Raw genomic sequence first — 286,935 nt, 5'->3', positions numbered from 1 at the left:
TTGTTGATATGAGAAAATCACATCAACTGGCCATTGCAATCAGCTGCTGCCATGATATAGGATGTTTGTTTATCCTATTGTTTTAATTGTTCATGAGAGCTGTGAAAGGATACCTACGTTATCGGTTTAATGGAGAGATGGCATCAGTACATGTACTGTGCTTTGTGTCCCTGAAGTACTAATGCTGTACTTAGGGATTTATTGTGCGATATTCCTGGTAAATGGAATAATAAATTTATAGCAGTTGGTGAGAAGAAGGACAAATATATATTTATTCAAATCAATTATACATTTATATTTGAAAGAGGTTCCTGCACCCTCCCAACGTCTTTTGGTATGACGCGGTCGGAGATCGAACCCCGGACCTTCCGCTCTCAGGGCGGACGCTCTACCACTAGACCACGGAGGCGGTTATATTTGAAAGAGGTTCCTGCACCCTCCCAACGTCTTTTGGTATGACGCGGTCGAAGATCGAACCCCGGACCTTCCGCTCTCAGGGCGGACGCTCTACCACTAGACCACGGAGGCGGTTATATTTGAAAGAGGTTCCTGCACCCTCCCAACGTATTTTGGTATGACGCGGTCGAAGATCGAACCCCGGACCTTCTGCTCTCAGGGCGGACGCTCTACCACTAGACCACGGAGGCGGTTATATTTGAAAGAGGTTCCTGCACCCTCCCAACGTCTTTTGGTATGACGCGGTCGAAGATCGAACCCCGGACCTTCCGCTCTCAGGGCGGACGCTCTACCACTAGACCACGGAGGCGGTTATATTTGAAAGAGGTTCCTGCACCCTCCCAACGTCTTTTGGTATGACGCGGTCGAAGATCGAACCCCGGACCTTCCGCTCTCAGGGCGGACGCTCTACCACTAGACCACGGAGGCGGTTATATTTGAAAGAGGTTCCTGCACCCTCCCAACGTCTTTTGGTATGACGCGGTCGAAGATCGAACCCCGGACCTTCTGCTCTCAGGGCGGACGCTCTACCACTAGACCACGGAGGCGGTTATATTTGAAAGAGGTTCCTGCACCCTCCCAACGTCTTTTGGTATGACGCGGTCGGAGATCGAACCCCGGACCTTCCACTCTCCGGGCGGATGCTCTACCACTAGACCACGGAGGCGGTTATATTTGAAAGCGGTTCCTGCAACCTCCCAACCCCTCCTCTTCCAACCCCTCACACAAATGTAAGGATAAGAATTTATGGATGAACGTTTCGGTGTAGGTTCTATCACTTGCTTGATAACGGTGTTAGAACCCACACCGAAACGTCGCTCCTGATTGTAATAAAGGGGTTGTTCGTCCATAAATTCTTATCCCTACATAGTACTCCAACTTCTAAATGCCTATCAAAGAAACCCTCACACAAACATCATCAAATCTGTAATGTTGATATTTTTTTTAATGATTACGTTGTGTTTACATATTGCATCTGTTCCGTAATTGAATGTTGTCTGCAATATATATCATCTTATCAAAGACTCTCTGTCTCACTCTCTCTTTCATACTCTCTCTCTGTCTCTCTCTCTTACTGTTTCTCTCTCACTCTCTGTCTTACTCTCTGTGTGTCACTCTCTCTCTTACTGTTTCTCTCTCTCTTTCTTTCTTTCTCTCTCACTCTTTCTTACTCTCTGTGTGTCACTCTCTCTCTTACTGTTTCTCTCTCTTTCTTTCTTTCTCTCTCACTCTTTCTTACTCTCTGTGTCTCTCTCTCTTACTGTTTCTCTCTCTCTTTCTTTCTTTCTCTCTCACTCTTTCTTACTCTCTGTGTGTCACTCTCTCTCTTACTGTTTCTCTCTCTCTTTCTTTCTCTCTCTCTTTCTTACTCTCTGTGTCTCTCTCTCTTACTGTTTCTCTCTCTCTTTCTTACTCTTTCTCTCTCTCTTTCTCTGTGTGTCTCTCTCTCACTCTGTTCTACTCTCTCTGTGTTTCTCTCTCACTCTCTGTCTTACTCTCTGTGTCTCTCTCTCACTCTGTCTTACTCTCTGTGTGTCTCTCTCTTTCTCTGTGTGTCTCTCTCACTCTTTCTTACTCTCTGTGTCTCTCTCTCACTCTTTCTTACTCTCTGTGTGTTTCTCTCTCACTCTGTCTTACTCTCTCTGTGTCTCTCTCTCTCTTTCTCTGTGTGTCTCTCTCACTCTTTCTTACTCTCTCTCTCTCACTCTCTGTCTTACTCTCTCTGTCTCTCTCACTCTGTCTTACTCTCTGTGTGTGTCTCTCTCTTTCTCTGTGTGTCTCTCTCACTCTGTCTTACTCTCTCTGTGTCTCTTTCTCTCTTTCTCTGTGTGTCTCTCTCACTCTGTCTTACTCTCTGTGTGTCTCTTTCTCTCTTTCTCTGTGTGTCTCTCTCACTCTGTCTTACTCTCTCTGTGTCTCTCTCTCTTTCTCTGTGTCTCTCTCTCACTCTCTGTCTTACTCTCTGTGTCTCTCTCTCACTCTGTCTTACTCTCTGTGTGTCTCTCTCTCTCTTTCTTACTCTCTGTGTCTCTCTCTCACTCTTTCTTACTCTCTGTGTGTTTCTCTCTCACTCTGTCTTACTCTCTCTCTGTGTCTCTCTCTCTCTTTCTCTGTGTGTCTCTCTCACTCTTTCTTACTCTCTCTTTCTCACTCTCTGTCTTACTCTCTCTGTCTCTCTCACTCTGTCTTACTCTCTCTGTGTCTCTCTCTCTCTTTCTCTGTGTGTCTCTCTCACTCTGTCTTACTCTCTGTGTGTCTCTCTCTCTCTTTCTCTGTGTGTCTCTCTCACTCTGTCTTACTCTCTGTGTGTCTCTCTCTCTCTTTCTCTGTGTGTCTCTCTCACTCTTTCTTACTCTCTCTGTGTCTCTCTCTCTTTCTCTGTGTGTCTCTCTCTCTTTCTTACTCTCTCTGTCTCTCTCACTCTCTGTCTTACTCTCTGTCTCTCTCACTCTTTCTTACTCTCTCTTACTGTCTCTCACTCTCTGTCTTACTGTCTCTGTCTCTGTCTCACTCTTTCTTAGTCTCTCTCTCTCTCACTCTCTCTCACTTCATATACTTCTCTAAATAGAGAAAATAACCAGCCCTCTCATGAAAATGATTGACATCACTCCATTCAGTGTCAGTTTACTATTTCTGTCCATAAGATCCAGCCCGGCGTACGGTTCAGTGACGACGTCTTCAGTCGGGTCAACAGATTCAGACCGCTGACCCCACATCATGCTTGCCACACAACTACCAACAATAGAACATCATTGATATACCTGTGAGCCGGCAATTATTGTGGGAAGGTGGCGGGGCGTATCGAACAAGATTGCCTCTCCACATGACACAGGTCATGGGTCACGATTAGCTTGATTACTTTTAGAAATTAGGGCGGCAGTGTTGAGATGTTGTTGATCAAATCATTGGTTGACAAATGGACATAAACATGGTGGAGTGTGAGTGAGTGAGTTTGGTTTTACGCTGCTTTTAGCAATATTCCAGTAATATCACGGCGGGGGACACCAGAAATGGGCTTCACACATTGTACCCATGTCGGTAATCGAACCCGGGTCTTCGGCGTGACGAGCGAACGCTTTAACCACTAGGCTACCCGTCCGCCCCTAAACATGGTGGACATAACTCCCTAATTAACATCTTGATGTAAGTCGTGATTTCTATTGATGGAGGGTCATCTGAGTTTCAATTAGATTCAACAAATAAATTCTGGCATTATTTTACATTTAAAAAATAAACCTGACAGGTGAAAACATATTTTTTCTTTAGGGACATAAAAATGAAAGAACATGTCTTGGGTTTCGATGATACACATACTGAAATCATATTTTCATCTGGCAATTTAATTTTATTATCGAAGTGAAGCAAGGGTATTTATTCTGACTTTAGGTAACAGGCATTGGTGCTTTTCTACAACAGCAGTCTTAATACTCCACTGTGCAGAGTTGTGTCCCTTAAGCACGACAGGATCCTATGATCTTGGGTTCAAAGTGGTATAAGTCTAATTTGAGCTTTCTCAACATCAATGTTCATTCTACCATGAATTTGGAAATTACTCAATGCTGATTGGTTACTCAGAGGTGTCAAATCACAATAACTACCTCAGATTGAACAGACAATATAATGGCAGCATATACATAATACATATACTTGTCAGTAGGCATTTTCAAATAAATATTTGTACAATTATAAGTTACAAAATTTAGATTTGCAGTTACTACAATATTCAAAGTATGTGTTGCAAAATATATTTGGTTGAAAACATGATAATAAACAAGTAGAAAGTATATATCAAGTTTTTGGAACAACAGAGAGATTAAACTTTTCTTTTCTATATGCGACTATGTGGCAGATACATTTATTGTATTATACAGTCAAGAACATATTAGTTTGTATTATTGTATTATACAGTCATGTACATAGTAGTTTTAAGTTGTTTCACTCACTCACTCACTCACTCACTCACTCACTCACTCACTCACTCACTCACTCACTCACTCATGCACTCACTCATGCACTCACTCACTCACTCACTCACTCTATAACTCTATCACTCACTCACTCACTCACTCACTCACTCACCCACCCACCCACCCACTCACTCACTCACTCACTCACTCAGCCCCAAAGACTCACTGTTGCTGTAGCCTTGTGTTGAACACAATGTTATCAAGCAATCAGTCAAACCGAATATCGCGATAGTATCATGTGTAGCAAGAGGTGGAGCTATTCCCAGCTTTATCACCAGGATATCGAACAGTGTTACACATAGTATTGATCACTTGTATTGATCACTGATATTGATTTGCAATCAATTTGGTCTGTGTTGATTACAATGTCACAACTCTGAATAACATTTCGCTGTCGCGGCCAACGAGATATTACTGCTACAGTATTTGACTCTATTTTGGTGATTAACAGCGGTTCCTGCAATATTTGCTACCAAAGGCCAGGGTCATGATGAGATTGTCAAGTCCATAAACGCCATCGTGTGATTCCTGAAAGTCTATATTCTCCAAGAGTTTTGGTCTATCGTTCGCAAAGGTGTCGGCAATGATGATGGCGGGACCTACCAAATGATTACATCAAACTTTTATGATTTCGATCTTTGACATCCATCCTATTAATGGTGTACTTAATCACTAACGTTGGGTTTTATTGCCCCAATATGTTGCGGTGAATCGGTTCTGGTATGTAAGATGGATAAGAATGACTTCCTCGAGTACCGGTTGCCACAGGTGGCCCTTTCGTCTGAGGCACCAAAGTTTGTAAAGTTTTGAAAACTACCCTAAATTTTAATCACATTACCATATTCGACATAATAAGCGCCCTGCTCTAATAAGCGCCCTCGGCGATAGTTTTTATTTATTGGCGAGTGAACAATCCCAATTAGCACCCCTTATGATTGATCAATGTACACAAGACTTATTTATTTGCGTATAATACCCACTCGTGTGTTATATGCACCCTTAATTATGGGCAATTAAATTCTGGAAAAAATCCAGTTGGGTTTCAAATCAATCCAATTGGGTTTCAAATCAATCCAATTGGGGTTCAAACCAATCCAATTGTGTTTCAAATCAATCCAGTTGGGGTTTAAACCAATCCAGTTGGGTTTCAAACCAATAGAATTGGGGTTCAAACCAATCCAATTGGGGTTCAAATAAATCCAATTGGGGTTTAATCAATCCAGTTGGGTTTCAAATCAATCCAATTGGGGTTTAAATCAATCCAATTGGGGTTTAAAACAATCAAGTTGGGGTTAAAATCAGTCCAATTGAGATAAAAATCCTGGTTCGTCCTGATTATGTTTCTATGTTTGTCAGCACTATAGACAGTTTGAAGATTTCAGTAAAAAGATCAACATCTAAGACTTGCATCACTTCAGGCTTTTCTCCCATCCTAAAGTACCTGAAATATTGTTCAAAGTGGCATTAAACCAAACTCACTCACTGACTCACTGACTCCCACACTCACTCACTCACTCACTCACTGACTCCCACACTCACTCACTCACTCACTCACTGACTCCCACACTGACTCACTCACTCACTCACTCACTCACTGACTCCCACACTCACTCACTCACTCACTCACTCACTCACTCACTCACTCACTCACTCACTCACTCACTCACTCACTCACTCACTCACTCACTCACTCACTCATTCACTCACTCACTCACTCACTCACTCACTCACTCACTCATTCACTCACCCACCCACCCACTCACTCACTCACTCACTCACCAACCAACTCACTCACCAACCCACTTACTCACCAACACGCTCACTCACTCACTCACTCACTCACTCACCAACCAACTCACTCACCAACCCACTCACTCACCAACCCATCCACCCACCCACTCACTCACTCACTCACTCACCCACTCACCCACTCACTCACTCACTCACTCACTCACCCACCAACCCACCCACTCACTCACTCACTCACTCACCCACTCACCCACTCACTCACTCACCCACTCACTCACTCACTCACTCACTCACTCACTCACTCACTCACCCACTCACCCACTCAACCACTCACTCACCCACTCACTCACCCACCCACCCACCCACCCACTCACTCACTCACTCACTCACCCACTCACCCACTCACTCACTCACTCACTCACTCACTCACTCACTCACTCACCCACCCACCCACTCACCCACCCACCCACTCACCCACTCACTCACTCACTCACTCACTCACTCACTCACTCACTCACTCACTCACTCACTCACTCACTCACTCACTCACCCACCCACCCACTCACTCACTCACTCACTCACTCACCCACTCACTCTTCTGCACATGAACACCTCCCCTCGGAAGACATGACAGGTAAACCCTGATCAAACTTTAGCTGCCCAATCTAACTATATGATGTTTTTATGTATTAAAAGGTTTGATTGTATAATACATGTATGCTGGCACTTCTGTTTACCTTCCATGGCCTTGTCAGGGGCCTACGGTTGTAATATGATAATGATGTATAGCTGTTGTGCCTGGCATTGAAAGCATGCACTCTTAGATGTGATAGCCTAATCGGAGAACTGTGGACATGAGAGATTAATGGATTAAAGGATTGTACCTGTTGACAATATAATCCAGAGTAAACTGTTGAAATACACCAAATAAACACCTTGAGACACCAAACAAGAAATCCTGGAAAGTCCATATTTGGAATTGGCCTATGTCATAATTATCAATCTACTTCCATAAAAATGAGAAAAAGTATTTTTAAGAATGTAAAAGATATTGCCCCAATATCAGGGGTAGAAAACTAACATTTTCAGTCCACTAGTCTTTAGAATGATAACATAAAGCAAAACCCTTAAAAATGGCAAATTTCTACTACTCCTTGTGATACCTTAACTTTTGGGCATTTCTGTAACATCTACAGGACAAGTGCTACTTTCTAACATAATATCTAAATATGGAATAATATTCATACTTTTAATTAATACTTTATTCACGAAGTTATTGACCTTTGAACTTTTAAATGTTTTTTTTTTGCTGAGAATACTGATATAATAACTGTATACAGTTAAAACATAAATGTGATTCACTTTTAAAGAACAGTTTGAGTTTCTATAATAACATGAAGAGTTAATGGATTGTTTTTTTAAGTCATCCTGGGAAGGGAAAGTTACTATTTAGGTCCGAAGACAGTTTACTTGCATCAACGACAAACATACCTAAGTTCAGTAGAATTACAAAAGTCTATTTCTTTGAATTCTTTTATTTTGTTTTTGTGACATGTTTTGTAAAAGAACTGTCATCGGGGGATCGAACTACAGATAGAGTGTGAGTGTGGTTTTACGCCGCGTTTAGCAATATTCCAGCAATATCACGGTGGGGGACACGAGAAATGGGCTTCACACATAGTACCCATGTCGGGAATCGAACCCAGATCTACGGCTCGACGAGCGAATGCTTTAACCACTAGGCTTCCCAACTGCCCCTCTTTAAATTAAAGATAAAATTATGATGCTGTCAACATGATTGTTAAGGCGCATGATACTCAATTTGGTCGATTGGTAAGTGAACAAAATGTCCATTGGTCCTGAACTGGCACCAGGGTTTAAATGTTGTAAGGCATTATGGACAGAACAATGTCCAGATCAGTGTGTAAATCCAGGTTCACAATTGCTCCAAATTTCTGGTCAGCGTTAATGAGTGATTGAGTATGGTTTTACGCCGCTTTTAGCAATACTCCAGCAATATCACGGCGGGGGACACCAGAAATGGGCTTCACACATTGTACCCATGTCGGGAATCGAACCCGGGTCTTCGGCGTTATGAGCGAATGCTTTAACCACTAGGCTACCCGACGGCCCCTCAGCATTAATGAAGTGGTGATGTGAAATTGGGTTTAACGTTCTGTAACTGTCTTGATTAGTGCACAATATAGTGATGTGTGTGCATGTGTGTGCATGTGTGTGCACTGCTGCTTGTACTAGACTGGACGTATGACTTTTTTATAGTTCCAGCCCACTGAGATATATTCCACAGTTTAACATGAATACCCCACTCAGACACAGTATACTCATTCCAAACCAGCCAGCTCTTGTTTTAACCCCTTAATGCCGAAACTCAGGCAGGGTAACAACAAGTAACATCTTTTAACGTCCTTTGGTATGATGAGCAGGAGGATCGAACGACCTTCCTCTCACTTGCAATGCTCTTTCCACTAATCCTTTGAGGTGGTCTGCCATTAACCAACATACCCAACCACAAGTAATATTTCAGTTTAATAATTAGCATGATATTAATGGACATGATAAGATTAATAGAGACATCTCTGCAGACAGCTATGCCTACTTATCAACTGTAGGATTATCTTGTCCAGCTGAAGTACAGCAGATGGAGCCTTTAATCTCATTATGCCAAATGCCCTGTCAAATAAATATCTTGTACTTGGGGGTTACATCATGGTCTGACTGAAGGTCAAGGCGTATGTCGGAGGTGTGACAAGTATAGGTCATATTGCCGCATCAGGTGTCATAGAGTATCAATTATACTATCGTTAGTTGACAGGGAAATATTATCATTCCTGTGTTCAGAACCAACAAGCTTGTCAAGATGATCTTTTTAGGAATTTCAGTAAATTTTGAAAATCATTTCTCAAAATATTCCATTTTTAAACCTCATTGTCTCTGGCAACATGATCAAAAGACATTAAACAATGGAACTTGTTGTTACCCAGCCTTCTAATAAATTTACCATAACAGTACACATGGCTTTCACAGAATTGAGATCTGTGACCAAGGTCACTTTGGGCTTTCCTTACACATCCTGCTGACACCCCTTGAGATGCTTCTAAACCCAACTCACTCACTCACCCAAACAAGCCACCACCCTCCCATCTGCCTGCCTGCCCCCTCGCTCTCTTGTCCATCTGCCCACCCGCCAAAGTACTTTTAATCCTCTCACTCATTCACTCACTCACTCACTCATGCACTCACTCACTCATGCACTCACTCACTATTCAAGTCTTTGAGAAATCAGGAACAAGAGTATTTTTTTCAGAGAGGAATAACACAGTCTTGTATTTGTTTCCTTATTCCTCTATTCCTTATTTATTTTATGATTGTTGACAAATAACATCCTTTAAAGATGTTGAGCTGAAACTCCACTCACTCACTCACTCACTCACTCACTCACTCACTCACTCACTCACTCACTCACTCACTTTGCTTGTTATTTCTTCATGCACATTGTTATTTATTTGTTTTGGTGTTGCGTTGATTTATGATAGCTTTAAGAATTGCAGGTATATCATTTCCTATTTTTACTAATGAATGTATTTTTTTCTATCATATATTGCTGGAATATTGCTGAATGTGGCGTAAAACACTACTCACTCACTCACTCACTCACTCACTCACTCACTCACTCACTCACTAAGTCTCGTACATGCTCCCTGTTAGTTCGGACTCGGGTCTAACAAGCCGTCCATCATCCCCTGCAGCTATGGGTGTGTTACACAAGGGGCAGTATGTGCGGGGTTGTAGGAAGGTAACACTCACTCACTCACTCACTCACTCACTCACTCACTCACTCACTCACTCACTCACTCACTCACTCAGTCTCGTACTCCCTGTTAGTTCGGACTCTGGTCTAACAAGCCGTCTATCATCCCCTGCAGCTATGGGTGTGTTACACAAGGGGCAGTATGTGCGGGGTTGTAGGTAGGTAACACTCACTCACTCACTCACTCACTCACTCACTCACTCACTCACTCACTCAGTCTCGTACTCCCTGTTAGTTCGGACTCTGGTCTAACAAGCCGTCTATCATCCCCTGCAGCTATGGGTGTGTTACACAAGGGGCAGTATGTGCGGGGGTTGTAGGAAGGTAACACTCACTCACTCACTCACTCACTCACTCACTCACTCACTCACTCACTCACTCACTCACTCACTCAGTCTCGTACTCCCTGTTAGTTCGGACTCTGGTCTAACAAGCCGTCTATCATCCCCTGCAGCTATGGGTGTGTTACACAAGGGGCAGTATGTGCGGGGTTGTAGGTAGGTAACACTCACTCACTCACTCACTCACTCACTCACTCACTCACTCACTCACTCAGTCTCGTACTCCCTGTTAGTTCGGACTCTGGTCTAACAAGCCGTCTATCATCCCCTGCAGCTATGGGTGTGTTACACAAGGGGCAGTATGTGCGGGGGTTGTAGGAAGGTAACACTCACTCACTCACTCACTCACTCACTCACTCACTCACTCACTCACTCACTCACTCACTCAGTCTCGTACTCCCTGTTAGTTCGGACTCTGGTCTAACAAGCCGTCTATCATCCCCTGCAGCTATGGGTGTGTTACACAAGGGGCAGTATGTGCGGGGTTGTAGGAAGGTAACACTCACTCACTCACTCACTCACTCACTCACTCACTCACTCACTCACTCACTCACTCACTCACTCACTCACTCACTCACTCACTCACTCAGTCTCGTACTCCCTGTTAGTTCGGACTCTGGTCTAACAAGCCGTCTATCATCCCCTGCAGCTATGGGTGTGTTACACAAGGGGCAGTATGTGCGGGGTTGTAGGTAGGTAACACTCACTCACTCACTCACTCACTCACTCACTCACTCACTCACTCACTCACTCACTCACTCACTCACTCACTCACTCACTCAGTCTCGTACTCCCTGTTAGTTCGGACTCTGGTCTAACAAGCCGTCTATCATCCCCTGCAGCTATGGGTGTGTTACACAAGGGGCAGTATGTGCGGGGTTGTAGGAAGGTAACACTCACTCACTCACTCACTCACTCACTCACTCACTCACTCACTCACTCACTCACTCACTCACTCAGTCTCGTACTCCCTGTTAGTTCGGACTCTGGTCTAACAAGCCGTCTATCATCCCCTGCAGCTATGGGTGTGTTACACAAGGGGCAGTATGTGCGGGGTTGTAGGTAGGTAACACTCACTCACTCACTCACTCACTCACTCACTCACTCACTCAGTCTCGTACTCCCTGTTAGTTCGGACTCTGGTCTAACAAGCCGTCTATCATCCCCTGCAGCTATGGGTGTGTTACACAAGGGGCAGTATGTGCGGGGTTGTAGGTAGGTAACACTCACTCACTCACTCACTCACTCACTCACTCACTCACTCACTCACTCAGTCTCGTACTCCCTGTTAGTTCGGACTCTGGTCTAACAAGCCGTCTATCATCCCCTGCAGCTATGGGTGTGTTACACAAGGGGCAGTATGTGCGGGGTTGTAGGAAGGTAACACTCACTCACTCACTCACTCACTCACTCACTCACTCAGTCTCGTACTCCCTGTTAGTTCGGACTCTGGTCTAACAAGCCGTCTATCATCCCCTGCAGCTATGGGTGTGTTACACAAGGGGCAGTATGTGCGGGGTTGTAGGTAGGTAACACTCACTCACTCACTCACTCACTCACTCACTCACTCAGTCTCGTACTCCCTGTTAGTTCGGACTCTGGTCTAACAAGCCGTCTATCATCCCCTGCAGCTATGGGTGTGTTACACAAGGGGCAGTATGTGCGGGGTTGTAGGAAGGTAACACTCACTCACTCACTCACTCACTCACTCACTCACTCACTCAGTCTCGTACTCCCTGTTAGTTCGGACTCTGGTCTAACAAGCCGTCTATCATCCCCTGCAGCTATGGGTGTGTTACACAAGGGGCAGTATGTGCGGGGTTGTAGGTAGGTAACACTCACTCACTCACTCACTAACTCACTCACTCACTCACTCACTTAGTCTCGTACTCCCTGTTAGTTCGGACTCTGGTCTAACAAGCCGTCTATCATCCCCTGCAGCTATGGGTGTGTTACACAAGGGGCAGTATGTGCGGGGTTGTAGGAAGGTAACACTCACTCACTCACTCACTCACTCACTCACTCACTCACTCACTCAGTCTCGTACTCCCTGTTAGTTCGGACTCTGGTCTAACAAGCCGTCTATCATCCCCTGCAGCTATGGGTGTGTTACACAAGGGGCAGTATGTGCGGGGTTGTAGGTAGGTAACACTCACTCACTCACTCACTCACTCACTCACTCACTCAGTCTCGTACTCCCTGTTAGTTCGGACTCTGGTCTAACAAGCCGTCTATCATCCCCTGCAGCTATGGGTGTGTTACACAAGGGGCAGTATGTGCGGGGTTGTAGGAAGGTAACACTCACTCACTCACTCACTCACTCACTCACTCACTCACTCAGTCTCGTACTCCCTGTTAGTTCGGACTCTGGTCTAACAAGCCGTCTATCATCCCCTGCAGCTATGGGTGTGTTACACAAGGGGCAGTATGTGCGGGGTTGTAGGTAGGTAACACTATTGTCCATGTCTGGGGAACATGACAGATTGGGAGATAGAACCTGCTCAGGTGTGTCAGTCATAGGTTAACGAGCCTCCCTGTCTGCAGTGTCAGGTGAGGTCAGGTGATGGACACAGCACAGGAAATGTCCACACAATCATTACTGTGTCCACTATTGTCATGGAATTTGAGAAACTGTCGTCATTTCATGTGAGAATAGGAAGGATCAGTACTTCTGTTCAGACAAAAAAAACTCAAGTCAAAGTTTCTTGTGTATTTAGTGCATTCCCCATTCCCCATTCTTAGGGGTGCAGTAATTATAACTACCTAATCGCCAGCACACAAAGTCAGCGATCTAACCCACTCAGCCACCGAGGCTTCCACAAAAAATGAAAGTCCTACAACTGATAGTCTAGATCAGCATTTGGCCATGGTTGCCGTGCCAATTTACACTTGTCAGAGGGGTACTCAAAGTATGTGATCTAGACTACCAGTAGTCGGACTTTCATTTTTCATTCTCTTTCTCCCAGGGCGCTCTCAAAATTAGAAATAAGGGTCCTGAATAGGATAGAAGATGAAAAACACTTCCTTTTGTACTGTCCAAATTATCAGAACGAAAGCCAGTTACTTCTTCGAACACTAGACTTACAAAACTGCCAAAATGATAATAAAATCTTAGCAAATATCCTGAAAGCCTGTCCTGAAAAAGCAAAATATGTTTCACAAATTATCTCCGACATGTTTATTAAAAGAACATCTCTAATAGACAACATCTAGATATGACCTTATGATTATTTTGTCTTATCTATACAGTATCAGCATCATTAAAGTACACGCTGCCAGCCAACTCATGATATATATATATAAATGTTTATACACTATGAATGAAAATAATATGTAATATTTATATATATAATGTACATTATGTATATCTACCTTTCATGTTGATAGTTATATTTATTCCATATGTAGATAGTTTGTACCCTGCCCTCCGAGGATGTTCTGTACAATAAAAATTCTTGATTCTTGATTCTCAACTTCCTTTCAACATCTCCGTCACAACTGACGGTCCAGTTGTAGAGCTAAGACTGCATGGACCCCTGAATCTTACTGATTCATTATATATGCCAATTAATCCAAACAATTAGATTGTGCATCGTCATATCTTGATACTCACTTGAAATCGCGTTCTGCCCATTAACTCGATCAATGAGAACAATACAAATACCACATGGCTTCATCGCCTCTCAATCACCTATCGCTACTAATCAGCTGTTAATGAATGTTGTATGGAACATAGCATCAAGTGTGAGGCTGATATAGAAAACACTAATAGTGAGTGAGTTGGGTTTAACGCCGCTTTAACAGTATTCCAGTCATATCACGGCGTGTCAGCTTAATGTGGGAGGAAAGCCCGAAGTGATGCAGGTCTTAGACGTTTACCACTTCGGTGAAACCCACGAGCACGGGTATGGTGCTGACAAACCTAGAAACATAATCGGGGCGAACCGGGATTCGAACCCACAATCATAGGTTTCTGGCGTGCCTAAGGGACGCAACTCTGCACAGCGAATCGTGGCACCTTAGACGACTGGGCCACCCGTGCCCCCGAAAACACTAATACCTGGGATGAATATGCATATATACAGAGAACCTAGCCTGAGAGGCTTTGATATGAAATAATTATATCAACACTTGCTTATTTAAACCCCTGAGACTTCGTGAGGATTTTAAAAATGTATCGACTGGTGTTGATATATTTGAGATCAAAGGACACACGAGCAACGCTATATATCATCCCAAATCCTTGTTACTATGTTTTCAGTTTGTAAGCAGTGATAACCAGTGTCTTGAGTGTAAAATGTACAGCTACCAGCTTCAATGGCAGAGTTTAGTGATGTCATTTGATTGTGATGTCATGGTAACCGATGATGTCACAATGGCTTACAAAGCCTTCAATGTAAGATAACATAAGATATTACAGGATATATTCATTTCGAAAAACAATCAGAACAGAGGCAGTTTTCCAGACATTCAAACAATCAGTTAATAGTGAAATTCATAATGTGAGGCAATTTCACTGCTATCTCCTAGGACAGGAATCAAGAATTTTATTAGTACAGAACACTCCTGTAGGGAATGGTACAAAATATCGACATTTGGGAATAAATATAATTATATATATACATAATATAATATAAATATATATATATATTACCGTATTCGACGTAATAAGCGCCCCACTCTAATAAGCGCCCACGGCGATATTTGCTAATATATTGGCTAGTGAACAATCCCAATTAGCACCCCTTCCGATTGATCAATGTACACAAGACTTATTTATTCGCGTATAATACGCAATCGTGTGTTATATGCACCCTTAATTATTGGCAATTAAGTTCTGGAAAAATATATCTGTTGTACATAAACATTTCAGGCTGTCAGCATAAACCACGAAATTTATCTTTCAACTGTGTGTTTTTTCACCAAAATAATATTCTAATAAGAGCCCCCTATTTCTAATTTTGAGAGCTCCCTGGGCGCTTATTACCGGTATACGGTACATATTATTTTCATTCATAGTGTATAAACATTTATATATATCATGAGGTTGCTGACAGCATACACTTTAATAATGTAGATACTGTATTGATAGGACACAACGGTTGGAGTAAAGACTTAAGGTCATATCTAGATGGGGCGGTCGGGTAGCCTAGTGGTTTAAGCGTTCCCTCGTCACCCCGAAGACCCGGGTTCGATTCCCGACATGGGTACAATGTGTGAAGCCCATTTCTGGTGTCCCCCGCCATGATATTTCTGGAATATTGCTAAAAGCGGCGTAAAACCATACTCACTCACTCACTCACTCATATCTAGATGTCTATTAGAGAGGTTCTTTTAATAAACATATCAGAGATAATTTGTGAAACATAATTTGCTTTTTCAGGGCAGCAGTTCAGGATATTTGAAAATATTTTATTATCATTTTGGCAGTTTAATAAATCTCGTGTTCGAAGAAGTAACTTTCTTTAGCACTGATAATTTGGACATGTGTACTCTACATATTGCTGGCTTGACCAACAAATATGCTAATTTCTCTCCAATTAGCTATATTTGATTCTTGACCACAAGTGATTTTGTGTTCACAGGGGATCACATTCAAATGTTTGTCAACAATTTGGGAAAGTTTTTAGAGTCTGGAACATATCAGGATTGTTTCATTCCCAGACAAATCTACACAGAGATGTATGGCAAGTCTGTCAGACACTTGCATTCATCAAGTTTCTCACAGGAAATTATTCCAGATAAGCATCAGATAAAGAGCAATGTGTAATGGGAAAGTGAGGGTCAGGGCCGCTATCTGATTGGCTGTAATTAGCCAGGCCGGTATTTGATTGGTTGTAATGAGATACATGGCAAGTCCATCTCTGCCTCTGCAGTTATTTGTACAGAGAAATTCAAGATATGCCAATTGTGGTGGGAATTCCCCTGAATGGGTACCGGACAGTTTGACCTCTGACATTAACAGCTGGAGTTACTTGACTCTCATCTGGACATAGGGTTAATTAGTTTGATTTGTTGATTTGCGGTTAATGATTAATTTGTGTTTTATAAGGCACTGGCTGAGATCAGGGAAATAGTATTTGAATTTATGTACTGCGTCTATTTCTGGTAAATATTATTTGAAATCAAGCACATCATCGGATAGTTAAAAAGGAAATAAAATTAGAACCCTATCTCAGTCACTGTAAAGTAAAAAAATATCGAGTTCACTTTTCTAAACTAAGATTAAGTAACCATAAATTAAATATTGAACTTGGAAGACACACAAAGCCACCAACCCCACTACATCAGAGGCTATGCTCTACATGTTCAATCATTGATAACGAAAAACATTACTTACTTCACTGTATTAAACACACTCGAGAAAGAAATATACTCTTTGAAAAACTATCCAGACAAAATGTAAATGTAAATGTCCACAGTCATGAAGACAAATTATTTCAATACATCCTGTCAAATAATGAAGCAGTCAATATCAACTGCATTTGTTTCCACATCTATAATTTCAAACAATAAATACCCCTTCATAATCAACCGTTGACATTTTATGTATAAAATATGTAATATTGGTTATTTTGTTTTTGTATGTGTCTTTAGGAATGTAAATTATGTATGTCTGTATATATATATATATATAAATCATAATGTCTTGTCTTTTAAAATTGCATCTGTCCCGTAATGGAACGTTTCTGCAATAAATATTATCTATCTTATCTATCTATCTATCTATCATCATACCAGCCTAGAGATATATGTCGCTAAGATCAAGGGAAAGCATTTGAAAATATGTATGTTACTAAAATTAGGGAAGTAGTATTTGAGAATTATGTATCTCACAGACACAAGGAAAGTAGTTTTTTTATGTAAGTGCAATGCAGCAATTAGGGAAATAGTATTTGAATTATGTATCTCACAGAGACAAGGAAAGTAGTATTTTTATGTTAGTGCAATGCAGCAATTAGGGAAATAGTATTTGAATTATGTATCTCACAGACACAAGGAAAGTAGTTTTTTTATGTAAGTGCAATGCAGCAATTAGGGAAATAGTATTTGAATTATGTATCTCACAGAGACAAGGAAAGTAGTATTTTTATGTTAGTGCAATGCAGCAATTAGGGAAATAGTATTTGAATTATGTATCTCACAGAGACAAGGAAAATGTTTTTTTATGTAAGTGCAACACAGCATTTAGGGAAATAGTATTGGAACATTGGGCATCACCTAAATAAAAAAATAAGATTTTTTAGACATCATCAAGATTAGGGAAATAGTATTTGATTTAAGTAAACAAGTAGGAGTACCGGTAGTTTCCTCCGAATGTAACCTTTAAAAAACTGATAAAATATAATTATTATCACTACAAATCAGTAATTCATTTAAATATATACAATGTGAGATATAGTGATAGGCTGAGGCAAGGGTAAAAACTTACATCAAAGAAAGCATTGGGGATAGAAGACTCTTTCTTTGAAATAACATTAAATCTTTATTGCAGCTATTTCCCCAAAGACTGAGTATAACACATGTGTGTGTAACATTAATCTGGATCCTGGTGATAAGGAAGTCATATTTAAAAATAACAAGAAAGACCTTCTTGTTAGGGCTGAAAGTTCAGTTTGTCTGGAACAGAAAATACTGTTATATTTAACTTTTGTGAATTAAAAACAAATTCTTTCATCATTACATGACCGCCTCCGTGGTCAGTGGTAGAGCGTCCGAGGTTTGATCCCGGGCCGCGTCATACCAAAAAACGTTAAAAGATGGTTACCCTGTCTGGTGCTCGGCATTAAGGGGCTAAAACAAGGACTGGTCGGCTCGGAGTCAGTATACTGTGTCTGAGTGGGGTATTCATGTTAAACTGCAGCATGGTATCTCAGTGTGCTAGCACTATAAATCGGCATCAGTCCAGACTAGTACAAGCAGACAGACACACACACACACACATGCATGCACATCGTTATATAATAATCTAAGACGCGACATTTCATCTCACCCTTCATCATTACAAAAAACAACTAAAGAGAATAAGCTATGTTCCAGAATTTTAGAACAGCCATCTATTGACACAGAAAAACACTTCCATCTGTGTTCTCCGTTGTTTTGACACAGTCGTGGATGGAGTGTTTGTCAGCCATGTTTCCACAAATGTCTTAACTTCAGGGAAGCTGGGTTTGTTCTTCAAGCACAAACTGGTCATGGAACTTACATCAGTTGATGTCAGTGTCAATAGTTTTTTTGGTCTACTTTCTGATTTTGCAAGCTCTTTGTTTAGCTCGTTTAGCTAATATAGCTGTTGAAGGAGATGGGACTCAAAAGGACAGGACAATTTCCTTCTGGGTCTGTTCCTAATGGAGTTTCCAGACTTTCATGCTTCTGTGATTAGTTGTCAGGAAAACAACTTTTAATACTTTCGATGGATTTGTGGTTCTGTTACTGATGATTGGATGGATTAGAGTGAGTGAGTGAGTTGTCAGGAAAACAGCTTTTAATACTATCGATGGATTTGTGTTTCTGTAACTGATGTTTGGATGTGTTAGAGTGAGTGTGTGAGTGGGTGGGTGGGTGAGTGAGTGAGTGAGTGAGTGAGTGAGTGAGTGAGTGAGTTTGGTTTTACGCCGCTTTTAGCAATATTCCAGCAATATCACGGCAGAGGACACCAGAAATGGGCTTCACACATTGTACCCATGTCGGGAATTGAACCTGGGTCTTCGGCGTGACGATCAAAAATGAATGAAGACATGCCTGTATATATGGTATATAACGTGTCGAGGAGAATTTCCAAGTAACTCTCCGTTCCTTAAAAATAATGGACAATGGAGCTGAGGCCCATTATTTTTAAGGAATGGAGAGTTACGAGGATATTCCCCTACTTAAAACACATCCCTATTTTTACACTTTGACCAAGCATTCTCTTGTGTAAAGTATTTTAAAAAAACAAAAACTTGTAGATTGTATTTATACTGCGTGAGTCGCCCTTGCGTGATGCACGAGGAATGTCGTTCCTGCCGCTGTTGCACGTGCACCAAGCTCTGTTGCCAGCTGATATTTACAATGCATGGTACACAGCTCTTCATTCTTTTGTAAGTTCCTAAACTAGGCTACCCTTGGATTGATTAGAAGGATAAGTGGTTGACATTGTGAAATTTTGATGACATGATTGATATATTGTTTAACGCGGCATTCAGCGATGTTACAGCTTTATGACGACAACCTGTACTGAGTGAAATCCATCCAGGCATTGATATCGTGAACACTGACACACAATCAACCAAGTCACAAAGAGACAGATCACCTGATTACTATTTCTCGCTTAGTTTACGAGAAAATACACACAGTAATCCAAATCTCTGTATATAAAACAATGCCTTTGAGAGCAGGAAATACATTTGAATGGTAGATCAACGTGTCTAGCGATGTCTCATGTGAAATTTCATATTTTTATTGACCAAGTTTGTTTTCCCTGTTTGTTCACCTGAATTTTCTAAAGGGATATGATGTGTATTTTAAAAGCGCATAACACTCGATAAATATTTTTTTACATTATGAATCATAAACTACTACCATCGTAGATCGTGTTAGGTAGGCAGACGTATGTACTGCTGTGTTGGTCATCTACCCCGACCTCACCTCTAAGATTCATCAGCAGAAGACATTGTGATGTACCCAGAGCGCATCACTGTCCCCTGACAATGTTGACATTTAATTTTTCTGAAAAAAACTATTTGATTATTTTCTGGTGTTTTGAATTTTTTTTTTTTTTTAGAAAACTTAGAGAAAGTTCCACTTTGAAGCTTAACCACTTCAGTAGTATCGCTATTATTAAAATTTTAACTGTTCCAAAATCATGAAAGGTTCAATCGTGACATGCTTGAAGTCCTAATAAACTTAATAAATGTACTGGAGTACTGTTATCTGGGGTTGTTTTTTTATTGTTGCGTATTGAGAAACATATCGTATCGTGACCAGAATATCGAGATATGTATCGTATCGTGACCAGAATATCGAGATACGTATCGTATCATGACCAGAATATTGAGATACATATTGTATCGTATCGTGACCAGAATATTAAGATGTGTATCATATCGTGACCAGAATATCGAGATATGTATCGTATCATGACCAGAATATCGAGATATGTATTGTATCATGACCAGAATATCGAGATATGTATCATATCATGACCAGAATATCGAGTATCGTAGTTTGACCTCCCTGTATCATGGCAGCTCTAATCAATCGTGTAGAGATACATCCGAGTTATCCATTATTATTTTATTTTGTCATCCATGTATTGTCATTGAGTCATGAGCAGATACAACACCCTGCTAGATCAATCAATCAATCATGACATCCCTATCAAAAATTGATCATCACGGAATGAGACAATCAATCAGGACAAAATACAAAAGTTCGACAACATAAATCAAAACCAATCTTCATATCTAAATGCAATTAAAACCCAAAACTTCCTGGGTCCCAACTTAATAGCCCCGTTATTCAAACCGATTACTACAAGAATGTGAAAAACAAATTAGCTTATAATCTAATGAGACCTTAAGCCACTCCATATAAACCTGATCAGTAATTCAGATAATCTGTGAGGGATAACAGTATGCTTGGCATGTGTGTTGACTCTAGTGCTGACATATGAGAAGTGATCTCTTGGATAAACAGTTATATAAATGTTATTGGTGTAGTCCACTGGGGCTAATACCCATGAAAGTCTGAACTGCTTTAGAGAGTGTCACTTCATGTTGTTACAAATACTTACCAAATATTTACATACCAAAGATTTGGAATAAATAACGTCTGCCTGTTGTGTTGTGTCCAAAGCGTTTTAATTGTGGCCCAAATTGACCTCAATCTTCTGTTACCAAATGTTTGTGTGGTTATGTAACAGTAGTTGTAAGGAAAGTACTTGAAGCAATGTGCTACATACTTGACAACTGGCTTTAGGGTTTCTAACTGAAATAATGAAGAGTGGGTAATTGTATTGGTGTTGTGGATAGTTGTCAGATAGAGTTCACGTATGGATTTGGTCAGAACATTTGCAATTGTGCTGACGAGGTATTATACACAATTCAGCACGTTGTCAGCGACTACTGTGAAATATGATTCAGCTTTATATTAGGCCTATTTTTAATTGGTTTACAGATCCTCTTACCCAAAATACTAAGACATTCAACAACAAAAATATAAATATCATTTTATAACATATTTTATTCATTGCAAACCGAAAAAGCGTTTATACGTGAAACATAAATGTATTTCGAGAATCTTGCAAGGCAGTAGCGAAACAACTTTGCCATCACAACTCTCTTCTTGAAAAGATTTACGTGACAATGCAGTGTTGACAGAAGGGGGCTGTAGGCAAGTCTAGCCACATCCGGTGGGAGTGGGGGTGTGGGGGTGTGGGGAGAATGTTGCCCATGCAAGTCTATAATAATGGACAAGTCTAGTACTGTCATACAGACCCTCAAATAAATATATCCAATACAGCCCATGCAAGTCTATGATTAGACTAACATTTAGTCTCTGAAATCTTATATTACACAATATCCTTCATGACTCTAAAAATTAAAAAGAAAATCGCTATGCTGAATAGAGCTAGCTAGAGCTGGCTAGACCTTCTTTTGTATGCGTTGCTAGATATATATTTTTTCATAAAATAAATATATTCCACAGTCATGGTGCAGGACTAGTCTATGATGTTTGGCAAGTCTAGATTACTGCAGTATCAGGAGTAAGTCACTGGGCTCCTCTTTATCATATTCTATAACTATTATTTAACAACTGTTTTTCTGTAAAATATGTTCTTTTCAGACATTAGATGTTATGATGATTGGAAAGTCTAGATTACCGGTACTGTCATACAGACCCTGAAACAAATATATCCAATACAGCCCATGCAAGTCTATATTAGTGGACAAGTCCAGTACTGTCATACAGACCCAGAAACAAATATATCCAATACAGCCCATGCAAGTCTATATTAGTGGACAAGTCCAGTACTGTCATACAGACCCAGAAACAAATATATCCAATACAGCCCATGCAAGTCTATGATGTTTGGCAAGTCTAGATTACTGCAGTATCAGGAGTAAGTCACTGGGCTCCTTTTTATCATATTCTATAACTATTATTTAACAACTGTTTTTCTGTAAAATATTTTCTTTTCAGAGACTAGATGTTAGTCCAGCCGAAAGGGTCTGAAATAACTGAAATACCTCACTCACTCATTGTAAGTTATTGAATGACGTCATCTGGTAAGCTGTACATCATCATGGGTCTTAAGGAGCATTAAATGTAATTGCTCCTTAATTGTCTATAATTGTCTATAATTGTCAGTGTTGTCCATTGCATAGCAACACTCTTGATGCATTGTTCTCTGTAGATTCATCAGTTACATTGATGGCCATAGAACTGCCATAATATATTGGCTTGAGATTCATATGTATTTGGTCTACCGTATTCACAGTAATAACGTCCTGGGTGCTAAGGAATTTGATAAAGAGGGATGCTTATTAAAACAAGACACTACAAGTTAAGTTTGTTGAATATCAAGCATTAGAGTACAAATTTGGTTCAAATGTTAGTGAAACTGTAAAACATCTATAACATACATAGAAAATACAGACTGTCATGTTCTAGAAGTTGGTCAGAGGCCATTTCTTGAAGCAGGTGCTTACTACAGTGACTACGGTACATTGTGCTTGCAAAGTTATCTGAACACCACATTGAAACAAAAGAAAACCAATTTATTATATACTTCTGTGTGAAAGACTGTGTTTTCTGAAGTTGATAAAAGTGATGTTTTCATTGCAGTGAACATAACATTTAATATTTCACTGCAGTGAACATAACACTTTGACGAACTTTTATCATACAAGAGTTACCTAAACACAAATTATCGCCTCTATCGTAGTGAGTGAGTGAGTATGGTTTTCAGCGCTTTTAGCAATATTCCAGCAATATCACGGTGGGGGACACCACAAATGGGCTTCACACATTGTACCCATGTCGAGAATAGAACCCGGGTCTTCGGCGTGACGAGCGAACGCTTTTACCACTAGGCTACCCGACCGCCTCTCCTCTATCGTAAGTGTAAGCCTGTACACAAACTGTCCCCCTTGAATATCCCTATTAAAACTTGAGTTGTATAACATTGGAATTGGAACAAATTGTTAACCAATGCAACAGAATGAATAGAGTGAGTTTTGTTTAATGTCACCTTTAATAGTATTCCAGTTATATCACAGCTGAATAGAAATATAATAGTGAGTGAGTGAGTATGGTTTTACGCCGCTTTTAGCAATATTCCAGCAATATCACGGCGGGGGACACCAGAAATGGGCTTCATACATTGTACCCATGTCGGGATTCGAACCCGGGTCTTCGGCGTGACGAGCGAACGCTTTTACCACTAGGCTACCCGACCGCCCAGAATATAATAGAAGTTTACTGCACAGACCGTCCTCATTGGACAGGGAACATGTAGTATATATTTGGCACAATAATACATTACATGTGGCCCACAGGAGAAAAGGGATCTTATGGGTGTTTGGATACAACTATGCTGTGATGTCATTAAGAAAGACGTTTGGCATCAATTTCTTTCTGTATAAATCGCCATGTGTGCAGACTTACAAAAATATTTTTCTCTCGTTTGTTGATAATGTAATGAAACCTTTATTTCAAAACATTTCAGCATATATGTCAACTTTCAATTAATCAGATGTTATATCTAAACACTGCAATCAGAACATAAACAGTTATAGTCTGAAAATGGGACTTTGCAGGAAATGAATCCAAATATTTGATGCCATGTGCCTCTGTAAAAAATATGAATTGAAGATTATAAATTATATTTTTGTGATCCTGGGATACAGTAGTTTTAAAATATAATAAGAAGTAAAAATGAGATTTTTCACCCATGAGGTCCCTCAGCTTATGGGTGGTCACATAGTGATGCATAGAAAGGACACCAGAATCAGTTTGCATATAAACAAGATGGAGATGTATGCAGTTACATTGTGAAATAATCTTGGACGTGACGTTAAACCCCATTTCACCTCACCTCACCCTGCGTGTACTGGACAATGCGACACATTAGTGGGAGGGACCGCCTCCGTGGTCTTGTGGTAGAGCGTCCGCCCGGAGAGCGGAAGGTCCAGGGTTCGATCCCGGGCCGCGTCATACAAAAAGATGTTAAAAGATTGTACTTGTTGTTACCCTGTCTGGCGCTCGGCATTAAGGGGCTAAAACAAGGACTGGTCGGCTCGGAGTCAGTATACTGTGTCTGAGTGGGGTATTCATGTTAAACTGCGGCATGGTATCTCAGTGAGCTAGCACTATAAATCGGCATCAGTCCGGACTAGTACAAGCAGACACACACATACACGTGCATGCACATCGCTATATAAGTGCAATAATCTTGGACGCGACGTTAAACCCAATTTCACCTCACCTCACCTCACATTAGTGGGAGGTACCAGGGTGATTGTTTCTCTCCTTCATTATTACTGACAAAAATAAAATTATTTCTATCAACACACTTTTCACAAAATAATTTCTCTGTTCATGTTAAAAGTCTTAAGAAAACTCCAATACCTCTGAAATTACACAGGTGAAAACATTCAAAGAGAAAATAATAGTATTTCCGAGATTTCTTACGCCTCTTGTACAGAGTCTGTCCATGGCATTTAGTGACCAATGTGTAAGCATAAACAGAGGGAGGAGCAACAATGTCACTTTTCTGTCTCCATTTCAGAAGAGTTGTCGAAAGGGAGTCGAGGTAATGGTGCTGACACAATAAACTTGTCAGTATAGGCGATGTAGGCAAGGTGCTAATAGCTCTGTGTGTACAGACAGCACAAAGGATGGACCAGCTCCTGCCCGGAGGCACACACGCTGCTGTACTGGCTTGTCTGGCATTCTGGGTGGAGTCAGGGACATTGTATACTACTAAAAAAATGTTAAGGACCACTGATTCTTTGATGCTACTTAGTTAATGTGGCATGGCTTGACTGATAAGTTCCAGTATTTTGAAAGAATCGGACGATCCTTAACGTTTTTTGTAGTATACTTTTGATAGAAACTACATTTAATTGTAAAGGAGATCTGGTGAGATCATACATACACTTAGTCTCTGAAAATATACTACTAAAAAAATGTTAAGGACCACTGATTCTTTGATGCTACTTAGTTAATGTGGCATGGCTTGACTGATAAGTTCCAGTATTTTGAAAGAATCGGACGATCCTTAACGTTTTTTGTAGTATACTTTTGATAGAAACTACATTTAATTGTAAAGGAGATCTGGTGAGATCATACATACACTTAGTCTCTGAAAATATACTACTAAAAAAATGTTAAGGACCACTGATTCTTTGATGCTACTTAGTTAATGTGGCATGGCTTGACTGATAAGTTCCAGTATTTTGAAAGAATCGGACGATCCTTAACGTTTTTTGTAGTATACTTTTGATAGAAACTACATTTAATTGTAAAGGAGATCTGGTGAGATCATACATACACGGAGTCTCTGAAAATATACTACTAAAAAAATGTTAAGGACCACTGATTCTTTGATGCTACTTAGTTAATGTGGCATGGCTTGACTGATAAGTTCCAGTATTTTGAAAGAATCGGATGATCCTTAACATTTTTTGTAGTATACTTTTGATAGAAACTACATTTATTAATTGTAAAGGAGATCTGGTGAGATCATACATACACTTAGTCTCTGAAAATATACTACTAAAAAAATGTTAAGGACCACTGATTCTTTGATTCTACTTAGTTAATGTGGCATGGCTTGACTGATAAGTTCCAGTATTTTGAAAGAATCGGACGATCCTTAACGTTTTTTGTAGTATACTTTTGATAGAAACTACATTTATTAATTGTAAAGGAGATCTGGTGAGATCATATATACACAGAGTCTCCGAAAATATACTAAATTCTTTGATGCTACTTAGTTAATGTGGCATGGCTTGACTGATAAGTTCAAGTAATTTGAAAGAATCGGACGATCCTTAACGTTTTTTGTAGTATACTTTTGATAGAAACTACATTTAATTGTAAAGGAGATCTGGTGAGATCATACATACACGGAGTCTCTGAAAATATACTACTAAAAAAATGTTAAGGACCACTGATTCTTTGATGCTACTTAGTTAATGTGGCATGGCTTGACTGATAAGTTCCAGTATTTTGAAAGAATCGGATGATCCTTAACGTTTTTTGTAGTATACTTTTGATAGAAACTACATTTAATTGTAAAGGAGATCTGGTGAGATCATACATACACTTAGTCTCTGAAAATATACTACTAAAAAAATGTTAAGGACCACTGATTCTTTGATGCTACTTAGTTAATGTGGCATGGCTTGACTGATAAGTTCCAGCATTTTGAAAGAATCGGACGATCCTTAACGTTTTTTGTAGTATACTTTTGATAGAAACTACATTTAATTGTAAAGGAGATCTGGTGAGATCATACATACACTTAGTCTCTGAAAATATACTACTAAAAAAATGTTAAGGACCACTGATTCTTTGATGCTACTTAGTTAATGTGGCATGGCTTGACTGATAAGTTCCAGTATTTTGAAAGAATCGGACGATCCTTAACGTTTTTTGTAGTATACTTTTGATAGAAACTACATTTAATTGTAAAGGAGATCTGGTGAGATGGGAGTTTCCTGTGGAAAATCTAGACTTGCTTCGTTTACAGTAAGAGCTGGGCAGAAGGGGAAAGCAAATGGTTAAGGTACTGTGAGAAAGGCTATATGGATTTACCGGTATGTAGGACAGGCTACTTTGTTAGTTTATGTCCATTTGACTTTTCTGGGAGGATGGTTGGAAGGGTGGGTACATGTATATAGAATTGATCTCCAGCAACACATTCGTGTCGTGAGAGGCGACTGATGAGATCGGGTGGTCAGACTCGTGGACTTTGTTGATGCATTGATTCCAGGATCAATGTGTAGATGAATGATCATGATGTCAGTCACTGGATTATCTGGTCCAGACTTGATTATTTCAGGCCACCATCATATAGCTGGAATATTGCTGAGTGTGAAGTTAACCAACAAACAACCCCCCTTCACCCCCACCCCCTCCTCCTCACCACACACACACACACACACACACACACACACACACACACACACACACACACACACAAACACAAACACAAACACACACACACACAAACACAAACACACACAAACACACCGTGATCCATTAAAAAATTCTCCTCCAGCTAAACCAAGAGTCAAAAGTCATTAAGTTATATAAGTTTGGGTGGTCGGGTAGCCTATAGGTTAAAGCGTTCACTCGTCACGCCGAAAGCCATGTTCCATTCCCCACATGGGTACAATGTGTGAAGCCCATTTCTGGTGTCCCCCATCGTAGTATTGCTGGAATATTGTTAAAAGAACGTAAAACCAAACTCCCTCACTCATGCAGTCTTCTGTGTCTTCCTCGTAAACACCAGCCAGTATTGAACATCTCCTCGTAAACACCAGCCAGTATTGAACATCTCCTCGTAAACACCTGCCAGTATTGAACATCTCCTCATTGGTTAGCACAAATTACCAACATCCGAAGTCAAAGAGAAACAAATTTACAACACCAACACAAGGAATAAACCTCGTGGACATGGTGTGAAGTTTATGATTATTCAAACATGCTGGAAGTGCCACAGTGTATGTAAAGCTTGGAAGTCCAGTGTATACATCGAGAGTCAGCGGCTATAACAAGCTGGCCTGATGCTTGCTGTGTTTGTTCAGCAACAGCAGCAGGAGGTGTGGGATGGTTCGTAATTCACTGTCAATAAACTGAATTACTAACTATTTGGAGACTTGCAAAGCAAACAGAGACAGTTTGTTTTGTATTGATAACTCATATTTGCATCTAATGACTGCATCTATTTGCATCAATTGATTGATTACTCAAAATATGACAAAACCATTTTTTGCTAAAATTAGAATGTTGACAATTAAATGGCAAAAGTTTGTTTTTCTATTATTTTAAGATGGAGAATTGGTCTGGAAGTATCACTTTGGACCATGGAGGTGGTCCAGGAATCGCATGATCCGCTAGACCGAAGAGGTGGTCCAGACAGAGGGTCTACCCTCTAGACCACGGAGGTGGTCCAGACAGAGGGTCTACCTGCTAGACCAACCACGGAGGTGGTCCATACAGAGGGTCCAACAGAGGGTCTACCTGCTAGACCATGGAGGTGGTCCAGACAGATGGTCTACCCGCTAGACCACGGAGGTGGTCCAGACAGAGTGTCTACCCGCTAGACCACGGAAGTTGTCCAGACAGAGGGTCTACCCGCTAGACCACGGAGGGGGTCATGGCAGACACTCTACCCGCTAGACCACAGAGGCAGTCATTGGCAGACACTCTACCCGCTAGACCATTGAGGCGGCCACTCTTTAGGAGCATATACAGACTCCAGTTAAGTGGCATGTCAAGAGAGTGTCTACTAAGCTAAAGTGTCTACTTATCTGGTCTTCCTGACTCTTTCTCGACAACATCATCAGATCAGACATTTCAATAATTTTAAATGTTTTACATATATTAAGATGTAATAACAGAATATTGGACAAGATAATGTTGTATTTATCATTATTAAAACAAAACAATAAATATATTTTGAGTTAATTTGTTTAGGTCAGTAGCTATTGGAGTGGGATTTTCCTCCCGATTAATAAAAAAATGTGAATCTAGAGGCGTTTTATTTTTTATGTGTACTGAAATCAAACTGACCAAGGCATCAGTATATATACTGATGAAAATAAATAAGTGAACGATGAAAAATACAGGGAAATAAGCTTTACTGTCAGTACATTTGAAATAGTGTACATAAAAATTCAACCCATCAGAATCAAATGTTGAGAGGTGTTTGTATACATTGTTTTCCGACACGTATTGGGTATAGGAGCCTGGGAACCAATGATAGCATATCATTTTCCTTTGTCTTAAACTAAGTGTTCCCTTGTTAATTACCATCAGTATATTGACCCGTGAAGACCCGGGGTAGAATAGGTCTTCGGCAACCCATGCTTGCCGTAAAAGGCGACTATGCTTGTTGTAAGAGGCGACTAATGGGATTGGGTGGTCAGGCTCACTGACTTGGTTGATGCATTGCGTGGATCAATGTTCATGATGTCAATCACTGGATTGTCTGGTCCAGACTCGATTATTTACAGAACGCCGTCATATAGCTGGAATATTGCTGAGTGCGGCGTAAAACAACCAACCAACCAATATTAAATGTATAACATGAAGTACAGAAAACAATATTCATCCCTTTTGTGTACTGTGAGACAATAGAATGATGTAAAGGGCGGGTGGGGTGAGGCTCGGATGAAATTCTGACAATTGATTTATCATGACCTTGCAGGAATAGGAAATTGTTCACAAGTTGTTTGAACTTTTGAATATTCAAATTTTGGAGCTTCATCTTCGACAGCGATCCATCTTCCAATACAAATACACATCCTCCTGTGCCTTCCTGCTTAAAATAGTTACCTAAGAACTTTCTTTGACCCTCCATTCTGTAGGGTGAGCAAAATATTTGAAGACCTTAAACATTGTTGATTATGTCATCGACAGCAAATATGTGCACTTACTACAAACAAAATAGTTTTTATGGCCAAACTTGTAAATAATTGTGAGGAAAGCAGTATCTCTTCATAGAAGATGGCTGTGATCGATTAGTCCAGGTCTCGGCAAGTGGACAAATTCTAACGCTTTCCTCAAGGTAAATATTTGTGTGTTTTTCTAGATTCTTTGACTTCTGCTACTTCAGGGATCCCTATTCATAAGGGCATCTGGAGCTATGTCGCTTGGCGGCCATTTTGATTTTAGCATTGATCAATCAAGAGGCAAATAAAAACAGAACAATAATGAGTTGGAAGGGAAATATTATCATTTTGACTCGTATTATTTGTCAGGGTTTGAGGAGGGAGTGCAAGTGATTCAAATTGAACTTTTAAATTGAGGATTTATAAACAATAAATTCTATTTGAAATCACCATACATATATGATATTGGTTTTGAGGAGATTATTGCATGTTTAAGTTTCAATTCATCTGAAACAATCCATATAAAGCTACAAAATATCAATTTTGAAAACATACTCCGAGAATTTATCACAGACAAACATTAAATCCCTGAGACAAGTATTTGGTTAAACTGTCTTAGATTTTATGAATGAATGAATGAAACCTAGAAAATGTCTTCAATTTTGGTTTTGGGGTCATTTTTGTTTCAGCATCTGTAGAAAAGACTAGAGTTAGCAGTGTTTTGAAGTTAAAGACTTGAATTATTTATTTAGTCTTCTTTTCACAAAATATATAAGTAAATGCTCTTGGTGAGTGTGTGAGTGAGTTTGGTTTTATGCCGTTTTTAGCAACATTTCAGCGATATCACGGCGGGGGACACCACAAATGGGCTTCACACATTGTACCCATGTCGGGATTCGAACCCGGGTCTTCGGCGTGACGAGCGAACGCTTTAACCACTAGGCTACCCGACCGCCCCAAATGCTTTCGGTGTAAGGGATACAGATACATAATGCCAGTTAGAAAGTCTGTTTGAGACTTGGGTCTGTCTACTCTGTGTTTCTAGACAGGCGGTGGTCGGTCTGTCATCGACAGGGACTGGATGGCAGTTAAGAGCCGTATCATTTGTTGCCTGTAACATCTGTTTCACTAACACTGAATGTGTGCCAGGGGTTTACTGGGGGTGTCTGTCCTCGAGTCCAGGGGACTCTCTGTAATATATTTTGGGGTCTGAGGTTTGTGATCTCTGGCATGCTGCACTTAATCTCAGAGAGGGGCGGTCGGGTAGCCTGGTGGTTAAAGCGTTCGCTCGTCACGCTGAAAACCCGGGTTCGATTCCCGACATGGGTACAATGTGTGAAGCCCATTTCTGGTGTCCCCCGCCGTGATATTGCTGGAATATTGCTAAAAGCGGCGTAAAATCAAACTCACTCACTCACACTAATCTCAGAGAATTCAGCTGATTTCACATCACAGAGGAACATTTGTCTCTGAAATGAAAATATTTTTCACTTGTGTTTAAATGTTTAATAGCAATGAGCCCTCAGAGTATCTTTATTTCCACTAGACTATATAGACTAGCCAAAATATTGTAGACTTGTTTTGGACTTGTGAGTGATTCAGTGACAGTGATTCAGTAAGTGAGTGATTTGGTGATTTAGTAAGTGAGTGAGTGATTCGGTGATTAAGTAAGTGAGTGAGTGATTCAGTGAATTAGTAAGTCAGTGAGTGATTTGGTGATTAAGTAAGTGAGTGAGTGATTCAGTGAATTAGTAAGTCAGTGAGTGATTCGGTGATTAAGTAAGTGAGTGAGTGATTCAGTGAATTAGTAAGTCAGTGAGTGATTCGGTGATTTAGTAAGTGAGTGAGTAATTCAGTGATTTAGTAAGTGAGTGAGTGATTCAGTGACAGTGATTCAGTAAGTCAGTGAGAGATTTGGTGATTTAGTAAGTGAGTGAGTGATTCGGTGATTTAGTAAGTGAGTGAGTGATTCAGTGATTTAGTTAGTGAGTGAGTGATTCGGTCATTCAGTAACTGAGTGAGTGATTCAGTGTTTTAGTAAGTCAGTGATTCAGGGACAGTGATTGAGAGAGTGTGTGGATGATTCAGTGAATCAGTGATTCAGTGAGTCACTGATTAAGTTATTCAGTGAGTAGGTGATTCAGTGATTCAGTGACCGGGTGATTCAGTGAGTGGTGATTCAGTGAGTGGGTGAGTGATTCAGTGAGTGGGTGATTCAGTGAGTGGGTGATTCAGTGAGTGGGTGATTCAGTGAGTGGGTGATTCAGTGAGTGGGTGATTCAGTGAGTGGGTGATTCAGTGATTCAGTGACCGGGTGATTCAGTGAGTGGGTGATTCAGTGATTCAGTGACCAGGTGATTCAGTTAGTGAGTGATTCAGTGAGTGGGTGAGTGATTCAGTGAGTGGGTGAGTGATTCAATGACTCAGTGATTGGGTGATTCCGTGATTCAGTGAGTGGGTGATTCAGTGATTCAGTGAGTTGGTGATTCAGTTAGTGGGTGATTCAGTGATTCAGTGATCCAGGGAGAGTGAATGATTCAAGCCACAGTCAGCAATGTTTCAGACTGCGATGTTCCTCCCTGGGGAAGGGGATGATGTCATCAGCTGTGTTTTCAAGTCTATCTCTTTTATAAGTTTTTGTTGTTTCATTGTTAAGTCAAACACTGCTTCAAGTCATGAATCACCTGCTATGGGATCACAGAATTTCAGTTTAATCCCGGAACTGTCACGGATCTGTCGCGGCCCTGCATACAAGACATGTCATGCCACACCTGGACCACAGAACAAAGAAGCCTATGAACTCCCCAGTGTACCATATAATGGTGTGCATTTGCATAGTGTGTCAAACAGGTCAATGAAAAAAGTAAATGGATTTTCTCTTGTTGGTTTCCAACTCCATGTCTGATGGTGGGTGATTGCTGGGACCTGTACTTGTTGGTTTCCCTTATAATGCGGTCAGCTTTTTGAGTGACATGGTACCATTTGTATCTTGTATCATGTATCTTGTATCATACATCCTGTATCTTGTATCCTGTATCTTGTATCCTGCATCTTGTATCTTGCATCTTGTATCCTGTATCTTGTATCCTGCATCTTGTATCTTGCATCTTGTATCCTGTATCTTGTATCCTGCATCTTGTATCTTGCATCTTATATCCTGTTTGATGTATCCTGTATCTTGTATCCTGTTTCATGTAACTTGTATCATGCATAATGTATCTTGTATCCTGTATCTTGTATCCTGTTTCATGTAACTTGTATCATGCATAATGTATCTTGTATCCTGTTTCATGTAACTTGTATCATGCATAATGTATCTTGTATCCTGTATCTTGTATCCTGTTTCATGTAACTTGTATCATGCATAATGCATCTTGTATCCTGTATCTTGTATCCTGTATCTTGTATCCTGTATCTTGTATCCTGTATCTTGTATCCTGCATCTTGTATCTTGCATCTTGTATCCTGTTTGATGTATCCTGTATCTTGTATCCTGTATCTTGTATCTTGTATCCTGTATCTTGTATCCTGCATCTTGTATCCTGTATCTTGTATCCTGTATCTTGTATCCTGTATCTTGTATCTTGCATCATGTATCCTATTTGATGTATCCTGTATCTTGTATCCTGTTTCATGTTACTTGTATCATGTATAATGTATCTTGTATCCTGTATTTTGTATCCTGTTTCATGTAACTTGTATCATGCATAATGTATCTTGTATCCTGTATCTTGTATCCTGTTTCATGTAACTTGTATCATGCATAATGTATCTTGTATCCTGTATCTTGTATCCTGTTTCATGTATCTTGTATCCTGTATCTTGTATCTTGTATCCTGTATCTTGTACCCTGCATCCTATACAGTGAGGGTGAGGATAATACATCATGTACCTTGTATCTTGTATCGAGTACCCTGCATCCTATACAGTGTGGGTGAGGATAGTGCATCATGTACCTTGTATCTTGTATCTTGTACCCTGCATCCTATACAGTGTGGGTGAGGATAGTGCATCATGTACCTTGTATCTTGTATCGAGTACCCTGCATCCTATACAGTGTGGGTGAGGATAATACATCATGTACCTTGTATCTTGTATCTTGTATCTTGTACCCTGCATCCTATACAGTGTGGGTGAGGAGAGTGCATCATGTACCTTGTATCTTGTATCTTGTATCTTGTACCCTGCATCCTATACAGTGTGGGTGAGGATAGTGCATCATGTACCTTGTATCTTGTATCGAGGACCCTGCATCCTATAAAGTGTGGGTGAGGATAGTGCATCATGTACCTTGTATCTTGTATCGAGGACCCTGCATCATATACAGTGTGGGTGAGGATAGTGCATCATGTACCTTGTATCTTGTATCTTGTACCCTGCATCCTATACAGTGTGGGTGAGGATAGTGCATCATGTACCTTGTATCTTGTATCGAGTACCCTGCATCCTATACAGTGTGGGTGAGGATAATACATCATGTACCTTGTATCTTGTATCTTGTATCTTGTACCCTGCATCCTATACAGTGTGGGTGAGGAGAGTGCATCATGTACCTTGTATCTTGTATCTTGTATCTTGTACCCTGCATCCTATACAGTGTGGGTGAGGATAGTGCATCATGTACCTTGTATCTTGTATCGAGGACCCTGCATCCTATAAAGTGTGGGTGAGGATAGTGCATCATGTACCTTGTATCTTGTATCGAGGACCCTGCATCATATACAGTGTGGGTGAGGATAGTGCATCATGTATCTTGTATCCTGTATCTTGTACCCTGCATCCTATACAGTGTGGGTGAGGATAGTGCATCATGTATCTTGTATCTTGTATCGAGTACCCTGCATCCTATACAGTGTGGGTGAGGAGAGTGCATCATGTACCTTGTATCTTGTATCTTGTACCCTGCATCCTATACAGTGTGGGTGAGGATAATACATCATGTATCTTGTATCCTGTATCTTGTACCCTGCATCCTATACAGTGTGGGTGAGGATAGTGCATCATGTACCTTGTATCTTGTATCTTGTACCCTGCATCCTATACAGTGTGGGTGAGGATAGTGCATCATGTACCTTGTATCTTGTATCTTGTACCCTGCATCCTATACAGTGTGGGTGAGGATAGTGCATCATGTACCTTGTATCTTGTATCTTGTATCCTGCATCCTATACAGTGAGGGTGAGGATAATACATCATGTACCTTGTATCTTGTATCGAGTACCCTGCATCCTATACAGTGTGGGTGAGGAGAGTGCATCATGTACCTTGTATCTTGTATCTTGTACCCTGCATCCTATACAGTGTGGGTGAGGATAATACATCATGTATCTTGTATCCTGTATCTTGTACCCTGCATCCTATACAGTGTGGGTGAGGATAGTGCATCATGTACCTTGTATCTTGTATCTTGTACCCTGCATCCTATACAGTGTGGGTGAGGAGAGTGCATCATGTACCTTGTATCTTGTATCTTGTATCCTGCATCCTATACAGTGAGGGTGAGGATAGTGCATCATGTACCTTGTATCTTGTATCTTGTATCCTGCATCATATACAGTGTGGGTGAGGAGAGTGCATCATGTACCTTGTATCTTGTATCGAGTACCCTGCATCCTATACAGTGTGGGTGAGGATAGTGCATCATGTACCTTGTATCTTGTATCGAGGACCCTGCATCCTATACAGTGTGGGTGAGGATAGTGCATCATGTACCTTGTATCTTGTATCTTGTACCCTGCATCCTATACAGTGTGGGTGAGGATAGTGCATCATGTACCTTGTATCTTGTATCTTGTACCCTGCATCCTATACAGTGTGGGTGAGGATAGTGCATCATGTACCTTGTATCTTGTATCGAGTACCCTGCATCCTATACAGTGTGGGTGAGGATAGTGCATCATGTACCTTGTATCTTGTATCTTGTACCCTGCATCCTATACAGTGTGGGTGAGGATAGTGCATCATGTACCTTGTATCTTGTATCTTGTACCCTGCATCCTATACAGTGTGGGTGAGGATAGTGCATCATGTACCTTGTATCTTGTATCTTGTATCCTGCATCCTATACAGTGTGGGTGAGGAGAGTGCATCATGTACCTTGTATCTTGTATCGAGGACCCTGCATCCTATACAGTGAGGGTGAGGATAATACATCATGTACCTTGTATCTTGTATCTTGTACCCTGCATCCTATAAAGTGTGGGTGAGGAGAGTGCATCATGTACCTTGTATCTTGTATCGAGTACCCTGCATCCTATACAGTGTGGGTGAGGATAGTGCATCATGTACCTTGTATCTTGTATCTTGTATCGAGTACCCTGCATCCTATACAGTGTGGGTGAGGATAATGCATCATGTACCTTGTATCTTGTATCTTGTACCCTGCATCCTATACAGTGTGGGTGAGGATAGTGCATCATGTACCTTGTATCTTGTATCTTGTACCCTGCATCCTATACAGTGTGGGTGAGGATAGTGCATCATGTACCTTGTATCTTGTATCTTGTACCCTGCATCCTATACAGTGTGGGTGAGGATAGTGCATCATGTACCTTGTATCTTGTATCTTGTACCCTGCATCCTATACAGTGTGGGTGAGGATAGTGCATCATGTACCTTGTATCTTGTATCTTGTATCCTGCATCCTATACAGTGTGGGTGAGGAGAGTGCATCATGTACCTTGTATCTTGTATCGAGGACCCTGCATCCTATACAGTGAGGGTGAGGATAATACATCATGTACCTTGTATCTTGTATCTTGTACCCTGCATCCTATAAAGTGTGGGTGAGGAGAGTGCATCATGTACCTTGTATCTTGTATCGAGTACCCTGCATCCTATACAGTGTGGGTGAGGATAGTGCATCATGTACCTTGTATCTTGTATCTTGTATCGAGTACCCTGCATCCTATACAGTGTGGGTGAGGATAATGCATCATGTACCTTGTATCTTGTATCTTGTACCCTGCATCCTATACAGTGTGGGTGAGGATAATACATCATGTACCTTGTATCTTGTATCGAGTACCCTGCATCCTATACAGTGTGGGTGAGGAGAGTGCATCATGTACCTTGTATCTTGTATCGAGGACCCTACATCCTATACAGTGTGGGTGAGGATAGTGCATCAAGTACCTTGTATCTTGTATCTTGTATCCTGCATCCTATAAAGTGTGGGTGAGGAGAGTGCATCATGTACCTTGTATCTTGTATCTTGTACCCTGCATCCTATAAAGTGTGGGTGAGGAGAGTGCATCATGTACCTTGTATCTTGTATCGAGTACCCTGCATCATATACAGTGTGGGTGAGGATAGTGCATCATGTACCTTGTATCTTGTATCTTGTACCCTGCATCCTATACAGTGTGGGTGAGGATAGTGCATCATGTACCTTGTATCTTGTATCTTGTACCCTGCATCCTATAAAGTGTGGGTGAGGAGAGTGCATCATGTACCTTGTATCTTGTATCGAGTACCCTGCATCCTATAAAGTGTGGGTGAGGAGAGTGCATCATGTACCTTGTATCTTGTATCTTGTACTCTGCATCCTATACAGTGTGGGTGAGGATAGTGCATCATGTACCTTGTATCTTGTATCTTGTATCCTGCATCCTATACAGTGTGGGTGAGGATAGTGCATCATGTACCTTGTATCTTGTATCTTGTACCCTGCATCCTATACAGCGTGGGTGAGGATAATACATCATGTACCTTGTATCTTGTATCTTGTACCCTGCATCCTATACAGTGTGGGTGAGGATAGTGCATCATGTACCTTGTATCTTGTATCTTGTATCTTGTATCCTGCATCCTATACAGTGTGGGTGAGGAGAGTGCATCATGTACCTTGTATCTTGTATCTTGTACCCTGCATCCTATACAGTGTGGGTGAGGAGAGTGCATCTTGTATCTGTCTCCACTGAGGAGCGTCGGTGTGAATCCCTTTTCTTACCTTTTATGTCCCAAATTTGAATATTTGAATTTTGAAAGTGTCAGTTTTATGATTTATTCAGAGAAACATTTTCCAGACTTGTACCAGGAAACATAAGTTGATGTATATTAATTGTGCGCCCGACCCTCCCTTTGACACGAGGACAAAGGAAGGTCTGTATAGTCTCCGTGAAACACACAACACAGACACCTGTAATTTACGCTGCTACCAGGTGAGCTATATACATGCCGAGGTATCACCTGCAGAGTCTCGAGGTCGCTGTGATATGTTGCTTCAACAGATTAGCCTGTCATATGTGACAGCTGATATATACTACTCAAAACAAGTTAAGCACACCTGGTTCTTTCACATTGCTATAGTTAATCTGTCATGGCATGAAAAATTAGCTGTATAGTAATATGAATGAATTGGGTCATGACAGATGAAATATAGTAAAAGGAAGGAATCGGGTCATGACAGATGAAATATAGTAACAGGAAAGAATCTTGTATTCTTTAACTTCTTTTGAGTAGCATATTTGGATGTCAGGGAAACTCTGCGAAAGGGACGTCATAATTGTTGCTTCAAGAATGCTGTGCATGTGAATGATTATACAAAGGGTTTTGAAAATCTTGTGAAAAATTATTGTAATTGTTTTCCAAATATTAGAGGTTTGTAAAATGAAGTTCTTGAAATATTTATTGGTATTACACGTATTTACAGACAGATTTGGCTTCGCTTCAGACGTCATCAAGCGTTGCAACTACAGCTTCTGAACAGAAACTTAAATATTTTATTTGAATTTGTTTGGATCTCAGCAAAGATTTTGTTATTAAATTTAACTGTTGGTTTTGGTTATTACTGATGAGAAATAAATGCCTTGTCATTTTTTCATGAATTTGTTTTTCATTGTTTTTTCAGGAAACATAGTGTGTGCATGTAATTGTTTTGTGTGTTTACGATTTTTAATTTTTTTTATTAAACTTGAAAAAGTCTGTTTTAGATGGGACCATACTGAGCCACATGACACTTATCATGATTTTCAGCCAATCAGAATATTGGTAGAGCTTTGCTGTTGTCGCTTGCTGCTAGTGGCTGGAAGTGAATATCCGCTTTCATTGAGATAATGTGAAAGCCATGATTAATTTTTATTTATCCTGTTTGCATGTCATTGAACTGTGTTAAACAAACAAAACAATTGGTTTGGCTATCAAATTTATATACCCAGGTACACAGTTTTAACTTCATATTGTTCTTTCAAGATAATTTAATTTTTAATATAAGCATTAAATACAGCAATTTTATTTCAAGATATGTAACTGAGGGTTTTACTGACTTGTCAAACTTTTTTTATGTCCTTAATATCACCGACATTCTCATCAATGATATAATTTTTTACATTTGAAATTTCTCATTTTTTCATCACACTATCAACATGACATCGCTCAACCCAAATAATTTAAAATTCACACGACACTTCCAGCCAATAATACGACAACTCAACACAATATTCTTCACATTTTACACCATAATCCCAATCTACTTTCAAAAGACTCTCTATTTTCAATATCTAACATTAAGTGTGAAACACCACCTCCCCACAACGCCATCCACAACAAGATGTTATGAGGAGAATTCAGAAATAAAATATCCTTGAAAGATAATCTAGCACCGGAGGATGAGGATGAGGGCTTGTATCCCGCAAGGGCCTGATATTCCGTAGTTTACTCAACTCTGATGTGAAAACACACAGCGGTAGCTCAGTGTATTGTCACAACAAGGGCCAACAATTCTCCCGAGTCCAGTTTTTCTCTTAAGGCACACAAACAGAAGCATCCCATGGCTATGTAACAAGTGCGCAACTCTGTCTAAATAAACACTCCGAGTAGACCCTCGCACAAGCGCCTGTGGCTGCCTAACCTATTGTATGCACCTCTTTCCTAAGCAACACCGAACCCTGCTCCCCACGCGCTTCAAATACTGACGACACTAGATGATATGCACATTTGGAAAACTATACCATATGATAAGAGTTTCGGATTTAAAGTTCTTCCGTGGGTTTTGCTGTGATATTGGCGTTCATGTTTATCGGAGTTGGAACGCTGAGAAGGATCAGGAGACTAAGACAACATGATGTGGATGTGTGCATGGTGGTCTGTAGTTCGGCGGATTCTTTTTATATTTCTTTTATAGTTTTGGTCATGTGTCTACCACGAACATAGAAGAAGAAGAACAACACGTCCAACAACAAGGAGAAGAAGAAGACGGAAGGGAGGGGGGAAGTAGAAGGAATGGAAGGAGAGAAGAATAAAAGGAAGGGAGGAGGAGAAGAATAAAAACTGGGAGGAAAATAAGGGGGAGGGCAGAAGGAAGGAGAAGGAGAAGAATAAAAGGAAGGGAGAAGGAGACGTAAAAAAGAAGGGAGAAGGAGAAGAATAAAAGGAAGGGAGAAGGAGACGTATAAAAGGAAGGGAGAAGGAGAAGAATAAAAGGAAGGGAGAAGGAGAAGAATAAAAAGAAGGGAGAAGGAGACGTATAAAAGGAACGAGAAGGAGAAGAACAAAAGGAAGGGAGAAGGAGAAGTATAAAAGGAAGGGAGAAGGAGAAGTATAAAAGGAAGGGAGAAGGAGACGTATAAAAGGAAGGGAGAAGGAGAGGAATAAAAGGAAGGGAGAAGGAAAAGAATAAAAGGAAGGGAGAAAGAGAAAAAGGAAAAGAAGGGGGAGAGAAAAGGAGAATGAATAGGAGGAGAAGGAGAAGACGAAGGAAATGTAGAATAGAAGATTCAGCTGGGTTTATGTCATCTGCCATCTGCAGTTTGGAGTGCATTGAACTTTGTTATGACAAACTATATTTTTTGTCATTACTCAAGACAAACAAACAGAACTGAAAGGAGGATCTGGGCAAGTTTGGTTCTCTTCAGAGCTACCTCTGGATATTCATCATGTCCAGGCTACCTGAGGCGCAATTATTGGGGTTAGATGTACATTCTGCTTCTAGCAGATGGATGCCGACCTACCACTACCGCCAGCACAATCATCCCCATCTCAATCTCCAATTCTTGCCTCTCATTAAAGCCATATACAATATCTTCTTATTATCATGGACCGCCTCCGTGGTCTTGTGGTAGAGCGTCCGCCCGGAGAGCGGAAGGTCCAGGGTTCGATCCCGGGCCGCGTCATACAAAAAGACGTTAAAAGATTGTACTTGTTGTTACCCTCTCTGGCGCTCGGCATTAAGGGGCTAAAACAAGGACTGGTCGGCTCGGAGTCAGTATACTGTGTCTGAGTGGGGTATTCATGTTAAACTGCGGCATGGTATCTCAGTGAGCTAGCACTATAAATCGGCATCAGTCCAGACTAGTACAAGCAGCCACACACACACATACACGTACATGCACGTCGCTATATAAGTGCAATAATCTTGGACGCGACGTTAAACCCAATTTCACCATCTTATTATCATGGCCAGGTGAGCTACAAATTTACTAAAAGTGAAATAAAGGATAAATGTAAGTCCACTGCTTGTTTTTTACCATGATTTTTTTAATAGATAAAATTCAAGTTTCTCATAAGAATAGTTTAGTAAGATCTTCACAAGTGTTTACAAAGAGTGTTTTCTCTCCATTCAGTTGTACATGTAAACCATGAAGGCACAATGCCGTTCTGGTTATGTCAACAAGTATTTGCACTTTCGTGAACAAAAGCGCTTCAGCTGTTCACCGAAGCTCTTTTTTAATGCGAGGATCACTCATCTTGAAAAGTCAGTGCAAACAGCAGACAAACTTTCATTTATGTCACAAGCTTCACAATGCATCAGAACGTGCCAGACATTTTGGAGACGCAACGTGACAAAAGTTTCTTTTTTTAGCGCCCATCTTTAAATGAATGTGGTCAGGATAGGGTTAAATGGCCAGGGCTTTTGTTCACACACACTTGCCCTCAGGTCTGACAAGTTTGTGATTTCTCCGACATTTGATATGCAAGAAAAATCAATCAACATTCCAAGCAAGCTATGAAGTTTGGATGATATTTTGTCAAGCTTTTGTGAAATATTTTCTTGATTTTTTAGAGCTAGCGATGGAGTAAGAAGTTGGTGCCTTGGACATATAGTTTTCAAAATGATATAATTTATGAAAAAAACTGCCCTATGTATAAGAGGTAAAGGGAATTAGGGTATAATGATCTGATTGTCTTTGAGATGAAGCTATCAATATCTCTGTCATCATCATCATCATCATCATCATCATCATCATCATCACTTACACCAACACCACCTAAATGCCTTTCATCATCATCATCATCATCATCATCATCATCATCATCATCATCATCATCACTTACACCAACACCACCTAAATGCCTTTCATCACCATCATCATCATCATCATCACCATCATCATCACTTACACCAACACCACCTAAATGCCTTTCATCATCATGATGATGATCATCATCATCACCATCATCATCATCATCACTTACACCAACACCACCTAAATGCCTTTCATCCTCATCATCATCATCATCATCATCATCATCATCATCATCATCACCATCATCATCACTTACACCAACACCACCTAAATGCCTTTCATCCTCATCATCATCATCATCATCATCATCATCATCATCACCATCATCATCACTTACACCAACACCACCTAAATGCCTTTCATCATCATCATCATCATCATCACCATCATCATCACTTACACCAACACCACCTAAATGCCTTTCATCATCATCATCATCATCATCATCATCATCATCATCATCACTTACACCAACACCACCTAAATGCCTTTCATCATCATCATCATCACCATCATCATCATCATCATCATCTTCAGTATATTATCATTGTTACAAGTTGAGTTGTAGATTCAAGATGTGTTGGGGTGAAAGTGAGTGACATCCGCCCCAGCCTCGTGTATAAGACTGGAGCATCTTCATCATGAGTCTCCTCAGCATCTTCAAAGCCAGGGGAATTCCTGTTTATAATACCAGGTAGGTTGCAGGAAGAAATCTTCATGGATCGAGTGGCCAGGCTCTGTGACTTGCTTGATTGTGTGTCAATCCCTGGATTGTCTGGTCCAGACTTGATTATTTAAACACTACCTTCATACAGCCTGGATACTGCTTAATAAAAAAAACACAAACAACTTAAATATATTAAACCATGGAGCCCAAATAAAATATCACTGGACAATTACATAAAAAGTGCCCAAAATATTTAACGGTTAAAAATGAGCTTCTGTTTCAGACACGAAGTTCTAGAGGCTACTTGTTTAGAGTCACAGGGTACCTTTGGAGAAAATAATTCATCACTTGCGTAATTATTTCTAACATTTTCCTTGAGTAATACGATACAATTAGACCTCACTTGCCAGGGGTTTTAGTCAATGCCAATTACCCAGTCAAGAAGAGATCGCAGTGTTCCCTAGATTGAAGCTGACTATGTGGAAATGTATGTGTACCTTCAGAGCATGAACAGAAATCTCTGCCAACTGTAGAATCTGACTAGATAATGAATTTTTTTTTGGATTTCAAGAGGCAACGTATGAGATGCCTCAGGTTAGGTGTCACTTGTCTAGATCTGTTGTCTAAAATATCCTTTATAATTTTACGACATATTTCAATTTTTCCACATCTGAAATATTTCAACTTTTGAAACATTTGTGTGTAGCTATTCATACCCTGAATCAAAAAAGTGTAATTTACAAAACAGAATAATTCATTTAAGATGAATTCAGCTAATTAAAGACTGAAATTAAATGTCATCCCACTACCAAACCTTTCATGTTGATGGTCTTAGATGTCTGTGACATGATCGGTCACCATCAATTTCTTATGCTCTCCTTAGACTGAAAAAATGGCATTTAAAGGGAGAGGCTCTTTGAGAGCACACACATCTTGAAGACAGCTGCAATTTGGGGAAAAAGTCAGATTCCTGAATTAATCTGATATCCCTTTGCTTTCAGAGTCTATTTACTGTAAAAACCTTCCATAGATCAATTGGAGCACCTAGGACTACATCATAAGTGTTTGTTGGCTGATAGAGAACTATCTGTTAGTTGTTTGTCTGGTCGAGTAGCCAGAATGTTGAAGAGCACTTCACAGGGAGTACAAGCATGGCAGCTCAATATGGTTGGGAGGGTGGGTTTATTTCATTGTTTTCCTTTTCCATTGATATTTTAAGTAAGTGTGGTAATTCATTTTAATCAGAATGCAATTCTTATTTCATTGAACACTCTTTTGATAATTTTAGACAAAAAAAATATTTTTTTATGAAATTATCAAATTATAAATTTAATCAATCCTTTTTTACCCGTGAAAGTTCAAGAATCAGAACTTGTTCACTGGTGAAATCAGCTGATGTTTAAAAGCAGTTTGAATATTTTAATATATATATTTTGATATATACTTTTGTTTCTAAAACAACAATAGTACTTTGTCTCCATGACCAGATTGTAGTATCAAGCCTCTGACTGATTGAATCGTTTTTTGTCTGTCAAGAATAACTGCACATACTGTAGCCAGGATATCCACTGTTTTCATAGGGATGATGTATCATGGGGAAGTTAGGTAAATATAGGCGCTGTTATTCTCTGATAACGGAGCTTGCTGTAGTAGCCATCCTGTCTGATTTGTTTCTTGTTGATATAACCAGAATAGCATTGTGCCTTCATGGTTTTCATGTACAATTAAATTGAGAGAAAACACTCTTTGTAAACCATTGGAAACACCTTACTAAACAATTCTAATAAGAAAGTTTATATATTATTAATTTATATAAATAAATTTTAGGGTACAATCGAGTAGTGGACTAAAATTTAGCAAATATTTCACTTTTAACAAATGTGTAGCTCACCTGGCTAAGAATAGAACAAGAAAATATTTTATTGGCCTTAATAAGAGGCTATTATTGGAGCTAGATTATCATGGCGGTGTTGCTGGGGTGTTTATGTGTTTAGCAGTGAACATGAAATATGGACTTGTCAGAAAGCTGATTCTGCTCGAAAGCTAAATTTAACCTCAAACCAATTCATCTAAAAAAAGTAACTTGATGCTAGGAGTGATTTATGTAATACCTGGGGTATGGTAAGTGTTTTATCATCTACTAAAGTAGCCAATCAAACACCATGTTCTTAAAGTCACATTTTAAGTCAAATTAGCATGACCTTCACCTTCACAATGTTACATCACTGACCTTCACCTTAGGAGACAGAAACCTTTACATTCATCATACAAATAAAATAATTGGTTGGACAGAGGATTGGGAACAACTGAGATAATTGGTGGTGATATTTCAAGTCAAGCAATTCGTTTTCTGAAACTGGTATGAAATGGCTTCCTTCGATCCCAGGTCTGCCTAATGAAGACGTTGTCTGTCGAGTTCAACATTAAGTTTTTCCAGCTTCTATAACGGTTCTCTGTATCTTCCAGATTGATGTTTTATGAATCTTGTACCGAGTTGAGGTTTCAACAGCAGATGCAAGGCTATATAAACACTGATAAAGAGATAAAAATGTCAGCTACGAACCCGTGATTTCTAATGACGTAAGTTTTTGTCTGTGTTTTCAGATAAGAGTTCGGCCACTTAGAGCAGATGTACCAAGATCCTGGGAAAGTCCTTCTTCAACTGGCATTTCATGTTTCTGATTCAACTGAGCGCCATTTTTGTCAGATTTGGAGAATATTTAAAGAATATTTGATAAGCTTTGTAAAAGATCTGAGGATCAACAAGATTATTTGAAGCTGGTAGCAATTACCAATGATAACACCAATGAAAGCAGATTGCTTGGATCATCAAAATAAAGATTGTGGCACAGTTTAAAATACAAATTTGATACAATGTGGTCTAAAAAGTAAATCTTTGAATTAATGGTGCCTTAAATATTCAAAGATGAATTTTTCGAACAATAATTACTTGAATATTTTTTAGATAGTGTAGCGCTATGAGCATCCACTTGGTGAATTGAATCTGGCGCATTATAAATGCACTTATTATTATTATTATTATTATTATTATTATTATTATTAAATGTTAACCTTTGATGACAAACAAGACCCTGTTATTGCATTTTATCGTATTCGTTGTTTTTTAAATCGACTTAAAGGATCAGGTATTCTGACTCGATGACTTGGATGATGGCATGTTGACATACCCCAAATGCTCACAATATCAGTCACTGGATTGTCTTACAGAATTGATTATTAACAGGCAGCCATCATACAGCTGGAATATTGCTGACTGTGACATAAAACAAACAAACAAACAAAGAAACTGTTCACTTTCAGTTGCAGTTGCTGAGTTGCTGATGCAGGCATAAGCTTACTACGGAATATGAATCTAGAGTGATCGATGCTGTTTGTAAGGAATACAGTTACTTAACTCCAGAAGTTCACCAATTAGGACGTTTCCCATCTTGCAGTCATTGTGAAGAGTACCAGTGTGAGCGTGTAATTGTCAGAGAACAGAGATTCCACGCAAATACTGACAATCATAACCTCTGGTTAAGGAATGGATGGATGCCGCACATCCCGAGAGACTTACCAGCTGATTGTATGTGTCAGAGAAGAGGGTGACTTGTTAATCGTGGTCATGTAAACACATTGTGCAGGTTTCACAATTGGTTTCATTACTTGTTTGTCTTGCACTGAAGGACAAACTTTCATCCCCTGAGTAATGGATGTCATACGAACTGACTTGTAACTTTCTGCGCTGTTCAAAATCTTACAGTTATATTTGCTGTTGCCTAAGTTCCAAATATGAGATGGTAAACTTAGATCTGTGGTATGGCTTATGTTAGAACTATGGTGTTAAAAGGTTTTATCATCCAAAACTGGCTCCCACAGGAGATATCGCTTGGGTGAGATCAAGCGATATCTACACTGTAGATATCGCTGCAATGAAATTGCATCACAATGCTTTGCAGACCATTGTGACATCATTGGTTACCATGTCATCACAATCAAATGACATGACTAATGGCTCTGCTGCTGAAGCTGTTAGCAGTACTTTTTACACTTAAGACACCGCTTATTACTTTTTACAAACTGAAAAAGTTGGAAGAATGATGTTGGATGATAAATAAAATCTCACCCTTGTGTCTTTTGATATCAAATATATCGACACTCGTTGATAAAAGTGGGAAAAAACCTCGGCAAGCCTCGGAGTTTTCCCACTTTTATATTTGATATCAAAAGACACTCGGGTGAGATTCTCTATTTGCTGCCAATTTGTGATTTTCGTCCGGATGACAGATGACGGTTAACAGTAGGCGGCATTTTCTTTCGTAAGTTGTTGGGACCCCATGTACAGAGACAGGGTCAGCTTCAGACCTCCACACATCCCAGACCTGCTGACCTCATGTACAGAGACAGGGTCAGCTTCAGACCTCCACACATCCCAGACCTGCTGACATCATGTACAGAGACAGGGTCAGCTTCAGACCCCCACACATCCCAGACCTGCTGACCCCATGTACAGAGACAGGGACAGATTCAGTTCCCCACACATCCCAGACCTGCTGACCTCATGTACAGAGACAGGGTCAGCTTCAGACCCCACACATCCCAGACCTGCTGACCCCATGTACAGAAAAAGGGTCAGACCTCCACACATCCAAGACCTGCTGACCCCATGTACAGAGACAGGGACAGATTCAGACCCCCACATATATCAGACCTGCTGACCCCATGTACAGAGACAGGGTCAGATTCAGACCCGACACATCCCAGACGAGCTGACCCCATGTACAGAGACAGGGACAGATTCAGACCCCCACACATCCCAGACCTGCTGACCCCATGTACAGAGACAGGGTCAGGTTCAGATCCCCACACATCCCAGACCTGCTGACCCCATTGACAGAGACAGGGACAGATTCAGACCCCCACACATCTCAGACCTGCTGACCCCATGTTCAGAGACAGGGTCAGGTTCAGACCCCCACACATCCCAAACCTGCTGACCTCATGTACAGAGACAGGGTCAGGTTCAGACCCAACACATCCCAAACCTGCTGACCTCATGTACAGAGACAGGGACAGATTCAGACCCAACACATCCCAGACCTGCTGACCCCATTGACAGAGACAGGGACAGATTCAGACCCCCACACATCTCAGACCTGCTGACCCCATGTACAGAGACAGGGTCAGGTTCAGACCCAACACATCCCAAACCTGCTGACCTGATGTACATAGACAGGGTCAGGTTCAGACCCAACACATCCCAAACCTGCTGACCCCATGTACAGAGACAGGGTCAGGTTCAGACCCAACACATCCCAAACCTGCTGACCTGATGTACAGAGACAGGGTCAGCTTCAGATCCCCACACATCCCAGACCTGCTGACCCCATTGACAGAGACAGGGTCGGGTTCAGACCCAACACATCCCAAACCTGCTGACCTCATGTACAGAGACAGGGTCAGGTTCAGACCCAACACATCCCAAACCTGCTGACCTCATGTACAGAGACAGGGTCAGGTTCAGACCCAACACATCCAAAACCTGCTGACCCCATGTACAGAGACAGGGTCAGCTTAAGATCCCCACACATCCCAAACCTGCTGACCCCATGTACAGAGACAGGGTCAGCTTCAGACCCGACACATCCCAAACCTGCTGACCTCATGTACAGAGACAGGGTCAGGTTCAGACCCAACACATCCCAAACCTGCTGACCTCATGTACAGAGACAGGGTCAGGTTCAGACCCAACACATCCCGAACCTGCTGACCCCATGTACAGAGACAGGGTCAGGTTCAGACCCAACACATCCCAAACCTGCTGACCCCATGTACAGAGACAGGGTCAGGTTCAGACCCAACACATCCCAAACCTGCTGACCCCATGTACAGAGACAGGGACAGGTTCAGACCCAACACATCCCAAACCTGCTGACCCCATGTACAGAGACAGGGTCAGCTTCAGATCCCCACACATCCCAAACCTGCTGACCCCATGTACAGAGACAGGGTCAGGTTCAGACCCAACCCATCCCAAACCTGTTGACCCCATGTAGGGGGACAGGGTCAGCTTCAGACCCAACACATCCCAGACCTACTGACCTCATGTACAGAGACAGGGTCAGGTTCAGACCCAACACATCCCAAACCTGCTGACCCCATGTACAGAGACAGGGTCAGGTTCAGACCCAACACATCCCAAACCTGCTGACCTCATGTACAGAGACAGGGTCAGGTTCAGACCCAACACATCCCAAACCTGCTGACCCCATGTACAGAGACAGGGTCAGGTTCAGACCCAACACATCCCAAACCTGCTGACCCCATGTACAGAGACAGGGTCAGGTTCAGACCCAACACATCCCAAACCTGCTGACCTCATGTACAGAGACAGGGTCAGGTTCAGACCCAACACATCCCAAACCTGCTGACCTCATGTACAGAGACAGGGTCAGGTTCAGACCCAACACATCCCAAACCTGCTGACCTCATGTACAGAGACAGGGTCAGGTTCAGACCCAACACATCCCAAACCTGCTGACCTCATGTACAGAGACAGGGTCAGGTTCAGACCCAACACATCCCAAACCTGCTGACCTCATGTACAGGGACAGGGTCAGGTTCAGACCCAACACATCCCAAACCTGCTGACCCCATGTACAGAGACAGGGTCAGCTTCAGATCCCCACACATCCCAAACCTGCTGACCCCATGTACAGAGACAGGGTCAGCTTCAGATCCCCACACATCCCAAACCTGCTGACCCCATGTACAGAGACAGGGTCAGGTTCAGACCCAACACATCCCAAACCTGCTGACCTCATGTACAGAGACAGGGTCAAGTTCAGACCAAACACATCCCAGACCTGCTGACCTCATGTACAGGGACAGGGTCAGGTTCAGACCCAACACATCCCAGACCTGCTGACCTCATGTACAGGGACAGGGTCAGGTTCAGACCCAACACATCCCAGACCTGCTGACCTCATGTACAGGGACAGGGTCAGGTTCAGACCCAACACATCCCAGACCTGCTGACCTCATGTACAGGGACAGGGTCAGGTTCAGACCCAACACATCCCAGACCTGCTGACCTCATGTACAGGGACAGGGTCAGGTTCAGACCCAACACATCCCAGACCTGCTGACCTCATGTACGGTGGAGGAAGCGGGTCGGGTTCAGACCTCCATGTTCTGTATTCATCGGCAGGTAACAACCACTGCCACAACACATGCAGTCAGTGATATGCAGGGGCAGTCACGGGAGGAGAGGGCTACATGTAGATACACGTGCAGTCAGTGATATGCAGGGGCAGTCTCGGGAGGAGAGGGCTACATGTAGATACACGTGCAGTCAGTGATATGCAGGGGCAGTCACGGGAGGAGAGGGCTACATGTAGATACACGTGCAGTCAGTGATATGCAGGGGCAGTCTCGGGAGGAGAGGGCTACATGTAGATACACGTGCAGTCAGTGATATGCAGGGGCAGTCTCGGGAGGAGAGGGCTACATGTAGATACACGTGCAGTCAGTGATATGCAGGGGCAGTCTCGGGAGGGAAGGGCTACATGTAGATACACGTGCAGTCAGTGATATGCAGGGGCAGTCACGGGAGAAGAGGGCTACATGTAGATACACGTGCAGTCTGTGATATGCAGGGGCAGTCTCGGGAGGAGAGGGCTACATGTAGATACACGTGCAGTCAGTGATATGCAGGGGCAGTCACGGGAGGGAAGGGCTTCATGTAGATACACGTGCAGTCAGTGATATGCAGGGGCAGTCACGGGAGGGAAGGGCTGCATGTAGATACACGTGCAGTCAGTGATATGCAGGGGCAGTCACGGGAGGGAAGGGCTGCATGTAGATACACGTACAGTCAGTGATATGCAGGGGCAGTCACGGGAGGGAAGGGCTGCATGTAGATACACGTGCAGTCAGTGATATGCAGGGGCAGTCACGGGAGGGAAGGGCTACATGTAGATACACGTACAGAACGTATCACACGATCATCTCCCTGGAATGCCAGTCTATCTGGCGGACTTCCATTCATTGACAACGTCGGAAACACCTTCTCTTATTCGGAATGGTATTTTGGAGCTGGTTGGCCTCAAATTGAGGATTAGCAAATTTTAAATTGCACTGATAATGCAAGAATGCTATATATTTGCTTGACTTTGAAAAATATGCACCTGTTATGATAACTTAATTGAGTGTCAATGCTGCCAAGTCAGCAGAATTCTGACCTTAATTTGATCAAATAACTTTAGAAGAGAACTTTTTTCCAAGAATGAAAGTTGAAGAAACTAGGAAGAGAATCTCCAGAGCTGATTCCATGCAAGAAAGCGCCAGTTAATGCCATTAAAGAGAATGCCAGGTTTTTAATCTCGGAATACATTTCTGTTAGCATGTCATTGCTTCCAAAGCAAGAGCTCCAGATATGTTTGTTTGTTTGCTTCTTGTTTAACGCCGCACTCAGAAATATTCCAGCTTTATGATGGCGGTCTGTAAATAATCGAGTCTGGACCAGACAATCCAGAGATTGACATCATGAGCATCGATCCACGCAACTGGGATCGATGACATGCATCAGCCAAGTCAGCGAGCCTGACCACCCGATCCCATTAGTCGGCTCCTACGACAAGCATAATCGCCTTTTACGGCAAGCATGGGTTGTTGAAGACCTATTCTAACCCGGAATCTTCACGGATCCTCCAGATATGTGGTGTCACCTTCGTTGAAATGTGCCTCTGTTCACCCATCAGTGTATGGGTACCCGGTAGGATGAGATGGAAATGGCAGTTAACCTTCTAGCGCCTCACAGGCAGGTTGGGTTGTATACTCCCCAGGGAGCTGAGAATGATAATCGAGTGTACACTGATCCACTGACCATGGTCATGATGTTAGCGCTTTGAGTATTGTGTTGTGTTTGGAGCAAGTGCTGTAGAAGTACACGTTATCATTATATTATTAAAATGACCAGCTAGCGTAACCATGAATACACAGGTTGTATACTCCCCAGGGAGCTGAGAATGATAATCGAGTGTACACTGATCCACTGACCATGGTCATGATGTTAGCGCTTTGAGTATTGTGTTGTGTTTGGAGGCCAGTGCTGTAGAAGTACACGTTATCATTATATCATTAAAATTACCAGCTAGCGTAACCATAAATACACAGGCCAGAATAAACTCAGATACACACAGCAAAAATATCACGTTTGTGTGAACAGTCTGCGCTAATCCTACAACATTTAAGACCATCTCGCTCCCATCTCAATCAACTCATCCCGCATGCAAGTCTCCATACCTGATTAACCACAATTCCTAACAACAACATCAGCGCAACCAGCTGGCTTTGATCTTCAGGCCGATATTACCCAATCAAAACTCTTGTTACACTATAACCGACTAGTCAGAAAGCCTTTATCTTGCGCAGTGAACACATTCAGCATACTGACAACGGAAACAATATCACACAAAATTAACCGAGACGAGATTTGCCTCCAGGGGTTACAAGAAGGTATCCCATTCACTTGGCTGCAAAGACCTCGGATCAATAGTCATGATAGTCTATTCTCTAGGCATATGTCGAGCTAATTAATTCCTTTAATCAGGACACACTTTGTATGGTTGAGGTTAGACCGCCTCCATGGTCAAGTGGTAGAGCGTCCACCCAGAGAGCAGAAGGTCCGGGGTTGGATCCCCGGCCTCGTCATACCAAAAGACATTAAAAGATGGTACTTGTTGTTACCCTGTCTGGCGCTTGGCATTCAGGGTCTAAAACAAGGACTGGTCGGCTAGGAGTCTGTGTGCTGTGAGTGGGGTATTCATGTTAAACTGTGACATGGTATTGTAAGCAAGGATTATATCCTACCTAAATATTATCCCGGGGTAAGTTTTACTCTAGAGTATAGGATAGGATAGGATTATGGTATGGGTTCAAATTCACTAGGGAGAATCTTCCTGAGAATTTCCTCAATGGGATAAAAAATAGGGTAGGATAATATTCACTCTTACAGGATCTCAGTGGGCTAGCACTATAAATCGGCATCACTCTGGACTAGTAATAGTAGCCACACACGCACGCACGCACGCACGCACGCACGCACGCACGCACGCATGCACGTCATTGGATTTTCTCGTCCAGACTATTTATTTATTTATTCCTGTAGCTGGAATACTGCTGATTGCAGTGTAAACAAGAAACAAAAACGGCTGAAATTTCCCAAACAAGTCTGAATAATTTCAGATTCAGAGAATAAATACTCCTTTGAATTAGAGACACAATGTAACAAAACAAATCTTCATGTTTTTGTACCTAAGATTTTCAGACAGAAAAATCAAGTATCTCCCCAAAATACATTTTTTTTAAACTTAATTCACAAATCTGCTGACTCCAAAAATATAAAAATCACTGTACATTTTATAAGATGCTATAATTAAAAGAAGTTAAAAATTTATCATAAAATCTTCAACACACAACGAAATATGATGAAAAGCAAGAAAAAATATATTTGAAATGGGAAAAATTATTAATTAATCTTTTTGGCTGACCAATCTGAATTTTGTATTTCTTTATTTAAAAAAAACACTCATAATTACCCAAACATTAATCCTACAATCAAAATTTAAGGAAAAAAAGATAAAAAAATCTGATGAATGTCCCTCAGACCTCATTTGCATAGGAGTGTAAGTGTAAACAATCCTTAAACTGGGTTTGTTTGTATGGCGCCACGTGGGAGGTCTGGTTGAGCAACGTTGAGTCTAATTGGCTCCTAGCTGATCGGTGTTTATGTTGTGGTGTGGTTCGTTTATATGACCTGTCCCAGCCATGTCTAAACATAGCATAATATAGACTTCACACCTTATTGAGAATCTAACCTGTCAACTGTCGATAGATTCTTCACAAGGAATTACAAAGGCTGGGAGCCTGCATATATACTACTCAAAAGAAGTTAAGGATCACCTGATTCTTTCATATTACTATAGTTAATCTGTCATGTCATGACAGATTTACTTTACCATTATGAAAGAATCGGGTGATCCTTAACTTCTTTTGAGTAGTATACTTTAAAAGTCGTCATTCTGTTTGACTTTAGTTTCAGCTTGTAATGTTTGTGAGTTTGAAAAATGATGTTTTAATCATACAAAAAAAATTATGTTCTTTTCATATCATTTATAATAGAGTGAGTCCAATCAAGTTTCATATTTCATGCCTTATTTTTTTTTTAAATGAAATGAAATGCTTTTTAAATAAATAGGATATTTTGGGATTATGTTTGCTTATATTTTGTTGCAAAACTTTTACTTTGTTGATTCCTGTTTTTAAAATAACTAAAATCAACCTTCACAAAATAAAAAACAACATTATCATAAAAACTTGGAAAATTGACCCAGAAAAAAGTTGCTGTAGCCAAAATATTGCCAATGCAGTGTCAGATGTTAAATCCATCAGTCAATCAAAAAAACACAACAAGACATCAAATAGCACTGGCCTTAGATATAAGACAGTATGTTTTTTTTTGTAGTTATAGCTATTTGTGTTGTATAAAAAAACAATATTCAATCTTTGTGTCAAATCTTGAAAACCACATATAAAAATACATACAGATATACCGAACTCTCTTACTGTGTGTTTTTTGTTGTGTATAAAACATTTTAATAAAAACACACAATGATGTAACTACCTCATACAAATATATTTATAAAAAAATCTGCTGTTCCTGGGTAATTAGCCTTCAATAAAATGAGATTCCCCTAAATACACCTTTCAGTTTCTTCATCAATATCACATTTTTAGCCTTATAATTCCTATTATTTACTTCCCTTTTAAAATCAGTTAGGGTCAATTTTATGAGGAAAATATATTTTTAATTAGATGCCATTATCCTTTAATAGGGTAATTAAGCTGTAAAATAATTAGCTGCAATAATGCATCTTTTCAAGAAGAAAATCAATTGGTGAAGATTAATTGCTTGAGGTATAAATGTCAGGGCAATAGGTTGAATGTTATGTAATATCGTCCTCATGACTATCCTGCTATTAATCTGTGCCAGCAGCTCTCTGCCGCTCAACATTTATTTGTTTAATTAGGGTGATTAATTGGAATAATGGGATCCAGAAGGGAAATGGTACTGTCCTGACAACTTATAAAATTTATGACATTATTGTGAAAGACCCGGAGATATTTTCCGTTAAATATTTTTACTTCCTTTTAAATACATTATTACAAGTATTTATCCACTGGGAATAACTGAGAAAAATGTGATAGTCTTGTAAATGTTATTATTAAAACAATATATACAAATAATGTTATTAGAAGTTGTATGGTAAGATTTACTTATTACTGTGTGTCAAATGGATTTACCAGAACAATATTTTGTGCTAACATAATAAAATTATTATTCCACGGGTTAATTTTCCCCAGTAACAAAGTTGTCTGAAAAAAAAGTTCTATAAAATACAATACTAGGCTTCAGCTTACCTGTTATTTTAGAGAGTGTCATCAAATTTGATGCTTTTCTCTCAACTTTTAATGACCGCCATTTCCTTGCCAATGCCATCTGCATTGTCTGGTTTCTCTGGTTACCATGGCAACAGTGATAACACTGGTTAATGACAAGCCAGGTTTCAGGTGTGTGTAGTTGGAACCTGTGGTTTCCAGGTAACAAGAAGATATCTGCCGCTAATGAACTGGATTTCAGGAACAAATTTCTAAATCTTTGAAAACAACCCTTCCATACATCATTTTTCATCTTTAATCAGAATTGTGTTACATTTCATTTAATTATATAATTTGTTTGATAGGCATTACTTAGAAATTGACTGATGATAAGGTAGACACAATTGTATGGATAACAACTTCTTTAATACTGTAAAAAGCGTCGTTTCGGTATAGATCCTTATGCCGTTGTCAAGCAAGACTGATCTATACCGAAACGTCGCAGTATTAAAGAAGTTGTTATCCATAAAATTGTGTCTATCTTATAATTATATAATGTACTTACTGAACCATAAGTGGTTTTATTTCCAATTAAAAAAAATTAAATATCATATTTGTTTTTTTTATGAAACCTTTACATCATTAATTTGACATTTACATTTGTTTGTTGTTTAACGCCACACTCAGCAATATTCCAGCTATTTGGCGGCAGTCTGTAAATAATCGAATCTGGACCAGACAATCCAGTGATAAGCCAAATGTTATACCTGTTATGATGCCAGGTAATTTCATCCAAATCCGGGGCGGTGGGGTAGCCTCGTGGTTAAAGCGTTCGCTCGTCACGCCAAAGACGGGGCTCGATTCCCCACATGGGTACAATGTGTGAAGCTTATTTCCGATGTTCCTGCCGAGATATTGCTGGAATATTGCTAAAAGCGGCGTAAAACAATACTCACTCACTCATCCAAATCCAAATCCAAATCCGACTTTGATGTTGAGTCCTAACTCTTCATCTAACTCTGAACAGAATGGTATCACCGCTTGCTGTTGTTTTGATAAACGAGGTTATTTCTAGGACCAAGGCAATGCCTATTTGTGTATTCCTCTGTCCAAATACATTTGATTACCTCAGGATATTGGCCTCTGATGAACAAGAAATCAAATTTGTCTTGCCTATAAGCAATCGTGACTCCATATTTGCTTCACAGACAAGATGTAGGGAGCTTTCTTCGACAACCGACCATTGACATTTTGCTTCTCCCATAGGGATTTCGTCCAAGAGGACCCACCTCATTCTGGTTGTTAAAAGCCATTAAATGGATTGGGTGGTCAGGCTCGATGACTTGGTTGATTGCATGAAATCATACCCCAAAGGCATGGATCGCTGCTCATAATATCAATCATATGTTATCTGGTCAAGACTTGATTATTTTCAGACCACACTCATATTTACAACTCAAAATAAGTTAAAGAACACCCACAATTAGAAGACTGCGTGTTGCAATACCCACCAGCTATGATAGATTATCTAAAGTCATGGGGGGAAAATACTTGGATTCAAAGGGGAGTTAGACCAAACTGACTGACTGACTGACTGACTGACTGACTGACTGACTGGCTGGCTGGCCGGCTGGCTGGCTGGCTGGCTGGCTGGTTGGCTGGCTGACTGACTGACTGACTGACTGACTGACTGACTAACGACTGACTGACTGACTGACTGACTGACTGACTAACGACTGACTGACTGACTGACTGACTGACTGACTGACTGACTGACTGACTGACTAACGACTGACTGACTGACTGACTGACTGATTGACTGACTGACTGACTGACTGACGGACTGACTGACTGACTGACTGACTAACGACTGACTGACTGACTGACTGACTGACTGACTGACTGACTGACTGACTAACGACTGACTGACTGACTGACTGACTGACTGACTGACTGACTGACTGATTGATTGACTGACTGACTGACTGACTGACTAACGACTGACTGACTGACTGACTGACTGACTGACTGACTGACTAACGACTGACTGACTGACTGACTGACTGACTGACTAACGACTGACTGACTGACTAACGACTGACTGACTGACTGACTGACTGACTGACTAATGACTGACAAATGACTGACTGACTGACTGACTGACTGACTGACTGACTGACTGACTAACGACTGACTGACTGACTGACTGACTGACTGACTGACTGACTGACTAACGACTGACTGACTGACTGACTGACTGACTAATGACTGACAAATGACTGACTGACTGACTGACTGATTGACTGACTGACTGACTAACGACTGACTGACTGACTGACTGACTGACTGACTGACTGACTAACGACTGACTGACTGACTGACTGACTGACTGACTGACTGACTGACTACTGACTGACTAATGACTGACTGACTGACTGACTGACCCTCTGTCCCTGTACATCTATCGCTGATCAACAAGAAACAAAATCACTCATTTTAAACAGATTACAACAAAAAGTGTAACCCACTGAAATTCATTAGTACCAGGTCATTTATACTGATATCACCCGATATAAGGTGATATATAAGATATACAGTCTCATACAACAAGATGATAGCTAAATCTGTTTGTCTACACAACTTTTAACCTTAACAGGAACCAACCCTAAGACCTTGTCTTCAGATCGGATATACCAGCCTCGAGTGCCCAACAGGTGAAGACCTGCAACATTAATACAATGGACAACATATCACGATTACCTATCACCTTCCAGAACTATGAATATTTTATCAGTCTTGTATTCTAATAGGTTAATATCTCTTTAGCTTTCTCCATCACACTTAAAATAACCTTATCTTCTTGTGTCTAGATCCACCATCTCAAGACAATGCTTTCACATAAAATAAACAATTATTCTCTTATCACTGAGTTTTGGAACAAACCCACTCCGTTTATGATCAGGGTTGAAGATTTAACTGAGATATAAGGACTTGTATAGTTTATACTAATATCGTACGATCATTTGAACGTTCAGCACCATTAGAAACATCTGGTGGGTGTTTTTAATATTGGATAATAAAGGTCAAAAATCAATTTATGGTGTCAGTCTTTCAGCTTTCATAATACTGTTGGCAATATTTTAGTGACTATTTTCACATAAACGCGTATTAAATATGTTGTCATCATGAATTAAGTGTTTTATTTTAGAATAAAATTTCTGTTTGAAACCTTTATTGTTATAAAAGTAATTTTTACTTCATCATTATCTAAGACCGGTAGAATTTTCACTGCATTTTCAGGTAATTAACTCAAAGAAAGACATTTACTTTTCATCCTTACAATACAATGAGGTCTGAGCAATGTTTATTTGATGTAGTTTGAAGTAGTCTTGTGAATACACCTGGGGGAACTGTTGCTTTAAACTTAATATTAAATATCAAAACAGCATGTTCATTCAGGTTAATTTGACAGAGGTTATTAATAGGCTTCTTGTAAGAATATACCCGTGTGATTATTTAAAATTGCCTTTTTATTGTCATTCCGTGTATTTGTATCACAGATGGTTTTGTCAGTTGCAAAATAAATAAATAAATAAAACCGCCTCCATGGTCTAGTGGATAGAGTGTCTGCCCAGTGAGCAGAAGATGGTTCAATCCTTGAATGTGTTATTCCAAGAGACGCTAAAAGATGGTACTTGTTGTTTCCCTGCCTGGTGGTTGGAATTCAGTCTGGACAAGTACAAGCAGCCCCTCACACGGACACACACACGTACATTCACGTCGCTATATAAGTGCAATAATCTTGGACGCGACGTTAAACCCAATTTCACCTCACCTCACCTCCACCATCAGGAGCGGCCATGTTGAGGGGTATGCATCTGTGTGTATAAGCTTCACATATGATAATTTATGGTAATCACATATATTTGCATATGCATGTTGAGATCAAATGTAAGTAACTCCCATCTGTCACAATTTAATATAGTATATAATATAATATATAGATGTAGACTGCATATGGAAATAGAAATTGTCAATTACCTTAGCGGTTTTCATTCACAGCTGTGATGAGGTGAATAATTGGTATTAAATTAGACGTAACTTGTGAATTAATGTGTACTATGGCTATTTATTAGAAAGCAACAAAATCATCTTTTTGATTTTCAGGGGTTTTGTGTGAAGTAACTAAAATAATGTTTTTAGTGCTGTCGTACATTATGCGATACAAGCTGTGACGTTGAATGTTAATCAATTGATATTTTGTCACAGATTGTGAATAGGTAAACAGATCAATATGCCAAATGACAATTTGTTTGAAGATCCACAAAGCCTGTTTTATTTTAAAGTGCCAAGTGTGAATTACGAAAACAATGTTTTGTTTCCACTCAAAGTGGTAGAAGCAGTTTAACATGAATACCCCACTGAGATACCATGCCGCAGTTTAACATGAATACCCCACTGAGATACCATGCCGCAGTTTAACATGAATACCCCACTGAGATACCATGCCGCAGTTTAACATGAATACCCCACTGAGATACCATGCCACAGTTTAACATGAATACCCCACTGAGATACCATGCCGAAGTTTAACATGAATACCCCACTGAGATACCATGCCACAGTTTAACATGAATACCCCACTGAGATACCATGCCACAGTTTAACATGAATACCCCACTCAGACACAGTATACTGACTCCGAGCCGACCAGTCCTTGTTTTAGCCCCTTAATGCCGAGCGCCAGACAGGGTAACAACAAGTACCATCTTACTACTCACTAACAAAATATTTTGCAAATGTAAATTATGATATGGGATATTTCAACAGGTACTGGTCAAGCTGTCATTTACTCTTCTCTCAAAGTACAATTACTATATGTGTGATATGTGCAACTGTAAAATGACAATGCAACAGGAATAACAAGTTTGCTTTAATGCAGAAATGGGTTGTCTATGTGCAGTTACCTTACGACTAGGGATGCAGTAACAAGTTATCCTGCTACTCTACTGTATACAGTGAAACCCTTTTAGTCTGGACCCTGTGCAATTGGGAACACTACCTGGAAAATCACCTTTGGGTACACCCAGCTATATATAATGTCAATATTGTGTATCTAGGATTTGTAGATACATAATTTTGACAATCTGCGAGATTTGGCTTGAAACAGACGCTAAATGACCATTTAACATGAAGACCCCCGAAAGTCGACCATATGAGGTACCAGTTCTCCTGGATATCGTATTTGGAAAAGTTTCAACATACATCACCATGGTTACAGGAGATCGTGTTCTGCGGTTTATGACTTTTGATGATGGGTTATGTCCTTGGTGTGTGAATATGCTTTTATAACCACATTGATTGATGAATAAACAAAACCCTTTCATGTGGTTTGCAATGACATTTGGGATGAAAGATCACACAACAGAATGCAATGTTTCAAATCTGTTAGTTACAGTTCAGTAAAAGTGACGGCAATATTCAGTTTAGATGACAAGCCATTTTGTTATTTATTCTTTGAGTTGAGATGACATAAAGAGGATATTTTCAATCTATTCAAAACTTTGATTTTAAATTTGATTTGGAGAATAATTTTTTAATCTGTCGTTTGTTTATTTAAAGAGTGCTGAAAGAAACTTTTGTTTGTTTGTTTCTTTGTTTGTGTGTTCTCATTACTGCTAAATGAGGGCAGCCCGAAATAATCAAGTCTTGACCAGACAATCCAGTGATTGATATCGATATTTTCAATCTATTCAAAACTTTAATTTTTAAATTTGATTTGGAGAATAATTTTTTAATCTGTCGTTTGTTTCTTTAAAAAGTGCTGAAAGAAACTTTTGTTTGTTTGTTTCTTTGTTTGTGTGTTCTCATTACTGCTAAATGAGGGCAGCCCGAAAATAATCAAGTCTTGACCAGACAATCCAGTGATTGATATCATGAGCATCAGGGTATGATGACATGCAATCAACAAAGTCACTGAGTCCGACCACCTGATCCATTGCAACAAGCAAAGATTGCTGTGGACCAGTTCTAACCGGAATCCCTACTGATGGCATTTGGTTGTATTTCATCAAATTATCTCAAAACGACAACTGGTAAAAATAACATTTTTTTCTCAGCCTAATTTGACACAAACCAGGTTCTTAACAAGAGTGAGTGAGTGAGTGAGTGAGTGAGTGAGTGAGTGAGTGAGTGAGTGAGTGAGAGTGTGAGTGAGTGAGTGAGTGAGTGAGTGAGAGGTTTTACGCCGCTTTTAGCAATATTCCAGCAATATCACGGCGGGGGACACCAGAAATGGGCTTCACACATTGTACCCATGTTGGGAATCGAACCCGGGTCTTCAGCGTGACGAGCGAACGCTTTAAACCACAAGGCTACCCGACCGCCCCTTCTTAACAAGAACATGTTGATCAACTCACAAGGATGAAAGTTCAGTGGATTTGAACTGAAACATAAGTTTCATGGGTGTGGTTATTGAATGCGGGCCAGTAGAACTATTTCAGTATATCATGGTAGCCTGTAAATTATTAAGTCTTGACCAACCAAACCAGTGAGTGAAAGCATGAGCACCAATCCCCACATCCAAGTCAGAAAAGAATTGGATGGTCACAATGTGGGTACTGGCTAACAAGAGCATTGGATGGTCACAATGTGAGAACTGGCAAAGTAGAGGATTGGATGGTCACAGTGTGATGATGATGATGATGATGATGATGATGATGATGATGATCTAGCCTCTGAAATGAACATATTATAATATATGATAAAAAGGAGCCCAGAGACTCTCTTCACTTTCAGATACTGCAGTAATCTAGACTTGCCAAAATTATAGACTTGCATGGGCTGTTTTTGCTATATTTGTATCAGGGTCTGTAAGACAGACTAAGGAAAGTTATAAACATTGATATGCACAATGGAATACAAATATTGCTATGATTAAGGTCTAGAGAGGAGATGCAGATTTTGTTGTCCTGAACATTTTGTGAGTGAAATAGGTGACAATTTTTGCAGAAGGCGCTGGCAGATTTAGTAGTATTATCAGTAATGGGTGTATAGCTGAAGCAGGTGGTGATATTAGTTCCAGTCTCAGGTCTTTGTAGAGAGCATTGCAACAGAAAGTGATAGGAAAATAATAAAAACAAACAAGAATTCAACACAACAATTATGGTTTAAAATATGTTCTATTTTGGTTTACACTTTCATAGAAAAGTACAAATTATTGCACTTTTTTGGATGAAGTCCCAACTAGGATTTAAACCCACAGTCAACATAGCATCCATGGCCTCGACTAACATCTTATCTCTGAAAGGGACATTTTTTTCACACACAAAATAAAGTTGCTAAATTATCTTTGTAAAATATAATGAAAAGAAGCCAATAGATCTTTTTTTTCTGAAATGGCTGTAAACTGGACTTGCCAAATATATAGACTTACATGGGCTGTATTAGATGTAGTTGTTTCAAGGTCTACCCATGGCCAAAACACATTGTCCACTCATGACAAATATAAATATATTTGATACAAAAAATAAATGTTGGGATCATGATAATTTTTATAATATTTAAAAAAAAAATTAAATTAATTTTTTTTAGGGTTGGGGGGTGGGGGGTTGGGGGTATATACTTAAGTGAAGACACTAAAAATATCCAAAAAATATTCATGATTTCTTTTTTATTCAGTATAATAACGCTCAGGTTAAAAAACCTCCAAATTCCATCACATAAAATATAAATTCCTCGGTCTGTTTTGATAAAATATTTGCCCACTGTTACATTATCCTACCCCACACCCCTCCATGTTGTGACACCTGCCATCCTCTTCAAGATAAACTCCACATTCCCACATATTTAGAAAGTTTTATTTCAGTGTAAGTATTACGCTGTTGGCTAGTGGGCAATAAAACGGACATGGCCATCCTGGCACTGTTGACCAGTACTCTCAAGAGATGGTCAAGCTCACCAAATGTTTGCCTCCGAACTTGTCGTCTAGGCAAGCAATGGTCACTTAGGGAATTCAGTGTTTGGATAACAAAGACTTTGAGCTGTTAGGACAAATATTATAAAGCGTTATTCTGTGTTTGGAAGAGGAAGAAATTTACTGAATCTTATATGTTTGGAGTTTGAAGTTCTGTGCACACAAGACGTGGTGGTTGATAAACTATTTGACATCAACTGTTTCTAGGGTTTATGTCTTTGGATTATTTCTTGATGGACCCCTGTTGTTGGTTTTTTATGCATCAGTGTAAAATTATATATGAATACTGTTTTTATAATTATTTGAAGTATACATCTATGGTAAGCTTTATGTGTTGTGTTTGGGTGAAGTTGAAAGTGTCCTGTTTGATAAATATATGAGGAAAATATGAAATATTTCATATTTTTTTATCTCTCATTATCATATTCATATTTGTATATGTAAATGTTAATTTGAACAGGATGAGACACATTTTGATTTAAAAAAAAACATATTTTAGTACTACCAATTCTATAAGCGTTATTAAACAGGATATAAGAAAATGTTATCAAATATAAAAATATAAAAAAAGCACCCCCACAATTGTCAACTCAAAATGCATTATAATCAATTAAGTATTAATATCCAATCAACACAAACTTCTTTTTGGTTGAGCATCTCAATAATTAATAAAACAATATAACAAATTGCAATCATTTGGATCTTACAAGAAGCTTGGTAGTCTCCTGCCACTGCATGGCTGTGCTCTACCTCAACACCGACTAAATCGGCTAACGCTACCAAACACGGAAAGCCCAGCTATGGTCCAACTGTGCCTGCCTACGGGGCCCAAGCTTAAATCACTTAAAGAGGCCATGATATGCTTGAGAAACGACTGTAAAAGCGAGACGTCTATCTGCCACCCCCTGTGGGCAAATGAACCGGCCCACTCTCCAAACTCCAATAGCAGAAAGCAGTAGGCATTCGATCAGGTGTGTTGTGAGGAAGGGATGTGGTCAGCTCGTGAATAACAGTACTGTTAAATCTGGATTTATTTCTTACATGGACCAATTGAACATGTGACGTACATAAAGGATCCCTGAATATTGTTGGAGTGTTGGATACCTGGAATATATGTGATTGACAAGTGCTGTCAGCGTCAATATCGAAATTGACAACGGTGTCCAAGAAGCTAAGCATGTGTTTGTCAAAGGACCGTGTTTGTGGACGGTGTTATGAGACACCCATGTCACTGTAATACCAAACTGAAAGTTTGTCAACAAGTCTTTCTGGAATTATCACAGAGAGAGAGGTTAAAATGTTGCATGTTGGATGAATTCTAAATTGAAATTGACGGATTAACAAAGGATTAAACGTGTGGATGTACATTTCGTAAACGGATGTCACACACCTGGATTCCTAAATTTTTTGGTAAAATCTCAGCATAACATGTGGATACCATGGCTTGGACACGACATGTATATTCATTCTTGATTGGATATTGTCTTTTAGCAGGTGAGAATTTTCATTGTTTTTGTAACATTGTTTTTTTTATGGGATTGTTGTGTATTGTCTTAAAACAACAAATAAATATACCATTCCACTAGACTCTACAAGTACAAGTGGTGATTTACCAGTGTTGATTGACAAGCAAACAAAATTACTTTTAAAGTGTGTACAATATAATAAGTACCACTCAATCAACAGTTATTTGTTTCAAACTTTACACAATAAATATAAAGTATAAAAAATAACCATCAACCATTTTTACACTTAAAGAAACATACGTTTTTGAATTATGGTTGAACAATTTTTATCCAAAATACAACTGCCATCAAGAGCTAAAATATAAAATCATTTTTTCCATAAAAATGTTCTCTAAATTGTCTCTCTATGTAAGTAAAAATGACTGATGGTGTCATTTGAAATGATACAATTATAACAAGGATATAAAAACCAGTGTTATTGGACTATAATGTCCACCATACTGTGTATATATTCTGTTCAGTGAGACTCAGTGATCTGTAATTGAATATGATGGCTCCATTTAGGAATGGATAAACTGCCATCTAATCTGTTTCGTCCCCAAGAAGCCATTCTAGCTGGTCTCAAAGACCACATGGAATCAAGATTCCTCGTTGAGGATCCAATCTTCTGAATCAAGATGACCAATTTTCTGAAACAGTCCTCAAAGATAATGTCATGAAATACACTGAGATTCATCACAAAACATCTGAGTGTTCAGGTGTGTTTGAAATGTAATCAACTTTAAAGTTAATTTAACAATTTAGAATGACTCTTAAATATGTAAATTCAACTTAAACCTCCAGCTCCATCTTTGTTGAAACATACAATGTTTTGGAAGTTTAAGACTGGATTGGAAGGCTTTACTAGATTTATTCCACAGGGAATATGTCACATGGTGCTGTGTACAACATGTCAATATCACCTTGAACAGCTGATTCATACAATGACACACATATTAAATACATCCATTTCTTATGCTAATGAAATATATACCGCCATGTGTTGCCGATGTTCTGAAATTGAAGATTCAGTGACCATGTTGTGGTGCGTATTCTCTGGATGACTGGTCAATGGCTATGCTGTATATTAAATTTGATAGTCATGCTAGATCCATAAATTAAATATGAAATATACGCAGCAATTGTATATGTTAAAAAAGCGAAATATCAATTTAAAAATTGGCTTTTGTAATATTTCTAGTGATGAACAATATGTTAGGTACCTGTTGTATATTGACAAATGATTGTTATATTACTTCATGGTGCATATCTTAACATCTTTAGCAAATGAACATAGAAGTATTTGTTGTAATTTAAAAACAAAGTGATAAATATGAATTTAAAAAATGTATTCAAAGTGCATACATTGATAATATTATACAATATACAGATGTTTTTGCAATTTCATGATGAATAATACCGAAAAAAAGGATTCAAAGAAATAAATTGACAATGTTAAGGAGATGCACACATCATATATATATATTAAATATATACTTTCACTTTGTGTTTGTGTGTATATATATACAAAATGAAAGTGTACGATCAAATCAGAATAGTAGCCATATATACTACTCAAAATAAGTTAAAGAACACCCACATATAGAAGGCTGAGTGTTGCAATACCCACCAGCTATGGTAGATTGTCTAAAGTCATGTTGGAAAATCGGATGTTTTTGAATTCTTTTGAGTAGTATATATTTGACTGAGGTGAAAAAAACAGACTAAAGGTACAGGAAGTAAAAAAGACTAATGTTTGTGTTGTTTGTGATATGGTTATACAGTGATACCTGTGGTCAACAGGTCACATAGTCCCCACGAGGACATGCCCACAGGCCCACAACCATTGATCCAGGGTATGGCCCTCCTGTGAGTCCTTCCCTGCTTTGCATTAAGACATCGGGATGCAGAAGTCAGTCCTAATTCAAAATCAAATTATAGTATAGGTCTTGTGTTTAAGACATTACGGTAATACAATCTCAGTTTGTGTCTATCAAGACATGGGGAGGGACTTGATGGATGTCAAGTCATGGGTGACAGGGAGGGGGGAGGGGTCACAGATATGTGGGTGGGGCCACTAAGGGGGTGAGTTGGGGGAGGGGGGGTCATTGAAGGTTGGAGAGTGCTGCAAAATTGCCTTTTTGCTTTTGTGATGTTGGGAAGAGGGGGTGGGGGTCATTGAAGATGGGAGAGTGCTGGAAAATGTGGCTTTTGTGATGTTGGGAAGAGGGGGTGGGGGGGAGGGGCTGTCCAGGGATGGTTAGAAACTCAAGGGTCATTATTAATTAATGTTTTCAGAACATTTTTTTATTATTATTATTATTATTATTATTATTATCATCATTATTATCGTCATTATTATAAATATTGAAAACAATTTATTCAGCGTCTTTGTTTAATACTTATAATCAGAACTCAGCAAAACAATATTGTTTTATATTTGCAATCATACTTTTCCATAAGCCTTTTCAAGTGGAACCAAACAACGTGTATAGCTGTCAATCAAAGATACAGCCAGGTCTGTACACAGAGCCTTTCCTTTTGCCCAGAGATATATGCATTCAAGATGGTGGTCATAATCCTGAACAGATCGGAGAGGTTACACCAATTTATGAATAATAAATATGATGTTAGAACTAGACTTTCCAGTAATGGATACACTTAGAGCTGGGAGGCTGGAAGATTGAATGTCAGTTAATGGCCTAATGATGGAGAGAAGGAACTGAGGAGAGGGTGAATGACCACACATGATGGAGAGAAGAAGGGAGAAAGAGATAGGATGAATGAAAAGGAGTTTCTGAAAAAAATAGGGAGGGGATGGAGGTGGATATGAGGGAGGGGGATGCATGACCCATATCGTGAAGGGGGAGCATAAGATGAAATGTGAGGTATCTGAAGAAAGTGGAGAAGATGGACACTAAAACTTAGAATACCAACACTTAGAATGCCAACACTTAGAATGCCAACACTTAGAATACCAACACTTAGAATGCCAACACTTAGAATACCAACACTTAGAATACCAACACTTAGAATACCAACACTTAGAATACCAACACTTAGATTAGCAACACTTAGAATACCAACACTTAGAATACCAACACTTAGAATACCAAAACTTAGAATACCAACACTTAGAATACCAACACTTAGAATACCAACACTTAGATTAGCAACACTTAGAATACCAACACTTAGATTAGCAACACTTAGATTAGCAACACTTAGAATACCAACACTTAGAATGCCAACATTTAGAATGCCCACACTTAGAATACCAACACTTAGATTAGCAACACTTAGAATACCAACACTTAGAATACCAACACTTAGAATACCAACACTTAGAATACCAAAACTTAGAATACCAACACTTAGAATGCCAACATTTAGAATGCCCACACTTAGAATACCAACACTTAGAATATCAACACTTAGAATACCAACACTTAGAATACCAACACTTAGAATGCCAACACTTAGAATGCCAAAGCATAGAATACCAACACTTAGAATGCCAACACTTGGTCTCTCTTGTGTCCTATTCGCATATAATATGCACCGCTTCCTTCCCCTATTTGCGTATAATACGCACTCGTGTGTTATATGCACCCTTTATTATTGGCAATTAAATTCTGGAAAAATATATCTGTTGTACATAAGCATTTCAGGCTGTCAGCATAAACCACGAAATTTATCTTTCAACTCCAAAATGATATTCTAATAAGAGTCCCCTATTTCTAATTTTGAGAGCGCCCTGGGCGCTTATCATGATTACGTCGAATGCGGTAATATTTTTCCATGACACACAAAACTGATTCTCGTGATATGTCAAGTGTATATCTAAATATATCCAATCCCTATCAAAGTTTGGCTTGTGTGTATTGACAAGTATATTCAAACAAATGTAACCCTAGTGTAAAGTGTATAATTTATGTTGTAACTTTGTTTGTGACAACAGAAAAGTTAAACCCTGCAAATGACATTTTGATGAAGTTACCATCATTTGAAAGGTGATTTAAAGTAAATGTCTTCTCTCTAAAACATTAAAAAATAAGCAAAAAGGCATTAGGGGTAATGCGTTTTGTAAAGCTGTACTGTAACGGGGATTTGACTGTGTATTGATTCCTCAACATGATACAGGTACGCTCTCGTGCTTTGATCGCCACCATTTTGATGTAGAACTAGATCTATTAACTATTAAAAGCCCATCTGCTGAGAAAATCATCAGTGTCAGTTACGGATGAATTGGTCTTTGGCTGAGATGACTTTTTGCTTTGAATTGTAACAGAACAAGACAAGAAAGAATAATATACCTTTTACTGCAATACAATAGGGATGATGTGTTTAAATGAATATGTGACTCCTAGATGTTATATGACCTTATTTGTGACTCCTAGACATTATATAACCTTGTTGGTATTTATTTGATCAGTGGGGAATGTTTTTTTATGTTTTTGAGACTTCACGAACACCATCATCATTGATTTTCAGTGATCAATTCTTATAATTTTCACTGCTATTTTGCTTTTTACGCCCATTGGAATTTGTTTTGACAGAAAATCGAGACTGGTTATTCTCGGGCATTGATGTTATATATTCATATGTTCTTTATCGGAATAGTCCAGATCGGGACTGAATGTGATGGACTGCTTGAAGAAGTCATTATACAAGCAATATTTCTATTTTCAATGGAACCGGTGCGTTGTTTCAAATTAAAATAATCATCAGGACGCATTTTCCTCAGTTGTCTTCAATTCCTGTCAAAAGTTGTGTAGTACCGTATTCGACGTAATAAGCGCCCCGCTCAAATAAAAGGCCATGGCGATATTTGCTAATATATTGGCTAGTGAACAATCCCAATTAGCGCCCCTTCCGATTGATCAAGGTACACTTATTTATTCGTGTATAATACACACTCGTGTGTTATATGCACCCTTATGTTAATTATGGGCAATTAAATTCGGGAAAATATATCTGTCGTGTATAATATTCAAAAAGATTTCTATTGTATCATTTCAGGCTGTCCGCATAAACCACGAAATTTACGATCTTTTCACTGGTTTTTCTCTCACCAAAATTATATTCTAATAAGAGCCCCCTATTTCTAATTTTGAGAGCGCCCTGGGCGCTGATTACATCGAATGCGGTATATGTATTGGAATTGATGTAAGTTTACATGAACATGATGAAAGGTTAGCGTATGTGATCGTGACACTTCATGACCTTTATGAGTGAGTCGAATGAAGGTTCACATTTTAGATATCAGCCAGGAAAGTGAAAAGAGTCTGAGTAAGAAAACAGAAACCATCATCCAGTATACAGTTTCCAGGATGGTAGTATATACTTCATCTCTAAGATATCCTATTTCTGTGTATATTTTCCTTCACGATTGACAAGGACCGTCTATGTTCGTGTTATTCAGATCTTAGTCTTGATACTCAAATATTATGATAGATCCCATTTGTTGTCCTAACCTACTAATTTTGCAGTATTTGCTAACACTGAATGCGAATACGAAGGACATCGTGAATACGTAACCCAATATTCATGTTGACGGACTTCAGTTTTCCCCAACCTGGTGCGAGGCCCCTTACAGATATTCTATTTTGTTTATCAAGTTGTGAAAAAGCACGTGTTTATTTTAGATGTTATGTACACTTTGATGTTGTGAAAAATAGCCGATCTGAATAATCCCGTTGAGCAATGGAGAAGGCCTGGTTTCGCATGTGCACTATTGGGTCTACAAGACATGTTTCTGAGTTTTTTTAACTGAAATAATAAACAATTAGTCCGTTGTTATTGGAAAAGCGGAAAACTTTGGTTAAATGGAAATAATAAACATAATGTATGTTGTTATATGAAAGGAGTAAAGTTTGATTTAGAATGAAATCCCACATGTCCATGACGCTTCATCGAGGTCAGCTTTTGGGTGTCACACACGTTTATAATATATTTCACGATTTTTTGTATTAGACATGGATTTTTGGCTCTTAAGGGTCTAGGATATCATATTCCACGGGGCTATACAATTGATATAAAGTTTACATATTTGTATTCATACATTTCTTAGAAAAGAACATATATGGTCATTGGTGAACAGACTTTGTAAATTTAACGAGGCAGTGATGCAATAAGATGATGATGATGATGATGATGATGATGATGATGATGATGATAAAATGGCAGCCATTTTGAATGTGCATCTGACGTACAAGCTGAAGCAGACAAAACCATGCGGAGATTAATTCAACACGACTCAAGATTCTTAAAAATGAGATTTTTCATTTCAGTGAATTTGAACAAAAGCCGTTCTTGTGTACCCTAAATCTATTATGCTTAAGCTTGCATGTCAATGTGTAATTACAAGCTTTCAACAGTTGGATTGTCCCAGATGGGTTCACAGTGCAACAGGTAATGTTAAATCTGAGGCGTGGAGGTTGTTATGAATCATTCTGTTTTCGTATATACAGTGGTAGGCTTGTGTTCAGACAATGGTTGGGACAGGTTAGGACATTTTGAAGATAGAAATGCTTTGTTGAAAACGTTTACAATTATCTGTCTTGTGTATGTCTGAACAGAACATTAACTCTTCATTTACAATAGCTTGTAAAATGTTGAAAGCTCATCATATGCTCATGATGGAGATTCATCCAATAGACTACGTCCTTCTCAAATTGCACCTTTATTTACCTTGAAACAGTCGGCAAACAAAATGAGAATGCCTTTGACAAGTTCCTGCTCTGAAACTGTGATAGTATTGAGAGGGCATCCTCCAGGCTTGGTGTCGTCTTGAATCGTTAAATAACTATGTTGACATTATTATAAGATCTATTCCCCAGACTGAACGAGATCCCATTTCTTAAAAGTCCAAGTTCTCATCAGATATGTGTCAAATCTCAACCATTAACACATAAATGTATTGAGATGCAAAATTTTAAATAACATGTATTTCAACTTAACCTTGTCACAGATTGAGTGTTTTGAAGAAATAAAATCACAGGAATACATCCATCAGATTTTTTGAAAGTTTGATCAAATGTATTTCTAGGTCATAATCACACAACAATATTAACCCTTGAATGATATTTTCAAGGGCAGAGATTTGAAATACATAACTGTTAGCGTTCAAAGGTTATGATCGAAGAAATATTCAGCTCCTGTGCTGGGTGAACCAGTACACCGCAATGAACGTAGTGTTCAACACAGGTAGAAATCAGCTCTACACAGGCTAAGGATTATTCACATTTGTCCCGTACACCAGGAATAAAGACTGAATAGAAGCAACAGGCATTGAAATCAGAGTCGTAATGTCATTTGTATGACATACTGAATTGAGCACAAATGTTTTCGTATGGCGAGCAAGCAGTCGACTGATAGAAATATGGGAGTATACGGTTCTATGAAAATACGAGGGAGGGATTGGTGTGCTATGAAAAGAATGTTGGAGAGGTATAATTGAAGCACAATGGAAGCGAAATTAATGAGCCAATTTAATAATCATGTTTAGAAAACTCGTATGTTGAAAGATGATTTTGGATGATTTTCGTTCACTAATAATTCATTGAATTGAGATATGATTTGAGTGGTATTTTATACTTGGGGAATTTTATGTATACGACTATTAGAATAGACAGCATGGTTTATTTCGTTTTAAGTGCTTCTGTGTATTTGGAGAAATTAATGTCATAAAAAAAAGATGAATGGGCCGTAATGTTTTCTGTGTTATTTACCAGGGTCATATATTTTTTATTGTGTGGAAATATGATAATATGATAGTTTTTCGATTGAAGCTAAAGTATCTTGCTGCGGTTGAAATTGGTTCTAGTCCTGTGGTCCTTGCCCAAATGCCCAATAGTTAAGGTATCATAAGGAGTAGTAGAAATTTGTCCTTTTTAAGGGTTTTGCTATATGTTATCATTATAAGGACTAGTGGATGAAAACTGGTAGTTTCTATCGCTGTGATGATGCATAAGTTGTGAACTTCAAAAACAATACAGTGAAAGAAGCTTTTTGTATGAATATAAAAATATGAACACAGTGCACAGTGAAGGTAGTTTTTTGAATGAATATAAAAAAAGAAGGCAGTGCACAGTGGAAGTAGTTTTTTGAATGAAAATAAGAATATGAACGCAGTGCACAGTGGAAGTAGTTTTTTGTATGAATATAAAAATATGAACGCAGAGCACAGTGGAAGTAGTTTTTTGAATGAATATAAAAAAAAGAAGGCAGTGCACAGTGGAAGTAGTTTTTTGAATGAATATAAAAATATGAACGCAGTGCACAGTGGAAGTAGTTTTTTTGTATGAATATAAAAATATGAACGCAGAGCACAGTGGAAGTAGTTTTTTGAATGAATATAAAAAAAAGAAGGCAGTGCACAGTGGAAGTAGTTTTTTGAATGAATATAAAAATATGAACGCAGTGCACAATGGAAGAAGTTTTTGGTATGAATATAAAAATATGAACACAGTGCACAGTGGAAGTAGTTTTTTGAATGAATATAAAAAAAAGAAGGCAGTGCACAGTGGAAGTAGTTTTTTGTATGAATATAAAAATATGAACGCAGAGCACAGTGGAAGTAGTTTTTTGAATGAATATAAAAATATGAACGCAGTGCACAGTGGGAGTAGTTTTTTGAATGAATATAAAAATATGAACGCAGTGCACAGTGGAAGAAGTTTTTGGTATGAATATAAAAATATGAACACAGTGCACAGTGGAAGTAGTTTTTTGAATGAATATAAAAAAAAGAACGCAGTGCACAGTGGAAGTAGTTTTTTGAATGAATATAAGAATATGAACGCAGAGTACAGTGGAAGTAGTTTTTTGTATGAATATAAGAATATGAACGCAGTGCACAGTGGAAGTAGTTTTTTGTATGAATATAAAAATATGAACGCAGAGCACAGTGGAAGTAGTTTTTTGAATGAATATAAAAAAAAGAAGGCAGTGCACAGTGGAAGTAGTTTTTTGAATGAATATAAGAATATGAACGCAGTGCACAGTGGAAGTAGTTTTTTGTATGAATATAAAAATATGAACGCAGTGCACAGTGGAAGTAGTTTTTTGAATGAATATAAAAAAAAGAAGGCAGTGCACAGTGGAAGTAGTTTTTTGAATGAATATAAGAATATGAACGCAGAGCACAGTGGAAGTAGTTTTTTGAATGAATATAAGAATATGAACGCAGTGCACAGTGGAAGTAGTTTTTTGTATGAATATAAAAATATGAACGCAGAGCACCATGAGCACAGTGGAAGTAGTTTTTTGAATGAATATAAAAAAAAGAAGGCAGTGCACAGTGGAAGTAGTTTTTTGAATGAATATAAAAATATGAACGCAGTGCACTGTGGAAGTAGTTTTTTTAATGAATATAAGAATATGAACGCAGTGCACAGTGGAAGTAGTTTTTTGTATGAATCTAAAAATATGAATGCAGAGCACAGTGGAAGTAGTTTTTTGAATGAATATAAAAACATGAACGCAGTGCACAATTTGTACCAGGACTTGTCAGTCCGAACGAACCACGATCCTATTTCCGATTAATCCAGTTCTCATGTCAGTCGGTGTGGAATGAATTTTGTATGAGATTCATGCACTAGTTGTGACTTTTACTTTTGTGATTGTCTACTCTTTTGGGAAATGGTTTGTGATTTTCTGGCGAGATAGATTACCTGGACGTTCCTCAGCCACCTGGACAGAATAATTTACTGTTATTTGCCTAGATAAGGATTGATTGAAGAATGACACAGAATGGGTGTGTGGAAATACAAGACCGTGAACACTACTTCCTCATTATGAATGCAGCGAGACAGGATCTACCAGGCACATACTGGTGTACAAATCTTAGCATCATAGTGTGTTGTTCCACGATCTAGCCATCCATTTGTCGCCAATCTTGAATTGTTTGTTTGTTGTGAACACATATTGCCATTAAGAAAGTGGTCAAATGTAACAAATGTTATATTTAGGATAACACTTTCTTTGTAAAGTACATATTCTTGTACTTTTTTGGTTGAGTCCCGTCCGGGATTCGAACCCACACTGCCAGAGTGAGGCACCTAATTGCCAGCACACAAAGTCAGCGATCTAACCTACTCAGGACCGCGGCTTCCACAAAAATGTTTGTTTGTTGTTTAATACCGGACTCAGCAATATTCCAGCTATATGACGGCAGCGTAAATAATCGAGTCTGGACCAGTCAATCCAGTGTTTGATATCATGAGCATCAATCCACAAAATTGTGATACGATAACATGCATCAAGAAATGCCGGAAACCTGACTACCTGATCCTGTTAGTCGCTTCTTACAACAAGCATGGTTGATGAAGAGCAATTCTAACGCCGGATCTTCACAGGTTAATAACAATTTGAGGTCTGGTGTGGAATTATTGAAGACTGGTTATTATATGTGATTGTTTTGCCTCATGTTGACATTTCACGGTTCATATGTCTCCTGTCTGTGTCATATTATAAAAAATAAATGTGATCTGTGAAGAATTGTCCGGTTTGCTGGATTTCTGATGTTTGAAACAGACATTAATGCATTCAGATATATCAAACTTTGGGCAGTACACAGAAGAACTGGAATCCCATCGTAATTATGAAATAATAGAGTGATAACAGAGAAGAGAGTTATCCCCCTTGGATTAAGGTCTTTTCAGGGGTCTGTTAGTGTTACTCAGTTGGGAAAAAATAAAAGTTGTATAAATAAAAAAGTCACGACTATTGTTAATATTAATAATTTTGTTGTTATGAAGTTACTGTTTCAATAATATATCCTGAAATATGTTCTGTTGTGATGAAACAAACATGGGAACGATAGTTTACAGTGACAGACATTCTTTAATGATATTATTTGGCAAATAGTCCCACGACTTCTTGTTTATTGCCAAAGCCAGGTGTCAAAGCCAATCCTAAGGCACTCTGGTTCATGATTGGAGCGGGTCAATATTGCTTATTGAGAGAATGTTGTTTGAGGACTTTGTATTTACGTACACTGGCGACACTCGCCTCTCCCTGTGTTCTTTGCGCGAACTCGACATCGACACTGAAGTGGTAAGCTTGTGGAGGTTAGTTTGTACGTTCGTTAACAGGTATTATAAGTTTAAACATCTCAATGTGCTCAAGGGCATTCTTTTTCCGCCTTTGGAAATTGGCTCATTTTGAAATGGTTGCTAATTTTGTTTGAACAGCTAAAAAATAATATGGAACAAAGAATGTCACTTAAAAAAATGAGAAACAGTTATAATCAATTGGCATTTTGGGTTGGAAATTGAGAAAATCTAATTGACGTTTTACAGTTACCATTTGTGCTTTGAAAATTTATTTTTTTTCAATTTTGAATAAGGTGCGAGAAGTAAAAAGACAGTGTTGTCAATCTTATCCAGTTCCCTTTGAAGATTACATATCAATCAGATTTCATTTCAACAAGATTTTTACAAACTTATGAAGTTTATTTTCAATTGTCAAAGGTCAGACATTTTGATTAAGAGGTTACGTCATTGAGAACATCATCAAACAGACTTTAACAGGTGGCTTTCATTTGTTCTTTAAACACAATGTCTTGATGGTGCCAAGGTTATTAATGAAGAAAATATTTGAATAATATCGAAGACAACATAATTCTGGTTTAAAGTAGTACCCACAATATATATATTTCTAAAAAATATGACTGTAGAATGTATGACCTAAATATGATCGTATTTATTATTTCAATAAGTGACTAGACTAAACATTTGGAGCTTATTGACCTCGACATCTCTTAGAACAGGTGCTTCTTTCTCAAGGACTTGTTAGACATGTTTATTTTCATGGCTTGCCATTTGGTAAAAATCCATAGTAAATGTACTGAGATATTTCCCAGAAAACCATATGTGTGGCCATTTATATGATAGAGGAGGACAAGATCTTTATTATGAATGGTCATTTGCAGGTCTTTTTTTCCATCTTTTCAACTTTTCCAAACATTCCTCAGCTATTTCTGTGAAACGATATGTATGGCCATTTATATGAAAGAGGAGCACAAGATCTTTATTGTGAATGGTCATTTGCAGGTCTTTTTTTCCATCTTTTCAACTTTTCCAAACATTCCTCAGCTATTTCTGTGAAACGATATGTATGGCCATTTATATGAAAGAGGAGCACAAGATCTTTATTATGAATGGTCATTTGCAGGTCTTTTTTTCCATCTTTTCAACTTTTCCAAACATTCCTCAGCTATTTCTGTGAAACGATATGTATGGCCATTTATATGAAAGAGGAGCACAAGATCTTTATTGTGAATGGTCATTTGCAGGTCTTTTTTTCCATCTTTTCAACTTTTCCAAACATCCCTCAGCTATTTCTGCAAAACCATATGAGTGTCCATTTATATGAAAGAGGAGGACAAGATCTTTCACCTGAATGGTCATTATCAGGCCTCATATGCCATTTCTTCAACTTCTCCAGACATTCCACAGACCTTGTTCTTATTTTTGAAAGACTTTGGGCAGTGTGAAAGATAAGGATGACCTGATTAGATTCCATGGATGTGTGAAAATATCTCCTCAGCTTGAACCTATATGAGATCATGCTTGTAAGAAAAGTGACCTGAATGTCTTTTTGGCAGCTGATCTCAAACAACAAATGAGTAGCCATTTGTTTGAAAACATATTTTCCCCTCTTTCATAGGGATAACCATTGTTAAATATCAAACTATATTTTTTATAATTAAGTACAATTATATGTGATATTGTTTTGAAAACATCATAATTACCATACAGTCATAGCGAATATTAGAATGTAAATTTTCCCATTTTTAATTCAACCCAAATTCAAAGTCTGACTTTATGAAAATGTTGTTGTCTTACAACTCTAGTTTGTGGGTTTCGACTGGAGTCTTGTTCTTTCAAATCCAGGGATGCAAAACAACCCCAAAGCAGGTGCCAACCCCCTCAGTGACTTATCAGACATGTTTATGTTTTTAAGTTTGGGGTCAGTTCATTTGAGGGGCATTCGTTCCCCACAGCAGGTGAATTTGATGGATGTTGGAATCATTAAACGCTGGGGGTGGGGTTTGATCGGATAACAATCTTCCCCGAGAGAGTTTCAAAGTATATTTTCTTTCCTAATTTGAGTTATAAAAAAGATAGAGTTTCTGATAAACTAAATAAGAAGGGGGGGACGTTTGGTGTTTAGATAACTTTGTCTTTGTGAGTTTGGAATTTTGATAAGTCAATTGCCTCGGGAGAACAGGAGAATTTGCTTGCTGTGCAAGGAAGCATGTTGATGATTTTTGCAGACTTAAAAAAATGTGGAAAAAGCGATTTTTCAGCTGTGTTTGTGTAATCCTTTGCGTCATGTTTTGAGATAAAGTTTGTTGTCAAGGGAAATGTCAGATTCGGTGCCGTCTTAATTAACGGTGGATGCAGTCTGCAAGTTTATCTTACAGTACACAAACGCAAATGACGCACTGCAGTTGTGCCAGTATATTTTTGTTTACAGGACAAATAACCTTTAGTTTTCAGGGGAAAGATGTTTTTTTACTAATGGTATGGAGAATTGGAAACAAAACATGATGGTATAATTTGGTTCAGCAGTTTTCAAATTATAGGTTTTGCCAAAATGGGAATGAATTTGGTTTATGTTTTTGACTGATTTCAGTTCTTGATTTGATGTAATGGAAATCTACAATAGATGTTTGTAAATTTGAGATAGAATTCAGTTCTCCAGATTCATGTTTGACCTGTAAGCTGATGGTGACTCTTTATCTGGTCAAAGGGTTCAAGGGTTTGATTAGCGACACATTATCTTATCTAGTGTTCACAGTTTTAGGTAACAGCAAGTTTAAGAGATTAGGACAGACTTTGTGAGAATGACTGTAGCTTTAATGACACAGGTTTATTCACACCTGCCTCCCAGCAACCAAGGAAAAGTCACACCTGAGTTGGCGAAGGCTGGACAATGAAAGATTAGGTAATGACCAAGGGTCAGTTTAATGATAAGCGCGAAATTGTTACAAAGAATTGTCCAATGTGGCCATTTGTTTGAAACAGCCGAAAATACCGATTCATATGAATTCTCATCTGTGTGATAAGTGTATAATTGTTACACAGAACTGTCCAGTGTGACCATTTGTTTGAAACAGCCAAAAATACCGATTCATATGAATTCTCATCATTGTGATAAGTTTATAATTGTTACAAAGAATTGTCCAATGTGACCATTTGTTTGAAACAGCCGAAAATACTGATTCATATGAATTCTCATCTGTGTGATAAGTTTATAATTGTTACAAAGAATTGTCCAATGTGACCATTTGTTTGAAACAGCCGAAAATACCGATTCATATGAATTCTCATCATTGTGACAAGTGGAGAATAGTTACAAAGAATTGTCCAGTGTGACCATTTGTTTGAAACAGCCGAAAATACCGATTCATATGAATTCTCATCATTGTGACAAGTGTATAATTGTTACAAAGAATTGTCTGGGGTTAAGAAGCAAAAGGGTTGAGTATATTGGGAAACAGTAGGGGTTAGATACAAACCAGAGGGTGTGCCATTAGGTGATGACGGTTGGATTGTTAATTAAACTCCTATTGTTGGGATTCATTTGAAAGAGAAGAGAAATTGCTTTCATAGACCTTCTCCTAAGTGATAGTTTTGTGTGAATGTATTGTAATGTTTTTGTAGAATAGACAAGGAGGATTATGTAATAACTACAGGCTTTGCTGTGGCGATAAGTTGGCAATGTTACAACAGGAATCTATTATGGGAATGTGTTTGAAAGGGCAGAAACATTTTTTCACAGATTCCACTTGTAGTATAGAGAATAGTGTTAAGTGGGGCATGTTTCATGCCAGTTTTGATAGAGCTTATATATGGCAGGTTAGGTAATAGCCAAGGGGGTCAAGTTTGGGGGCGGGTAATTGTTACCCGGTAATGAATTGGTATAATAAAATGGGAGTGTGGGTATTCATATGAAAGAAGAGAAAATTTCCTTTCATTCCAATTGTTATTTTATGGAGATGGTTGTTTGATGCAGGAGATGGTTGTTTGATGCAGGAGATGGTTGTTTGATGCTGGAGATGGTTGTTTGATGCAGGAGATGGTTGTTTGATGCAGGAGATGGTTGTCTGATGCAGGAGATGGTTGTTTGATGCAGGAGATGGTTGTTTGATGCAGGAGATGGTTTTTTGATGCAGGAGGTGGTTGTTTGATGCAGGAGATGGTTGTTTGATGCAGGAGATGGTTGTTTGATGCAGGAGGTGGTTGTTTGATGCAGGAGATGGTTGTTTGATGCAGGAGGTGGTTGTTCGATGCAGGAGGTGGTTGTTCGATGCAGGAGATGGTTGTTTGATGCAGGAGATGGTTGTTTAATGCAGGAAATGGTTGTTTGATGCAGGAGGTGGTTGTTTGATGCAGGAGATGGTTGTTTAATGCAGGAAATGGTTGTTTGATACAGGAGGTGGTTGTTTGATGCAGGAGATGGTTGTTTGATGCAGGAGGTGGTTGTTCGATGCAGGAGGTGGTTGTTTGATGCAGGAGATGGTTGTTTGATGCAGGAGATGGTTGTTTAATGCAGGAAATGGTTGTTTGATGCAGGAGGTGGTTGTTTGATGCAGGAGATGGTTGTTTAATGCAGGAAATGGTTGTTTGATACAGGAGGTGGTTGTTTGATGCAGGAGATGGTTGTTTGATGCAGGAGAGGGTTGTTTGATGCAGGAGATGGGGATGATTGAAATTACATCATAGTCGGCTTGTTACCATGGTTACTTGTGGGATCAGGGCTAGAGATGGAGACAGTTGGTGATGCTGCCTTTGATTTGAAGACATCACACAACATGTTTTTTTTAAAATGTGAAAATATGTTTCTTTTATTTGTACTTTGTTTTGCATATTTAGTGATGGATTTCTGTCCTCCAATAGAAATACTGAATCTATTGAAGTTGTTTGTTTGTTTGTTTGCTTGCTGCACCCAGCACTCTTCCAGCCATTTGATGGCAGTCTGTGTACAAGTCTGAGTCTGGTAACATGGAGCAAAGGTCCACACTGTCGGAGCACGATGACACATAGTCGACCTAACACCGAGCCTGACCACAGAATCCATTAATTGTCCCTTGTCAAACATAGGACACCAGGCTAAGATGATCGTAACTCCCATACTTTAGCATAGGCTTACAATAGTCTTAGCGCTAAGATCGCTTTGTGCAAGTGGGCCCAGGACCACCTCCATCCCAGAAACACAAGGGAGAAAATCTGTTGAAATGTATTTATGAGCTGACAGATGAAAAGATCAGATGAACATATTTGTTTGTTTGTCATGTTGTTCTTAGCAATATTCCAGCAATATGACGTCGGTCTGTAAATCATCAAGTCTGCACCAAACAATCCGGTGATCGATATCATGAGCATCAATCTACGCAATTGGGATACGATGACATGCATCAACCAAGTCAGCGAGTCTGACCACCCGATCCCATTCTTATGACAAGCATAGTCGCCTCTTAAGACAAGCATTGTCGCCTCTTATGACAAGCATAGTCACCTCTTAAAACAAGCATATTAGCCTCTTAAGACAAGCATAGTTGCCTCTTAAGACAAGCATAGTTGCCTCCTAAGACAAGCATATTTGCCTCTTAAGACAAGCATAGTTGCCTCTTACGACAAGCATAGTCACCTCTTAAGACAAGCATAGTTGCCTCCTAAGACAAGCATAGTTGCCTCTTACGACAAGCATAGTCGCCTCTTAAGACAAGCATATTCGCCTCTTTCGACAAGCATAGTTGCCTCTTAAGACAAGCATAGTTGCCTCTTTCGACAAGCATAGTTGCCTCTTAAGACAAGCATAGTTGCCTCTTAAGACAAGCACAGTCGCCTCTTAAGACAAGCATAGTTGCCTCTTTCGACAAGCATAGTTGCCTCTTAAGACAAGCATAGTTGCCTCTTAAGACAAGCATAGTTGCCTCTTAAGACAAGCATAGTTGCCTCCTAAGACAAGCATAGTTGCCTCTTACGACAAGCATAGTCGCCTCTTAAGACAAGCATATTCGCCTCTTTCGACAAGCATAGTTGCCTCTTAAGACAAGCATAGTTGCCTCTTTCGACAAGCATAGTTGCCTCTTAAGACAAGCATAGTTGCCTCTTAAGACAAGCACAGTCGCCTCTTAAGACAAGTATAGTTGCCTCTTAAGACAAGCATAGTTGCCTCTTTCGACAAGCATAGTTGCCTCTTAAGACAAGCATAGTTGCCTCTTAAGACAAGCACAGTCGCCTCTTAAGACAAGCATAGTTGCCTCTTAAGACAAGCACAGTCGCCTCTTAAGACAAGCATAGTCGCCTCTTAAGACAAGCATAGTTGCCTCTTTCGACAAGCATAGTTGCCTCTTAAGACAAGCATAGTTGCCTCTTAAGACAAGCACAGTCGCCTCTTAAGACAAGCATAGTTGCCTCTTAAGACAAGCACAGTCGCCTCTTAAGACAAGCATAGTCGCCTCTTAAGACAAGCATAGTTGCCTCTTAAGACAAGCACAGTCGCCTCTTAAGACAAGCACAGTCGCCTCTTAAGACAAGCATAGTCGCCTCTTAAGACAAGCATAGTTGCCTCTTAAGACAAGCACAGTCGCCTCTTAAGACAAGCATGTTGTCTCTTACGACGAGCATAGGTTCCTGAAGACCTTTTCTAACCCGGATCTTCACAGAGGTGTAAGATCTGTAAGGAGTTATGTAACATTATAATTATGTACTGTAGCCATTTGTTTGAAAGAGATAAAAAAATGTCTTACCATCTGTATGATTTTGAGTAAAAACTTTTTATAATGAATAAATAAATCACCGAAATAACATGATCATCCAGAGCAAGATGGAGGCGAGGTACAACTGGGTGTGTTACCAAGGCGATGAACTTGATAAGACCACATCAGCTTTCCTTTTCCGTTATATAAATGTTTTGGCCACAATCTAGATATTTTCCAAGCAAATGACAAAGTTTATTCAACAATTTTATGATAATGGTAAACTGGTCTTTCAAGAGATAAGTCTTCTGGCCATGGGGTGTCAGTGTGACAGATTGAAGGAGGGTTAAGAGTTGACGAGGAGGTTCCTGCAAACAGAGTGTAGCGCCTCTTACCCAATGCAGCTGTCTCTTGATAACATGGCACCGTCTTCCTCCACGTATCTGTGTGTTGCTCAACTTTCTGATAAGATAATGGCAGCGACTTGTTGACTTCATTCAACCATTAAAATTAGCTACTTTGCCCTTCAGCGGATGTTCAGTGTTTGATCTAACTTCTGAGATCCTTTCGAACGTTTAGTCATTTATGCTACTTTTGAAAAGATTCCTTTCGTAAGGGAGTTGAGAAGATCCGGGTTAGAATTGGCATTCAGCAACCATGTTTGTTGTATGACTAACAGGATCGGGTGGTCAGGCTCGCTGACTTGGTTGATGCATGTCATTGTATCCCAATGGCTGGAATATTGCTAAATGCAACAAACAAACAAACAAACAAACAAACAAACAAACAAACAAACCATAAGGTTCAAAATACTGTTCTATTAAGAGCAATTGGTGATGAATTTTATAATTTCTTGATTAAATATTTGTTGCATGAAGAAATTGTCTGGGTCATTTGTTGTATATGATTGTTTTATATTCAGAATATGGGTGACATTGCATCCATAAAACATGTGTGATGGAGTCTGGAAACATATGTTGAAATGGTTTGTGTTCAGGCTATACCGAGGTTCATTTCCCAAAGTAACGTTGTTGCCTAGGAAATACAATCATTCCATCTATATGATGTAAAAAAAATGAAATAACTGTCTACTTTTTTATTCAAATTTACTTTTACATTGTGCCAAAAAAAATCCATAATAAGGAGAAAAAAGTGTCTTGTATGTTTTTAAAAATAATAATCTGGCATTAAATTGAGAGGTTTAATTTGTTGTCTTGCAGTTCATGATGCTGCAATCATAATAATCATAATAATTATACCTGAAATACTTTGTAAATGTGTAATAATGATGTACTCTGCCTGAAAATATCCGTGATTCAGACATTAAGAGTATCTGATGAGTTTAGTTATCGAGCTGGAACCGAATTCAGTGGCAAAGCCACTCAGTGTTTGCAGGAGATAAAGATTCGGTTTTATCTAGGGTGAATCTACGCATTCGTCAAGATAAGACCTGGCTTGAAACACATTTACGATGCATCCTTTAGATACAGATACCCAACATATCGGGTCTGTCGAGCTTTTAAGTCAGAGTTCTTCAGATTTAATCTTGATATTGTTTGAGTATATGGAGTGAGTGAGTATGGTTTTACGCCGCTTTTAGCAATATTCCAGCAATATCACGGCGGGGGACACCAGAAATGGGCTTCACACAATGTACCCATGTCGGGAATCGAACCCGGGTCTTCGGCGTGACAAGCGAACGCTTTAACCACTAGGCTACCCGACCGCCCCTTGATTATATGGAAGGTATATTGAAATTGATAGGTATAGTCTGATGTGGATGTTTTTCTCTGGAGAAACTTCTACTTTCTACATTTCGATTTTTATCCCCCGCCGCGCGAAAGCGCGAAGCGGGGGATATAGTATTCACGACCGTCCGTACGTCCGTCCGTACGTCCGTACGTCCGTCTGTCCGTACGTCCGTCCGTCCGTCCGTACGTCCCACCTGTTTGTTGCCACGATATCTCAAGAACTAAACACTGGATTGTCTTCATATTTGGAACTATGGTGTATATACAGACTCCGCAGACACCAGTCGGTTTTGGTGACCTTGATCCCATTTTCAAGGTCACAGCAGACAAATCTGCTTTTAGAGTTGGAAAACGGTGTTGCCGCGATATCTCAAGAACTAAACTCTGGATTGTCTTCATATTTGGAACTATGGTGTATATACAGACTCCGCAGACACCAGTCGGTTTTGGTGACCTTGACCCCATTTTCAAGGTCACAGCAGACAAATCTGCTTTTAGAGTTGGAAAACGGTGTTGCCGCGATATCTCAAGAACTAAACACTGGATTGTCTTCATATTTGGAACTATAGTGTATATACAGACACCGCAGACACCAGTCGGTTTTGGTGACCTTGACCCCATTTTCAAGGTCACAGCAGGCAAATCTGTTTTTTGAGTTGGAAAACGGTGTTGCCACAATATCTCAAGAACTAATCGCTGGATTGTCTTCATATTTGGTACTATGGTGTATATGGCGGGGGATATTTCGTCACTCTGTGACAAATACTTGTTCAGTTTTGTTCATCAGTGATAATTAGGATTCAGTGATTATTATGATGTGAATTATTGTGTTCATAATTGCGATGATGAATAGCAGTTCTGATGAGGGTGATGATATGTGATGATGTTGATGATAACGATGTTGACTATACGGACGGCAACAATAGTGATGACGATGTCAATGACAACGACGATGATGATGTTAACTATACGGACGGCAACAATAGTGATGACGACGTCAGTGACGATGATTATGATGATGATGACTATACGGACGGCAACAATAGTGATGATGTCGATGACAACGATGATGAGGATTATGGTGATGATAATGATGATGATGATGATACGGACGGCAACAATTGTGATGATGATGTCGATGACAACGATGATGATGATGACGGTGATACGGACGGCAACAATTGTGATGACGATGTCGATGACAACGATGATGATGATGATGACTATACGGATGGCAACAATAGTGATGATGATGTCGATGACAGCGATGATGATGATTATGGTGATGATGATGATGATGATGATGATGACGGTGATACGGACGGCAACAATTGTGATGACGATGTCGATGACAAGGATGATGATGATGATGATGATGATGAAGAAGAAGAATGAATCAGTTTGTACAGTAATGAACATTGATGCTGACAGGAAGACCCATGAGTGTTTATCTACATCACAAGTTCGTGTAGTAGAGACTCGTAGTCTTATCACCACCACAAAGAGCCATCATGTCTTTCAATCAGCACTGAAGCCATTAACTCAGCAGCGAGATACATTTTCATATTTCTGTCTCAATTTTCATCTATAATAAATTGCAAACCTGTTATCATGTCAAAAACATATTGGTCAATTATATTATGTTCATAACCTTTTTGTACAATCGAGAATCTTCTGGCTTAAATGTAGTACTTTACTTTGCACATTCTAACATAATGCTTGGGTAAATAATTCATGTGACGTTGAAAGCATCACTTGGCAAGAGAAGTATATGATTTCTTCTTAAGAAAATATTACTTTCTAGCGTCTCTAATCGCTTAACCTTTTAAACATGGACTTGAATATTGGTGAGATTGTTTATCATGCTTGCTTCCATGAGTGAGTGAGTGATGGTTTTAGCAATATTCCTAAAAGATATTGCCGCAATGAAAGTTTTGCTGACATCATCAATTGTCATGATGTCACAATCAAATCACATCATAAATCTCTCAGCCACTGAATCTGGTGAGCTGTACTTTATTTTAATTGTGGTTGTAAATCTTCGTCTATCTTTGTGAGATGATTGAGATAATTGTTCCCCATTAGTACACCTGAACTTACAAGCTGCAGGTCCGTGAGGTGTGATGGAGTTTAACGTCTCGTTCAACATTATTGCATACATATTGCGATGTCCATGCAAGCGTGTGTCTGCTTGTGTGAGATCCCACAGTTTAACATGGATACCCCACTCAGATGCCGACTTATTCCGAGCAGACCAGTCCTTGTTTGATATTCTTAATGCCAGGGGGCACGGGTGGCCCAGTCGTCTAAGGCGCCGCGATTTGCTGTGCAGAGTTGCGTCCCTTGGGCATGCCAGAATCCTATGATTGTGGGTTCGAATCCCGGTTTCCCCCAATTATGTTTCTAGGTTTGTCAGCACCATACCCGTTCCTGTGGGTTTCACCGAAGTGGTAAATGTCTGAGACCTGCATCACTTCGGGCTTTCCTCCCACATTAAGCTAATACGTCGTGATATAACTGGAATACTGTTAAAAGCGGCGTTAAACCCAACTCACTCACTCACTTAATGCCAAATACCAGGCAAGCTAACAACAAGTACCACTTTTTTGGGTATGACCCAGATGGGGATCGAACCCCAGACCTTCCTCTCCAGGCAGACACTCGATCCACCGGACCACAAAGGAGGTCCAGGTTTTAAAAAAATGGCCTCACTGGACCACATAGAAGGTCCTCTTTGACTGCAGTATTTGGGTCCCCAAACTGGAACGAACATTTTCACGGAAGTTGTCAAATGAAAAACGTTCCATGCATGTGCAGTTCGTTATTTATTTATGGTTGGTTGGTTTGTTGTTTAACGCCACACTCAGCAATATTCCAGCTATATGATGGCGGTCTGTAAATAATCGAGTCTGGACCAGACAATCCAGTGATTAATATTATGAGCATCGATCCGCACAATTGGGATCGATGACATGATCAACCAAGTCAGCGAGCCTGACCACCCGATCCCGTTAGTCGCCTTTTACGACAAGCATAGTCACCTTTTACAGCAAGCATGGGATGCTGAAGACCTATTCTACCCTTGAATCTTCACGGGTCTCGTTATTTATGGTCAAAGCGGGAGGATTGACTGCTGATTGACAACACAGGAGGGTTCAAGGGGGTTCAATGGCATTTCAACCACAACAAAGATGCTCCACCTCTATATAAACTAATAAACAAAAACAATATGTATCATTTAGAGACACTTGCGTTCTCTTGAAGTGCAACTTAAGGATATAGAAACAGACCAGCGGTACAGGACTAGATGTCCCCGTCTGTATAAAGGTTAACACAGGTTGAAAGTTCTCGGGGAAATATCATTACGGATGTTCACGTATGCATGTAGTACCCTATTAGGGTATATTGGGTAATTCCATGTAAATCATAGATTTAAGAAAGATGTATTTAATATTTATATGATCTGTATAATTCTGTTCAAGGACCGTTTATTGTTTTGAGTGAACGAGTGAGTGGAAAGTGTTTTAAGTGGGAGAAAACCATTATATATGGCAATTCATCATGTCAGAAGTCATCAGCTGAGATAAGACGGTAAGGTTAGTCTAAAGGAGAGTATCATCTTTCTAAATATTGATCTCCATATTGGTTTAAGCTGTTTCTGTCATACTCGCATGGAGTTGTAATGGAAAAAGGCAATTTAGTTTTTTTCTTTTGTGTTTTTCATTTTGATGAATATTTGTGAAAAAAAAGTTTAAGTGATTTACTAAACAGACAAGTTGGAATCCTCAATAGACTCATAAAGGGGTTGAATGTTCTGTGTGATCTTCATCAGTTATCACAATTGTCTTAAATAAGTTTGTGTTCTATGTTAGACTGTAAATTGAACATTAGATCTTTGTAAAATAAGGCCATATTCTGTCAGTGTCCTTACACGTGTTTTCAAGATTCAACATGGTTTATCATGATTCAACGTGGTTTGTCATGATTCAACGTGGTTTATTGTTGTTTTAACATGGTTTATCATGATTCAACGTGGTTTATCATGATTCAACGTGGTTTATCATGATTCAACATTGTTTATCATGATTCAACATGGTTTATCATGATTCAACATGGTTTATCATGATTCAACATGGTTTATCATGATTCAACGTGGTTTGTCATGATTCAACTTGGTTTATTGTTGTTTAAACATGGTTTATCATGATTCAACGTGGTTTATCATGATTCAATGTGGTTTATCATGGTTCAATGTGGTTTATCATGATTCAACATGGTTTATCATAATTCAACATGGTTTATCACGATTCAATGTGGTTTAACATGATTCAACATGGTTTATCATGATTCAATGTGGTTTAACATGATTCAACATGGTTTATCATCGTTCAACATGGTTTAACATGGTTTGTCATAATTCAAACCAGGTCTGTCATGATTAAACCTTGTTTTATGACAGTTGAAACCATGTATAATAATTCAACAAATGCCTACTGTCTGATTCGCAAAGTGTTTATCACATTATAACCCGCTAATGATCAAACCATGGTTGATCACGATTTCAAACAGTACATATCTATTCTAATTGCTGCACGAGACATTTATTTACCCCAAACCTACACGGATCTCTGTCACAAATTGCATTGTGACCTTTTGCCTGCCCTTTCCAGGTAGATAACGAGTTTACCTGACAATTTACCTGTCCGTCAGCTTGTGAGGAGGAAAGGAGCCTAACAGTGAATCGCTGACAGCAGGACAGGCCTTGAGAACACAGAGGGGCAGTTTAACGAAATATTGACTTTGGTCCCTCCTCTTGTTTTGGCATCATGTCGTCCAATCACTACAGGAGTGAGCCTTGTCATGGCTCGGTTTGCATCGGTTAAGATTTGTCCAGTTTTTGTTGTTGAGATCGTTCTGAAACAGATCATTAGAAACATTGTCTGCATTCCGGTACTGTTTTCAAGACTTGATGGACGTACTTCAGCCATGACACAATCAGTGTGAAAATGATGATACACACGGATTATTAAATAAATCTTTTCACGGGTAATCAATACATAATTTGATAGTCTAAAAATGTTGAAGGAATCTTGAATATTGATGTAAATTTTAGTATATTAGAACATTTTTTATGGTATTATGACTAAAATGAAAATACTTTCGAATTGAGCTAATCCATGTTTTGGATATTAATAGACATTTCAAATCTGATTAACAAAATGCACAGGCACATACAAAGTTTCATAAAAAACTTATGAATTATGATTTTCATCAGATATGTTAATAAATGATAGTTAAAATTTTGTTTTTCGGAATGTGGGAGACAAATATTTTGTCAAATAGTGTCACAAAAACCTGAACTTGTAATTTGTAGCAATGTACCGCCAGCCTCGCAGTCTGTGACTGTAATCCTCACGAAATGAAAAACATGTTGAGTACGTGTTTGAGATTGGTCAGTGGTCACTCTCATCGTCCAGCAGGGTCAGAGGGCCTGACCACCGGTACATGAGCGTGTGCTACATTGTGTAGTTGGTCAGCACCGGTCCTGTCCGACAGCCTCAGTTTGTGTTTGAGACATCTCGAACAATACCACACAATATTTGGTCAGGGATTGGCAAGTTCACTGGCTCCAGAAAGGCTCCAGAAAGGCTCCAGAAAGGCTCCAGAAAGGCTCCAGTATATGGACAAAAGCCTTGGACCTTTTTTATGTTTACTGGTTTGTCTAAAATTCAATTGTGTTGAAATGTACAGAAAGTTGTAATTTGTTTATTGTTGAAATTTTTAGGAAATATTAGTTTTATTAAATAGATGTTTAGTGAACATAGTTAGATACATGTGATATATTGTGTGAGATATGTATGATGAAATTTCAAAATTGTTAAAAATCTGAATTATGTTAAGTGGATTATGCTGACAGTCTGAAATGATGCAAAAGAAAAGTCTGTGTTTATTATACAGGAGAGGTATATTTTTCCAGAATTTTATTGACCATAATTAAGAGTGCATATAACACACAAGTGCGTATTATACACGAATAAATAAATCTTGTGTACGTTGATCAGTCGGAAGGGGTGCTAATTGGGATTGTTCACTAGCCAATATATTAACAAATATCGGCGTGGGCGCTTATTAGAGTGGGGCGCTTATTACGTCGAATATGGTGTAAACAATTGTTTAATAATCCAAAATTTGAAAATGTTCACTTTCAAACATGTTAGCTTATACATATGAATTACAGATAGGTGTATTTAGTTTGTAAGAAACCGTGTAAGTTAATGGTTATCAAAAGCACCCATGATGTTATTAAGGTCCCTACCCACCCACAAGATAAGATCCCAACCCAACCACAAGATAAGATCCCAACCCACCCACAAGGTAAGATCCCAACCCACTCACCAAGCAAGGGTCAACTATGAAGAATGTTTGTATATATTGAATATTGTTTACAGTTACCCCTACTGAAGCAATGCACTGTCCAGTTCAGTCATGCTAGTCGTGTATAACCCTACAGACACACTGTCGCTAGTTGTGGGCGCGATATTGTGTTTTAGGGCTCTGGTCGGGGGTCAGTATTGACCATTGTAAGGAGGTGCATTGTGTTGACATGGGGCTAGAGACCCTCTCGATCATGCTTTACAAATGTAAGAAGAAAAGATCTTTTTGAAAAGAGTTCTGCCATTTTGTGGTGTTTTTTATGTAGGGGTGTTCACATGTCAGGGTAATGTTGACTACAAAAGATGCTGGGGTTTGACAGATGAAGGAGAATAGGGCTCAAGAATGCCCTTTTGGAAATATCATGTGAAATATTGATATGCTGGAATAAAGGTTAACGGCTTTATAAGCTCGTTCAAACAGTCAGATATCTGTGGATTATTTCGTTTATATGTTTTTATGATTGATGGTTGGATGTCAAAAGATTGTCAACGTTTTCTTTGAAAAGATTCTTTCAGCTTTACTTTTTCACCTTTCACTCAATTTTGATTGAAATGAATGTATCACTGTGACATAATGACAGTGATTGTTGAACATTTTGATCCCTACTTTTAGACAGCTTTGTGTTCTTTAAACAGCCAATTTTTATAACTGGTTTGTCAAACTTTGATGTCATAAACCACAGGTTCAAGTTTTGCTTCGGAAACCGCAGGGCCAAGTTTTGCTCTGGAAACTACATAGCCAAGTTTTTCTCCGGAAATCTGAATCCAAGTTTTGCTCCAGAAACTGCAGGGCAAAGTTTTGCTCTGGAAACCGCAGGGCCAAGTTTTGCTCCGGAAACCGCAGGGCCAAGTTTTGCTCCGGAAACCACAGGGCCAAGTTTTTATGTCAAGTCCATGTCTACCTTCAGGACCTGTTTGAATGTTGACTTAATACTTATAGAAAATGATTTCTTCAGTCAATATCAAAACACAAGGCAGGGTTAATATATCCCCTGATGAAACGACACGAGTGTCTACGCTGCTCACGGCTAATTCCAATTGCGAGAGTGTGCAAGCTTGTTTCTTTACTTAGCGGGTGAAATCTTTTTAGGAGGGCGAGAAAATCAAAACTTCTATTGACAAAAGGCTGTAAGATTTCATGAGCACATGTCGTTATACTCCACGCATTGCATCATCCGACACACATCAATATTTCAGAAAATCCTCGAAGCTCCAAGATTAACTACTTTGGCTAGTTGGCTGCAGTAAGAATGAAGAGGTCTCGTGGACGTTTTCTGTTAAATTGGCACTTGTGTGGTATGTTAAAAAACTGCACACTTGAAAGATGATTTCAGAGTTAATGTGCCTTTCAGCCAAATTGACTACACCAATTTTAGAGCTGATCTTCGTGGTTGATGCCATTTAGGATTGTTTCCAATAACAAACGTTAAATTGAGTACATTTCATCCAAATGTTATTTTCTAATTTCGGTACAAATCCAGTTTCATAAAAGTTCCAATCCATTTTTATGAATCATACAGCTTAAGAAACATTTTTAAAATAATCTTTCTAAATTAATAAAATCATTTTGTATTACAATTCTGTCGATAACAAATAAGTTAAATTTTGTTAGTCACATCAAACACATATTTCGACTTTTCATCAAATTTCAAATCAAGACTAATTAATCCTACAAAGGAGTCAGATAAAGTTCAAAATGGGAATACTTGGTGCAGTGAGATGTGATTTCTTCTAAACGTGTAGCAACACGGCTTCATGGACGTGTGGTATAAAGAGGCATTGTACTGAGACCTGCCAATATCCAATCAGCAAGCCCAAGCTTGTGGCAACAGTTGTTGAAAGTATCGAATACGTGTGGATTTCGTGAGAGCAGTATATGTATTGAATCGGCTGACAGCACCTGTATGGATGTGAGGAAATGGGGGTGGGGGGACAGTTTGTGTCGGGGAGAGTCCTGTGTGTTTGTTTACGGCTGTGCTTTTAGTATACATGTGACAAGTATTTAATGACCGGTGTGTATTGTCAAGGAAAGTCATGGTCAAGAAACATTTCTTTTTGCCAAGCACGTACACGTCTGATTTGATGAAGTTCGAACTAGGTAATGATGTAGTATAGATATGAAAATGAGGTTTCCATCCACACGTGCCATCAAGGACTCCCCAGTAATAAAAGCACTGGCATGACCACTAGTTAGAGTTGTATTCTTTGATTCAAGACTTGAAAACCATGCAGCTACAAGACGCATCAAATTGTGACATTTCGTGTACCTGATATATAAGAATATTTATTAATATATTAATGGTTTGCACATTTGTTTATTGAACAAGAAACATGAAATTCAGCATCATATTTGCTGAAAAATATGATTGATAACTCACTGGACATGAAGCGTTGAATCCTATGATTACATGAATACCATAATGAGTTTAAATGGAATCGCGTTTCCATGGTAACCACGAAGACAGCTCGTTCCATCACAGGTGTTGTTAATGTTTATAATATTCATAACGGAACTGTCAGACTGACTGTATTGGAGGCTTTTTGGAGGAAAAAACCCAGATGTATTTGACAGTATTTATTTACTGCCTGTCGAATGGTTCCAGCGTGCTGCTCCTACCAGATGTTGCTGTATGCAATAATGCCAGGTAGATCGGACATCAGGCGAGGTCGGCTTAACATTAGTGAAAGCTTGTAGGCTTATTGTTCCTTTTGATTAAATTAGAAAATGCTATTCATGGATGCTGGATGGACAATGGTTGACGATGTATAACTTTGTTTGTAATTGCAATTGGTAAGCAGCTGTGTGATGGTTTCATGGGACGGTGTCGTGGGACAGATTGTGTTTGCGGCTGAAGGACAGTCAACTCCTCATTTTGAAGATGATGATGGGTATGGAGCAGATGGGTTTAGGGTTGGAGGAGATGGGTTTAGGTTTAGAGGAGATATGGGTTTAGGGTTGGAGGAGATGGGTTTAGGTTTAGAGGAGATATGGGTTTAGGGTTGGAGGAGATGGGTTTAGGGTTGGAGGAAATATGGGTTTAGATTTGGAGGAGATATGGGTTAGGGTTGGAGGAGATGGGTTTAGGTTTAGAGGAGATATGGGTTTAGGGTTGGAGGAGATGGGTTTAGGGTTGGAGGAAATATGGGTTTAGATTTGGAGGAGATATGGGTTAGGGTTGGAGGAGATGGGTTTAGGTTTAGAGGAGATATGGGTTAGGGTTGGAGGAGATGGGTTTAGGGTTGGAGGAAATATGGGTTTAGGTTTAGAGGAGATATGGGTTTAGGGTTGGAGGAGATGGGTTTAGGTTTAGAGGAGATATGGGTTTAGGGTTGGAGGAGATGGGTTTAGGTTTAGAGGAGATATGGGTTTAGGGTTGGAGGAGATATGGGTTTAGGGTTGGAGGAGATGGGTTTAGGTTTAGAGGAGATATGGGTTTAGGGTTGGAGGAGATGGGTTTAGGTGTAGAGGAGATATGGGTTTAGGGTTGGAGGAGATGGGTTTAGGTTTAGAGGAGATATGGGTTTAGGGTTGGAGGAGATGGGTTTAGGGTTGGAGGAAATATGGGTTTAGATTTGGAGGAGATATGGGTTAGGGTTGGAGGAGATGGGTTTAGGTTTAGAGGAGATATGGGTTAGGGTTGGAGGAGTTGGGTTTAGGGTTGGAGGAAATATTGGTTTAGGTTTAGAGGAGATATGGGTTTAGGGTTGGAGGAGATGGGTTTAGGGTTGGAGGAAATATGGGTTTAGATTTGGAGGAGATATGGGTTAGGGTTGGAGGAGATGGGTTTAGGTTTAGAGGAGATATGGGTTAGGGTTGGAGGAGATGGGTTTAGGTTTAGAGGAGATATGGGTTTAGGTTTAGAGGAGATTGGGGGTAAGGGTTTAGAGGAGATGGGGGTTAAGGTTTAGAGGAGATTGGGGGTTAAGGTTTAGAGAAGATTGGGGGTTAAGGTTTAGAGGAGATTGGGGGTTTAGGGTTGGATGAGATTTGGAGATTAGTTTTGTGTGAGGGTAAGGGTGGTGTTAATGATGATGATGATGTTTCCCATTAAACATTAGGTCATAAAGAAAATCGGAAGACCAGGTCATTTAATTAATTCTATTAATTAGCATACTGGGTGCAATAAACACAATTTTCCCGCTATTCCCATGAATAAAACATTTGTATTCTCCTAGCATGAGAGTATTGGCCACTTGAAACAGGTGTCTTGAAAAAGCAGGATATCGATAACGGCCAGATACACACAAAATAGGAACCTGCACCACAAATACCCACGTCTGCCAAGGCCCCTCAAACACACGCGTCAATACACCCATCCCATCTTGTTTATAAAACCTGTGACAACCACCTCGGTCGAGACACTGACCACGATCGTATCTTTCTTCTTTTCAATCAATACCCCATTGTCATCCATAGCATGTACATTTCAGCCATGGGATAAATCACCCATGATATCTCGTCAATTTCATACGGCCTCTTTTCGGGATATTTTGTAATTCATGATGCTAGTCCACATATTGAAAGAGCGTTTACAAGTTATTAATAACATGATTGATCTGTCAAATCATTTTCCCGAGTGATAAATGTCCAACAGATTGTTGTATTTGAGAAACGTTATAAACTTTTTACCGCAAGTGTTTGAAGAAGTTTACTGGCCCTGTTTCATGATGCTGTTCATTTCGAGGGTTTATTAGCGGACGTTTTGTTGACACTGGGTGGAGTTGCGGCCGATTTAATCCCAGTGATTGTTTACCAATCTGATTTATGAATTTATAACAGGTTCTTTAATAATGAGATTATTCAGGGAGATCTTGAAGACACTTCAGTGCTATGTATTCACGGGGAATTAAAAGCCTCATATCTTTAAGAAGCATTTAACGACTAGCTGTATTTCAAAATAAGCAAATATAGGTTGATTATGATGATTGTTGTCGTATAAACATGTGAGTTAAATATTCTTATTTCAGTTAAACCATATTAACTAAGACTCCTTTAACTCAATGGATTTCTTTAACTACTTTAACTGTATTTACTTATGAGAATTCCACCATGGGGATTACTGGTTAAAGCTTGGCCTAGACTTGCACAAGTCTCTAAGGCAATAATTATTAGTTTAAGTCATGAGTTCTAGATTATGTAAATAATAAAAACAAGTTGTCCCTATAAGAGACTTGAGTCCTCATATCTAGCCTTGCCTATAAAAAGGACAGAATTACAATAGCCTTTTCTTTCAGTATGGCCTTGTAGCAAGGCTAAGCTGGTCCCAGCATCCTGCCTGGTCATCAGTGTTGACTCACTAGTCAGGTGACATGGGGACTTTGTTGATGGAATGTCATTACCTAGACTAACATCTAGTCTCTGAAATGAACATATCGTACAGAAAAAACAGTTGTTCAGTTATCTTTATAAAAATATAATAAAAAGGAGCCCAGAGACTCTCTTCATTTTCAGATACTGCAGTGATCTAGACTTGCCAAACATTATAGACTCTGCATGGGCTGTATTTGATATATATTTGTATCAGGGTCTGTAAGACAGACTACTGAATCTCATATGGTCATGTCAATCTAGCCTTGCTCCAAGGCTGTACTGAAAGATAAGTCCATGGATGTGTAGTAATTCTATCCTCCTGTAAGACATGAAACTGATGATGTAGATTGTTGTTCACAATATCAATCACTGGATTGTCTGGTGTAGACTTGTTTGTTTACAGGTTGTTGTTGATATAATTCTGAGTGTGATAAACAAACATCCTCACAAAGATCTGGGGTCTGTTTCTCTTGTAGTACAGATAACGTGAGATATGCTCAACGGTTCATAGGACAATAAGCTGATAAGGGTTCAATGTATAAGATAACAAGTTATCGGTATTTTAAAACATATCCCTTACAATAATGTACTATATATATGATGGTATATATGAGAACATGAGAATGAATTAATGGTCCATTTGTTTAACATTCTGCATAAAAGGTCAGTTGTTCCAGAATTTATTTAGGGTTTTGGAGTAGCTAGCTCACTCACTCACTCACTCACTCACTCACTCACTCACTCACTCACTCACTCACTCACTCACTCACTCACTCACTCACTCACTCACTCACTCACTCACTCACTCACCCACTCACTCACTCACGCACCTACTCACTCACTCACTCACTCACTCACTCACTCACTCACTCACTCACTCACTCACCCACTCACCCACTCACTCACTCACTCTTTGTGATAGGGTTCAACTCAACTCTCAGTTCAACAAGCGCCAACCTTAAACATTCATAAGAAACAACTGTAATGTCTCTGTCCTGAGAAGTGGACATTTAATTAATTTCTGCATGAATCGTATCCCTTGTCCTGTTTATTTGCTCTCGTCCTTAAAATATTTGCGTTTGTTTCATTTTCGTGTAAGTTGTGAGGACACCATTATAACTCTACCCAGCCTGTCACAACGTCCAGTGTGACCTTTGTGCCCAGGTAAAGTAAACATTCGTCACATCCAAATGACACGCCAACAAAAAGAATCAATTATCAAAATGAAGAAGCCACAAGCAACACGAGTAATTCATATACGTATATTTACATTCTGTCAAATCTTAAAATGTATTCACTCACCCAGAAAATTTCATCTATTCAGGGCCTCCATCTTTGGTACTTTTGAAATTAACGTAGGTAGCGGCTATTAACATCACCCCAGGATATCTGTCTGTGCCAATCAGTGGGAAATGTACACTCTATCCATCCATGGCATCATTAGGGGCGGGATTGGTGGGAGTGATGTGATTGTTATTGACATGGCAGTCTGGGAAATAGGCTACCTGGCTCCGTATTACCTCTGAAATCTACGTCAAGTCATGTAGGTACATTGCTGGCGACCAGTTGTCCATTACACATGACCTAGTTTCACCAAGAGTCATGTCATTACCTGGATCTCCAGTATACTAGCTTTCAGTACAATATACCTGCACAATATATTACCTAGGTGTTCGGGACCGCCTCCGTAGTCTAATGGTAGAGCATCCGCCCGGAGAGCGGAAGGTCCGGGGTTCGATCCCCAGCCACGTCATACCAAAAGACGTTACTTGTTGTTACCCTGTCTGGCGCTCGGCATTAAGGGGCTAAAACAAGGTCTGGTCGGCTCGGAGTCAGTATACTGTGTCTGAGTGGGGTATTCATGTTAAACTGCGGCATGGTATCTCAGTGAGCTAGCACTATAAATCGGCATCAGTCCGGACTAGTACAAGCAGCCACACAAACACACGTACACGCACGTCGCTATATAAGTGCAATAATCTTGGACGCGACGTTAAAACCCATTAGACCTCACCTCGCCTTGGTGTTCGGAATGAAGCACATGCTAGCAATCATGTCATTTAATTCTGTGATTCAAATTCTGACTTTTTCTCAAATTTGGACTTTTCAAAGAATTAATGGTCGATCTTCAAAAATATAGCTTCTGCCTTTTATACATGTCCAAATAAGGAACATGGGTGTTTCATCGCTGCACAATAGCGCCAGAGCTATATCCTCCTCATTAATTCATGATATAATGATTTTCTTTCATAAACAGTGTTCATGATTTCCCACATCATTAAAAAGTAATTAGCTGTAATCAACTGTTGATCAATGGGATTGCCTGCAGGTAGGATTGAGACTCCCCTTTGACATAATGCGTGGTCTTTTCCAGTTCATCGCTTCAGAAGTAGCCATTGTTTCCAATACCTGGCCACCACGCCTAAATTCTCGTTACAGGTGTGATGTCATTGGGCATGGGTCTATCAGTGTAAAATATCAAAACTTCTTCAAAAACTAAAAATACATTGCTACCTGGTATCCCAGATTTGATAGTGATTCATAAACACATGCTGATAATACGGTACAATGGACACAGCTTTTAGCAAAGATTTCTTAGGATTAAGAAAAAGGTTTTGTTACTTTTATTTTCACATATTTCCTTTTATTGATAACCAAACGGGTTGATAGAGTGAAGCACTTCTGTCACTCGTGATCAAATTGTTGCATTATGTGTTTAAGATTTGATACAAAGAAAGGTTTGAGTCATATATATTTTTTATGTCATCCTTCTCGTGTCGTTTTGAAGCACAAATAGTGTTAATGCTTGTTCAAATAGACTACTGCAACACAAATCAATACTTTGACAAAACGTGCACTTTGGACACCTCACACTGCTAATCAGATTACTGTTTAAGTGGGGGGGTATTTAAAGATGAAATGAAACTGAATGAAACGAAAAAAAGAAATCTCCTGTTCAGTTCTGTATGTTGACTGAGCAAAGAGGTCGCAACAGCCCCTGAAATGCTCAGTCTGAAGCATCATTAATCAATTTTAATAATCTCATACGCATGACAGCAAAATCGGAATAGAGGAAGAGAATAATTGATTTTCAAAGGTAACGTGTTGCAGGCTTTAGAGTGTAGTGTTGAACTTCCTCCACTTTTGTGTTCAGTGTTGTGATGATGTTGGAAAACACTTTGTTATCAAGGATTTCTGTGTGACTTAAATGTATTTGGGAAAATAAGAATTAGTTTGTGTCCAGGAATATTATCCAGGTAGAATCTGAATGTTTTATGTAGCAGTATGATGGGGGCTGTAAATATCGGGTCTGGTCTTCCGAAACCAGTGGTTGATAGCTCTTCTGTGTGTGTGTGTGTGTGTGTGTGTGTGTGTGTGTGTGTGTGTGTGTGGTGTGTGTGTGTGTGTGTGTGTGTGTGTGTGTGTGTGTGTGTGTGTGTGTGTGTGTGTGTGTGTGTGTGTGTGTGTGTGTCTGTCTGTCTGTCTGTGTGTCTGTCAGTCTGTCTGTGTGGTGTGGTGTGGTGTGGTGTGTGGTGTCTGTCTGTCTGTCTGTGTGTGTGTGTGTGTGTGTGGTGTGGTGTGTGTGTGTGTGTGTGTGTCTGTCTGTCTGTCTGTCTGTCTGTGGTGTCTGTCTGTCTGTCTGTCTGTCTGTGTGTGTGGTGTGGTGTGGTGTGGTGTGTGTGTCTGAGTCTGTGTGGTGTGTGTGTGTCTGGGTGTGTGTCTGAGTGTGTGTCTGCTTGTACGCTTGTACTAGTCCGGACTAATGTCACTTTTATTGAGCCAGCCCACTGAGTTTAACATGCATTGCCAAAAATACAAACACACACACGAATCTCTCTAAACTAGCATCCTCAGTTGAGGCAAGCTAAATGTATGTCTTGTGGTCACAATGTCTGCGGACTTGAAATTACTTGGATTGATCAATATGCTGACCCAACCCCAGTGCACCCTGATTACATAAATCGGTGCTCATACCGTCAACCACTGGTTTAGTTTGCCTGTCATAAGACTTAGGGCTCAACCTCTACAACAAATGTAGCGAGATTTAAAAGAGATCCCACTTTGCAAATCTGCCATTGAATTTCACAAGAGGCTAGAATTACTGAAAGCATTAAAGACGGTTATTGATGCCAGATTGTCCTCTTACCTTGTAATCTTAATATCCAAGATTATTATTTTGAAAGATGATGACAGAATTTATTTACGTCTTGCAGTAATCCAGAACTTTCTGTACATTGAAATAAGACTCTAGGAGTTATTGTTTTTCTAACTTCATGTCATTAACTCATAATATCACATAAGATATTAAAGGGGAAAAAAAGCCTCCTTTAGTCAAATCCCTATTTCCCAAATACCATCAAGGGAATAGATGATGCAGAAGACATCTAATCACATCCTTCAATGTGAACTGGGCACATTGATTAGAAAGTAAATTATACCTTTAATCAAATCAACAAGACAGTTCTATACAAGATTATTTTTCTTTAAAATTGTAATGATATCACAAAATTATAATGAAACATGAACAATGAAATCATGCTTGATCAATGATCTATTTATTGCAAAGCTGGTGAAATCTACAAGAATGCAATTACCATTGAAGAAATGAACATATTGATCATGAAATAGAATACCATGTGGTCCATCCTTAATGTTGTGGCACTAATGACATAGGCCTTCAATAGACGTAAATGGCAGTTTATTAAGGGTGATATCACCCATGTAGATACGGGTATTATGCTATGGGAACTCATGCATGGTGTGTGAATGTCCCAGTCTGTTGATTGACAAGAAATTGACATGTTATCAACGTAGATTAGCTAGCAACCGAGGGCAATCAGACATGAAATGAACAATACTGGATCGAGACAGGACAGTTTGTTTAATAGATTTAGAATAATTGGTTCATGAATATATAGGATCAAATATATTATCATATTTAGTAGTATATCCGGTTTCGTATATGAAATAAATATATGTGTAAGGAAATAATTGTATCCTTATAATTGGAAATGATAAGGTACATGGAAAATGATAATGTCAACTAAACCCCAAATTTGAAATTAATCTATTGCTGTAGAAATATTTTGTAAACATTAACTTTTTGTGTTCATGTCGGAAATTTTTAAACATATTCATATATTTCTTAATGAAAAAAAGAAAAGAATATTTTAGTATGAAAAGAAGTATAACTTTTTTTAATTTCCTTCAAAATGACCTTTTTGTACAACACATATCTAAACACTTTGTTATATTTTGCGATAATAATTGATGTCCAAAACAACTTAATCAAAAACACTCAAGTCGTTATATTAGGTCTGTCACATAAACAAATAAACGTGTATAAATTTAATTTATGAATCATATATATCGGGAAAGAAATAAGCTTAATATCTTGTTTGTGGGGCGGTGGGGTAGCCTAGTGGTTAAAGCGTTCGCTCGTCACGCCGAAGACCCGGGTTCGATTCCCGACATGGGTACAATGTGTGAAGCCAATTTCTTGTGTCCCCCGCCGTTGATTGTGGAGACATGAATAACTCATAAACAAACCAAGATTTGTTCATGATTTGATCATGACTTGTTCATGATATCATTAAAGGAATCTACAGACACAAGCCTGTTTCAAATCAAGAACACAAATTTACTAAAGTCATTAAATTAGGAAGATAAGAACAAAAACGGAAGCCTTGCGTCTAGCTTGTTTTGACATGTACACACCCACAGCCTAACAAAAGCCAAACTCCTGAAAAGTTAATGTTCATGAAAATTGAAGGACTTCAAGTTACTTCAGGTATTGATGAGGACCGCCACACCATCCTGAATAGAGGAAGCATTCTTACTGGGGACAATAGCTGTCATTAGTTAGCTACCTAGGCCCCAGATAACGACCATTGTGCCATGACAGTCTTCAGTAGTATTACCTGTGTTCAAGGTCAGAAGCTGATGATTGCCATTGATAAGCCCTCACAGGAAAGGGTTTATAATTGCGACGTACCTACATAACAAAGATGTGGTCTGTGATGGGATGAGAGCCAGAGGTTGAAGAAAATGCGGACTAAATGAACGTTTTGACAGCTGAAATATTGTCTAGGTTGCATCACACTGTTTGTGAGTCTCATTAGCTGTAGACACAGCTGTGGAAGTCTTTCATGTTGGAACTAATTAGGGGTTTTCTTGTGCTGAGGTGTGAATTGGGAGGGACTGATTTCCAACACGTTTGAAATTTGGTCAAGTGAAATTTGAGTGTTATGGCTGTGTTGCATGTGGAGTTGTCATGATGATGTGTAGCCTAGGAGACGTTGTTAGAATGTCATGACTACATGGTTATGAGGATATTATGTCAGTGAGTGAGTGAGTTGGGTTAAACGCCGCTTTTTACAGTATTCCAGTTATATCGCGGCGTGTCAGCTTAGTGTGGGAGGAAAGCCCGAAGTGATGCAGTCTCAGACGTTTACCACTTCGGTGAAACCCACGAGCACGGGTATGGTGCTGACAAACCTAGAAACATAATCGGGGCCAACCGGGATTCGAACCCACAATCATAGGTTTCTGGCGTGCCTAAGGGACGCAACTCTGCACAGCGAATCGCGGCGCCTTAGACGACTGGGCACCCGTGCCCCCCGATATTATGTCAGAACACATCTGTGGGTTATGTCTGAAGTCAGGTATATTCACACGTTGTTCAATGTGCCAAGGCTTGTTTGTCTTGTTGAATATGGGATGGGAAGAAATCACCTTTTTGTTGATTTTAATTATTTGAGGATGGTTAGAGTTTGGGAATGAGAAGAGACTTTGGTAGAGTGCATAATGCTTCAATATTGTTTGGGGACATTTAGAAGAAAGCAAAATGCTTCTATAAATTGTTATGTTACATTTAGAAGAAAGCAAAATGCTTCTATAAATTGTTATGTTACATTTAGAAGAAAGCAAAATGCTTCTATAAATTGTTATGTTACATTTAGAAGAAAGCAAAATGCTTCTATAAATTGTTATGTTACATTTAGAAGAAAGCAAAATGCTTCTATAAGTTGTTATGTTACATTTAGAAGAAAGCAAAATGCTTCTATAAGTTGCTATGTTACATTTAGAAGAAAGCAAAATGCTTCTATAAATTGTTATGTTACATTTAGAAGAAAGCAAAATGCTTCTATAAGTTGTTATGTTACATTTAGAAGAAAGCAAAATGCTTCTATAAGTTGTTATGTTACATTTAGAAGAAAGCAAAATGCTTCTAAAAATTGCTATGTAACATTTAGAAGAAAGCAAAATGCTTCTATAAATTGTTATGTTATATTTAGAAGAAAGCAAAATGCTTTAAAATAGTTAAAGTACATTTGGATAAGCAAAATGCTTCTATAAGTTGCTATGTTACATTTAGAAGAAAGCAAAATGCTTCTATAAATTGTTATGTTACATTTAGAAGAAAGCAAAATGCTTCTATAAATTGTTATGTTACATTTAGAAGAAAGCAAAATGCTTCTATAAATTGTTATGTTACATTTAGAAGAAAGCAAAATGCTTCTATAAATTGTTATGTTACATTTAGAAGAAATCAAAATGCTTCAAAATAGTTAAAGTACATTTGGATAAGCAAAATGCTTCTATTAATTGTTATGTAACATTTAGAAGAAAGCAAAATGCTTCTATAAATTGTTATGTTACATTTAGAAGAAATCAAAATGCTTCAAAATAGTTAAAGTACATTTGGATAAGCAAAATGCTTCTATTAATTGTTATGTAACATTTAGAAGAAAGCAAAATGCTTCTATATAGTTAAAGTACATCTGGATAAGCAAAATGCTTCTATAAATTGTTATGTAACATTTGGATAAGCAAAATGCTTCTATATATTGAGACCCATTTGGATAAGCAGAATGCTTATAAATTGTTAAGTAACATTTAGAAGAAAGCAAAATGCTTCTATGTATTGTTGAGGTACACTTAGAAGAATGCAAAATGCTTCAATATAGTTGTACATTTGGATAAGCAGAATGCTTCTGTAGATTGTCATGTAACATTTGGATAAAGAATACGCTTCTATAAATTGTCATGTAACATTTGGATAAGCAAAATGCTTCTATAAATTGTCATGTAACATTTGGATAAAGAAAACGCTTCTATAAATTGTCATGTAACATTTGGATAAAGGAAATGCTTCTATAAATTGTCATGTAACGTTTGGAAAAAAGGAAATGCTTCTATAAATTGTCATGTAACGTTTGGATAAGCAAAATGCTTCTATAATTTGTTAAGTAACATTTACATAAGCAAAATGCTTCCATGTTTATGCAAAATATTTCAATGTTGTTGTTAATGGACATTGTGAAGTAAGCCTTAATATTAAGCTTTGATGCTGCTGTAATAAAACTGATAATAACAAAAGGAAAATGCCTGTTTTGAGATGCATGTTAAAAGGAAGATATTTCACTTAAATATTCCAACATACCGGTATTACTCAGTACCCATCTTTTTCTGATATATGCTTCCATGGAGGGCCCTAGATCTTTGAGACATTTAAGTTTACAGTAAATAAAACAGGACACTGTCTGTTCACATTCAGCCTTGACCTTTCCTGACCTGTAATGAAGCATGATGATGATACGCGGAGTACTGCAGCAGTCAGGGAACAAGATGGTTATCGGGATGCTATGGATGTTTCTCTGCATATTATATTTTCAATGTCAGATCGACAGCCTGTACCTGATACCTCTGGGGGATTTCAGTCATCATGTCGCCAGACAACTCGGTTAATCAAGGTGTCCAACTTTGCAAAATGTTGACAGAATTTGGTTTAAACAATAATTTTTGTTCTTTTAATAAATTTAAAAACTACTCAAGTTTCTTGTCATATATTGTGAAATATGTCAAAGTTTTAAATAAGATGTGGATCTTTTTCATATCACAGAAGCTAAATTGAAGTAGTTTTATACGGTACCTTAGTCTGTCTTACAGACCCTGATACAAATATATCAACTACAGCCCATGCAAGTCTATAATGTTTGGCAAGTGTTGATTTCTGCAGTATCAGAATGAAGAGAATCACTGGGCTCCCTTTTTATTATATTTTTATTAAGATAACTGAACAACTTTTTTTTCTCTACGATATGTTCATTTCAGAGACTATATGTTAGTCTAATGGTACCTATACCGGTAATAGAATTTAAAAATATACAAATAATTTGAAGTACCGGTATTATGAAAATGTACACTCAATGCAACTTGAAGTGGTATGGCAGGTATAAATTATATGACTTGAGGTATTGTTATGAACATGAAAACAAGGGTACATTCATTTTATCTCGCAATAAATATGAAACAATCATTGAATACCAGCATTCCTTGAATCAAACAGACTGCTTTGCAAATAAGTACTTGAGACGCATTGGCAAAGAAATCGGTAACGTGACAATGTTTTCGATTTCAGTGTGACTTCTGAAGGAGAAGGTGTTTTTTTCAAACAGGTTCTAAAGTCAGTTCAATCCCTGCTTGTCATTAAGTGCACAACTCTCAGTCATTGATCACTTATTGACAAAATAATTTGTATTTTTGGGAAAGTGTTTAGACGTTTTTTAGCTTGAAAGGAAAGGTAACATTTTGCAGAGATTTCTTCAAATGGATTGTATATCAATCAATCAAGCCTTTTACCCAGATTACAGAGAAGCAAAGACGAAAGTGACGTATTGTTATACGTTAGTCTTGGCTGATGCATATGACCTGTTCAAATAAATGTCGTTAATTTCAGTCAAGAGCGATGCCAGTTGCACAGCTGTTTATTGGGTCGATATTCACAACAAGCAATAGGTGGATGATTCATAGTATATGATCATACATTGTTACTTTCTGTGTGGCATGTTCTACTGAACAGGGGCGGTCGGGTAGCCTAGTGGTTAAAGCGTTCGCTCTTCACGCCGAAGACCCGGGTTCGATTCCCGACATGGGTACAATGTGTGAAGCCCATTTCTGGTGTTCCCCGCCGTGATATTGCTGGAATATTGCTAAAAGCGGCGTAAAACCAAACTCACTCACTCACTCTACTGAACAGACATTAAATATGATTAATCACAATTATGAGGAGTTCTAATTAATCACAATGTGTAGTTCTAACTTCTATTTTAACCCTTTAACAGTTTACAATATTTGTGAGGCAGTAGGGTAGTGGTTAAAGCGTTCGCTCGTTACGCCGAAGACCCAGGTTCGATTCCCGACATGGGTACAATGCATGAAGCCCATTTCTGGTGTACCCCGCCCAGATATTGCTGGAATTGCTAAAAATGGCTTAAAACAATACTCACTCACTACAATATTTGTATTTTGGAAATTGATTTGTAATGTAAAACACAGAATACAGCCCTAATTATACTTTATGCAAATGAAAAAAACAGATGTCCTGGTGGAGTAGATTAGAGAAGATAGCATTCTTTGCTTGTCGGAAGAAACAATTTAGTTTCATCAGGCTTGTTGTCTTGGTAACAGCAAGTCATGACTCATTGTACTGCGGCAGCATAGAATTGTTGCTCACATTATCAACCATTGGTTTGTGGCCAGTACTTGATTATTTACATATCATTGCAACATGGCCGGACTGTGGCGTGATATAATAACTAAATCAATGTGATGGAAACGAGGGACAATTTTCGGTCGATTTACAGTTAACATATTTTTGGAAATGACCAATCAAATGATTCATCACATTGTGACAAGATTACCCATGATACAAGTGAGGAAAATAAATATAACTGATAACATATTTCCTGTTTACAGAGTCTGTTTAATTCATATTTACTTGGTCTATATTTTGGACTAGATTTTGACAAAATACAGTAAACTACGGTTATAACGAACTCAAAGGGACCACTACTTTTAGTTCTTTATAACCGTAGTTCGTTATAAGCATATATACAGCATATATACAACAAATGTCCGGGACTAAAAACAAAGTTCATTATGTTGGTCAGTTCGTTATAAGCGTGTTTGTTATAAACATACCGTATTCGACCCAATAAGCGCCCAGGGCGCTTAAAATAAAGACAGAAGGGGTGGGCGCTTATTGGGACCAATTCACAGTCAAATTGGCGTAAATTCATCAGTAAGCCTATCGATATTCTTCTGTTGCTGGGGGGTAGAGATAAACTGTTACTTACGTTTTACTGGTGAACATCTCCTCATTAACCGACTACAAAACATTCTTGACCGTATGTAAAAAACAGGTTAGTAAATCTTACTTGGGCATCCGGGAAAAGGGAGGGGGGGTGCTTATTGGGACATGGCGCTTATTGGGTCGAATACGGTAGTTTACCGTACTAATGAAAAGAAGGCTTATATTGGCCCCTGATCAAATGTCGGCCAAATTTGATTTGCCGAAGATAAAGGAATCATATGTCCCGAGACCTGTCCGTGTAGTGTTCTCTGTAATGTATGCAACGGAAAGCTCGCTGTGCACCTGTGCTCGGACTACACATGCTGTAGAAGAATTGACATATGTCATTTAGAAATTTGAGCAAGTCTTAGACACTCTATACTCTGGGAGTACCATATCCACTGCTGTGTAGTGGGCAAATTAATTTGATATCTTGAGAAATTATTTTAATCTGTTGCATTTTGAATGGAGTCTCATGGGTTTACGTTTACGTTTTTATTTGACATTGAAAATAACACTGTTAAGGTTGAAATGAGAGAGTGTTTTTCATGAATTATATTATGAATATATTGCTTTTGTAATTTCATGACATCATATATTTTTCCCATTTTCCATTTCATTATTTGATTCATTGGTGCGCGTTTTGTTATTCATGAGAAAGTGAAAAGATTTTTTTGTTTTTTTGTTTTTGAAAGAATAAGTTTAAAACTAAACAATGAGTATAAAAGCATTTAATACTTGACATAATCATTTAGTAATTTGACATTTAATTAAATTACCCGGTACTTAAATGAAATGTTATCTCGTTTCTAGACTGTTTAGAAATATATAAATATATACGGGTATATATTTATATCATTTCAAATTGTAGAAGTTTACTTACACATGACACAAATCATTTTGAAATTGGTGTCAAAGTTGCAGAAATGGGAAGCTGTTAACTAGAAATTTGAGAATTTTTATCAAGGAATATATGTTGCAGGAACTGTAGCAAATGCATTTCACATTTTAAGCATGGAGGTTGAGAAAGTTTTAATTCCTATAATCGTGTGTTTGAATTTCAATGTACCCCGTTTATGAACATTATTGGCGCCATACCCGTGCTCGTGGGTTTCACCAAAGTGGTAAACATCTGAGACCTGCATCACTTTGGGCTTTCCTGACACATCAAACTAACACGCCGAGATATGACTGAAATACTGCTCAAAGCTTGTTGAGACGTCAGTGCTATTTTTACAGATAAATACAGTATTTGATCACTGTATGCACAATAAAGCAGCATTCTTCAAGGACTTCACTTTCCTTTTTCCTTATTCATTCAAGTTCCTTGTATCACTGGACTAATGTTTGTCATTGGTTGTCATGGCTACATGTTTATTCTATATACAGATCTGACAGGTGAGCAAGGCATGATTACGAGACAGATTATGTCATTGATGAAATCAACATTACTACCGTCTCTAAGATCAATAATGTTTTACAGCAGGTGGTGATATCGACGATATTCATGTACAGGAACATCTGATAGTTGCGTGATGGTCATGTGACCTAGGTATTACGCATATTAATTATGCAGATGCTTGTAAAGAACATAAGGTTGATGGCTGATATCAGTGGCTCGATACCATTCAGTTGATATCCTGCTTTCGATATCGTATTTGTATCAGGATTGATATATAGCACAACTTGAAATTTCCAAAGAGAAATGGGTAAAAAATAAAGCTGTATCATTTTAGAAAGCTGACAGCCGATTGAATCAAGAGCACACACATCCTTCCAATGGAGGCGCCGCGATTCGCTGTGCAGAGTTGCGCCCTTGGGCACGCCAGAAACCTATGATTGTGGGTTCGAATCCCGGTTCGCCCCGATTATGTTTCTAGGTTTGTCAGCACCATACCCGTGCTCGTGGGTTTCACCGAAGTGGTAAACGTCTGAGACCTGCATCACTTTGGGCTTTCCTCCCACATTAAGCTGACACGCCGTGATATGACTGGAATACTGTTAAAAGCGGCGTTAAACCCAACTCACTCACTCACTCACTCCTTCTTATGGACAGGGCAGTTAAAGATGACACAGGGTTCACCTTCCGCAACCTTCTTTGGAGGTCCTTAGATCTTAATGCAGAGAGGCATCGTTTCAGAGTAAAGATATGATTTTAATCACATTGATGAACACCTGTTAGGATCGGTATTCAAATACAGTTAAAAATGTTTATAACAAACACGCTTATAACGAACTGACCAATAATATAACAAACTTATTTTTTAGTCCTAGCCATTTGTTGTATAAATGCTGTACATGGGCGGATACAGCTTTTTTGAAAAGGGGGGATGCACAATTAAGATCTATTTATTGTCTTTGGTGGTACCCTCCCTCTGTATCCGCCCATGCTGTATATATGCTTATGACGAACTACGGTTATTACAAACTAAAAATAGTGGTCCCTTTGAGTTCGTTAAGATAAGATAAGATAAGATAATATTTATTGCAGAAACGTTCCATAACGGGACATGCAATTTTAAAAGACAAAACATTATGATTCATATATACATATATACAGACATACATAATTTACATTCCTGTAGACACATACAAAAACCAAACAATCATTATTACATATTTGATGATATTATTGTACATAAAATGAAGGAGTATTTTTTGTTTGAAATGATAGATATGGAAACAAATGCAGCTGATATTGACGGCTTCATTATTTGACAGGATCATGTCATAACCCTAGTTTTCAGTATCAATAAGTAGAGAAGTAAATTCCACCATTCTTTGAGTCCAAATTACCATGGTGGCAAATCATCCACTTTCTACCGTATTCTTCATAACCTTAGGATAAGACCGCCTCTGCGGTCTAGTGGTAGAGTGTCCGCCCGGAGAGCGGAAGGTCCGGGGTTTGTTCCCCGGCCGCGTCATACCAAGAGACGTTAAAAGATGGTACTTGTTGTTACCCTGTCTGGCGCTCGGCATTAAGGGGCTAAAACAAGGACTGGTAGGCTCGGAGTCAGTATACTGTGTCTGAGTGGGGTATTCATGTAAACTGCGGCATGGTATCTCAGTGAGCTAGCACTATAAATCGGCATCAGTCCGGACTAGTACAAGCAGCCACACAAACACACACGTGCATGCACGTTGCTATATAAGTGCAATAATCTTGGACGCGACGTTAAACCCCATTTCACCTTCACCTTCACCTTCACCTTCAAGTAGTTACATTTCCAGATAATAATATTATGACCTTTCACTGTGACCTTGACTTCAATATGTTCTTGTAGTTACAGCAACAGAATCCAGTTATGATTTTATATCCATTGTCAGGAATGCGTTTCAATTGGTGAGTCTCAGATAAAATACTGTTTTATGAATTGTCACTTTGGTAGATAAAATATTACATATGCACAAATGTGTTAAAAAGTTATTCTTTAAAGTTTTGGGGTGAAACGGATCATGTTTCATTATTTTAATCAAAATATGTGTTATTTTGAACTTTTGAAAAGCTTTAAAAACAATTGATTTGTTGTTAAATTTAATTAATTAATGTAAAATGTTTAGTATGGTGACTACATCAAGCCTTTGAAAGGCATTTAGAAGTCATACACATAAAGAAGAGAATCTATGGATGCCAACTTCACCTGATGAAGGAGTAAGCATATACTCTGAAACGATGTGTTCCTCATAATAAAGAAGTTGGCATCCATAAATACTCTTCCTTATTGTGAGTCCAGGTATTTGTTTATAGTCACGTCTCCAAATTACACTTACATCACATTATGGATTATGATTTGATAATAATGCATTATGAATTGATAATAATGCACCATGTTGACCAAAGGCAGATCTCTAAGCAAGAGGCTATAATAAGCTTGTGTAGTTCCAACAATATTTACAAAGAATGTGATACGACCAGATCGCCCGGTTATTAATAGCTCCTTCTTATAAAGACAAGTTATTTATGTTTGCGAGCGCAATCATTTTTTCTTGGCATGAGTGTCAGTAAATTGATCCCAGAATCTTTTATTGATGATGGGCGGTTCCGTTATCGATGTCCGATCGTTAGCAAGCTGATTGTGTGGATGGTGGATCTTTGGGCAATTCATCATCTTTGGCATCAGCAGCAGGACTAATTGGTATGAAATAGACACTTTGTGTGGAAAAGAGATTTGATGCTATGGTAATGACATGAGGTCTTTTACAACAAACAACAAACCTTTCAAAGTACCGGCAATTGGGTTTTCTTTTGTTAAGTGTTGATAATACATCTGAAAAATATTTATTGTATTTTCAGTGGCTATCAAATTTTGGTTATTAATTCTGGTTCTAAAATCATTCAACATTTGTAGCACTAAGACTGGCAGGATGTGCACTATATCAAAAAGTGTTGAAAATATTGTAGCAAGTTCTGTAGTAAATACTGTAGCAAGTTCTGTAGTAAATACTGTAGCACGTTCTGTAGTAAATACTGTAGCATGTTCTGTATTAAATACTGTTACACATTCTGTAGTAAATACTGTAGCACATTCTGTAGTAAATACTGTTACACATTCTGTAGTAAATATTGTAGCACATTCTGTAGTAAATACTGTAGCAAGTTCTGTAGTAAATACTGTAGCAAGTTCTGTAGTAAATACTGTAGCACGTTCTGTAATAAATATTGTAGCAAGTTCTGTAGTAAATACTGTAGCACATTCTGTAGTAAATACTGTAGCACGTTCTGTAGGTAATTCTGTAGTAAGTACTGATGTAAGTACCTAGAACGATAAAATGCAACAAGCACTATAAATAGCCTACTATCACAAATATTTGAATGTTATGGAGAATATAAATTTTTGATGAAAGGTGTAAAATGTCCTGAATTTGTTCCTCGTGGTCTTTGTAGGCTATAAACGTCACGTTGATATCTGCAAAATGTATCTTTCATGACTGGCTGAATCAGACATGAATGAATCTCCGATGAATTCACAAGTCAATACTTCTAATCAAATCACATCGCCACGGTAACTAATATAAACATCAGATCTCATCGCATCTAAAAGTGTTTACTCACGGAAACCAACATTAATTAATATTTTTCTACCACATCCGTCTTTGGCCGAGACCGATTTTGGTTGCAATCATGATTATTTCTGAAGAATCTTTCAGCTTTGGTCGGAAGTCAGGAAGCAATCAAAGTGTCTCTGATTGAAAGTTTTATGATTTTACAGCCTTCAGAGTTTTTGTCGTGTGATAAATGTCTGGTCTCTGTTTCAGTGAGAAAGATCCAAATTTGATTTAAGCCTTTATTGATATAACAATCGTAAGTTCAGTTTCATGTGATATTACACGCCAAAGCATCTTAGAATCGGCTATCAGTTATTGAATTTTATACAGTGATGAAGATAAAAAATATGCAGTTTTATAAAATCTTGTGATGTGGGATATTATGAACTGACTAATATTTCCTGTATAACATGCAGTGACATTTTTATTACGGCACAGAATTATTCATTAATTTCACTGAGGCTAGCAAAAGATCAAAATGGCAAAACTTATCACTATAAACTATTTTTCAAAGTTAGAATAAACCCTACCATTAAACAAGCAGCGATGGATTAACAGTGGCATTTTGATCTTTATGTTTGATTGATAGGTATGTCTGAAATCCAATTTTACTTTTCAGCGATGTTTTATTTTCACCAAAATCTCAATCTAGACATTAATTCTGAAAGTTCTGAAATAGTTTTGGTGTTGATAAGTTCTTGATACCCTAAATGTAATGAAAATATGTTGGTGAAGATTTGAAACTTTTCATGGTCAAAGGGAGATAACTCGGGGACTGCTTTCCTCATGATGGAAAATGTACCATGAAAAAAACCTGTTTCCTGCTGTGGAATCAAGGGACAGGTGTAAAGTAACATAAACACCACAAAGAGGATCTGTATTTAAAAAAATGGGGGGAAAAAAATAATTTTCAATTAACTCAGCATAACAGGAAGCCAAATGAGAGAATTTGATTTGCTTTCAAACAAACTGCCACACCAAGACAAATGTTTTGGTAACATTTTATGTAAATTGACCGTGATTTGGAGGAAAGAATAAATAATTTAATCCCTATATCATTACTGGAATAGTTTTTAAACAATTGCAAAAATTGAAAAAAATGAACCAAATGAGTTTAAAAAACACCTCCTCAGCAAGCGTTGATTAACATGGAATTGATAGAAGATCTTTGCTCATAGTGTTAATAGCCTCCAAAATAACCAGCAATTAAATTCCCATTTGAAATAAAACACAGTTTGATTAGATCAGGGAGTGATAAGGAGGGGCCCACAAGGGGATTTGCTTATTATTTTGTCATTAGGAGGCGAGAAGGGGTTTCAAAGCGGTGTTCGGAGCGAGGAATCAGGAAGCGAGTGGATGAATGTCCATCTTTGTACGTCGTAGTCTCACTAGAGGCTTTGATGAGCTGTGGATTCGCAGCCATTTCTTTTAACACATCGTTTTAAAAACCAGGTGAAATAAAATTGGCTAAAATGTTTGTTTTTTCTGGTTTGTTTATAGGCCTGACATAAATTTAGCAAAGATTAAAATAAAATCACTGAAAAACAGAGTTCTTAGATGGACCTATTCACAGATATTTTAGGTCTAGCTGTGCTTTCAAGATTCGTAAAAATATTTCCCTTTAAAACTGATAGCCTGTAAGAAATAGCTGGGTGTACAGAGCAATGGCGGTGGGGTAGCCAAGTGGTTAAAGCGTTCACTCATCATATTGAAGGTCCAGGTTCAATTCCCTACATGGGTAAATTTCTGTTGTCCCAAGTCGTGATATTGCCACTATGGGGGGTGGGGATGTTTTTGGGGGGTTGTAGTGTCAGCCAGTGCATGTTGAGGGGGTGGGCTGGGCTGGGACAATCCAAATGAACTATCCGGGGACCGAACCCCCGAGTTACCTGACCCTACCCAGATACCCGCTGTAGGTCTCAAGAGATAGGTACAAAATGGTCGCTTGGGAATTGTTTGACAAGAGCCCGGTCAGAAAGTATTTTTGTACACTATAAAACGATCTGGTCATGCACACACTGAGGTTGACTGAAGATATATTTTTATTAAAACACATAAAAGTCAGAAGGAATGCATGCATAGTCAGAAAGAAATGTGAACATTTGTGATTTACAGTTTTACCATGGAGCTTTTTGTCATTAAACAATATATCCTGTGTCTAACCACGGGTCTGGGTAGTCCTGTGGGTACCCAGGCCCTACTCAGTACCCACCCGACCCGAGTACCCGAGTTACCTGACCCAGTCCTAGTGGGGTGGTCATGTACATGAAGGATTATCAATACTGTTTAGCTATTGATTAGGCTGTGTGGAAACTAAAGGGAGATCACTCTCGTTCTCCTGAAACAAAAGGGAGATTACTCTGATTTTTTGTACATACCAAAGGGAGATGACTCTGGTTGTTCGGAATGCTAATGTCTACATTTTGTCTTGCAGCATCATCAGCGCTGTCATGGAAGAGGAAGCCCCAGAGCCAGAGTGTGGCGGTCGGAGGCAACGTGACGTTTCATTGTGAAATTGATGACCGAGGAGCACGAACGGTCATCTGGCATGATTCTACTTACAATATCTTGTTTCAAGATGGCAACCGATTCAATGCACCGGAAAATTACATCATCCAAGGAGAGTTTAATTTAGTTATAACAAATATTAAAAAAGAAGATAATAGACAATTTATATGCAATGTGAAAGATCTTGGACTTGAGGCAGCAAATCTGACCGTTTTGCGTAAGTATTAATTTTGTTACTTTGCTGATGATATTCTTGTATTTAATTGTAGTTCATTTTGATAACTGTTATAAAAGTCTGTGATTGAAAAATAAGGAGAAATCTCTTTGATAAGTTACATTGGAGTGTAAGAAATATTTATACAAAGTAACATTCAAGTTTCATAACAAGAGAAGGTTGGACCTGATATATTTTGATATGTTCAGAAATAACAGGATTTATCATGAGCAATGCCATGTCAGGGTCAAAGGTCAGGTTTGAGGTTTAAGGGTCAAGGTCAAGGATAAGGTTAGAGGTTGAGGGTCAAAGGTCAGGTTGAGGGTCAGTGAAGATTGAAATCTACTTTTGCACAATGGCCAGATCAAATGTAGGTAGATATAAACTTTCAAAAGTCATTCTCCTTAACTGTTGAGTTTTTTGTTACGCAATGTTTGTATTATAATTCCAGTGCCTCCGAATCCACCAAGCATCGAAGCTAACGCCACGGGGAACCCCTACAGAGAGAACCAAGTGCTGGGCCTCACCTGTAAATCAAGGGGAGGCAACCCAAACCCAACAATTCGTTGGTTAAAAAATGGACAAGTTCAACTTGACAATATTATTAATAACCCAGCCCCTACAATAGGGGGGTTAACGTCTAGTCATTTAGCTATTGTGTTAGATAGGACGGATCACCAAGCTAATTATACATGTGTTGTTTTTAATGAAGTGAATGCACAAAATCCACTCGGGACATTCCAAGTTTTACAAGTTCAGTGTAAGTATTATTGATATTTTATATAGTTTTGATATTGTGACAAAGATTGAACTCCATGTTGCAAGCTTTTTTCAAAGAAAATGTGTCAACATAAAGATTAAAGGAATATGTAAATGAAAATACAAGTTTATTTTTGTTTGAGAGTGTTTGAAGGACAAGTGATGGGGATTGTATAATTATCTCAAAAAACATTTTTGTTCAAAGATGAAGGCTTCAGAAGCTGAGAATCAGTTATGATGACAAGTCATACTTTTGATACTTTGTTTAGTACCGTATTCGACATAATAAGCACCCAGGGCGCTCTCAAAGTTAGAAATAGGGGGCTCTTATTAGAATATTATTTTGGTGAAAAACAACAGAGTTGAAAGATCGTAAATTTCATGGTTTATGCTGACAGCCTGAAATGTTTATATGCGACAGATATATTTTTTCCAGAATTTAATTTCCCATAGTTAAAAATGCATATAACATACGTATTATACACGAATAAATAAGTCATGTGTACATTGATCAATCGGAAGGGGTGCTAATTGGGATTGTTCACTAGCCAATATATTAGAAAATATCACCGTGGGCGCTTATTAGAGCGGTGCGCATATTACGTCGAATACGGTATTCAATTTTAAATATGTTGGTATCATTTTTATTTTTTTCATTTTGAAATCTTTATACATTTGGAGTATATTCTGAAAAAGTATGGTCCAAACATGTACAGAGTAAGAATAAGTTTAATTTCATTATTTTCAATGTTGATTAAAAAAATCTGATGTTTAATCGCATTTCTTGAGATTTATGATTCTGAAATGATCCCTTGATCAATTGTTGTGAATTTCCTAATTTCAGATTCCCCATTTATAACATTCGCACCATTTGATGACCTGCTCAACATTCGAGATGCAGAGGACGCCACATTGGAGTGTAACGTTGATGCCAACCCCCCGGTCTCCACGGTAACCTGGCGAAAAAATGATCAACCCCTTACAGGTAATGTCAGATAAGCTCACCTGTAGTCAGATAAATTCACCTGTACTCAGATAAACTCACCTGTAGTCAATTAAGATCACCTGTAATTAATGAAACTCTCCTAGTCAATTATACACACCTGTAGTGAGATAAACTTACCTGTAATTAGATACTTACCTGTAGTCAGAGAAACTCACCTGCAGCTTGAAAAACTCACCTGTACTCTGATAAACACACATGTAGTCAGATAAATTCACCTGTAGTCAATTAAGATCACCTGTAATTAAATAAACTCTCCTAGTCAATTATACACACCTGTAGTGAGAGGTGGATCAAGGGTTTTGAAAAAGGGGGATGAAGGTCAGACACCTAGCATCTCCACCTGTCTCTGGATCTGCCAGTGATTGTAGTGTTGTTGGTAGACAGGACACTGTTAAACTTTCACAACTTCGAGACAAGGGGAGTGATGGAAGCAGAACTTTAAGTTCACGTGGATTCTCCATGACAAGATGCGATGTCTTTAACATGATCTCATTAACGGAATTCCAAGTTTCACTACATATCACAACCAGGGATCAATGACAAACTGTGAGTTTGACGAATGTCTAAGGAAAGGCACAATAACGTCAGGGTTCGTATTTGCTGGATGTAAAATTGAATGAAGCAGCAGTAAAATATAGTATTGACCCTGAGAAAATGAAGTACCAGTAAAATATACCATTGCCGCTGAGAAAATGAATCCAATACAGCCCATGCAAGTAATTTTGTCAAGTCTAAATTGAAAATGAAGAAATAGAAAATCTCACCAGAGTGTCTTTTGATATCAAATATATCAACACGAGTTGATAAAAGTGGGAAAACTCCAAGGCTTGCCGAGTGATATATTTGATATCAAAAGACACGAGGGTGAGATTTTATTTATCATCCAACATCATTCTTCCAACTTTTTCAGTTTGTAGACAGTAATAAGTAGTGTCTTAAGTGTAAAAAGTACTGCTAACAGCTTCAGTAGCAGAGCCATTAGTGATGTCATTTGATTGTGACGTCATGGTAACCAATGACGTCACAATGGTCTGCAAAGCATTGTGATGCAATTTCATTGCAGCGATATCTACAGTGTAGATATCGCTTGATCTCACCCAAGCAGTATCTCCTGTGGGAGCCAGTTTTGGATGATAAAGTATCTTATTTCCTTCTTATTATGTTTTATTAAGATAATCTACTAATTGTTTGTTTCTGTAAAATATGTTCATTTGAAAGACTAGATGTTACTTCTACTACTACTACTACTAATACTACGACTACCACTACTACCACCACTGCTGCTGCTACAAAATAACGACATTCCTCAATATATTTCTCCTGACACAGTGTCTCTGTTTTACTTCCAGGAGTGTCCAAGAGCCGGGTGTTTCGACCAGCCATTAAGAGTGACGCCGGAGAGTACATGTGCATTGCTAACAACGGCATCAACGGCGCCAAGAACGGAACCATTATGCTCAACGTCATATGTGAGTTGACTCATCTACCCTTCGGAGATATTCACTATATAGCACTATAATAGCATTCCCAAAGACATATGACCGCCTCCGTGGTCTAGTAGTAGAGCGTCCGCCCGGAGAGCGGAAGGTCCGGGGTTCGATCCCCGGCCGCGTCATACTGAAAGAAGTTAAAAGATGGTACATGTTGTTACCCGGTCTGGCACTCAGCATTAAGGGGCTAAAACAAGGACTGGTCGGCTTGGAGTCAGTATACTGTGTCTGAGTGGGGTATTCATGTTAAACTGCGGCATGGTATCTCAGTGAGCTAGCACTATAAATCGGCATCAGTCCGGACTAGCACAAGCAGCCACACACACACACACACGTACATGCACGTCGCTATATAAGTGCAATAATCTTGGATCACCTCACCTCACCCAAAGACATACACAAATATCAACATCATTACATTTGGTGTCAGATGGAAATGTTCAAGTTACCAGTCAAAGCTCCCCACAGTGACAGGCAGCATACCACCATGCTAGGAGTTAAACTCCATCCGACTGATCATTATGTTTACAAACAAGTGATGACAATTGTGACGCTGAATAATCTTCCTCCATCTACATTGTATTGTTTGTTTGTTAATTTAAATTCTATTTTTATTGAACTATCATGTAATTGCTATGGTAATAATGTAAGGCGGAAGTTGGTGGATTTTCCGTAAGTCTGGAATTTCAAACCAATTCGTCTGGGTGAGTAAGCCGGTTGTAAATCTTTTCTCAATTCACTATAACAGCATTCATTCCCAAAGACATACACACAAATATAAATGCCATTACATTTGGGGTTAGAAGGAAATTCTCAAGAGTGTAACGAAGATATCCTACATTGGAGCTTGTTGCATGTGTAGCAGGACGTGGAGTCATCCCACAGATGACATCCTTACCTTGTCCGTGGTTCGAATCCTATCATGGGACTCGGAAATTTTCATTGGCGCCCAACGTGGGGCTGAGCACGTTCACATTGAATTTGAGCAAAATAAGCCTCTGTTGACAGGGGAGTATGTAGCAGGGCGTGGAGTCATCCCACAGATGACATCCTTACCTTGTCAGCTTGCTGACGGGGTTAACCTCTTTGGTCATGTGGACAAGGCGTCCGACCTCAGATCAGAAGGTCCGTGGTTCGAATCCCATCACGGGACTCGGAAATTTTATGGCCGCTTCACATGTATAACTAAGGGAGATAACTCTCATTCCAGATCCTCCAGTCCTGACAGTCCCATCTTCGAGAACGGTAGAAGAGGGCTCATCACTAAACATCACGTGCAACTACGATGCTTATCCAGAGCCGTACCAGGTCCACTGGGAGCGGATCTCCCCCGGATCATTCAGCGTTGACAACAGTCGCCACCTGGTGTTCAGTCGCATTCTCCGCGACAATGCAGGAAACTACACGTGTAAAGCGTGGAGTCAGTTGAAAATCTCTGGCGAGGAGGGAGTCAATATCATGGAACAAGCCTTCACCTACATCAACGTCGAATGTAAGTGCTTAAGTTTACATGCAGCAATATTCCAGCTACAGTCAAGTCCCGTTAATCCGACATTATTGGTTGCATATGTTTATGTCGGATTAACGAGTATGTCGGATAAACAAAATTAGGTAGTATTGTGATCGAAATTGGACAACTACACGATAGATAATTGTTTATTGTTAAGCAAGTTTATCTCTGCAGCCGTTGAAATATGCAGCTACTCGCTGACTCGTCTCATCAAATCACGGGGCTGTGTACTCGCGGGCAGATGACCACGGAGTACGCTGATCACTAAGTCAGATTGACGAGACTGATTTCAGCATTTCGTTGCAAATTAGGCGTGTCGGAGTCGGAGTGCGAGACTGTCGGATTAACGGGACGAAATAGCACTGATTAAATAGGTTCCCATCATTAGTGTCGGATAAAGCTGTTTGTCAGATTAACACGTGTCGGATTAATGAGACTTGACTGTATATGGCGGCCTGTATATAATTGAGTCTGGACCAGACAATCCAGTGATATTATGAGCAAAATACATGCTGTTGGGGTTTGAAGACGTGCACTCAACCAAGTCTGGACCCTGACTATCTGATCAATTTAATCCAGTGATGTTTGTTTGATTGTTTGTTTAACGCTGCACTCAGCACTATTCCTGCTATATGACGGTGGTCTGTGAATAATCAAATCTGACCCAGACAATGCAGTGATTGACGTCATGAGCATCAGTCCACCCAATTGGGATACAATGATACATGCATCAACCAGTTAGAAAGCCTGACCACCCGATTCCGTTAGTTGCCACTTATGACAAGCATAGTCGCCTCTTATGGCATGGGTTGCTGAAAACCTATTCTCACCAACATCTTCATGGTTGGATACCAAAATGTGGACTTAAACAATACAGTGAAGTGATTCTTGGTGTATAGAGTATCTCACCCAAGTATCAAATATATCAGCTCAAAGACATGAACTTTAAACTCTGAGGTGTTGAGATATATATTTTGTTACAACAATGAGTGAGTGAGTATGGTTTTACACCGCATTTAGCAATATTCCAGCAATATCACGGCGGGGGACACCAGAAATGGGCTTCACACATTTTACCCATGTCGAGAATTGAACCCGGGTCTTCGGCGTGACGAACGAACGCTTTAACCACTAGGCTACCCGACCTCCCCTGTTACAACAGACACGAGGCTGAGATTCTATTTGTCATCCAGAATCATTCTTCAAACTTCGTCAGTTTGTAAACATTTATAACCAGTGTCTTGAGTGTATTAAGTACAACTGACCAGTCACAATGGCAGAGAGGTTACTGATGTCATCATGATTGTGACGTCATGGTAACAGATGACATCACAATGGTCTACAGAACATTGTGATGTCATATCACTGCTGCTGTATCTCCTGTGGATGATAGATGTTGCGGATGGTTTGTTTATTCCCCAGACCCCCCAGGGAGTGCGTTTATCAGACCGGTCGGTGACTACAACGTGGGTGACAGTGTGGAGCTCAAGTGTTCGGCCAGCCCAGAAGGTAAGAGTTATCTCCCTTAGATTGTTAGGGCACATGGCTATCAGTTCACTGGATTTAGAATGTGAGTTGGAAATAAATTGAGACAAACTGATAAAAAAGTAGAATAAGTTAACAAGAAATATTAAATCATTTTTTAAAGGATTGATTTTTTTAGCTGGAATTAAAGAACTGATTGATTGAAATGATTTTTTATTTTTATTTGTTCATTTGCAATATTTTTTTATGAAGGAACTAAATTTACTAAATCAATATGTTTACATTCTCCATCTTGAATGAGTCTGCAAATTTGTTCTCATGAAATTTGAAATGAAAGATTTGCATTTGGGAACTATTGTTCTTGAATTTCTTATACCATTTTTCCTATGATGTTTGTAAGAAGGAACATCACAGGATAACCTATGTATGATGCGATATTATGAAGTTGTTTTTTCATCTATTGTCAAATTTTATTTTAATTTTCACAGGTTTTCCTGCAGCAACATTTGAATGGAAGAAAGACGGAGTTATCCAGGCCCAGAACGCAGCCTCGTATCGGATAAACAACGCACGTTTGTCTGATATCGGGGATTATATTTGTACGCCGCAGAACAAAGTCGGACGGGGACAGTCAAGCACTATTTCATTATCTGTGAATGGTAAATTATGTTCCATCATCATCATCATCATCATCATCATCATCATCATCATCAGTGCCAATTTTCTATAATCAAAAGCAGAGTTCATATTAGCAAAATGGACATAAATTCAATTTGAATTTTGAGAAGCTTTACGTAGATGTATCAGTATTTGAAACTGAACACTTTATTATAAAGATATTGATAATATCAACTGATAACCTGTATTAAAAAAATGCTAAATTCCATGTGAGAATAATATATTGACTCTACGTTATCAACACTTAAAACTCCTATAACTATATACGATACAGTAAACTTAATTTGATTTTCCAGAGCCTCCAACACTGACGGAAAGTCCGAACAACGCGGAAATTCACGTCCCACTCTCCGACCCAAATCCCATTGAGATCAAATGTGTGGCCCAAGGTCGGCCATCACCCGTCATCTCCTGGTTCAAGAACAATGATGACGTTCCCCTAACAACCCTTTATCCAAGTTTCTACACCATCGAACAGACAAATACAACTGTGAATTCCCACAGATTCATCATTACAAATATTCTCTACTTCAGGGGTGAGTGTAAAGAAAAAATGCGACGAGTTCTGTTTTGATGCAAGTACAAGTGTCATGAAAGTGACCAAAAATATGAAAAAAATTGTAAAGAAAACAGGCAATTGTTTGAACATCGATAGTTGTATGGAAAATATTGTTACTATTTTATAACCTTGAAGCATTTAGTGGTAAGATAAGGCACTAGCCTGAATTTCTTGAACCTCGAGATTTTAGTAAGAATGACATTTGAAAATTCAAGTTATGATTTCTACGTCTTTGGAGCATACAGTCAAACATTGTTGTGTCAAACTTTGATGTGTCAAACTTATACCGGGGTAGTTGTCTCAAAGAAAAAGCCTGGTCCCTGCCTATTACTTCTTTATTCATAATTTACGGTGGTGTCGGACCTCGGAAAACTCAAAGTATTTATGTAGGCACACAAGGTTGTTGACACTGTTACTGCCTCGGACTGTGAAACTGAAATGTGTGTCTTGATGTAGATCACTGTAACTTCGACACAACGGTGTTTGGCTGTGTATAACATGACATTGAAGGGAGAAAGTGTCTAGTATCATGCAAGGTGCAGGAGGTTGTACACACTGTTACTGCCTTGGACTGTGAAACTGTAATGTGTGTCTTGATGTAGATCACTGTAACTTCGACACAACGGTGTTTGGCTGTGTATAACATGACATTGAAGGGAGAAAGTGTCTAGTATCATGCAAGGTGCAGGAGGTTGTACACACTGTTACTGCCTTGGACTGTGAAACTGTAATGTGTGTCTTGATGTAGATCACTGTAACTTCGACACAACGGTGTTTGGCTGTGTATAACATGACATTGAAGGGAGAAAGTGTCTAGTATCATGCAAGGTGCAGGAGGTTGTACACACTGTTACTGCCTTGGACTGTGAAACTGTAATGTGTGTCTTGATGTAGGCGGGGGTCGGAACATGACGTCGTCGGGCCAGACACGACTGCGGGTAGAGGACATCGGGAACTACACGTGTCGTGTGGAGGCACCCACCCACACCGCCACCGTCAGCGGCAGGGCCAGCGTCTACGTTCAGTGTATGTACACCTGCTTGTCTCTCATATACTGTCTCTCTGTGTCTCTCTCTGTCTCTTTATCTCGCTCTCTCTATTTACGTCTCTCTGTCTGTCCTCAAAGGCGGAATGCTGATCACAGACGAAAACTATTATGGTGTTTTAGATGTTCAATCAGCATACCAAATATGGATTTTTTTGTATCCCATGTACGACTCTGAGGCTACTAAGGGTGAAACAATACGATACATGATATGTTTTTTTCTGTATCGATACAAGATGATACACTTGCTAAAGTAAATCCTTTTCTACTCATTTAATGACCTTAGAGGTTTTTTTGTCAGTCAAATATCGCAAAATGCGTTGTAATTAGCATTTCAAGTTCACTACCAATAATAGCCGCTACGAACTTGTGGCTACAGCTAGATTTTCTTTTTTAACTTGCTCCGAAATATTTATAGTAAGAAGTTTGCCCGCAATTAGACGTGAACATGAGTATCACGATATGTATCATATTATGACCTTGCAGTATAATGTGAAATGGTAACTTTTGAATTCCTTGTGGAACACGTTTTTAAGTTTAAGCCAACATATTCCACACGAATCCTTCCATTGCAGTCAAACCCCTCGTGAGTCTGGGACAGGAACGGGTTGCCGTTGATGTTGCGGAGACCGCAGCATTGCCGTGTATAACTCGTGCCAACCCGACCCCGACCTTCCGCTGGTACAGAGACAAGGTGGAGGTCTCCGATGGAGGTCGCTATTCCACGCGTCTGGAGGCACTGGGAGAGACTGCCAAGTACCAGAGTGTGCTGACGATCCAGGATGTCACTCAGGGCGACCTCGGAGGGTACACGTGTCGGATGGAAAACTCGTTTGGGAATAACTCCAAACCTGTCACGTTGTCTCTGAAATGTGAGTATTCACTGTTCTGTTTTCATAAAGTTTTTGTAATGGGCTGTAATGACATGGGGCTTTGCGTTGTGTTCAAGAGTAATGCACTTGTCTAGTGACGGACATGTGTGTGTGTGTGTGTAAGTGTGTGTGTGAGAGAGAGAGTGTGTGTGTGAGAGAGAGTGTGTGTGTGTGAGAGAGAGAGAGAGAGAGTGTGTGTGTGAGTGAGTGTGTGTGTGTGTGTGAGAGAGAGAGTGTGTGAGAGAGAGTGTGTGAGAGAGAGTGTGTGTGTGAGTGAGTGAGTGTGAGAGAGAGAGAGTGTGTGTGTGAGAGTGTGTGTGTGTGTGAGTGTGTGTGTGTGTGTGTGTGTGTGTGTGTGTGTGTGTGTGTGTGTGTGTGTGTGTGTGTGTGTGTGAGTGTGTGTGTGTGTGTGAGTGTGTGTGAGAGAGAGAGAGAGTGTGTGTGTGTGTGAGTGTGTGAGTATTGATCAGAAAATCTTAATTGGCAAGTGACCTTGTGTGCCATTGTACCCAAACATGGAGTGTTGCTCCTGCTATCAACCACTTGTTTGCCTAGCATAGACATGATTTCTGTTGCTGTGATACAGATGTCATGGAAAACGTGGCATTTAACAACTTACTCACTCACTCACTCATTCTCTTCCAGCGGCCCCGGAAGCCCCCAGTGGCCTGATGGCAAGAAGCAAGACATGGGAGTCGGTCTCGCTCACATGGAACGAGGGGTTTGATGGCGGTGCACCTCAAGACTTCTTTATACGCTACAGTGCCGGCAACGACATCAAGGAGGTGAAGGTCAAACCATCCAGGGTCGCCTTCTTCAATGTTACGAGTGAGTGTAGATCACATTCATTACGATTGGTTTTCTGGTGTTTGCACAGAACATAATATTGTTTGTTTGTTTGTTTGTTGTTTAACGCCGCACTCAGCAACTTTCCAGCTATATGATGGCGCTCTCTAAATAATCCAGTGATTGACATCATGAGCATCAATCAAAGCAATTGATATATTATGACATGCATCAACCAAGTCGGCGAGTGTGACCACCCAATCCCGTTAGTTGCCTCTTACGACAAGCATGGGTTGCTGAAGATGAAATCTAACCCAGATCTTCACGGGTACATTCGCACATAAGTATAACAGAATTAATTTCAAGTCTTTGCCTGAAACTTGATTAACATTAAAATAGAATGAGGTAACCTGAGACAAGTGGTAATCACTGGTAAGATTAATGCCCGCCTTCTTTCTCTGTACCTTCTCACTTCTCACTTCTGAAAGGGGGCACGGGTGGCCCAGTTGTCTAAGGCGCCGCGATTCGCTGTGCAGAGTTGCGTACCTTGGGCACGCCAGAAACCTATGATTGTGGGTTCGAATCCCGGTTCACCCTGATTATGTTTCTAGGTTTGTCAGCACCATACCCGTGCTCGTGGGTTTCATCGAAGTGGTAAACGTCTGAGATCTGCATCACTTTAGGCTTTCCTCCCACATTAAGCTGACACGCCGTAATATGACTGGAATACTGTTAAAAGCGGCATTAAACCCAACTCACTCACTCACTTCTGAATATTAAATTTTGTGATTTGGTGGTGTCTGGGTTTTGAGTATATCACCTGAAAAGACAATTTCCTTATCACAGAATTTTTCTGAAGAAATATGATTTTAAACCTAAATAATTCAGATACCATGATGCAAAAATCATACTTGTACACATTTGTGTGTTAATTAATAAATACAAACATACAGCACCAATTAGGAACGAAATAATCATCTTTAGTCAAATGTGTAGACTAACATCTAGTCTCTGAAATGAACATATCGTACAGAAAAAACAGTTGTTCAGTTATCTTAATAAAAATATAATAAAAGGGAGCCCAGTGACTCTCTTCATTTTCAGATACTGCAGTAATCTAGACTTACCAAACATTATAGACTTGCTTGGGCAATATTTGATATATATTTGTATCAGGGTCTGTAAGACAGACTATCAAATGTGTGGTCCTTAACAAATGTTGAGTGGCATATTATTGACTGCATCTCTACATGTCTTGCATCTTCATCAAGACAACTCAAAGAGATGAAAATGTGTTGAGAGGTTGTCAGAAGTCGGTTCATTATACTTACACTAACTACTATGCAAAGTCACGAAACTTAAAATGTTAAATGTATTTAAAACATTAGCTTGTCTCTTTTGTTTGATAGATTTCAAATTCAATACTTTGTTAGTTTTGTAATTATTGAGTTATTCCCCTTTGACTATAAACCATGTTATTTGTGCATTTTACGTTCTCTTCCTTGAATTTGAGTTTCTAACTAATTTGAATTGGGAATTTAAGAGTGCTTCATATGCGCAGTGTCGTTGAATTATCTCCCTTTGGCCATGACAACTTCCATACAAGATTGGTATTTGTTCAGATTAATTGGTATGATTTCTTATTCAAGTTTTAATCAGGTAATTTCCCACTTTAATTATTTTGACGTCCATGGGGGTTCAAGTTTGGAATTGGTCCCCATCAACCAATGCTTGTCTTACAAGGCAGGTAGATTGGATGGTACTGATCGACGATTGTTGATTGTGTGACATCGTACTCGATGGTGTTGATCGTTGATCATACTATCAATCACTTGTTTGTCGCCATGTAGCTGGAATACTGCTGTTCATGGTATGAAACTTGGAGAAGCAGTACATTTGAACAATTTTAATTTTTTCAGAATTGACTCCCCATACAAGCTACTTATTTTTTGTGTACGGACGCAATAATCTCGGCCAAGGTGCGTCGTCTTACGGGATTCCTGTCGTTACTGATGGTGAGTGTTTGGTCTGTTCCATGTTTAAATGAAAAGAAATTTGTGCCATGTGTTTCCAAAAATGTCTAAAGAAATTACCTTTTAAACAGCCATTACAGGGATGTGAAATGATGTTTTTATGTTTTCTTGTCAATACTTTCTGGTTATTGGTTCATCATCATCATCATCATCATCATCATCATCATCTCTTGTAAACAATTTAAGGACAAATAGAAATTGATATTTTATTGTTTGATAACTTGTGGCTGGTTTATTATGATCTAAAAGAAATTAAAGAAGTCATGTTTTTTAAACTAATCATATTTTGTCACTTTATAATATCTCTTTTATGAAACAGGGTCATCAGATATAAGATTACTTGTTTTCCTATAGAACAAATGCAATAATAAATACAATGCCCTCCCTAAACCCAACTCCTGTCTGTCATAGACCGCCTCCGTGGTCTTGCGGTAGAGCGTCCGCCCGGAGAGCGGAAGGTCCAGGGTTCGATCCCGGGCCGCGTCATACAAAAAGACGTTAAAAGATTGTACATGTTGTTACCCTGTCTGGCGCTCGGCATTAAGGGGCTAAAACAAGGACTGGTCGGCTCAGAGTCAGTATACTGTGTCTGAGTGGGGTATTCATGTTAAACTGCGGCATGGTATCTCAGTGAGCTAGCACTATAAATCGGCATCAGTCCGGACTAGTACAAGCAGCCACACACACACACACACGTGCATGCACGTCGCTATACAAGTGCAATAATCTTGGACGCGACGTTAAACCCAATTTCACCTCACCTCACCTCACCTCACCTCACCTCACCTCACCTCACCTCACCTCACCTCACCTGTCTGTCCTAGAATTGGTGATACCCTCGCTGGATAGTCCCCCATCGTTTGACTCGACCACCCACATGCTGGTGGTGAAGATTGGCCTGGAACCGACATATTGTCTGAAAGTGGATATTCGTACTAAGGAGACCGGAAGTCAGTGGGAGACAGTGTACCCGTGCTTAGAAATGGTCAGTGACAGCATTGAGGTTCCCGGTCAAGGGGTCAATGCGATGAACGTGTCGGTGTGTCTGAAGTACAGGATCGACGTCTGCGGCTCTCCCATGCAAGCTGAAATAAGTAAGTGCTTCTTTGTTTTTGTAGCGTGTCCCTGAAATGAAAACTTTTAAGATTATGTTTTTTTACTTTTTGATAGAAAGAGACTGGAGAATCTAGACTCGCCAAAGTGTTATAGACTTGCTTGGGAGTTTTTATATTTTTATTTCAGGGACCAGAGAATCTAGACTTGCCAAAGTGTTATAGACTTGCTTGGGAGTTTAATATTTATCCCCCGCCGCGCGAAAGCGCGAAGCGGGGGATATAGTATTCACGACCGTCCGTACGTCCGTCCGTACGTCCGTACGTCCCACCTGTTTGTTGCCGCGATGTCTCAAGAACTAAACACTGGATTGTCTTCATATTTGGAAATATGGTGTATATACAGACTCCGCAGACACCAGTCGGTTTTGGTGACCTTGATCCCATTTTCAAGGTCACAGCAGACAAATCTGCTTTTAGAGTTGGAAAACGGTGTTGCCGCGATATCTCAAGAACTAAACACTGGATTGTCTTCATATTTGGAACTATAGTGTATATACAGACTCCGCAGACACCAGTCGGTTTTGGTGACCTTGATCCCATTTTCAAGGTCACAGCAGACAAATCTGCTTTTAGAGTTGGAAAACGGTGTTGCCGCGATATCTCAAGAACTAGACACTGGATTGTCTTCATATTTGGAACTATGGTGTATATACAGACACCGCAGACACCAGTCGGTTTTGGTGACCTTGACCCCATTTTCAAGGTCACAGCAGGCAAATCTGCTTTTGGAGTTGGAAAACGGTGTTGCCGCGATATCTCAAGAACTAAACACTGGATTGTCTTCATATTTGGAACTATAGTGTATATACAGACTCCGCAGACACCAGTCGGTTTTGGTGACCTTGATCCCATTTTCAAGGTCACAGCAGGCAAATCTGCTTTTAGAGTTGGAAAACGGTGTTGCCGCGATATCTCAAGAACTAAACCTCTCGATTGTCTTCATATTTGGAACTATGGTGTATATACAGACACCGCAGACACCAGTCGGTTTTGGTGACCTTGACCCCATTTTCAAGGTCACAGCAGGCAAATCTGCTTTTGGAGTTAGAAAACGGTGTTGCCGCGATATCTCAAGAACTAATCGCTGGATTGTCTTCATATTTGGAACTATAGTGTATATACAGACACCGCATACACCTGTCAGATTTGGTGACCTTGACCCCATTTTCAAGGTCACAGCAGGCAAATCTGTTTTTGGAGTTGGAAAACGGTGTTGCCACAATATCTCAAGAACTAATCGCTGGATTGTCTTCATATTTGGTACTATGGTGTATATGGCGGGGGATATTTCGTCACTCTGTGACAAATACTTGTTTAATTTCAGGGACCAGGGAATCTAGACTTGCTAAAGTGTTATAGACTTGCTTGGGAGTTTTATATTTTTATTTCAGGGACCAGAGAATCTAGACTCGCTAAAGTGTTATAGACTTGCTTGGGAGTTTTATATTTTTATTTCAGGGACCAGAGAATCTTGACTCGCTAAAGTGTTATAAGGCTTGCTTGGGAGTTTTTATATTTTTGTTAAGGGTATGTATAAGAGACTAGCACAGTGGTTCAAGTGTTTGCTCGTCGTGATGAAACCTGTCCCATGGTATAATATCAGATACTATTTGTATGACAACACACAAGCAGTCCCCACCTGGACAAATAGAACTATCCCCATCAGATGATGAGCTGTATATTTAAGACAAGACGTACAATCTGTGTGCAAATAGGATGACAAAGCATCCAAGGTGAACTACCCATCTCGTTTGCTCAGTTGACATCAAGTTGCCTATTGCAGGGAAATGTGCTCCAGGGTTAATGCCTTCGTCAGTCATGCATTTTATAGGATACAGTCGAGAGAGCTAATAGGTAGACATGTTATTTAGGATGCTTCATGTTTCAATTGCTTGAGGACCACAAAGACTTCAATGTCAGTGCATCGTTGCATTTGATTAATTTGCAACCAAGCACTCACCTCATGACTACAAATTTGTTTGATTTGTAAAACTTGTTGTGTGGCATATTGTAGCAGTAATAACTACACTCACCTTAGGACTACAAGTTTGTTGGATATGTGGAAGTTGTTGTGTGGCATATAGTAGCAGTAATAACTACACTCACCTTAGGACTACAAGTTTGTTGGATATGTGGAAGTTGTTGTGTGGGATATAGTAGCAGTAATAACTAGTTTTATGAAAACACCTCCCTTTTGATACAAAGTTTCAGAAACCAGATTGTCAATTTAGTGAGAAGTATCTTATGTCTGTTTTGTGACTGTGATAAGTTTTGATATTTACTTGCGAACAAGTCAAGTCTTGACCTGACACCAAAGGGAATATTATGCGACTGTTTGCAATGTCGTTGTAAGGTTGTTAAACCCTTGTTGGGATCTCTTGACCATTGTCCAGCAAATATTGACCCAAGCTTCTGTGTCAGTATGATACCGTTTGTTTCCGTTCGCTTTGACAGTATATGTGCGAGAAAATTCCAGCTCCATATTTCGAACATTTGTACTTCATTTGACGATGTGGGGATCCTAAATGTTTAAAGGATACCTGTGTGTATGAAAAAACTTTTTATATTGTGGTATTCATTTTATTCAAGTACATATCTTTGTCATGTATGAAATTCAAATTACAGAGGAATACACAGTGTATTGAAGGTTATTCACAGCTGTATGAACATCTGCTGCGTGTATTAAGTGCATTGGTATTGATTAGAAATATTGGATGTTAATTTCACAACGTTGCATGTCAATTACACTCACTGAGTGACAGGGCTGATATGGACAATAGTACACTAGGGAAGTATAAGGCGTAATGGCATTTTGACACCAAGAAGGTGTGATCAATTTCACCTGTCAGCAATGAGTGATAGAAACATGATATGTACAATATATGTGTAATGACATACTCAGGTGATAATCATGTGTATATCACAGTCTCATGCATGTAGTAGTCGATCATGCATACATATATCACATGCTATTATGTATAATATGACCCGTGAAGATCCGTAGTAGAATAGGTCTTCAGAAACCCATGCTTGACAACTATGCTTGTCGTAAGAACTGACTAATGGGTGGTTAGGCTCGCTGATTTGGTTGATGCATGTCATCGTATCCCAATTGGGTTAATCGATGCTCATGCTATCAATCACTGGATTGTCTGGCCCAGACTCCATTATTTACTGACTGCTGTCATATATTGGGGATATTGCTGAGTGCGGCTTTAAACAACAAACCAACAAATTGAGTAAATCGATGCTCATGATGTGAATCACTGGATTGTCTGGCCCAGACTTGATTATTTACTGACTGCTGTCATATATCGGGAATATTGCTGAGTGCGGCTTTAAACAACAAACCAACAAACCAACAAATTGAGTAAATCGATGCTCATGATGTGAATCACTGGATTGTCAGGTCCAGACTTGATTAATTACAGACTCCCGCCATATAGCTTGAATATTGCTGAGTGCTGCATTAAACAACAAAGAAACAAATGTATAATATGTCACACATTGTCATGCATATATCAAATTATCAGATGAATTACTATATTTGTAAATTTAAAAGTGAAACGTAACCTGTGAAAGTTGAACTGTGTGGAAACAAAGAAATAAAAAAAAGGTTAAAAAAGTAAGAATGTCAGAAGTTCTCATTATGTTGTATATGTTGGTTGACTGCCTTTTAAAATAAAAAAAATTGTTAGGAATTTAAAAAAACGTATACTGCTCAACCCTTGATAGTGATAATCAGAAATGTCGTTCTGTTCAAATATACAAGCATTCGCTCGTCACGCCGAAGACCCGGGTTCGATTCCCGACATGGGTACAATGTGTGAAGCCCATTTCTGGTGTCCCCCGCCGTGATGTTGCTGGAATATTGCTAAAAGCGGCGTAAAACCATACTCACTCACTCACTGACTTCGAAGGTTTCCAAAAGATTTCAAAAGATTTGGTCTCTGCAAAGTGTTTCAAAACACCTGCACATTTACTCCAAAAACGAAAATTGGCGCGTTTCTCAAACACACAAGGCAGAACAATGTCTTGTCAGTTTGCTGGCTTGGAAGTCTTTTGCTGGACAGGTGAAAAACACATTTTTCTTAAATATTTAGCGATTTTAGTGCATGATGGCTCGTTGGAAAGCTCTTGAAATTCTGAGACGTTTGATACCAAATCCGACAGACATATGCTGGGTCGTAAGGGAAATACAACCGTTTGAAGGTGTCCAAATTGACGTCAGAGGCCTCTGTTAAATATACACTTGACATATGACAATCAGTTTTGTGTGTCATGGAAATATGGAAACATCCTTGTCAAAAGTAGTGTAGTATAAGGCAAAGTATAAGAATTTGAATTTTGAATTTCAAATTTGAAAAGTATTTGTGACATGTAATTAAGATTCCTGGGAAAAACGCAAAGCAGATGACAAGTCATGTATGGCATGCCAGAGTGACAAGATACTTTCCTGAAAACTGATCACGTTAAATATGTGATCAATAATTGCAGTCAACAGGAGGTCATGTTGATAAGTTGTCAGGGTGGTAGTGTCACTTCCCTGACTGCCCAGGGTTAGATCAACAAGCAATGGACAGGCCGATTAAGTAGCTTACATGGAAGTAAATGAGGAGACACCTCATTTTATCTGTCGTGTTGGTTACCTGGTTTCTGTAGCAACTGAAGATCCTGCTTCTAGATAGTTTAGTTAGGAGTTTTGTCACTTTACATTTATACTTCACACTTCAGTCGGTTTTTAAAATGTAGGAATCAGAAGTCAGTTTTGTTTTGAATTTCAGTCATGTTGGTTTGGGTAAAATAAAGAAGAAGCTAAAAAAGCTTAACATTTGATAAAAATGATTTATGAATGTTGATTGTTAGAGACTTAATTTCAACATTTTGTTAATTCTAGGTTATTTACCAACTTTATATACAAGATGAGTTATACATTTGAGCAATAATAATCTTAATGTTCAAGAAAGTGAGCTTTTTTACATTTTGATGAGATATGATTATGTCTAATATTATTTTAAACAATTATTTAAAGTTTTGACATCACTTTTGTGTGAATGACATATCTATTGAGGTAAAAAGTTCAATATTGTCATTATCTTTAAGAAAACAAAGTGAAACACAGGATTCCAAGGTTGGTAACTGCTAACAACTTCTCATTGTTTCAAAGAACTGTTCTAGAAGACATCAAATACTTACGAGGTGTTTATCCTACCAACAAAAACCTGATCAATAAGAACTCATTTACACGAAGGGAAAGTTTATCAATAAATGTTGCAAATGAAAACAACACTGAGGTATTTTTTTATCAGACATATTGATTTCACCACCAAAGAACAAACAGAATTGCCTATGTATTCATTGTCTGTAAGGAGAAATCATTAATCCTTTATCGTTATTAGGTAGTTTCCAGGAAGGCAGCAGGGAAAGGCAGGTGTGTTTTAGTAATGTTTGTTGTAGGGACAATAGTATATTGATTATTTTAGTATCCTAAGTGTAAGGTAGTATACATAGGGGATTGATCACTGATCAGCTGGAGACTAACAAAAAAAAACATGCATATGTTTTGTATATTTATGTGTGAGTTGTGTCATAAATATGATGAGAATTTGGAGCGATCTACTTACATATTTTTAAAATAGAACATATTCATATATGCATGCTTTGATAATTTTTCTGGTAAATTTCTAAACCCTGCATGAAATCAGCTTCATTCCCACATCAAGTTTTTAAAAGGGGCCTTCATCCAAACTCACTCACTCACTCACTCACTCACTCACTCACTCACTCACTCACTCACTCACATGATCAACACAACGTGCTCTTCAGTAACAGGGACCTGGGTCAGAATATCCCCAGCATCCTGTGCTTGTCGTAAGAGGAATGAAATAAGATCGTGTGGTCAGCCTGGTTACTATCATAGTAACCTGGTAGTGTTGCATCCATATCCATCACTGGATCGTCCAGTCCAGATCATTTCCAGTCTGCCATCACATAGAGGGAACAATGGTGACAGTGGGTAAATAACACCCCCATCAGCCATCGCTGTCTCTTCACAGTCTGCGTAGTGATGGTTACAGCAGGCTTTACACCTCGTACAGAGTGATTGGGTTGTGGAGATACACCGGGCTGTGAGATTCAAGGATCTCTGTGTCAGTGTCCAAGTATGTCCTGTGACTCAGTGGGTGGGGAGGCAGTTGTCAGGCAGGCTGCTCCGATACATACCATGTTGTCTGTTACTTAACATGACTGGGACAACAGTCTATCTCTAAGGCTTTGTTTTACGTCCCAAGTGCTTCTTTGCAGGTCCCAACCATTTCATTTTACATCCCGGCCATTTTATTTTACGTCCCAACCACTTAATCATGTCCCAACCATTTTTTTACGTCCCAACCACTTAATTATATGTCCCAACCATTTTATTTTACGTCCCAACCACTTAATTACATGTACCAACCATTTTATTTTACGGTCCAACCACTTAATTATATGTCCCAACCATATATTTTTTACGTCCCAACCACTTAATTATACGTCCCAACCATTTTATTTTACGTCTCAACCAATTAATTATATGTCTCAAACATTATATTTTACATCCCAACCACTTCATTATATGTCCCAACCATATTTTTTTTACGTCCCAACCACTCAATTATACATCCTAACAATTTTTTTTTACGTCCCAAGTGCTTCTTTGCAGGTCCACAGCACCACTTTGTTGGTTTACCTTTATACGAACTAATCTGTTATCAGCGAACGTCCCACTGGTTTGCGTCCCAATTGTTCCTTCAGTGGCCCCAAAGACTTCACAGCACCTACAGGCTATTGTCTTTATATTCCGTGAGTGACGGGTTCTAGTAGTAGGGCAGGACATGATGACCCTCATTGCAAACACCTGGTGTCATCACTGATTTTCAGTGATCCATTCACACACTTTTCACCCCTATTTTTCCTGGTGGAATCTTTGAGAAGGATGTTTCATTGCAACAATTTATTTTCATTAAATATGAATATATTTAGAATGTACAAATAACACCAAGGAGATAAATGTTTGTAGCACATGAACTTCAAACTTTTCAATATATTTTTTTAAAATTTCAAGTTTAACCAAAATAACATCAACATACAAGAAATGAATCTGTTTTATTCTTCTTCTTGGGATTGGAAATTTTGTTATGATTGCGAAAATTGTGTGATATTTCAGAAACAATTCCTTCAGAGACCTTATGAACTGTTCAAATATGGCCTGTTGCTGCTCACGAGAAGTGTTTGCTTTGAGACAGTAGACGTATTATTTGATGGCAATTCATTCCAACAATCTGAAGAATTAAGCTGTGTTTAAAGTGTTCCTGATTGTTTGATTCTCGAGCTCGACACCTGTGAAAACACAAAACTTGCTCCTATCTTTGATTCTTGACAAAATATTGACACACTCTCAGCTCTGTCACCTTGTGAACTTTTGATCTTCCCTGCAATGCTACCTCCCTTGGAAGAACTCTTCAATCAAGGAGATATGGCTATGGAGTCATCTTTTCTTTTCTATGGAATGATTAAATTTTATAAGAAGTTTTCCCGCCGTTTGACATGAATTTATTTGTTCATTTAAACATAGAGTTATCTCCCTTTTGTTTTCTTCATCGACCAAATATTTCTTTGTTTAGGAACATCTGTGTGTAGCGTTTTACAAAAAATATTTTGATTAGTATTGATATTTAAAAGTTCAGCTCTGCCCATGCAAAATTTTGTTAGATCAGATAAGACATGAACTTTTGTTTTCTTTGATAAAAAAAGAGAATTTATGAATCTTATTTAAAATTTTAATGCACTTTTCCAAAAATGTTTACTTGTAACATTAAACAAAATATCACATGAAAAAGATAGTCACAGAATCATGACCCTAAAACAGTGATGTAGATTAATTGATAATTTCAACGTGATATGCATTGCTAGTTGTGTGGAACATGTTCTTGCATACAACAGGAAGCAATGTGATTTCCCAGAATGCATCTGTGTGTGACAAAATGCAGATGTTAATTCATGAGAGATTTGGGTTTAGTGTAAAAACCAGCTGGCAAGGCATTCCAAACAAACTCAGCTGCAGCCAGGCCATTTGTAACTTGAACTTTTGTGCTGTGAGAATTGACAAGAAAGAAACTTGTAAACTGGAGACAGACGTTTCATTTTTTGATTAACCATTTTGATTAAGGTGACTTTCTAATCGTGGGATACATTTTTCATTAATGATCCTATATAAGACTTATTATTCATTATCAAATTTGTTTTGTGTGATGGGAAGATGGTTGTAAAAAAATAATTTATAATGAGAACCGAATTTTATTTATGTAAGATCGTAAATTGTTTAGACTAACAGATGTTTTTTGTCATTATGAAAATTGAAAATATACTGATGGTAACAAAGATCAACAAATGTTGCTGAAGAATACTGTAGTTACCCTAAAAAACACCCTGTCTCTTTAAGCACTAGGGGCCTGTAGACCTTACGTTACGGTGACAAGCTATCTGGGAAATCTTTCTTTCCCAATTTGATAGCATGTTTGTTGTTAAACGCCACAATTAGCAGTATGGTGTCGACCTGTTAATGATCAAGTCTGGACTGGACAGTCCAGGGATTGATATTGGGAGCAGTGATCCACACCATCGGATCGCTGACACGCTCTTAACCAAGTCACAAAGGCTGATCCTGAAATCCGTGAAGTCGCTTAGTACGACAGGCATGACATTGTGAGGCAGGGACCGCCCCAAACCCGGAATCTCCACAGTGGTTTCAAATTGGTTGCTGTAATTCTACACATTGTATGATATTCAGATCTACAAATAATCTGGAACCCGTTCCTCAAAGCGATCTTAGTGCTAAGTTGGTAGTAACTCCCATACTTTATCACAGGCTTACGATCAACGTAGCACTAAGATCGCTTTTTGGAACGGGGCCCTGGTCAGGTGATAGCTAGACTTGCACAAGTCTCAAAGGCAATAATTGTTAGTTTAAATCATATTTCCTTGATTATGTCAATAATAAGAACTTGATGTCCCTGTAAGAGCCTGGAGTCCTAGATGTGCTGTCTGCTTCTCTAGACTTGCCTATTATAAAGATGAAATTACTAAATACCCATTGACTTATCATTCAGTACAGCCTTGGAGCAAGGCTAGGTGATAGCCAAAGACAAGAGGCAAATAAACACCAGGTCTCATATAACTCACTCACTCACTCACTCACTCACTCACTCACTCACTCACTCACTCACTATTCCAGCATCCTGTGCTTGTCGTAAGAGGAATGAAATAAGATTGTGTGGTCAGCTTGATGACTTGGTTACTATCAAAGTAACCTGATAGTGTTGCATCCATATCAATCACTGGATCGTCCAGTCCAGATCATTTCCAGCCTGCCATCATATAGAGGGAACAATGGTGACAGTGGGTAAATAACACCCCCATCAGCCATCGCTGTCTCTTCACAGTCTGCGTAGTGATGGTTACAGCGGCCGTTACACCTTGTACAGCGTGATCAGCTATTTTCTCTCAAGATTATGATGAGTTCTGTGAAGTTGTCAGTACAATGTTGAAAGAGAACGACGTTCAAACAACGCAGCTAATCACCTGGTGAATTTATCCTTCCTGCAACATGATATGCACTTTTAAGTAAATACATCGTTCATGGAGTGGACTTGGCAGGAAAACTGAATATTCTTTCATTTTTCTGATGTGATCTTGGAGGTGACATTTGAAACCTGTCCGTTCAGCCCCACTTAGCAAGCACATGATATACTAGAAGCAAGTCTTTTCCCTCTAAGGCATCAGGGCACTTAACTTGTGAGCGCTGGGTTATGAATAATAGAAACTTATATGTAGATTCCAGTGAAATAAAGACTGAGAGAGTCAAGATAGCATCGTGATACCTCGATGTGGAAATGTCACAGGGATTTGTTTACCAAGTGAATCAATCCATCAGAACAGAATTGTCATTAAGAAGATCCATGACAAGAATCTCATTGCAAGACAAAGAACCGAAATAATTGGTTTTAATTCCATTAGTGGAACCAACATTGTGTGTCCATGTTCAGGGCTCATCTTTTGACAATCACGTCCCTGGAACATGGACAGAATTCACTAAAATGTTTTCCTTTAAAAAGACATATTTATTATGATGCATGGTTGGGGCCCACTTCGTACATATGCTGGCCCTGAAAGAGTATATTTGTTGAATACTGATAAATGTTCTTCAACTTATATCTGCTCATATCTTGAATCAATTAATGGGAGTCTTTTCTTAAAAAAGCATTTGACATCACAGGAACAGAATAAATTCAGAAAATGCAAAAATTCAGTTTGAACGAAAACTTTCATGACCTCACTTCCTGTTTTATATCGTATCAATTTCAGAACAAACATGGAGGTCAGAGCTTATCTTAAAATTATTAAACAATTTGTGTTTGACAAGCTGTTGTACTAGCTCCGTAATGGCAAATATGTGCCTGAGAAATGTTGACATGAAAACCCCTCACTCCACCAACTCACTGAAAACTGATGATATTTTCCTAAAAACTTCCACTTGTCATTATGAAAAACCAACAGAGTAATTAGTTGAATATATAACCATAATGAAATATGAAACATCAACACCAGAGAATAACCAGTCTTGATTGTGCCATTGGATAGGAAAGGCAAGATAGCATTGAGTATAGGACTAGATCACTGAAACTCAGTGACGACACCAAGTGTTTGCAAGAATTATCTTTGATTGCCCCGGGGGCACGGGTGGCCCAGTCGTCTAAGGCGCCGCGATTTGCTGTGCAGAGTTTCGTCCCTTGGGCACGCCAGAAACCTATGATTGTGGGTTCGAATCCCGGTTCGCCCCAATTATGTTTCTAGGTTTGTCAGCACCATACCCGTGCTCGTGGGTTTCACCGAAGTGGTAAACATCTGAGACCTGCATCACTTCGGGCTTTCCTCCCACATTAAGCTGACACGCTGTGATATAACTGGAATACTGTTAAAAGCGGCGTTAAACCCAACTCACTCACTCACTCACTTTGATGGTCCCTACACATTCAGGAAATACTGAGACAGTCTGATTCATGGAAGGCATGCTACATATCTCCATCTCAGACCCCTGTGTTGTGTACTAACGATGCAGAGTTGTTAGGAAAACAGGTTGGGAATAAGTTTTCATGTTTGATCTTAGTATACATGGGTACGTGTTTAATCTTCGGTTAAAAAACCTCCTCTCACTCATTATGAAATTTCAGTGAAAATATTTTTAAAATTCCAGTCAAACCGGCTTTGATGACATTGTAAATATATATATATTCTGGAAAAACTGTTAAGCACCACTACATTTTTAATGTCATAGATATCTGTGTATCTACAAAAAGAACGCTTTACAAAATGTTTCGAAATGACTACCGTCACAAAATATGTCACTACTCTTGTAATTAAAAAAATTCTGCATTTTTGTTTGAATATGTTTCATCAGAAACTTCATACAGGATACCTATGAACTTAAAAAAAGCTCATTTTTATGGAAAAATATAATAAGTCATGCTTAACCTTTTTCGGGGTATATATTCCACAGCTAATCTTAGAAGTATGTTACAGGATAGGGACGACAGTTCGAATATTAACACCAATTTCAGAATATTAAAGTTTAAACACCATATGTGAGAGAATGTAATTTCTGATTTCTGCAGTCGTCCATCTGGTGATTACATTCAACATGTTAAAAATCCTTTGAAACTCCATTTCAGCTTTTAATCAACAAATTGACCATCAATGTGCCAAATGGGGGCAGAAAATGGATGCTAGCCAATGAGATGGGATGAATCATCCGTCCCCCCATCACTCAATAGATAGCCTGGGGATGATACATTAATTACCATGTGGCGTAATTGATGATGCGGCTAATTCATTACAAGCCCGGTTCTAACATTGGAGGACTGCATGCTGAGTTAAAAGGAATTTATTATTAATGACTGTACGGATTTTTCACAACTAGGAATAAATAACGGATTGAGAGAAGAAATTAACTGCAAGAATCCGGCCTGAAAAGCTCAAGGTTAACAAGTGTTAATGGTAGTCAATGTGTCCTATATTCACATGCATTGATGAATATGAGTTAATGTGCTATTAGTTGCATGACTAGCTCAAGCAGTCTTCAAGGCCTGATGTGGTTTTAGTGAGCATTTGGCCAACTGATGTATTTCGCACTCATAAAGAATTCCCAGCTATTAGGATAACGTATTCAGAAATGGATTTTCTTTAATTATCTAATTTTTTTCACTACAATTCAATAAATGCAGATCACCTTGTTGAATGAATGAATGAATGAATGAATGAATGAATGAATGAATGAATGAATGATTAATTTTTTATAATTTTATTATTGTTAAAATCATATCTACTTTTGTATATGCAAATAAATCTCACTGATGCATTTCGCATTTAATGACTAAATGCTACATTAAAGAAGTGTGTATGTGTGTGTGTATGTCTCAGTGATTTTGCTACAGACAAATGGCAAATACGTCATTTCATGATTGTATCAGTTTGAGATACGACTTTTATGTCATCATCAAACACGACAAATGTCTTCAGGGCATTTTGGATAATAATCAGTCAATGTCCTGGAGTATGAACCGACCTGAAACCTCCTACATACATTTATACATTTAGGAAGATATAGTTTTGCAGTAAACATTAAAAATGTAGATTTTAGTGTTTCCACTTGATTCTGTAGTTCAGAACATCCCATTAAGTGTCTGCGCCTGGGCTGATGATGCGACTAGGCAGTTAGTTTAACTTAATGGGAACAGCTTGATGGGACAGACAGAGCTTCACATGTGGCTAGGTAAGATTGTTTCAGGCAAGAACAAAGGAGGTAGATTTAAACTAGACCATGTTAAATGTTGCTGCAACACGGGGTGCATTTGTTAATGAGGGAGAAATTACTTGGAGATATGCGTCTGTGGAGCTGACGCACGAATGGTTTGGGTTTTATTCAGGGAACCAAATGAGCACCCATACTGTTAGCAATTAGTTTCAGCACCAGGGCATTTTCCACGGAGCGATCTTAGCGCTAAGAGATTTAAACTCCTGCACTTTGACATGCATTAATGACAACCATAGTGTAAAGATAATTGTAACTCCTGTACATAGATTGCAAAAGCTGTAGCGCTAAGATGATCGTTACTACTATGCTTTAACAGACTTGCGACGATTGTAGCACTAAGATGATCGTAACTGCCATTCTTGGCCATAGACTTACGACAATTGTAGCGCTAAGATGATCGTTACTCCCATACTTTACCATAGACTTACGACAGTTGTAGCGCTAAGATGATCGTAACTCCCATACTCAAGTATACAGACTTCTGACGGTCTTAGAGCTAAGTAGCATACAAGAGTAGAATTAGTCTTCAGCAACCCATGCTTGCCTCCCCCGTGAAGATACGGGGTAGAATAGTTCTTCAGCAACCCATGCTTGCCGTAAAAGGCGTCTATGTTTGTTGTAAGAGGCGACTAACATGATCAGGTGGTCAGGCTCACTGACTTGGTTTAAGCATGTCATCGATCCCATTTGCGTGAATCGATGCTCATGATGTCAATCACTGGCTTGTCTGGGCCAGACTTGATTATTTACAGACCGCCGTCATATAGCTGGAATATTGCCGAGTGTGGCGTGAAACAACAAACAAACAAACACAACATGTTGATGACCATTGATTGGTTGTCTTTGGAGACACATGATTGGCTGGACCAGGCAAACCCGGTTGGGATGATAATCAGCCTGATGGCACATAATCTTCATCAGGTAGTGTATGAGTGAGTTGGGTTTAACGCCGCTTTTAACAGTATTCCAGTTATATCACGGCATGTCAGCTTAATATTGGAGGAAAGCCCGAAGTGATGCAGGTCTCAGACGTTTACCACTTCGGTGAAACCCACGAGCTGGTGCTGACAAACCTAGAAATATAATCGGGGTAAACTGGGGTTTGAACCCACAATCATAGGTTTCTGGCGTGTCCAAGGGACGCAACTCTGCACAGCGAATCCCTGCGCATTAGACGACTGGGCCACCCGTGCCCCCTGTAGTGCTTTGAAACAGGTCTAACAAGATACTCACAGTATATATTACATCAAGTATTTGGTTAGCATCTACAATCGATGAGTCTGTAGCACAGCTATTAAATATGTATGCCCGCCTTTGAGGCCAAAGTAACAAGTAGTTGCAGGAAGATATCATATTGATTATAACATTACAACATGAAAACTAACCTTCCTACTGAACATGGCTTACTGAGGATCCTCTGTGTGCTTTTCTGATGGACTGTTTTGTTTTTGTCACATGTGACGTCGTTATTGATGAAATGATGTACCATTGGATGTTTGAACGATGTGGAGGGTTGTGGACTTAATGTGTTGTTTGTACAAAAGGGCCATGTAATGAGCTCGTATTTACAGAGATTTGTTTTTCTTGCTCGTCAGACAATTAGAAGAATGTATTCGGGATTACAAATATCGATGAAGTATTATTTCATTTAAATGAAGAGCATGGGTAAAATATTATAAAACTTGAATAGTATGGACACCAATTTGAACCGTTTATCATGGAATTTACAATTTTAAAAATTTAAGTCTGCAGGCAGCGATTCTGAAGTGAGTATGAAAAAATACAATGTTTTATTTTTCAGTTTATTCTAAAACATAATCTAAAATTTAAAAATTTAAGTCTGCAGGCAGCGATTCTGAAGTGAGTATGAAAAATACAATGTTTTATTTTTCAGTTTATTCTAAAACATAATCTAAATTCAATATCAATAAAATCGTAGGTGAAAATTCACCACAACCAGTCACATTCTTTTTTTCAATTTGTTTTCCTTAAAGTATAAAAACATTATTGATACACACATCACAGAAAATTTCTTTTTCGAATTTTTTTAACATGCCTACACAACAAATTTTAAAAGGAGGTAACAACAATTTACCTTATTTTGTTTGTTTCTTAATGGATGACTTAATGATCTGAGTACATTACTGAACAACTCTAACAGATTATCTCAGAAACTGCAAATCTCCTATATTTTCCCTGTGGAGCTCGCCAGCTTCGTTGTAATCTGTTTGATCCTGGTCCAAAGGTTAAACATGTCGATCGTGGTCTCACGCGGTCTGTCAACAAGCACCTCACAATCATTTTGTTTAATCCGGATAATCTAACTAAGATTTTGCCGTTAGTCAAATCATCCAAAGTTTTCACCGTCAAACTTTCTTTTGTTACCAGGGCTGAGGATTGAGATATTTTTAACAAATATTTCCTGGGAATGTCCAAGTTCCTTTCTTGAATACCTTTGAGAATGAAATACCAATTTATATATTCTTGAAACTATACCTTTGTGTAGGGTACAAAAAGAAAGGAAATTAATTTTTATACAATTTTCAATTTTATTACTTCCTTAATATTTATGAGAACCCTCAGGATATATAGTCGTTATTAAATTGAACACAGGCGACTGTCAAGTGTGTAATATCTTTTAATTAATTTCTTGGTGATAAATGCCCAGCTTGGTTCAGAATCAGTTCCTGGTTATCACTGATGAGGCTTGTATATATCAATCATTGAAATACAGTCAGTGTTATGTAATTTATGGGGCACAGGTCCTGCACGTTAGTCACTACAGACTGGCTGATTGCAGGTTGTTAACACATGAGTTTCATCACCATGGAAGGACTCCAAATGTGTTTCGAGTCAGTGGGGGTTAAAAGAAGTCCCCCTCCCTCACCTCGTTTCCATGCGCCACAGCGCCATACAAATGGAATCTACTTGAAATTTTAATCTACACAGACGTGTATGTAGGTAGACATGTTTCTTGGTAGAATTGATAGACCTCTTATTCTCTACAGGCAACCAAAGCCAGCTTGAATCCCCAACTTTTCAAAACCATCCCCCCCCTCCCCAATTTAACCCCACCCACCCCAACAACACATGAATGACAGTCCCTACCCTCCTATCACTCAAATATAATTTCTTTCCCCACAAATATTTTGACCTCCTTTCAGTGACACCAAGAAATCCTAACCCCTCCTTCCAAAATTCCTACCCCCCAATACTAATACCCCACCCCTTCTCTCAAGCTCCCAGTCTTCTCACTCACTCGGGTTTCTGACCCCCCAGGCACTCTAAACAACACTCCCATGTGTGTAAAACACACACCCCACTAAAAACAAGCCAACTTCTTTGAAAGAACCCCAGCACCCCTACAGATAATCCCCAAGCCCACCATTCTTTAATTGCTCAGGTTATTAGAAGGATCCATTGACGGCCTGCAGGGGTGACAGGTGTATTTGCACAGCAAGGCCTTCCTACCTGCCAAGCTTTAGTCTGGCAAAACAGGTCACAGCTTCTTGATCAGGCCGAGTTGGAGAGGGAGAGAAGTGAAAAATCTCATCCGAAGAGTTCATAGAGGATTCAGTCCTCGGCTAAGATTTGGACATTTTAGGACAAGTTGGAGACAGCCATGTTTCTTTGTCAGCTTATCTAATTGGCTTTAGGCTGAGATCAGTGTGTGAGCTCAAGTGTACCGACCTCCATGCTTGACTGGGCAGCTACAAAAGTCCAGGCTTCAGGGTTAGAGTGACCACAAGTTTGGACACTGAATCAAGTCAGGAGTTGGAGGTAGCCAGACCTTGAAGAATAGCTCTAACACTGCTGTTTGTGTCTCTCAGATCAATTTACCGATCAATTTGGTATTTGTAGTCTTGTCATTGGCCAGGACATCCGAGGGAATCACTGTGCACCCCAAGTTGTTGTTGGATTCACACGTTTGAGCCGACGTGACAGTCTACCTGGCAGTGGGTTTTGTATGTATTTATGAAGCAGGTATAACCTGACCTGGATGTGCCTAGACCTACCTACCTGGTATTGATTGAAGGTAGCTACAGGGGAAGGAATGTGTTGTGACTCTTCCGTACATGATTACCAGGGTATTGAGGCTGAACTATTGACTGAACAACTGAACAGGCTTCTCGTTCACAACACAACTTGCGGAGTTTACTGAACAGATCCACAGTACCCTTCCACTTAGTCCTGTCTCTGACTGTGGAGATCTCGACGCAGAGCGTTTGCGTTTCGCTCGGAAAGGCTTTACTTCATCATGGATAATTCCCCACCAAACAGTAAGTTTTGTTTCTGACCCGGTTCACATTATCGTTGTTGGACTTTCGTGATCCTGGGATGAAAAAATTCCTGTGACCTTCACGAAGGATCATAAAGTTTGTTCAAATTGAGATTATTTTTTTAGTTGATGTGATGGTACAAGTGGGGACTGCTTGCCAAGAAATATCGTTTTGTTTTATGCTGTTTGGTCATAAGGTTTGTGTCGGGCAGAAATAGCTGTTATCGACTGAAATTATGACACTTATTTATTACAATAGTGTTATTAATGTTTTGAATAATGCTTGGCTTCAAGGGATATTTTAGTCGTTATCACGACACATCACGACTTTTCACATTCACAATCTCATCTGAGACAGGACACATGTGTTTGGAATTTGACTATCGGGGTTTGGCTAATAATAGACCCTCACGCCATTGACGATGCTCATGTGAAACATGGGAATTCTTTCATTGTTGTGAGAACTGTCAAACTTTGATAATTATTTTCAATGTAAAAATTATCATTCAGCTAAAGGAGTATTCATCAAACATTATTTCTAGACAATGTGAAACATGGGAATTCTTTCATTGTTGTGAAAACTGTCAAAGTTTGATAATTATTTTCAATGTAAAAATTATCATTCAGCTAAAGGAGTATTCATCAAACATTATTTCTAGACAATATCTACCCAATTATCATGCAACTAAAATTATATAAAAACATTTTTGACATATAATTTGATTAAATAAGCTCTAAAGAGCTTAGTATATTAAGAGTATTTAACGAGTTACAGTTATGAAAATATTTCATTTTCTAGTTATAAATATAATGTTATTTTACATCTATTTGGAAATGCTGACCTAATTGGAAGTGTGACTTTTGAAAGTCGCAGTTGTAATACTTTGCCCCAAGACCAGCTGTTTGCCCTGTGCAGTCAAGTATGGTCGCCTTCCCAGCTCAATTCTTTATAATATTTGAAGAAATTATTCAACAAACACAAAGGCTTTATCAATCAATTATTTGATCAATGAACAGGTTGAGCTGCACAGCTCCTTCAGATCATGAAGTCAACAAAATGGGCTTTGTTATGTTCAAATTCAAGATACCATTTTAACAATTTATTAAAGAAATATTTTTATGTGTCTTGTTATTGTCAGTTCTCAATACAAACAGCATTGTTGCATTTGAAGTTCAAAGTTTAATCAAGGTATTGTTTGGAGGTTAATGGCTCAAGGTTAAGTTAGAACTAATATATACATGATATATTACTCAAAACAAGTCAAGGAACACCCACAATTAGACAGTTGTTTGTTGTCATACTCAACAGATTTAAGCATCATGAAAAAATCGGGTGTTTATAATTCTGTTATATACTACTAAGAAATATTTTAACCATGTTAACTGGGTAACATCAGTCTCAATAATAACAGTGTGGGTCGATGCTCATGATATCAATCACTGGAATGTCTGGTCCAGACTCGATTATTTACAGACCGCCGTCATATAGCTGGAATATTGCTGAGTGAGGCGTTTAATAACAAAAACCTTGAAACACACTAACAGCAAGTCTTGAGTTTTGAAAGACTGTTTTAAACATATTCTTTTCCCTTATAATACCATGGTGTCTTGCAGTTGCGCATTATGACATGTTGGAGAGTGAGCAGTTTATCCCTTTAGTTTGGTAGGCTGACAAATCAGTTACGCATTACATGAAGTCCATTTAACCACAGGTAAATGACTATTTGTCGGAGTGGCATTACAACAAGTTGTCAGGAACATATTGATGACTGACTGGCACTATAGAGAGGAAGGTAGAATTCTGTCATGGTTTGTGGACATGGCATTACAACAAGTTGTCACTCAGGAACATATTGTTGACTGACTGGCACTATAGAAAGTAAGGTATAATTCTGTCATGGTTTGTGGACATAGCATTATAACAAGTTGTCACTCAGGAACATATTGTTGACTGACTGGCACTATAGAGAGGAAGGTATAATTCTGTCATGGTTTGTGGACATGGCATTATAACAAGTTGTCACTCAGGAACATATTGTTGACTGACTGGCACTATAGAAAGGAAGGTATAATTCTGTCATGGTTTGTGGACATAGCATTATAACAAGTTGTCACTCAGGAACATATTGTTGACTGACTGGCACTATAGAGAGGAAGGTATAATTCTGTCATGGTTTGTGGACATGGCATTATAACAGTTACATTGACTATGTACTGGCTGTATAGCCGGCATTTCAGCAAGATTATTTGTTCATCCATTTCAGCATTATATAAAGTTCATTTGAACCTTTGAAAAGCTTGTGTATATTTCATGCATTTTAAAGAGGAGTGCATGGGGAACGCTCGTTTCTGACCCTCTTCATCCGTAGCGATATGGACATTTATTACCTAGATGGTCCATGTTTATTTATACCACATTTAAATATTTACTTGCATCATTTCCGGTATCTCAGTCTGGAGAATTCTTCAAATACATGATACTGTCCATTATGTCGAGGCAGTGTAAATTAAATTGATCGGTGATCTCAAACAGACAATGGCCTCCTTCTCATGCAGGAACTCTAATTAGCAAGGGTGTTGGCTAATTAAGGAGTAAACACCCTCGTGCATCCGTCATCGGACAGACATCGGGACAACTCCCTAAGACGATTATGTGATCACAGATGCAGAATAAGCTACAGCCATTTATACTAATTGTCTTAAGACTTAGTACAATCTTTTTGAAGGAGAGCTGAGGTTTATTCAAATTCTTACATTTATTCAAGACAGTGTGTGACATTCTGTGGGTAATGGTGTTCAGATAAAAGCATTTGGGACAAAGGAAGGTTTTGTTTAATTAAGTGCTTAAGATTTCTACAAATTGCTTCAAAGGGGAGATTGTAGTGGGAGGTGATGTCATACTGTTTGATGTGGATTAGCAGGGATTTAATGGAGGGGCTTGGGGGAAAGGGTGTTACATAAGTAGGGAGGGGGATTATTAAAGGAATTCACGCATGAATGAACAAAAGCAATTAACAAGAGGTAATTAGTGAGGTTGTCGGTGACCTTGAGAAATGTGACTCATAGCAGTCTTTCCTGCAGGGATGGTCTCAGTATGTATGTGCAGTGTTCAGAAAATAGTTTTTGGTTCATAATATTTTTATTTCTTTCCTCAGAATTTAAATGAAAAACTATTATTTGTTTTCATGAATTATGGTAATGTTTGTTTCTTAAGAAATGTCTACGAATATTTTGGATAATTCAAAATGAATGAGTGAGTGAGTTTGGGTTTCCGCTGTTATAATATACTCCAGAAATATCACGGCGGGGGACACCAGAAATGGGCTTCACACATTGTACCCATGTCGGGAAATGAACTCGGGTCTTCGGTGTGATGATCAAAATGAATGAAGACATGCCTGTATATAACGTGTAGAGGAGAATGTCCAAGTAACTCTCCATTCCTTATTATTTGTAAGGAATGGAGAGTTACAAGGTTATTCCCTTACTTAAAACACATCCCTATTATTACACTTAGACCAAGCATTTTCTTGTGTAAATTTAAAAAAACCCAAAAAAACCTTGTAGACTGTATTTATACTGCGTGAGTCGCCCTTGCGTGATGCACGAGGAATGCCTTTCCTGCCGCTGTTGCACGTGCACCAAGCTCCGTCGCCAGCTGATATTTACAATGCATGGTACACAGCTCTTCATACTTTTGTAGGTTCCTAAACTAGTATTTTATCAATCACCTGCACATTGTAAATACATGCTGACGGGGACTACAGGAAACATAGAGCCCTGAACAAGGATATATATGTTTACCTGAATATTTTGATTGTCAAAGGTGTACCTAATTTCTTTAACTATGGATATTGTTATAGGAGTTCTGCTGTACATATTTGGTTTAGCATTTAAGGAGTATGCGAATATTTGAAAATATTTAATAGTTAATTTCACACTGTACTGTTATGTGCCGACATAGCTGAGGTTGACAATTACACGTCCAATGCGGTTCAAACCCCGCTGGCAACACTTATTTTCAACAAAATTTGATATCATTCACAGTCTATATATATTAAAAAGTTCAGTCTATTTCAAGTTTAAATTAATTGACATGTTGGTTCAAGATCTATAATTGCCAAACAACTGTCCATTTCTGAAGAACAACAGAGCGTTTAAACAATAGGATTATGCCAGAGATGTGTTTAAATTGCAGATAAATTTGAAATGTCTGAAAAGTCAAACAAATTATGAAACATGAACTGCCCAATTTGAGCCAAGTGTATACAAGTATACAGCAACAATGGTACCAATGTGTCTAAAACGGTCCTCACCAGTTATCCGCCCTCTACATTGCCAGCATATATGATTACTCTAAGATAGGAGAGGCATAGTGTAGACTTTGTTTCTGGACTAAGGTACCAAGTGTTGTTATATTAACTTGGATATCATTGATTGTTATCCAGCTGTTCATTGAATTGTTATTGTTGGAATGAAATATTTTACATATTTGGTAGGTTTACAATCGCAATGAAATTATGATTGTTAATAAATAACATAAACCTTCGCTGTAAATACTAAGGTGTAATTTCAATAGGAACAGGCCATTGATACTCTGGATTAGAGTGGGTGGTTGTGGGAGGTTTTTTATGACAAAATATATTGTGTTCCTGCCCCAAATCTTATTTTTTCCCAGTAATTTCTGAATCATCTCCCCACCGCATCACACTGCCAGACTCCTCGCCATCTTCAATGCTCCTGAAACCTGAATGTTCAAGACAGATTTGTAAAATGTTTTCAGTTTTAATTGCAGCTTGCACAAATCTTATCACAAACTGTTTGTGATATGAAATTAGAATGTTTTCGAACATTTCATTTTGCCAACTACACACATTGTTAGAGGACATTTATTTCTCTTCATTATAAGTTGATAAAGTTGTTGTGTATGGGGATAATTGTGATTTAACAATGAGTTAGCATGACATTTTGTGAAAACACAATTTCATGTCATGTCAATTGATGCGGAAAACAGTAAAATATATTCTTTTTGAAAACCTCTTTTGTTGTCAGTTTATTATTTGGATGTCATGGTGCTTGTGAAATTAGTACAACCGACCTCAGGAACAAAGCGATATCAAGGCAACATTATATTTGTATAATGGGAAATTACTATGAATATTTCATTAACGTGGTTCAAATTACCAAACTCTATCAAGCATCATCTTGCCATAAGCTCGCCTCTTAGCTACCCGTCTGGTTCAAATTCTCTTTTACCTTTCTGTGATAATTAATTATGCATTATGATGAAAACAGTTGATGGAAAATAGTACTTTGTCTTGGAGTGCTGAGACATTGTCTTGCTCTTTGAATCTAGACAGATGTGCATGGTGCAACTGAATATATCTGTTAGTTTACATTGTAACTTTTTGTTAACCTTTTCATTCAATATATCTTTCAATCAAAATAATGGCTTGGAAGACAATAGAGGACAGGTAATACGATTCATTTCTGATAATGAAGTTCAAATGATTTCAGTAAATTTCCACGAAATCATACATTTGACAATAGGTTCCCAAACATGTCAGTATTCAGAGTATTTATGAGCGCGGGACTCTGTATATACGGTAGTAGGTTTTTTATTACGACCTTGCAAATGGCGTTCTTTAATCATGTTAATTGCCAATCAATAGGTATCAATTATTTAGGGATATCATTGATTTGGAACATGCATGTTGTTATAAATAGCAATGCATTATGGGAGAACTGTCAAACAATGCATTATGGGAGAACTGTCAAACAATGCATTATGTCTCATCATCAATCCATCTTCGGTTGATGAAACAAATTTGCAAGGAACAATACTTAAGAACATGGATTATGTTGTGATCTGCTAAAATATGGCTCCATGCTTACAAGATAATGAATAAAGACATGGCAGAGAAATATCATATTGTCCAAAATAAAAAAATAATCAAAACCTAACACAACAATCCCATTAGATGACCTGTTAACATGGAGGAAAGGATTAATCCTTTGAAGGGACTGAATGATGTTAGTGTTAAATCGAAGACAACTGCTGAGCTTTTGGCCGGCAGACGTCATGCACTTGTGACCAGATTATAGTTATAAGGTTATTCGCAGAGTTCATACGTAACATGGATTCAATCAATTTGGGAGTTAAGGCAAAATAGATCAATCTTGCTTCCCGGGGTCTTCCTTTGAGGTGTATATGGTAAACATGCAATTATTTGGAAAAGTTTTTTATTATGCTCTTTCGGGGGCCATGATTTTAATTGTCCTGGTGTATGTTTTTACCCTCAGTGAAACGTGGTTAACATAGCTAGCACCTTTCAAAGTGAAATCTGTTTCCATGATCATGATGATTTCATTGGAGGACTCTGGTGGTTTCATGGTTTCACTGAAGGATTCTCGATGTGCAATGATTTCACTGAAGGATTCTCGATGTGCAATGATTTCACTGAAGGATTCTCGATGTGCAATGATTTCACTGAAGGATTCTCGATGTGCAATGGTTTCACTGAAGGATTCTCGATGTGCAATGGTTTCACTGAAGGATTCTCGATGTGCAATGGTTTCACTGAAGGATTCTCGATGTGCAATGGTTTCACTGAAGGATTCTTGATGTGCAATGATTTCACTGAAGGATTCTCGATGTGCAATTATTTCCCTGTAGCATTTGGTTGAAACTTGTGAAATGGTCAACAGACATGTGACTTCATGAGACGGCTGAATTCATGTTGTGTTGTCCGATCATGATTCAGTGAGAGCACAGCTGAATTCATGTTGTGTTGTCGGATCATGATTCAGTGAGAGCACAGCTGAATTCATGTTGTGTTGTCCGATCATGATTCAGTGAGAGCACAGCTGAATTCATGTTGTGTTGGTCGATCATGATTCAGTGAGAGCACAGCTGAATTCATGTTGTGTTGTCCGATCATGATTCAGTGAGAGCACAGCTGAATTCATGTTGTGTTGTCCGATCATGATTCAGTGAGAGCACAGCTGAATTCATGTTGTGCTGTCCGATCATGATTCAGTGAGAGCACAGCTGAATTCATGTTGTGTTGTCCGATCATGATTCAGTGAGAGCACAGCTGAATTCATGTTGTGTTGTCCGATCATGATTCAGTGAGAGCACAGCTGAATTCATGTTGTGTTGTCCGATCATGATTCAGTGAGAGCACAGCTGAATTCATGTTGTGCTGTCCGATCATGATTCAGTGAGAGCACAGCTGAATTCATGTTGTGTTGTCTGATCATGATTCAGTGAGAGCACAGCTGAATTCATGTGTTAATGTCTGCGTCAGGGACCTTGACCTTGGGGCAGCTCACTACATGCAAATGGTCTTAGCATGACTCGCATTCATGATGTAGTTTGTTGAATATGTGTGAAATAACAAACTGTTTTGGTGACAATTAAATACAAAATTGTAATTCAGTATTAGATTAAATTTGAGCTGTGGTCTTTGGTCATACAATTCATAAAAGGATTAAACAAAACTGCTGTGTCATCAGTTGTAGGGTGCATTGATTCTATGCGTTTCGAGTACAGTAATATGTCACAATTTGTTGTAAGGCAGCGGCAGCTAAATATCGTGGGAAAGTTGGCTGAGGTGTTCCTCTTGATGGGGATCCGTGCTGGGTTCTATACAACACGATGAAAACACTCACTCCATGAAAAAACATAATCATAGCAATCCTTTCAAACTTTCATAGGATAGGCAGATTCACGTAATGTTATTCCACAATCTTTGACCTAATTTTGCTATGCATGGCTAGTTACTATGGAGACCATGTCATTCATTTTGAAAAGATTTATATCACCAAGAAATATAAAAAAATATAATAACTTGTCATTGCTATAGGCAAAATTTATGAATATGAGATGTGTTTTCTTTGAAAAGCAATTCGGACTGAAATGTATTTGCGCATGCGACAGATTTTAAGAGTTCTTTGATGTTTCCCTGGTAACTGGAACAATTAGCACCAAAAGTATTTGAAAATACATTTTAGGAATAATATTTATTCAATGAAGACTATTGAAATTTGGGAAAAATAACTTCAAAACTTGTATGTGTATGCAAAATGTATATCAAAGTATCTTTCATGTTTCTTAGACGGGGTCGATGTTATTAAGTGTCAAATATTTGAGAACTTTATGATGACTAATGATTTGACTGACATGACTTATTTAGGTCAATGTTTTCTGCATGAATGCTTTCTCCCCTGGCATACATCATATATGATAGCTCGGTCACACTTGGATGAACAGGACTTCAAGGCAACTTGCTCACATACTATATATCCTTATTGTTAGAGTGTTTTATATTGGGTTAACAGTTTTAGGTTTTGCTATTTTTAATAACAATTATTACCAGTTTTCAGTCACTAATTTTTGTGTTTTTGATTGTTTTAGAAAACAAGCTTTCAAACAAGATGCCACTTGCAGTACTGCTTTTGTAAATGAAAAATTTTAAGTAAATTTTAAGGAAAAGAATTCAACCTTATAGCTGCCCTCTGGGTTAAAGGACTGCCCTGATGGGTCGCTCAGCTGTAACATATCAAGTTATTCTTTTGTGGGATTGTCAACTACAAGATGTGATGTTTCAGCGAGATTTCAAAGTGTTTGACATTCTGGGACACACGGGCTGTGTGAGCTGGGTATTCCTAGGGTGGGGTGGGGGTAGATTTCTTCTTGTGACAAGTCAGGTTAATACACTCACAGATCGATTACATCCCTTTGACAATGGGATGACCTTTGTGGTTCGTACCCCTGTAAGTTTAGTTGTCATGTTGTGAAATATGTCCATACGGTCCGACAGTTATTTTGCTTATTAAACTCACACATAGAATTTTATTAATACCATTTCAAAGTCAAATATACTGAACATTAAAAATTAGGATCATAAATATTTTTGGGGAATTTTTTTTTTAATGAAGACTGAACACTCAACATGCTCAAGTTCCTAAAAAAAATATATAAAAAAAAAAAAATTCCCTCAAATATTCATGATCACTTACATTTCTGTTCATTATACTTAATACATAGAAATATTGGTACTGAAATGAAAAATAGTTTTGCAGAAACCAGTATATGCATGAATCGTACAAAATGACAACACATGTTTAAATTACAGGTGCTTGGTGGTCACCTGAGTTTTAATTACAGGTAGATTTCCTCGTACAGATGGGACTGCACCTGTTCAACAGGTAGCCATTGTACCAGCTGACAGATGTGGAGTTTGAATACCTTCCTCACGCCATGTCAAGTCTGCCTGCCACAAACACACACAGTCATTGAATAGTGGTTTGGTGACTAGTTCAAACTAGTGACAAAATTACTTTGAACTTTTTACCATGTAATCGAGACATCAATGCATGGAACGCTGGTGATTTGTCACTACTTTGAGATGGACAAAATTAACATGATCACAGCTGATATTTATTACAATTAGTGCAACGGTCTTCTTGAGGTACTCTTCAGTAGATCGTGGTTTCCTGGGGTTGTTGGGTGGTTTCAGTTTTTGAAGTTTGGCAATCTGTGTTGTCTTGGTTGCTGCATCTAGTTTGTGGTTGGCTTGGTCTGGATGCTTCTGAGGGTGGAGTAGGTGTCAGCATGTAGGAGATTCTGGATATGATCTTGTTGTTGGGTGATACTGTGAAGAGTCAGGGTCTTGGTCTTTCGGTGATGTCGGATCCTCTCTTTGACGAGTAGGTGAGATGCTTTGTGTAGGATGTTGCAGGCTGCCACCGAGTTGACTTGGCTCCTTAGTCTGAGGCCATTCGGGATGAGCTGCTGGTCCCTGCACATCCATAGATCTCGTCTTACTTCATCACTCCAACTTCTAAATGCCACTCAAAAAAGTTATGAACACAGCTATTATTACTGCAGTGTCAGAGAAAGGCAGTTTTGTCTGTGTATACATTTGAGATCAGGGTTCAGAGAGATTTAATATGGTTTGTGTTGGTGTCTTGGTGTGGAATTTGTCATCAGTCATAATTGATAAATATACAACTGAAATAGTAGCGTTGTCCTTTTTAAAATGCATATTAACTGCACAAAATATCTAAAATATAAGTTGCAAAATGAAAGGCAAATTTTGGATATCAGAGATTGCAATTAATCGATATACTTTACAACTGAAATAGTACCATTGATTTCATATCAGTCCATTTTCATATTTAAGATATAAACTGCACAAATGGTATGAAATACAGATAAAATAAAATGGCAAACATTAAATAAAGGAAAATAAAATTAGTGAAATAGTAACATTGATCAGACAATCAGTCCATTTTGATATTTAAAATATGAACTGCACAGTTGATATAAAACACAAATTGCAAAATGTAAATTTATGGATTATGAAAAGAATTTGGAATTATGAAAATCATTGTTCTCGAATACAAATTAATGATATGAATAAAAGATCCTGGGAAAGGCCTGACAGTTGGAGTGGATGAGACAAAACTCTCAGCATGCTTCAGATCGTCTCAGTTCAAGCAGACGGACAGCAGACATCTCGTGTTGAGATGGCGTAGGGATACCCCAGAGGCATGGCAACTAAATTACGCCTTGATAGCCTTCCACCGGCATGCACTACAAATGTGCTTCAGTGCAAATAGTTCTGCAATTTCAGAATGGTAATAAGCATGGCTGTGCACCACTTAAAGAGTCTCCCTCCCTCCCTCCCACCCCCACCCCGACTCTTTAAATTTTAAATGGTGGTGGAGCTGAGGGGGGGGGAGGGGGTTCATTTGATAGAATTGTCATCATGCCAGGGCTTGAGAAGTTTGCTTCATAACGATATGCAGAAGACATTTTCCCAATTGCTTGTATCATGGTATAATTTCCGATAATATTTTTAAGACAAGAATGACTTCTTATGGACTTTCAAAGAATCAGTTGTATGTCATCAAACACATTGTCGTGGTGAACTTTTGACAGAATATTTGCACATTGTACGATAAGCTGTAAGGATCCTATCAATTTGATATCAATATCAGATCCAAAATATACACGAACATTCATCCGCGATAAGAAAGATATTCTATGGAATAGTCTCCTTCCTTGGTTATGTCAATAGAGGTGAACATGGCGGGGTATTTACAATGCATTGGTCAAGTTGAGAGGAATACCATCCATTCTCCACATTTGGTACAAGTGCGAGACCTTCACAAAAGGAGAAGAGGTCACGTTGGCGGCCATCTTGATCTCAGAGAGTGGATTCACTGTCTATTGTGGACTCGCTTGTCACTCGTGTGAGTCTGTTTGTTTTTAATTTGGAGACTGGTACCGGGTCAGGGACCTTGCACTGTTCTATCAGTGAATTTGACTTGAAGATGGCTGGACTCAAGAATACCTTGTGATTCTGTTGTAGAGTTTTCTGTATAAGCTTGTCCTCTTTTGTTGAGGTTTTAGAAAAAAATGCTTAATTTGTGAACAAATGGCTTTCGGTTCAAATATCTGTAAATTTGACTTAATATGCTGTTATTGAAATCACATGCCTTGTGATTAGGTAAAGGATTGGATAAGCTTTTGACAAGAATTTTCAGGAAGTTTTGTTTGAAATAGTTGATAGGGAAATAATATTTCCTTCATTTTCGAATAAATGACTATTCTTTCAAATATTTTGACTGAAGTTGATGTTGTGTAGGCATGGACACTAAACCTTACATTAGTAACTGTATATGTAAAATATTTTTAAATAAAATTGGAGACGGTTAAATATTTTCCCCAAAGTAAACGCACATTCACCTACTTCAACAAAACCAACATAACTCCCAATATTTGGAAAACTAAACTCTTCACTGATTTTAAAACTGTTCTATTTATTTCTGTTCTTTTATCAGTGGAATGTCAGATCCCCGAAGGAAAAACTGTTTTTCCGGAATGTTAAAGAGAATAAGACAAAAGATTGAGGCCCGATAAAAAGTTGGGTCGTGCCTTGCGCATATTGACAAAACTTGTTAAAAAATAAAGTTGCGATAATTAGCAGGAAACTCTCAAACATGTCTCAGTGCTTCCACACACACTGTGTTTGTCCCTCGTCTCAAGGATTGAGACGATGTTTAGAAGGATGCGATTGGATGCTGGGCGTGTTGGTTGGGGTTGTGTTTTTACGTTCGTGGCTTTGCCTCGACATAGATAAGTTGAGGAGGCCATTGTGTCTGTATATACTACTCAAAAGAAGTTAAAGGACATCCGATTCTTTCATATTACAATAGTTAATCTGTCATGCCATGAAGGGTTAATTATTGTCATTAGAAAGAATTGGGTGGTCCTTAACTTCTTTTGAGGAATATAATTACAGGAAGGATGATCATAATCAGTTATAAAAAAATTAAAAAAGAATTAAAATATTTTTAGATATATGAAATCCATATCGGAAATTGGCCTCGGTTAAATGGCTCATCGTCTATAACGCCCACCAATTATTTGGACCCCATTGGTAGCGTTGTAGCGAGGGACCACTGTAGCTAAAATATTCCTTGTTAATATTGTAGTCTTTGTACTCTCAAGTTTATGTTAGGAAGAAAGGAAAATAGTATATTCAATTCACACTCATGAAATCATGAAATTTGCATCTACAAGAGTTAAAATTCAGTGCTGTGCAATAAAACTGTAATAAAATTATAAATGTTTACTACTGGTACTTCATGAACTTTCAGTGTTAACATGTTTTCAGGTAACTAGTCTAGACTTTGTCTCACTGCCACGGCATTGATTTCCAACTGTTACCTGCAGACTGGCGGTACTGTATTATTTATAACATGCCACCGTTTGTAAATTCTTCATTAATACATCATAAGGCATACAATAGAAATATTTTATTCAGTTTCCTGGCAACCGCTGGCAACACCAACTGTTAAACATATATGTATATACACCTCAAAATAAGTTGAAAGAACACCTATTTCTTTCATATTGCTAAAGTTCATCTCTTGAAATATGAAAGAATCGGGTGTTCCTTTACTTCTTTTGAGTAGAATACATTAACATGATGTAATAACATTTTGGTTTATGAATTCTAATTTTTAACTTTGTTTACTTCGTAGACTTTGGTGTTATCAAGAGCTCAGTTTTTTTACTCTGAATTCAATTTTACCTGACAAAGATTTAAGTCGTATTTATGATGATGAATAATTGACTGCCCTTCTATTTACTAACACAGCAATAACGTGATGGGCTGTAAGGTAAACAGCGTACGAAGGATAGTCTATGTTTTGAAGGTATTATTGCTTTAGCAATACTCTCCTATCATGTTTGACGGTAGTTGGGAAGTCTCGGATACAAAGAAAGCTAAATGTACAAGCCATTTTAAGAGATCAGTTACTCCTGCTTCTAGCTTGGCAGCCATTTTGCAAGTTTTCACAGCAGTTTTCCCAGCAGTTGCGGAACATGTTCTGTCACTTCTAATGATCTGGCTCGGAACGCTGAGAACAGAAACCTGGGAAACCCATTAAGTTTTTAGTCTCAAACAGTTCCTTGAAGCTGGTTAAGAATTTAGTTCACCATACTTGAAGAACATGTCGTCTCAAGCTCAACTATAAAGATGATAGCCTAGTATTTCTGTTGTATTTTTTATATTCGACATAATAGACTGGATTAAATATCTTATTCTATTTTTTTGTATAACAATATTAACATTGAGTTAAAGAAATAAAAAAGGACAACTTTGAAAAATGTGAAATTGGTATAATTTTTGTTGTTGGAAGTATGTTTCAAGATAATAGCTTCTAGTAGCCATGTTGGATGAAAAGAATGCAAAAACTTTGTCCACTAAAGCCCAAAATAACAGTTTCCGCCCACCTTAAGTTGTCAACACCTGTCTATAAAGGAGGGAAGACTATCCCGTCACACATGTGTTCCCCATCCTTTGACCTCAATACCTTCTAATCACACCGTAATGTTACAGTTTTTCGTGTCAGGAATCTTGGCTACCGACCAGGTACAAATGTCTGGCGATGACCTATGTTTCTAAAGAGCGGAATAATGCTTTCCTACAGTTTTGTTGTTTCCCAGCATAGTTTAAACACAACAGGTCCCCTGGCTACAGTTGTTGGCAGTTGTTCTATCGTGTGGAATCTTCTCGTCAGACACTGGTATGTTGTGTTAGATGTCTGGAGGGGAGATAGGACGTTATGAACAACTTTCATGGGATGGGTGATGATAGACATGGATAACAGGCAGCAGTACAAAGTGCGATGCATCACATCACCATACGATATTTAACTTATCTTATTTTTGACACAATACTTCTTCTTTTTTAAATATAACCGTGTGAATGTATTCTTAGTCTGATATAACAGAAAAACAAGTTTTTTTTATTTTCCAACTCTGTTTTTTATGTCATCTGTGGTGCATTGTTAATGGAACCTACCCAATACCATCTTGTTAATAGTGAAATGTGTATTTTGAATAGGCTGTAAGGACTTTCTATTCATACAGAAACAAATAAAACATGGGAAAAAACAAAAAAACCAGAATGAATGAGACTGAAACAACTGAGTTCACACATGTTATTGGTTACACATATATATAGCAATATAGACACTATATATAACAATACAGACACTATATATAACAATATTGACACTATATATAACAATATAGATGTTATATATAACAATATAGACACTATGTATAACAATATAGACACTATATATAACAATATAGATGTCTATATATGTATATATGAATTATAATGTCTTGTCTTTTAAAATTGCATCTGTCCCGTAATGGAACGTTTCTGCAATAAATATTATCTATCTATCTATATAACAATATAGACACTATGTATAACAATATAGATGCTATATATAACAATAGAGGCACTATATATACCAATATAGATGCTATATATAACAATATAGGCACTATATATAACAATATAAAAGGAGGCATAATTGTGGTGAATTGTCAGTACAACTCAGAAGCCAGTCAGCATGTGGTATTTGTCTGATGACAAGCTACCTTTTTTAAATTCATGAAAGCTGTGAAACCTGCATGAAATGTATGAAAACCCATGAAAGCTATGAAAACTCATGAAAGCTATCAAAAACGAGCCAAATTCGAATGTGTCCACCACAACCCCCTTCCAAAGAATTGAAATATCCGTCCTTTTATTACCAATTTCCTGTTTCAGAAGGGGAACACTGACAGTTAGAAGCACTTGACAATGTCCCAAATATTATTTAGGTCAGTCAATCATCAAAGTACTTGAAGTGAAATCATTGAACCCAAGATTGTCCTGCTTTGGTTTATTGGAGTTGAATAAACGTTGGTGGAATCAAATCATACATTATCGCCCAAACTATTACTGTCATCACGATTATTCAGAGATTCAAGTGAAGCGGAGATAATTGCTTCGTTTTCTCAGCCCTGGTGAAGATGGATATTCTGTAACAATCGGTTTTATCACCAGACCAAGTTAATGACCATGGGTTGGGGACGGTTGGGTAGCCTAGTGGTTAAAGCGTTCGCTCGTCATGCTGAAGACCCGGGTTCGATTCCCGACATGAGTACAATGTGTGAAGCCCATTTCAGGTGTCCCCCGCCGTGATATTGCTGGATATATTGTAAAAAGCGGCATAAAACCATACTCACTCACTCACTCACTCACTCCATGGGTTGTCTGTAAAGATTCTTGTATTAAGGACAGACTTGAACTTAATATTTGCCGTAATCCTTCACGTTAGTCCTTAATAAACCGAGCCTGTCGTATTTCGTAGTATGGGAGTATTACACTAAAATATTATAGTGTCACATTGGACCTGTCTTGATTGAAAAGGCCCGTCTTTGTTTACTGGTATTTTTATCATACAGGATTAGTGAGTGAGTGAGTGAGTTGGGTTTAACGTCGCTTTTAACAATATTCCAATCATATCGCGGCGTGTCAGCTTAATGTGGGAGGAAAGCCTGAAGTGATGCAGGTCTCAGATGTTTACCACTTCGGTGAAACCCACGAGCACAGGTATGGTGCTGACAAACCTAGAAACATCATATGGGCGAACCGGGGTTTGAACCCACAATCATAGGTTTCATAGGAATCGCGACGACTTAGACGACTGGGCCACCCGTGCCCCTCATACAGGAATAGATCACATGACCTACAATAGACAAATTTAGACTTTGTATACATTCAGAATATATATATTTTCCTTTGTATTAAAATGTCTCCCTGGGAAAACTGGAAACTGATATGGACACAGTTAAACTGAAAGTTAAATAAAGGTTGGAGCACAGGTTTTGTGCTGCCAACAAAATCGAGGCGAACCGGGATTCAAACACACTGTCATGGGACACAACTCTGCATAGCCAATTGCAGCGCCTTAGGTGATTGAGGTAAAATAATGTTATAAAGAATTGATGTTTTCCTGTATTCAATTTTTATTTTTCAACTTTATTCTTTAATAAGTTGATCCTATCACACACTCTACCATATAAACCTGAAATAGTTTCATGGAAAAGGTTAATCTGTTCCCAAGCTTTGATATTTGATTCAAACATTTTTCTTTCATGGTTTAGGATAGTGGATAGTGGATAGTGGTAGTGGATAGTACGTAGTGGGAGTGGATAGTGGGGAAGTCAATGAGACCTGTATTATCAATACCTTTTTTAATATTGTCTGTTTTAGTTTTGAACCCTCAGTTGCTTTATTAGACTGTTGACATTTTTGAATATTTCAGCATCTTTCTGAATGTTGTGAAGATTAGATGTAGAAACTGATATGTAAGCTAGCATACCACTGGGATGGTTTGAAATAAGAACAATATTTAGGAGACAGTATCAGGATTAAAACGTGGCTGTTTACATGTATATGAAAGTCGTATCAAATCAGTGTATATAAACAATCAAAATAAGCTTGGATCATGCAGAGATATACAAAGATTATATCAAGATACATTAATTACCGTATTGACCCATGTGTATCAAGTGTGTATCAGGGTGATACATATGGGTCGATATGAAACATGTATCATAACTCACTTATACCATGGGGGCGGTCGGGTAGCCTAGTGGTTAAAGCGTTAGTTCGTCACGTCGAAGACCCGGGTTCTATTCCCGACATGGGCACAATGTGTGAAGCCCTTTTCTGGCGTCCCCTGCAATGATATTGCTGGAATATTGCTAAAGTGACGTAGACAATACTCACTCACTCTGCCACATGACCTCAAGGGCGATGCGCTTTCTAAGGCTGATTCCTCTTAAATTTTCTGACCTCGGGACATTGCACGTGAAGAGTCGTTACAAAGAATACCAACCTAGTGGTATAGATATCACACTGTATGTATCATATCGACACAACTTATATACCTCCAGCAACCATGCTTGCCATAAAAGGGGACTATTCTTGTTGTAAGAGGCGACTAATGGGATCGGGATGGCAGGCTCGCTGACTTGGTTGATGCATGTCATCGTATCCCAATTGACCTGATCGAATCTCATGATGTCAATCACTGGATTGTCTGGTCCAGCCTCGATTATTTACAGACCGCCATCATATGGCTGGAATATTGCTGAATGCAACAAACGATGTTATATATCATATCAACCCATCAACCGAGAATTATCAAACCACTGATTTGACTTATCCACCTTCCAGTAATCAAAGCAATTCACGATATGTATCGCACCAACTCGTGATCGGTTTAAAGTCTTTCACCACAATCATATGGACACACCCATCCAAAACACATCATCCTAGAAAAGTCTTAATCTCCCAGTACTTATAATGGCTTCTCCCAGGTTCAGCATCGCCATGCAGCTACTTCCTGTAATTACGACGGAGACTGAAGCAAGTCTATAATAATACTCATCTGTTCTGCAATGAGAGTTCCACCCCAACGAACCCTGTTATTATACACTGGAGATATTGAATAACAGTGTGGGAGAGAGTGGAATTAATGGCATTGGCAGATTAGTAGGTACAGCATCTGTTTTAGAGGACCAGCTATTGATTGTTGATAGATGTCGATAGATGTCCCTAGATGTCCCTAGATGTCACTAGATGTCGATAGATGTCCTAGATGTCCATAGATGTAGACATTAATCATGTTAATGGCAAGGCAATAAAGTTAACATTTTTTTGCTTTTTTCTCCAAGATTGAAAAAATTCAAAAGCATCTCATCACTCAATTCCATCATTGCATGCATATTTTTTCTCTTTCATTGTTCAAGGTTGAAAAAGTATAAAATCTTCACATATGTAAATTGTAATTGAATCATTGCATTTTGTTTGCAATGTTTACTGTTTTCGCATATGGAATGTTAGTCTCGCCAGATGTCTGGGTGTTGAATGGTTTTCCTTTTGGAGATATGATGTTATAAGCTACGTGTATCACCAGTCTACAGAACAGAACAGACTCGGGACAAGAGCCAAATACTTGGTATCATCTGATCGGAATAATAAGATAAAATATTATTGTAAATACATTCAACAATTGACGGTGACTTAAGGGTTTAATAGCTTATGACGAGGGGGAAAATACAGGGTAATTCTGTGGAACCGAGAGTCACCTGTTTCAATATTTAAACTGGAAATGTTCGGAGGATACAGAACTGTTTCCAAGAATAACAGCTGCCATGCTGGTCTCAGGCGGCAGAGATTGACACGTTGGTATTTACTGACAGGTATTTTATGGAAGACGGAGATGATTTGATAGACGGAATTCTCCTCATACCTGGTCGGCGGCCATTTTGAGTCGACTTTGATTGATCTGGTAATAAACTTGCTACAATCATGAAATTTGTGTCATTCAGTGGCAGGGTTAATAAATAAGTAATTTGGTTGTTTATGATAGTGACTGAGTGAGAGAGTGACTTAAAATTGAACATCGCATCGGCATTATTTCAGCCATAGAGCTACGAGGAAGTTTTTGATACTTATCATTTTGTGTCGAGGCAACTGAGCCAAACTATCATATATTTTTTTATTAACATCATTTAATCAAACAAGTGTTCACAGGTCGTGATCCTTAATGTTAACTGATTATAGTAAACTGCTCAAAACAAGTTAAGGAACACCCTCAACTGAAAGAGTGTGTGATGCAATACCCACCAGCCATGACATATTAATTATAGTTATTTGAAAATATTGTTATTTTGGGTAGTATATTGAATCTAGGGACATCTTTAGTTTTAACATTAGGGTTATGAAGGTGCTTTACGTTCATGCTTACTGTTAGAACGTGACTCTTTTCAAAGAAACTTAATGTGATATATAAATTTCATTCATGAATAAAAGAGCAGTTAAGTTGAGTCTTGGCTTCCGTTGTGTAATGGTAGCTACTGGGGTATCAGGTGCAGTGTTTTAACATAGGCATTAAGCAGGTTATGCATTCCTCACAAATACAGATAATTACTGTAATATTTTCCTGACAACCCTCATCATTTAATGTGCTACTTTCCCAACCGCTATCAATCAAGCTGATATTGTGGTGCCTTGTGAAATATGCATCAAGACATACTGCATTCCTGACCACTTTCTCTCATCAACTATTCTGTTCCCCTGACCACTATCAATCAATGCTGTTTTCCTGACCAATAATAAACAAACAAAACACAAACCCTCAGACAGACAGCCTTTGAAGTGACAAGTGGCATTAATCCGATAAATGTTAGGCCATTCTAACGGCAAAGACAAAGGGCTTGGAGTATTGAACTCGTGTTAGACAGAAACAAGCCAGGATTAGTAAATAATTCTTGTCATGTTCAGGGCTTACAATTTGTTGTAAGAAAGTAGTTTATGGTGGGAAATACATTTTTAGTAGCCATGTTGGCATTAACATCTACAAAGGACATGTTTTCAAGGCAATTGAAAGTTGGTCTTTCTAATGTCTATTGTGATACGATGAACATACTGTCATTTTCAGTGTGAAAGTCTCTGAAATTTAGCGAGGGATTCATAACCTCAAATATACTCATGCATATTTTAAAAGCCAGTTTATGGTCACCAGTTAGACTTTAATAATTTAAACTGTGACTGCAAATGCCATAAAATCTCACACAGTCATGACCATAGCCTTGCTACAAGGCTGCACTGAAAGAAAAGTCCATGGATGTGTAGTAATTCTATCCTCCTAATAGGCAAGTCTAGAACTAAGGACTGAGTCTCTTATAGGGACAATTTATTCTTATAATGTACATAATCTTGATTATGATTTACACTAATTAATGCCTTGGAGACTTGTGCAAGTCTATCATGACCGGCACCCATGGTACATTTGATGAATTCACCAACAATGTCGCTTAAACAGTTCATGCTTCCATTTCATCAACACCAGATCCTATCTGCCGATTTAAGAGTCCCTGGACGCCATTGGTGCAGTTTATGGGTGGTGGAAGTGGCCAAAAGTCAGCCATGCTGTTGTTTATGGAAGCCGGAGTAGGTCATAAATCCGTCCATGTGCAGTGGTCAAGATAATCCCTTTATGAGCTTGTACTGCTTCATTGGTCCTGAAACCATTACATACCACACACACAACGCCATGGACCGGGGCTTGCTAATGGAGTCATCATGACTGGTGGGGAGGGAGTGTCAGATCTCAGCTTAATGTACACATGCTCTCTCATGTGTGAACCACTTGGGCTGCTTAATGGTCAGTGCATTTGATGTCTACAATTCATGGTTCGCTTAGAACTCCGTTCTTGTGGAAGAAGGCTAGATTCTTTCAGGTGTTTCATGAATATGTACCAACCTGCATGCTGAAGGTGTTTGTTGGACGTTCTATTGGGTTCGGAATAAACGTGTCTGAACAAAATAGTCGACATGCAATATTCTGATTACATTGGGGACAGGTGCACTTTTATACTGTCTGGTAAATCTTACGTTTGAATGTAAGAGTTGTCTTTCATTTGAATGGCAATATTTGGTTTTATCAAACACGATTTTTCACTTTTTATCAACACTGATAAAATCGGGTCTGACCTTCAACTCCTAAAAAGGAAGTCTCTACTTTCAGTTGAACATACAAAATTCATGCTACGACCTGATGTCAATTAATCCCATAATTAGGGTTATACAAGCCCAGTATATTTATTTTACTAATGGCTCTCATCTCATGCTTGCTTCAACACCACCACCAACACCATCACCATCATCAACACCATCGTCTACCGGTCAGTTAGACTAACATATAGTCTCTGAAATGAACATATCGTACAGAAAAAAACAGTTGTTCAGTTATCTTAATAAAAATCTAATAAAAAGGGAGCCCAGTGATTCTCTTCATCCTGATACTGCAGTAATCTAGACTTGCCAAACATTATAGACTTGCATGGGCTGTAGTTGATATAAAGATAAGATAATAAGATAATATTTATTGCAGAAACGTTCCATTACGGGACAGATGCAATTTTAAAAATTATAAATGTATCAGGGTCTGTAAGACAGACTACCGGTCAGTAGACAAGCCTGTTCAAGGTCATCCAACATTTTAGCCTCTCCATTGACCACCAGAACACAAACAATAGCCAGATGGACAGCCATAAAAAGAAGAGCAGTGCTTGTCAATGTTCACTTTGTCAACCCTGTCAAACACTCCGGGCTGAAAGCAAAGTGTTTGATGGCCCCAAAGGCCTAGAGCAGGGTTTGACTGGGGGGGGGAAGGGGGGCTGTTTGTGTATAGAAGATGCTAAGTCTGCAGCTGTGTTTCCCTAGGGATTCAGACAACCCTGATTGGTGTTGTGGACACACTTTGTTCTCAGTAATCTGTAATTACTCAGGGTGTGGTGAAAATCCTTGTGCAGTTAATCAAGGCTCACAAGAATTGGGTTGCTATATTTGTGATTGGCATTTGAAGGTGGAAGAAAATTGTGTCTCATCAAATTTGCACGAACAATAAGTGGAAACATTTAAGTGAAGATGACAAGATGATTTAGAAAATCAGTCACAGAATCATAATAAGTCATCTTGATTGCACTGAAATTGAATGTGAAAATTTAAAGTAATTTGTTCAGTCAATATCATTGGGATTTCCCTATGGATCCGGGTTAGAATAGGTCTTCACCAACCCATGCTTGTCTCTCCTGTGAAGATCCGGGTTAGAATAGGTCTTCACCAACCCATGCTTGTCTCCCCTGTGAAGATCCGGGTTAGAATTGGTCTTCAGCAACCCATGCTTGTCTCCCGTGAAGATCCGGGTTAGAATTGGTCTTCAGCAACCCATGCTTGTTGTAAAAGGCAATTAACAGGTGGTGTTGTAACAGGCAATGGTCAGTTGGTCAGACTCTGTGACTTTGTTCATTGTATCCCAATTTCATAGATCAGTGCTCATGTTGTCAATCCCTGGATTGTCTGGTCCAGATTTAATTCTATACAGACCGCCATCATACAGCTGGAATATTGTTTAGTGCTGTGTTAAACATGTTAAACAAAAAACAAACATTTCCTTACAATTTCCAAAAACATAAAATTTTCCGCAAGGAAAATATTTGGACACTTGTGTTATTTGCTGGACCTGTGTTGTGCCACCTGCAGGAATTCTAAATTACATGTCCGGAACATTCAGCAATGCAGGCAAAGGCTTGCACTCATTTCTGTCTTTGAAGCAGCTGGACCAATGAAGCGTGGCCATGGCTCCATGTCTCTGAGGATCCCAGCTAATTGACAGCAGATTTAATTGTTCCAGCAAGTAGCAAGTGGCTTGGATGAAGTCGAGGTGATTTGGTTCCCGAGGTGATTTAATTCGCGTATACCAGATGCTTCGTTTATCAGGTTGTTTTCGCGTGTCTGACCTTTGAAGGGAGATAACTCTTAACCAAGTGGCTTTGGGGAATTTGGGAGGTTACGGTCAAAGGTTTTGAAGGTCAAATGTTTGCTGTGCATATACCTAGTGTGTTTTTATTATCGCTCCTCCTGAATATCACAATAAATTGATTAATGCCAAAAAATGCTTTATTTCTAGGTGCAGAAAACAATTTTTGATAGAATGAAAAATGTATATACATTCAGCATTACATTACGCAAACCTAATGAAACGAAACATTTGTCTCCAAAATAAACAAATGTCTTATATTTGCATGTAATTTCTTGTCATCAAAATTCCTCAAAACTTTGGATGCAAGAAGTAAATTCAATTATATTGATTCATACAACCGGTACTATAATTGTACCGCGACTACACACAAGGACTGATACGATAGCTACATGTGTACCATGGAAAGAAAATAATCAACAAGATAATCTCCGACAGTGAGCTGTTGTTCAGACTTCACTGTGAAAATAGCCTTGAGGTATTGATAGAGAGATAGTTCGTCTTCCATTGTGTTGCAATATCTGACCAACAGGGGTGTATCAAGACTGGGTAATGTGAAACATCTGGGGCCAGTTGACATGGCAGCCTTGGGCGTAGTGATTGTTGCTTAGCAACTAATGAAAATTGATATTTGGTAGATGTGAATTGTTATCAATGAAATGCTTGCTGGATGATTGGGATTTTTCTGCTGATGAAAATGGAATGCCACACTCACTTTTTGATTTGACTTTTGGGGAAAATAAATAAATACATTTTTCAATGATAAAGGTTCTCAGCGGATGAAAATAAAATGCTAGTCATGTTTTTAAAAAAATGTTTATCCAAGAAAGTAAAAAACATGAAGTAGGCATTATGATTAACTGAGGATTATAATTTGAGATTACAATTTTTAGGCGACTGTGCTTGTCGTAAGAGGCGACTAACGGAATACGGGCTCGCTGACTTGGTTGATGCATGTCATCGTATCCCAATTGTGTGGATCGATGCTCATGATGTCAATCACTGGATTGTCTTGTCCAGAATCGATTATTTAAAGACTGTTGTCATATTGCTGGAACATTGCAAACAAAACAATGTTTAGACACGGCTGATATTTATTCACCTTCTGTAAATTTGTCGGTACTCTTCTAATTCAAAACATAAAGTTTTAAAAACTATGAGAGGAGGACGGTTTGAATGCGAGTCCTTGCACAACGCTGAATGACGAATACCCGTTACAGGTAAACCCAGGTGTGAACCTCGTTAAGAGCATCCGAAACCAACACCTGCGAATACCTGCAGGGGTATAGATGCAGAAGATAATTGTTCGACCGTTCCCATGGCAACCCTCTGAATTACATAACCCCTATTACAATATCGTATTATCCTCAGACTTTGATAGGTATGTGTGAATGGCCATAGAATGGTAGAGCAGGTAGAATGAATGTTCCATCTGAAGACCGTCCCCCACGTGAACAAGAACATACATACTAGCATGTGATCAGCACACAAATACATCAATACTGTATCCATTCCAGGGCCTTATATGTGTGGAATATATCCAGGTTACAGGGCCCCAATTCACACAACTGTATTCCAAATGGATATTATATTATTCAAGGTTCAAGATTATGAAAGGACCTGCCTATTGTATAGTATGTGTGTCTACATCTACTGGTGCTCAGACAAGGAGACCGTTTGTTGCTAGAGTTATTTTGAGGTCACACAGGTGCATTTTACAGACATTTAATGTGTTGTGTGGGGAGCGGTATGTGCTCAATGACTTGGGGAGAAGACAATAATATTCAACTCTACATAGCTGTCTGGCCAGCAGTGTTATGTATATTGATGGTTGAAAGTTTCCAGCTATGTACGAAAATAATTATCAAATATTATTGTTAAATATCACAATCTTAAACTCTTATTATTTTCAAAATTGAGGCATTATTTTTCTGATTTTTCGCATATTTCACTGTTTTATGAACACAGCGTTATCCTAACAATTGTTTAAGGCTGCCTAAAGGGTATAGCAAATAAGCATAAGTTCAACTGTAAACAAATACGATCTGTCGTTCATGCAAGACGGACATAAAAAGTGCCTCAGCCTCAATGAATAAATGAGTGTGGCTTTTTCCCACACTGGATTCTAAATTAGAATAAGATTAGAAATTAAATGAATTATTGAAATCCTGTTTCCCCCTGTAGATTCCTGTGTGGTGTACAAGGGGCTGAGAAACTCAGCATCATGCAAAATCTGTGAAGACAAACATCAATTATTCACTGCCGAACTTCGCCAGAAGAAAATCAAAATATCATCAGCTAGTGAATGAAATCATGCGTACTCTGTCCTCGGTGGGCATGGAAAGGGTTCGGGAATGAGATTTGTCATACGTCTTTCGATTTGGTTGAATAGGTCCAGAATCCAGGCTTGATCAGTCAGGGCGGGTCATGTTTCCGTTACCATGACAACTTGGCTGCTTGTGGCAGAAGTTTGAATAAACATAAATACTGGGGTAACTGTTTATTTGTGAGGAGTTCTGTGTTTTCGCCACATGTCTCACGCCACATGTCTCACCGTCTCACCGGTTTGGAAGCTCACCGGTTTGGAAGCGAGGCTTGGGGAGGCATGTGTTATGATTCTGACTCCGCTGTCAGAGAATTGTTTGCTTTTATACTACTCAACTTCTGATAGGGATAATCAGCCGTTTCAGTTATCTAAATAGAAACTTGACATTTGATGAGACTCAGTTTTGTGAATAATGGGAACATCTCCATCAAAAATGGAGTAACTTCTTTGAGTGGCATTTAGAAGTTGGAATGGTAACTAAGCCAAAATTGTTATGGATGAGCAACTTCTTTAATACAATTGGGCGACGTTTCGGTGTAGATTCTAACACCGTTATCAAACATCATTTGCTTGATAACGGTGTTGGAATCTACACCGAATCGTCGCCCAATTGTAATAAAGAAGTTGATCATCCATAACAATTTTGGCTTAGTTGAAAATGGAGTAGTATCTGTTAATCTATGGGAAATGATATGTGGTGTCACGTTACATTCCCGATAATTCCACATCTATAATGATGTATATGTCTGTGTGGCAGCTTGTACTAGCTGTTTATGGTGTGAGCCCACATATCACATCATATTGTCTCCATGTCAACCAGTCCTTGTTTTATCCCCTCAATGCTGAGTGCAAGGCAGGGTAACAACAAGGACCATTTTTAAATGTCTTTTGGTACACCGGGATTGAACCCCGAGCTTCCACTCTCCGGGCTCTGTCACCATAGAGACAAATAAATGTTTAAATATTGTCCAGTATTAGGATGAATTTTGAAAGCTGATTATTTATTTTAAATATTTTTTTTAATAAATTTGGAGTCGTTTTACCAAAGGAAAAGAAACGTAAATTATTTTCATCCATGCTGTTGGAAAGTAGTTTTGTATTGTACAGTAAACTACGTTTATAACGAACACGCTTATAACGAACCGTCGGATATGACAAACTGTTTTTTGGGTCTTAGGTATTTGCTTTGTATATGATGTATATATGCTTATAATGAACTACGGTTATAACAAACTATGGTTATAACAAACGAATAGATTACTGCTTTCATTTCAAAGTCTTGGTCTCCTCAGATGTCGTTTAAACAGCAGTTAATGAAATGAGATACAGGAAAATATTACTTGATTCATTCGTGTTTTTTTCAGAGATTTGCCAGCTCTTGTAGCAAAACAACCTTTCTCAAATTAAACGATGCCTTTTTTTTTAATGAGATGCTAAATGTTCCCTCTCCTCTTGCAGGCCAGCCACCCAGCCAGGGTTTGACGGAACGTGACGTCATCATCATCGCCTGTGTGTGTGCCATCATCATCGTCACCCTCCTGACAGTTCTAGTCTGTTTTATCTGCAAGAGAAGGCGCAACCAAGGTAAATACAAACGATAGATAATTAAATTACCATCGTTAAAACAACAGGCAATACTGACAACAACAACAACAACAACAAAATGTCCACGATACATACTGACCGTATACGGGTGACTATAAAGTGACTATAAACCACTTACCATGGTAAAAACAGGCAATACTGACAAAACAGTGACTAAATAATTTACCATGGTAAACAGTGACTAAATAATTTACCATGGTAAATAGTGACTACAAATGATTTATCAAGGTAAATAGTGACTATAAATAATTTACCATGGTAAATAGTGACTACAAATAATTTATCATGGTAAATAGTGACTACAAATGATTTACCATGGTAAATAGTGACTATAAATGATTTATCAAGGTAAATAGTGACTATAAATAATTTACCATGGTAAATAGTGACTACAAATAATTTATCATGGTAAATAGTGACTACAAATGATTTACCATGGTAAATAGTGACTATAAATAATTTATCAAGGTAAATAGTGACTATAAATAATTTATCATGGTAAATAGTGACTACAAATAATTTACCATGGTAAATAGTGACTACAAATAATTTATCATGGTAAATAGTGACTACAAATGATTTATCATGGTAAATAGTGACTACAAATGATTTATCAAGGTAAATAGTGACTATAAATAATTTACCATGGTAAATAGTGACTACAAATAATTTATCATGGTAAATAGTGACTACAAATGATTTATCATGGTAAATAGTGACTACAAATGATTTACCATGGTAAATAGTGACTATAAATAATTTATCAAGGTAAATAGTGACTACAAATAATTTACCATGGTAAATAGTGACTTCAAATGATTTATCATGGTAAATAGTGACCATAAATAATTTACCAATGTCAAAACAGGTGATACAGACAAACACTGACAACAAACCCTGTTAAATACAGATAATATTTCTCTATGAAACAAAGCCCCCCTTTAGAACCATCACAATTCAAACAAACACATCTCCATGCACAAGCAGCTCACTAAGTCAAGACCCAAGATTAAACATTAAACTTGATAAAATAATTGCATTAGTCTTGACAAGAAGAAATTCAATTATTTTTATCAATAATCATTTTTGTAATAAGTACTTGTAAGAAAATACTTTCTTGTTCTAGAGAAATTCTGATTATCTTAAAGTTCAATTTAAACAGCAAATCCTTGTGGTAGATGAGAATCGTTGAACCACGCTTGAACTGAATCAAACTGGCTTTCTATCTTACCCAGAGAAGGGAGTATGACTGAGCTATTGTCCGACACAGGAAAGCTGATCCCCCCTAAATTCCCTTAAATCCCCCACGCCGTATCCAGGCTTTGACTTTAAGGGCCCTTTGTGTTACTGTCCAGATAAGACAAGAATATACAACAAGGTCAAAGTGTCAAGCACAAGAAACTAAAATTAATCATCTTCAGCCAAAGTTCCAAATTTGTCAGTACAATATTTCATCATATATTGGTCATTGTCAGCTGAGGTGTCGATGGTGGTGCAACCGACATGGGATTTGTTTTGAATGGATTGTTGTGCTTTTTTTCCAAGGCTCAAAATTTGGAATTCTGCAATATTTGAATATTTGGTGTTGATGTTGAATATTGAGAGTCAATGTTCAACAAGTTGTATAGTCAGTTTCAAAAAGGTATTTTTGATCCATTGTGTTATTTTATATAATCATTGGTGAAGATGAGAATATTACGGAAGCCTTTTAGGGCCATGTGTTCTTATATTTTTTTCGATACAATCTTGAAATTTCAACTTATTATCTTGAAATTTCAACTTAGTATCTTGACATTTCAACTTAGTATCTTGAAATTTCAACTTAATATCTTGAAATTTCAAGATACCAGTAGTATCTTGAAATTTCCACTTAGGATCTTTTCAAGATAGTATCCCCCCCAAAAGAAAAAAAGGCTTCTGTAGAATATATCCTGAGTCAGCTAAAATGTAAATTTCAACTAATTTATGTTCCTTATGAGAAACAGTCTGATATTTAATACGAGGAAAGAGGACAATACTACATCATTATTCAAGACTTGTCTGTTTTCAAAATCTGAACTTTGAATCGAGTGAGTGCCGTAGCATTTGCTTATCACAAAAAAAGCCTGCATTCAATTCCCAACACGGGTATAATGTGCGATTTAGTATTTCTCTCGCTGAGATAGTGATACAAATATAAATACACCCCCCCATACTCCAAACTTGTCCACCCTTAAGGCAGTGTTCGAAATACCTTATGGCCTGACCGTCCGAGACGGGTTGATTTCAACTCGGGCTGCCAGATTTTCAAATCCCCCTGCCCGACGGTCAGGTTATATTTCATATGTAAAAATATTCTAAATATTTCCCGATGATAAGCATTATTTACATGATGTATTCTAGGATATTAAATACAAATCTGACCTTTAAAGTGTTTGCTATTTCTTTTCTTGCATTACTTCATGTTCAATGAATTCAATTTAAAGTTTTAATTAAATTATCCTGAGAAACCTATGATTATAGTGGGCAGGCAGGTTTTGGTCAGGGCTGGCAAGTATTTCAGCTAGCCAGTCCTGTGGTCTGGCTGAAAATTTTGGGAGTTTCATAGCCTGCTTAAGGTCAAAAGTTTAACACTGTCAAATTACCCAATCAATATCTGAAACAGGCTATATTTTGGTGAGGAAGATGATGGAGGTGATGGGGTCTACAACAATGCTGAATATTTGTTTAAGGACATGCTGACAATACAATGACAAAACCACCTATTGTTCAAGCAGATGTTCAAAGGACGTTCTTTTCAATTAAAACCAGTTGTCTCTCGAATAGCATCACACAATACTGTTGACTCCTGAGGTATCAGTTTAATTTCTGTCGTGTTCCCACGCTGAGTTTGAACAGTTTTGTGGACGACTGTATGTTGAACTTTAAACTTGGAAAGGAGCATTTTTCCAATGAAAGTTATGTTTGAGTGCAAAGATTTGTATCAGTGCTGGACAAATTCAAATATTGACTGAATGTGACCACTTCGGACATTAAGCTAGATTAATTTCAGGAGCTCAATATCGTTGATTGACATTTTCTTTATCGCAAATTAAGCTGACATTTTGTGTGTGTGTTACCCTAGGGGAGAAAGTTGTCAATTGACAAAATCTCAATATTTGAGAAACTAACAGTGAATTAAGTCTGTGTATGGATAAACATTCTGGCAAGAATTAATTGACTGCTAATATATACAAGCTTTAAGTGTTGGGATGGATAAACAAAATTGCGAACTAGATTTGAACGAATAAGTGACAAACTTTTAGAAACATCAAGATGGCAGCCCGACCAGTCGGATATTCCAACATGCTGTTATCCAGACAACATGCTGGTGGTGGTGAGTTTAGAAAAATTTAAAATTATATTTATTTTTTTCTCATCCATTTGAATTGTTTTTAATTGTTTCGTTCTTTTTTTTCAGCGAAAGACTATGCTTCAGAAAATCCTCCGTGAGTACCTCTTTGTCTGTTTTCTGTTTAATATATTTACAAAGGACCAGCTTAGTGTTTATTCCCATTCTCATATGAATTAATCAGTTTGATGTTTAAGTTGGCTATGTTTTATGTCAGAAGGCATGCATTTGATTTAATACACATTCAGCTGTGTGATGTCAAACCACTTGGTAAGACACTTAAATTGAAATACGAATGACATACATGGTATCTGGCCCATGTGGCATTGAGCACCAGGTGTCTGTTAGAAGGGTGCTAGACACCAGGTGGCTCTAAGAGGGAGTGAGTTGGGTTAAATGCCGCTTTTAACAGCATTCCAGTTATATCACGGCGTGTCAGCTTGATGTGGGAGGAGTGAGTGAGTGTGTTGGGTTTAACGGCGCTTTTAACAGTATTCCAGTTATATCGCGGCGTGTCAGCTTAATGTGGGAGGAAAGCCCGAAGTGATGCAGGTCTCAGACGTTTACCACTTTGGTGAAACCCACGAGCACGGGTATGGTGCTGACAAACCTAGAAACATAGCAATATTCCAGCAATATCACGGCAGGGGACACCAGAAATGGGCTTCACACAATGTACCCATGTTGGGAATCGAACCTGGATCCATCATGCGACGAGCAAACGCTTTAACCACATTGCTACCCCACCACTCCCCGGGGGTCTGTGGGAATGCTTGATGCTGGGTAGTAATAATGTTTTGACACCAGTTGTGTTGACAGAAAAAACGATGTCACCAGGCATCATGTCGTGAGTGAACCAAAGGCTGTAATACAGGTGCGGGAATCTCCATCGAATATTAACACAAAGCCCGCGTACTTGTTGCATGTGTACAAACAGGTCTAGCAAGACTCGTTCCTTAATCTCCATGAATCTTATTTCAGGCGCAGACCCCAACCAATTAATGGTAGCGTAACAAATTCACAAAAAACGCCCCAAGCATACGACAACACAGGTATGACACAGTTGGATGTGCTCGAGTTGGATGACCCTAGCATAAATGGAGCTTTTGCACGTGATTCTTCTCTGACTAATATTAATAACGGTTGTAAGTATTGCATGCTAGTTTAGACAGAGTTATCTCCCTTGATCGACATGGGTGTAATGCACAGCAAGACTGTTAAGTTTTGTGCTGGGACATGGTAAAAGTAGGATTTTGTCTGTAGATTTAACAAGTTTTAACATCACTGGTGATGGCAGTTATCAAAAGAGGTGTTGGTTGCAAGAAGTAGCAAGATATACACATGCCAAGGGAGATAACTCACTCTTATAATCTTCTCTGTTTTATCTATATCAAATTCTAAGAATATAACATGTAACCTTCTACAAATCAAACAACATTTCAACAAACTTCCAGATCTAATCTGCATGGATTTACTAACAACATGAATCTTGTACTTGGAAGTGAAATAATTGCCGACTCATTAATTGTTTTTTCATGGTTAATCATACGAATTTTACTTTGCAAATGAAAGTTATAAAAGCACATCTATGTCAAGTATTTTGCATGAGCATGCTAAGTGCGATGTTCTATAACGTAGTTGAGTTATCTGTGGTAGAAATTTCTCTTCTCTCTCCCAACCTGACTACCCCTAAATCCTTCTTAGTACCACCTCCATCAAAAGATGGAAGAGTCCAGTTTTGGATAAAAGGGTGGAATGGGTTGCTGCATCCATCTATCACGTCCTGTCTGACTACTATGACTAATTAAAATAAAAAATAAAAATGAAATTATACTTAAATATTTCTCAACACCAGATGGGCCACTGGAACTGAAGAGAAATGCGTACTTACCTTATCAGGAAGGACATCTACGACCAAATGGCAATATCCCACATGACACGTCGTACGATTCACAGAAAGAGAAACAGATATTTGAAAACGAAATGAATCGAAGAAATGAAAGTATGAAAATTTCAGCATTAGAGAATTGGAGAGAAAATTGAAAACTTAATTTGAGAAAGAGGTTACCATGGTTACAGAAATATATGTCATCTTTATCTTTTCTTACCTTCTCAAACATCAAATTTTGTGCTACCTTTGTGGGGAGAGGAAGTTTTTATTTCATTTATTTAACTTCTTTTTGAACAATTTAAACATTTTCCATAAGTATTATTTTCAAAAATACCTTAAAGCCTATATAACATTGAAGAAAAATGTATGTATCGAGATTTTATTTTGTTTGTTTTTTTTTAAATTATATTTTTATAAAAAAACTTAAGCAAAAACATGAATCCCTTTCTCAAAATATGTTTGGAGTATGTGATACCTATTGTAGAGTGCTCCAGTAGATTACAACAGGAAACATTAATTCAAATAAGATAAAACATAATACGGTCATCTAAAACTAGATGAGTTTCCAACTTTATTTTTTAGATAATTTTTTTTGTCATGGTTCAAGTCTTATTTTGAAAACTGTTTACAAGATTGCACAACTTTTTAGCTACGCACTATAACTTTGTATTTCACCGAGTCTCATTACTTGGAGCACATTACAATAGTATATATATATATGTATGTCGAGTTTGTTTTGTCTGTCTTGAAATTTGTGAAGTTGTGTTTTGGTGTGAGTTGTTTAAATATAGCCTCCAGTATTTGTTTGATGCACTAGCATACATAGTCAGTGCTTTTGTGGTTTTATCATGTAAACTGTTTTGAGAAATACTACCTCCCTTAAACATTGTCTCATTTCAGAATATGCAAAGCTATTTTCCTAACCACTCAATATGTTTTGGGGGAAATCAGCCTTGCTTCGATTTTAAAATATTTTTCTGAATTATTCTTTGCAATTTTAACTGATCATAATAATGTTTGAGTGTTGACTGTTTTTTTGTATGTGGTTATTTTTAAAGTTTCAAGTATTTTATTTGTGATTTTGCATGTTTTTCAGACAACAGCAAAGGTAGCAGGCCAGGAGGTAAGATACTCAAATATTTAAGAAGAATTGTTACCATATTTTCTTGAGTATAGTGCGCACTTTTTAAAAAAAAACAACACAGCTGTGTAGAAGTGGTGCGCATTATACATGAAATAATGAGTTATGATGGGTTTTTTCCCCCATGGAAAGATATTACCGTGAGCACGTAACACTGGAAAAAACATGTCAACAAATCCATACTGAAGTACGCAAAATCATCATGTAATTACACTGTCTGGCTACAAAAAGTTTGTTTGATACCTGTGATTATTTTTTACACATGATTTAATACCCGTGTTTATTTGATTCCGTGATCATTTGATACCTGTGATTATTGGATGTCCGTGATAATTTGATACCTGTGATTATTGGATGTCTGTGATCATTTGATACCTGTGATTATTGGATGTCCGTGATCATTTGATACCTATGATTATTGGAAGTCAGTGATCATTTGATACCTGTGATTATTAGATAGTCATTGTGGGATGTCTGTTCCAGAGCTGCAGTTCCACGGTATTCCACGCAGTCCCACAAAGGAGAAGTACATGGATTTGGAGGAGAAGAAAGAGGGCAGTCTTCAGTCAGGCCAAGAGAGCGGATATTCCACACCAGACCCCAACAAACCCAAAAAGGTCATATATGAAGTCGTTGTCTGAAACTGTCCTGTGTACTATTGGTGGATCCCAACACTCCTCACCCTTCACTAGAGCTTGTCCTCAAGCCTGATTGGTTGAAAAGTCACACTGAAATGCATGACATCATGCAGAGTAGGTCAGTCTTTTGCCTCTCATGCTTTGTGGGTCAAAACCTCGTACCTCATGTGTGTGTGATAAGACAAAAGAGAACTCCCCTCTCTGTGGGCGTCGCTGCCAAGGGGGGATAACTGTGATCGCACTTCCGTGCTCTTGTGCTTCCAATGTGGCTGCAACCAGAAACTATCTGACCTTTGTGGAACAGTGACCATGTATTGTGATTCTCAAACTGTGTGCATGCTTGTGTCCTTGACCCCTGTGGTGACCTTTGTATGGAATGACCTTCAGACTGTGTACAACTGCACCATGAAGTCCTATTTGCTGCACCAAGTTCGAACTTTGACCCTGATTGGTCTTCTGACCTTGACCTTGATACCATATGACCTTGACCCTAAATGAGGGCTGGTATGGTACATATCTGAACAGACAGTTGTGTTTGGTGAAAACAGACGATTATAGGACCACCGAACATGGTTCAGATGCAAGATGTTTAACAGTGCAGACATATCTCTGAGGAACCGACGCTGCCACTCAGCATTACATGATTATTATTTTTATATAAAAACGGACAAAACAGAGCTAAAGCTCCTACTGTTTATATATGGTGCTTTCCCAGAATCAAGTTTGTGTGGCGCTGTGGTGGCTGATCTAAATTAAGCAGAAACCACCGATCCCGTTACTTATAATTATTGTTGCTTGTGTCATGTGAATGTAGGTATGGAAGAGGCTCAACGTAAGGTCGTCTTGCTTACCTTACAACTACTGAAAACTGAATCCTGCACGTCTTGGTCCTTGTGGACTTCCTGTTTAGATATATACTACTCAAAAGAAGATCCAGAACACCTGAATACAGTGAAACCCTGCTAATCCAGAAACCTTGCCAACTGGACGATATTGACATAAACAAAATATGTTCTACTGATGCTTCATTTGGTGTCCGGATCTGGACAGCGATTTTCAATTACCAACATTACAAAATACACAGTATTGTATCCCCCGTGGATAGCGACCACGTTAGATTATGGCCATGGCTTTAGCTGTTGTCATGAGGAAAAAAAGGGTTGTTCTTTGACTTCTTTTGAGTAGTATAAGAAGAAATATTTGAAAGGAGTGCAGGGCTCACTTGCACAAAGCGATCTTAGCGCTAAGATGATCATAACTCCCATACTTTAGCATAGGCTTACAATAGTCTTAGCGCTAAGATCGCTTTGTGCAAGTGGGCCCAGATGTACATGGCAGTAAGTGTATTACTTTTAATCTCAGGTTCAGCATTTAATATGTGTACAATAATCAAAATCCCAGACTGTATGTTTCTGCATATACTGAAGATTAGTTGTAGGCTGGTAGTATAATTGTATAGTAGAGCTACAGCATAATACATGCAAGAGAACAAATATTTCTACGAACAATTTGTATTTAATAAAACATTTTTCAGCTGTTTTGAGACCAAAGCCCAAACGAAAAAAGTTTTTCATTTTTTGATAAGTAAAATCAAGTGTTTTATACCTGATTTATTCCACACACAATTACCCAAAGATGCAGCAGTGATTGGATGGAATTGAATATACCATATTTGGTATCATCCAAATTTGGGGAATGATTATTCAAATTGAAGAGTATAACCATTCACCGTTGTATTATTTCTTATTTATGAGATGGAAAGTAATTTGTATCGACTTGCATTTTGAGGGATGCAACATGTACTATGTTGACAAAACGTTATGATACTTTGAAAATATGGCATCAAACAGCTGGATGTTTTAACATGTGTAAATACATTAGGATTTGATCGAGGCAAGGGTCCAGTTTTACAAAGTGATCTTCTCTCTACAACTGTCGTCGCTCCAATTCTTCAACAAACACATGTGCAGATATCAGGCCCATGGCTGGCTTCAGCAAAGTGATCTTAGCACTAAGATGATCGTAACTCTCATTCTTTACTGTTCTTCACGTAGTGCTGTGACTGCTTTGTGAAGTGGCAAAGGTGCCTGTTACAATATACGTAACTCTAAGATCACTTAGTGTAAGTCAAGGTCACTACAAGGAAAATTAACATATTCACTGTGTTACGATGTTTAAGAAGAGGCCAAAGAGTGACGCTAGTTTCAGAAGTTTTTTGAGAGCAGTGAGCAGTGGAGAGCGTACTTCAACTTGGTTCTTACACTATCTGAACACTACTGTAGGGCTGAGAAAGAAAGAGGAGTTATGACAGTCGTGCTACGCTCTTCGCAAGTCTTGAAAATCAACACATTTACGACAGTTGTAGCAGTGAGACTACTTTGTAATATTGATTTCACAAAGGGGTAGAGACACGTAAACTTAATAAATTTAGACTTACAGTGGTCATAGATTAAGACGACATTTTGAAATAGGTTCTGCAAAAATGGATACAGTCACAGATTTTACTTGCTTCAGAGTTACGACAGCTAAACTATTACGATACAGAGTTACGATAGCTGCACAGTTACGATAGCTCCACTTACTACAGCTTCAGAGTTACGACAGCTAAACTATTACGATACAGAGTTACGATAGCTGCACAGTTACGATAGCTCCAGTTTCTACAGCTTCAGAGTTACGACAGCTAAAGAATTACGATACAGAGTTATGATAGCTGCACAGTTACGATAGCTCCACTTACTACAGCGTCAGAGTTACGACAGCTAAAGAATTACGATACAGAGTTACGATAGCTGCACAGTTACGATAGCTCCACTTATTACAGCGTCAGAGTTACGACAGCTAAAGAATTACGATACAGAGTTACGATAGCTGCACAGTTACGATAGCTGCAGTTACTACAGCTTCAGAGTTACGACAGCTAAACAATTACGATACAGAGTTACGATAGCTGCACAGTTACGATAGCTCCAGTTTCTACAGCTTCAGAGTTACAACAGCTAAACAATTACGATATGGAATAATGGAAGCTGAACAGTTACGATAGCTGCACAGCTATGATAGGTTTGTATGAAAGTCCTGACTACTGTGGACTGTTTTTGCTACCCAAAGAACATATGTTAGGTCAGTATATCTTGATGTGTATCATGTATCACCTCATGCTTGTGAAGCTGCAGTATGGCTGTTGTTACAACTTGTTCTTGTTGAATATTCACATTCATTCATTTTAAGTTTTTGCTGAAACATTTTTAGAATTATGGAAGAAGCTATTTTACGATTGAAATATGATTGATATTTTCATTATTTTAGAAGGAAATTTGCTTTTAGGTGCAAGTTCATTAAAAGTTTGAAGCATGTTTATTTTGTTAATTATGAGTATATGATAAGATAACATAATCAGCCCCTGTTGGCAGCAAGCACACAAACTTAATTGTCCGGCATCGTTGGGGCGATGACATTTGGAGAGGTCCCAGAATGCAATTTTGTACGCCTGAAAATATTCTCGCTGCACGGTGATCATCTCATGTAGACATTTGAGAACTTACATCAGACATTCAAATTACTTTTTGTCAAGGATCGTTTCAACTTCTTTAAGATGTTGTATGTGAACTTTCCTTTAGAGTTTTGGGCTTGGTGAAGCATCAAGATGGAAAACAAGGTTTGGCTTTGATATGATACAGAGAATTTCAAGCTTTTTTGCGAAATGATTTAGCACAATAGGTATATAAGATAATATAAGAATTAAGAAGGAAAGACGATGTTGGCTTGCGGATTTCTATTTTTTCAGATGCTGGTACCCTATTCTTTTCTTGATAATAATAATAATAATAATAATAATAACAGCAGTCCGCTTGTTAAGCTCACAAATCCAAGCTCTTGATTTCTCATTCTCAGCTCCCTGGGGAGTATACAACACAAGCTGCCTGTGAGGCTAGAAAGTTAATGGTCACAGTTACCATCTCATCCTACCGGGTACCCATTTGCTGCTGGGTGCCAGCATCTGTTCTGAAAGGCCACATTGAGAGAATAACGAAGTTAAAGTCCTTAGTCCACTCAGTGTTCACTGATAAAGAAAGTCTAAAATGCCAGATAAATTAAATGATAATAAGAGAAGTGACGGAAGTTTAAATAGCCCCACAACTCGTGAGAAAAGGTACTCAAACAGACACACGTGGGCAGATATACTAGCATGTACTTTGGAGATCTCATTATTGTTTTTTACAGATTTTACTGAACTTGTTTATTCAAATGAGTGAAATCAGTAACAGTGGCTGTACATAGTGGGAGAATGAGCTGTGTCTGTGAGATTGTTGTTCAGATCTATAGTGCTCGGATGTGTTATATATGTGTGTAACCAGTCCAGGTCAATTATTTCCCATACATCGCCCCTTTAAGAATATCACATATAATATATCAACTTTTAACAAAACCTTTCTTTTTGATTCAAACTTTATTCAAATGTGAAATGTTTGAAATGAAATTTTGAAAAGATTGTTTCGATTATAGATATTTGTTTGAAAGACATATGGATTTGTGATAAAACGTTTTTTACCGATGATATTATTTTATGTGTGGGAAAATGTGTTATGATTTTTTTTTTTATGTGACATTTTACAAATTTTACTGCCAAATAATAATTTGTCAGAAATTTGAAGGTGCTTACTGTGTATTTAAGTTAGAAAGTAAGTAAAATTACGTAGTTGCTAGGAGTAATATGCATGCTTCTTCCGTCCAACTACTGAAAGCTAGCGATGCAACAGGCAAGTTTGACTTTTCTAAAATTCTTTTGTCAAAATTGGACATATGCAAATATTGTACACCTTTACATCGTTCATTATGCAAAACGAGTGCCTCGCCCATCTGAAGCACCTGTAAGAAATAGGTCATTTATACACCTGGGAAAAAGTTCAGCACCGCCCTTTTGTTTATATATCCTGAAATTCCACGTATGTTTTGGACATATCAACATGTGACACTGATCTGTTCTGATAAATGATATGACAGATATCTCCTGGCCAGGTAATACTAGAACATCATGTTCCACCAGGTGGGTGCAAATATTTGCGTGTCATATTACACAAGGAAACAAAGCAAGCAATTGAAAGGAAATCAAATAACTATTGCCGAGGAACAATCACAAAGTTTATTATTACAAAACCAACTTTGGTTTCTATATTTCAATAGGAGTATGTCACTTTGTAAGCAAAGATATGTTTTCAGTCAGGAATTTTTAAAAAATTGAAAAAGGTTACAGTTTCAAAATATACTATTTTAAATGGAAAAATACGATAAGCAGTGCCTCTGTTTTGTTGAGGTCTTACCATTAAGAGGGGCAGTCGGGTAGCCTAGTGGTTAAAGCGTTCGCTCGTCACACCGAAGACCCGGGTTCGATTCCCGACATGGGTACAATGTGTGAAGCCCATTTCTGGTGTCCCCCGCCGTGATATTGCTGGAATATTGCTAAAAGCGGCGTAAAACCATACTCACTCACTCACTCACTTACCATTAAGAAATATGATTGTGTGGACCTTTTTTAATACTGGATAGCATACTTATTATTATTACATACTGGTATTTAAATTACATCTGAATTGAATTAAAACTTTTAATGTTGTTCAAGGTTACTTTAGATTGAAAACAAAAGGTAAAGGATCTAAAACACCGATCTATGTTAGATTTCTTTGTATATTAAAAATATGGTTTTATTTGTGAATAGTACTCAGTATATATCATTACAAGATTAGTTTGATCTTATTATAAAAGAATTGAAAAAATTCTGTATTTTAATTGACAGGTTTTAGTATGCTTAATTTTCCCACCATGTTTGTGTAAGATACGAGTAGTGTCGCCACACCATTGTATATATGTGTACAGATTTCATGATGTTAAACTGTTTCATGGTGTACACCATCGTTTCATGGTGTACAACATTGTTTCATGGTGTACAACATTGCTGTTGTATCCGCATGTGCATGAGCAGGTTAGTAACCATTGTACATCATCATCATCAAAATAATAAAATAAAAATCATCGACAATAGATCATATTTGTTGTTGTTCTTGCAGGAGGAAACACCAGATAGACAAGCTCCGACTTAATGATGCATCAGAAGTGCGTCCAGGTTTTTTTGTAGCATTGTAGTCATTTTTAAAAAGATTGTAACTCCCTTACATTAACGTAAACTTATGATCGCCCTAGTGCTAAGATGCTTGTAGTCTTCATATCTTATCACAGATTTGGAATAATTATAGCGCTAAGAAGATCGTAACTCCCATACTTTAACAGAGATGATCGTTATAGCGCTAAGAAGATCGTAACTCCCATACATTAACATAAACTTATAATCGCCATAGCGCTAAGATGCTTGTAGTCTCATATCTTATCATCGATTTGCAATAATTATAGCGCTAAGAAGATCCTAGCTCCCATACTTTAACATAGATGATCGTTATAGCGCTGATCGTTATAGCGCTAAGAAGATCGTAGCTCCCATACATTAACATAAACTTATAATCGCCATAGCGCTAAGATGCTTGTAGTCTCATATCTTATCATCGATTTGCAATAATTATAGCGCTGAGAAGATCGTAACTCCCATACTTTAACAGAGATGATCGTTATAGCGCTAAGAAGATCGTAACTCCCATACATTAACGTAAACTTATAATCGCCATAGCGCTAAGATGCTTGAAGTCTTCATATCTTATCATAGATTTGGAATAATTATAGCGCTAAGAAGATCCTAACTCTCATATTTTAACAGAGATGATCGTTGTAATCATCATTCTTCCAACTTTTTCAGTTTGTAGACAGTAATAAGCAGTGTCTTAAGGTTAAAAGGTACTGCTAACAGCTTCAGTAGCAGAGCCAATGACGTCACAATGATCTGCAAAGCATTGTGATGCAATTCCATTGCAGCAATATCTACAATGTACATATCGTTTGATCTCACACAAGCGATATCTCCAACGGGAGCCAGTTTGGGATGATAAATCAATCGTAACTCCTATACCTTTGTCATAGCTTGTGGGCCTGTATTGCACAATGCATCATAGACCCAACACAAATTATCTCTCCTTTTGTCAAACGTCACACTCTTCTACATACTGGGGCAGTCTTCATGTTACATGGGGGGCAGTCTTCATGTTACATGGGGGGCGGTCGGGTAGCCTAGTGGTTAAAGCGTTCGCTCGTCTCGCCGAAGACCCAGGTTCCATTCCCGACATGGGTACAATGTGTGAAGCCCATTTCTGGTGTCCCCTGCCGTGATATTGCTGGAATATTGCTAAAAGCGGCGTAAAACCACACTCACTCACTCACTCATGTTACATGTAACAATGTCTCAAGTCACCTCATGTTACCTATAACAAACAAAATGTAGGAAAAACAATTAAAAACTGACACTTCTTTTTAAAAGTGACAATATTTGTTTCCAGGGGTTTTCATGCATGTGGAACTCACCAGGGACGAGGAAATAATATCTTGGCCTTTTTATGTATTTTTTTTTCAATTTATATTCAAACAAGAGACTGTTTCCAGTCTGCCTCGACACCTGATCCCTGCTTCATACATACTCATGTGTTTTGTGTACTTTTCCACGCCTGCCGGATTGCCGCTGATCGTTGAAATGGCCTGACCGTCAGAAGAAAGACACAGATTACACCTAGGTCATGTGACATGTTAGTACGCAGTTTTTGATCATGTGACTTGTAGTGTATTTTGTTTTTTCAGTGTTGTGGGTAATTGATGACTCATTACTTGGTTTTTGGAGTGCCGATTTTCAAGTGACGAGATTCTGGTTTATTTTGCATTTTTATGTCCGTTACTACCCAACTCAAGTCTGGATACCTCGTGTTGAAGCATGTGCCTGACTTAGATTCATATAACAGACCTGGGATTTTACTAATTTCCCCAATTTTGATATTTTACCCTCACTCAACAAAAGTGCTGAGCAAGCACTGAGAATACTTCCTGCATCCTGCTTCTGACATTAACATCGTCCTTCTGCTACAAGAGGACCGCCTCCGTGGTCTAGTGGTAGAACGTCCGCCCGGAGAGCGGAAGGTCCGGGGTTCGATCCCCGACCGCGTCATACCAAAGGACGTTAAAAGATGGTACTTGTTGTTACCCTGTCTGGCGCTCGGCATTAAGGGGCTAAAACAAGGACTGGTCGCTGGTCGGCTCAGAGTCAGTATACTGTGTCTGAGTGGGGTATTCATGTTAAACTGCGGCATGGTATCTCAATCTCAGTGGGCTAGCACTATAAATCGGCATCAGTCTGGACTACTACAAGCAGCCACACACACACACACACACACACACACACACACGTGCATGCACGTCGCTATATAAGTGCAATAATCTTGGACGCAACGTTAAACCAATTTCACCTCACCTGCTACAAGAACGTTTCTTATATACTACACAAGAGAAGTTAAAGAACACTAGTTTTTCATATTACTTGTTAGTCGGTCATGATAGATTAACTATAGTCATATGAAAAAAATAGGATGTTCTTTAACTTCTTTTTGAGTACATGTAGTATACAAACACAGATTTATTACCGAATTTGCTGTGATGAAAAAAGGGATGTATCAGAACCTTTCACAATGAGTTAAATTTGTTGTTGGAGATTGAGCTACAGTAATCATACTTAGTTCCAAAATCAATTATTCTAAATGTTAGAATGGAAGTTTTCTGTAAATATCTGCAAAATACACAATCAAGTATGGACTGTCATGTAAATTATTGGTCGTTGTAGTGGGTTCTTGTATAGATGGTTACAGGTTAGTCAGGGGGTGCTTTTGGGGGCAAAGGGAGCGTAATATGGTGAATACGGTATTTCTACATCTTAATCAACTCTCCATGCCCATTTTGTTTCCACTCAAGATAAAGCCAGACTTGACATGTCTGTTTGGCAAACACGTTTTCAATGCTTTTACCTGTGATAAGAATGCAATGGCATTAAGACGTGATCTGAAACAACACAATTTTGAAAGTTTTGTCCAATTTATTATCAAAATAAATATGAAACTATTTGATAAATCGACGAAGCAGTTTCTTGTGAGCACTACCAGTGAAACTTCAGGTCGTGTGTATTACAACTGAGTGTAAAACATCTCAATTCACCACAATGATAAAAATTTCAGTTTTCACGTAATTTTGTTTTCCCCTACATAATAATTTGAAGAATTAAAACCTACTACAAAATTGACTACTTTTGAAAATCAAATACCGTATTTGACATAATAAGTGCCCAGGGCACTCTCAAAATTAGAAATAGGGGGCTCTTATTAGAATAAAATTTGGGTGAAAAAAATAGTTAAAAGATCGTCAATTTCATGGTTTAGGCTGACAGCCTGATATGATACAAAAGAAAAGTCTGTGCGTATTAGACACGACAGGTATATTTTTCCAGAATTTAAATGCCCATGATATGGGGTGCATATAACACACGAGTGAGTATTATACACGGATAAATAAGTCCTGTGTACATTGAGGATTTGAAAGAGGTGCTAATTGGGATTGTTCACTGGCCAATATATTAGCAAATATCGCTGTGGGCGCTTATTAGGTCGAATACGGTACCAGTTTACCTACTACCAACAACTGTAGCTTTCAACGGAATGTGAATAACCGACCCAACACGCAACCAACCTATTTCTTTTACTGACCCAATGAACATATAGATACTGTTTGTGTGACTTATTAATTTGTTAGTAGTTTTCAGTCCTTGACTAACGAGTAGTTGATACTCCGTTACAGTTCACAGCCACTCAAAAATATTGTTTGCAGTGACTGACACGTGTTCCTTGCCACCGGAAGTTGACTGGTTGCCATGACGATGGGATTTATGCATGCGCTATGACTTGCACGTGAATGTTACTTGCCTCCTCACCGCATGTTTTTAGTGCATGATTGCATGTGAATGTTAATATTGGTTTTAATATGTAACAATTCGGGACAATGTCATGAAAAATAATTGACAAACCTTTTGGAAGTATATATAGTGTTAAACATTCAAGTTTTTCATTTTGATTTCAATTCATTTGGAGATTTATTATTATTATTATTATTATTATTATTATTATTATTATTATTATTATGTTTGTTGCTTAATGCCGCACTCAGGAATATTTCAGATATATGATGGCGGTCTGTAAATATACGAGTCTGGACCAGACAATCCGGTGATAGACGTCATGAGCATCAATCTATGCAATTGGGATACAATGACATGCATCACCTAAGTCAGCGAGACTGACCACCCGATCCATTTGTCGCGTCTTACGATAAGCACAGTTGCCTATCACGACATATACTTATAATAATATGATTATTGTTATTATCAAAGAGAAGCATGAACTACCCAAGGGAAAAATCGTTTAAGTGATGAAATGTTGAAAAGAAACAAATTGCTTCATTGTAGCGGAATGAAAAAAATGAAATAAAAGTGAAAGGGCATAAAAATTGAAGAAGACTTTTGGAAGGATTATTAAAACCTTTTCAGTTGTTTCATTAAAACTATTTTCTTCTTGGGAGGATCAAGATGTTTTTTAACACTAACGGATAAATAGAAAAATGAGCCTATCCTAGCTAGAGTGACGTTAAAAGATGGTACTTGTTGTTACCCTGTCTGGCGCTCGGCATTACGGGGCTAAAACAAGGACTGGTCGGCTCGGAGTCAGTATACTGTGTCTGAGTGGGGTATTCATGTTAAACTGCGGCATGGTATCTCAGTGTGCTAGCACTATAAATCGGCATCAGTCCGGACTAGTACAAGCAGCCATACAAACACACACACGTACATGCACGTCGCTATATAAGTGCAATAATCTTGGACGCGACGTTAAACCCAATTTCACCTCACCTGACCTCGATTGTGGAGACCCGTAGTATATTTTACTGGCGCTTCTTTTAGAAGCAATTTCACGACTCTGAGACACGCTGTATCCCGCGATCCGACCTGGTGCCATGTGTGGAACTAGCACGTAAGTCACTGCAAAAATAACATAATTAATGATACCAAACAATTCCACTGATCTGACAAACAAAATGGTTCTATTTGATGAATCTGAATCCACCCCCAATCGAGACGACTGGGCCACCCGTGCCCCCACCTAGAGTAGTATATCTCCATTCCATTTATGATACATACAGGGCCCCGTTATGCAAGGGTATTGTTGGTACCCACGGGTATTGCTGGTACGCATGGGTATTGTGTTACGGAAGGGTATTGTTGGTAGGCATGGGTATTATTGTATTGTTGGTAGGCAAGGGTATCATTGTATTGTTGGTACGCATGGGTATTATTGTATTGTTGGTAGGCAAGGGTATTGTTGGTACGCATAGGTATTGTCGCAAGGGCATTGTTGGTAGGCAAGGGTATTATTGTATTGTTGGTAGGCAAGGTATCATTGTATTGTTGGTAGGCAAGGGAATTATTGTATTGTTGGTAGGCAAGGGTATTGTTGGTACGCATGGGTATTGTGTAACGCAAGGGCATTGTTGGTAGGCAAGGGTATTGTTGGTAGGCAAGGATATCGTTGGTATGCAAGGGTATTGTTGGTATGCAAGGGTATTGTTGTATTGTTGGTAGGCTAAGGTATTGTTGGTAGGCAAGAGTATTGTTGGTATGCATGGGTATTGTTGGTACGCAAGGGTATTGTTGTATTGTTGGTAGGCTAGGGTATTGTTGGTAGGCAAGGGTATTGTTGGTAGGCAAGGATATTGTTGGCACGCAAGGGTTTTGTTGATGCGTATGGGTATTGTTGATATGCAAGGGTATTGTTGTATTGTTGGTAGGCAAGGATATTGTTAGTACGTTTAGGTATTTTTGATACGCATGGGTATTGTGTAACGCAAGGGCATTGTTGGTAGGCAAGAGTATTATTGTATTGTTGGTAGGCAAGGATATTGTTAGTACGTTTAGGTATTGTTGGTACGCATGGGTATTGTGTAACGCAAGGGCATTGTTGGTAGGCAAGGGTATTATTGTATTGTTGGTAGGCAAAGTTATTATTGTATTTTTGGTGGGCAAGGGTATTGTTGGTGCGCATTGGTATTGTTGGTATGCAAGGGTATTGTTGGTATGCAAGGGTATTGTTGGTATGCAAGGGTATTGTTGGTAGGCATGGGTATTGTTGGTATGCAAGAGTATTGTTGGTACGCATGGGTATTGTTGGTACGCAAGGGTATTGCTGGTACGCAAGGGTATTGTTGTATTGTTGGTAGGCAAGGATATTGTTGGTAGGCAAGGGTATTGTTGTATTGTTGGTAGGCAAGGTTATTGTTGGTACGCAAGGGTATTGTTGGTGCGTATGGGTATTGTTGATATGCAAGGGTATTGTTGTATTGTTGGTAGGCAAGGATATTGTTGGCACGCAAGGGTATTGTTGATGCGTATGGGTATTGTTGATATGCAAGGGTATTGTTGTATTGTTGGTAGGCAAGGTTATTGTTGGTACGCAAGGGTATTGTTGGTACGCAAGGGAATTGTTGGTATGCAAGGGTATTGTTGTATTGTTGGTAGGCTAGGGTATTGTTGGTAGGCAAGGGTATTGTTGGTGCGTATGGGTATTGTTGATATGCAAGGGTATTGTTGTATTGTTGGTAGGCAAGGATATTGTTGGCACGCAAGGGTATTGTTGATGCGTATGGGTATTGTTGATATGCAAGGGTATTGTTGGTATGCAAGGGTATTGTTGGTAGGCAAGGATATTGTTAGTACGTTTAGGTATTGTTGGTACGCATGGGTATTGTGTAACGCAAGGGCATTGTTGGTAGGCAAGGGTATTATTGTATTGTTGGTAGGCAAAGTTATTATTGTATTTTTGGTAGGCAAGGGTATTGTTGGTGCGCATTGGTATTGTTGGTATGCAAGGGTATTGTTGGTATGCAAGGGTATTGTTGGTATGCAAGGGTATTGTTGGTAGGCATGGGTATTGTTGGTATGCAAGGGTATTGTTTGTACGCATGGGTATTGTTGGTACGCAAGGGTATTGTTTGTACGCATGGGTATTGTTGGTACGCAAGGGTATTGTTGGTACGCAAGGGTATTGTTGGTACGCAAGGGTATTGTTGTTTGGGTTGGTAGGCAAGGATATTGTTGGTACGCAAGGGTATTGTTGTATTGTTGGTAGGCAAGGGTATTGTTGGTACGCAAGGGTATTGTTGGTACACAAGGGTATTGTTGTATTGTTGGTAGGCAATAGACTAACATCTAATCTCTGAAATGAACATATCGTACATAAAAAAACAGTTTTACAGTTATCTTAATAAAAAATATAATAAAAAGGAGCCCAGTGACTCTCTTCATTTTCAGAGACCCTGATACTGCAGTGATCTAGACTTGCCAAACATTATAGACTTGCATGGGCTGTATTTGATATATATTTGTATCAGGGTCTGTAAGACAGACTAGGTAGGCAAGGATATTGTTGGTACGCAAGGGTATTGTTTGTAAGCAAAGGTATTGTCTTACGTACGTATATTGTTGGTAGGCAAGGATATTGTTGGTACGCTAAGGTATTGTGTTACGTACGTATATTGTTGGTACGCAAGGTATTGTTGGAACAAGTCAATGTTAAAGTATGGTAATTGAGACATTCGTAGTCCTACGGTGACATTTTGAAATGCGGCCTTGGACTCATCAGCTACAATCTCCTACCGGAAACTTACACAGAATGTATCTCGCTCACGTGAGTGATTTCATTGGACGGTTAATTTTAGGGCCCGCGGTTTTGCAAAGGGCTTAAAATGCTGCCGCGGTGATGTGTCCACAGTATTTTTCATAATGGAGAATATAATACACTGATTATCGAGGATGGGAAATCTAAGACTCAACATGAGTCCGGGACTAGCGAGCTTTGGACCCCTCCCTGTTAAAAATGTTTGATCCGCCTTTGCAGTGAGTGAGTGAGTTTTACGCCGCTTTTAGCAATATTCCAGCAATATCACGGCGGGGGACACCAGAAATGGGCTTCACACATTGTACCAATGTCGGGAATCGAACCCGGGTCTTCGGCGTGACGAGCAAACGCTTAACCACTAGGCTACCCGACCGCCCCTGTTATATATCAGGGCGTGTCAGCTTGGCGTGGGAGCGAGGCCTAGGTAACTCACTTGTACTGTTTACCACAGCTGAGACACACCTGCTACTCTAGGTTGTATATTTTAGTTGCTTTCCTGTGAACAATCACCATGGGGATTGGGAGTTAAACTTGATCCCCAGCAACCTTTGCATGACGTACAAGACGACATAATAGTCTATTATTTAACCAACGTACCAAGAACATTGTCAGGTAATTGTAGGGTTCGCAAAGCACGAAGTCGGGCACATTTGATATCGGTTAGGGACTGGGCATTTATTTTAGGGGTGTAAGGGAGTAGGGGAGTGGGGGCGTGGGGGAGTGAGGTGTGGCTAGGTGGCCATGAATAAATTTAGAACATTATTTTGTGACTAGCCATTTACTATGGGGGAGGGGAGCTGCGCCACGAAAAATATTACAGGTATTTCATTTATATATTAATTATTTAATTTAATTTAATTTAATTTAATTTAATTTAATTTAATTTAATTTAATTTAATTTAATAAGTTTAGTTTAGTTTAGTTTAGTTTAGTTTAGTTTAGTTTAGTTTTTATATTTATTATATAAATGTATATTTTATTTTATTTATTCATTTTATCTAAATTTTGTTGTTATGGGGTGGGGGTGGGGGGGGTGGAGGTGGGGTGGGTAGGGGTAAATGGCCTTTTAATGTCATTTCTGGAACAGTGATTACACCTCTTCATTATATATATATATATATATATATATATATATATATATATATATATATATATATATTATTTGAAACCTTAGTTTCATTGTGTTTCAGAAGTTAAAGCTGAAGAACATGCCCACCAATGTCTACTACTCTGATTTCGCTCATTTTGCACACGACCCGCCTGGACACACCTGCGGGCTGCCATGTTGTCGCGAGGATCTGAGAGTGCACATCAAACCGCCAGCTTCCGGCTACAGCTGCATGCCATCTCAAGAAAAGGTTCTAGACGACAATTTCACCTTCCGAAAAAAACGTCTTGGCCTTATTCAAGGGCGTCCGACTTTTAGCAACAGGTTCTTTTCTCTGCAGCACATCAACAGCGAAGAGATTTACAGGCAGCGAATGCCTATTCCAAATTTTGGCGAGAGAATTAGCGAGAGAGGGGAGGGGCCGAAAAGTCCAGATCTATTGTTATCTGACAGCTTGGAAAATCCGTTTGTACTGACGACAAGAGCGAGGTTACAACAAGGCGAGAATATATGCCGCAGGAAGGTATGCCTGCCTGACTCTCCGGAGAATATTCATAAGTTAATATTTGCCGATTTTGAGCCTGGGGAAAGTCTAGATTTTGAGGATTCCGATGTTAGTGAAGATCCCACGATTGAATACTACACAACTACGTCCCAAAACGTTATCAAAGTGGAAACGGCGCCAATCAAAGTTCTCAACAATGACACGAAATCGGAAACGCCCGTTGGATATAACAACATGGGTTATTCCACAGATGGTGACGTCATAGACACGATGACGTCACCGGAGCACTATTATGACGTGTTGCAGGTGACTGAGCGGGAACATGTGTTAAAGGTCCCTTCATGCCCTTCTCGACTCTACCCCGACCTCAGTACAATACAAGAGTCGACAGACTTGGAAGCGTTTTCACGTTATAAACAGAAATACACGAACACACTGGTAAAGAAAAAGTTAGAATCTAAAGCAGTCTCAATGCCCAAAGCGCCAGGGAAATACGATACGTTCCCACGTGGGCGGGAACACCAAACTCCCTTCCTGCCCAGCGTTAGGGAAGAAAAATTACAATCTTTTAACCAATTAGAGCTAACGCCTGACAATCTCTATGAAGACATAGAGATAAAACAACATGAAAAAACAAATACCGATGATGTCATAATCGATGACGTAAAAGCATATGATGACGTCACAATTGCTGACGTCATTAAATGCGATGAAGTCACTAGAAGCGACCGTGGCGAGAGCTTCGGAACCTTTGGCTATGATGGCAATAAACGTCCCAGGAAACCGTCGCGAAATTCCAACAAGCATGACCGTGAGCTGAAAGAGATATCTAAACGGCAGGATTCACTTAAAGATAGTCCAATTACACTTATACTTTGAAATTGCCAATTTATATCGCATTTAATAGAATCTATCCTCCAAAACCGAAGGAGTGAGTGAGTGAGTATGGTTTTACGCCGCTTTTAGCAATATTTCAGCAATATCACGGCGGGGGACACCAGAAATGGGCTTCACACATTGTGCCCATGTCGGGAATCGAACCCGGGTCTTCGGCGTGACGAGCGAACGCTTTAACCATCAGGCTACCCGACCGCCCCTCAAAACCGGAGGAGATATCGCTTGGGTCATATCAAGCGATTTCTCCTAGGAGATACCCAATCATGCGAATTCATGTGCTTCAGAAAATGAAAATGTTTTTCATTATTTTCTTGTATACCAAATTCTGTTCTCAATTATTTACTGAATTCTCACAAAATTGTGTAAGATTTAAAGTTGATGCAGTTTGTTTTGGTAATGTGAACTCTACGGGAAGCGTAAATGAAATTCTTGTTAGAGCAGTCAATAAATATAGTATCGCAAGCCAAAGATTCCACTAGTTTTATGATGAGGTCGATTTGATTCATTATATGATTGCTCCATTATTTATGCTACATTTGTAAATACATTTTCTATTTCATATGTTTAATATTATATTAATAATTATATGCGTGATATATTTCTGGAGAGTGTTTTTTCAAATCTAGATTAAAATGTCAATAAAATCTGTTTAAATAATTAAACGAGTTTTATTCATAAGTCACCTCCGTCCAACGTTCTAACGGAACCGTGGGTGTCATGTCTAGCCTGTCTCACAGTCCCCGAGCTATATTATTTTCCCTACCGGCCAGCCGTTATCGTAATGCTATAACTCTAAATGAAGCAAGTCTAGTTTTTTTACACAGGAATCTCACATCTCATTGGGGCTCCTTTTCAAAATTGTATATTTTCAGAAACGAAGCGTTAGTCGAGTGGATTGGCCGGTACCCCGGGACCAGTCCAGACTTGACTCTTTTTATGTAGGATTAATATTGAAAATATGGCCCGTAGGCTGAAACATGCAACTTAAAAGAAGCTAAAGATCATCCATTTCTTTCATATTGCTTTGGTTGATCTGTTTTGCCATAAATCGTGTTTTCTTTAACTTCTTTTGAGTAGTGTATAGAACATGCTTTCAAAAGCATTTTCTTTAGAGGCTTTGACTGAGTGAATGAGTGAGTATGGTTTTACGCCGCTTTTAGCAATATTCCAGCAATATCACGGCGGGGGACACCAGAAATAGGCTTCACACATTGTACCCATGTCGGGAATCGAACCCGGGTCTTCGGCGTGACGAGCGAACGCTTAACCACTAGGCTACCCGACCGCCCCTGTTTTATATCAGGGCGTGTCAGCTTGGCGTGGGAGCGAAGTCGAGGTAACTCACTTGTACTGTTTACCACAGCTGAGACACACCTGCTACTCTAGGTTGTATATTTTAGTTGCTTTCCTGTGAACAATCACCATGGGGATTGGGGGTTAAACTTGATCCCCAGCAACCTTTGCATGACGTACAAGACGACATAATGGATCGGATGCTCAGGGTCATATCATCAGTCACTGGATTGTCTGGTCCCGATTCGAATTTTTACAGGCGAACGCTTTAACCACTAGGCTACCCGATCGCCCCTAGAGGCTTTGAGACCTAAATGGGACGATAGAAGACGTAGAATGAATTCTAACTAGTTAGGTCCTTTAAATGATTCTGTTATCAAGTATTACAAATGCAGTCAGGATAATGTTTCAATACTGCATATAATTCTGTGAGGTTATTCTGGACTGTCGTAGGGCAATCCATCACCACTGCCCTGAACAAAGAAAGCTGCAGGAGTTATCACCCTTTGAACATAATACACCAAGCTCCTTCCCAGCGCGTGACACCTTCGTTACACTCTCAGTAATAAAGAGAGCTCCGCGAACGGGCCATCGCTGTGAGGAGCCTGATAGTACACACGAGAAAGCGGTTTTAACTTCAGTGCATGCAAGGTGTACCCCACTTTTATTAACTCTTTGCACACATATTATCATTTCTTAGAAATATTATTTCAAATAATTGGAATCTTTCCTTGTGCAAGTATGTAAAGATTCAGCGTGGGTCATGTGATCAACGTGGATCGATGCTCATGATGTCAATCCTTGAGTGTCTGGTCCAGACGCGATTATTTACAGACCGCCGTCATATAGCTGGAATATTGCAGAGTGCGGCGTTAAACAACAACAAACTAACAACCAACGTAATCGGGGCTTCAGTTCAACTGATCGTTCAAAGCCGCTTCATGTTTCAAATCATTTAAGCTGAAGATGGAGTAAATTGAATTTGAAAAACGTTTTTCGCAGTTAAATTGAGGCGGCCAACCCCCTTTTGGTATGCGGGAATCGGGGGTCTGTTTTATCGGGACTCAGTTGTGTGGTACGAGGGACGCAAATATAGTATATATATTTCATACGCAGATTCAACATTTAAACAAAAAGTTAATGATGTTCGTTGAAATTGTATTCATATATTATTTTATTTCGATATTTATTATAGCCATGTAACTTTAAATCGCACCCTTTTATGACCTAGGGACTTGTATAGGTTTTCATCTGTGATCGACATTCTGCTTTTGTGGAGTGAATTCTGACATCTGTTCATTAGCATTCATGATTCATATGTGTGTGTGTGTGTGTGTGTGTGTGTGTGTGTGTGTGTGTGTGTGTGTGTGTGTGTGTGTGTGCGTGCGTGCTTATACTTTTGTGAAACTAAGAGCAAATGCGTTCAGGTCACGACATGGAATATCCGCAGGTACATTTCTGTATATACCGTGAAGAGTTGTAATCTACACAGTGGAAATAGAACCTCCCCGTCGACTCATTGAACGACTCACCATCGTCTCAACACGTCGTGTCACGTGATCACGTGCGACTCTTCAGTTATACAAACACATTTTTAAAATAAATGTTTGTATGAATTTGTCAGCTGCTAACGGACACAAACCAGTCCATACTTGCATGCTTTATACATATAAAAACAACTAGTTATGCAACTAGTTGTACCGTGTGAATGCCCCTTAATACGTTTTATCATCCAAAACCATTCGTCACCACTCGCCCCTTTCCGTAACCTGCAAGAAGACTCGTCCCCCTATCGATGAATGTTATGTGCGAAAATACGACAAACCAATCAGAATGCGCGTATAATTTCAAGTTCATCGACAAAGAATCCCTCAGATATAATTTTTGATTTTACATACGTCTTGCATCTAAAAATAAACCCAAGATACAGTTAAATGTGTTCAATCATACTGTATAATTCCGTATGTCTCGATGTGCTTTAAATTCCATCTGAAATATAAATAATATACGGGGAAATATATGTGAACCATTTCACAACGAGTTGACAATTGTTTTAGGTATGCCCGTTTGCGCTAAGACGGAACCCGGTCGCAAAATGGCCACGAGAGGGGCACGAGTCGCTATTCGGCTTGTCCAGGAATAACACGAGTTGGTCACGAATGATCCAAAACTGGCTCCCACAGGAGATATCGCTTGGATTAAATTGCATCACAATGCTTTGCAGATCATTGTGACGTCACTTGTTACCATGACGTCACAATCAAATGACATCACTAATGGCTCTGCTACTGAAGCTGTTAGCAGTACTTTTTTACACTGAAGACACTGCTAATTACTGTCTACAAACTGAAAAGTTTGAAGAATCATGTTGGATGATAAATAAAATCTCACCCTCGTGCCTTTTGATGTCAAATATATCAACACGAGTTGATAAAAGTGGAAAAATTCCGAGGCTTGCCGAGGATTTTTGCCACTTTTATCAAAAGACACTCAGGTGAGATTCTCTATTTATTATCCAAAGGGTTAGACATAACCGAGTTCATAAAAATCGTACGTGCACTAGCGCAAATATCACTTCTTGCGCATCTGTGTATTGTTTACGTCATCCGGACAGCATTGTTGACGTCATTCGAATCTTATTGTGATGTAAGGTCGGAGTGACGTCACACTAAAAACGACGTCATAGCTGAAGATTGTTGACGTCATTCGACAAATTATGTTTTTCTAGGACAGCTGTGGCAATCAGTGCATTTTCTGAAGGGGAGGTGAAACTGATTAAGATATAATGGGTGATAAAGAAATACTTACAGAGAAGAATAAGTTTATTATATTGTCACATGTTATATACACTTCATACTAAAACACGTACACAAACAATAAAATATGACATCCGACCAGGTATGGCCTACGAGACACTAAACATAAAAAAGCAAATTATAACGTCATGATCTGGATAATATAAGGGTAACGCTATTTTTCAGGGCATTATCATTTATAGAAGCCCGAGGTCTTCCATTATCTGCCCGACGAAGGGCTTCTGCAAATGATAATGCCCTGAAAAATAGCGTTACCGTTATTATAGCTAAAATGGATGGAATTTGCTATAAAATAAAAAGAAACAACAATATCGGTTTGGAAACATTTACTGTAATCAACACGAATGTCACTGACCCACTTTTACAAATATGGAAACGCCAGAGAACAAACCAGATGACGTTCACTATTGAACGTGACGTCACCGTTCCCTATCCTTTGACGTCACCTTACAACAAGCGTGATAATGGCCCGTCGTCAAGCAATATGAAGGCATTATCAAGTTACAATGGCCCGCTCATTTCTGATAACATGCGGGCGGTTTAATGATAATTCTATCCATTTTAGCTATAAGGTAAATTAAGATATATACTAACATAATGTATAAAGTTAAGATTGGGTTATGAACACGCACGCACGCACGCACGCACGCACGCACGCACACACACACACGCGCGCGCACACACACACACACACACACACACGCCAAATTACTTATAAAGTCAGGCACGCAAAGTAGACACCCGCCTTTACGTACAGCTACGACGTGCAGATAGTCGCCAAAAGGCTAGACCAACATTTAGTCCTAGAAATATCATTATCTTATTAAAAATATATATCTTCAAAGTTAAATGTAAAATCCCCAATGGAGCCAAGAACAATGCAGTCATTCCAGATTTGACAAATCATTCTAGACTTGAGTTAGATTCACTCTATGAGTTATTGTGTCGGGTCTGGAAGACAGACAAGCACAAGGTTCAAGGAATAAATGCTCGTGTGTCACGTAATGCACGTGCTCTTACATAGGAACTTTGAGCGAACAAATGCAGCCGTTTAACTGAATGAAAAACGAGAATGAGGTTTTGGTCTGGCGTTGAGGAGTAGAATGTAATATATTTTACGAGCGCTTCTTCATTGTTTAGGTCTTATCGCTGTGACAACCGACATATGAATAATTTAGAGTTGTCTACCTTTATGTATTTGTTTTGTAGAAAATGTATTTGAACTTTATTCAACCTATATACCACTCAAAACAAGTTAAAGAACACCCACAGTTGGGAGGCTGTGTTGCAATACCCACCAGCCATGACAGATTATCTATAGGTCATATGAAACAATCGGGTGTTCTTTTAAGTAGTATATATTTAGAAATATAATGCATGTCCATATTATAATATTTATGATATAACTTAAACAACGAGTGAAAGATGTCGATGTATGCAAAACTGGCAAGTTAATATTCTGATGAAATACTGCATTTATTTAAAAGTATAAATTCGATGTCTCAGTCGACTTAAGTAACACTTGCCTTTAATGACTGTGGGTGTGATTGTTTATATCACCAAGAAGCGACATGATAAATAGAACATTGTCAAGTATTCCTCATTCCTTCAGTGAGTGAGTGAGTTGGGTTTAACGCCGCTTTTAACAGTATTCCAGTTATATCACGGCGTGTCAGCTTAATGTTGGAGTGATGCAGGTCTCAGACGTTTACCACTTCGGTGAAACCCACGATCACGGGTATGGTGCTGACAAACCTAGAAACATAATCGTGGGCGAACCGGGATTCGAACCCACAATCATAGGTTTCTGGCGTGCCCAAGGACGCAGCTCTGCACAGCGAATCGTGGCGCCTTAGACGACTGCCCCCCCCCCCCCCCCCCCCCCCCCGTCCCCATTCCTTCAACCAGAGAGTATAATGTAAACAGCGAGGCGTAAGACTGAGATTGTTTTCCGCCTGTTAAACTTGAGTGATTACAACAATCGTAGCTGCATGTTTTTTAACGCCGCACTATTCCAGCTGTCTGGCGGCGGTCTGTAAATAATCGCGTCTGAACCAGACAATCCAGTTTTTTGACATGATCCAAGCAATTGGGATACGATGACATGCAACAACCAAGTCAGCGGGCCGGACCACCCGATCCCGTTAGTCGCCTCTTACGACAAGCTTTGGTTGCTGAGACCAATATTCTACCCCGGATCTTGACGGGATGAATTGAACATTTATATCTAGATGGCAACACTTTTTATATATGAAACCCAACTGTCATGAATGAATTGCTCAATTACTTATACCACTGAGTTTGTTATTCTTTCTAAGAGATTTACAGGACCGATCCATTGATATTATAGGGAGCATCTGAGATATTTTCCAAAAATGAATTGCCTCTGTTTAAATAAAAAATGAATTGGACATGCTGGAAGTGCAGAAAAGTGCAGCTCCTCGAATGGTCGGTGCCTTGTCACATAGCGCCTCCGTAGTTTAGTGGATAGAGCGTCTGTCCGGAGACCGCCTCCGTGGTCTAGTGGATAGAGCGTCTGTCCGGAGACCGCCTCCGTAGTTTAGTGGATAGAGCGTCTGTCCGGAGACCGCCTCCGTGGTCTAGTGGATATAACGTCTGGCCGGAGACCGCCTTCGTGGTCTAGTGGATATAGCGTCTGCCCGGAGACCGCCCTCCGTGGTCTAGTGGATAGAGCGTATGCCCGGAGACCGCCTCCGTGGTATAGTGGATAGAGCGTCTGTCCGGAGACCGCCTCCGTAGTTTAGTGGATAGAGCGTCTGCCCGGAGACCGCCTCCGTGGTGTAGTGGATAGAGCGTCTGTCCGGAGACCGCCTCCGTGGTGTAGTGGATAGAGCGTCTGTCCGGAGACCGCCTCCGTGGTGTAGTGGATAGAGCGTCTCTCCGGAGACCGCCTCCGTGGTCTAGTGGAAATAAAGTCTGTCCGGAGACCGCCTCCGTGGTCTAGTGGATAGAGCGTCTGTCCGGAGACCGCCTCCGTGGTCTAGTGGATATAACGTCTGTCCGGAGACCGCCTCCGTGGTCTAGTGGATATAAAGTTTATGTTTATGAAAAAGTTACTCTAATTCATGGAAATAGTGAAGAACAAAAGAAATCAACATCAAATGTCATTACCATATATATATATCTTAATAAATTAATCTCAGAATTGGTTGCAGCTTTCGCTCGTCATGCCGAATACCTGGGTTCGATTCCCCACAGGGGTCCAATGTGTCCCTCCAGCCCCTGATGCATTATGGTCGGAAAGTGGAAAGTACGTTTGAACACCCCCCCCCCCCCCCCCCCACCCCCCCCCCCCTTCAGCTTAAATGACTGGAAACATGAAGCACATTTTCCTAAGATCGGAAAAGTGAAGGTTGTGCGAGAATTGCGCTCACTCGGCACTGGATCTACCTCCAGCTATAAAATTACGCAGAGATGTAGAATATTAAATTTCATATCTGATGGTGTAAATTTAACTGTAAATATTAAACCGGTTTGAAAAAATGACACTGCTAAGTTTTGTCCGAGAATTTTTTTGTCCGAGAATTTATTCTGCGTTGAAAAACAGGAAATTTCTACGCGTTTTAGCGAAACATCGATAAAAGTACCGAGCGGACGATTGTTTTTATTTAGCAGCTTTACCGAAACTGTGAGCGAACAAAATACCGCCTAATATTTGAAGGACATAAATATATATCAAATGAAGTTATATGCGTATGTATAACGACATACATTCAATGCAAAAAATAGTCTGCCGTAAATGACGAAAACTCATTTACCTCAATGACGTCAAAAGGCGGTTACACACATTCAATGAAAAGGGGACATAACTCCGCTATGTTTAGCACTTGTTTGTTGTAAATAAGGTCTCTTGGTGAGAATTAGCTGTGGGTAAGGACAATACATTTTCGTGGTGTTTTGTTCACGAGGAACCAAACTATCCAACACAAATATCGATAATGAAAATATATACGTTTTAGGCATAAAACCCATAAGAAATGACGAAATTGTACTCCATAAAAGATAAGTAATAGCGAAATGAATGTCCCTTTCTGACCCCATAACTTAGTCTTTAGATTCCTCCTTCATCCATTGGAACAGGGGGCACGGGCGGCCCAGTCGTCTAAGGCGCCACGATTCGCTGTGCAGAGTTGCGTCCCTTGGTCACGCCAGAAACCTATGATTGTGGTTCGAATCCCAGTTCGCCCCGATTATGTTTCTAGGTTTGTCAGCACCATACCCGTGCTCGTGGGTTTCACCGAAGTGGTAAACGTCTTAGACCTGCATCACTTCGGGCTTTCCTCCCACATTAAGCTGACACGCCGTGATATAACTGGAATACTGTTAAAAGCAGCGTTAAACCAAACTCACTCACTCACTCACTCCATTGGAACTTCAGTCTACAGTTCTAGTAGGCGTAGGCCACGTGCATGGAGCTCGTTTTTCACGTGCATTGGGCCAAGACATTGACCATGGACCACGATATCCTCGTGCGACGTTTGAACACGTGCATTGCAGTACATCACAAATTATGAAGACGATATTTTGCATATGTTGAGAATGGTCTGTTGAATATTTAAGGTATATCTATTTAAACTTTATATTTTAATCTTAATGTTCTTTTTCAAATAATGTTCAAAGACATACATATACCATAGCCTTGGTTCTGTGTTTAACAGTCTGTGTGTACGTTCTCTCTCTCTTCTCTCTCTCACTCTCTCTCTAACTCTCTCTTTCTCTCTCTCTCTCACACACACACACTGTCTGTTCTTCCGACCGACCGACCGACCGACCGACCGACCAAGAAATCACTCAACGCAGATAACCTGCAATACGCTTCCCCTTATACAACAACACAGTTGTTTCATAGCAACGCATTCAAATCAACAAACATAGCTGTCAACAAAAAATATTTTATTCTTGACAATACTATGTACGAGTGAGTTATATTTTATGCCGTAGTCAGCCATGAATGTCGAACTGATATATATATTGTACTCAACAATATGAACCCTCGATAGTACGAACAGTTGTGGACCTCGCCAATGTGAATTTGGACAGTACGGCAGTCGTGGTCCTCGCCAGTGTGAATTTGGACAGTACGGGCAGTCGTGGACCTCGCCAATGTGAACTTGGGCAGTCGTGGACCTCGCAAATGTAAACTTGGACAGTACGGGGCAGTCGTGGACCTCGCAAATGTAAACTTGGACAGTACGGGCAGTCGTGGACCTCGCAAATGTAAACTTGGACAGTACGGGCAGTCGTGGACCTCGCAAATGTAAACTTGGACAGTACGGGCAGTCGTGGACCTCGCCAATGTGAACTTGGACAGTACGGCTGTCGTGGACCTCGCCAATGTGAAATTGGACAGTACGGGCAGTCGTGGACCTCGCAAATGTGAAACTTGGATATTACGGGCAGTCGTGGACCCTCGCTAATGCGAACTTGGACAGTACGGGCAGTCGTGGACCTCGCAAATGTAAACTTGGACAGTACGGCAGTCGTGGACCTCGCCAATGTGAACTTGGACAGTACGGCAGTCGTGGACCTCGCAAATGTGAACTTGGACAGTACGGGCAGTCGTGGACCTCGTCAATGTGAACTTGGATATTACGGGCAGTCGTGGACCTCGCTAATGCGAACTTGGACAGTACGGGCAGTCGTGGACCTCGCAAATGTAAACTTGGACAGTACGGGCAGTCGTGGACCTCGCCAAAGTGAACTTGGACAGTACGGGCAGTCGTGGACCTCGCAAAGTGAACTTGGATAGTACGGCAGTCGTAGACCTCGTCAATGTGAACCTTTGACAGAGCGGGCAGTTGTGGACCTCGCCAATATTAACTTGGACAGTACGGCAGTCGTGGACCTCGCCAATGTAAACTTGGACAGCACGGGCAGTCGTGGACCTCGCAAATGTAAACTTGGACAGTACGGGCAGTCGTGTACCTCGCCAATGTAAACTTGGACAGTACGGGCAGTCGTGGACCTCGCAAATGTAAACTTGTATTGTACGGACATGTGGGACCTCGTTTCTCGGAACCTTTCTAGATGGAGCTGGGGGCCAATACTGACCCGGGTGGCAGGTCACATATTGGGATGGGGACCTATACTGACCCGGGTGGCAGGTCACACATTGAGGGGATGGGGACCTATACTGACCCGGGTGGCAGGTCACACTTTGGGGTGGGGACCTATACTGACCCGGGGTGGCAGGTCACACATTGGGGGATTGGGGACCTATACTGACCCCGGGTGGCAGGTCACAACTTTGGGGTGGGGGACCTATACTGACCGGGTGGCAGGTCCACACATTGGGGGATGGGACCTATACTGACCCGGGTGGCAGGTCACACATTGGGGGATGGGGACCTATACTGACCGGGGTGCCAGGTCACACATTGAGGGGTGGGGACATATACTGACCCGGGTGGCAGGTCACACATTGGGAAATGGGGACCTATACTGACCCGGGTGGCAGGTCACACATTGAGGGGATGGGGACCTATACTGACCCGGTGGCAGGTCACACATTGAGGGGATGGGGACCTATACTGACCCGGGTGGCAGGTCACACATTGGGGATGGGGACCTATACTGACCCGGGGTGGCAGGTCACACATTGGGGATGGGGACCTATACTGACCCGGGTGGGGAGGTCATACATTGGGTTCGGGACCTATACTGACCCGGGTGGCAGGTCACACATTGGGGGGTGGGGACCTATACTGACCCGGGTGGCAGGTCACACATTGGGGGGATGGGGACCTATACTGACTCGGGTGGCAGGTCACACATTGGGGGGTGGGGACCTATACTGACCCGGGTGGCAGGTCACACATTGGGGGATGGGACCTATACTGGACCCGGGTGGCAGGTCACACATTGAGGGGTGGAACCTATACTGACTCGGGTGGCAGGTCACACATTGAGGGTGGGGACCTATACTGACCCGGGGTGGCAGGTCACACATTGAGGGGTGGGGACCTATACTGACCCGGGTGCCCAGGTCACACATTGAGGGGTGGGGACCCTATACTGACCCGGGTGCCAGGTCACACGTTGAGGGGTGGGGACTCTATACTGACCCGGGTGGCAGGTCACACATTAGGGGGTGGGGACCTATACTGACCCCAACGGGTGGGCAGGTCACACATTGGGGATGGGGACCTATACTGACCCGGGTGGCAGGTCACACATTGGGGGATGGGGACCAATACTGACCCGGGGTGGCAGGTCATACATTGAGGGATGGGGACCTATACTGACCCGGGTGGCAGGTCACACATTGGGGATGGGGGACCTATACTGACCCGGGTGGCAGGTCACATATAGGTCACATATTGGGGATGGGGACCTATACTGACCCGGGTGGTAGGTGACACATTGAGGGGGGGGGACCTATACTGACCCGGGTGGCAGGTCACACATTGGGGGGGGGGGGGGGGGGGGGGGGACCTATACTGACCCGGGTGGCAGGTGACACATTGAGGGATGGGGACCTATACTGACCCGGGTGGCAGGTCACACATTGAGGGGTGGGGACCTATACTGACCCGGGTGGCAGGTCACACATTGGGGGTGGGGACCTATACTGACCCGGGTGGCAGGTCACACATTGGGGGGTGGGGACCTATACTGACCCGGTTGGCAGGTCACACAATGGGGGATGGGGACCAATACTGACCCGGGTGGCAGGTCACACATTGGGGGGGGGGGGGGGGGGGGGGACCTATACTGACCCGGGTGGCAGGTGACACATTGGGGGTGGGGACCTATACTGACCCGGTTGGCAGGTCACACATTGGGGGTGGGGACCTATACTGACCCGGGTGGCAGGTCACTTATTTGGGGTGGGGACCTATACTGACCCGGACGGCAGGTCACACATTGGGGGTGGGGACCTATACTGACCGGGTGGCTGGTCACACATTGGGGGGTGGGGACCTATACTGACCCGGGTGGCAGGTCACATATTTGGGGGGGGGGGGACCTATACTGACCCGGGGTGTAACTTTGTAACACAGACTTTGCTTGACAGAATTTAGCACAAATTCGACTTTTATAAGATTAGAAGTCTTCGGAAAACGTGTTGGTTCCACTTACAAACAAAAGAATATCACTACATTTCTGCCAAAAAAGTGAGTCTATAGATGCGCTTACATTAACATCAGGATGTAACTTGCACACAGTGTGTCCCTGGGGCGGTCGGGTAGTCTAATGGTTACAGCGTTAGCTCCTCACGCCGAAGACCCGGGTTCGATTCCCGACATGGGTACAATGTGTGAAGCCCATTTCTGGTGTCCCCCGCCGTGATATTGCTGGAATGTTGCTAAAAGCGGCGTAAAACCAAACTCACTCACTCACAGTGTGTCCCAGGAGTACGTTGGTTTAACTGATACTCGGCTAAGACGTAGTGAGAACAATGCAATGTACAGTAAACTACGGTTATAACGAACACGCTTATAACGAACTGACGGATATAACGAACTTACTTTTTGGTCCCGACAATTTGCTGTAGTTATGCTGTATATATGCTTATAACGAACTACGGTTATAACGAACTAAAATTAGTAGTCCCTTTGAGTTCGTTATAACCGTAGTTTACTGTATATGTTTTCAAAATCTGTCGACGTCATTTGACATCTGTTTCACTCATACAGCTGTGAACATCGTACAGGCAAATTGAGCCAATCAACTTGAATATCAGATACAGAGCTCAGCGTTAATTAAGCTGTTAGATTGGAGGCAGAAGTGGGTGGCGGAACGTATCCAAACCAGTCTCATCATTTAAATTCCCGCCCATTCAATACCGTGGCACAGTGGAATAACGCCTGACGAGTCCTCCCCAGCCAGTCTCCCCGACCTTATCCTAAGTCATGGCACCTTGCATTCATCGTACAATTGTTGAATTGCCCGGATTACTAAAATTGTCAAATTCTGATTTTGAAACAACCCCTTCACCCCTGCAGTCTGCATGCACTAATTGATAACCATATATCAACACATATCTTATCACAAGTACAGTTGTAATAATTAAAACACGAGATTTGATATCTTCAAATGTCATCGATTTCCCACTCTAGAGCAGCCGAACCTCTTAACACTTTTAAAAATACTTACATGCCTTGCTAAAGTTTAAGTCACTATATATTCTCATGAGGATCAGAAGATGAGAAAGTCAGTTCATTATATCCGTCAGTTCCTTATAAGCGTGTTCGTTATAAACGTACTTTACTGTATATGATATTTACGCTTCGGAAACACACACTCTTTTTATCACATAGTGTCATTCTCAGGAATACAGTGCCTTGATAAACCGCCTCGTTTATTATACACTGTCATATGATGTGGAACCATGAATGTTTGTTCAGATAATCATTCATCAGAAACTAGTATCAAAACGTTTTACGGACGTTGGGCAATAATTGTTTCTTTGTTTGTTGTTTAATGCCGCACTGAGCAATATTCCAGCTATGTGACGGAGGTCTGTAAATAATCGAGTCTGGACCAGACAATTCAGTGATTGACGTCATGAGCATCGATCCACACAATTGGGAAACGATGACATGCATCAGCGAGCCTGACCACCCGATCCCGTTAGTCGCCTCTTACAACAAGCATAGTCACCCTTTACGGCAAGCATGGGTTGCTGAAGACCTTTTCCCTATCTGGATCGGTGTGTGGATATTATTAACAGTAGTTCCTGCTTGGTGGTTTGCATATTTATCGCATAGATAACACTGTCCAATATATGATTGAACTGATTACATATTAACGTCACAGGGGGCACGGGTGGCCCAGTGGTCTAAGGCGCCGCGATTCGCTGTGCAGTGTTGCGTCCCTTGGGCACGCCAGAAACCTATGATTGTGGGTTCGAATCCCGGTTCGCCACGATTATGTTTCTTGGTTTGTCAGCACCATACCCGTGCTCGTGGGTTTCACCGAAGTGGTCAACGTCTGAGACCTGCATCACTTCGGGCTTTCCTCCCACATTAAGCTGACACGCCGTGATATAACTGGAATACTGTTAAAAGCGGCGTTAAACCCAACTCACTCACTCACTATTAACGTCACATTAGTTTAATTCGGATTACCGGATCACGGGAAAGGAGTGATGTCCCTTTGCACACATATAACCATTCATTACTGTAATATTAGGCCGGATAGACGGGGTTCCTCTAGTGATGTGGTTCGGAGTTTGGTTTAATCACCAGTATATACTATTTCATTCAGTACCGCCCCGCTATAAGGCCACCAAATTCCCCCGTTACACCACAGTATGTCAGTTTGACGTGGGAGCAAATCCTAAAGTGGTGCAGGTCGCGGTGGTTTATAGCAATTTGGTGCCCCCAGTAATGTTTTGTTTGTTTGTTGTTTAATGCCACATTCAGCAATATTCCAGCTATATGACGGCGGTCTGTAAATAATCGAGTCTAGACCGGACCACCCAGTGATTCACATCATGAGCATCGATCCACGCAATTGGGATACGGTGACATGTATCAACCAAGTCAGCTGGAAGGACCACCCGATCCCGTTAGTCGCCTCTTACAACAAGCATGGGTTGCTGAAGACCTATTCTGCCCAGGATCTTCATGGGTTTTCCCTAGTAATGAAAGATAATGTTTAAACTATTGTACAATAACTATGTTAAAAAATAACAATTCATACAATACAAACTATTCGTATAAAACCAGTATCCTTTCTTCTCCCGCTGTTCAAAAACAATGAATTGGATGTAAAATACAAACTATCTTGACGAACACACGAAACAATGTGTTCATACAGGTCATGACGTCAGAGCAAACAATGTGTTCATACAGGTTATGACGTCAGAGCAAACAATGTGTTCATACAGGTCATGACGTCAGAGCAAACAATGTATTCATACAGGTCATGACGTCAGAACAAACAATGTATTCATACAGGACATGACGACAGAGTAAACAGTGTATTCATACAGGTCATGACGTCAGAGAAAACAATGTATTCATACAGGTCATGACGTCGGAGCAAACAATGTATTCATACAGGCCATGACGTCAGAGCAAACAATGTGTTCATACAGGTCATGACGTCAGAGCAAACAATGTATTCATACAGGTCATGACGTCAGAACAAGCAATGTATGCATTCAGGCCATGACGTCAGAGCAAACAATGTATTCATACAGGTTTGTCCCCCCGCTCCCCATGTAAGTCTCCCGGTCTGTCCCCCCGCTCCCCATGTAAGTCTCCCGGTCTGTCCCCCCAATCCCAATGTAAGTCCCCCGGTCTGTTCCCCGCTCCCCATGTAAGTCCCCCGGTCTGTTCCCCGCTCCCATGTAAGTCACCCGGTCTGTTCCCCACTCCCCATGTAAGTCACAACACAGTCTGACCACCCGATCATCAGTGACAGCCTCCGTGGTCTAGTGGAGAGAGTGTCCGCCCCTGAGATCTTTTTGTTAAGTTACTTATTTATTCAAGTGTTAATTAGTTTTGCATTGCGCCTTTTGATTTGCATTTTTAACTATTCTTTGTAATATAGGTTCTTTAACATCAAAATATACTGGACCGCCAGATATGTACAACTTTTATTCTACAAGACCGTCTAATGGTAGAGCGTCTGCCCGGAGAGCGGAAGGTCCGGGGTTCGATCCCCGGCCGCGTCATACCAAAAGACGTTAAAAGGTGGTACTTATTGTGACCCTTTCTGGTGCTCGGCATTAAGGGGCTCAAACAAGGACTGGTCGGCTCGGAGTCAGTATACTGTGTCTGAGTGGGGTATTCATGTTAAACTGCGGCATGGTATCTCAGTGAGCTAGCACTATAAATCGGCATCAGTCCGGACTAGTACAAGCAGCCACACGCACACACACGTGCATGCACGTCGCTATATAAGTGCAATAATCTTGGACGCGACGTTAAACCCAATTTCACCTCACCTCACCTAAATATACTCAGTAGCCCTGATCACAAATTCCAATCGATGCTACAGGCAGCGATATATAATTATTTATATATGTATGTTTAAGTGACTAACGGTACTTTCTTTCTTTCATACTACAGAGGGAGGTCGGGTAGCCAAGTGGTTAAAGCGTTCGCTCGTCACGCCGAAGGCCCGGGTTCAAATCCCGACATGGGTACAATGTGTGAAGCCCATTCCTGGTGTCCCCGTCGTGGAATGGTGCTAAATAAAGCGTCGTAAAACTATACTCACTCACTAAATATTCTTTGTAGTCGAGATTACAAATCCCAAACGGAAAACAGGTGGCGACGTATAGTTTATATACATCATTCTACGGTGATGTATAAATGTTTATATACATAAATGGCTAAATGCCTCACGGTTTAATTCATACTACAACAACATGAACGCACTTAAATAGTTCGCCTACAAAGTTTACCATTCAATTCAATTCAATTCAATTCTTTATGGTATGAAAGGCCACAGGCCCATATACAACGGAGTTACATAAGATATTTTATAAAATACAAAGTCAAGGTAACAATTCACTTCGTAACAAAAAAGCATCATGTATGTACAAAGCCAGTTGATGTTGTGTTATAAGATCCTTGCAAGACAGCAATGAAGACAATCTTTTAGCATTAAAATGAGATAGAGACCACTGCGGTAAGTACTTGTCTCTTAGATTTTCGTATATAGGGCAAATAAACATGAAATAGTATTCATCTTCGACAACAATGTCACAAAATGGGCATAATCGTATCGATTTCTCAATAGATGAAAATCTCCCTGTGTTAATTTTTAGATCATTCAGGCCAAGTCTAAAACGAATAAGGGTGTTACGAGAATTCCTGCACCGTAAATTTGATAAATTCACAGAAGGTATATGGTAGTGGAAGGTTTCTTAGCATTCTTACATTTGCACTCATCGGTAAAATAAATCCATCAATAATGGATAGATACCACAGCATGCACGTTCCCGCTCCCATTCGTCAATAAACGTGAATGATCCCGTCATCAGTATGACACAATCTTACGCAATTAAGACTTACTGAAACTTTTCTCCCAATATTTTTGGGTTGACCAGTTCAAACATTTAATCAATAATGAAAAGTAAATCACGTTAAAAGAATTTATTAAGTCGTAAAACCAAGGAAATCATAAACACAATATGAAAGTAATTTAATATGAGTTATAATGCTGACGCCAAGTTTACACTGAGCGGTCCCAGCAAGTCTAGAGTGTTATCGCGCACCTCGCACAGTCAGATGTTGTCCAGATTGGCTACATAATTGCGCAGTCGTTTCAAAGGGGGTGGCATCTACACTGGAAGAATTATTACATAAATTGTATGGTTTGGGCAACTAACAACACATTTCCGTGTTCGCTGTGTACGAATATCTGTCATATTTACAGAATCAAGCGTTCCAAGTGTCCACGTGCACTTTCGCGCCATTGTTGTTTACACGTGTTTGAAGTAAAAGGTGGGGGTACAACCAATGACAGGTGTTGCCATGTTGTTCATACATATATGCAAAAGAAGCAATTTGAGTTCACCATGTCTTTGATTTGATTCATCAGTCATAATTTGGGTCGAATATTCGTCTTTCTCGGAGTAATTTCTCTTCCCTGGGTCAAAGCGAGCTATCCTTGACCTACATTTCTGCAAGTAAAGAGAGACTGTTATCCGTACAACTTATGATGGCTATTGAACGGAACGGGCTTCTGCTGTCGTGTTGAAAACGCGAGCTTTTCAGTGTCAGTAAACGAGATTGAAATGCAATAGTTTACGATATATTTGAGTGTCACATTTGGTTTTTGCAATGGTATTTTATTACACTGATGACGAAAACAGTCCTCAGACAAACATGATATAAAATCTGAGTATTTGGATTGTTCGGTGTAGGTGAACATTTGTAACTAAATATAGTAAAAATATAAAAAAATATAACAAAAGGCAAAATTGCGATAAAAAAATTTGCCACGTGGTATTTTTTAAAATAAAATGACCAAAACCCTTTTTTCGAGGATTAGAATGCATTGTAGTCAGTAGACTGTAGTCATGTCTGTCTGCCTGCCTGCCTCTCTCTCTCTCTCTCTCTCTCTCTCTCTCTCTCTCTCTCTCTCTCTCTCAGTTGGGCAGTTGGGTGGTCTCTCGGTCAAACAAGTCCAGGTTCGACCCCAAAACATGCATTGTTTTTGGCCCGACAGTTTATGTGAAATCCGCCCTTGGTACCACACGCCGTGATTCGTTTAGCCTAGGATAGAAGCATTATCTACTCATGTCTTGATGAATGACTCCGCGTATGTTATGTATTATGTATATGCAAGATGATATAAATAGTTTTTACTCATTCTGGCAGTGAGTGTGTTTCGAGCCCCGTAAGCCTTCCGTATATATGATATTTGAAGTAATAGTAACTATGTGTTTGACATTTCGTTTGTACCACTGACAACCTGATATTTTTAGCCATGTTTCACATAACACAGTGGCCTGTAAAGATCCGGTTAGAATTTATCTTCAGCAACCAATGCTTGTTATAAGAGGCGGCTAACGGGATCGGGTGGTCCGGCTCGCTGAGTTTCTCACGCATGGCTTGGTTGATGCAGGGCACTCGCCACAGTGATGTTGCTTGAATATTGATGTTATGTATTGCATCTCCTTTTCCGCGCTCGCTCCTTCAAATTTCTCCTTACCTTACCTAGTCATTCATGTTTCTCCTTATCAGTGATTCACGTTTCTCCTTACCTGTTTTCTTTATATTCCTGAGGATCGACAACACACAACTTCCGTATCTGTAGTGAAGTGAGTGTACCACTAGGCTACACAGACGCTGGTAAATCAAAATGCTTTTAAGTACCATATTCCAGCAACTGATATTTTATGCCCGTTTCCTAAGGTTCATTAAAAGTATGTTTGAAACATAAAAATGTTGATAAATGTTGTTTTAAGTTTCTTATTTTGATTTATAAGTTAAATATAACACTTCCCCTTGGTTTTATCCCATGGATGCTGTTTTAGATATATAAAAAAACGAGGATGTGCTTTATCCTACACGTAAACAAACGAGGGGTTAAGTTGACCTGCTTTGGCTGATTTGTATTAAGGAGGGGCACGGGGGGCCCGGTCGTCTAAGGCGCCGCGATTCGCTGTGCAGAGTTGCGTCCCTTGGGCGCGCCAGAAACCTATGATTATGGGTTCGAATCCCGGTTCGCCCCAATCATGTTTCTAGGTTTGTCAGCACCATACCCGTGCTCGTGGGTTTCATCGAAGTGGTAAACGTCTGAGACCTGCATCACTTCGGACTTTCCCCCCACATTAAGCTGACACGCCGTGATATAACTTGAATACTGTTAAAAGCGGCGTTAAACCCAACTCACTCACTCACTCTCCTTACCTCGTGATTCACGTTTCTCCTTACCTCATGATTCACGTTTCTCTTTACCTCACGTAGTGATTCACCTTTCTTTTTACCTCGTGATTCACGTTTCTCCTTACCTTATCTAGTCATTCACGTTTCTCCTTACCTTACCTAGTGATTCACGTTTCTCCTTCCCTCGTGATTCACGTTTCTCCTTACCTCGTGATTCACGTTTCTCCTTACCTTACCTAGTGATTCACGTTTCTCCTACCCTCGTGATTCACGTATTTCCTTACCTCACGTTTCACCTTACCTATCCAGTGATTCACGTTTCTCCTTACCTCGTGATTCACGTTTCTCTTTACCTCACCTTGTGATTCACGTTTCTCCTTACCTCACCTTGTGATTCAAGTTTCTCCTTACCTCACCTAATGATTCACGTTTCTCCTTACCTAGTCATTCACGTTTCTCCTTACCTCGTGATTCACGTTTCTTCTTACCTCACTTAGTGATTCACGTTTCTCCTTACCGGTCTTAGTGATTCACGTTTCTCCTTCCCTCGTGATTCACGTTTCTCCTTACTTATCTAGTCATTCACGTTTCTCGTTACCTTACCTAGTGATTCACGTTTCTCCTTCCCTCGTGATTCACGTTTCCCCTTACCTCACGTGTCTCCTTACCTATCCAGTGATTCACCTTTCTCCTTACCTCGTGATTCACGTTTCTCTTTACCTCACGTAGTGATTCACGTTTCTCCTTACCTTACCTGGTGATTCACGTTTCTCCTTACCTCACGTTTCTCCTTACCTATCCAGTGATTCACGTTTCTCTTTACCTCACGTAGTGATTCACGTTTCTCCTTACCTTTTTAGTGATTCACGTTTCTGCCTTCACCACTGATTCACGTCTCTGCCTTCACCACTGATTCACGTCTTTCTTCACCACTGATTCACGTCTTTCTTCACCACTGATTCACGTCTTCCTTCACCACTGATTCACGTCTCTGCCTTCACCACTGATTCACGTCTTCCTTCACCACTGATTCACGTCTCTGCCTTCACCACTGATTCACGTCTTTCTTCACCACTGATTCACGTCTTTCTTCACCACTGATTCACGTCTTCCTTCACTACTGGTCCACGTCTCTGCCTTCACCACAGATTCACGTCTTCCTTCACCACTGATTCACGTCTCTGCCTTCACCACTGATTCACCTCTTTCTTCACCACAGATTCACGTCTCTGCCTTCACCACTGATTCACGTCTTTCTTCACCACTGATTCACGTCTTCCTTCACCACTGATTCACGTCTTCCTTCACCACTGATTCACGTCTCTGCCTTCACCACTGATTCACGTCTTTCTTCACCACAGATTCACGTCTCTGCCTTCACCACTGATTCACGTCTTTCTTCACCACTGGTTCACGTCTCTGCCTTCACCACTGATTCACGTCTTCCTTCACCACTGATTCACGTCTCTGCCTTCACCACTGATTCACGTCTTCCTTCACCACTGATTCACGTCTTTCTTCACCAATGATTCACGTCTTTCTTCACCACTGATTCACGTCTTCCTTCACCACTGATCCACGTCTCTGCCTTCACCACTGATTCACGTCTTCCTTCACCACTGATTCACGTCTTTCTTCACCACTGATTCACGTCTTCCTTCACCACTGATTCACGTCTTTCTTCACCACAGATTCACGTCTTTCTTCACCACTGATCCACGTCTTTCTTCACCAATGATTCACGTCTTTCTTCGCCACTGATTCACGTCTTTCTTCACCACTGATTCACGTCTCTGCCTTCACCACTGATTCACGTCTTCCTTCACCACTGATTCACGTCTTTCTTCACCACTGATTCACATATCTGCCTTCACCACAGATTCACGTCTTCCTTCACCACTGATTCACGTCTTTCTTCACCACTGATTCACGTCTCTGCCTTCACTACTGATTCACGTCTTCCTTCACCACTGATTCACGTCTCTGCCTTCACCACTGATTCACGTCTTCCTTCACCACTGATTCACGTCTTTCTTCACCACTGATTCACGTCTTCCTTCACCACTGATTCACGTCTCTGCCTTCACCACTGATTCACGTCTTTCTTCACCACTGATTCACGTCTTCCTTCACGACTGATTCACGTCTCTGCCTTCACCACTGATTCACGTCTTCCTTCACCACCGATTCACGTCTTCCGTCACCACTGATTCACGTCTCTGCCTTCACCACTGATTCACGTCTCTGCCTTCACCACTGATTCACGTCTTCCTTCACCACTGATTCACGTCTTCCTTCACCACTGATTCACGTCTTCCTTCACCACTGATTCACGTCTCTGCCTTCACCACTGATTCACGTCTTCCTTTACCACTGATTCACGTCTCTGCCTTCACCACTGATTCACGTCTTTCTTCACCACTGATTCACGTCTTCCTTCACTACTGATTCACGTCTTCCTTCACCACTGATTCACGTCTCTGCCTTTACCACTGATTCACGTCTTTCTTCACCACTGATTCACGTCTTTCTTCACCACTGATTCACGTCTCTGCCTTCACCACTGATTCACGTCTCTGCCTTCACCACTGATTCACGTCTCCTTCCTCTTATATTGATTCGTAGCTTACTTCCTTAAATATGAACTACAGTAATTAATGAGGAGTGACGTGGTTGCACGTCTCGTTCAGGCAGGCTGACATACTGGGGATTAACAATTGGGATTCTTTCAATTGATAGCATTTGAGTGATTCTAGACATATATTCATACAAAAACTACATGGTAACAAGATGTTATTAAAAGTTTATTCCGACAAAGGTTGTCATGACTTGGTCACCTTGATCAGTATCATGCCATGTGTGGGTGAGTGAGTGAGTTTGGCTTTACGCCGCTTTTATCAATATTCCAGCAATCTCACGTCAGAAAGGGGCTTCACACATTGTACCCATGTGGGCAATCGAACCCGGGTCTTCGACTTGACGAACGAACGCTTTACCCACTAGACCACCCCTAGTTATAAATGCCAAACACTGTAGATCAAACGCTTGTCCCGTGAAGATCCGGGGTAGGATAGGTCTTCAGCAACCCATGCTTGCCGTAAAAGGCGACTATGCTTGTCGTAAGAGGCGACTAACGGGATCGGGTGGTCAGGCTCGCTGACTTGGATGATGCATGTCATCGTATCCCAGTTGCGTAGATGATGTCAATCACTGGATTGTCTGGGCCAGATTCGATTATTTACATACCGCCGCCATATATATACACTCTTCAAAAAAAGAAACGCACAGATTGTGTTTAGTGAATTTAATTGTACCTAATAAAGTCGATATATTTAATTTAATATCATAGATACAAATATGAAATTTTGGAGCTCGAAAGTCACATGTTGTCGTTGTACAAAGGCATTGAAAACTGTTCATTATCATATCACATAAGGCCACAAGGTTGCGCTGAACTCAGTATCTCGTGTGGCAGCCCCGGGCAGCAATCTCGGCTCTGCATCTCCTCGGCACTGACTGGATAAGTGTACGAGTTCTGTCCTGCAGAATTCTGCGCCATTCTGTTTGTAACGCGTTGGCCAGTTGTGGGAGTGTGTGCGGCGTGTTTTGACGTTGACGTACACGTCGATCGAGTTCATCCCAGGGGTGTTCGATTGGATTGAGATCTGGAGATCTCGACGGCCAGGGCAAGTCGTTGATGTTGACATTATGAAGGTAGTCTACCGTGACACGAGCTGTCTTGCGGTCAATGACTGGGAGAAGGTGGGGCTGAAGAATTTGATTCATGTAGGAATTTGCTGTCTCTCGCAGGTGAAGAAGATATCGTGATTCATCGCTAAACCACACTCGTCTCCAGTTTCTCAAATTCCAAGGCTGTAGGGTATGGCACCAACGCAAGCGTCGCTTTTGATGGGTCTGTTGCAAAACAGGGACGATAAATGGTCTTCTGGGTCGGATTCCCGCCTCGCGAAAATGGTTCCTGACAGTCTGGTCCGATATCCTCCGAAACCAGGGATGCGTCCTGCAGACTCCGTAGCTGTAGCATTGCGATGAGGTAGGTGGAACAGTCGAATGTAGCGATCCTGCGCAGGGGTGGTAACTCTTGGTCGGCCGGTTCTCGGACGGTCTGCAGTGGAATTGAACTGTGTGTATCGGTCACAAAGGCGGTAAATGGTGCTGTGGTGGACGTTTAAGTGGCGTGCAACAGAAGACTGCGATTCCCCTCTTTGGATACGTCCTATGGCGATGTTCCGATCGGCAGCGCTGAGTCTCGGAATTTTCGAACTTGAAAAATGTTGACAACTGAATGACAAGTTATTGGCTCATGCTTGCCTTTTTATAGCCAATTCCACGAGTTACGAATACCATAACTTGCACGTGCATGTTGCTTTACTGTTTTCTGTTGATTGCAAATCGGCAATGGCTGCATTTTGACTCGCCGTTTGTCGAATATCAGGCCACCAACATTTTCCAATAACATATATCCAATTTATATCCGGATTTTTTGTGAAGTCAGGTTCAATGAACTATATACTGCCTGCGCGTTTCTTTTTTTGAAGAGTGTAGCTGGAATATTGTTGATCGTGGCGTTGAACCACAAACCCAAACCAAAACGTTTTAGCTCTCCTGAAATTAGGAGACTTGAGGGTTCATTGCATACTCTTGGGTTTCTTTGTAGAATAGTGACGGGCATGCACGTGTGTTAGTATGGCTGCTTGTATACTAGTCCGGACTGATGCCGATTTATAGTGCTAGCCCACTGAGATACCATGTGGCAGTTTAACATGAATACCCCACTCAGACACAGTATACTGAATCCGAGCCGACCAGTCCTTGTTTTAGCCCCTTAATGCCGAGCACCAGAAAGGGTAACAATAAGCACCATCTTTTAACGTCTTTTGGTATGACGCGGGATCGAACCTCGGACCTTCCGCTCTCCGGGCGGACGCTCTACCATTAGACCACGGAGGCGGTCCCGAACACCTAGGTAATATGTTGTGCAGGTATATTGTACTGAAAGCTTGTATACTGGAGATCCAGGTAATGACATGACTCTTGGTGAAACTAGGTCATGTGTAATGGACAACTGGTCGCCAGCAATGTACATGACTTGCCGAGCACCAGAAAGGGTAACAATAAGTACCATCTTTTAACGTCTTTTGGTATGACGCGGGATCGAACCCCGGACCTTTCGCTCTCCGGGCGGACGCTCTACCACTAGACCACGGAGGTGGTCTTGTAGAATGTAAGTTGTACATTATCACCAGGGGTATAGGTGGTTTTATGCGCGCGGATAAGGTTTAATACGACTCGCCTAAAACCAAACGCGGGACGCGTTAAAGGGGCACTGATCTAAAGCACTTCCCCGGGACTGGTTGTTGCTTTTGTTATTGTTTTTTTCCCCGTGAGTACCCGAATGATATAGCAGAAACCTAGACTAGTTCGCTCCCTGTGTTGCGCAATTCGTAAGCGCATTTGTCACTCTATTGATAGCAAAAGGGCATATGGTCACATTGATTAACAAAATGAAATACAGTTTGGGAAATAATAAGGAAATGTAGGTCTCTATGTGGGTATCATCGGTAATGGTGACGAGGTTTTGATAAGTCACTTGCTTGGTAATTGTGCGATTTTCTTTACACTATTTTGACTTACAACAAAAATATTTCTCCTGAGCATTGCTTATTTTATCGTGTTTATATTTCAACGGTCAAAATGTGCTAAATTTTCACTTAGAAAATTTATTTAACGCCTGAATATTCAGTTATTTTACAAATTGACTGAAAAATATGTCCATCTGTATTATTATGAAAACGAATTCAAAGCATGTTTATGTTTAATATCACCAAGAGACCGAAAATGTTACGGTGAAAAGTACATTTCTATATTATTTGGCTTCTAATCCTACATAATGATCTATTGTGATGTATTTAGGCCCTTTTGGTCGTCTTAATCAATTTTAGTCAATCTGTTAAAGAAATGGACAGATCTTTCAGTCAAAACGTCTGAACTATTTGCACATTTTATAAATTGCCTGAGAGAATCACATTTTAGAAATTGACTGTAATATATACACGCTTACAAAGGAAAAGACTTGCGAAAACAACGTCTATCGCGCATCGAAGAATTTCTCAGCCAAGACTAAGAGGAACAAGAATGAATCTGTCTAATGCTACAGCAAATGAAGGAAAACAAAATGCAAATATCATAAGTACAACCTACCAAATTTATGTGTAAAATTTAAGGCAGCTTTCTTGTTCGAGGAATGTATCCGTGAATATCCACACAAAGGAACAATACCCCACACGTCTGCAGCTTTACAAAGAAGCTTATTCGATGTCACGTGTCTCTGTAACAATCAAATATTTTAAAATGTATATATATATATATATATCGTTTCGGGATATTATAACCCGTGTTCGTTTCTCAACTGATCACTTAGTTTGTTGCAGGTGTTTAACTTAGGCGTCTCTCCAAGGTCAGCTGAGAAAGCCCAGGTGACAACTATTTTCCTCACGTCCTCGGATCCTAAAAAATCCATTGAGTTAGAAAACAATGAGCAATCAATTAACGTATTATCAGTAAACCCTTTGAACAAAGTATGTTGTTTTCACATTGGCACTATACGCCATGGTATGAGTGTATTCCCTTTGTTTTTGTAAACCTAGACATGTAAACACTCACTTTTGACATATCCACTGTGAAAGATAACAATGATTAATCAATCGATGTATTTTCTGTTAATCCTTTGATGACAAAAAAGTAAATCACCTGACCATTCATCTCTTGCTGGGCTGCCACGTGCATATTACATAACACACATTTCACCTCACTTCAAACCTGGATTTAGATTGAATAATTACCCCAGACACAATAAATGCCTAATGGGAACCTTTGTCAGGTATTCTGAGTGGTGCTACCACTAATTATACCTGTAATAAATTCATTAACTGAGCATCAAGTGAATGACGACAAATACACAAGTGTAGGGTTATACCAGAAAACGTGGATGACAACAAGGGATCGCAGTAGTAATGGTATTATCGACTTTTTATTATTATTAAACTATAACCATCTGGGGTATTTCCAAATGACGACATCCGATGAGCTCCGCCGTTCTTTTTGTCTGTTTGTTTAGGCTGAAGAAATTAAATAACATGCGCCCCTTGTCGAAATCTTTATAGATCACGGTTAACCAATCAGTGTTCCAAAATGAGTAAAATAAATATTGCCTCCATGTTTATTTAGCTGTCCTTGAGGACGGTAGCCCAGTCTCTGGTCACGCTCAGTTGCGTTGCGTACCATCCGGGTACTATCGGGGAAAAACAATAACAAAGGCAGTCCCGAGGAGGTGAGGTGAAATTGGGTTTAACGTCGCGTCCCATTCGTGATCAACTCGTGTTATTCCGGGACAAGCCGAATAGCGACTCGTGTCCCTCTCATGGCCATTTTTGCAACCGGGTTCCGTCTTAGCGCAAACGGGCATACCTAAAACAATTGTCAATTCGTTGCGCAATGGTTCACATATATTTCCCCATATATTATTTATATTTCAGATGCAATTTAAAGCACATCAGGACATGCGAAATTATACAGTATGATTGAACACATTTAACTGTGTCTTGAGTATATTTTTAGATGCAAGACATATGTAAAAACAGAAATTATTTCTGAGGGATTCTTTGACGAAGAACTTGAAATCATACGCGTATTCTGATTGGTTTGTCGTATTTTCGCACATAACATTCATCGATAGGGGGACGAGTCTTCTTGCAGGTTACGGAAAGGGGCGAGTGGTGACGAATGGTCGCGTCCAATAGCAATAGCACTTAAATAGCGACGTGTGTGTGTGTGTGTGTGTGTGTGTGTGTGTGTGTGTGTTTGTGTGTGTGTGTGTGTGGTTTCTTGGACTAGTCCGGACGGATGCCGATTTATAGTGCTAGCTCACTGAGATACCATGCCGCAGTTTAACATGAATACCCCACTCAGACACAGTATACTGACTCAGAGCCGATCAGTCCTTGTTTTAGCCCCTTAATGCCGAGCGCCAGACAGGGTAACAACAAGTACCATCTTTTAAAGTCTTTTGGTATGACGCGATCGGGGATCGAACCCCGGACCTTCCGCTCTCCGGGGTGACGCTCTACCACTAGACCACGGAGGCGGTCCTCAGTCCCGAGGAATTGCTTTAGATCTGTGCCCCTTTAAATCACAAAACCCTCGTCATACTGCCATAACGAGTTTATCTTGACGACATGTTTCCATCTGCCATTGTAAAAGAATTAAAAAAAATTGGAAATTGATGGAAAACAGCCGTTCGATTAAGCTGTGGTTAACATTTAGTACATGTAAGTCACGTGACGCTCATTTCCTAGGAAAAAGTGTGAGGCCTTTTTGGCGTCGATACAGGGTATAAAGGATTTATTCTCTCTCTCAGAAGTCCACGTACAGCCCGTGTTCTCCGTAGCGGGGTATAAGGAATTTATCTCCCTCCCAGGCGAGATACATAGTATTTTGTCTAGATCAAGTGAACAAATCAGATACCCTCACTCTGATAAGGAGGTATGGTATTCTATGATATTTCATCAAAATCACGTGATGCAGTGAGATCTTAACAGTCGGACATGGAGGTAAGATAATGAATTTTATTTAACCTTACGCATTACTTTTCTTCAGAGACTATATGTTAGTCTATAAAATAACATAAGGCGTCTGTTTCACAAATTGCGACATAAAACGTCTTGATACAGGGGTGTGTTAGCGACCAACAAATGCAGGTCAGTAAAAGTAGGACAGCACGTGCTTGACCCCAATTCTGATTTAAGCTCTTACTCGCACTGCAGTGTGTCCACGAAGCATGTTTTCCCCGTGCACGTGCGTAGGTCTGGGCGTGAAGTAGTATTTGCACCTGCATCACGTGCTGTAAATATTACACATGTATGGATTTGCCGTTTAGCAACTGACACCAATGCATGCATACTGAAAAAAAATCACTTTAAATCCCGGACACCGTCATGCACATGAAGCGTGGGCACATGTTTTTCGGGAAGGTTGACTGAACTCTGTCTACATAAACAGAGGCACTCAGCTGGTGTCGCGTACCAACAGTGGAACCAGTTTATCGAAATGAACCACACAACTGTTGTATGAATGCAAATGTGCGTTTTGTTTTGTTTGTTTGTTTATTTGTTATTTAACGGCACACTCAGCAATATTCCAGCTATATGGCGGCGGTCTGTACATAATCAAGTCTGGACCAGACAATCCAGTGATTGATATGAGTTTCGATCCACGCAATTGAGATACGATGACATGCATCAACCAAGCCAGCGAGCCTGACCACCCGATTCCGTTAGTCGCCTCTTACGTCAATGGTAGTACTAGTATTTTTGTAAAAACATATTGCAAAATTACATGGTTACAATATTGTGACCCGCTGGTATACCAGATCACCTACAGAATTCTAGGACCGCCTCTGTAGTCTACTGGATAGAACGTCTACCCACAGCGCATAAGGTCCGGGGTTCGATCCCCGACTGATACCAAAAGACGTTAAAATGTGGTACTTGTTGTTACCCTGCCTGGCACTCTGTATTAAGGGGCTGAAACAAGGTCTCGAGACACTTCTGGCTCCGCATACGTACGTCTTCTTTCTACCCGTGAAGATCCGGGGTATCCGGTTGGGTAGCCTAGTGGTTAAAGCGTTTGCTTGTCACGCCGAAGACCCATGTTCGATTCCACACATGGGTACAATGTGTGAAGCTCATTTCTGGTGTCCCCCGCCGTGATATTGCTTGAATATTGCTAAAAGCGGAGTAAAATCATATTCACTCACTTTCTCTTATATAAAAGAATTATGAATGAGTGACCGAGGTTCATTGAATTAATTCCAACATGTTTGGATAGTTTGATATACACACAGGTCGATAACGACGCCTAAGCGTTAAATATTATCAGTGTAATATCTGTCTTTCTTTCTCTTTGTGTCTCTCTTTCTGTCTGACACTCTCTCTCTCTCTCTCTCTCCCTCTCTCTCTCTCTCTCTCTCTGTGTGTGCAGTGAGTGAGTGAGTATGGTTAATATTCCAGGAATATCACGGCGGGGGATACCAGAAATGGGCTTCACACATTGTACTCATGTCGAGAATCGAACCCGGGTCTTCGGCGTGACGAGCGAACGCTTTAACCACTAGGCTACCCGACCGCCCCCTCTCTGTGCAGACGGAAACAACAACACGGACGAGAGACATGACAACCAGACATCATAGTTACTTTTCCCCCTTCTATTCATTACGTACACACCAATGAAGTATGGACATAATATATTTATGAACAAAACAACACAACGCCGAGTACTTATTAATAATAGTTATTAATAAGTATTCAGCGATGTGTTATGTTTTAAATTCTAAAGTAAATTGCAAGTACTCTTATATATTTATAACTTTGTTATAACGGCAGCTTGAGGTATAGGACATTCTATTTGAAACTTTTACTACATTTGGCATGCCAAACATGGATTACAAATAGGGCTGGGACGGGTAACTCGGGTACTCGGGTCGGGTGGGTCCTGAGTAGGACCCGGGTACCCACAAGACTACCCGGACCCGTGGTTAGTCACATGATATATTGTTTAATGACAAAAACTCACTATAGCTCAGTGGTTATACTACAAGTCGCTAATGTTCGCAATTCCTTCTGACGATGCACACATTCCTATTGACTTGTATATGTTTGAATGAAGATAAAGCTTCAATCAACTTCAGTAAACGCATGATCTGATTTTTTTATACATGTTTCCAAACAGTTTTAGCCAGGGCTGCGGTAAAACAATTACCAATCAGACATTGTGTTCCCAACTCTTGAGACTTGCAGTGGGTACCCGGGTAGGGTCGGGTAATAGGGGGTTGGGTACCCGGGTAGTAAATTTGGACTCGTCCCAGCCCTAATTACAAACATTTCGTAGCAGACAGACAGACAGACAGACAGACAAAAGGAACATAGAGACAACATGGACATTGAAGACAAAGACAGACACCACAGACTAGGGGGGCAGACAGCCACGAAGACGAACAGACAGACACTTTATCGTATGTATACGTGATAACATGAATCTTTCTAAATTTGATTTTATAGAATGCACACAGACAAGCCAGAACCAAATACCGTGAATAATGCAGGTTAAACAACCTCCCCAAAATGTGTCGTTATCTTTTCCATGTAAATAATAACTTCACTGTAATACGTGGATATTCAATTCGACAACACAACGCAAAAACCGGAAATATGTTCGAATCAAACTCAGATGTTATCAACATTATGAGTCGTCAGTTCCGTGTCATTACTCAATACAACCAAAGCATGAACAGGTTTCGTTTCCTCTATTGTCGTGAACAACAGAAGACACCGCCAGTGAAAATATAGTGACCCCTAAAACATGTTTTCGTAAGACGCGTTGCAGCAGAAGACCGTTAGGTGACATTAACAGTTAACACTAGTTGCACGGAAAGCAGTTTGTCCCGGCTACAAGGGCCGACACTGGAGCCCACTTTGTCTCTTTACCGTTTAGAAAGTGTCCGATCTTGTTGAAATTGAAAATCAACAATTACAGCCGATGTAACGCCACACAATCATAGACAGTGGTAAGTCTACATTGATTTCTATTTTATCTCCACTTACAAGTCCACGAAAACTCTTGTTTTCATTGAAGATTGGGGCGCCGCATGTTTCGGCCGGACGAGCTGGCTGACAGAAAAAGAGGCGAAACATTGAGGCTTGCATATGTAATTAGCTCTCTGTTTTGATCAAAATACGCAAATCTAGACGTTAACAATGACCAATCGCACCACTAAAGTGATTTATTTGATAAAATGAACCGTGTTTCAGTTACCTGTGCCGGGTGTCTCGGTCTATAAACGTATTTTTGAGTTTGACACGACAAGCGTCTGAGAGCGTTGCTTGGAGGGGTCACACAGAGCTACTCGCCGTCAACATACTCCAAACACATAGATTCACATCTACAAGCTGCGATCGCAATGAAATTAACCTCTAGGATTGTTAAGCTTTCAAAATACCCCAACTTGTCAGTCAATCGTTGCTGATCGCGTAACCAACGCGAGTCATCAGCTGATGGAATATGTGAAAACGACATGCATCCCCGATTTCAGTTTGACCCGATGTGAAAGGCACGAAACGGAACTAGAGTGTTGCCGCGACTGAACCCTTTTTCTTGTATCATAACGTCTGTCTTCGTGTTTATTTGATAGTATGACTGAATATTGTCGTATTTTGGTTTGAAATCGCAGGCGACATGGACAAATGAAATCGACAAGTGTTGTGATTGTACCTACAGCAGGTGCTCGCTCGGCTGTCAATCAACAACGTAATCAGTTTCAAATCGCCTCTGGTTCGTAGTGTTTACATTTCCGCGATGCCCATCTAGAAATTCTATTAAACCCTCTTTAAAAGTGTATCATGGAACTGTTATGTTTGCCTGATATTGATTGTATGTTTGTAAACAGTGGAGATGAGGTTTCGGTTGAATCGCTTGTGACATTGACAATACCACGTGACCCTTCTAACAATGTATTACACTGTGGCGGAAGAGGAAGGTACTTGCTTTTAATGCACAGGCTTGTGTTGACTTTTGGGAAAAAATAACATTTCTTTCGTTTTAGGGACGAATTAGAACGGAATTATTGTCTCCTAAGGTCGGAAAGCACAACAAAGGGAGTTAACGTGGTCTAGTAAGGGTATATGGACCAATATGTACTTAAGTTTAATTCCACTTGGGGTTGGGGTTTTGGCTCAATAAAAATGGTTTCTTACAAGCTAAGTTGTGTTATTTTATAAAGTATATATCTGCGATATTTAATAAACAGCCTTCAGTAAATTACAGCAAATAATATTTTAAATGAAAATATAGTATCCCAAAGTGCTATCTTTTAAAATCTCATGAGTGACCTATTTTTCATTGGTGTGTAAATTGTTAATTGTTGCATTGTTGCTGCATTTCATAGAGGTTACTGGCAGTGGGGTGGGGGGGTGGGTTGGGGTGGGGAGAGATGTTTTCACGGGTGGCATGATACATGAGTGAAAATATCTCCTTTTCCCCCTTCATGAGAAGAGAGAAACATGATATTTTTTACAAGACACATGGAATATCCTATTTATTATAGACTTTTTGTGTAAGGGTCTACCCCATAATTAAATTGTTTCATTACAAATGTAAAACCTTGAAACGTAATTTCTCCCTACTTAACACACAGGGACAGTTCACCACCCCTTGTATTTGCGACTTAAAAAGTAGTATGGTGTTTGCAAAATCATAAGCAATATAAACAAGTAAAAGTATCCAAAAATATTTAGGGTCACAAAAATTCTTTATCATACATTTAGATATGATTATATACAAAATCAACTTCAACCAAAAGTATTCTTGAAAACTAGGAGACCTCTGTTGAAGGTGAAAGCATAAACGCTGGTCAAGTTACAAAATTGGCGCATTTCAAAATACAGTCTCGATTGACGAGTTAAATTCGAAATTTACAGTTTACAACGAAACATTTTCATGAGAATAACGACAAGAAGTGATATTAACTCCATAAATGACCATCTGTCATTATTTTGCCTTGTTAATGTGGAACTAATGTGAAAGGGATGTCAACAGTTTGTGTAAAAGTTAGACACTAAGAATAAGGGGAGACAATTTAAGGGGAGCTAACTTGTATGACGTTAGTTCCGTCAAAGTGTTATGTTCACTGCAGTGAAATATCAAGTGTTATGTTCACTATAATGAAAAAAATCACTTTTCTTCACTTCAGAAAACTCAGTCTTTCACACTGACGTATATAATAAACACAGTGTTTATCCTAATACAGGATATTTACCATCCCCAACCACGCAAGCGTGAAAACCTCTTTATCATATAATGTCATTCTTCAAATCTGTGCTCTAAACATCTCTTCCCATGTCTTACAAACATTACCTAAACATAGCAATATATATTATGTCAGAAGGTAAGTGATGTGTCAGTCGGACAGTGACAGTAGCCAATATAGTTCCAACTGAAACCTGCTACTTATACAGTGGCGTAACTACATATGGGCAAAGCCACAATTGCCAACACAAATTGTTTCTACTTGCCTTTCACGGCAATTCATCGGTCTGTTCTGTAGAGTAACTGTTCTTTATCAAAGGGAAAGTTCTCTAACCCTAGTCTATGAGACGTCACATTTGTTTAGAGTCAGCCTGTCCTGCCATAACTTTACAAAGTGCAGTCAGATGTACACACAGCGACAAAATGAAACAAAGTAACAATTTGGACATATTACGGCCAAATCCAACTGTTTTAGTTTGGGGAGAATGTTCCAAGTGGCAGAGGTCTACAAGCAGAGATGGAACCTGATCCCACTAGGCTAGTGTCCTCGATAAATTGTTTCGCAATTTATATCTCCAAAGTTGCCAAAACTTGTAAAATGCCATTCGTGACCAACTTGTGTAATTCCGGGGCATGCCGAATAGCGACTCGTGCCCCTCTCGTGGCCATTTTTGTGACCGGGTTGCGTCTTAGCGCAAACGGGCATACCTAAAACAATTGTCAACTTGTTGCGTAATGGTTCACTCTTTTTCCCCATATATTATATACATTTCAGATGCAATCAGGACGTGCGGAATAAAACAGTATGATTGAACACATTTAACTGTGTCTTGAGTATATTTTTAGATGCAAGACATATGTAAAAACAGAAATTATTTCTGAGGGATTCTTTGACGAAGAACTTGAAATCATACTCTCATTCTGATTGGTTTGTCGTATTTTCGCACATAACATTCATCGATAGAGGGATGAGTCTTCTTGCAAGTTACGGAAAGGGGCGAGTGGTGACGAATGGTAAAATGCCTTAGCTACGTCACAGTTAGACCCTGATTTTCAGTATGTTAGACTGTCCTTTTGATAATGATAGCAATTATCCTGTAGTTTCTCCAGATGCCCGGTGGTCAACATAGTTAGTTCTGACTCAAACGCCGAATGACAAGGGTGACGCCATGTTTGTTTGTATGCACTGAAGGTCCCAACTTGACCTTTGATATCTGCATCTCTATCTGAATATGATAATTAATGTTTAATGTTATAAACTTGCCAAATACATGGGGCGTGCATCTGTGCATATTTATTAAATGACCATGATGAATATCAGTATTTTGGTAAAACAAAAAGTGACATCGTATCCATTCACAAATTCAAGTGTCAATGAATGGCTGACAACAAACTTGGTCCAGTGCAAATCTGAAATTTGATATACTGTATTCGACGTAATAAATGCCCCGTTCTTACAAGCGCTACTGCTATATTTGCTAATATATTGGCTAGTGAAAATCCCTATTAGCACCCTTCCAAATGATCAATGTACACAAGACATATTTGTTCTTGTATAATACGCACTCGTGTGTTATATGCACCCTTAATTATGGGCAATTAAATTATATCTGTTGTGTATAATACGTATCATTTCAGGCTGTCAGCATAAACCACGAAATTTATGATCTTTCAACTCTTTTTTTTCCACCAAAATTATATTCTGATTACAGAGCCCCCAGTTTCTAATTTTGAGAACGTCCTTACATCTTATTACATTCGGTAAAACATCACTGGACATGCTAATTTACTGTTTAAGTTATCATTCTTGTTCTGCTAGGCATTGTTTTATATGCAGCGATTAAGCCTCAATGGCGGTAATTGCACAGTGGTTGATGTAAATAACAGTGGGCAGTGTGATCTGCCGAACACCTCACACATGATTTCTCCTGCAATATTGAATGAAATTTTGAATTAAATGAATCAAATAGATGATTACAAACAAAAGTCCAGACATACAATGAACACTTTTTATAACCAGACAGTGTAATTACAAGATTAAATTGCGTACTTCAGTGCAGATTTATTGACATTGTATTTACGGTATTAAGTGCTCAAGGTGATGTTGGAAAAAAACATCACAACTCATTATGGCGTGTATAAAACACAAAAAAGTGTGCACTATTCTCAAGAAAATGCGGTTAACATTTTGTTGTACTTGTATTTGTTCCATGTGTGAGTGAGTTGGGATTAACGCCGCTTTTAACAGTATTCCAGTTATATCGTGGCGTGTCAGCTTAATGTGGGAGGAAAGTGGTAAACGTCTGAGACCTGCATCACTTGGGGCTTTCCTCCCACATTAAGCTGACACGCTATGGTATAACTGGAATACTGTTAAAAGCAGCGTTAAACCCAACTCACTCACTCACTCATTTTCAGATCGGCAATTTAATGATGTTGCATGGACATGACGCGATGTCATCAATGGTCGTTAGTTTTTCTTTAAAACAATCCATCTTGTGTCGCAATAAATTCAACATTTTGGGTTCATTTTAAAAAATTGTTAATATAAGTATAGAAACAATTGAATAAAGTTTAAAGGTGAGGGGGTTTAACGTCGAGTCCAAGATTATTGTGCTTATATAGCGATGCATGTGTGTGTGTGGCTGCTTGTACTAGTCCAGACTGATGCCGATTTATAGTGCTAGCTCACTGAGATACCATGCCGCAGTTTAACATGGATACCCCACTCAGACACAGTATACTGACTCCGAGCCAACCAGTCCTTGTATTAGCCCCTTAATGCCGAGCGCCAGGTAGGGTAACAACAAGTACCATCTTTGAACGTCTTTTGGAATGACGCGGCAGGGGATCGAACCCCGGACCTTCTGCTCTCCGGGCGGACGCTCTAGATGAATCCAGAGGTTTTAGAGTTAAATTTGAGTTAAAGACGTTGGATACCATTGTTCATGCGCATACCGGACGCGCATGTAACGGCGAGTATTTGTAATGCGGTTGCGTCCCTTTGACTCGCGGCTAATTGTACTTCCGCCAAAATGAACTCATAGAAATGTAAATTTGGGCAAGAGTTACCTCCCCTGATTCATTATTTTAGGGGTATGCTGTGTTGATTGAAAATAATGTGAATATCCTCAGGTAACATGTTGTTTTTATTTTATAATTTTATTTTACAATGAATAAACATTAGAAATAAGCCATTTTGAAAAATATCTTGATTTTGTAAAATGCTTTTTTGACTGATGAATCAATGTTTTTGGAAAATGTGCTTTTAAAGTCAAATGATGTGTGAAATTAAAAATGTTTTGACTTGAATTTGAATTTTTCTGTTTTGTGTCTATTTCAAAAGACTCATTTAATAATCAAACTTTAAAATGACCATTTTATTGGCAAAATGATTTTATCATCCGGTGCCTCTAGATGGCGCCACTTATTCAAAAAATGCCATGGTGACTTGTTTTTTTTATTGCGTAATTTGATTCAGGACATATTTTCCTACAAAATGATACCAAACATACCCATTTCTTGAATTTTTAGTTTTTTGTATGCAACCTCTTTAAAATCTTGAACACTCTAGTTATGACAGTATGACAGTATGGATTTAGGGAGTGAGTGAGTATGGTTTTACGCTGCTTTTAGCAATATTCCAGCAATATCACGGCGTTGGACACCAGAAATGGGCTTCACACATTGTACCCATGTCGGGAATCGAACCCGGGTCTTCGGCATGACGAGCGAACGCTTTAACCACTAGGCTACCCGACCGCCCCGTATGGATTTAGGATATACTCTGATGAGTATGCACATTGGAATATGTGATTAGGTGTCAATGCCTGTTTATATATATGTTGGAAATCGGAAGCAATTAATCTTTATTCAGGATAATGACGCTGTGTTTGTGATGGTCATGGTGGTGTTGATGCCGTCCACTAGAGCTGAGTATTGCCTGGTATTTTGCAATACGATTTGTATCACGATACAGACAGACGATACTACTGGCTGGTTGGTTGGTTGGTTTGTTGTTTTACGCCGCACTCAGCAATATTCCAGCTATATGACGGCGGTCTGTAAATAATCGAGTCTGGACCAGACAATCCAGTGATTAATATTATGAGCATCGATCCACGTAATTGGGATCGATGACATGCATCAACCAAGTCAGCGAGCCTGACCACCCGATCCCGTTAGTCGCCTTTTATCACGATACACCACATTAGATAGAAAGAAATGAAATCACTGAAATACAGGTCCAGAACCTCTTTATTCATACATTCATACATTTGTTGTTATCTGAAAAACTTTTGCAAAGAAAACCACAAAAACAAAACGGTTCTAAAAGAAGGAATTGTTATATAATGCAACAGTTAGTCAGATACCACGTCCTCGTGTTCTGCAATGCCTACAGGAGCCACTATTCTACTTCTGTCATTATGGGAGGTAACTCTATTAGTTCCTGCTCTCTTATTAGCGTATCACCATCTCACAAACCGATGGTTAAAGTATTGTGTGTACTTAACTATCGATGATGTCATAGGTATCGGAGAATCGTAACAGCCCCAAAGACGATGTTGATGATGATGTGGATGTGTGTTGATGAATAAACAGCTGTCAGTCAGTGCCCCGTACAGTTTCCCAGCATGCTTTAGTTGTGTACTTTGTTGTGGTTAGCAGAAGGAGGAGAAGTAGAGCTACACAGGTCACTTGAAAACAAAAACAGTCTAATTTTATCTTTGACTGTATGCAAGTTATGCTCGGTTATCCCTCAGTGTCAGATGGTGAAATTCAACCTGTGAACTTCCAGTTACAATAGGGGCGGTTGGGTAGCCTAGTGGTTAAAGCGTTCGCTCGTCATGCCAGAGACCCAGGTTCGATTCCCGACATGGGTACGATGTGTGAAGCCCATTTCTGGTGCCCCCGCCGTGAAATTGCTGGAATATTGCTAAAAGCAGCGTAAAACCATACTCACTCACTCACTCACTCCAGTTAGAATAGGTCGACCCAGCAAGATCCGGGGTAGAAGAGGTCCGCAGCAACCCATGCTTGCCGTAAAAGGCGACTATGCTTGTTGAGGATCGGGTGGTCAGGCTCACTGACTTGGTTAATGCATGTCATCGTATCCCAATTGCGTGGATTGATGCTCATGATGTCAATCACTGGATTGTGTGGTCCAGACTGCCGTCATATAGTTGTAATAGTGCAGAGTTAAATAAACAAAAAACAACAACAAATAAACACTCACAGTAATAATGATTCATTTAAAAATACTATTCATCTAGTCCCTGCAAACTGGTGTCGTGTGGGTTCGAGAGCTTTATAGGACTCAAAAATACCACGATACTTCCACAAGAAAGTGTGATGGCAAATGATCATGATGTAACTGTCATCGTGGAGTTTGGCAAGGTTGACGGAATGCCCGTTTATAATTTCAAAATAAGTTGCTGATTTGCTTATCGAATACGCGGGGTTACTTCACAATATTTTGATGATACGCTCAAGTTTTATTTTTGTAGCGTATCTGTAATGTTCGTTGCGTAATTGAAACGCTTGGATTATATTTTACTGCGTATTTCTGCATTTCTGATGCGTAAAATCTGGAGCTCTGAAGATTCACACCTTCATAACATTCTACTATAGACAAATATTGATTTTGCACTTACTTCAAGTGAAAATTAAAGAATGTTTCAAAATCTTTATGCAGCTTGTCCCAAACCATAAGTTTTGAGTGCACCAAATATTATACAAGATGTATTTTGTCAAAAGTTATGAACCTTTATACACCTGCAGTGATGTCATTCTAGTATCCTCCAGTGGGATTCAATCTCATTGAGAGGGATGTTATAAGATCCCTGGGATTTTATTAATATAACTTTTGTGTACATTGTAACATGTGAATGTGAGAAATTTATTTTGCATTTGAACACAATGTAATAAAAAAGGAAAAATCAATGACAAATGTTTTCTTTATATTTCTGAGGATCGAACACGCAACTTCCATATCTGTAGTGAAGTGAGTGTACCACTAGGCTACACAGACGCTGGTAAATCAAAATGCTTTTAGGAATGTGTTTTTTAAGTACCGTATTCAAGCGACAGATATTTTACGCCTGTTTCCTAAGGTTCATTAAAAGTATGTTTGAAACATAAAAATGTTGATTTTATTGTTTTAAGTTTCTTATTTCGATTTATAAGTTAAATATAACACTTCCCCTTGGTTTTATCCCATGGATGCTGTTTTAGATATATCAAAAAACGAGGATGTGCTTTATCCTACACGTAAACATGGGATAAACGAGGGGTCAACAGGGTCAAGTTGACCTGCTTTGGCTGATTTGTTAGCTCACCGGGTCTGAAGGAACAAGGTGAGCTAATGCCATACTGTGGTGTCCGCCTTCCGTACGTCAACAGTTTATTCAACAAATCCTTTTTCTGAACCACTTATAGGAAATTAACAAAACTTGACTGGAAGCATCCCTAGGTGGAAGGCATTCAAAATTGTACAAATGGTGGGCCGCACGCACGCACGCACGCACACACGCACTGAGGGGCGGGGCCAAATAGGGGTATTTAGGCTATATTGTTTTAAAAGACTTCTTCTCTGGAACTAAGTAATAGATATCAACCATATTTGGTTGGAAGCATCCCTAGGTATTGGGGATTCAAAATTGTACAAATGGTGGGGCTGACCCCCCCAGGGGCTGAGGGCCAATAGGGGTAATTTGGCTATATTGCTTTAAACAACTTCTTCTCTGGAACTAAGATATAGATATTAACCATATTTGGTTGGAAGCATCACTAGGTGGTGGGGATTCAAAATTGTACAAATGGTGGGGCTGACCCCCCAAGGGGCTGAGGGGCGGGGCCAAATAGGGGTATTTTGGCTATATTGCTTTAAACGACTTCTTCTCTGGAACTAAGATATCGATATTAACCATATTTGGTTGGAAGCATCCCTAGGTAGACACAGTTAAGATCCCCACCGTATAACCATATGTACAATTGCTGAGTATAATGAGAGGAATGCACATATGCTACCAGGACTGGCCCTTCTGTTCATCTGTCCGGCACTCCCAAAGGAGTTCGAACCTTGACCATAACATGCAAACCAATATTATCCCCACCCTATAATAAACAGAGACATTGTTTACATTTGTTTGTTATGAAGAGAATAATATATTTATGCCAATAGGATTCGCCCTGGGATCCAGTCTTGCCTCTGGAAACTTAGATCCTGGGTCATAACAAGGAAACAGTTCAGATCTTTATGCTACATTTGTATCTGGAGAAATACCCGTTCATGCTGTCAGATTTGTCATCCACCTATTTTAAATGCTGTCAGTCAAAATTACGAAATATTTGCAGTATTATATACATGTACAATGCAAATGCAAATATTTTGTCATTGCGTAAATATCCAGGTGAGCGACACAGGCCCTATTGGCCTCTCGTAAGGAAGCAACAGCATTCGAGGCAGTAATCGTGTACCCTCTTGTGTTTTTGGACACACAACTCTTATAAAAAGGCACTGATTGGCTGTATTCAAAGGTCAACATGGTATCCATGGTAAATGGTTTGGGATTTTCAACCAATTAGTCACACACCCATCCCCCAAAATCCACCCTCTCCCTCAACCAACCACTCACTCAACCATCCCCCTCCACCCTCTCCCTCAACCAACCACTCACTCAACCATCCCCCCTCCACCCTCTCCCTCAACCAACCACTCACTCAACCATCCCCCACCACCCTCTACCTCAACCAACCACTCACTCAACCATCCCCCACCACCCTCTCCCTAAACCAACCACTCACTCAACCATCCCCCTCCACCCTCTACCTCAACCAACCACTCACTCAACCATCCCCCTCCACCCTCTACCTCAACCAACCACTCACTCAACCATCCCCCTCCACCCTCTCCCTCAACCAACCACTCACTCAACCATCCCCCACCACCCTCTACCTCAACCAACCACTCACTCAACCATCCCCCTCCACCCTCTCCCTCAACCAACCACTCACTCAACCATCCCCCTCCACCCTCTCCCTCAACCAACCACTCACTCAACCATCCCCCCTCCACCCTCTCCCTCAACCAACCACTCACTCAACCATCCCCCACCACCCTCTACCTCAACCAACCACTCACTCAACCATCCCCCACCACCCTCTCCCTCAACCAACCACTCACTCAACCATCCCCACCACCCTCTCTCTCAACCAACCACTCACTCAACCATCCCCCACCACCCTCTCCCTCAACCAACCACTCACTCAACCATCCCCCACCCTCTCCCTCAACCAACCACTCACTCAACCATCCCCCACCACCCTCTCCCTCAACCAACCACTCACTCAACCATCCCCCACCACCCTCTCCCTCAACCAACCACTCACTCAACCATCCCCCACCCTCTCCCTCAACCAACCACTCACTCAACCATCCCCCCACCACTCTCTCCCTCAACCAACCACTCACTCAACCATCCCCCACCACCCTCTCCCTCAACCAACCACTCACTCAACCATCCCCCACCACCCTGTCCCTCAACCAACCACTCACTCCACCCTCCCTCCACCCTCTCCCTCAACCAACCACTCACTCAACCATCCCTCCACCCTCTCCCTCAACCAACCACTCACTCAACCATCCCCCACCCTCTCCCTCAACCAACCACTCACTCAACCATCCCCCACCACCCTCTCCCTCAACCAACAACTCACTCAACCATCCCTCCACCCTCTCCCTCAACCAACCACTCACTCAGCCATCCCCCACCCTCTCCCTCAACCAACCACTCACTCAACCATCCCTCCACCCTCTCCCTCAACCAACCACTCACTCAACCATCCCTCCACCCTCTCCCTCAACCAACCACTCACTCAACCATCCCCCCACTACCCTCTCCCTCAACCAACCACTCACTCAACCATCCCCCACCACCCTCTCCCTCAACCAACCACTCACTCCACCCTCCCTCCACCCTCTCCCTCAACCAACCACTCACTCAACCATCCCTCCACCCTCTCCCTCAACCAACCACTCACTCAACCATCCCCCACCCTCTCCCTCAACCAACCACTCACTCAACCATCCCCCACCACCCTCTCCCTCAACCAACAACTCACTCAACCATCCCTCCACCCTCTCCCTCAACCAACCACTCACTCAGCCATCCCCCACCCTCTCCCTCAACCAACCACTCACTCAACCATCCCTCCACCCTCTCCCTCAACCAACCACTCACTCAACCATCCCTCCACCCTCTCCCTCAACCAACCACTCACTCAACCATCCCCCCACTACCCTCTCCCTCAACCAACCACTCACTCAACCATCCCCCACCACCCTCTCCCTCAACCAACCACTCACTCAACCATCCCCCACCACCCTCTCCCTCAACCAACAACTCACTCAACCATCACCCCACTACCCTCTCCCTCAACCAACAACTCACTCAACCATCACCCCACTACCCTCTCCCTCAACCAACCACTCACTCAACCATCCCCCCACCACCCTCTCCCTCAACCAACCACTCACTCAACCATCCCCCACCACCCTCTCCCTCAACCAACCACTCAATCAACCATCCCCCCACTACCCTCTCCCTCAACCAACCACTCACTCAACCATCCCCCACCACCCTCTCCCTCAACCAACTACTCACTCAACCATCCCCCACCACCCTCTACCTCAACCAACCACTCCCTCAACCATCCCCCACCACCCTCTCCCTCAACCAACCATTTACTCAACCATCCCCCCCCCCCCCCACCCTCTCCCTCAACCAACCACTCACTCAACCATCCCCCACCACCCTCTCCCTCAACCAACCACTCCCTCAACCATCCCCCACCACCCTCTCCCTCAACCAACCACTCACTCAACCATCCCCCCAACAGCCTCTAACTCAACCAACCACTCACTCAACCATCCCCCCAACAGCCTCTAACTCAACCACCCACTCCCTCAACCATCCCCCACCACCCTCTCCCTCAACCACCCTCTCCCTCAACCATCCCCCACCACCCTCTCCCTCAACCAACCACTCCCTCAACCATCCCCCACCACCCTCTCCCTCAACCAACCATTTACTCAACCATCCCCCCCCCCCCCACCCTCTCCCTCAACCAACCACTCACTCAACCATCCCCCACCACCCTCTCCCTCAACCAACCACTCCCTCAACCATCCCCCACCACCCTCTCCCTCAACCAACCACTCACTCAACCATCCCCCACCAGCCTCTCCCTCAACCAACCACTCACTCAACCATCCCCCACCACCCTCTCCCTCAACCAACCACTCACTCAACCATCCCCCACCAGCCTCTCCCTCAACCAACCACTCACTCAACCATCCCCCACCACCCTCTCCCTCAACCAACCATTTACTCAACCATCCCCCCCCCCCACCCTCTCCCTCAACCAACCACTCCCTCAACCATCCCCCCCCCCCCCCCACCTCTCCCTCAACCAACCACTCACTCAACCATCCCCCACCACCCCCTCCCTCAACCAACCACTCACTCAACCATCCCCCCCCCCCCCCCCCCCCACCCTCTCCCTCAACCAACCACTCACTCAACCATCCCCAACCACCCTCTCCCTCAACCAACCACTCACTCAACCATCCCCCACCACCCTCTACCTCAACCATCCCCCACCACCCTTTCCCTCAACCAACCACTCACTCAACCATCCCCCACCACCCCCTCCCTCAACCAACCACTCACTCAACCATCCCCCCCCCCCCCCCCCCCCCACCCCCTCCCTCAACCAACCACTCACTCAACCATCCCCCACCACCCTCTCCCTCAACCAACCACTCACTCAACCATCCCCCACCACCCTCTCCCTCAACCAACCACTCACTCAACCATCCCCCCACCAGCTCTAACTCAACCAACCACTCACTCACTCTTCATGTTACCATGGTTACAGATGGATTCCCCTGAACAGGAAAAGAAGGCGGATGTCCGCCGTCCCATGAATGCGTTCCTCATCTTCTGCAAGCGACACCGCAGCATGGTGAGGGAGAAGAACCCCGACCTGGACAATCGTAGCGTGACGAGGATTCTGGGAGATTTGTGGGCGAATCTCGGCGACACGGAGAAGTCGGTGTACACAAGTCTTGCCAAACAGGTGGGTGGCTACAAGATCTGTCGCATATTCCTACATGCAAGGGGTTAATGTACGGTTCACAGCAGGAAGTGACAGCATTCGATAGTTTGCGGGATATACAAGTATTTACTACATACAAGTAGATATACCGTATTCGACGTAATAAGCGCCCAGGGCGCTCTCAAAATTAGAAATAAGAGCTCTTATTAGAATATTATTTTGGTAAATGGTGAACGTAAATTTTGTGGTCTATGCTGACACCCTGAAATGTTTATGTACGACAGATATATTTTTCAGAATTTAATTGCCCATAATTAAGGGTACATATAACACTCGAGTGTGTATAATACACAAATAAATAAGTCTTGTGTACATTGGTCAATTGGAAGGGGTGCTAATTGGGATTGTTCACTAGCCAATATATTAGCAAATATCGCCATGGGCACTTATTAGAGCGGGGCGCTTATTACATCGAATAAGTTATGCCAGGTTCGCACATATAGTGGCAGTAGTGGCGATGTCGGTGCTCCGGAGCGCTGAGCACAACCCTAGCTTTATTGGCTATGGGTGAGACTTACCTCTCGCCAAATTCAATCTGGACTAAGACTTCAATAACCAAGGTCACGGATTAAGATATACCGGTAAATATAAACTACAGTAATTAAAATAAGATCAGAGTTCTCGCTGCCACTAGACAAAGATCTGAGGACATCCCATTACAGGGCTCGTGGGATGCACACACCACCCCTATATCCGCACCAAATGTCACTTGCTTGAAAATATCTGTGGTCACATTCAGCATATGTCATCATGTTGCAAAAGATAGTACTAAATATAGAAAAACATGGTCAGTTTTAATTACTGGATGGATGTACATTTCAAAAACATAAAAATCTTACACAAAATCATCCAATCAAAGCTGCCATTTGTTCAATAGGCATTACTTAGAAGTTGACAGATGATTCAATCTACACTGAAGGCTCTCCACGAAAACTGCTTGTTGAACAACTTATTCTGATTTGGTTCAGATGCACCTCCCCTTTACATCCGCCAGTTCAGTTCACGGACTTTCAATCTTTTAAGTATATGGCAATTTCAAACTTTCAAACTTTCAAAATAATTTTTATCAAATGAGAGCCCATTGATGGTTTCTAATTAACAATAAGTGTGAATTATTAGTTTTATTAAGTAGTTTAACATTTTGACTTAAATATTTTTTTATTAAATAGTGTAACACATGGAGAATCTCACCCGAGTGTCTTTTGATATCTGAGTCTTGTTATATTTTATATCAAAAGACACGAGGGTGAGATTTTACTTATCATCCAACTTTTTCAGTTTGTAGACAGCAATAAGCAGTGTCTAAAGTGTAAACAGTAGTGCTAACAGCTTCAGTAGCAGAGCCATTAGTGATAATGTAGATATCGCTTCATCTCAGCCAAGGATATTTCTTCAGATTATCTTTGACCAATGGATTTGATGGTAATTTTCAAGCTTCTCACAGCAATATGTTGTTCGCGGAGCTCTCTATACAGTGAAAGATGGCCACAACCATGCTTGGAGTTGAACTCGCAGCCAATTCACTGTTATGAATACAAACAAGTGACGACTATCGTGACACCGAATACACTTACCCCTGTAAATTACTTTCTTTCTTTGTCAATTTGAATTTTCATTTCATTAAAACTATCATGTAATCTGATTTTACAAACAACAAAGTCTGAAAAACATGGTCAGTCGTAAACCTTTTCCGAATAAACTATGATGGCATTCCCAAATACATAAACAAAAGTATGAACGTGACTACATTTGGGGTTAGAGGGCAAATTTCAAGATTCTTGTTATGGCTTCGACCACACTGGTGGCAGCGATGGTACAGAGAATGAAAGGAAGGTGTCACGCGCTTGGAAGGAGCTTGGGTAATTTTGTGTAAAGGGAGATAACTCTATCGGTTGTTTGTGTTCATTCAACCATTAGACCATCAAGGATTGATGAATCTGACAGTGCAGGGCTTTATACAAGAACAGGGTTTTGCTTCCTCCCCCAGACTGACAACTCAATCAAGGTGACACAAGGGACCACAATAGGGGATAATTTGTTTCTAACTTTATACAAAGACTTGTTAATATCTTCATTCAAAATTGGGGACACGGGTGGCCCAGTCGTCTAAGGCGCCGCAATTCGCTGTGCAGAGTTGCGTCCCTTGGGCACACCAGAAACCTATGATTGTGGGTTCAAATCCCTGTTCACCCCAATTATGTTTCTAGGTTTGTCAGCACCATACACGTGCTCGTGGGTTTCACCGAAGTGGTAAACGTCTGAGACCTGCATCACTTCAGGCTTTCCTCCCACATTAAGCTGACATGTGCGATATAACTGGAATACTTATAAAAGCGGCGTTAAACCCAACTCACTCACTCACTCATTCAAAATTGGTCGGAAAGTATTAGATCCTCTCACATTATGTTTGAACCTGAGACATATTTAACATTAAATGAGAAATCCCTTCTACGAGTGATGCGTAAGTTTGGAATCTCTTTTCATTGTTTGAGAATACAAGATATTAGAAAGAACAAAGACATAGACTGTTCAAGTACTATATGTACATATTGTAAATCTAAGTCCATTGAAGACGAGTTCCATGTTCTGTTAATCTGCGATGCCTTTGCTTCCCAAGAAAGAAGTATTTGCCGCATTTAGAAAATACGTACGTATATCACCAGGTAATGTACAATTTACTCATCTCAAGTGATGTACATACTATTAAGTTGTTCATGAAATACATTTTCTATAAGATTTCAAAGAGTTGTTAAGTTCGCAAATGCCATGTCAGTCAAGTGACTACCAACTTTATTCTGTTCACTGAATTGTACTCTGGGCCACAAGGATGAAATACTGAATAAACATGTCTGTCTGTCTGTCTGTCTGTCTGTCCATCCCACAGAGGTTACTAGGCTTGTGAAATCAACTCCTCCTACAGTTTCCAGAGAATATCCCTGACACTCTACACACAAGATGTCCACATGTTTATGATACGCATATCGCAGTCCCGTTTCATTTTGACAAATTTTGACAGAGTTACTGCCCCTGTTTTACGGAGCTTCTTTTGCCTTATTGTGAGAGAGGGTACCAAGCTTGTGAAATCACTCCTCCTACAGTTAAAATGTGCACATGTTTAATATATCCATATCCCAGTCATATTAATTTCTTTTCATGTTGAGAGAGTTACTGCCCTTGGTTTATGAAGCTCGATTTGCACAACTGTGAGAGAGGGTACTGTTTTTGTGATGTCAACTCCTACATTTTTCAGGGAATATCCCTGACGCTCTAAACACATGCCGCTCTACACACAACATGTGTTATTGATACACATATCGCAGTCGTTATAAATTTGATTTATTTTAACAGTGTTACTATCCTGGTTTATGATCCTCATTTTTGTCAACTGATACAGGTACAACCTTGCCTCAGGTAACAACCATTATAAAACAATGTCATTTAGTCGTGTTGTGAAAATGTTGTGAGCTACATCCTTATGGCATTAGCATTCAGACTGGATTACTCCCAACAGAATGTTCTGCACAATTTGTTTCAAATGCAGTGCCATCTACTGTTGTTATTTCATAAAATACAAAGAAAAGATAAACTCGTTAAAAAAATTCGTGCGGGGGATGTTGTGCTCTCAGAGCACTCTTGTTAATCAAGGTGCTCACAAGATTTGATGCACTTCGCGAGGTAAGACCCATTATTATCATTGATCAGACCGTCTTGACTGGGCACCGCCATTTTGTTTAAGGCAAATGCAAGTCATATGAGAGGTGGAAACTGATTGGTCAGTTGGAGGGGCATAGAAGGGACGCAACTCATAATAGCCACTGGTGGTGCTACGATAAAGCGCAGAATTCCAGCCCAGTTTGGCAAGGGTGGAAACTGGACTATTAGAGACCTCTTGTGACCCCGGGGCAGAAATAAAAGATTGATTCCGAGATGATTAACCCACCTTGACGTGATGTGTTCTGTTACAGTACAAGGATGCGTTTATGAAGGCGAACCCGGACTACAAGTGGCACAACCCAGACAAGACCCATCCCACTCCGACCAAGATGACGACACGGCCCACCAACGCCCGGGTGGTCAAGTCGGTCCAAGAGATCCACCTACATGGCTCCATCATGCCTGGTAAATTAGCAGGTGAGTGCTTTGGAAGAATTGGTTTTATAGTCACGAATATTATTTGTTTGTTTGTTTTGTGTCTGGACCAGACCGCCTCTGTGGTCTAGTGGTAGAGCGTCCACCCGGAGAGCGGGAGGTCCGGGGTTCGATCACAGGCAAAAGACATTAAAAGATGGTACTTGTTGTTACCCTGTCTGGGACTCGGCATTAAGGGGCTATCTCAGTAGGCTAAGTCGGCATCAGTCCAGACTAGTACAAGCAGCCACACACACATGTGCATGCACGTTGCTATATAAGTACAATAATCTGGACGTGACGTTAAACCCCATTTCACCTCACCTCATGTCTGGACCAGACAATCCAGTGATTGACATCATAAGCATTGATCTATGCAATTGGGATACGATGACATGCAGCGAGTCTGACCACCCGATCCCATTAGTCACCTCTTACAACAAACATAGTCTCCGTTTAAGACAAGCATGGGTTGCTGAAGACTAATCCTAACCTGGATCTTCACAGGTCTAAGTGTAACTTATCGCAACTACACATTTGAGATACTGTAAATCTTGAAATTAACGCGAGCGTGAATTAAATGCATGTGGTCTTGGCTCACATTATTAAACATCGCATTTATATCAACAATAAGACATTTTGGATAGCAGAAATACCAACTTAGACATACACTGAAAACAAACAACTATGTTTTCCACATCACTGTTCATTGAGCAGCACTTGTAACAAGTATATAAACAATGTCATTCAAACACTAATTACATCCTGTGAATTGTCACTGCTGGGGTCATGACAAGAGTTCTACTCACTTATGTCATCACTGACCACACCTGCAAGTCCAGACAGACACCACCCACGCAACACAGTGTCTTTGTTCTTTGCGACTGCGTCAAAGTCCGACACGAGCCAGCACGCATGCATTGTTTTAGCGGAAGTACTCTACTCAGCGCTAATAAGCAGTTCTATTTGGCGTGTGATTGGATTAATGTAAGGTTGGATTAAGGTGAGGATTCTTCTGTAAATCTGACAGAGGACATTTTCTTTAGATAACATATCCTCTGATGCTTGAGAGGAGGGGTGGGGTGTCGCATTCATATTAAGTTGCATTTTTGGCAAGGGGCCAGCTTTCGCATTCTTTTGGAGACGCATTAATTTCACGATTTACAGTAAATTTACAGATTTATATCTTATCCATTACTCCAATGGGAGATAACCAGAGGAGGATATTTTACATATCGCCAGTTTTTCATCTTGTTGGCAAAGTTTGGATAGTCTGCCGTGTCGTACCAAAACACATTAAAATATGGTATTTGTTGTTACCGAGCCTGGCGCTCGGCATTAATGGTTTTCAAACAAGGACTGGTCGGCTTGCAGTAAGTGTTATGTGTCGGAGCTGGGTAACCATGTTAAATGGCAGTATTGTATCTCAGTCGGTCCGACTATAAAACTGGAATAAATCCTGATTAGTACAAGCAGTCATAAATATGTGTGCTTGCACATCGCTATTTAAGCACAATAATCTTGAATGCGACGATGTTAAACCATTTTGCACCTCTCCTATTCCTAGCCATTGAATATATATTGTTCAAACTACCGAGAAGTTCCAACAGCAGCTATCAAGTGTAACCAGTGCAGGTGAACAGAAATGTGTTAGAACATTAAAAGGCTAAATGTTTATGTTTGGGAACTGTTTCAGATCCGTCCAAACGGCTAAATGTTTATGTTTGGGAACTGTTTCCTATCTGTCCAAACGGCTAAATGTTTATGTTTGGAAACTGTTTCCGATCCGTCCAAAAGGCTAAATGTTTATGTTTGGGAACTGTTTCCGATCCGTCCAAAAGGTTAAATGTTTATGTTTGGGAACTGTTTCCGATCCCTCCAAAAGGCTAAATGTTTATGTTTGGGAACTGTTTCAGATCCGTCCAATATGGGAGGCCTAAGCCTGCTACTTATGGCCGGGCAGCAGTCAATGACGCCTCGGCACACAGGGGAGGCTGAGCGGAGAGTTACCTCCCCTGACAGCAAGTGCACTTCAAAATCCGCTTTGTTGGAGCTTGCTGAGGTATGTTTCTTGAGGATGTTTCAACTGTTTCTGTTTTGTACACAAGTCTATTAACATGTAGCCTGTATTGCTTCGGTCACTGCATTGCAGGAATATTCAGTGTTTGGCTGCTCGTTGTCATGTTCTCAAACATCTTCCAGAGGCAAGGGAGTTAACTGAATATAAAAGTCAAGTTGCCACCCTTGCCGAACTAGGCTGGAATTATTGAGTTATATTTTTGCTGGACTAACGAGTCTATGCATAGTCCAATCAAAATAGCGCAATGAAATCGACATCCGGTTTGTAAACTGCAGTGCCATTCGTGACCAACTCGTGTTATTCCAGGACAAGCCGAATAGCGACTCGTGGCCATTTTTGTGACTGGGTTCCGTCTTAGCGCAAACGGGCATACCTAAAACAATTGTCAACTCGTTGCGTAAAGATTCACACATTTTCCCCATATATTATATATATTTCAGATGCAATTTAAAGCACATCAGGACGTGCGGAATTATACAGTATGATTGAACACATTTAACTGTGTCTTTGGTATATTTTTAGATGCAAGACATATGTAAAATCAAAAATTATTTCTGAGGGATTCTTTGACGAAGAACTTGAAATCATACGCGCATTCTGATTGGTTTGTCGTATTTTCGCACATAACATTCATTGATAGGGGGACGAGTCTTCTTGCAGGTGACGGAAAGGGGCGAGTGGTGACGAATGCTGCAGTGCACATTTTGGTCACTGACTCATTCACTCACCCAAAGCATGTATACCGCCAACTCAGCATCAACAGATATTTTCAAAATCTTTTCATACTTTTCATCAAGGTGCTCATGTAATTTGATGCACAATACAGATTTTGATTATCAATCAGATCTCCTTGACTTGGCGCCATCCATTTTGTGTGAAGCAAATGCAAGTGATATGAGAGGTGGAATCTGATTGATAAAAAGGAGGGACATAACTCGTAATAGCCACCGGTGGCGCTACAGTCGAAGAAATTCCATCCTAGTTCGGGAAGGGTGCAAACTAGACTTTTACAGTCAGTTAACTCCCTTGCCTCGGGAAGATGGTTCTCTTTCCAAGAAAATGGAACTGTTTTTCATCTTCTATCATAAAAATCTCTTGACTTGATGAGGGCGGTCGGGTAGCCTAGTGGTTAAAGCGTTCGCTCGTCACGCCGAAGACCCGGGTTCGATTCCCGACATGGGTACAATGTGTGAAGCCCATTTCTGGTGTCCCCCGCCGTGATATTGCTGGAATATTGCTAAAAGCGGCGTTAAACAATACTCACTCACTCACTCTTGACTTGATGCATTTTTTGAATTTGTGTCAGGGTCTGTAATTGGTTAAATATAAAATATAGAGCTACAAGTAGATTAAACATATCAAGCTTTGTTTACCACAATAATTTTAGAAGGTTCCAACAAACGGAGACTTTTGATTGGCTCAGATGTGGGCAATACCACATCAGAGCGTTTCCATTCTATTTTTAGTAATTTAAGTCAACACCGTAAATTATCAGCACATGATCAGACCTGGACCCACTTGCACAAAGCGATCTTAGCGCTAAGATGATCGTAACTCCCATACATGAACATAGGCTTACGATAGTCTTAGCGCTAAGATCGCTTTGTGCAAGTGGGCCCTGGGTCAATATGTGTTTCTGTTGAATGAAACATGGCAGCTTCAAGGCTAATGAGTGAGTGAGTGAGTGAGTTGGGTTTAACGCCGCTTTTAACAGTATTCCAGTTATATCGCGGCGTGTCAGCTTAATGTGGGAGGAAAGCCCGAAGTGATGCAGGTCTCAGACGTTTACCACTTCGGTGAAACCCACGAGCACGGGTATGGTGCTGACAAACCTAGAAACATAATTGGGGCGAACCGGGATTCGAACCCACAATCATAGGTTTCTGGCGTGCCCAAGGGACGCAACTCTGCACAGCAAAACGCGGCGCCTTAGACGACTGGGCCACCTGTGCCCCCCTTTAAGGCTACTGAATATAGCAGGAAGCCCTGGCATTATATGACAATGGGTATTGTCACAGCCTTTGTCATTGAAGCAGGACAAAGTCGAGCCTCAGAGTTTTAAACTTTTAACGACTTATGTGAGTTGATTATTTGACACGAGGGTGAGATTGTCAATACGTCAGTTCATTCTGTAAGCTCAACAGTGTTTGTTTGTTGTTTAATGCCTCACTCAGCAATATTCCAGCTATATGACGGCAGTCTGTATATAATCAAGTCTGAACCAGACAATCCAGTGATTGACATCATGAGCATCAATCTACACAATTGTGATACAATGACATGCATCCACCAAGTCAGCGAGCCTGACCACCCGATCCCGTTAGTCGACTCTTATGACAAGCAAAGTCGCCTTTTACGGCAAGCATGGGTTGATGAAGACCTATTCTACCCCGGATCTTCACGGGTCCAGAAAGGGCCCTTCAGGGTTTCACCTTGACCTACCGTAGATGACTGTAGATAAGCCAAGGTATTGACTTCGTCCTTGAAATCGGTATCAAAATGTTATGTGCGGTAGATAAATCGGACCCCCAACCTGAAACTACGTCTCGCCATGATCTGTCATCGGAAATAGAATATCAACAAATCCATGTTGAATTATGAAGTTAATCCTGTCGTTATACCATCGGTAATAAAAAGTGTTTATTTGTATAGCTGGACTCATGTTTGTTATCTCAAACTTTCATTCAATAATATTGACATTAATTTCGGTGTCCATCTGGCATGTGTGGTACTTACAACTTCTGTATGAGGTCAGCTTTACCAACTCACCGTTATTTACAGCTACCATGATCATAATACTGCTATTGACACCTTGAAATGAAACTAAAAAGTGTGATATGGACGTAGTTTTACATGAAGCAGAAATGTGCATTCAGTACGCGGAAATAAATAGCATGGATGCCAGGACAAAAGTACAGTTTCTACTCCTAATTTTAGGTCTATCCAAAAACTTATGTGTGTTCATGGATGTGACTGTTTTTGTTTTTTTTATCAAATATACAAATTAATTAACAGCTGATCATTGAAAACAATATTTCAATGACAAAGTGTTAAATGCCTGTGATTTTTGTGCAGATAATATCATTTACTCTGAGTAATGCAGGATATTTCTCAACAGATGTGTGCAAATGAACTACAACAAGGGGAGGTAACTGTTCCACATCCAAAAAAGCTGATCACTAAAACAGAAAGTGGAAAGAAGGTGAAAGCTGCACACAAGAAGATGGGAGATGTTGAAATTAGCTCAGGGAAAAGCAGAAGTAAATCAGAATCTGATTCCAATACTGAAGCTGCAGAGAGTTTAGGGTTGCCATGGAAATCGGAACAGTCGCTGTCGGACATCTTGAAACTACTCCAGTCCATGAAAGATCATGAAATAAAAAAGAAAGTATGCAAGGAAGTGACAGGAAGTTGCACCGTGAAACAAGAACCAGAGAATTTTGGGAAGGTTGACCCAAGTGGTGTAACTGATAGACCTCCATCAGTGGAGTCAGCTGAAAGGAGAATCCCCGAACGGCCCAGTCCCAGGGTCAGAAGCTGGTCAGAGTCAGCGAAAGATCAAGATGTCTTCGTTGCAGGGATGGGTGACCATTCCAGTTATACAAGCGTCAGGTCAAAAGACGACACTCCGGAGAGACGGAAGTCTCAGGCGGAGACACTAGCAGGTTGTCTCTCCGATCAAAACGATAATGACATTGTATCGTGTGGTAAACTGGTCGTTGATCATATTTTTGATCGACTCTCGTCCACTGAGTTTTCACGGTCAGCAGGTAAATTAAAAGGCTTGACATCAATTGATGAGGTGAGAAAGGTACTTCTAAGTTCCGAATTTGCCGAGTCCAAATTAACCCCAAAAGAGGAAAACCCAGACAAAAATATAGTCCATTCAAGAATTGATCACCTTGTAACAGAAGCGTATCCCAAAGAGAAATGTGCTACAGAAACCAAACATAAAGCAGAAGTAACGAAAGAGTACTCGCCAATTCTGCGCGTTCCTGATTTTAAAAGTTTCCTTGAAACTGAAATGAACCAGAAAAAAAGTTCATCTGATGCAATAGGGTCCGATGCAAATGTAGTCCGGGCGAAGAAGCGCACGATGACCCTGCCTCTAGAAGACGTGAAGCCAGAACAGGTGGAAGATGTCGGAGGGCTAACGCCAGAGTCAAGGGCAGACAGGTCGGATCAGGACAGTTACGGTGGGCTTGAGGATGACGGCAAGGACCGAGATGATGGCAGTTATCAACCGGTCCGTAAGTCGCGGCGAAGGAACCGGGGACAGCGGTATCTGGAGCTGATTAATGAGGGCATCATACAGCCATCCAAAGAGAGACTAGCGGCCAGACGTGCAGAGCAGACGTCAACTGACGATGAAACGTAAGTCGCTGAGGTGTGTGTGTGTGTGTGAGTGTGAGTGAGTGAGTGAGTGAGTGAGTGAGTGAGTGAGTGAGTGAGTGAGTGGTCATGACCTGTGGCAGACTGGCAACCCAACTCCCCAGTACTGTATGTATAAGGATGGTACTCTGTATACAGACTGTGGCTGTATGTATAACGATGGTACTCTGTATACAGACTGTGGCTGTATGTATAACGATGGTACTCTGTATACAGACTGTGGCTGTATGTATAACGATGGTACTCTGTATACAGACTGTGGCTGTATGTATAACGATGGTACTCTGTTACAGACTGTGGATGTATGTATAACGATGGTACTCTGTATACAGACTGTGGATGTATGTATAACGATGGTACTCTGTTACAGACTGTGGCTGTATGTATAACGATGGTACTCTGTTACAGACTGTGGATGTATGTATAACGATGGTACTCTGTATACAGACTGTGGCTGTATGTATAACGATGGTACTCTGTTACAGACTGTGGATGTATGTATAACGATGGTACTCTGTATACAGACTGTGGATGTATGTATAACGATGGTACTCTGTATACAGACTGTGGCCGTATGTATAAGGATGGTACTCTGTATACAGACTGTGGCTGTATGTATGACGATGGTACTCTGTATACAGACTGTGGATGTATGTATAACCATGGTACTCTGTATACAGACTGTGGCTGTATGTATGACGATGGTACTCTGTATACAGACTGTGGCTGTATGTATAAGGATGGTACTCTGTATACAGACTGTGGATGTATGTATGACGATGGTACTCTGTATACAGACTGTGGCTGTATGTATAACGATGGTACTCTGTATACAGACTGTGGATGTATGTATAACGATGGTACTCTGTTACAGACTGTGGATGTATGTATAACGATGGTACTCTGTATACAGACTGTGGCTGTATGTATAACGATGGTACTCTGTTACAGACTGTGGATGTATGTATAACGATGGTACTCTGTATACAGACTGTGGCTGTATGTATAACAATGGTACTCTGTATACAGACTGTGGCTGTATGTATAACAATGGTACTCTGTATACAGACTGTGGCTGTATGTATAACGATGGTACTCTGTTACAGACTGTGGATGTATGTATAACGAAGGTACTCTGTATACAGACTGTGGCTGTATGTATAACGATGGTACTCTGTATACAGACTGTGGCTGTATGTATAACGATGGTACTCTGTATACAGACTGGATGTATGTATAACGATGGTACTCTGTATACAGACTGTGGATGTATGTATAACAAAGGTACTCTGTATACAGACTGTGGCTGTATGTATAACGATGGTACTCTGTATACAGACTGTGGCTGTATGTATAACAATGGTACTCTGTATACAGACTGTGGCTGTATGTATAACGATGGTACTCTGTTACAGACTGTGGATGTATGTATAACGAAGGTACTCTGTATACAGACTGTGGCTGTATGTATAACGATGGTACTCTGTATACAGACTGTGGCTGTATGTATAACGATGGTACTCTGTATACAGACTGGATGTATGTATAACGATGGTACTCTGTATACAGACTGTGGCTGTATGTATAACGATGGTACTCTGTTACAGACTGTGGATGTATGTATAACGATGGTACTCTGTATACAGACTGTGGATGTATGTATAACGATGGTACTCTGTATACAGACTGTGGCTGTATGTATAACGATGGTACTCTGTATACAGACTGTGGATGTATGTATAACGATGGTACTCTGTATACAGACTGTGGCTGTATGTATAACGATGGTACTCTGTATACAGACTGTGGATGTATGATGACTTCCCGCTGGAGGACGAGGTTCAGGAGGTCCGGAGACCAACCACCAAACGATGCAGCTCCGACTCTGACGCCAACCTTGAGGAAAAGAAATACAAGACTGGGTACGTTGATGCTGTGTCAGAGATAGAAAATAACATTTGAAGTTTACATACATTCGTGCAGTGTGTGATGCGGGGAATTGTCAAAACGTCACAGGTTTTGTAGACACTACCAGGCCACCATTTTGTATTCAATAGTGACATAAGGCTGGATAATACGGAAGTCAGTATAATCATTGTGCAAACTCAATCACAGTTTCCAATCATAGAAGCAATGTGTGGAACTTGTTTGGAGTCATTTTAAATTAATTAAATTAAATTACACATTTATATAGCGCTACTTATCCAGACATACTGGCTGCTCAAGAGCGCTCAGTCGTATGCTCTTTTGAAGAGGATGGTCTTGAGTTTTGATCTAAAGGTGTTGACATCTTCAGATCCCCTGACATCAATGGGCAGTGCATTCCATAGAGTTGCACCTGCTTTTCGGAAGGTTCTGTCGCCATATGTTGTTCTGCTGGTTGGTGGAACAGCAAGCTGTAGTTTGTTTGCAGATCTCAGTGTTCGGCCAGGTTGGTAAAGGGCAGTGAGTTCCTGGAGGTATACTGGGGATAGCCCATGGATCGATTTGTAGACAAACATGATCAGCTTGAACACGATCCTGAGTCTCACTGGTAGCCAGTGCAGCTCTTGCAGGACGGGTGTAATGTGTTCACGCATTGACTTCCGTGTGATGAGTCTGGCAGCAGTGTTTTTGCACACGCTGTAGTCTATCCAGATGATGCTGCTGGATACCATACAGAAGACTATTACAATAGTCAAGTCTTGATGTTACAAATGCATGGACTGATGCTGTATTTAATTGTTTTTTTGTTAAAAACATTTCACTTAATGATATAGGTCCTGTGTTGTAATATATTTACGTAATGTAGCCCATCCAGTGGTCAGTGTGTGTGCGTGTCGGAGCAGGGGGATAGAGAGAGACTGGGACTTTAGGGGTAACTTTTTGAAGAATGACATAAGTACACAAGACCTGTGAAGGTCCGATTTAGAATAGGTCTTCGGCAACCCATTCTTGTCGTTAGAGTCAACTAACAGGATCGGGTGGTCAGGCTCGCTGACTTGGTTGATGCATGTCATCGTATCCCAATTGCGTGGATAGATGCTCATGATGTCAATCACTGGATTGTCTGGTCCAGACTTGATTATTTACAGACCACCATCATATAGCTGGAATATTGCTGAATGCGGCGTTACACAACAAACAAACAAACAAACAAACAAACAAACAAACAAAAATACACCACAGCCTTGGAAGGTCGTTTTTTTTAAGAGCAGTCCAGACCTTATTTCAAAAGTCCTCAGAGTTTGTAGCTAGTCCTGCTTGAAGGAGACAATTATATATTTACAGTTTTATTCAGTTCCAATTTATAGCAAAATTGAAGCATTGACAATTATGGCGCTCATATGCTACTAGTCAATTATTGGATTTTTCCTTGTCCTTGTCTCGAGCTATCGGACTAGCGTGAATTTTGAATGCTGCACTAGAAACCTGCGAGATGCACACTTAGGTTTGTGGTTAATGTTTAAGTATTACGTCTTTTTTTTTTTTGCATCATGCATCACTTCTGTATTTTCCTCTCTCAGGGATTTTGACCTTGAAGCTCAGATAGCAACCTTGCCAGCCTGTAGCCTTGACCCTGTGTCACGCGGCAATCGTCAGAAAAACACCCCAACCAAGATACGGCACCACAGCGAGGGCTCCACCAAGAAGACCACCATCGTGTCCTCCCCTACTGCAGGTAACTATGGCAACGGGAAGATGTTGACACAATAAATGCACAAATTAAGTCTCATAACCATAACACATATATATATAACAGTATTCAACGTAATAAGCGCCGAGGACGCTCTCAAAATTAGAAATAGGGGGCGCTTACTAGAATAATATTTTGAGTTGAAAGATCGTAAATTTCGTGGTTTATGCTAACAGCCTGAAATGTTTACATACGACAGATATATTTTTCGAGAAATTAATTGCCCATAATTAAGGGTAATATAACACACGAGTGTGTATTATACCATGTATACACGAAAAAATAAGTCTGGTGTACATTGATCAATCGGAAAGGGTGCTAATTGGGATTGTTCACGAGCCAATATATTAGCAAATATCGCCATGGGCACTTATTAGAGCGGGGTGCCATTACGTCAAATACGGTATTTGAGCTTATTGGAAATGTTAGTAAACTGTTTATTGAGCAACAAGACATTGAATCGATATATGAACATTAAAAGTTCTTTATGCATATTTATCGGATCGTGATACCAAGTTTATCAGATCAATTTATCGCCTTGATAACACCAGCCATTAAATATGATGAAAAACATCCTCACCCCTCTCTAAGATGAGACGACAGTGAGTGTAGAGATGAGGACGTTGACCAGTGATGATCTGTTTGTGCTGCAGCAGTAAGTGATGTCACAACGCTGACCCTCCCTCCCCACCTGAAGATGCAGCAGGTGCCCGTTCAGGCCGCCCCCGTGAGCGGCAGTCGGAAGAGGAAGGCAAGAAAACACTCCATCAACCATCTACTTCCTGCCAGCGCAAATAGCGAAGACAAAGAGGATACAGGTGAGTAAAGCATTTATTACAATAAAGACTGTTGTTGAGTTATTTTTGGAGACCCTGCCTTTTTTCAGGACTTCCCTATAGGGATCTTGGGCAGAATATAAATGTATGACACATGAAGAACGAGTTAGAATTGCTCTTCAGCAACCCATGCTTGTCGTAAGAAGCGACTTGGTTGATGCATGTATCATATCTGAATTGCATGGCGCCGTCATATAGCTGGAATAGTGCTGGGAACCGCGTTAAACATTAAACAAACAGAACATCAATGTTCCCACGACAGCTCACAAAGTCAATCGCTAGATTGTCTGGTCCAGACTCAATTACTGTAAACAGGGAATTTTTTGTGACCGTTTTATTATTGCGAGTTTTGCGAACGAGACTCAATCGCAAAAATTAAAATCGCAAAAATAAGTATAAATAATACATACATTCTTTATTCATTGCAACACGTCATCGAATGTTGAAATCATCAACCAGAACCACAAGTTACTCAATAAGTTAAAAACACAAATGAATGCAGAATGGTCACACAATACATCACAAATGACAGTGTAAACAGACCAATTAGTGTCTTCTTATATAGTTTGCATTCAAACTCACAGTCATGGCACTGAGTTGAGTCAATTATCGTATTTGATAATTGGTCGCAATCCCTTCCGGTCAACTTTCCGGCCAACTCAGATTAACTAGCTTCGGAGAGAAGCTGTTTATTGTTTGGTAATCGAGGGGTCATATCAACACGGCAACACGCAAAAATATCTCGTCGCAGTATTGTCTTTAGTGTGGTATTCGCAATATTTTAACGGCGAAGAAATAAAGCTGTTTACAGTATATCAACACGAATCGATAAAAGCTATAAATTCTTGAGGCTTGCACAGGAGTTTAATACTTTTACAAGAGATATGTTTTATAACAAAAGACACTAGAATGAGTTCCATTTATCATCCAAATCAAATTTATTTATCCAATACTGTAAATTATAGGGAACACGCTTATAACAAACTGACGGATATAACGAACTGTTTTTTTGGTCCTGATAACTGGCTGTGTATTTTATTATATAAAATTATTGGATATAACGAACACGCTTATAATGAAATAACATAGCAAACTCACTTTGTGGTCCCGTGTGCACTGTCTACAACAATGCTTGTGTTTTTAACGAACTTGTAATCTCTGAGTTGCTGAGACCGCCTCCGTGGTCTAGTGGTAAAGTGTCCGCCCGGAGACCGCCTCCGTGGTGAAGTGGTTAGAGTGTCTGTCCGGAAACCGCCTCCGTGGTCTAGTGGTAGAGCGTCCCTGGAGAGCGCCTCTGTGGTCTAGTGGTAGAGCATCCGCCCGGAGAGCGGAAGGTCCGGGTTTGATCCCCGGCTGCGTCATACCAAAAGACATTAAAAGATGGTACTTTTTGTTACCCTGTCCCGCTCGGTATTAAGGGGCTAAATTAGGACTGGTCGGCTTAGAGTCAGTATACTGTGTCTGAGTGGGGTATTCATGTCAAACTGCGGCATGGTATCTCAGTGAGCTAGCACTATAAATCGGCATCAGTCCGGACTAGTACATGTAAGTACAATAATCTGGACGCGACGTTAAACCCCATTTCACCTCACCTCGAGTCTGGACCAGACAATCAAGTGATTGACATCATAAGCATTGATCTATGCAATTATGATACGATGACATGCAGCGAGTCTGACCACCCGATCCCATTAGTCACCTCTTACAACAAGCATAGTCGCCTCTTGAGACAAGCATGGGTATTCATTTTAAACTGCGGCATGGTATCTCAGTAGGCTAGCACTATAAATCGGCATCAGTCGGCATAGTACAAAGCAGCTAGACAGTTAAGCAGGCACGCATCGCTATAATCATGGGCGCGACGTTAAACTCAATTTCACCTCATCTCATTTATGGTGACCCTACCTCCAAAATAACAACGTGTGTATTCCTGTTAATTAAATATTTTATCTTCGCCAGTAGAATTAGAAAAAGCCTCCCCAGGTTCCACGAATTTATTCAGTTATTACAGCAGCAATGTAAATATGAGTACTACATAGCATTGGGGGCGGTCGGGTAGCCTAGTGGTTAAAGCGTTCGCTCGTCACGCCGAAGACCCTGGTTCGATTCCCGACATGGGTACAATGTGTGAAGCCCATTTCTGGTGTCCCCCGCCGTGATATTGCTGGAATATTGCTAAAAGCGGCGTAAAACCATACTCACTCACTCACTCACTACATAGCATTGAAGTCGGAGCAACTCACCAAACAACGTTCTGCAATTCTGTGTAAAATATCAAACTTTACTGTCCATCTACAGGTAAACATTTATTATTACTTGCCCGTGAAGAGATCACCCGTTTAATAAACATACAGCTGTATTACACATTGTGTAATACCAAAACGCGTGCTTATGTACTCTCGGAACACGTTTCACGAACAAATATTGAAAGCTCTCAACATCCCTTGGCGTATTCAACGACATTGCGTGTGGAGATGATAGATCACTGGGAGGAGCTTATGCACACTCGATGACCCCAGCAACCTTGTTGCTAGGCTGACGTCACATGGCATTGTTTCGCCGATGGATCTTGCAACAAAATTCAACAAATTACGTCATCGGGTATTGTGACGTGATTGTAAACTTTGAGGTGCAAGGCCCCGTTCCACAAGGCGATCGTACGGTAGCGCAACGACACTCGTTAGTCTAAGTTAAATTATGTGAGTTGTGATAGCCTTAGCACTACGATAATTTTGTGGGACGAACGCCTGAATTCTAAAGGTGGACCATTGTATGATATTAAATTCATAAGTTTCAACTTTTGACATGTTTGAAGTATTATTCTGTTAAACTCAATTGGATTATGCCATGGATCGTGTAGGTGTCAGCCTATTTACACTCAACAGTATAATTCTAAAAACGTTATAAATGACAAGTAATAAATAAAATACTAAACGAGCTCCCGTGTAAAACCAATTTTATGAAACTCGTGAATAGTTGTGGTATCTGACGAGCTTTCGCTCGTCAGATACCAGAACTATTCACTCGTTTCATAAAATTGGTATTACACGGGAGCTCGTTTAGTATTCTATATGTATCTATACAATGTTAGTGTAATAACAGGGTATGAAACTCCCAAAATTTTCAGCCAGACCACAGGACTGGCTAGCTGAAATACTTGCCAGCCCTGACCAAAACCTGCCTGCCCACTATAATCATATGTTTCTCAGGATAACCTAACGGGGTTTCTTTTTGCTTATATTTCATCATTCATCTTTACATGTGTGAATTAATGATTATCATCGGGAAATATTTAGAATATTGTCACATATGAAATATAACCCGACCGTCGGGCAGGGGGATTTGAAAATCTGGCAGCCCGAGTTGAAATCAACCCGTCTCGGACGGTCGGGCAGGCAGGTATTTCGAACACTGGTAATACCCTGTAACCAATGTTATACTGGATAAAAGTGTCACAGTCTCATAAGAAACGTATGAACGCCGTTCATACACTTATGAACATCATGTGACCAGCCTCTCCTCCAATGGAAAAGCTGTATATCATGTAAACTTCAGATTAAAAAATGATTATAATTAAATAGAGGTGAGCTTTTGTACCTCTTGTTCTGTTTGTTGTTTACACCACACTCAGCAATATTCCAGGTACCGTATTCGACGTAATAAGCGCCCAGGGCGCTCTCAAAATTAGAAATAGGGGGCTCTTATTAGAATATTATTTTGGTGGAAAAAACAAAGTTGAAAGATACATTTCGTGGTTGATGTTGACAGCCTGAAATGTTTATACACGACAGATATATTTTTTCAGAAATTAATTGCCCATAATTAGTGCGTATTTTAAGCGAATAAATAAGTCTTGTGTACATTGATCAATCGGAAGGGGTGCTAATTGGAATTGTTCACTAGCCAATATATGAGCAATTATTGCCGTGGGCGCTTATTAGAGCGGGGCGCTTATTACGTCGAATACGGTATATGACGGTGGTCTGTAAATAATTGAGTCTGGACCAGACAATCCAGTGATTGACATCATGAACATCGATCGATGACATGCATCAACCAAGTCAGCGTGCCTGACCACCCGATCCCGTTAGTCGCCTCGTACGACAAGCATAGTCGCTTTTAACGGCAAGCATGTGTTGCTGAAGACCTATTCTACCCCGGATCTTCACTTGTTACCTCTTGTTCTGACATATCTTAACTGTTGCTGTTGAATACATCGGAACATTATTTTGTTTCAGACCTAAATCAACCTGCTGGTGAAGATGCCACAAAAGAAATTACATCTATCAAAGATGAGGAAGGTCAAAGGTCAGTGGTTTCTAGCAGCCAATCAATGGACAGGGATGACAGATCTCAGGAAGAAGGTCATGTGTCACATGACTCAACTGACCAATCAGATCCAGATTCGGAGCCTGACATGAAGAAAGTAGCGACAGATGAGGAAGTCAAGAAAGATGCCAGTGGTTGTGAAACTAGCCAGTCAGCAGGTAGCTCTTGCTCTCACCCAGCTGAATCTGACCAATCAGATACCTCGAGACACAGCCCCGGAAAAGGATGTGACAGGAATGCAAATATCAGTATGACTGAATCCGATGTTTTGGATTTCCGGACTTCTGAAATTGTTCCCGGTGTTCGAAGCAAGGATGGGTGTGTTCAGTCAACAGCATCTGCGACGATGAAGTCACAACCCGGTGATACTTGTGCCATTCAAAGCAATATTAGTAGTAAGCTAATGCAATCAGAATCTGTAGCAAAGGAAAATCTCGGTGATTCGGTTCTTACGCAGGTTATGGAGGGACATCTTCAAGATTCAGAGAGCGATGTCTCTCTATCCGAGTCCATACGTCCAGACAAAGTGCTGGATTCAAAAGCAACAGAAATTCAATCTCAGGAAGACAAGGAATGCACTGATAGTGGGACGGCAAACGAGACCCTGACTTCCGGGCTTGGCTGTGAGGGTTCCAGTCATGTTAATAAGCCATTGCCTAGTAGTACAACAACTCTGGTCTCAACTGTTCATTCAAACAGACAGGCTGCTCTGCCACAAGAATCGGATATTATCAGTTCTGAATCCTTCTCGACTCCTACATCTTCCGTCAACATTGTTACGTTCTCGTCTGCGCCCGCACCCTCTACAGTTGACCTTGTGACCTTGTCGACATCTGCTGTTACCCAAGGCGTCAATTTAGAAGTCCTGACCGAGAGAACAGACGACAGCCCCACCAGCAGTATCGCACAGTCGCCTCTTGCCGCCGGATCTCCGTCCGTCGGTGTGGTACATTCTTAAAAGCTGATCATCATAATTCATTTTAGATTTTGTCTAGGATTCTTGTGACCTTGTCGACATCTGCTGTTACCCAAGGCGTCAATTTAGAAGTCCTGACCGAGAGAGCAGACGACAGCCCCACCAGCAGTATCGCACAATCGCCTCTTGCCGCCGGATCTCCGTCCGTCGGTGTGGTACATTCTTAAAAGCTGATCATCATAATTCATTTTAGATTTTGTCTAGGATTAAAAAAATAAAAGAATTGGTTCTCAGGCAATGACAGTAACCAGGGAAAGGGTGACAAGAATACAAACTCCTATTGCCGCCATGACCATAACACGAGATGCACAGAAAAGCAGTGCACATGTAAAGGGAAGTAACTGCGTGCTGTATTGGATCACATTTTTAAATATTAAATATTTTTTTATTTCGAAAAAAAACAAAATGTGCGGCAGACTTTATGATGAAGAGGGCGGTGCCTGAGAACCAAGACTATTATTTTGTTTAGCCCTATTTTGTGCATGTGCAGTCATCCTCAGATTTTAGACACTTGTGTATTGTCGCCTTGCTCTAATGATATTCGGAGCCACATAATGTTGCATTTCGAGTGAGCCATTGTGTAGGTCTCACGAGGATATTCTAACGGTGCTGCACATATTTCCGTCTGTAGCAGTTCACCTCTGCTTCTTTCACCACAACCAACTTGCAGACGCACATTTGCATCAGCTTCTGATCTTTAATTGGAAATACCATGATTCCAATGTAGAATGTTTGGTTTATTTATTTGAAATTATTATTTAATTGAATGTTTCATTGGTAGAAAAAATAGACTTCACAAGGTTACAGTTTTTAGCGATCTTTTTAACTATCTGGAGGAGCACCTTAAAATTTTAGAAAACAGAATTTGATAATTAGTCAAATGAAGTGTATTATTAATACTATTTTTTTATCAATGATACGGATGTTAATAGTAAATGACCCTGTGGGACTCGATCTGCCTCGTGGAACTTGTTTTATCTTGTGACGCTAGACTCATTCATGCCCGAGGCAGACCAATGGTTTCTGGCTTAAAGGATAAACAAGACTTCTACAATGTTACACTTTGCAGAAGTAAGGAAATAAACAGAGGGTATTTATTGTTTCTCGTCACATAGCATGTTTATCTCATCAAGTGGCCTCAAAAGTTGATGTTTCAGTGAAAACGTAAGCTCTGCATGTCTCGTGACTAGAACAAGTTTCCGCCCTTTCCGAAATGAGCTGGAATTTCGTGGCTCGATCATGGCGTCGCGAATGGCTATTTAGAGTTCTATCCCTTCTATGGACCAATCAGATTCCACCTATCATATCACTTGGCGGGGCCCAATCAAGACGATCTCAAATATAATCATGATCTATTTTGTAATAAAATGGGTCTTACCTCGCTAAGTGAAAGAAATCACTTGGGCAAGTTGATAAAACACGAAAAGATTTGGAAAATATCGGTTGACACCCAGTTGACGGTACATGTTTTGCAAATCCATGCAATCGACTGCACGGCAGTTGCCATGTTCTTGACAAACCAGATGTTGATTTCGTTACACGATTTTTGATTGGACTGTGCATCGACTCGTTAGTCTAGCCAAAATAGGACTCCATAATTCCAGCCTTGTTTGGACTTGTACTGTGGGTTAACTCCCTTCTCAAGATGAGATGTACATGTTATTTGACAAGAAACATAAAAAACATTCATTACCGTATTCGACGTAATAAGCACCCTGCTCTAATAAGCGCCCACGGCAATCTCAATTAGCACCCCTTCCAACTGGTTTACGTACACAAGACTTATTTATTCGTGTATAATACGCACTCGTGTGTTATATGCACCCTTAGTTATGGGCAATTAAATCCTGGAAAAATATATCTGTTGTATATAAACATTTCAGGCTGTCAGCATAAACCACGAAATTTACGATCTTTCAACTCAAAATAATATTCTAATGAGAGCCCCCTATTTCTAATTTTGAGAGCGCCCTGGGCGCTTATTACGTCGAATACGGTAATTCATTAATTATGTATTTTCTTACCTGATTTTCATGAACTTATCCAGAAAACTTCAGTTTCATTGGGGTTGACTAAGAGAAGTTCCTGCATTAAGTGTTATTTGATTCGAGTAAATGTCAGTCTTATATTTGGAGACACCTGTAGCATGTATTGTATTTCATCCTTAGAATCATTTCCAGATTGCTGTATTTGATCGAGGAACATATGTATATATTCAATATCTTTTGGTTTGCATTTCAAACTGATCAATGCTGATCATTTTTTCAAGATGTTTTTTAGGAAATTCACCTATTATCAGCTCTTGGCATATTGACAAAGATAATTTGCCAAACAAAAAAACAATTTGGTCAGGCCTCAAAGTAGCCGATTTCAAACTGACGTGTTTTGGTAACAGTAATAACAAAATTGTAAAAATATTTCTGTGGTTGGCGCACGTGTCAATGTTTCTACATGTTTATGTCTGCAAAATATGCAAATATCAGTTATTTGTCCATTGTTTTAGGGGGTTTGTCACCATTGTTGAACTTTACATATTTGTTGAAATGAGAAAATATTGATGATATATTGGAAGTTTATCGTAAAAGGCAATTGTGATAAAACCAGTTTAAACTGATGACTTGTTGCCTTGTGCTGTGGGCAGATGGTGTAGCCTTATGAGTTGTCTCCCCTGTGTGATAGGTATTGCACAATGGCACCATTGGTGTTCCAGAAATATAGGGCACGCATTGTTACCATTTAAGTCCTTTGAAGATATACCCACTTTTATAATGCTTTTAAGGCGCTTGTCAAATACAAATTTATATTTAAATTTTAAGAAACAACCCACCATAAAGTGTTTTAAGACAGAAAGGTTAACTTCGGACACTTTTAATTTTTTATCCAACAATTACTTCTTCTTGTATATCCGGGTCAGCTTTTTAGATGTGGTCTGAATATACCGTATTCGCTGTAATAAGTGGCCTTGGTACTCAGAATATTGACAAATGACAGTACGAACTAAAACAATTACCGTATTCGACGTAATAAGCGCCTCTCTATTATATATATTGGCACGTGAACAATCCCAATTAGCACCCCTTCCGATTGATCAAGACTAAGTCATTCACGTATTATACGCACCATTGATAATGGGCAATAAAATTCTGGAAAAATATATACATATATAGATAAAGATTTCAGGCTGTCAGCATAAACCACAAACTTTATCTTTCAGTTCTGTTTTTTTCACAAAAAAATAATATTTTAATAAGAGCCCCCTATTTCTAATTTTGAGAGCGCCCTGGGCACTTATTACGTCAAATACGGTAATGAATTATATTTGTTGGAACAAAGCTTCCTCGAACATTGTTGAAACTGTTTCGAGGCTGTTATATACTGAAAAGACAAGTTATGGATCATGATTAGTTTTGAGGATTTGTTTTGTAGTAAAGACTGGGCACATATTCTCATAAAAATATCCCCCAAAACATTCATGACTTACATTACTGTTTGTTTAAAAACAATTCTATCAGTAGGTGGTGTAAGTGAAGATTACTTGCAGATTGGTCATGTTAGTGGGGGGTGCTTACTGGAGCCGGGCACTTAATACGTCAAATACGCTAAAGAAATTACCATATACCATAAGCACCCACAATTCGAATACGAAATGTTCCGTGTCTTTGTCATTATGGAGATTTCTTTCTCGTGTTTTATCATTTTATTTTGTCAGGCAGTATTCGGGAAGGTGACCGTGTTAACATTAGGTGACGAAGTGACGATAGGCCCTCTCCTGGTTCGATGGGGGTCACGGGTGGCCCAGTCGTCTGAGGCGCCGCGATTCGCTGTGCAGAGTTGCGTCCCTTGGGCACGCCAGAAACCTATGATTGTGGGTTCGAATCCCGGTTCGCCCCGATTATGTTTCTAGGTTTGTCAGCACCATACCCGTGCTCGTGGGTTTCACCGAAGTGGTAAACGTCTGAGACCTGCATCACTTCGAGCTTTCCTCCCACATTAAGCTGACACGCCGCGATATAACTGGAATACTGTTAAAAGCGGCGTTAAACCCAACTCACTCACTCACTCCTGGCTCGATGTCTCCAACAGTGTATGCAGATTCGCTCTTGATCTTTTCTCCTTCACGGTTGACTGAATATGATTTTCATATATATATGACTATTGAATCTCAATCTTGTCTGTGGGTATCATAAAATACTTGTATTATTGTTTGTGTTACTATGGAAACATAGCAATTTCCAGGGACAGGGTTGGTGGTCGTGGCAAGGCTGTTGCTGAATTTGTCTCCTATTATTTTTAGAAACTCCGCCTTGACCTTGTGACCTCTAGTTTGACCTTCACCTACCCTTTCTCTGTCTCCTGTCATGGTTATGAAAAAATAAGGTTAAAATGATTGATATTCATGGAAATTTTGTAAATGTCCTATTCTGTAGATTAGCGTATCTAACTGACATGGTCGTCATAAACAAACACAATTAATGAGCTTTGGCCTGGAGAGTGAGAGTATATGAGTAGAAGCATTGTGTTAAGAAGTGGTTGTGGCAAAAAATAGGGTTCAAATCAGACTTTGTTAAATGTCGGTGATAACTGTCAAATTTGTTAATTTTGTCTGCCGTAGTCACCATAATAAATGCTCTGGTACTCGGAAAGTTGATAGAGGGGGTGCTTGGTAAAATCATACACAGCAAATTTGTTGTCACTGATCAAGCAGTAGTGAACAAACTACGTAATTGATAATAGTTACTAAGCAGTTATTTCCCCTTCTGTAAACAAGAACATATGGACTGTCGGATAAAGTTCAGTCTTATTAGGGGGCGCTTACAAAGACTATTCTCACAAATTGGACTAGAATTTCATTAGAGGGGTACTTATTGGATCCAGACACTTAATACGGTGACTACGGGTTTTTGAAAATATTTGGCGAGCATTCTCTTTTATTGTACAATTGATGGATTACAAATATCCGAAATCGCAATATTCAGCACAGTTCTGTTGGAGCATCGTGGGTGTACCTGACAAACTGGTGGTTGATAGTTCGAGCACACTATATGACTGACAGTGAGCCAGGCACCAGTCGAACATCCACATTTATTAGCTATTGTGACAAAGTAAGGATAAGAATTTATGGATGAACAACTTCTTTATTACAATTAAGAGCGACGTTTCGGTGTACACCGAAACGTCTTGCTTGATAACGGTGTTAGAACCTACACCGAAACACCGTTAGAACCTACACCGAAACGTCTTGCTTGATAACGGTGTTAGAACCTTAATTGTAATAAAGAAGTTGTTCATCCATAAATTCTTATCCTTACTTAGTACTCTAACTTCTAAATGCCTATCAAAGAAGTTATTGTGACAAACTACTACCACTATTCACTGTGATACCCTAATACCTATATCTCCAGCACCACCAGGAATATGTAGAGTTTGACCCCAATGTCTTTTGACATCATATACTGTAAATCTTGAAATTAATGCGAACAAGAATTTAATGGAAAAAAATGTGAGTGGTCTTTGGTGACATTAATGAATCCTCGCATTCATGCCTCCAAGAGGGGCGGTCGGGTAGCCTAGCGGTTAAAGCATTAGCTCGTCACGCTGAAGACCCAGGTTCGATTCCCGATGTGGGTACAATGTGTGAAGCCCATTTCTGGTGTCCCCCGCCTTGATATTGCTGGAATATTGCTAAAAGCGGCGTGAAACCATACTCACTCACTCATGTCTCCAAAATGACTATCAAGAATAAGACGGCCTCCCAGCACACTTTGGATACGGTGTATTGAGCAGCAGTTGTAACAAGTACATAGCAATGTCATTTATAGAATAGGAATTACACAGTAGGCATCCAGTGAGCCATCAGTGAACTGTTTTGGGTTCAATTATTTTATTGCCTTTGAACTTCCTCTATGCCAGTCAACAGACGAAACATATAAACTGTGTTGTTTTTAGGAAAACACCGTTTATTGTTTTTATGGAAGTGCTTTACCAGTGTTCGAAATACCTGCCTGCCCGACCGTCCGAGACGGGTTGATTTCAACTCGGGCTGCCAGATTTTCAAATCCCCCTGCCCGACGGTCAGGTTATATTTCATATGTGAAAATATTCTAAATATTTCCCGATGATAATCATTAATTCACACATGTAAAGATGAAGGATAAAATGTAACCAAAAAGAAACCCCGTTAGCTTATCCTGAGAAAAATATGATTATAGTGGGCAGGCAGGTTTTGGTCAGGGCTGGCAAGTATTTCAGCTAGCCAGTCCTGTGGTCTGGCTGAAATTTTGGGGAGTTTCATACCCTGGCTTTACTCACTGCTAATAAGCGGTGCTATTTGTGTTTGATTGGATTAAGGTAAGGTTGGATTAAGGTAAGGTTGGATTATGGTAAGGTTGGATTATGGTAAGGTTGGATTATGGTAAGGATGTGTATCATTCCACTGGGGATGTGGTGGGGGAGCCGCATTCATTTTGAGTCACATTTTCGCTAGGGGACAGCAGTCGTGTTTATTTGGAGACGCATTAATTTCAAGATTTACGGTATATCAACATGAGTTGATAAAGGTTCAGAACTTGGAGACACAGAGGTGTCCAAAATCATTCTTCCATCTTTCCAATTTGTAAACGGTCAAAGTGGTGTCTTAAATGGAAAAAACTTTAGAGCAGAGAGATTAGTGATGTAATTGATGGTGACGTCATGGTAACCGATGACATCGCAATGGTCTGCAAAGCATTGTGATGTAATTTCATTGCAGTGATATCTCCTAGGCTATAATTGACATAAAGTCCTCAACTACAAAGACCCATGTCTTGTTCTATGTGAAGAATCAACTATGCAGTGAGAACCTGAAATAGTTTCCTGAAAATTTTGATCTCACTAAAATCAGATCTGAGTTCTCGCTACCGCTAAACAAAGATCTGAGGACATCCCATTACGGATCACTTCAAAACCGACCTTGGCGAACTTTGACCGACCAATGGAATGACCAATCAGAAGGCAGCTTTCTCGTGTTTTACGGCACTAATTTCAAATTGGCGACTACACTTCGAAACAAATTGTCGATTACAAATTTGAAACCTGAACAAAAGAACATTCTGGGATGGCTAACAGATGGTCTAGATTGTATGGATTCAGTCGTTAAACCCGTAACTATCGTTTGGAGTTAAAATTTTTGATGTTGCATGATTAGACATCACATTCCGACTGTCACTTTCACAATCTGGTAAGCGATGCTCTGATTGGTCAGATGAAAGGTCGTTCTGACGTGACCCCTAATGGGATGTCCTCAGATCTTTGTTTAGCGGTAGCGAGAACTGAGGTCTGATTTTAATGAGATTGTGAAAATTTGGATGTTTTTATCATGTATTGTTTCATGAGGAAACAGCTGAAACAGTCATGAAATTGCAAGATGTATGACATTTTGGATGAAAATATCGGCATATTTCAAATATATCAGATATGACTGATTGTATTGTTGCTAGTCTAGAGACTCCTTGTTATACTAGATCATTTGTATATAATGCTTTTGAATATATATTCCTTTGACAAATCTTTATGTTATGAATTCATAATCATCAATAATGACATATAATTATGAATTAAGATTATTACATATTTTTGTGTTCATATATTAATGCTACTTCCGTGGAGGTAAATTTGAAAATACACTGTTACTGCATATGTTGGTGAGAACGTGGTTGCCGATACTGTAACTATGCTACTCAATTTTTTATAAGGATCATTAGCTATTTCCTACAATTTACAAATACTGTATTCGACGTAATAAGCGCCCAGGGCGCTCTCAAAATTAGAAATAGGGGGCTCTTATTAGAATATATATTTTTGAGTTCAAAGAGCGTAAATTTTGTGGTTTATGCTGAAATCTTTATAAACGACAGATACATTTTTCCAGAATTTAATTGCCCATAATTAAGGGTGCATATAACAAACGTATTATGCCCGAATAAATAGCCTTGTGTACATTTATCAATCAGAAGGGGTGCTAATTGGGATTGTCCACTAGCCAGTATATTAGAAAATATCGCCGTGGGCGCTTATTACGTCGAATACGGTACATGTATTCGGTGTGGTGTATAATGACATGCAATGCTACGTACCTCACACAGGGATTTATCCGTTCCTGCTTTGAGGCCAATATTCAGCCCCAAGTCTGCAGAAAATGTCATTAATAATTTTAAAAATTCCCAATTTATGTAATAACTAAAATAATTTTTGGAATTTGTAGAGTTTTCCTGTACATCACTGATAGCATTATTGCAAGGAGTGCAATTGATTGGATATTAAAAACCCAGGCAATCAAATAGTATTATACCAACTGTGAATGACTTTTATTTTGTCAATTTGTGTTTTTTAGAGTTCAGATCTTAAAAATCAAAGAGTACTTTTCAACAATGATGGACAGGTGTCAGATGTCCAACAGATCTTGTACAGTTTTTCATGCTGGTTTCTCAAACTGCAGTTATTGTTAAAAGTTAGGTTTGTATATTGTCCAAGACTTTGCTTCCCAACATGTCGATGTTTGTTCTTGTTGTATATTGGATTGTAGTGTGATATTATGCCTATTATTAATCTCTATATCAGATATTTTTAAATGACATAATCCTGTTTGTATGGGTACTAAGTATCTTCTGTACATATGCACCAATTAACCCCATGGATATGAATGACCCTGACCCTGAGGTGTCAGTGACCTTGACCTGAGTGTGTAGGTGACCTTGACCTACGCTACAATAACTGTTACATGTTATATGTATTTTTCATTGCTGAAAGATGCGACAATGTTTGCTTTTTTTGTTCTTAGATTCTTTATGCTGTGTTTTTTAATATAATACTGCTTGTGACAATATGAAGTATGATTCATGAAAGGGAAGAAATGGAAGGGCTATTTATATCCTAATAAAACTGGATTTGAGCTAAAATTCAGTAGTTGGTAGTTTCTGCAGGTCCTTTATACAGTTAAAAGACGAATTTGATGTTGGCTTGTCGGAGGCAAGTTTACTGAGGCGTGTATCTTGTTCCTGGATGAAATATTGACCTTACGAAAAACAAATGTATGAAATATGTATTAGATATCCCTGATTCTTTTGTCACAAGAAATAAGAACAGTCCAGACTGAGAAGGAAGATAATTGTTATTGATCTTTAACTGCTACTCTCTCCACGAGGAGTCAATACTCACGCGACTCATCTTATTTGGCAACTAAAGTTTGCGCTTAATGCAGGATTGTGTAATATGTCACGCACCTCGAATACACACAGCTGTATACAGCTTTTCTTCAGTCAGTGATTTCAACAAACTGTCAGGTTGGGAATTGTGTCAGGAAAGGCCTGCTCTGGTGTAGTCGTTTTAGCAAAGGACCTCAGTTTGGTTATTAAGTACAGACTGGGGACCTTAGCTTTTAGCGATTTCATGACCCACAAATCATGACCCACATAATCCTACGACTATCATAACTACGACTATCGTAACTACCATACTTACAGTGGTCTTAGCATCAAAGCTTGCAAAGGAAGAAATATTTTCACTCTGGGGCTATTCCACAAAGCGTCTTACGCTGAGATCATCGTTAATAAGATCGCTTTGTGGACCAGGACCTGTGCCCAATTCTACAAAACGATCTTAGTGCTAAGATGATTGTAACTCCCATGCTTTAACACAGACTTACGACAATCGTGGTGCTAAGATCACTTTGTGGACCAGGACTTGTGCCCCATTCTACAAAGCGATCTTAGCGCTAGGATGATGGTAACTCCCATACTTAAGCACAGACTTACGACTTACGACAATCGATACTTACAGCTTGTTTTTGTTTGTTTGTTGTTTAATGCCGCACTCAGCAATATTCCAGCCATATGACGGCAGTCTGTCAATAATCAAGTCTGGACCAGACAATCCAGTGAGTGACATCATGAGCATCGATCTACGCAATGGGGATACGATGACATGCGTCAACCAAGTCAGCGAGCCTGACCACCCGATCCCGTTAGTCGCTTCTTACGACAAGCATAGTCGCCTGTTACGGCAAACATGGGTTGCTGAAGACCTATTCTACCCCGGATCTTCATGGGTCTACACCTTTTGGATTTACTGGTAATGAATTGGAATTAATGGAAAGGGGTTTAATTTCATATGTGGGAAAAATTTTCATTATTAGGAATTCAGACATCTTATATAATCAACCTGGAGAATTCCATGGAAAAAGTTTACAATGGACTTAAAACACTCGCATCTCTAAGGGTTTACTTTACATTTACACTGTATACAGATTGTATACCATGTTGTGTATACAGATTGTATACCATGTTGTGTATACAGATTGTATACCATGTTGTGTATACAGATTGTATCACACATTGTATAGATATCGTATGACACTGTATACAGATTGTATACCATGTTGTGTATACAGATTGTATACCATGTTGTGTATACAGATTGTATACCATGTTGTGTATACAGATTGTATCACACATTGTATAGATATCGTATGACACTGTATACAGATTGTATACCATGTTGTGTATACAGATTGTATCACACATTGTATAGATATCTTATGACACTGTATACAGATTGTATACCATGTTGTGTATACAGATTGTATCACACATTGTATAGATATCGTATGACACTGTATACAGATTGTATACCATGTTGTGTACATATCGTATGACACTGTATACAGATTGATTACCATGTTGTGTATACAGATTGTATCACACATTGTATACATATTGTATGACACTGTATACAGATTGTATGACAACTTGTGTACATATTGTATGACACTATACAGATTGTATGACACATTGTATACATATTGTATGACACTGTATACATATTGTATGACACATTGTATACATATTGTATGGCACTGTATACAGATTGTATACCATGTTGTGTATACAGATTGTATCACACATTGTATACATATTGTATGACACTATATACTGATTGAGTACCATATCAAAAAAGACAATTCAACCTTTTGGAACTTATGTTTATTTCACTGATATATTCTGAAGAAAAGCTACTGGTATACATCCATCACGCTTTCCCCCTGAACTAGCCATAATACTTGATCACTTTGCTTGGTTTTATTATGGTTTATATCATACACGGAAGTATTTCTGCTTTATTGTATTATAGGATTTTATGCTTCCAATTATTTTGTTTTTATTTCACTGCCAAAATTGTATTGTATATGAATTTGTTTTATTGCTTTGTCAAGCAAGATTCTTGTAATAGTTGTACCATATTGTAATCAATGTGTATAGCTATTTTTATAATCTGTGTAAATTTATTTGATTATTTATATATATATATTTTCCCTATGATGGAGAATTCCTATGCATATTTGGCTGTCACAAACCTCTGTGTCATTTCTCTCAAGGATAACTGGTAGGTTGGTCTCTCTCGGGGAAAATGTGTTTGATTTTGTAGCTCTCAAGGAAAATAACTGATTTATTTTGTAACTCTCGGGGAAAATATCTGATTTTGTAGCTCTCAAGGAAAATAAGTTTTATTTAGTTGTTCTCAAGGAAAATAATTTTGATAACCATTGGCATATCAGCAATTGAAGTTAAATGATTAATATGTCAGTTTAAAAAAATAGTGTTTAATTTATTAGCCTACAAAAATTAAATATTAATTTTGGGAAAATATTTTTTTGATACATCAGCCTTTAGAACAAAAGTTCAATATATCACAGACATTAACAGTAATAGTATTGACGCAAATAAGTCATGTATACCTCTCACAGAGTTATACTTTGTGAAGCAAGACAAGGATTGTTTGATAGAATACTCAAGGAAATGATTGTATTATATATCACACAAAGAACAGCTAACTGGATTAATGATTTCTCCCTGAGGAAATATCACTTTATGGTTTATTCATACGAGTGAAATGATTTCTCCCTCGAGGAGAGTGAAATGATTTATCACTCGAGGAGAGTGAAATGATTTCTCACTCGAGGAAAGAATATGATAAGTTATTGCATCTGGCAGGGAGGGCTGCAGATTCTCTCCAGGACCCACTTGCATAAAGCGATCTTAGCGCTAAGACTATCGTAAGCCTATGTTAAGGTATGGGAGTTACGATCATCTAAGCACTAAGACTATCGTAAGCCTATGTTAAGGTATGGGAGTTACGATCATCTAAGCACTAAGACTATCGTTAACCTATGTTAAGGTATGGGAGTTACGATCATCTAAGCACTAAGACTATCGTAAGCGCTAAGACTATCGTAAGCCTATGTTAAGGTATGGAAGTTGCGATCATCTTAGCGCTAAGACTATCGTAAGCCTATGTGAAGGTATGGGAGTTGCGATCATCTTAGCGCTAAGACTATCGTAAGCGCTAAGACTATCGTAAGCCTATGTTAAGGTATGGGAGTTATGATCATCTTAGCGCGAAGACTATCGTAAGCCTATGTTAAGGTATGGAAGTTGCGATCATCTTAGCACTAAGACTATCGTAAGCCTATGTTAACGTATGGGAGTTACGATCATCTAAGCACTAAGACTATCGTAAGCCTATGTTAAGGTATGGGAGTTACGATCATCTTTGCACTAAGACTATCGTAAGCCTATGTTAACGTATGGGAGTTACGATCATCTAAGCACTAAGACTATCGTAAGCCTATGTTAAAGTATGGGAGTTACGATCATCTTAGCGCTAAGACTATCGTAAGCCTATGTTAAGGTATGGGAGTTACGATCATCTAAGCACTAAGACTATCGTAAGCCTATGTTAAAGTATGGGAGTTACGATCATCTTAGCGCTAAGATCGTGTTGTGCAAGTGGGTCCAGGAAACTGCAAGGTTTTAATTTTTTAATTAAGGCAGATGCATTATCACGAGAGTGAAAGTATGGATTAATCTACTATATTCAATGTTACGCATGTATTAACTTACCTGTATTAACAAAGGTGGATGGTTTATGTGAACACGTTTCCTCTTCATGTAGTCGAGAGCTTTTGAAGACTTCATCTTGATTCGGGGGGCACGGGTGGCCCAGTCGTCTAAGGCGCCGCGATTCGCTGTGCAGAGTTGCGTCCCTTGGGCACGCCAGAAACCTATGATTGTGGGTTTGAATCCCGGTTCGCCCCGAATATGTTTCTAGGTTTGTCAGCACCATACCTGTGCTCGTGGGTTTCACCGAACTGGTAAACGTCGGAGACCTGCATCACTTCAGGCTTTCCTCCCACATTAAGCTGACACGCCGCGATATAACTGGAATACTGTTAAAAGCGGAGTTAAACCCAACTCACTCACTCACTCACTCATCTTGATTCCATCAGATAGATCAGGGGGAAGTGTTCACCTGTTATTTGTTCGAATTGGGTGCTCAATATTTGATCAGATATAAGTATTCCGCTTGCACAAATATTTTGTTTCCAACTGTCTCTGCCCTCGTTGTTTTGTTTCCTCTCAGGAAAAGTAAGAATGCAAATGTTTGCCTTTGGTTGTATCTAGCTTGTCCCCAATCACATGCATGCGTGTATTCCACTGTCCCAGCCATTTGTCAGTGTGTATCTCTTGTATATATCTTGTTATGAATATGATTTAGTGCTTTAAGAGTCGTTATCAATTGGAGATTTTTAAGATTTGTAAATACAGATTATTGTATCCGTGCATAGTAGTCTTTGCAGATATTTTACCTTTTGAATTTGATTTTCTGCATGGTGTCGGTGATTTCATTATCTACAGCAGGAAGATGTTGTTTGTCATGTCAGATTATTGCGAATGTATTTATCACAATCAGAAAGACTGCTGGTCAAAACTTTGAGGTACAGTTTCAGCTTCTGTTTATGTATGGGGGGCAAGGGTGGCCCAGTTGTCTAAGGCGCTGTGATTCACTGTGCAGAGTTGCGTCCCTTGGGCATGCCAGAAACCTATGATTGTGGGTTCGCCCTGATTATGTTTCTAGGTTTGTCAGCACCATACCCATGCTCGTGGGTTTCACCGAAGTGGTAAACGTCTGAGACCTGCATCACTTTGGGCTTTCCTCCCACATTAAGCTGATACGCCGTGAGATAACTGTAATAATGTGAAACGCGGCGTTAAACCCAACTCACTCACTCAGGGAGTGAGTGAGTGAGGGTTTGTGCCACTTTGAGCAATATTCCCGTAACCAGGTCTTCAGTAAGACAAGTCAATGCTTCAACCCCAACACATCTCTTCCAGCATGGCTGTCATGAGTTGTCTCCCCTAATTGGATATGTAAAATTTGCTAAACTACATGACTGGCATTTTGATGGGGCATCTTGGTTGGTAAGGGGTGAATCATTTTATTTTTTGTGTGAAGTACTTAAACACGATTTACAATGATCATTTTGGTAGATATTTTTAATTTCTAGAGGTGGAGTTCTTGAGAGCAAGTCTCTCAAGTCATGATAACCAACCGCCGCATTTAGCTGGAATATTGCTGAGTGTGGCGTTAAACAACCAACCAACCAACCAACCAACCAATCATGATAACCATGGTATAGGGCTGGAAAAGAAAAGTCATTCAGAAAACTAAATCTAGAAAACTAAATCTAGAAAACTTAACATTGAAAGTTCACGAGGTGAACCAGGTATTGGAGGCTAAATGGAGTCTATTGATAGTTGCCGAACACTGCTTGCACTGGGGCCGTGTGTCAAGTCAACTTCAACCTGCAACTTTTGTTTCTCTGCGATAACGTATTAGCAAGATGAGGGTGGCATTAGATTAAGCAAGGGCAGATCCAGCATTTTTAAAAGGGGGGAATGGGGTCCAAAGTATCAAAATCCTCTCATTCAATTTTACTGCCTATAACTCTGCTCTGGATCCACCTATGACTAACACTATAATCTCTTCGTGCACATGGGCCCTACACTGTTACTGCTTTATGCCTATACCGTATTCGACGTAATAAGTGCCCCGCTTATATTTGCTAATATTGGCCAGTGATCAATCCCAATTAGAACCCCTTCCGAATGATCAATGTACACAAGACTTATTGATTCGCGTATAATACGCACTTGTGTGTTATATGCACCCTTAATTATGGGCAATTAAATTCTGGAAAAATATATCTGTCGTATATAAACATTTCAGGCTATCAGCATAAACCTCGAAATTTATCCCTTTTTTTTCACCAAAATAATTTTCTAACAAAAGCCCCCCATTTCTAATTTTGAGAGCGCCCTGGGCGATTATTATGTCAAATATGGTAAATTAAGAATTCTGATTTCCTGATTCTGCTTTTTGGGAGGAAAAAAATTTGGACAAATTCACTTCAGCTTACTCACATTTTTCCCAAAGTTTTGTCTGCGAACCAAGTGTCTTATTTTTCAGCCGAAAGCAATGAATTAATCTTTCACAATGGGTATTTAGAACACATGAAGTCATAGTTCAGTGACCTGTCAAGGCTGTCACCTTGAGCCGTGATCACCATGTGACACAATCAATGAATGTGTTCTTAAAGTTTGACCTTCACAACTCCAACAATTGTCATGTTTTTGGTGTATTGTTCTATTTTATTAGATGCAATCAAATGAATTAATTTGAACATTTGCGAGTATTCCTGTCATTGGGTTTTGGTTGTAGCTCTTGGACCCAGTGTACGTAGCCTGTTGATGTCGCGATGCTGATTGTTGATCATGTGACCTGTTGGCATGTAACCCATCATGCAATACTTTGTAACCTGCCACAAAGCTGTATATTTTTTATCATGAGAATTTGTTTCTGACTTTGAACTCTTATCAGCCTGCAAGTAAAGCATTTATTACAATAAAGACTGTTGTTGAGTTATTTTTGGAGACCATGCCTTTTTTTCAGGACTTCCCTATAGGGATCTTGGGCAGAAGAATGGGTTAGAATTGCTATTCAGCAACCCAATTCAGCGCCATTATCTTACTGGAATATTGTCCAGCAATAAACAAAACATGCTGCCACTCGCATAATTGAGCTTTATCTACAGCTACACATACTTAACCTAATTTCACATGTAGGCACTTTGGACCAAGGTGACAGCTGCAGCGTACTCTTACGACAAGCATAGTCACCTCTTACGTTAATCATAGTCGCCTCTTATGATAAGCATAGTCACCTCTAACGACAAGCATAGTCACCTCTTACGTTAATCATAGTCGCCTCTTATGATAAGCATAGTCACCTCTTACGACAAGCATAGTCACCTCTTACAATAATCAGTCGCTTCTTACGATAAGCATAGTCACCTCTTACGATAATCATAGTCGCCTCTTACGACAAGCATAGTCACCTCTTACAACAAACAGTCACCTCTTACGATAAGCATAGTCACCTCTTACAACAAACAGTCACCTCTTACGACAAGCATAGTCACCTCTTACAACAAACAGTCACCTCTTACGATAAGCATAGTCACCTCTTACAACAAACAGTCACCTCTTACGATAAGCATAGTCACCTCTTACAACAAACAGTCACCTCTTACGATAAGCATAGTCACCTCTTACAACAAACAGTCACCTCTTACGATAAGCATAATCACCTCTTACGATAAGCAGTCACCTCTTACGATAAGCATAGTCGCCTCATATGACAAGCAGTCACCTCTTAGACAAGCATAGTCACCTCTTACAACAAGCATAGTCACCTCTTACAACAAACAGTCACCTCTTACGACAAGCATAGTCACCTCTTACAACAAACAGTCACCTCTTACGATAAGCATAGTCACCTCTTACAACAAACAGTCACCTCTTACGATAAGCATAATCACCTCTTACGATAAGCAGTCACCTCTTACGATAAGCATAGTCGCCTCATATGACAAGCAGTCACCTCTTAGACAAGCATAGTCACCTCTTACAACAAGCATAGTCACCTCTTACAACAAACAGTCACCTCTTACGACAAGCATAGTCACCTCTTACAATAAGCATAGTCACCTCTTACAACAAACAGTCACCTCTTACGACAAGCATAGTCACCTCTTACAACAAACAGTCACCTCTTACGATAAGCATAGTCACCTCTTACAACAAACAGTCACCTCTTACGACAAGCATAGTCACCTCTTACAACAAACAGTCACCTCTTACGATAAGCATAGTCACCTCTTACAACAAACAGTCACCTCTTACGACAAGCATAGTCACCTCTTACAACAAACAGTCACCTCTTACGATAAGCATAGTCACCTCTTACGATAAGCATAGTCACCTCTTACAATAAGCATAGTCACCTCATATGACAAGCAGTCACCTCTTACGACAAGCATAGTCACCTCTTACGATAAGCATAGTCACCTCTTACCACAAGCATAGTCACCTCTTACGATAATCATAGTCACCTCTTACGACAAGCATAGTCACCTCTTACAACAAACAGTCACCTCTTACGATAAGCATAGTCACCTCTTACAACAAACAGTCACCTCTTACGACAAGCATAGTCACCTCTTACAACAAACAGTCACCTCTTACGATAAGCATAGTCACCTCTTACGATAAGCATAGTCACCTCTTACAATAAGCATAGTCACCTCATATGACAAGCAGTCACCTCTTACGACAAGCATAGTCACCTCTTACGATAAGCATAGTCACCTCTTACGATAAGCATAGTCACCTCTTACCACAAGCATAGTCACCTCTTACGACAAGCATAGTCGCCTCTTACGACAAGCATAGTCGCCTCTTACGACAAGCATAGTCACCTCTTACGATAATCAGTCACCTCTTACGATAATCAGTCACCTCTTACGACAAGCATAGTCACCTCTTACGTTAATCATAGTTGCCTCTTACGACAAGCATAGTCACCTAGCTCTTACGATAATCATAGTCGCCTCTTACAACAAGCATAGTCGCCTCTTACGATAAGCATAGTCGCCTCTAACGACAAGCATTGTCACCTCTTACGACAAGCATAGTCACCTCTTACGATAATCATAGTCACCTCTTACGACAAGCATGGTCACCTCTTCATGGTTTTATATGAAAGCTGTATCACGGCGACTGGTAAGTGGCACAGTGGCACGGGGAACTGGCACTGCCTCTCACTTTCCATAGTTCCATGGAGGACCTTTGTGTCATCTCATTCAGCGTTACTTCAAAGGTAGGGTAGCAAGCATATTTTACGAGTGCTTCAATCACTTATGTTTTCCCATTCCATTGGCTTAAGCTTTTGTGAACAGACAATGTTAAAGACAGAGCGTTAAGTAATTGGTTCATGAATTAATATCTCATTATTATGAATTATGTAATTAGAACATTCATGAATGCATATTATAATTCAATTCAAGCAGTAGTTTCTCAGTTTCTAGACAAATAAAACCGTATGTTGAATATTTGACTGTTTGAAGTGAGCTGTCTTGGACAGAACTGTTTGGCCTTGAGCTCACAGTACTTCATTAACAACAGGGGTGGTCTGGTAGCCTAGTGGTTTAAGCGTTCGCTTGTCATGCCGAAGACCCGGGTTCGATTCCCGACATGGGTACAATGTGTGAAGCCCATTTCTGGTGTCCCCCGGCGTGATATTGCTGGAATATTGCTAAAAGCCGCGTAAAACCATACACACTCACTCTTTAAACAATGGGCTGACAGGTATATGGCTAGCTGTAGTAGTCTGGACTTGTGTTGGTTTTATTGTGCCAGCCCACTGAGATACAATACGTCACTGAATAACGAGGACGATCCAAGACAGCAGACAGGGCAATAGTTTCCTCAGAAGCATTAGGCTGTGGTCAAAACTGTGTTTCTCTGAGGTAATTTGAGTGAGTGAGTGAGTATGGTTTTACGCCGCTTTTAGCAATATTCCAGCAATATCACGGCAAGGGACACCAGAAATGGGCTTCACACATTGTACCCATGTGGGGAATCCGATAAAAGATAAAACTGATCGGGTGATCAGGCTCGCTGACTTTGTTGATTTCCAATTGCGTGGATCAATGCTCATGATGTTTATCAATCAACTGTCTGGTCGAGACTTGATCATTTACAAGCCGAGATCATATCGCTGGAATATTGCTGACTGCTGTGTTAAACAAGAAACACTGGGTTATCTGGTCGAGACTTGACATCATATATCTGAATGCGGCTTGTAAAAATATACACACAAAAACACACACGTGAAAACAAGAAAACCGTGTTGGTTGTAGATGTGTTTATTTACACTTTGCAAGAACACACCTACATCACTCAAGGACATGCTGCACACCGGAGTTGTCTCCCTGTAACTGTCCTTGACCCTCAACTCAATGCAACATAAAAATCAATAACATCATGTCATATAACAACTGTATGTCAGCCACTTTGTCTGTGACCAAAACAATTCTGTGAAACAGGCTTTCTTAACTTCTACATTTTTTGTTCGAAAAATACTGATCTTGATGGCAGGAAAATATAATCAGGTGCAGTTCAAGATGAAATTGCAGTTCAACCTCTTGTGCTCTCTGTCTGGATGACAGAGATCAATGTTTTTAAGTTGAATATTTGTTTTGTTTATTATTTTAATTTTTATGAAGAAAAAAAATAGACACAGAAAATTCTTATTTCCATTTGCTGTAAGAGGTGGACCCTGGGGAGAGGGAGCTGGGTGTTATAAAAAATAATCAATTGTCACAGAAAATTCTTGAAAATAATAATTATGTGTCACACTTACCATAAAAAAGAAATTGTCTACCACAATAATGACATAGTTGCAAGGTGTTTTTCTAAAAAATATATATTCAGACTCATAGTTTTAATTTAAAAAACCTTTTTGGTTTTGCAGCGTTAGCTGAAAAATTATCTTTCCCCCAGACAAATTCCCTGACCCCCCACCTGAATATCAAATGGTGAGTCCCTAAGGGGCCTGAAATTGTCATGCCTGCACGTTCTGTTTTCTGAATTGCACACCCCTGTAGCAGGGTACAAGGACATTTATGAAAACAGCATTGGCCAATAAAAGTATTTCACTCGTTAAGTAAGATAATACATACAATAAAATCAACATTAAATCCATCAATCTGGACAAAAGACAAAACAATACTGTCTGGCTTGACTTGACCTCATGACTTGAACATACTAGTAACTTGAATATATGAGACTTCTTATGGATAGAAACCTCTTTTTTATTCTTTGTCACACATCAGGGCAACTCCTTGCTCCCTTCTTAATCAGCTGATGAAAGAGCAAGTAGATATGAAAAGTCATTACAAAGAATAAAAGAAGTTGCTCCATAAAAAGTCTCATGTGTTCACATTCTTCTAACTCCTAAATGCCTATCATAGACTTCATACTAATGATTTTATAACAAATTTGTATGAAGACAGTTCAATAAAGAAATACAAACCTACATCTGCCCGAACACGAGGGTCGGACTGTTTGTGATGGAGACAACTGTATATGTAACCTACATCTGCCCGAACATGAGGGTCGGACTGTTTGTGATGGAGACAACTGTATATGTAAACTACATCTACCCGAACAGCTACTGGTGAAGATCCATGTTAGAATTGGTCTACAGCAACCCATGCTATAAAACCGGCAGTACAAGCAACCACACACGTGCATGCACATGCTATAGGAGTGAGTAAGTGAGTGAGTATGCTTTTAGCAATATTCCAGCAACATCACGGCGGGGGACACCAGAAATGGGCTTCACACATTGTACCCATGTCGGGAATCGGACCCGGGTCTTCAGCGTGACGAGCGAACGCTTAACCAGTAGGCTACCCGACCGCCCCTCTTGCTATATGAGTACAATAATCTTGGACGCATGAAACTCCATTTCACCTAATCTGTCATGGCTTGTTGGTAGTGCAACACACAGCCTTCTAGTTGTAGGTGTTCTAAACTTGTTTTGAGTAGTATAGAGGAACAGGCAACCTGCACATGCTGACATTTGCACCATGAATAAAGATTATTAACCAAGTGTGCTTCAGTTTGTTTATCAAATAGCAAATGTTTGAAATAAAAATTGTATTCAGCAAACCTTTGGCATATTTTTTCTATTCATTATGATAAGTGTGGCTCCATACTTTGTTTGGTTTATGGATCTGCCTAACTTAAAGTTAAAATAGAAATTTCAGAAAAAAATCAGAATGACTTCTTTTTTTATATAAGCGGACGGTAAATGCAAAGCAATGCTGCAGTCAATTTTAGATTTATATTATCTATAAAACCCCAACCAGGCCATGTTCTGTTTTATCACATACCAATCCAAATATTTTTTTAAGAAGATAACAGCAGTACATGGGGTATATCAGAGCAGAACATGGGGTATATCAGAGCAGAACATGGGGTATATCAGATCAAGACCTGAAGAAGATAACAGCAGAACATGGGGTATATCAGATCAAGACCTGAAGAAGATAACAGCAGAACATGGGGTATATCAGATCAAGACCTGAAGAAGATAACAGGAGAACATGGGGTATATCAGATCAAGACCTGAAGAAGATAACAGGAGAACATGGGGTATATCAGATCAAGACCTGAAGAAGATAACAGCAGAACATGGGGTATATCAGATCAAGACCTGAAGAAGATAACAGGAGAACATGGGGTATATCAGATCAAGACCTGAAGAAGATAACAGAACATGGGGTATATCAGATCAAGACCTGAAGAAGATAACAGCAGAACATGGGGTATATCAGGTCAAGACCTGAAGAAGATAACAGCAGAACATGGGGTATATCAGATCAAGACCTGAAGAAGATAACAGGAGAACATGGGGTATATCAGATCAAGACCTGAAGAAGATAACAGCAGAACATGGGGTATATCAGGTCAAGACCTGAAGAAGATAACAGCAGAACATGGGGTATATCAGATCAAGACCTGAAGAAGATAACAGCAGAACATAGGGTATATCAGATCAAGGCCTGAAGAAGATAACAGCAGAACATGGGGTATATCAGATCAAGACCTGAAGAAGATATACCCAACAACTCTCCTTATTCTTAGCAAGGTGGGCTTGATCATCAGAAGTGTGAAATAGCCACCAAAGAAAGATCTACCTTGGCGCAGACCTCTGACAAATTCATTACAACTGATTACTTGGTGAGCGTCCAGAAAGCGTCTGGAAAAGCGTCGAGTATTTCAAGCGTAAAATAGACAGAAAAACAATGCTTCTTGCTCTGCTTTGTGCAATTTGATGTGGGAAGATACCTCACTGACAGACATGAACAGAACAAAATCTTTCATGATCAAACAATTGATTCACTACATCACTTGGAAACCTCTCAAACCGCAAAGGAATTGATGAAGAAGGTGATGCTGACAAAAGATGGTTACAATCAGGAAAATGTCTTTTAGGCCACAGATTACACAGCAAGATGAAAAGGAAGTCAAGAGAAAGAGAAAACTCAAGACACTGATTAGGATTGCAGAAGGACTTTCATCAGATGAACACTTGCCAAGCAGTGGCAAAACCAGATGGTTCCAAATCAGCCGTGCAAAAATCAAGGGGAATGGAAAAAGGCATTCCATAAATGTAACTGCTAATGCAAGTGGACAAGATGAGATCATGGAGAAAGCCTGCGAAAATATGATCTTGCGGAATTTGACTTGAAAGACCTACCTGTGCATAAACTCCCAATGGTAAGTCATTCTTTGGTGAAACCGGCTGGCGTCAAAGTCAATAGGATATCAGTAATGAAAGCTGTTGGGGATAGCATAATAAAATCCACCAAGAAGAAACTACCCCAAGTGAAACACATGGTCCTGTGTGAAGACAAAATACTCATTCACTCACAGCCACAATAATCAAGAGAAGCAGGACACATGGTCAGTCAATTTCACACCTTAAAAGAGGAACAGAAATCATAAGCAGTTCAACATTTGACAAGACTGCTGTGACCTCTACTGATACTGGGTAGGCTGCTATCAGCTCATTTCTTGCTGGAAATATTGCAATCGTGGACATTCATCAGGATTTCATCTTGGACATGGACACTGAGTGAATAGTAGATGGTTGCTGTTGTGGAAATCAAGTTCCTTGTAAATGCTCTACCAATATGCCGTACCAGCGAGGACAATGTTTTCTCATGACAAGTCAGCTCTTACAAGTACACTTGATCACATTCAACAGAGGGAAGAAGAAGCAGAGAATGCAAAAATGGATTGGATACTTGATGTGAAGAGTCATCTAACTTCTGGTGAGAAAGTTCTTTCTGTGGTGACTTCTGGCGATATGGACGCACTAGCCATACATCTGTTGCCACTGTCACATCTTTGGCTAAGAAATGTTTGTTTGTTTATTGCTTAACGCCGCATTCAGCAATATTCCACCTACTGTATTCGACGTAATAAGCGCCCAGGGCGCTCTCAAAATTAGAAATAGGGGGCTCTTATTAGAACAACAAACCAAACCAAACCTAACTAAGCTTATTTCACTTGCTGGGTAACGATGACATACTCCAACCAAGTCAGCGAGTCTGACCAACCGATGTCGTAGCAACTTCTTACATATAACATAGTCGCCTTTACGGCAAGCATGGGTTGCTGAAGACCTACTCTACCCTGGATCTTCAAGGGTGGCACCATAGGTACAGTAGCTCACCTATTTTCAATGATGTCAGAATTGTATGGAGAGGAATATTAAATTCGATTAAACTGATAAGCAACATATTAACGAGCTCTATTCTAGGCATCATTCTAGAATTATAGCCCAGACCATGGTCTATGAACGGGTGCAGGATTCAAGTCAACCACAACAGCGTCAGCAACATCATGACAGTGTCAGCAACATCAGCTCCACTTGTGGAAAAAGAAAATCGCAGTATATTTTTAAAGCCCAAAGCTCCCAAACCACGCTGTCATCCTTCAGAAGAACCATTCGTACCTCAAAGAAAATTGCCATATTTTATCAGCCACGGCGACTTTAGGAAATCTGTGTGTTGTCCTGCAAAGGAATCACATGTATCTGAAAGAGAATCTCCAGGTCTTTTATGGAATCTGTATGTTCACACCAGAATATGAAATATGTAAGAGTGAAGACCTGTGAGTCTGAGAAATGTGAGATGTTCCTGAAAAAGAAGGGAGTCGAAGGGTACAGGTCTATGTGTGCTACACTGGACACGATACAACACAGCCGTTCATCAAAGAAAGACTCGATAAAACTGCAACAATAGAAGGGTCCAGGTCTGTGTGTGTACACTTGATTCAACACAGCCGTTTATCAAAGAAAGACTCGATAAAACTGCAACAAAAGAAGGGTCCAGGTCTGTGTGTGTGCACTGGATTCAACACAGCCGTTCATCAAAGAACGACTTGATAAAACTGCAACAATAGAAGGGTACAGGTCTGTGTGTGTACACTTGATTCAACACAGCCGTTCATCAAAGAAAGACTTGATAAAACTGCAACAATAGAAGGGTCCAGGTCTGTGTGTGTACACTTGATTCAACACAGCCGTTCATCAAAGAAAGACTTGATAAAACTGCAACAAAAGAAGGGTCCAGGTCTGTGTGTGTGCACTGGATTCAACACAGCCGTTTATCAAAGAAAGACTCGATAAAACTGCAACAAAAGAAGGGTCCAGGTCTGTGTGGGCTACACTGGACACGATACAACACAGCCATTCATCAAAGAACGACTCGATAAAACTGCAACAAAAGAAGGGTCCAGGTCTGTGTGTGTGCACTGGATTCAACACAGCCGTTCATCAAAGAACGACTTGATAAAACTGCAACAAAAGAAGGTCCAGGTCTGTGTGTGTGCACTGGACACGATACAACACAGCCGTTTATCAAAGAAAGACTCGATAAAACTGCAACAAAAGAAGGGTCCAGGTCTGTGTGTGTGCACTGGATTCAACACAGCCGTTCATCAAAGAACGACTTGATAAAACTGCAACAAAAGAAGGTCCAGGTCTGTGTGTGTGCACTGGACACGATACAACACAGCCGTTTATCAAAGAAAGACTCGATAAAACTGCAACAAAAGAAGGGTCCAGGTCTGTGTGTGTGCACTGGACACGATACAACACAGCCGTTTATCAAAGAAAGACTCGATAAAACTGCAACAAAAGAAGGGTACAGGTCTGTGTGTGTGCACTGGACACGATACAACACAGCCGTTTATCAAAGAAAGACTCGATAAAATTGCAACAAAAGAAGGGTCCAGGTCTGTGTGTGTGCACTGGATTCAACACAGCCGTTCATCAAAGAAAGACTCGATAAAACTGCAACAAAAGAAGGGTCCCGGACTGTCTGTTTGCACTGGACACGATACAACACAGCCATTTATCAAAGAAAGACTCGATAAAACTGCAACAAAAGAAGGGTCCATGTCTGTGTGTGTGCACTGGACACGATACAACACAGCCGTTTATCAAAGAAAGACTTGATAAAACTGCAACATAAGAATGGTCCCGGACTGTCTGTTTGCACCAGAAGAATATGAAACAAAAGCAAAGTTTTAAGCTCCCAAACTATGGTGTTATCCTGCAAAGGAATCACATTTATCTCAAAGAGAATCTCCAGGTCTTTTATGGAATCTGTATGTTCACACCAGAATATGAAATATGTAAGAGTGAAGACCTGTGGGTCTGAGACATGTGAGATGTTACTGAAAAAGGGAGCCGAAGGCTACAGGTCTGTGTGCTGCAGTGGACACAACACAGCTCCCAAACAACGCTGTCATCCTTCAGAAGAACCATTCATATCTCAAAGATAATTGCCATAATTTATCAGCCACAGAGACTTTAGGAAATCTGTGTGTTTACACCAGAAGAATATGAAACAAAAGCAAAGTTTGAAGCTATGGTGTTATCCTGCAAAGGAATCACAATTATCTGAACGAGAATCTCCAGGTCTTCATGAAAACTGCATGTTCACACCAGAATATAAAATATGTAAGTGTGAAAACATGTGGGTTTGAGACATGTGAGATGTTCCTGGACACGTTGAAGAAGAAGGCTACAGGTCTGTGTGCTGCAGTGGACACAACACAGCTATCGTAGGAAGTTTGGCAGAGTATTGGCCGGTTGGCCACTGAAGCTTGACATTGTGGATGAGGTGCGGGGATACTGCAGGCTGACCAGAAAGGTATCGTATTCGATACGTGACAGCTGGTCAGTGATTTCACTGGTTAAAATTAGAATGCTTTCTGTTACTCGGGACTTGACCTTCGGACAGCCGCTAGGCACGTTGGCTCTCAGACGCCTCTGATATGCTGCCTGGCCATGTCTGTCCCATTACCACAATCGTGATTATACAGATGCTGTAATTATTATATCACAAATAAAGTGTTGTGGACCCACGGATGGACTCCTGTGTTTGAAGAAGGACAGATATCCCAAACGTAACAGCCCGGGATACAGCCATTCGTTAAAAAACAGCTGAATGAAACTGCAGCAAAAGAAGGTAGTTCTGATGTGTTAGCATTATTTAACAAACAGTGTGTAAACTTTACACCAGAAGAAAATGAAAAATGTAAAAAAAGACCTGTTCGAGTGGATGACCCCTCGCCCCTAAGAAAGCCAGGACCGAGTTCACCGTAGCCAGACCGCCTCCGTAGTCTAGTGGTAGACGCGCTAGTGGTATGACGCGTCCGGGGATCGTGTTTTGGAAGAATTGGTTTTACAGTCACGAATATTATTTTGTTTTTTGTTTGTGTCTGGACCAGACCGCCTCTGTGGTCTAGTGGTAGAGCGTCCACCTGGAGAGCGGGAGGTCCGGGGTTCGATCCCCGGCCGCGT

At 39.8% G+C, this 286,935-nt stretch overlaps 4 protein-coding genes and 1 long non-coding RNA gene across 7 annotated transcripts; 4 read left to right on the top strand and 1 right to left on the bottom strand.

Annotated features, from left to right (window-relative positions):
• Positions 1-47,370: 47,370 nt before the first annotated feature.
• Positions 47,371-49,738, top strand: LOC125372035 (probable antibacterial peptide polyprotein). The gene is made up of 5 exons (XM_048380909.1): positions 47,371-47,496; positions 47,875-48,102; positions 48,317-48,544; positions 49,254-49,370; positions 49,529-49,738. The coding sequence occupies exons 1-5, from the start codon at positions 47,371-47,373 to the stop codon at positions 49,736-49,738; spliced, it is 909 nt and encodes a 302-aa protein (XP_048236866.1).
• A 14,497-nt stretch (positions 49,739-64,235) lies between these two features.
• Positions 64,236-182,038, top strand: LOC124119692 (hemicentin-1-like). Of its 3 annotated transcripts, none has more exons than XM_048380970.1 (20): positions 64,236-64,775; positions 114,619-114,909; positions 115,358-115,666; positions 116,510-116,650; positions 118,021-118,140; positions 119,372-119,653; positions 121,094-121,180; positions 121,645-121,815; positions 122,131-122,370; positions 123,288-123,419; positions 124,014-124,310; positions 124,956-125,138; positions 127,016-127,111; positions 127,954-128,223; positions 171,979-172,104; positions 175,565-175,592; positions 176,477-176,547; positions 177,351-177,497; positions 178,483-178,509; positions 179,011-182,038. In XM_048380970.1, the coding sequence occupies exons 1-20, from the start codon at positions 64,721-64,723 to the stop codon at positions 179,166-179,168; spliced, it is 3,231 nt and encodes a 1,076-aa protein (XP_048236927.1). In that variant the 5' UTR covers positions 64,236-64,720; the 3' UTR covers positions 179,169-182,038. The 3 variants fall into 3 exon arrangements, with proteins under 3 accessions (XP_048236927.1, XP_048236926.1, XP_048236928.1); XM_048380969.1 differs by having other exon boundaries at positions 176,477-176,640; XM_048380971.1 differs by lacking the exon at positions 177,351-177,497.
• Positions 182,039-183,390: 1,352 nt separating this feature from the next.
• LOC125372064 lies at positions 183,391-184,534 on the bottom strand. Its single transcript, XR_007217957.1, has 2 exons — positions 184,324-184,534; positions 183,391-184,282 (listed from the first exon to the last, which is right to left on the bottom strand). It is a non-coding gene; the product is annotated as an uncharacterized LOC125372064 (long non-coding RNA).
• A 1,934-nt stretch (positions 184,535-186,468) lies between these two features.
• On the top strand, positions 186,469-196,015 carry LOC124119701. Its single transcript, XM_046482300.2, has 2 exons — positions 186,469-186,844; positions 194,047-196,015. The coding sequence occupies exon 2, from the start codon at positions 194,065-194,067 to the stop codon at positions 195,346-195,348; it is 1,284 nt and encodes a 427-aa protein (XP_046338256.2). The 5' UTR covers positions 186,469-186,844; positions 194,047-194,064; the 3' UTR covers positions 195,349-196,015.
• Positions 196,016-226,306: 30,291 nt separating this feature from the next.
• LOC124119696 (HMG box transcription factor BBX-like) lies at positions 226,307-261,641 on the top strand. The gene is made up of 9 exons (XM_046482296.2): positions 226,307-226,436; positions 239,615-239,815; positions 243,820-243,985; positions 245,899-246,044; positions 249,181-250,436; positions 252,257-252,376; positions 253,961-254,115; positions 254,784-254,948; positions 259,205-261,641. Exons 2-9 carry the CDS (start codon positions 239,615-239,617, stop codon positions 260,251-260,253), a joined length of 3,258 nt encoding a protein of 1,085 aa, XP_046338252.2. The 5' UTR covers positions 226,307-226,436; the 3' UTR covers positions 260,254-261,641.
• The last annotated feature ends 25,294 nt before the right edge of the window (positions 261,642-286,935 follow it).

This window comes from Haliotis rufescens, unplaced genomic scaffold, assembly GCF_023055435.1.
Source record: "Haliotis rufescens isolate VD_foot unplaced genomic scaffold, xgHalRufe1.0.p SCAF_34, whole genome shotgun sequence".
Lineage (NCBI taxonomy): Eukaryota > Metazoa > Mollusca > Gastropoda > Lepetellida > Haliotidae > Haliotis > Haliotis rufescens.
Note: the sequence above shows the minus strand (reverse complement) of the source record. Positions and strands in the feature narration are given on the sequence as shown.

Excerpts from the sequence above, each read along its gene's own strand:
- LOC124119692 (XM_048380969.1), top strand. The coding sequence starts at position 64,721 with ATGGCTTGGACACGACATGTATATTCATTCTTGATTGGATATTGTCTT. Across the intron at positions 125,139-127,015 it reads CGCCTTCTTCAATGTTACGA|AATTGACTCCCCATACAAGC; the intron begins GTGAGTGTAGAT and ends TAATTTTTTCAG. Across the intron at positions 128,224-171,978 it reads TCCCATGCAAGCTGAAATAA|GCCAGCCACCCAGCCAGGGT; the intron begins GTAAGTGCTTCT and ends CTCCTCTTGCAG.
- LOC125372035 (XM_048380909.1), top strand. The coding sequence starts at position 47,371 with ATGTACAGAGACAGGGACAGATTCAGTTCCCCACACATCCCAGACCTG. Across the intron at positions 48,545-49,253 it reads ACCTCATGTACAGAGACAGG|AGACAGGGTCAGGTTCAGAC; the intron begins GTCAGGTTCAGA and ends CCTCATGTACAG. Across the intron at positions 49,371-49,528 it reads ACCTCATGTACAGAGACAGG|AGACAGGGTCAGCTTCAGAT; the intron begins GTCAGGTTCAGA and ends CCCCATGTACAG.
- LOC124119701 (XM_046482300.2), top strand. The coding sequence starts at position 194,065 with ATGCCCACCAATGTCTACTACTCTGATTTCGCTCATTTTGCACACGAC.
- LOC124119696 (XM_046482296.2), top strand. The coding sequence starts at position 239,615 with ATGGATTCCCCTGAACAGGAAAAGAAGGCGGATGTCCGCCGTCCCATG. Across the intron at positions 246,045-249,180 it reads CTTTGTTGGAGCTTGCTGAG|ATGTGTGCAAATGAACTACA; the intron begins GTATGTTTCTTG and ends ATTTCTCAACAG. Across the intron at positions 254,949-259,204 it reads CGAAGACAAAGAGGATACAG|ACCTAAATCAACCTGCTGGT; the intron begins GTGAGTAAAGCA and ends ATTTTGTTTCAG.